Consider the following 272691-nt stretch of genomic DNA (forward strand, 5'->3'; position numbering starts at 1 on the left):
TATGATGAGTTCAAACCACTGATTGCATAATGTACATTTTTTAAGAATTCTCTTTGGTATGGATCCTTTCAACCTTGCATGTTTTTATACTTTTATACTTCTCTGTGATACCAGTGTTTTCAACGTCACTTAGTTTGAACAGCTCATAATCGGTGATAATTGTTGGAATTGTCTTGTGATATTTAATATCGAGGGTTGAGAGCCAGAAAGCCTCAACTCACAATCACCACAAAAATTAGCGTAAGGTTGCCAAGGCACTATAGAAGATACAGTCCATTAATCATGACAAAATACATTTAAAAAAAGTTATTGTAGAGGAAATATTGATTTTTGAAGACCAAAGCATGGAGCCAACTTTATGCTCATTTTGTGAGAGTTTGTCATAGTGAGTTACGGCTTTCTGGTTCTGAACCCTCAATATCTTGCCGGAAGCATCAAATTATATTAATTGGAAGTCCACTATCACATTAGCCTATTTTCTTTAACACACAAAATAAGACCAGACAGGTGGGTCTACTTATCAACATAGTGGTAAAATCCTAACATTTCCTGCCGATTATACATGTACTAGTATACAATGTACATGTAGCTGTTCTTTCAACATGGCCTTATTTGTGTAGCCATTATTTATCCTTATTACGACTGAATAATAGGTTCATTCTATGTTCCTTTGATATTGAATGCTTTTTCATGAAATCTTTCTGTTTAAACCTCCTCTTGCATATTCGACATTTATATGGCCGATCATGTTCCAGCCTAGATTTATGTTTTGTAAGCAAACAATTCCGTGCAAAGCTTTTATTGCATTTTCGACATTTGTAAGGCTTCTCCAATGTGTGAGTCAACATATGATCTTTCAAATAACGTTTAGTTTTGAAGCCTTTCTTACAGATTTGACATAGGAAAGGCCTCTCTTCACTGTGAATTATTTGATGATGTCTATCTAAATCACAAATGCTTTTAAAGCCTTCACCGCATGTACTGCATTGATATGGCAAACATGTTTGATGATGTGTTTTCAGACTCTCTAACTCTGTAAAGACTAGAGTGCATTTATTACATCTGTACAGTTTCTCTTTGGTGTGGATCCTTGAAGGTTGGTGTTTTACTTGATGCCGTTTCAGGTCAGCTTTCCGTTTAAAGCTCTCGTTACATATTTGACATCTAACCGGCTTCTTGTGTGTGTGGCTATATTCATGTTCTTTAAGGATAATTTTCTTTGTGAAGCTTTTATAGCATATTCGACATATATATACATGTAGCTTCTCGGATGTGTGAATCTCCAATTTATGTTCTTTTAAGTGCTTGTTAAGTTTGAAGCCTTTATTGCAGAATGGACAAAGGTGAGGCCTCTTTTCACTGTGAATTTTTTGATGTCTATTAAAATTATAAATGGTTTTAAAGCCTTTTTTGCATGTACTGCATTGATATGGCAAACAATATCGGCTGTGTATTTTCATACTCTCTAACTCTGTAAAGACTTGATTACATAATTCACATTGGTAATGTTGCTCCCTTAAATGCCGCTTCAAATTAACTGCTCGTCTGCAGTCTTTATAACAATATTGGCACATGTAAGGGTTCTCTGTGGTCCTGGTGCTTTCAACATCATGTGGGTAGCCTTTATTCCCACTGGTTTGATAACTGCAAGACTTCTCCTGAATCTCCTGTGCATTCTCCTCCTTAATATGTCTCCATTGATGTGATTCCTTACTATACCAGTATGGTTTAATCCTCATCTGGTGGTGACGAAGATGAATCATGTATCTCAGAGTATCATCAAATTGTCTTCTGCAATATTTACAGATGTGAGGCTTCAGGTAGTAGTGCAAGATTTGTGGCATTCTGCAAGTCATGTTCTGAAAATGGGGAAAATTTGGTATTTAACTGTAAAAGTGGTAAAATTATGCAAATTTTCATGCTGTTCAGCATGTTTTGAACTCAACCTTACATGCTTTGAAATTCACAGTATTTGAGTTTTCTTACATAGACTTACAATGTATAAATAAAAAAAAATCATTTGTGTCTGTACTTTTCATTGTACATGTAGTTGATAAAAGCTCCAAGTTTCATCACTATGGAAGAAATATGCACAAAAATACCAAATGAATAGAAAAACCTAACCAAAATAGACTCAAAATGGAACACAGATATATGGGCAATTCCAAGCGTTGTCGAATGATGCAAAATGCCTTCATGCAAATTTCTTTTTAATGCAGCAGTCAAACATGTATAATTTAATAGCACAAGGTGAATATAGCATACAATGTAATGGTGAACTATTTCTGGTAAGTGAACGATTATGTTATGTAAGAGAAACTTTTCATAAACAATCTAAATTCACAATTTGCATATTATGCAAACTTTAAGATGCAGAATGATGCACATGGGAGCAGAGCAGTATATTTTTCACTATAACATTTTTAGTAACTTTAGTAAACTGGGATATTAAAAGGCTCGGATAGCAACGTTTGCACAATATTTTTTTCTGAGACATGAGAGCACATCAGACATATCGAATTGCATTCTGAATACAATTACAAAGAATGTCTTTCTGATATCAAATAATTTTGATTTTTTTTAAATTTGCGATATAACACAAATTTTTAAAATTTTATATTTTTGACATTTAAGGGGGTACTACAACCCTGGCCAATTTTGTGCCTATTTTTGCATTTTTCTCAAAAATTATAGTGCATTGGTGAGAGGTAAGGTATATTACAGGGGCAAAGACTACAACTACTGCACTGAAAATTCAGCAACTCAAGGCAAGTAGTTATTGATTTATTGATCAAATATTGGTTTTCCCTCATTTTTGACTGTAACTCCACAACTGTTGTCTGTACTAAATAAAATTTCCAGTGTAGTAGTTGTAGTCCTTGCCCCTATAATATACATAATCTTACTTGTTACCAATGCCCTATAATTTTTGAGAAAAAATGCAAAAATAGGCACAAAATTGGGCAGGGGTGTAGTACCCCCTTAACAGTCCTTGAAGTAAAATTTATAAATCTAATGATATTTACTTAAAGTGTAGCTGGGGGACGATCATTTGACAATTTTGACCTTCATATAAAAATATACATTTTTATCCCAAAAACACTTAAACATTTTTAGACAGAATAGAATGTGCAATTAGCTAATACCTTTGGAGGTGACGTGAGGCGACGCTGTCAAAGACCCCATATTTGTTTATGAACACATGCTCTGTCACCCGAAGACCCCCTATTTTTCCATTTGATCTGTCATACAAAGACCCTTTCAATTTGAACAGCAACTTTCATTTATCACTGATTTTGTTACTTATTTTGAAAAAAAAAAAAAAAATTTGAAGCCATTTAGAAAGTAGAAATTCAATGTTCGAGGTTCCTGCTATGGCACTGTTTCGGCTCTCACCTTAAGGTTCTATTTAAAAAAATGGTCATGATCTCACCCAATGACCTCATATCTTTCACATTTTGCTCTCACCAAATTGCAAAAATCATGCCCTCACCCAATGACCCCATATGCCCGTAAGTCAGTGCTGGTTTTGACCAAGTTCAAAATCAGTGTACATGTATTTAAAACATATTGATTGCTAGCATTGCTAGAGCAAATGTAAAGGTCTACATAGGGTTGTAAAGGGGTGGAAAGTTTCCGAGAATTTTGGAAAGTTTCCCGGAGAGTTTCCGGGAATTTTGAAGGTCTTACGATCACAAAAATGTAACATATTTGCGTGTAGGACATATAGTTACCAAGTTATGAAGTTCAACAGGTCCAAGGTCAATTGTTATGTCATATAGGGGTGAAAATTAAAATTCCTCTGATTTTTGTAAAAATGGATGCAAACTATTCCTCAAGTTCAAGTGATTCAGGAAAAGAATTTTTTTTTTACTATTTGCGATGTCAAGATCGGAATATAGATGATAAATAGATACAAATTCCATTTAATCTTATGGAATCCAACATATCTTTTGACTCTTTGCTGTGTTAACATGCTAACTAGACATCGCAGATAGTGCAAACTATTCTTTTCCTCAAACCTCTAAGCTAGGCGAACAAATTGCCTCAACTTTTACAAAACTTGGAGCAATTTTGACTTTTGATCCATACACTGCAAGCAAATCGACCTACCTGTTTCCTTTGGTGCCCAATAATTTCTCTCTTGGTCGTCCACACACAAACATTACATTCATGGGATCCATGGGGCCAGACGCATAATTTGACATGTTTGAAAGTGTTACTGGAATACAATTAATTTTGCCCCTAGGCTATACGATCCTATGGGTCATTTGGGGATCTTTTTGAGGGTCACAATCTCAAAATGTTGCTCGGCAGACAACAGAATCGAGTTCAGCATAAACAAAAAAATAAGCTGGTGCCAGCTTTTATGCTAGGGATTTATCGCTAAGCTGGCATTTTGGCTTGACAAAACCAAGTGAATTTTTACGCCCTACTTCATCTTGTCCTTCAACTTCAAAAGACCTTGTGTGCAACTTCAAAAGTCAAATGTGCATTATAAACTACCCTGTAAATGTGAACAATATAGCTTCTCAACTAAATGAAGATGTGGTTTATTAAATTGTGAGCAGGTGGTGGGGTGGGGAGAGCAGTGCACATAAACTCTAGATGAGAACAAGAGGTTTTACATATTATTATGTGTAACTTTAGTAAGCGAACTACGGTACTACAAGTGCTATAAACTTGGTTTTAGTCTCAATATACAGCTTAACAAGTCTGCTAATTATTTTTAATAATTTTGAACTGTTAATGATATTGGTTTACATGTAGTCTCTAAAATATATGCGTAAAAAAGTACCTGTTTTCATACTAAACACTGTAGTTAGTAAATAATGCAGATGTCCTCAAAATCTAAAAGTTGCTGTAAATTCTTTATTACTTATCCAATCATAGTCAAATTATACATTTTCTGAGAGGAAATTTGATGAGGAATCTGTGTGGGTGACTCTTTCCGTATGGTTAGGGGAAAAATGGTTCAGTTTAAAATATGTTGAATTGGAAAAAATTATAAATATAATTTGGGACACCCTAATTCTGAGATTACCAAATGGCTCTTTTTTTCCTTTCAAATCAGTAAGCTAGGCTCCCCTTTAATATCCTCAAAGCAAATAAATGCTGTTTACATGTATTTTCAGTTTATTCCTGCCAGTTCGAAATAAGCGATGCATTAAGTAACCCATTTTTTATCCGGAATTATTTTATTCCACCCTGTATAATTTCCAAGGTCACCCTATAGAATGAGTTGAAATGTGTATATTTAAATTGCTTCATCTTTCCAAAAATGTATGCTTTATTATTACTAGTTTAAAGTTGATATTTGTAAAGATATTCACAATATAATTTGAAACTTGATTGGTGTAAAAGTTTATAAAATATAGTGCATGGTGCTGTGTGTTTGGTATTTTATTTTCCTACATTTTTCTGCCAATGTTTTTTTGCACCCTTAAACTGGAAATGATAAAAATTTGATTGGTTCTATTTTTCCACAGTGGGGCAAAAAATTAAGAATAGTCCCATCAATTTGTTTCTCTCATCACAGGGAATAAAAAAGTCAATTGTACTATTTTTCTATTACTCCTCTTAACATAAGAAATCTCAAAAGTATAATTAATTCACAATTTTAGTGCATTTTCGTATTGTCATGGCCCCTTCAAAGTTCATGCAGGCAAAGTCCGAAATTTTCGGGAATTTTCATTCAAATCTAAAAATCAAAATTTAAGCAGGGGAATCACTGTGTAGATAAGGGGATTGGAGTAATTTATAAGAGCATACAATCAAAATAAAGAACTTCAAGAATGATCAATACCCATTTTTATCAAAAAAAACAACAAGCATGACCAGATCTTACTGCGTTATGTTTTTGTTCTGTAAAACATCCTAGCTAGTACAATAAATTTTGAAACAATAACCACAAACTCTGAAGGGATAATCATTACCTTAAATCTTATTACATAAAGACATCTATTAATTTAGTAATAGAATACTTTTAGCACTATCAACATTTTTGTTACCAGCTAAGTGATCTTGAATATTAAATTTAAACTCTCACTCAGTGCTACACAAGCCCGTACGCAGAGTGGGTGCGACCACACCAACCCCTCCCCCCCCCCTAATTTGCAAAAGTATAGAAAAAAAGGTCCAAGAAAGTCCACTTTTCACCTAATTGCCCCCCCCCCCCATTGGAAAAAAGGTCCACTTCTTAAAAATCAGCACACCCCACCACTCCCCCAAAAAAAATCCTTCATCACGGGCCTGGTACTACATGTAGCTCATAAGATGTGAACTACAAAGATCTTGCATGAGTTAATGCCCGGGAGTTAACGTCGTCTGTTCAGTACCAAAATACACATATGTACCATGATGTAGGCCTACATACGCAAATATTTTTTTGCGTTTGGTTGGACTTTTGAAAATTAAAATACAAGTAATCACCAATAATTTTTCATAATCACCAGTTATGTTTCGATGCCAAAACATAACTTTTACAGCATTCATATTCATTATTCAAGAAGTACATGTATAGTATTGTGCTGTTAAAGTGTTTAACAAATAATTTCTGAAAATGATAAGAAAATTTTCCATTTTCATAGCAATTTGAAGAGGTTTGATTGAGGAAGTCAATTATATGACATGGCAAGTTACTTCGTCAATCAAAATGACTCCCATCATTCTAAAGGCAAAATAAATAGGAATGTTTGTCTCAGTGACTCAAAGCTATTTAAAAATCCCAACTGCATACATTTTTGGTTGAGAAACAGCAATGAACTATTATAATGGTAATTGGGAATTCCCAAAATATGCAACATTTTAGGATGAAAATATGCAAGATGCGGGACTTGGAAAATCCCACATACAATGTATGAAAAAATCTTTGTCATTTTTTAAATACTGAAAATCTGTGGTAAAAGAACATATAACAAGACCTATTCTTCATTGGTAGCACTTATCTGGTTGTAAACATTATATACATGTATATATGTTGTGAAAAGATTAAATTTGCTTTCAATTTGCTTTCGGAACATTTGATTAAATATTAAAATACAAGTTTAAAACATAATAAAACCAATAATTGAAAATTCCCAAAATTCCCAATATTCCCACTACACAAGTATGGCTTCTCAGACTTATTATGATGAGTTCAAACCATCCATCTTTGTCCATGTTGTCAAGCACAGTGTTCTTTCAACGTGGCCTTATTTGTGTAGCCATTATTTATCCTTATTACGACTGAATAATAGGTTCATTCTATGTTCCTTTGATATTGAATGCTTTTTCATGAAATCTTTCTGTTTAAACCTCCTCTTGCATATTCGACATTTATATGGCTTCTGGTGTGCGAGGCTGGATTCATGACCTTTAAGGTAACTACTCTGTGCAAAGCTTTTATTGCATTTTCGACATTTGTAAGGCTTCTCTAATGTGTGAGTCCTCAAATGTTTTTTCAAATCACCGTTAAATTTGAAGCCTTTCTTACAGATTTGACATAGGAAAGACCTCTCTTCACTGTGAATTATTTGATGATGTCTATCTAAATCACAAATGCTTTTAAAGCCTTTACTGCATGTACTGCATTGATATGGCAAACATGTTTGACGGTGTGTTTTCATACTCTCTAACTCTGTAAAGACTTGAGTGCATAAATCACATCTGTACAGTTTCTCTTTGGTGTGGATCCTTGAAGATTGGTGTTTTATTTGATGCCGTTTCAGGTCAACTTTCCGTTTAAAGCTCTCATTACATATTTGACATCTAACCGGCCACTCGTATGTGTGGCTATATTCATGTTCTTTAAGGATATTTTTTTTTGTAAAGCCTTTCTTGCATATTCGACATCGACTGTATCGCTTCTCCGATGTGTGAATCTTCATATGTCCTTTCAAGGTACTGTTATGTTTGAAGCCTCTATTACAGAATGGGCAAAGGTGAGAACTCTCTTCACTGTGAATTTTTTGATGTCTATTAAAATCATAAACGGTTTTAAAGCCTTTTTTGCATGTACTGCATTGATGTGGTAAACAATATCGGCTGTGTATTTTCATACTCTTAAACTCTGTAAAGAGTTGATCACAAAATTCACATTGGTAATGTGTCTCCCTTAAATGCCGCTTCAAATTAACTGCTCGTCTGCAGTCTTTATAACAATATTGGCACATGTAAGGGTTCTCAGTGGTCCTGGTGCTTTCAACATCATGTGGGTAGCCTTTATTACCACTGGTTTGATAACTGCAAGACTTCTCCTGAATCTCCTCCTTAATATGTCTCCATTGATGTGATTCCTTGCCATACCAGTATGGTTTAATCCTTATCTGGTGGCGACGAAGATGAATCATGTATCTCAGAGTATCATAGAATTGTCGTCTGCAATATTTACAGATGTGTGGCTTCAGGTAGTAGTGCAAGTTAATTTGTGGCATTCTGCAAGTCGTGTTCTGAAAATGGGGAAAATTTGGTATTGAACAGTAAAAGTGGTAATTTATGCAAATTTTCATGCTGTTCTGCATGTTTTGAACTAAAGTAAGCCAAATAATTAAGGTACAAGTTGTGTTCACCACTGTCTATCCTAAATAAAGACAAATATGTCACAATTAAAATAAGCAGCCAATACTTGCACTCTTTAGCTCTAATTTAAGACCTAATTTGTTGAAATTGGTTGAGAATTAAAGAAACGGTGAACTAAAAGCTAATGAAGAAACAACATCCAAAGTTGCACATGTGCTCTAATCAATGAAAGCACAACGCTAGTTTTAATGTACTAATCAATGGAAGCATGGCGCTATTTCTCTTATTCACAAATGCTTTGTGTACAAATCAGCAGGCCATCCAATGTATCAAACTGCAACTTTTAAATTGGCATCTTCCTTGGCTTTTTGGTCGCCGTGTCTATATTTTTTGAACAATTTCAAGAAATTGAAATTTCTCCCAACTTACACCTGCATGCTGATGTTTTAATGCAGCAATATCCATTTATGCTTTATATACTGTGCAATATTTTTCATCTTTTATCTTGCATTATTTGTATTTAAATTTGTTGTTTATATATTTTGTATTTGTAATTTTGTAATATTTTGATGTCTTTTAATTAATGTAAAAATTGCTCAATTTGGCCTTAGGGCCACAATGCTTTTTTTAATAAAATGAAATGAAATGAACGAATGAGGTCTTAACTTCGAGCTAAAAGATGCAGCTATTGGTAGCTGGTTCAAATTATGATATATCTGTCTTTGTTTAGGATATACATGTACAGGGGTGAACACAACTGGTACCTTAATTTTTTGGCCTACTGTATTCTTTCCATGCTTTGAAATTCACAGTATTTGTGTTTTCTTACATAGACTAATAAATAAAATAAATAAAAAAACATTTGTGTGTTTTTCTTTTCATTGTAGTTGTGTTGATAAGAGTTCCAAGTTTCATCATTATGGGAGAAATATGAACAAAAATACTAAATGAAAAGAAAAACCTATCAAAAATGGAACACAGATATATGGGCAATTCCAAGCATTGCAGAATGATGCAAAATGCCTTCATGCGAATTTCTTTTTAATGCAGCAGTCAAACATGTACAGGTCAGGGTGTCCCAGAATGATTTATACCGGGAAAGATGGAATTTTTTTAGGTAAGAACGTTTTGCATTTTAAGTTCTACATACATGTAGCTTTCTCAGATTTTTTAGAATTTAAAAACGGGACGTTTTTAGTAGAAGTTAGAGAAGATAGTGTAAAAATGGTGAATTCCAAGTTTTGACAAAGCAACCTATTTTGAAAATTTGTGAAATTAATAACCGTTCAATACAAAGTTATTTGGACAATATTATGCAGTATATTTGCTGTGTTCTGTTCTTACTGCTGCTAAATAGTCGATATCTATCGTTTATTTATGATGTTACGAAGCAATCCTTGTATAGAATAAAGGATTTGCTACGCTTAAGTGACCTTTAAAATATTCTTTCTTTGGCGACAGTTTTGAAGACAATTATTGCGATGTGTGAGTTTCATCATTTGAAATGCCGGCAGAGATGGATTTTTCATAAAGAGAAGGTATAGAGAAGGTTCGTCCTTAGTGTCACAGCATGCATTTATGTCCACAGTATATTGGCAAACCCACAGCTACGTAACCGAGAAGATAAAAATTTACTGCAGAGTGCGGAGGATCGTTGAGGAAGTTATATCCTCTATAATAATGACATTTTTGGGTAAAAATTGTGGTAAAAATCACATAAAAAGTATGTTTTCAACCTAAATATCTGATGTCATATTTGAAATGTTTGACTTAATCCGATATCAAGAATTATTTAGCATTGTAAGCTCTACATCTGTGCCAAATTTGGTGTATTTCCTATAAAAGAATGTAGGATTTCTCCAATATATTGCACGGTGCGGCTGGATGATAGTGATAAAAGATCCATGTGTTTATGCCTTTGCACTGTAAATTACACACACAGTATGCAGTTTTCGTCCATTTTCAGTAATAGCAATGTCACGCTAAAACGATCGAACCAAGCTATTTCCATGAAAGTCACAGAATACGTAGGAGACATGTGTGTCATTGTATTGCACTTATTAAGATTACATACACTGTTGACTACATATTTTTGATATTTTGTTCAAACACGGTATAAATCATTCTGGGACACCCTGTATTAACAGCACAAGGTGAATATAGCATTGAATGTAATGGTAACCTGTTTCTGGTATAAAGTGAATGATTAGGTAGGAGAAGCTTTTCCAAAGCACCCTAATTTCCTAATTTGCATATTATGCAAACTTTGCATTGTGGAATGATGCACATGGGAGCTAAATCATGTATTTGGCCCCACATAGTATTTAACACTGACAATCAGCTGATCACCCCGTACACTGCAATACAACACCAGTAAAACAAGTGAACAAGTGGCAATTCTAACTAATTTTTAATTTCCATTTTCATGCGATTTATCTAATAATATTTCGTTGAGATTCAATCATGGACACGTGGGAAGATGATGTTCGACAGTGGTCTAATATTTCTGATGAGGGTACGTAAATATATTAACACTGGTTAAGGGATCTAGTATTAAGGTTTATCGACGTTTTCACATATTTTTTGTGTGAGCTGAGAGTACACCAGACATATCGAATTGCATTCTGAATATGAGGAATGTCCTTCTGATATCAAATAATTTTGAATTTTTGAAATTCGCGATCTAATACAAATTTTATGACAAATTATTAAAATTTGATATTGTCTAACTTTTTGATATTTTACAGTCATCGAGTAAACTTTATAAATCTAATGATATGTACTTAAAGTGTATGTAGCTGGGATGAAAAGCTGACGATCAATTGAAAATTTTGACCTTTCATTTTGAAGATATATGTTTTTTGCCCCAAAAGACCTAAATTTTGTTGATGTTTTGGGGGAAAAAATCCATATCTTCAATACGAAATGTCAAAATTTTCAATTGATCGTCGGCTTTTCATCCCAGCTACATACACTTTAAGTACGTATCATTAGATTTATAAATTTTACTTCAAGGACTGTTAAATATCAAAAACATCAATTTTTAATCATTTGCCATAAAATACATATTATATTGTGAATTTCAAAAAATCAAAATTATTTGATATCAGAATGACATTCTTCGTATTCAGAATGCAATTCTATATGTCTGATATGCTCTCATGTCCCACAAAAAATACTGCCCAAACGTTAATACCCCACCCCTTAATGCAAAGAATGCCGAAGTTTTGTTGAAATCCGATGTGTATCTGTTGTTTGTGTAAACACTGTCTCTGTTGTGTTGGTTACCAAATCATGACTTTCTTTTACTTGCAATGAGCAAAACTTTAAATCATGTGATATTTAAATCCAAGAAAACAAATGATAAAGATTCACCAGCTTATCAGGTTTATTGTTCTTGGAACAAAACAGCAAAATATGCAAAACTTCGCCAATCAAACATTTCTTCAGGCCTTGTTGTGGTTGTGATGAGATCTGTCTAGCAAATATGTTTTTTTCTTCTGATGATTGAATAGCCTGACATACACATGTAACCCGACAGCCACATATATCCGGCATAGCTAAGGACTTAAGGCCATATTATAACATTTGCTGAGGAGAACGCCCTCAAAAAAAATTTAAATTCTGGTTTAATTACACGATTGTAATGTACTTTAGTCAATAAAGATACTCTACAAAAATCAAGACTTTAGGTGCTGTAGTTTTGTCAAAATCCGAGATTTGGAACCGGCGTTTTATTATTACGATGGAAATATTAGTCGAACATGTATGCACAGTACGTACACGGCATGCGGGATACACATACATACACACCCGAGGATTGTACCGTATTACAACCACGGGAGTAACATGCATGGGCGCTATATATAGTAGTAAATTCCCATTTTCTATGCTTTACCTCACTTGTTCAGCTCAAAATTAAAAGGGGACATATCTGCCAGTAAAAGCTAACATTTTATGGAAAATAAATCTATTTTACAGAAATGTTATAATATGGCTTTAAATTTGCAACAGATCTACAAAAATACTCCTTGTTTTTATCAGTTGTGCTCATAGGGTATAGACTGTATCGAATAAACTCAAGCGGAACGGTATAACAATTGAAATGGCAGCCACGTTGGTTATAAGTTTTAAGTGACAGAGGGACAGGTGTCTAGTTTCATTCCAAAACCATTCATACAAATGTATCTATCACATGTTTTATTGTATTATCGTGCAAATTGCTGTGGTACCTTATGGTGGACAGAATTTTATTTAAATGAGGACGAGTGACATAGTATCTGATAGGGTCTCTACATTGTATCACCAGTGGTGTTTCAAGGCAAGGGGGAAGTCTCCCCGCCACCCTGATATTTCAGATTTTAGGCCTTTTTAGCCCATTTTGACAATTTTAAGTCGCCAAAGATTCTCCCCTTAATTTTCCATAATTCCCTCTTTGTCGCATTTCCCAGGTTATGGTCTTCCTTACCAATTGATGTCTCCAATGAAATTGTTTTTAGTTTGTTTTTTTTTTTCGCGCAAAAGCAGCGTAGTTGTATGTACCTTTATCAGTAATGTGTTGTGTGTGCGTTTTTTTTTTTAATCGCTTTTTTATATATAATATCTTTCGTCAACGGGGTTATCGGAGACCCACTTCAAAGTGATTTAGTTCGCTATTAGGGAATCCGCCAGGGACCCCGTTGACTATTGTATTTGTGTTTATTGTTTTGAGGCTTTTATTCTGCTATTGTATGTATGTTTGCCTGGATTATCAATAAATCAAATCAATCAAATCAAATCATTAAAAGTTGTCTTGCCCCCCTTTGCCCACCCTCTGAAAAAGATGTGCTGGCTACGCCACTGTGTATCAGACCATTCAGGGGTAGGTATTTACATGTATCTCACAACATGCATGTTGAAGAACCGACCAATGTGCAAAGCACAAGCCAACATGCACCAAATGGTGGGGGGGTCCAGGGGAAGCCCTGGAAGCTTTGGTAAATTTGCAGAATTTGAGGGATACAAATAATGTTAAAATCTAACCTCAACTCTTGTGAAATGTTTCTGGTCATTTTAAACCTTGCGCACAGCTTTTTCAGTAACGCAATGTCCTATCACACATCAATTAGTCATGTCTTAACCCTAGAGACGTTCTTTTGAAAAAAAAAGAAATATTTTACATGTGCAAACGACACATTTGCACACATTTTTTCCAAAATGTCGTGTTGGCCACATTTGACCAACCGTTAATTTTTTTTAAATGGCTCAATAGCTGTTTAGATTTATATGTAGGCAAAAGAAAAAAAACTCCATCAAAATCAGCCAATTTGTCACCGTACCGAGAAATCCTGTGCGCTAGTTACCTTTAAAAAACAAAATGGCCGCCATTATCATGGCAACAGTAGGGGAGATTGGGGTTAGTTGAAACATTTTTCACAAAATCATCTTTTTAACGCAAACCGATTACTTTCAAGAAACACTAACCATATCAGTATAAACATATACATACACGCTACAAATACAGCCTTAAACTTTATTGAACCTGCTTATGATTATTCATATAATCCAATTTGAAAATTTGAAAAAAAGTGTTTCAACTAACCCCACCCCTGGGGTAAGTTGAAACATAGGGTGGGGTTAGTTGAAACACGGCTTGTAAAAATTTCAAAATAATTATTATTGTGTTGTTAGGGTTATACTTCCCTTGAAGGCACCCTTTAACATACAATCAGTGTGAAAAAATGAATAAATATATATGTGGGAGTGCGGGTCAATACTTTGGACACAAGGTGACGAGTGTCACCATTGACCAAAATATGAGAAGCATAAAATATTATAAAATGTACTTTCTGTGTGCACTTTTTGCTTGTATTATTGCTTTTTAACCATATTAAAGCAATATTGAAGAAATGGTAAACATGTTACAAATTTTTAAAAAGTCAAATTTTTAACCATATTTTTCTATGCGATTTTCACGTTTCAACTAACCCCACCTCAAAAGTTTCAACTAACCCCGATGCCTATTTTTACATTTCAAAGTTCATTACACAAAAGAAGAAATACAATAAAACTTTTATGTAACATTATTCTGGGACTTACTACTAGTGCTTATGATACTCAAAAAATAATCCCCTGAATCTTCAAACAACATGGAGATAACGCATCTTTTCTGAGGGGTATAAAAATTAGTCAGTAAGTCAAAAAACAGATATTCCTTTCCCAAGCCAACACTGGTGGGGCATCAGTGCTGTTGCTAATTCGGTGGATGACCCTTACTAATGCCTATTACTAGGTGCCAGTATTTTACCAAATTAATTTTTTGTGTCAGAAAAAAATACAATGTTTCAACTTACCCAGCGTTCCAACTAACCCCAATCTCCCCTATGCGCAACATATTTTTCATCACTAAAAAATGCTAAGTTTGATCAAGTTACACCATCAAATTTGCACCCTTTGGGAACTTTAATTTAACTAAAATCCTATTACAACTTCAGTGTCCCCTTATCACTTTCTAATATTATATATCTAGAAAAATCTACACATTCTAAACAGCAATCCAAATGTTTTTGGCCTTTCATTGTCGCAAAATAACTAGACGTAGCTGTGGTCTAAGACCACAAATACAGACGTGGCGTGACCACTTAAGGGTAGACGAGGTATTGTTGGTCGATTTTTATTGTTTGAATCAATATATTATTGAAAAATAACACTTTGATGTTTTGCAAAAGTTCATTCTACAAATCTTGTACTTTGAAAACTTGCTTAATTTATTGTTGTTAAAGAGTTATGTACATTTTACAAAAGTGTTGTTGTTTCAGCCCTCTTTACAACATAACTCAAGAACCACAGGACCTATAAAAGCATTTCTGTGATATTTGAATTCTTCTACACGTCATAAGGAAATGAGCAATGCAATTTTGCGAAGCTCACTACCATTCGCAAGATGTTGTGAACTACCAAATCGCAACACTTTAAAATAGTGTATTACCTTAATGACCTTTGACCCCCAAATCTCTGAACACACCAGACATTTTGGCTACTATCAATGCATGTGTGTGTGCACATGGCACAACCCATTAAACATTACAGCATTCATATTCATTATTCAAGAAGTATATTATCACTTGTGTTGTTAAAGTATTTAACAAATGATTTCTGAATATGATAAGAAAATTACTTGTGATGTTAAGGGGGTACTACACCCCTGCCCAAATTTATGCCTATTTTTGCATTTTTCTCAAAAATTATAGCGCATTGTTGACAAGTAAGATATGTATATTATAGGGGCAAGGACTACAACTACTGCACTGGTAATTTTATTTCAACACAGACAACAGTTGTGGAGTTACAGTCGAAAATGAGGGAAAACCAATATTTGATCAATAAATCAATAACTACTTGGCTTGAGTTGATGAATTTTCAGTACAGTAGTTGTAATCCTTGCCCTATAATATACATATCTTACTTGTCACCAATGCGCTATAATTTTTGAGAAAAATGCAAAAATAGGCATAAAATTGGCCAGGGTGTAGTACTCTTAAAGTATTTAACAAATGATTTCTGAAAATGATAAGAAAATTTTCCATTTTCATAGCAATTTGAAGAGGTTTGATTGAGGAAGTCAGTTATGTGACATGGCAAATTACATCATCAATCAAAATGACTCCTATATTTAAAAAGGCAAAATAAAGCGGAATGTTTATCTCAGTGACTCAAAGCTATTGAAAAATCCTAACTGCATACATTTTTGGTTAAGAAATAGCAATTAGCTATTTATATAATGGTAATTGGGAATTCCCAAAAATACTAAAGCCCTTGAGTAAAGAAAGCCAAAACTGAAACCTTTTTGTCATAGCACTTTCCGTGGCAAAGTTACATCTTTTTAAAGATCGACTTTCATCAAAAAGATTCTGCTAGCAAAATTCCCCAAAACAGCATTACGGGGGTGTTTCTAGATCTTAGTCTCATGATGATATAGCAGCTTTTTTATAATGGAACTACTATCAAAATCCCTCTAAAATTCCATGTGTGAGTGTTTTATCACCATAAAAAGTCATATAATAGACGAATCCAACGAGCCAAGTCGTGGTCAGGATTTGGTCGGCCATCTTTGGTTTCCCGCTAGCACCAACCTGGTGTTTTGAGCGCCCGATTGTACAAATAAAAGCAGCCTAACACCTAGAGAAGATGCAAAGACGAGGAGGGTTAATAAAAGAATAATATATACAATAGAGGTAATCCTGTCAGATCTATTCATAAATAGTCCTTTTGTTCACCCATTTGTACATCTATGAATAGATGCGACAGGATTACCTGCGGAATTATCTCTATTGTATTATTCTATTAACCCTCCTCGACCTTCTCTAGGTGTAAGGGGGCTTTTATTTGCACAACTGTTGGAACTGTATTGTGTTGTATTTAATCATTCTTTTGTCTACCTGTGTTTTCGCGGAAGGTGTAAAACGGGTGATGGAATGCAGTTTAAAATTTCCGCCAAGGCCGAATCATTTCACATTTTGGATGCATTGTAGCCGACGGGGACCCAACTAAAGGCTGCTGGTCAGGTGTAGGAATGCGTGTATTTGGATTCCTCTATATGGGTCAAGTGAAGTACCGGGTATAGAAAACATATTTATGTAGGTCATGTAGGTTTCCTTGACCGACCTGTTCTTGAAAAAAATTGAAATTTCTATATGTAAATATGTATTGTGTTTGGTCCCCGGTCTAGGTGAATTTTGCTGACTAGCAAATGTGTTAACGAAGGTTTGCCTGGTATACCTAAAAATATTAAAGCCACTCTGTGACTGTGTTCTCATTTTGCAACCAAAATAGGCTTCTCATAATAAAGCTTAAATTAGCTGTAATTGAAAGATGGCGGATATACCAAGCACCCTCACTACATTCGGGTCTGTGTGTGAGGGTGCTTGACCCCCGGCTTGACACATGACATAGACCGTAACTTCCGTAAGGTACTAATTTCGAGGAGCATAACAAACACCAAATTGGTGTCGCAACAAACACCAAATTGGTGTCGTGTGTCGTGTGGTCTTTCAATTTGTGCCGAGTGTCCTTGGCAGACTTGACTATGCTTCAGTGGTCATGAAAGGATTCAATAGATAACCTCTGCCCCACTAATCCCGGCCCAGCTATTGTCTGAAATTGCTCCTCGGAAAATATATTATAACAACTCAGTCCTCAAATGATAGTCATATAACGACCAAAAGATAAATGACTGACTATCAATCATTGAGGACTGAGTTCTGCAGTCTAGGCTTGACCAGGCATAACCATCATGAGGCCGTATAAAATTAATGTTTTGGTTCTCGTCCAGAGGATTTTCATGAATTGATGAGGGAGGGAGACCTGTGTTTTTTGTTTTTTTTGTTTTTTCCAATGTAAAATTAGCATTGTCAGTAGTTTTCGGTCTTCTCCAACAGTGCTCGAGGAAGCGATGAGGCCCTTTTTTTTTTTTTTTTTTCAAATGTGAGATTCTGAGGATAAACCCCTAGAGTACCACAAAAGACTTTGAAGTGATGCTTGTTCTCTAATATACTTATTTATATGTATGAAGATTTCATAAATCATTCCATTCCAAAGTCTAAAAAATTGAAAAATCTAAAAAAAAAAAAAAAAAAAATCTGACAAATCCCAGAAATTGAGGAGGGAGGGACGAGAACCAAAATATTAATTTTACACGGCCTGATGTACGTGCATGCATCATTGCATGCAATGATAGACATGATTGAAAATGGTGACCAGACCAGAAAACCTTTTTTGAACATGTGAATTTACACGCTAAATTTCATTCGGCATGTTCAGGAATGCAAAACCTTACCTCCTGTTTAATTAATGTAGCTGAAACTTCAAGTGATCCACTTTATTGCTGCATATCCCGCGCACATCACGCTGCTGAAAATCCAGAAATGCAATGCTGATGTCAAAAAGAAATAATTGATAAATTTGAAGGAAGCCCGTGACCGGTGATCCTAACGCCCGTCACCCAGGTAGTCCAGCCATATGGTGAAATAATCAGGGAAGGAGCATGCATATTTTGAAGGAAGTATGAAATTTGGTATTGTTTGTTTGTTTACCCAGGTTGGTCCGTGAGGAACACATGCTAATCCATGGAAAACCATGGACCGTTCCAAGCTCATACAAATGCACAAGCCTGGATAGCCAGTGTAGGCTAATATATGCATGCTGGCCTAGATAGCTTTGATAAACAAAGCAAGAAATGGAAGAAAATAGCTAGGAAAAAGAGAAAAGAGAGAAGGCCACTCCCAAACACAATTGTACAATTTTACTCTTAGCCCTTACTTCGTGAGAAAGGAAACTGGAATTCCAATCTCAGGCCCCGATGCAAACGTAGAGTGCCAAATAATAAATAATAGAACTAATAAATCTGGATACGGATACGGGGGGGGGCTTCAGGTAATAATTTTAAATATGAGACGAAATTGAAAATGCCGTTTTTGAGATTTTCGCTTGTCCCCAAAAACTGTCTGTCATCCCAGCAAACACAAAACGTTTTCGACATCATTCGCAAAAGGTTATAAAAGGTTGTCAGAAAACGTTTAAATGTCGGGTTATATAAAGGGTATATTAAGGGTATAAAACGTTTTCATAACCTTAAAAAACATTTTTGATAATCTACTGCTCAGCAAACAAAAATGTTTTACAGAAAACGTTTAAATGTCGGGTTATATAAAGGGTATAAAAACGTTTTAATAACATTCCAAAAACATTCTTGAAAACTTGATACAAAACATTCTAAACAGAATGTTATTTTGGGGTTGAAAAAATATTTTGCGAAAAATGTTTCCCCAAAATATTTTCAATAACGTTTTAAAAACGTTTTCATGACCTTTATATAACCCTACATTTAAATGTTATTACAAGGTTTTGAAAAAAACATTTTAAAAACATTTCTGTGTTTGCTGGATTCAAACATTTTAACATAATGTTATTTAAGTATTGAGACAATATTTGGCAAAAATGTTTGCAAAAATAGTTTACAATAACATTTTGAAAACATTTAAAAATATTGTTGTAGTGTGTTTTTATACAAAACGTTTCAAAACGTTATCATGACCTTTATATAACCCGACATTTTAATGTTATTAAAACGTTTTTACCTAAACCAAAAGCCAAAATATAACTTATTTAAAACGTTTTTAAAACGTTTTTGTGTTTGCTGGGATGTTATGTTAGTTGTTAGGGCCTACAACTGTGGGAGTGGTCAACTGAACTTAGGGACCGCTCATTATTTACAGGGGAGGGGGGGCCGGAAAAAATGTAGGGGGGGATATGTGATTTTCACTTAAACAAACAGGGGGGGTTATGTGATTTTATTTTTCCTGATAGGGGGGGTCAGGTGAAATTTAATATTAAATTATTTACTATGATTATGATTAACTACAATTTTACCTCATATTTAGCCATTTTAACCACAAAAATGTCAATTTTTGCACGCTTCGCGCGAATTTATTCCTGCACCATATTTTGAGTTTAGCTTCAATATGGCAACATTTTTGTGCACTTTGGACGCATTTGTGTCATAAACTTATTCTCTCACCAAAAGGTGCTGGATTCACATAATACTTCAAGAAATTTTTCCAACCACCTCATGTCAAAAAAAAATCTATGCCACTGTTCATCAGCACATTAGCCATATGGCAGGGTGGCAAGTCATTCCCCTCCCCTGCTCAGTCGACAGATGTAATGTGACAAAACTTATGATATGCATCTTTCGTTTGGTCTATTTTAGACCCTAAATTAACCCCATTTTTTAGTATCAAAATACAAAATTTCTGCGCGCTTCGCACACATTTATCTCAGAAAAACCATTCTGTGAGTAGATCTGCGAGACGTGCCCTTGTAAATTCTGGTGTTTTTTTCATCTTGAACTTGAACACGAATTTCACAAATGAGAGTTATAATTCCATCCATTCTATAATGTAAATCATAAATATGGAAAAAGCATAAAACTTGTATACTGGATCAAAATACTGGGACTAAATTAACCAAAAGTTGTGAAAGCCATATGCATCATCCTTTGGAATGATTTTAGGCCACATACCGTATTGTCCTCAATTTTGTTCATTTTAGCTTTTTTTCACACGCTTTGAGCGCATTTGTCCAGGTAATGTTCTTTTAGTAGCAGATCAGTGGGACGATTTGGAAATTTTTCCCCCTGGCTCGGTGACTCCGATACATCTCTCTTTGAATTTTAGCATTGAAATAGCATATTTTCTGGGGACAGCTTGAAAAAAAAAACATGGATTACAATTGTGGGGAGAGGGGTGTCTTCTATACGAAGAGCCAGAGGTGGCAATCATGTTGCCATACCCAGGGGCCATCAAAGGTGAGGTAGGCCTATACCAGCAAAATGTATATTTCTCGATGTGTGTGTGTGTGTGTACGTTATTTTTTTGGGGGGGGGTTATGTAATTTTAGATGCTGCTAGTAGGGGGGGGTTGTGTAACTTTGTGAACTCAATTTTGAAATCCTCCCCCCCCCCCTCCCCTAGAAATAATGAACGGTCCCTTACATCATCAGAAATAGGCCCGGGGGGCCACTCATGTATAAAAGTTGTAAGCATCCGCGTGAATTGACTTTCAAAAATGACCCTAAGCTAGGATGTCGAAAATTTGTCAAACTAACCCTAAACAAGGATTTTACTCAAATAAAAACACCCTAAGCGAGGATTTATTTTTTAAATTTACCCCTAAACAAGGACAGACAATATTAAAACACCATAAGTGAGGAATTGGTTTGAAATTTGCCCCTATTCATTGCGTGTGTCAGTCGGATATCAGTGACAGTGATGATATCAGTAAGCTTAAAATTGGCTTTGTTGAAGTCGGCTCCGATTTTTTAAAAATCTGGTTAGTAAAACTGCTTAGAAACCACTCTTTTATGCCGAATAACTTGATAAATATGTCACCACTAATGTCTGTTAATTGGGTAATTTTAAAAAACTACCCTAAGCGAGGATCGTCCTTTAAAAAAACACCCCTTCTTTTAGTAAAATGAGTGTTTTGAGCCCCTAATCGCGGATCCGCGCGGATCCTCGTTTTGCTTTTCAAAAACACCCTAAATCCGCGTTTTCTTTCACGCGGATGCTTACAAATTTCATATATGAGTGATCCCCCCGGGGAAATAGGCCTACTTTGGTGGGGTCATGAAGTTTTAGACCTCTAAAACGTGGGGGTCAAAATATATTTTTTCGTCTGAAGAGGGGCTCAATAAAGTTTGTGTGGGCCACAAAGCTAGGTCTAGTCGAAATTGAACAGTAGGCCTATATTTCTTGTCCATCGTGCCCTGAAAAGGTATGCTTATATGGTCGCATGTCATAAGTATATATTGACAACCTCTAATAATTAACTCCATTCTCAACCTTATACATGCTTGATTTTTGAGATAATGCTTTTAATTAATTAATACACAGGTGTCTATGTAAATCTCAATTTTCAAATGCGTTTTTCTCAAATCGGACCTCAATACAAAAATGACTGTAAAATTTTTATTTCATGCAATAATGTCATCAGATTTGGAGGATATGGTCTCAATACAAACGAACTATTTAAAATTAGCGAGACGGTTATTCTATTATTAAGGAAATGAATATCAAGAAGAGAAATGTACATTAGCATGTTGCTAAAGTACTGAAATTCAACTAGTATTTCATTAAAAATGGAACATATAACCATTTAAGGTGGTACTACACCCTTTGATCAATTTGTGACTCTATTTTTGCATTTTTCTCAAAAAAATAATAACACACTGATAACAAAAAGTTATGTAAATTAAGCCATATTATAACATTTGCTGAGGAGGACGCCCTCACTGAATTTTTCAAATTCTTTTTTTCACACGATTATATTGTACTTTATTAAACCAATATATATACCTTGCAAAAATCAAGACTCTAGGTGGTGTAGTTTTGTCAAAATCCGAGATTTTGAATAAAACGCCGGAATCAGCGTTTTATTATTACGATGGAATTATTACTCGAACGCATACACGTACGATGTTCATAACACACAGTACGTACACGGCGTGCCGGACGGTGATATACACAACAAAGGGTCGTACCATAACATGAACGAAGGAGTGGTACGTATTGGCGACATGTGCGCTGGTAGTAAATTCCAATTTTCTTTGCTTTGCCGTAGTTGTTCGGCTCAAAAATAAAAGGGGATATAAAGCTAACATTTTATGGCAAAGAAATGCTAATCTATTTTGTTTGAAAATGTTATAATATGGCTTCATGATGCAGTCATGTCTACAGTAGAATTCATCTCGACCTTTGCAGGACTTAACCCCATTAAAAGCTATTAAACCAAGATAACACTCATTGAAACAGCTCAACTGATTAAATCGGATCTTCTCTGGTTGTGCACAAGTGTCTGTTTTCATGTGCGATATCGCAATAAAGCTGGTATTATAGCTTCAGTTGGGTAACCGATTATAAAGGAAACGAAAGGAAACAATGGTATGTGTAGGCCTACCTTTGTTCACGAAATGAGACAATGGCGTGCTTTTTGTAAACCAGCATTCTTGAAAATGAGCAACATAATGATTGTTGACTTAACACGGTTTGGAAATAATTTCTTCATATTTTTGGTGTTATCTGTCGTTTACATATCCTTCCTAAAACACAAACACCTAAATTAGCTAAAAATTTAGGACATGTTACAAAACTATTGTCTAGAATTTTAGAAGAGTACTTTTAATATTGGCCGGTTATTTTTCACACAGCGACGTTAACTAGGCAATGTACTATTACCTATAACATTAACTAAAACACCAAAGTACGAATATTTCCAAACATCTAAATTAGCTAAAATTTAGGACATGTTAAAAACTATATTTTCTAGAACTTTAGAAGAGTACTTTTAATATTGGCCGGTTATTTTTCACACAGCGACGTTAACTAGTCATATCCCCATACTTTTAACGTAGGGCTATTTGTAGAGGTCACGCGTCAATGGGAAAGAGCACTGTGTATTGTGTATAGGAAAACGGACAGTAACTGCAGTATGTTAAGTTACTACACTGGAATTTTAGTGACTCAAGACAAACGGTATACTTTATTTATGGTAAGAGAGGTACCGCTAGAATGTACCTCATTTCTTAACTTAAATATAATGAACCCCTTGAATCACTGAAATTTTGGTGAAGTATATTGGATTCCTTGCCCCAATAATCTACATAACTTTTGCTACCAGTGTGTACACAAAATGTAGTAATTTAATTTTGTAGTTACTTTTTGAGAAAAATGCAAAATTAGTCACAAAATTTATCAGGGGGTGTAGTACCACCTTAAGTAGTCAGTAATTGTTTTAGTTGTACAAATTCAACATTCAAAGCTGTCAATACATCATACCCTCGCTAAATTTGAAAAGGTAACCAGTAGTTTTGACATGCTGACATGTGAATTTTCACATAGGCCCTATTGCACACTCCCGCATCCGCCTGCTCCACATCCGCCTGCTCCTCCACCCCTGGCATTTTTCATTTCAACTGATGTGATTTTGTTTTACTGAATAATGTATAATTATATGCTTCACACGGTTGTTTGATGGAACCATTTATTAGTTTTTCAAACAAATCATCATGTACAACCAAATTTTAAGCTTAAACAGCCAAATGTGATATCATGCTAATGTATACAAATACTTTTGAGTCATTCTCAACTTTGATTTCACCTCTTTTATAAAATTATTCACTTTTATAGCATTTTTATAGCTTTTTCGGATACAAAATGTATCTGCTAATGACAAAATTGGTGGCGCTATTTAATTACTGCAAATTACTCTTTCAAGCTTTTAATACTGATAATTCCTGATGAAATATGTTTATAAAATTTCCTTGTTGCTTGTTTCACCTTTTCCAGCTGTTTTAATGGCAGTATTAATCACCTACCCCTTGCAAATTAAGAAATATGATTTATAATAAATAGCGCCATCTATAGTTTGCATTTTCTTAATAATGAAGCCAATTCTATATACATCAAACAACCGTGTTCAGGAGATTGAAAGAGTATAAAATTAGTCTTAAAATGAGGTATGAACCACTGCTGTAGGATATGGGGTTACGGAAAGCCAGTCAAATTTGTATCACAATTTTCAGAAAAGTAATCCCTCCACCCTTTTTGCATACCCAACTTTATGACATGCGACCATTATACTAAGTGCATGGTAGGCCTAAATTAAAATGACTCAATGAAAATGAAAAATGATTAGTGCTTGACTACTTGACAAGTTGATGATGCATTATGAATGCTATAAATTGTTTCCAAAAGCAAAAGCATTAATTGTTCAATAAGTGAGCCCTCATTATTTAAATTTCCAAACGGCATGCCCAAAATGAGTGCCCTCATCCCCCTCAGCTCCAAAAAACATCTTTGCCTCCTCCCCCTCCCCCAAACGATTGCGATGAGGGGAAAATCCAAACTTAGATTTAAAAAAAATCTTAATCTGGCCAAGTTGCCCCCCCCCCCTCTTATCCAAAATAATTATCATTTGGATTTTTTAAGGGATGGGGTATGAACGTTTGAACAGTATTTTATTGTGGGACATTAGAGCACATCAGACATATCGAATTGCATTCTGAATAAGAATGTCCTTCTGATATCAAATAATTTTGATTTTTTTGAAATTCGCAATGTAATGCACATTTTATGGCAAATGATTAAAAATTGATATTTTTGATATTTAACAGTACTCGAAGTAAATTTTATAAATCGAATGATATGTATAGCTGGGATGAAAAGCCGACGATCAATTGAAAATTGTGACATTTCGTATTGAAGATATGGATTTTTTCCCCAAAACACCAAAAAAGAAAGGTCACAATTTTCAATTGATCGTCGGCTTTTCCTCCCAGCTATACATATCATTCGATTTATTAAATTTACTTCGAGGACGTTGATCAACGTAGTCAACAACTTCCTCAGGTGGACACGCACATGAAAGCCAAATCAATCAAATGCCGGTCGCATGCGATGAAGTTCATCTCAAACAGTATACAAAGACGAGAAGGACAAAAAACACAGTAGGCCTATGTTGCATATACGACCCTAAGTTAACAATTGATGGAGAGATTGCCAGCATTCACAGTCAGCCGATGAGATTTCTTGGAAGTTAATCTTTGAAGACTTAAAAAACCCTGCCATCAGACAATCCGTGAATTGACAAACTGACACATATATGACACATTATGGTCAAAACAACTGTCAAGAGCCACGGTATTATACAGATGTGGATCTACAACAACGCACAGTGTCATCGCCCGATATCTCCATGGTAGAAATCGCCATGGTAGGTGAATCCACAGCCACGCATGGCCATTTTGTTCCGACCTGTTTAATAGTTTTAAGACGCATAATGGGCCGAAGGACATCTGACTAAGGCTACTGACAATAGCAGCTGACTGACTTCGCTGTGTGTGAGTTTAGCATGGTACCCGGGCATGGTACGCCATAGGTCACTGCTTTTAGACTACCTCCACGATTGACCTATACACTGCGCTATATGGGAAGGTGGGGCATAACGGACCCCCGGGGCAAAACGAAACCACCTGGAAAAATAGGCCTTGGCAATACTGCCGTCTATGCAAATTATATCGAGGAACACAAGTAGGCCTATGGCTACGAGGATTTACAACAAAAATTGTATCTGAAACAATCCACTGACATTCGAGCAAGATCGAGTCAAAAAATTACTACCCGTCTGGTGTAAGATATGTAGATGTTTAATGCGCTGAAATTTTACTTCATTAATATCGGATTCCCAAATAATTGTGAATATTGTAAACACGAAGGTACTAGCCATGAGCTGTATTAAGTGCATGCAGTGGCGTAACTAGGGTCGGTAGCGCCCGGGGCAAGAAACAAAATTGGCGCCCCCCCCCCAGAATTTCAGTTAATTCTTGAAAGAATTGCGCGCGGAGCGCGCGTAATTTTGGACAAATAAGGCCTACCACTAATTAATTTTGGTTACTAGAAGTTGAATATCGGTCTTAAAATGTTCTTTCAAATGATTTTGTGTTGAAATGCGCGCGAAGCGCGCGAAAATTTTGACTTTCATCACTTGGAGGGGCGCAGAATCGATGCTGGCCCTGACTGAATTGGTCAATTTGGCGCCCCCCCTAACGGTAGCGCCCGGGGCATGTTGCCCCCCCCCCCTAGTTACGCCACTGAGTGCATGGCCTATATGCTACGATGTATTATGCATGTAACCAATTTCTAAAAAATCGGGTATGGGGCAAAACGGAACCCTAGGTGCGGGGCATAATTCCGTTTTGCCCCGGGCGTTTTGTCCCACAGATGGGTTCCGTTTTGCCCCAATTGGACATAACTTGTCTTCACTCAAGGAAATGTAGGCGTTATCTAGGGGCCTACTCGAACATGGTAAACACTTCGCTGAAACATAGACATATAACTAGACCTACAGATAGAATTAATGATTAAAAGTTAACCACTTACTCCACAGAGATGGTAGGCCTACTGAATATTTCTTTCTAATCAAATATTGGTCATACATATTATAGGCCTACTAGGCCTATAAGAAGTTAACCACTCACTCCACAGAGATGGTAGGCCCACTTAATACGTTTTGCCCCATAGGGGGGGTTCCGTTTTGCCCTGATAGTGGGGCAAAACGGATTTTTTTTTTGTTGAAAATATTTCTTCATTTTATAAAAAATTGTAAGATTCAAGTTATATTGGTTAATGGTATATTAAAGGTAAATACAAACTTCAACTGAATATATAATTTTTACAGTCATATTACTTATGGTGACGTCACAGAGCATCCTCAAAGTTAAGTGTTCCGTTATGCCCCACCATCCCCTACTAGTATACCGTAGTTCGGCACATATAAAATCAGAATTATTGACAGTTTTTGAGTTCAAGACGCACGCTTCTTTCTCAAGACGGTAGCTAACGACAATCATATCTGTTCAACACGTATATTCAAGTGCAAGGAACCACATCTGGCTTCTTTAGACGAAATCATTTACGGGAGATATTCATCATTTTCTACCCCGGTTATCCAATGCATAGCACATTCACGTGTATCGATCCCGGGTACTGATTTTAGTATCTCTGATGCACCAAGTAATTATTAGCCAGGCGATGTCGGTGTGGCACGCTCTTTTTTGTTGCCATTATGCTTAAGGGTATACGAGGTATTGTTGGTCGAAGCAGCCAAGAAATCGATTTTCATTATCTGAATCAATATATTATTGAAAAATAGCACTTTGGTGTTTTGCAAAAGTTCATTCTATAAATCATATACTTTGAAAACTTATAATTAATTTATTGTTGTTAATGAGTTATGTACGTTTTACAAAAGTGTTGTTGTTTCAGCCCTCTTTGCAACATTACCCAAGAAACACAATAGACCCTCCCTCGGGTCCATGGAGAACGACTGGTAATGTAGATTATATAACATTAAATAAACCCGATACATGGACCCTTCCAATCTGTAGGCAAATTGACTTCCAGCTCCCAGCATTTCGTGGGAATTCACTTTTACATCCTGGGTCAGACGAGTTTTCTATATATATCACGTCCGTGGTCTCACTGTCTTGCCGTTTGTGTAAGACTTGTGTAAGTGGTTACTCAGCCTGACCAATCAATGTAGAGCTCAGCAAGCAAGGCGATATTTGAAATGAGTTTTCATTGATAGTCTGTTGCCGGGTCTGTTGATCATATTAAACCAACGCGCGCGCAAAATGAGACTAAAATGACAATAGAACTGGGTCATGCATATTATGTGCCTACCATATTTGAATTAACAATGGGGCGGGGCTATCATAATTGACGCCACAGTCACGTTACATAGCTTGATAAATATTTTGAAGTCAGTTTACTATCAAAGCGGAACAGTCTCGGATTAGGAGAGCTATTATAAAAAAATAAACAAGTTGGTTTGTAGATTAATTGAGCTTTCGTCGACGCACAGTGCTCCAGGAGCACTATAACTTTGTTGCCCTTAGTTAGGGCTTAGTGGTGTGTTGGTTTTAATCTTTGGAGTGAAGGAGAAGGTGGTTTTAGCTCTAATCAATAATAAATAATAATAAATAATTGAAATAATAATTATTTACCCAGAGATGGAACCGAGACTGAGGGACAGTCTAGACCTACAAAAGTATATCTGTGAAGTCACGCTCGCTATGAATTGAGCAATGCAATTTTTGCTAAAGCTCACTACCATTTGCAAGATGCTGTGAACTACTTTTTTTGCTGCTTTGACCAACAATACATCGTATACCCTTAAACGGAGCTTTGAACAATCTCAAATAAACTGAGCCCCAGCTATATATGTTAAATAAGGGCCATCATCAGAGTGACAAGGCTATAGTTCTAAAACTACAGGGGTCACATTCATCATATGTGGGATACAGTGACATATGGGCCATGATTGTAGACTATTGCCCATTTTGATCCCGTATGTTTAAGGCTAGAGACCCTATGGACCAATGTTAAAAATGTGATAAAATTCGCGCGAAGTTTGAATTTCGCGAATTAAAAGCCCTCACGCAATGCGCGTTCTCACTAAATAAAGCAGCTACAACACTCGTGGATACTGGATAGCACGTGTGCATAAAACCTTGACCTTTATACATGAGCCCCCATAGGTTCGATATTATGGGCCAATACGGTCCCAATGTTTACACAAAAGACCGGCCACTGTTTTGCAGTATTAGATCCGCTTTATGGTTCTGAGTTGGTACATGGTACACTGATAGCACTCGTACCAAAACAATGTTGCATGCATTTATGACACAATTTAGGGTAAGAAATATTTCTCTGTATAGTGTTAGATCAAAACAGAGAGGATGCTGCCCTCTGTCGGTGAAGTACCGTCAGGCCCCACGGCACTCTACAAACCGACGTCAATTCGCAAGACTCCCATGACTCCCACGACATGCCCATGGCTGTTGATTGTATTATGTTTCAATATGCTGATGACAGCGCCCAAATGGTTTCTGACACTTGCCCTGATAAGATTGCCGAACTCCTCAGTAAAAACTTGGAAATGTAATCAATGGCTCATTGACAACAAACTGTCACTTCACATGGGTAAGACAGAATTATTAATCCTTTTCGGGACTAAACACAAAATCAAGGGTTATGAAGAATATTCAATAACCAGTTGTGGGCAAACTGTTACCGCCTCCAAGTCAGTGAATTTATATTTAGGCCTTGAAAGTGACAATGTTTTGTCTGGAGATCAGATGGCTTCTGACATCATAAAAAAGTCAACTCCAGACTTAAATTCCTGTATAGACAGGCTAATTTTTTTGATCAAAAAATAAAAAAGTCCACTCTGCTCCGCCTTGATTTTGTGTTTGCTTGACTACTCCATATAAAATTGCATTAGGAAACGAATTTGGAGAATACCTTCTGTTAATAAAATACTATGCTGAGCCACCAGCCTGGGTGACTCACCAGTGGCGTACCGTGGCCGCCCCAACCCCGGGGGGCTGAAGAGGAAACAATTTTGCCGCCCCTTCCTTAACAGCCCGAAAAGGTTGACCCAATTTTTTCACGGTCGTTTGAAAAGTGAAGAGCAAAAAAAAAAAAAAAAAGGATTTTAGGCGCTAGCGCCCTAAAAGCAACCTTTTTCAAAATTTTTTATGCTTTTTCAATTTTTGCGCCCTTTTTCTTTGCTAATTTGTTTTGCCGCCCTCTTCGTTTTTGCCGCCCTTCTTCTTCCGCCGCCCTTCGTTTTTGCCGCCCCCTACTTTGACCCCGGGGCTGGCGCCCCAAAGCCCCCAAATACGCGCATGCTCACGCTCCAGTAATTTCAGATGATTGAGCTCAGTAATACATCAAAGAATGTCTTCCAATTCATGAAAACAAATAGATAATCAGCTTATCGGATTAAAAGCTTAGAGGGAAGGTCTTGCTGCTCAGCGAGTGTTTGTAATTATCAGAAGGTTTTCTTTCAATTCATTCTCTAATGTGTAGCGTGCCCAGAACAAGGTTATTATGTTTATAGTAAAGACTCTTTTTATCACATTGATGTTAGGACTTCCAAGATTTGGGGATTTTGAACATTTGCAATAGGGCAAAACAATTGCGGCTTAATCATATTTTTAATATCAATCATGGGCAAGGGCCACCATATTTAGATTATAAATTCACCAAAATATCCCATCCCAGGTTCATAACCACAATACTAGGTCCAGTCAGCATAATTTTATACACACAAAACAACAGCTCAAACTCAGGTTCCTTTTATCAAGCTAGCATTCATGATTGGGCTGATCTCCCTAAGTCAATCAAGGAGATAACTGATAGGGTCAACTTTTAGAAGTCTGTTAAAGAATATCTTATGCAAAATCTTACTTTGTATATAGCTGTGAAATTCTGGAAAGGCAATTCCCCAATGTATACCTGGGGTGTGCTTTTTGGGCGGGCTCGTTGTGGTGGTTGGGTTGGTGGGGTTGGGGTCTGGCATTGGATCCCAGTTATCATGGTGGTGGACTTGCCTTTTCATACACGTCTGCAAACATTGGCTTTCTGATTAATATTATTTTGTGCAGTAATAATTTTTGATAGTATCATATTTAGTTTTTTTGATATTTTGATGTTAAGGTGTGCAATGTTTAAGATTTTAAAGGAAATAAGCCCTTCTTAGGGCTTAAAGGGTTATACTATGCATATCTGCAATTGTATTGTATATTGTAATTTTAAATATAATTTTAATGTCTTTTTTATATTTTATGTTTTTTAATGTGAACTCTGTAAATTGAATGATATGCATGAATAAACTCAAATCAAATGGCCGGCCGCTCGGTCAAACATGACAGGTCTATCATGGATAAAATCACATCGGCCAGGTCTTCTAGGCGACGTGTAATGGGAAGACACAATGGAGCGAGCCTTATATAGGGCTCTGTTGAAGATACGGTTCGGAATTTTGATGCAGCATGCAAGAGTCACATTTTTGTACCGTTGATATAGAATTAGCCCCGCCCTGTAGCTGTCAATCACCATGCACATCCACGAATCCGTGTCAAAATTAGGGGCTATATTGCACGGTGTCATCGCCCCGATATCTTCATGGCAGAAATCCCCATGGTAGGTTGAATCCACAGCCACGCATGGCCATTTTGTTCCGACCTTTGAGACGTATAATGAGCCGAGGGACATCCGACTAAGGCTACTGACAATAGCCTGGTAATTGACCTCTCTGTGTGTGAGTTAGCATGTATACGCCATTATGAGGTCAATGGTCATATGCTTTTAGACTGCTTGCACGAGTGAGTGCAGCTAGCCTACGTTGCACTATAGTTTGGCACATATCAAATCAGAATATTTCGGTCAGTTTTTGAGTTCAAGACGCAATGGTTCTTTCTCAAGACGCAAGCTAACGACTATCATATCCGTTGAACACATATATTCAAGTGCAAGGAACAAAATCTGGCTTCTTTAGACTAAATCAATTACGGGAGATATTCATCATTTTCTATCCCGGTATCCAAAGATTTATCGTCTTAATATCAAATCGTGCATATAGCACATTCACGTGTATCGATGCCGGTTATTCATTTCAGTGTCTCTGCTGTATAATGTAATTATTAACCGGGCGATGTCGGTGTGTTATGGCAAGTGATACAAATATGAAAAACAAAATGAATAGGTTGCCCTGCCACGCATTTTATTTATAGGCCTCAATTGAGAAAACTATTACGGCGGCGTCTGCTTTATTTACTTCATTTATCATAGGACCACCTTTTGTAAGCACATTACCTATTTATAGTTACCTTTTTGTCTGCGCATGACAAGCTGGTAGTCACGTGACAATGTCAATGACATCATTATCACACGCCTCCTCTGGAACTCTAAGCAACCGTACCTTTTGGTATCCCGGAGTTTCGTCTCAAAACATTTTTATTGATTAGGTAAGTGGAACATAATCATTGAAACTAATATTTTAGTGATTGATATTAAACATAACTAGGAAACTAGGACCTATATGTAGTTATGACGTTTTTAAACTTAAAAGTTGGTGTCTTTGGTGTGTATGTGAGTAGACCTACTCCCTATTCCAGAAAAATATAGAACTTATTTTTTGGAATAAAACAAATATTATCCTGTTTTGCCAAATGAAACATAGCTCAATCTTAATCCTTTAGATAGTCATAACTGGCAATAAAAGTAAAATTTTAATGTTTGGCCAATTTTTGGAAATAAGTGCCAAAAACATGCGTTTTTAGGGTGTTTTCTGACTATCGAGTCACAAAAATCAAAGACTTGGAACAAGTCTAAGCATTCGAAATCTTGAGTAGATGCCGCAATTTTGCTCTAATTCCCACTTTTTTGTGTTACTATAATTAAATGATTGGTTATTAAAATGAAACTAAGTCTTTCCAAAAATTAGAATGCATAAACTGAAATTAGTCTTTAGTGCAAGTCTTTGGGCTTGATTGTCACAGCATACAAAAAACACCCTTAAAACACATGTTTTCGGCCCTTATTTTCAAAAATTTGCCAAATATTAAAATTTTACTTTTGTTGCCAGTTAGGACTAACTAAAGGATTAGGATTTAGCTATGTTTCATTTGGCAAAACAGGGTAATATTTTTTTTATTCCAAAAAATTATTTCTGTATTTTTCTGGAATAGGGAGTAACTGTAATATTGCATTTGACGTATCCATTTTCATGAGAATGCCATTAATTAGGGCCTCATCATGTAAGAGGCTTATAACATTTATTAAATAATGGTTTAATTTAACCATTATTGTGCTTTCGGTTACCTAATAGTTAGGGGGAAAAGTTCACTTTGGTGACCACTCTCTGGCTAGTAAGGTTTGACGATTGATTCGACTTCTATGGACCATTTAGAGAAAAAATAGCCACCACGTCCCTCGCGAAAATCCCGGCATTTTTTGCTAGAGGCCAAAATCCAAAATGGCCGCCGCCACCATTTTGAAAATTTAAGTTTTGAACCAGAGCACCTATAATCATGCACAAAGACACTTTTCGGATATGTCGACTACAAGGATTGCGATTCTGACATTAGTTTGACATTACGGCATCATTTTCACCCAGAAATCCAAGATGGTGGCCGGCACCATCTTGAAAAATTTAGTTTTGAACAAGAGGACCTTAAATCGTGTACAAAGACACTTTTTTGGATAAGTCGACCACAAGGATTTCAAATTTGACAATACTTTGACATTACGAACTCATATTTACCCAGAAATCCAAGATGGTGGCCGCCGGCGCCATCTTGAAAAAATAAGTTTTGAACCAGATTACCTAAAATCGTGTACAAAGACACTTTTTCCGGTAAGTCGACCCCAAGAAATCCGAATCTGACATTAATTTGACGTTACAAAATAATTTTTGCCCAGAAATCCAAGATGGCCCCCATTTGGTAGAGCGTAAATGTGATTTTTGAATGAGAGCAGAAGCATAAGTGTGTCATTTCCGCCTTATCTGGGGTTCATGTCTCTTATATGGGGTTTCAACTGCCTTATCTTGGGTTTACATCCCTTATCTAGGGATAAGGCGCCTTATCTGTGGTTTAGATGGCCTTATCCTGGGTTTACGTTCCTTACCTGTGGCTAAGATGCCTTAACCTTAGCATATCGCAGTCTAAACCCAGATAAGGCATATAAACCCCAGATAATGCGCCGTAACCCCAGATAACATGATGCAGTCATGTCTACAGTAGAATTCATCTCGACCTTTGCAGGACTTAACCCCATTAAAAGCTATTAAACCAAGATAACACTCATTGAAACAGCTCAACTGATTAAATCGGATCTTCTCTGGTTGTGCACAAGTGACTGTTTTCATGTGCGATATCGCAATAAAGATGGTATTCATAGCTTCAGTTGGGTAACCGATTATAAAGGAAACGAAAGGAAACAATGTTATGTGTGGCTTTGTTCACGAAATCAGACAATGTCGTGCTTTTTGTAAACCAGCATTCTTGAAAATGAGCAACATAATGATTTTTGACTTAACACGGTTTAGAAATAATTTCTTCATATTTTTGGTGTTATCTGTCGTTTACATATCCTTCCTAAAACACCAAAGTACGAGTATTTCCAAACATCTAAATTTGCTAAAAATTTAGGACATGTTACAAAACTATATTGTCTAGAATTTTAGAAGAGTACTTTTAATATTGGCCGGTTATTTTTCACACAGCGACGTTAACTAGGCAATGTACTATTACCTATAACATTAACTAAAACACCAAAGTACGAATATTTCCAAACATCTAAATTAGCTAAAATTTAGGACATGTTAAAAACTATATTTTCTAGAACTTTAGAAGAGTACTTTTAATATTGGCCGGTTATTTTTCACACAGCGACGTTAACTAGTCATATCCCCATACTGTTAACGTAGGGCTATTTGTAAAGGTCACGCGTCAATGGGAAAGAGCACTGTGTATTGTGTATAGGAAAACGGACAGTAACTGCAGTATGAGCGACGTAGACCCCCAGATAAAGCAGTCTAAACCCCAAATAAGGCGCCTTAACCCTAAATAAGGAACATAAACCCCAGAAAAGGCATCTAAACCCCACATAAGGTGCCTTAATTCTAGATAAGGGTTGTTAACCCCAGATAAGGGTCGTAAACCTCAGATAAGGCATCTAAACCCATGATAAGGCGCCTTAACCCCAGATAAGAGACGTAAACTCAGATATGGCAGTCTAAACCCCAGATAAGGCGCCGTCTGGTTTTTACTTCTCTTATATTAGGTTTATGTTCCTTATTTATGATTAAGGCGCCTTATTTGGGGTTGGGACTGGTTTATCTGAGGTGTACGTCCCTTATCTGGGGTTACGGCGCCTTATCGGGGGTTTAAACTGTCATATCTAAGTTTACGTCTCTTATCTGGGGTTAAGGCGCCTTATCTTGGGTTTAGATGTCTTATCTGAGGTTTACGACCCTTATCTGGGGTTAACGACCCGTATCTAGAGTTTGGGCACCTTATGTGGGGTTTAGATGCCTTCTCTTAGGTTTATGTTCCTCATTTAGGGTTAAAGCGCCTTATTTGGGGGTTTAGACTGCTTTATCGGCTGTCTACGTCCCTTATCTGGGGTTACGGCGCATTATCTGGGGTTTAGATGCCTTATCTGGGTTTAGACTGCGATATGCTAAGGTTAAGGCATCTTAGCCACAGGTAAGGAACGTAAACCCAGGATAAGGCCGTCTAAACCACAGGTAAGGCGCCTTATTGCTAGGTAAGGGATGTAAACCCACGATAAGACAATTTAAACCCCATATAAGGGACATGAACATCAGATAAGGAGGAAATGACACACTTATGCTTCTGCTCCCATTCAAAAATCACATTTACGCTCTACCAAATGGGGGCCATCTTGGATTTCTGGGCAAAAATTATTTTGTAACGTCAAATTAATGTCAGATTCGGATTTCTTGGGGTCGACTTACCGGAAAAAGTGTCTTTGTACACGATTTTAGGTAATTTGGTTCACAACTTATTTTTTCAAGATGGCGCCGGCGGCCACCATCTTGGATTTCTGGGTAAGTATGAGTTCGTAATGTCAAAGTAATGTCAAATTTGAAATCCTTGTGGTCGACTTATCCAAAAAGTGTCTTTGTACACGATTTAAGGTCCTCTTGTTCAAAACTAAATTTTTCAAGATGGTGCCGGCCACCATCTTGGATTTCTGGGTGAAAGTGATGCCGTAATGTCAAACTAATGTCAGAATCGGAATCCTTGTACTCGAAATATCCGAAAAAGTGTCGTTGTGCATGATTATAGGTGCTCTGGTTCAAAACTTAAATTTTCAAAATGGTGGCGGCGGCCATTTTGGATTTTGGCCTCTAGCGAAAAATGCCGGGATTTTCGCGAGGGAGATGGTGGCTATTTTTTTCTAAATGGTCCATAGAAGTCGAATCAATCGTGAAACCTTACTAGCCAGAGAGTGGTCACCAAAGTGAACTTTTTCCCCTAACTATAATGTAAAAATAGAATACGATGTAAGATCCACAGCCTTCACGTTTTTCTCGAAGTGGACATCGATATTATGTAATAAATTATTAAGTTTTTATTCTCTGGAAATAAAGACCCAAATGTGTATTTGCATGTTGGGTGTGGGTGAATGTGGGTCCTGTGTGATTTCTAGACTATTTTTATTCATTGACACTAGAAATGACACAGGACCCACATACCCCCACGTCCCACATGCAAATACACATTTGGGACATTTTCTAGAGATGGACAATGACTTGTTCATAAGAAATTGAAAAGAATGGATGCTTATTTCCTATCAGAGAATGAAAAAGAAGAGCACAATAACTAATTGAAGAAATTTAAATTAACTTGGGTCTTTCCGAACAGAGAGAAAAAAATATAAGTTACAAAGAAATATTTAAATAGTCGTTATTTACATGACAGCTGTAAGGACTGAAACAGAGAAGAACAATAACTTGGTAAAGAAATTTAAAAAAAAAATTCAAACAGAGAGCCAAGCAGAGAGAAACAATAAGTTACAAAAGGAATAGGAAAAGATGGGTGCTTATTTAATAACAATAATAAATTTTGGATTTATAAAGCGCCTTTCTCCAGATCTTAGAGGACTCAAAGCGCTGTAATTTCGCTGCAATGATGAATAATCACAATCAGATCGCATCAACTAGGTTGCTGCCGAACGGCGCACACCTATCCGCATTTAGATTGTAACATCCACCAATTTTCTGTGCAGCTCCCCAAATTCCATTGGGTGAAGGAAGTTTTTGATAACCAAACAACTAATAACCGATTTTTGCGATACAGGAGGAAACCGGAGATCCCGGAGAAAACCTGCGAGATCGAGCATGGAATCGGGATAAACCAAGTGCACGTGAGTCCTTGGGCCGCGCCGGGGCTTGAACCCGGGACCTCAGTGGTGCAAAGCGAGGGAACTACCGCTGCGCTAACTCGCCCTCCCAACTATTTACTAACAGATACAGAGAAGAACAATAACTTGGTAAAGAAATTCAAAATAATTTGGGTCTTTACGATCGTACCTGTATATAGAGAAGCAATACGTTACAAAAGAAATAGGTTTTTCTTATTTAAAATAGAGCCAAACAGAGAAACAATAAGTTCAAAAGCAATAGAATACAAAATATATGGGTCTTTATTCCAAACAGAGAGAAACAATATGGATCTTTATTTCCAATTCTTTATTTTTGTCCTTTATTTATTTTCAATTTCTTTAAAGTTATTTTCCTATAGAAATAGAGACCAATTTTGCATGTCGGGTGTGGGGGCTTGTGGATCCTGTGTGATTTCTATATAATGTGGTATAGTAATTCTTTTCCAACCAATGAACTATCCTCTCTGTTTGGCACTGTGTTTCAAAACCGAGAGAAAATTTCAAACCCTAAATCGTGCCGTGTTTGGCCAATGTTGGGTCAACGTTTATACCGCGATCCATTTTGCCCAGTGGTTCAACATTTTTCCAATTAAATGCTGCTGTAGCCTACCAATATGTCTACAGGGTATAAGGGCTAATCAATGTTGGGCCAACCAATAGAATGTCCTTACCAAGCTGTACCAACCCAGTGGGCACAGGTTAGGATTTCGACGTTGAATCAACGTTGATACAACATCGAAGTTTCAACCTAACCTGATTTCAACTAAACCTCTAGGTTGAAATCGGGTTGAAATCAGGTTGAACTCCATCAGGTTGAAGTCCATTTGCAAATACAACGTGATTTCAACGTCGAAATTGATTTCGAAGTCGATTTCAACGTAAGGTGTGCCCACTTGGAATCGAACCAACAACGCTCGTAGGACAATTTCAAAATTTTACTAAAATGTTGAAAAAAACACTCTGAGGTATATCTCAATCATTCCTGCAAATGCAAAAAAAAATGCATCCTTTTTGCGGAATTTCAATTTTTCAGGTATGAAAAGTGATATTTGATATTTGGTTATATTTACAATGCCATGAAAGGTAAATGGCGTAGAAGCGTGGTGTATGTTGCATATTACAGCCTACAGGGAATCGACAAAGATATATAAACAACTGTAATACTTTTGTAAAATGTGAACCGTAAATGTCACAAAATTTGCATTATTTACGTTTGAAATAATTTTTGACGAGTTTTTTTCGTAGATTGAAACAAATTGTTGTAAAAAAAAATGTGTTTGTCTTTAAAGCCACAACTAGAAACAACAGATGATGAGAGTATAAACTGATCAGTACTAATTCATGGCACAATGGATAGGCCAGGGGAAGGAAGTTAGCCCATATTTGCAAATCTATACATGCCTTCAAGGTGAAATATACCCTGGGGTATACAATTGAGGTTTCGGATCTTTTCTGAAGCCTTCGACACGGTCCATCATAATGTTCTTGTTGAAAAATCTTCAGAGTGTATAAATGCATGGCCTAGAACTTGACTGGTTCTCATCGTATTTAAATGATCGTTTCCAAATAACCAAAGTGGGCGATCATTACTCTACCAAGGCTCCCGTAAATTTTGGCGTCCCTCAGAGGTCAACCCCTGGCCCCTGCTTTTTACAATTTATATAAATGATGACCTCTCTAGCCACCTTAAGAGTACTCATTCCAAGGTCTATTTATATGCTGAAATCCAAGGCTCATAAAACTATAGGTCTGAGAATGATTGGGCAGCTTATTAATATTTTCTTGTTGCTTTATAAGCTGCCCAATCATTCTCAGACCTAGTTTTATGAGCCTTGGATTTTAAGCTCTGAAGCCTTCGACACGGTCCATCATAAATATGTTCATGTTGAAAAGCTTCAGAGTGTAGAAATGCATGGCCTAGAACTTGACTGGTTCTCATCGTATAACTGAGGAGGATGTTTATAAACTTCTCAGACACCTTGATGGTGGTAAGGCCACTGGCCTTGATAACGTCAGCCCGAAACTCCTCAAGGTTGGTTATGAATATCTGGCTAAACCACTGGCTTATACATGTATCACGAACCTGAAATAAACCTACTCAAGTTACTGTCTGGCCATGATGTGGCCTGCTGTCTGATCTTGCCCTGGGAAATGAGGTTTTCCAATTTGGGCCTTTAACTTATATTAAAAATCTAAATACTAAATCTTAAAACTTCCTGTTGAACTGATGAACCAAAATAGGTTTACACTGCTTTCGCATTTCAGACCAAAATAAGCTCACATCGTATAAGAAACAGAGCGCGCTTATGAACAGCGTTTTAAGTTATGAATTACCGTAATTTCAAAACCTGTATAATTATCGTTAAAACAAAATGTAAATGAATAAGACGTGTAGTATGTCATTACAGAAGAATTTGATATAAAGTTATGAACAATGAAATCAAATCATTCCGTTCAGAAAATCCATCTTAAAGTATGGAAACTAGAAACACTAAAGCTACGGATAGCCAAAAGAGAGAGCTATAAAGTGAATGTAATCATGGTAATTGCTGAGAAAATTCACTTGAAAAACGAATCAAATTTAAATGTTTTAGATTAGAAATTAGACACGCCATTAATGTAAAGGAATTTGAACATGTTGAATATTAATCAACCATCTATATTTAAAATATTTCACAATATATATTTTAAAAAGCAAAGTACATTAAACTTGAATGACCCAAGATAAGAATGTAAGAACCGAATAAAGAAATCACATTATGACAATTCGCTTATCATGTGAACTTAAAATATTTGCATAAACCCAGGATTTCATGTGGACAGGTTTGTTTCCCTTTGTTTCGTTTTTAAATGTAATTTGGACATACAGATTGGGTCCTGTAGACTTGAACAGTATAAGCCCTTATATGGTTATAATAATTATTGTAATCAATAATATAGATTATCAACATCAGCTAACATCTGCAGAGAAGATTATCAGAAAGGCTCTATGGTGTTTTGGAGGAGGCATAAAAGGCCTAAATAAGTGGGTTGTGCCTCGCAAACTTTCGATAATGCAGATAACACCATGACTCAAGGCCAGAATCACCTTTTACCCAAATTTACACGAATGCACAACAACAATACACTATTTGATTAACTTAACAAAATCTAAATCTTTAGTTGAAAGTAAAATTATGATTGGTACATAACAACAGCACATGCAATATAATCACACAATCACAGTTTTAACTAATCAGTACTTAACCATTAGTCTTCTTCTTGGTGATCATAGAGTTCTTGCAATGTTCTGAACGGCTGATGTATATATATCCTTATTCACATGTACATTGTACACTTGCATTTGTATATCCTTGCGTATAAACACAGAAACGGTGCTTCTTTCTCCAAACACTTAACTCCTTTCGCAGTTCTCCAAACACGTAACTCCTTGCGCCGTTCTCCAAACACTTAACTCCATGCACAGTTCTCCAAATACTTAACTCCTTGCACAGAAGACAATCTCCAAAAATGGTGTTTCTATCACCAATCACTCTCTTTCTCCAGGGAACACGCTTCTTTCTGCACTGCTCCACTTTATTGACAGATGTTTTGTTTTATAAACCAGACTCCAGCAGGCGACAGAAGAATATTAATCCTTTGATGTGGAGGTGCACATTCGTTTACACTAAATCCCCTTCGTTGTTGTTGTATTAAAATAGCACATTATTGGCTATGTAAACTGGTACTAACTCTCGTGATATTCTGCAAAGAGCAAACTAAAGCTTCCACTTTTTTATACTCCTAAAAACCCATGATCTATTAATAGACCATTCTGTCACATTACAACACCTCCTGTGGGTATTCCCCATGATATCATATATCCACTTTATATTATCAGGGATTCCCCTAATGGTGAATACACAGTGAACATTCTGGAAAAGGGAATTTCCAAATATCCAAAATTAGAAATGATTCAGTTTGTTTTGATCAACATAATGAATGAGAGGGATTTCCCCAAAATTCTCATGATCTCATGAAATATCTCTTAATTTTGCGATAGATAATCAAATTAAATTACTCAGGGCACATCACCAGATCACAATATGCAACAGCAGGAGAAGAGTTGATGAACCCCAAACTATCAAGGAGGAAGAGAGGACTACTGCCAATATCATGACAGTCGATGAGACAGGGAAGATTCACATATGAATATAATTACGAGAGTCCACAGTTTGAATTCCTTGGCTCCTACATCAATACAACATTACAAGGAAGATTGTAATCAAGAACGTAGTCTCTACGTCGTCTAAAAGTTATCCAAGGAAAGGCAAATTCCTAACATCACTCACAATCCGACTTCAGAGAGCCACATCCTTCGCAGTAGCAGCTATAAGCTATTAGTAGCCACATTGTGATTATATTAGTACTGGACGATCAAGCCGGCAATCACAAAAGATAATAGGGGAATATTGGATGCTTTCGGAGTGTGGTACCGTGAACTGATCACTAGAGAAGACGGGGAATTAATTGAAACTAGCATCGCGTCGCAAGTAAAGGAAACTATTTGCTTTTTAAGCCATATTACAAAACAATCATGTTTAAAACAGACAATTCGGGATGGTTGAAGTGCGAAGAAGATGAAGAACAGCGACAGCGGACTGGTACACTGTTCCAAAAAAGTTCTTAAAAGGAACCAAAGGAGGATCTTTTGGTCGATATGAAGAATTTATTTTGGTTCTCTATTTAAAGAGGCTGCAGAACCTGTTCTCTAAAGGGCTCTTGAATTTTCAGGAACCTTTTTGGGGGTTCCCGTGTGAGCTCGTGTGATGTTTATTCCAGGACACCTTTTTTTCTATGAGTACATGAGTATCACAGCTTGCCTCTAATTATAATTATCTTCTGACCTCTTGTGCTTACTTATTTCGGATAAAGTAATGTGTTACTGGATACTCGTTTAATTGTTGTTTTTGTCTGTCTGTTTGTTCGTTTGTTTGTTTGTCTTTACACTGTTTATTGTATACTTTGTGATGAGGTTAAATTCATGTATTGAATAATTGCAATCAATAAAATTATAAAACTTGAATTATAGAGAATATTAACATAGAGGTATTTTTAATACCTCCATATTGACATTTATTATCTATCATTATTCCATCCTGTCGAAAGGTCAAAAGCAAAACAAGGAAGATATATCACATTATTTCTTTATCTGTTTTAATACATGTGTTTCCGCATAGCTGCAACCTATTGGTTAATTATTAATATAATTTCAGGTGATATTTACTCCACAAGACCTATTCCCACTGTTAACATGGTTAAAGGCCTTTTTAGTGATCCCATCGAAAGTGCAAAATATTAAAATTGTTTATAAATTGCCTGAAAGTGAAGGATTTTTAGTCATTAAAATTGATAGATATTTTTGAAATGAAAAATGTTGGCAAAAAATGAGGAAAACAGCAGTATTGACAAAGTTTAGGCCCCATTCAAATACATGTAGCTAATTTATATACTGTCAGTATATAAATTACAGATTCATGAAAATGCCTTATTTTGTCTTTTAAATACACGGCTTTCGGCTGAACCACTACATGTAGCACTACATGTAGCAGGCTATGTTAGTACATCTATGACAATGACAATGGTACCAAAATCAGAATTTTGATGATTTTTACGATTATCCGGATGAGCAAATCACTGAATGGGCCTTTAATACATGTATGAAGCGTAAAATATACTTGGAATACAGAAATTATTTATTACAGAAATCATTTGTTAAATTGTTCAATTTTTACTATAGTCTGTATACCTTTCTCGAGTCAGTAATTTTGATATTATTTTGTATCGTATCTCCAAATGATGAGAAGTATATAAAAGCTTTCTTGCCTTTTTCTCCTGCGGCTTTGATGGTTTTTGTTGGTCAACAAAAAACATCAGGACGCAAACTTTAATAGTTGAAGTCTTTAAATGGAGTTCCAATATAGAAGAGCCCCGCAGGGCAAGAAAGCAAGGGTGACCGCCTATCTCTAAAAGGACAAAACACAGTTTATCGGCGAAACACCGTGTTTTTCGAATTAATAATATTCATAGATATTAAATATCCATGTGTCATGTATTCTGTACACCAAATATAATATTTCTACCCCAAACCTAATTTTCAATTAACAATGCATTTAAAAAAAACATATTCAGGGTATTCTACAACATATATACCATACAACATTGTAAAATTCTTTATTTCTTTCTTTGTAGAAAAAATATGGATTTCAAGATGAAGTTCCTGCTACATGCAGTACATTTATGGTTACTTCTTCAGGCTATGGGTACTTTCTCCGCTCCGACTTCACGCATGACAGGTAATTTTGAAATCAAGATTGCCAGTAGTGTGTTCACAAAGCCTGAAATTGGTGCTTAAGTCTGTAATAGCACGTAAATTTGAGTTGAAAGTCTCCAGTGCGATGGAAATTAATAAAAGCGCGGAAATCGGACTTTGACAAATTAATTAAGATCATTTTCATCAAAATCAGAGGAAATTGTCTGTTTTGACCCATGTGAAGCCCAAATGTTGACTTTCGACCTTTGTGCTCAAAACTCCGGAACGAAAAGTCGTAGATAGATCAAACTATATATAATATTTTCTTAATCCTAATGACCACATGAATAGTTTGGAATTGGTTTTATCAAAATTTAAGTAACGCAAATGGCTAACGTTGCGGGCTAAGGTATTTTTCCTGATAGGTGACCCACTAGTAGAGTATATAGTCGTGTTCACACGGTCGGACTTAACTCACTTAATACCGGTAATAACCAATAAGTCACTATTACAGGTTATAAGTCGCCTAATACCGGCAATAACTCACTTATGTCCGACCGTGTGAACACGGCTTATGCCATTTGTATATGACCTTGGAGCTCAACTAATTCGCTAATCTGCAGTACTACATGTAATATCAGGAATTCATTGGAGAAAAGAAAACTTAAGCTGTGTTCACACATGCAGTTATTACCGGTGATATTTTGTCAGGCTACGGTCCGGTCCGATGCTAATTAAAAAATGTCCGATAATCCCTCAGCGCGTCCACATTAGTCGCCAATAGCGCTAGATCCGACGTTTTTATGTCCGGCAAGCTAGTATTATCGGTCACAGCTAACCGAAAATCGACCCAAATCGCGCGAAAGGTGATTTTGTAAGAGAGTGACAATGACCCTATTTGCGGGAAGCCCTAACCCTATATAACCCAAACCCGTTCCGGCAAATACGGTCACCTCTCTACTCATCATGCAGTTATTGTTAACTACATGTATGCACACAACACAGGGGCACTCCCCAGCAAACACAAAAACGTTTTAAAAACGTTTTAAATAGGTTATATTTTGGCTTTTGGTTTAGGTAAAAATGTTTTAATAACATTAAAATGTCGGGTTATATAAAAGTCATGAAAACGTTTTAAAACGTTTTGTATGAAAACACACTACAACAATATTTTTAAAATGTTTTCAAAAATGTTATTGTAAACTATTTTGGTAAACATTTTTTGCCAAATATTTTGTCAACACTTAAATACTATTATGTTAAAACATTTGCACCTAGCAAATACAAAAATGTTCTTAAAATGTCTTTTTCTAAACGTTTTGATAACATTTAAATGTCGGGTTATATAAAGGTCATGAAAACGTTTTTAAAACGTTATTGCAAACATTTTGGGCAAACATTTTTGCACAATATTTTTTCAACCCCCAAATAACATTCTGTTTAGAATGTTTTGTATCCAGTTTTCAAAAATGTTTTTGGAAAGTTATTAAAACGTTTTTATACCCTTTATATAACCCGACATTTAAACGTTTTCGGTAAAACATTTGTGTTTGCTGGATAGAAGATTATCAAATACTATTTTTTAATGTTATGAACACGTTTTATACCCTTAATATACCCTTTATATAACCCGACATTTAAACGTTTTCTGACAACCTTTTATAACCTTTTGCGAATGATGTCGAAAACGTTTTGTGTTTGCTGGGTCACAATAGGCAATTGAACCCTACTGGTAGCGCTGTGTTGTAGCTATACGGGATGAACTAGTTAGCATCATATATCAAAAAGTATAAAAGCTATGATTTTAGTACTTGCTCTATGTTTCAATTACTTATTCTTTTCCAAATATCTGAATCTTCAACCCGGTACAAGCTTTAATAACGGGGGAACATACGTTTTTATTAATAAGAAATCCTACCATCTATCCAAACTCGCCGTGTTATTCCAATGCACATTTTGCTTCACCGGGCAGCCATTTTTGGTCGTATTTGGAACATTGGTGTCATAAAACCGTCATAGGTACAAATTTAGTACTTTCTGTCAATCAATTATGGCTTATTCTCTACATGTCAATCTTTAAATAATTGGCATAGTCCTTATAATAACGGTGGTCCGACTTGATGAGTAAATGACAGCAAGCAGCTGCAAACCAGTGAAAAATACACCAAAACTTGGTCAGTGGAGCTCCGCTCGTACATGTCAATAGCGTCATTATCGATTGGATAAGTCGTCCGTAGTGGACAATTCGGTCGCTCATTGGATCAATATTATCAGGTGGTAATAAATTTGCATTGGATAATAGATTACTATTATGGTTTAGTACTGCATATATCGGTTTAATCTTCAATAACCGGGTTTATGGCTGGAAAGGTCACGGTGAATTTGACGTGGACGACACTGCACTATGTTGTAAACAACGAGAAATCACAACCAAAATGACTTTGCCAATTTGGATTTCATGCTTTTACGGCAATATTTCGTAGCGAATGGCGATGTAGATGAAATAACACTTCTGCTGCTCTTGGATTACATGAATAATGCACCTCTTCTCGACTGGAAGAGGCACGGAGAAGCCGGCTTTGGTTATACATTCTTCACTTTAGTATACTCATATGTGAACTCAGCCTGATTGAATGAACGTATTTCGTATAGCGAATAGCGAATACCGTATACTTCTATGTGATCGCAGCCTAATGGTGCAATACACTGAACATAGTTTAAATGTTATGTGGCAAGCAAAAAAGTTATGTTTCAATGATAATTATCCTGTTAAATCGGCTTATCATTTCTACCCAAGTAACAATACATCGCAGATAGTGGACTTGATGTTATATGTTGAAAAATGTCATTTCCCTTAAAAAATGTAACCTAAAATATTTTGTATTTCAGCAAATTAAAATTCCACAAATATTTTTGATTCATAGTGTTGAATATGTAACATTTTCCTTGAATCTCAATTCATTTATTACAGCAGAGCCCGGCACAGAGTCAGTTGTAACAAATTCATCTCAACTTGCTGTTTCTTCAACTTCCTCAACTCCAGTATTGACAAAGAAACATACTATTCGGCCGACAGAAACTTTAAGCCTTCGGCTGAAAGAGAATCCAAGCACTCAGCTTACAGAATCTTCAAGCCCTTGGCTGACAGAAACTTCAATATCTCCGCTGACAAACATGACAACAGAATCTCCAGATGAAGGCCTTCCAACAGCAGCCGTTATTGCTATGTCAGTAACAATCCCCGTATTATTAGCAATAGTACTGATTATAAGCTTTCTTGTCTGCCCAGAACAGACTGGGAAATTCTTTGCATGTATTTTGTTAAAAAACTTATTCTGCTAAAATACGTTAAATACCAATAACAATAGCGACAATAATATTGGATATCCCAAGACAAGCGGACACCGATAATGTAATGTTTATATCTAACAATTGTTTTAAACAGTCCCTCAGTGTTTGCATATGTAAACGTCACATGTTATTGATATAAAATTGGATTGATTGAGCCCATATTTATTGGTCGAGCTACTCATAGAGAGACCAATAAATATTGGGCGCAAAGCATCCAATTTTATCATTAATTTATTATGTTTTGGATCCAATATTTTCATCAAAACATAATAATGCAAACAGTTGGAGTTCATTTGGAAAGATATTATGTAGAATGCAGAAATGGTTGCAGGACCAATTTTGCAAGTTTCGTGCGAGCGCAGGCTACGTGCGTCCACCCCTGTATGAATGTTACTATTTTAAACAAAAATCGGAGTAGTTTTGTAGTAAAAAGTGATACGCATCGTATAAAAAAAAATTCAGAGCCTTTCAAATAGGGCATTCTGGTAGGTCTGTTAGTTCAAAATATTTTCGACATTTTCTTTCACAACTCAAGACTCGTAAAACCGAGTGAATTGATAACATCATTTTTAAAATTCTCAGAAAAATGGAAAATGTCCTTTCATGTCTCACTTTTTACCAAAAAAAATGTTTTAAGTTTTTGAGATAAATGGAGCCGCAGACGGAAACGCGTAAGGCTCCAAAAACAAACTCCATTTTGTGATGCATATATGGCGTGTGTGTAATCACCCCAGTATGGTGAGATTAGAAACCAAAAATTGCAAACTTTATTCTGCAAGCAACCATTTTTGCACCCGAAATCGACAAAATATGGGATAGGACTCAGCCGAAAGCGCTCGGTCCTGGCACGGAATTAGGAAAAATTGTGGGAATTACGCAAATTGCGACCATGGCTCTGAAGTCTGGTAGGAGGGATTAACGACTATGTTCGTTCATTTTTAGGAAGCCCTTCAATAAACCTACGACAGTGTTGCACCCTTCTTTTAGAAAGGGAGTCAAGTTAAGCAGCGCATCGTGATGTGAATTGTAATCTCCCCCCAGGATTGTTCTACGTGCTCTCTTTTGGATAGGCTCAAGTTCTTTAGCTTGCTTAATTGAAATGCTTGAATGCCAAACAACACTGGCGTACTCAAGAATCGGTCTAGTAACATTACCACTGTAGACGACATTCAACTATTCACTATCAAAGCCAAACCTCGTGAGGGACCTCATCATATAAAACAACCTTTTATTGGCTTTTTTAAAGCATGTTATTAACCTGGGTGTCCCACATGAGGTTGTCCTGAAAATAAATTACAAGGACCTTAGCTTCCGTGACGTATGACAGTGGTCATGGTGGTTCGGCACCGATTCTCAAGTCGCCAGCCTGGGGTTTATTTTTACTGAAGCAAACTTGGAGGGCCTGGCATGTGGAGGGATTTAATTTGAGCAAATTACCCTTGGACCACTCAGGAAAGTGATCAAGATCAGACTGTAAAAAGCTTGAGGGTTGCGATCCATTTACATTCTCTGCAAATGTCAGGTCATCCACGTATTTCTAACAACTAGAAGTTGGAATTTCATGGCATTTCTCTATGATCATGATGATCACATAGACACCTTTGTCTTTCAAATAACACATGTAAAAATGATATCCCCGGGATAATATCACACACTTGATCGATTATGTAACAACATTACTTTAAAATCAATGGTCTACAGTCACCGGCTGAAAAATTAGTCGAGGCTAAAATGAGGTATTGTTGTATTAGATTTTCTCGGGAATTAAAGTATGGAGAGTGCTGCATTTTGGAATAGTAGCAAGCTCGAGCAAGGCTAGGCTCCAGCGGGGCTGTGGGCGGGCGTAACCGGGGTTTTCCCATTTTACCACCATACATGACGTACGTGCGTTCGACTTTACACAAATCAATATTTAAACAATGACAATGTAGGCCTACTCTTTTGATAAAAACAATCATTTCAAATGATATATATTAAACAAGTCAGAGAAACGCTGGTGTGTTTCATTCTTCCACTATTGTTATGATAACACATCAACCGCAAAAACAATTACACAGTTAACCCAAAGCAATGAAATTGGTATGAACCTGTGAAACCGTTTTAGCTGCGGTATCAAACTGATGTGTAAAAAGATATCGAAATAATCAAGACATGATTCCGAGACATGATTGAATGGAATATGCTGCGATTCGAAAAGTTGCAGGGTCATTTACTGTGTAAGAGATGATACGCGCCTACCACGCATATTGATCTCCAAATTGAATGGGACCGCGGTCAGAGAAATGCCTCATACCGATCGATGACGCACGCTGACCTCCACTCATTTCACGTGAGTGGAGCGAGTTACGGTATTGTGCAATTTCACACCATGTAATCCGTTTGGATTTACATTTTTTCAAATCGCATCTAATTCCATTAATTCATGCATCGGTTTGTACCCCCGGGGGGGGGGGGGGCACTCGCATTCCCCAGCTATACGGGTATGTGCCGCGGCGACGACCCCCTTTTTCAGAGCCGCTAGCCGTTCCTTAGACCCACTAAATTCATTGATTGCCGCTCTTGAAGCCCAAAAATTTTTCTAGCCGTTCCATAGACTCTCAGATCACCGATCTCCGCTCTCATTGGCATTTTGATTGGCGTGTTTTCTGTCCTACTATTTCGAGCCCAAAAGCTTCAAAGGGAATTTTCCATCAATTTCTTCCCCATAGCATTGAAACACATTGTAAGGAATGAGGTGGATTTTGGGCGGGATTTTGGGCTCCTTGTACTTTGTAGTAGTGGCAACACTGGTTGGTTGATTGTAAACAGTGATTGCAGCACTGCCGGCCGGCGAGTGCCGAGGCCTTCAGCTGATAAACATTTTGCTGGAAATAAATGATTTTGAGATCTCTTTTGGGAATAAAATTGCCAAATATAAGGAAAAGTACCTCAAATAATTATGTACACGTCCTTGCAGCTGGCCATAACAGTGAATTAAAAGGTAATTTACGATCTACTGGTTTAGTGCCAATAGTGGAATGGTTGTCAAATTCTGCACACTTCACTCAATCGTCTCATGTATGCATGACAGTTCAATGTAGTCTAAATGTTTTTCTTTAGTAATTACGGCACTGAAAAAATATTTTTGTGGGTTTGTTTTTATGGTGGGCTTAATATGTAATGCTGCTCGCTGCTGCTATAATTATCAGTAGGCTATAGGTAGGTCTGCAGGGTCTAGTAATTTTGATCCGAATGCTGTTTTGCTTTGCTGAGATTTCCATTGTAGGCCACCCCAGACCAATTTTACATTAATGATTTTCTTGATCAAAGTGAAATCGATTCCTTCAAAAATCTGTGGCAAAAACGTAACGAAATTGAGCCCTGGTTTGGCCTGCATGGTTTAGTTTTTCAGATTTTGGCGGCTGATCAGTTCCCAAGACCCCCCTTTTTAGCTGTTAATTAGTTCCCAAGACCCCCTTTTTGGCCGGCCAATCAGTTCCCCCCCTTTTTGGCCGGCCGATCAGTTCCTTAGACCTCGAGTGCGAAACTGGCGGTGGCACACCCCTACCAAAAAAAATTCGAGTGCCCCCCGGGTTTGTACCTCAGTACATTCCTTCCCACAAGGTAATAGGCATATTGCATAACAATTGACCTTTTCGGTAAATCACATAATTCCTTGTGTCAGACCCCAGATGTCGTCATTTGACGTCACGCTGACTTGCAATGCGCAGTAGCGATGTTCGCTAAACGATGTGCGCATCGGCGTGATATCAAATGACGACATCTGGGGCACAATGTCATCGCCCCGATATCTTCATGGTAGAAATCGCCATGGTAGGTTGAATCCACAGCCACCCATGGCCATTTTATTCGGACCTTATGAGATGCATAATTAGCGAAGTGACCTGACTAAGGCTGCTGACAATAGCCGGGGTAATTGATTTCTCGCTGTGTGAGTAAGCTTGTATACGACATTGCGGTCAATGGTTATACTGCCTCCACTTGAGAAGTGAGTGCAGTTATAGCCTGCTGCGCGCTGTAGTCCATACAGGACCAACGCAATATAAAACTAGAGTTTTGGTCAGATTTTGAGTTCAAACCGCACGGCCAATTTTCAAAGCGCACGCTAACGACTATCATATCTGTTCAACACGTATTTTCAAGTGTATGAGACCACATCTGGTTTCTTGAGACGAAATCATTTGCGGGAGATATTCATCATTTTCTAACACGGTATCCGAAGATTTTCGTCTGATATCAAAATCGTGCATAGCAATTCACGTGTATCGATCCCGTGTATTCATTTTAGTGTCTCTGCTGCACCAAATAATTATTAGCCAGGCGATGTCGGTGTGTGGGGTCTAACGCAAGGAATTATGGGACTTACCGAAAAGGTTAATAGATACAGTTCAGAGGTTAATCTATCTCCTTTGTTATGTAATGATATGGTATTGTTGGAAGGAATTTCAGCACAACTCGACATCCGGCTGATCCTAAATGTTCGTATTGGCGGCGTTTTTGATGCGATAATTGACTCGACAATAGGCGGCGCTATATATGAAAATAACCATTGAAATCGTAACGCTCCCTCGCCTACGCTTAAATATCTATGAAAATGACAAAACTTAAGACAGTCCTATTATTTGTTATCACAAAAAGAATTTAAAATATCTATTTGGGTCCATTCTTTACTTCTGACCCACATTTGAACAAATTCAGAGAGTTGAAAAATCACACGTTATTGCTTTAATACATGATATACTTTTTTATGTCAAATATCTTAACTTTTCAAATTTCACCATGTAAAATTCATTTTATTAGGTCAAAATCACCAAAGTAATGTATTTCCGCACTAATATTGTATGATGTGACATTTTTGTTCATAAAATATTAAATAAATGACCATGTGACATACGTTGGTCATTCAATAAGCTAATACCTCAACTCTTGATTAAGTCTTTGATTTTGTAAATGTACAGGGTGTCCCAAAAAAAGATGCCCCACATTGCGCCCTCTTTTTCTCCTATTTCTGAACAGTTGATCAAATATATTTTGGTATGTAAAGAAACCTTAAATCGTTAGCTTAAATAAACCAAAACAATTATTTCAATCGGCTCATAACTTTTGAAGATATGTCCTTTTAAAGAAATGTATCCGTTTTTCACTCTGTCCACGGAGGAGGTTTGGCTACTTCAAAGATTGAAAAGTGCATATACCATGCATGAATATAAAACATTCCTCGATGATAATTTTATAAAATAACAACTTTATTTTAGGGAATGGGCTTTACAGGTGGGCTTATAGGTTATGGATTTTGAAGATATGTCCTTTTAAAGAAATGTATCCGTTTTTCACTCTGTCCACGGAGGAGGTTTGGCTAATTCAAAGATTGAAAAGTGCATATACAATGCATGAATATAAAACATTCCTCGATGATAATTTTATAAAATAACAACTTTATTTTAGGGAATGGGCTTTACAGGTGGGCTTATAGGTTATGGATTTTGTTAAGTGTCATTATGGCGAAATTGATGTGGGATGGGACTTCTTTTGCTATACTTGCAATTTCTTATGTTTTTCTCGTTTCTTGCTTTCTTTTTATTGTTACAACATAAGTCATTTCTCTTTTTGGAATAAAAGGTAGCCCTGAAAAGGGCTGTTTAGTTTGTTTTTGGTTCTTTTGAAGTGAATTTACTGTGCTGCTCTGCCCTCTACCTGGTTCCCTCCGTGACGAATACAAGTTTCAGCCCTAGTTCTCATTGCATTAATTGCGTTGCGTACCATCCTTGTGCGCCGGATACTTGCGAATGCAGCAGTAATACGGGGTTGCGAAGATGATGGAAGCTAGCTGGTGATCCTTGCTTATAATGAATGCTTTCCCAAGCCTAATGATATTATCTATCCATGTCATTAACCGTGTGTTTCGTTTAAATCTTTGATGTAGCCAAACCTCATCCGTGGACAGAGTGAAAAACGGGTACATTTCTTAAGGGCTGGGGTATGAGCGACCTTGAAGTTCCGGTATCTGGAGAGGGGAAGCAATGAGTTACCCCAAATCACAGCGGCAGGTAGTGACTGGGCCGCCGAGTGCTAATATATATTTATTTTGGAAGGTTCGTGTTTGTTTTAAATTTTGGGGCGTTTTTCCAAAATTTGATATTTTGATCATATTTCAAAAAAGCGACATGCCAAAGACAACTCTTTGGGCACATAGTTTGTTATTGTTATTGCAGTTCTTTTCCACATACCTACGTTAACATTCGATTGGGTGATTTACTAATATTATATATTTTATGACTGCAATTTGGCGTTTTCAATGCGTTTTACACGTATCATGAAATTAACGCAAATATCTAGTCACGCTGCTTTTAGAATTTTTACCTGATCGTCGGCTTTTGCAGGCAACAGAATGCAGATTGGCTCACGATAGATGTCGTATTCCTCTATGTGGTTCACTCATTGATAAAATGAGTTTGCATTCCTTGTAACAACACACACATTCCCGTCTGGAAACCGGGTCTGGTACTGATTTTGGGACAGCCAATAGACTTCAGCGCCGTATCAAATCTCATAAAAACCACACGACTGACGACTATGTGTTTATGTTTCCCGCACGAAAGCTTGTGTCTACATCTATTACTATACTTCTTTGGAAACGTTGACCTTTGACCATTCTTTGTATAACGCCCTGATATGACCTTGATATGTTCGCTTGATTGGGTACGTTATAGCATCCATTTCATTGAGGTGTTAGGACTTGGTCAGTAGATAATACTTGCAGGGATACAATAGTTTAACATGGTGTGTGAGCATGGTGAAAGACTCATTATTGATTAGGCGCGGACATATTAAGGCTAGCTTCAGACTCCGTATTGTACGTACAATATTGTATGTACAATACTTTTCGTGACGTCAAAAAGTATTACACGTGCAATAAATATACGTGCCACGACGAGTTGAATCAGATTAAATAACGCGCTATAACCCTGACGGTTCATTGTTTGCTAAATCCAAGCGAGGTCACCAGAAAATCTATGCAAGAGAAATTTCTACTGCTGCTGATGAAAAATCCTAGAGTGCGTTTGGAGGTTTTTTCTGCACTTTACCAGTAGCCCTAATAAATTCATAAAACAATAAAAATCAAATAAAGATTTAGGGCAAATGTTTTTACTCACTGCTCATCAGATCCACTTTCCCAGGAAACTAAATATCGATACTCCTTAGTTTTTCCCTGACTTTCCAGACATAATTATGAGTAAACATCAAATTTAATGTTTACAAAACAATCAAATATATATACATTCTTTTGCATTTTGTACGTAAATATTGATATCAATAATGTAGGCCTACAAACATTAAAAAGGGGGCCTAAGAGTATGTCTATTTTAATCATATACTAATTCCGCCATGCCCAAACATATCTTATTATGAAATCGTGTAATGGAACCCAAATTCCAATCAAAAATAAAAACAAATTTGTTATCAAATACACTAGGCCTATACATTGTATTATAGGAATTTAATAGATGGTTCATTTTAATAAATAAATAGATTAACACGGGTAATGGACAAGAAATATTTGGCAATACCGGATTTACCAGAGAGCCAGTGGATAAAGAAATTAATTAAAATTAAAACAAATTAAATGAGAAAATGAAAGCAAGGACATTCGAAGGAGTCCTAAATGTTATCCTGGCCCCAGGACACTGATTAATGTAAATTCGACCCATAGTTATTTTATCTACTTTTGCCAGCATTCAACCTGTTCAATGTGATTTATGCCTATTTTTAATAAAATTCCGAAATCTGACGTATCAACGTTGTATCGCGCACAAATTATGATTCGAGACTATTTCATTTGACACGGTTGTATGGATTTCAGAAGATCGGTCCTATAATAGATATCGATTAGAGAATTACAGCAAGAGGCTTTGAGGATGCCGTAATCCTCTTGACCATCAACCAATCAGAGAGACATATTTCAGAAATATATTCGTAGGATTGAAACTCTTTCAATTCTGAAATATATATTTCAAGTAATCTCGTTTCACACTTTGGCTTGCAATAAAGCCACGAAGGGGCGGTAATGTTAATATACGATTTCAGTCAAATATTGGTACAAATATACGATTTCGGTCAACTATTTGGCTATCCTTTGCCCAAAATTATGAAATGTTTATTAGTAACAACAACTCTTAGGAGGGTTTTCGAGTAATTTTAGCGAAATAATGAGGTTAAATAAAAGAAAACCCACTTACAATTTTGGACGCTTAACTGTGGTGTTCTAGGGAATTAAAATATCACAATTAACATGTTTAATTCAAAATCGTTGTCCTACAAGCACATGTTCAGATTTGTGAACATTACAAATACAAACAATAAGGTTGAAAAATAAAGAGCCATTTAAAAATGATTTTAAAAGATCGTCTATTTTGTAGCTTTATGACACTGAATAGGCCAAATATCTGCCTCTGACGAAAAAAATGTTTTCCATGCTGATTTGTTTTTGTAACAAGTACCGTATGTCATTTCAAAAAGAAAGAAAAAAGGCGGATATTACTTTTAAAAACTCAACGCATTACTATTAATACGCCTATAATTAATGAATGAAAAAGTATAGAAGGCGTTGCATCCGGTTCTGATAAGGGGAGGGGCACAAGCCGTTTTCGGCAGTTTTCCTATGGGATTTTCTAATATTTCAGATCAATGGGGGGCTTCCGTGCCCCTAACGCTACGGTTACTGCATTAACACGTTTATGGATGTATTGTGATGATCATAAGTAGGCCTATCATAACATGCCTCAACGATATCAATATGTAAAAAGGTGTTGCAAATTCATAACACAGCGTGTTATAATGTAACGAATGCTATGCCAAAACTTTAAAATTTAACAAAAATATCAGTATCAATAAAATCAGAACCAGAATAAATACAAAGGCCTACAAATAATACTTTTAAACTTTCTAAATCAATATATGACTAAATATCAGTATAAATGAATCTCTAAATCAATTAATCAATCAGTTATCAATCAATCAATCAATCAATCAATCAATCAATAAATAAATAAATAAATAAATAAATAAATAAATAAATAAATAAATAAATAAATAAATAAATAAATAAATAAATAGGCCTAAATAGATAAATCTATAAATAAATAAATAAGATCTGAATGTGCCATTTATATTATTATTACAATTTTAATATTATTAATATTTAAAAGGTGCCCATTGATTATATAATAATTCAAGTACAGATGAATCGTGGTAGGTATTATGATACCTACCATGGTTGAATACAAGAAGACATTAAAAGATGTTTGTTCATCATTCCGTGCACTCACTAAATTTAGAACTCTTAGAAATTTGGTAACTCCGTATCAATTAAGCAACCTATGATTGTAGCAAAATATATATTTTCCCGGTACATACAATTTATTGCACGTGTAATACTTTTTGACGTCACGAAAAGTATTGTACATACAATATTGTACGTACAATACGGAGTCTGAAGCGCGCTTTAAGGCACAGGTCCTTTGCGTGTATAGCAGAAAATTATAATAGAATGTGTGAATAGAATGTTTGGAATTTTGCAACTAAAATACTAACTGCATTCTGCATTATGTATTTATTTATTTATTTATTTAGGCCTATGCCTATTTATTTATTTACTGACTTATTTATTTATTTGATTTATTTGGTATATTAGTTAGTAGGCCTAGTTAGTAATATTCCATGATAGGCCTACGTCGGTTTATTATTGATTGTTGATAACTTGACAACTTGATTGATTGATCGATTGATAGTCATTTCACATTATATTGCTAGTTTATAGGCCAATTTGAATAACATCGTACATTAGATAAATAGACCTATCAGTATTGATTTATTCTATTCAGCAATATCAAGGATTACTATCAAACTTCTCATAGCTGATTGTCAGTTGGCTCAGTGGTAACGCATTAGGTTTTACAACACCGAGGTCCCGGGTTCGATTCCCACCTCTGCCTATTTTTTGCAAGGCTGAGAAAAAAATGAAATTTCTGGACTGCAAACTTATTTGGCGCGCGATCTGAGCTGGTCCTTTTCTGGAGGCTGTGTCTGTTGCAGGCACACTCCCTCTGCATCCAAACCAGGTTCACGCTCATTACACCTCCCTTAAAGAGAGCATATCTTCAAAAATTGTGAGCCGATTGAAAGAATTGTTTTGGGTTATTAAAGCTAACGAAGGGTTCTTTACATACCAAAATATATTTGATCAACTATTCAGAAATAGGAGAAAAAGAGGGCGCATGTGGGGCCTCTTTTTTGGGACACCCTGTACATGGTAGCTTCTCAAAACAATCCATGATTATACATTGAAATGTTACAAACAGATGAAGGCAAATATAAATTGATACCTTTTGCAGATTTTTGTAGGTGACATTACATTCACATAAGAGCCAAAATAAGATTTGATTCACCGGAAACGGTAAGCAATCTCAACGCATTTTTACATAGAAATATCAAGTTTCCCAAGAGACCTGAAATATTATTTAAAGTCTTTTATGAAACTTCATATCTTCAATGCGAAAGGTGAAGAATTTCAAGGAATCCAATTACTTCACTGAAATTTCAGTGATTTAAGCCAAGTGGTTGATTATATATGTTAAGGGTGGTGCAATAATTATGTGTACCCCGGGGTGAATTCTCAAAATGGTCTGCCAAAATCGCTTGCCCCCCCTTTGGCCGTGCCAAAAACCTTTGCCCCCCCTTTCGACGTGCCAAAAACCTTTGCCCCCCCTTTGACGTGCCAAAAATCTTTGCCCCCCCCCTTAACACATGCAAGATTTTGGGGAACCCGAATTTAAAACCTTAAATTGTCTTAACATATAATGCGAGCGCAGCGAGCAGGAAATTTTGCATATTTGAACGTGTTCGTAACGTTTTCCTACGCCTTTTAGGGCGTAATATAGAAACGGTGCCCAAAATATCTGTGCCAAAATTGCTTGCCCCCCCCTTTCGACCTGCCAAAATTGCTTGACCCCCCCTTTTGACCTGCCAAAAAATGCTTGACCCCCCTTTTGGCCTGCCAAAAATCTTTGCCCCCCTATAATTCACCCCGGGGTACACATAATTATTGCACCACCCCTAAGAAATGAGGTACATTCCAGCGGTACCTCTTTTCTTATCATAAATAACGTACCTCTTGTTACTGAAATTCCAGTGTAGTACACTGTAGTGAGTAACTGGATTCCTTGCCCTTATAATATGCATAGCTTTTGTTACCAGTGTGTTATTAGTTTTTAGAGAAAAAAAAAAAATAGTCACAAATTTATCAAGGGTGTAGTACCACCTTAAGTAAAAAAAAAAGGGTTCGTTTTCCTTGGAGATGCAGAAAACTGCTAGCAACGACAATTTTACGTGAAAATGATGTATTTTGTTAATTTAACAACACCTCCCTCCGTCCGTTCTCAGTCCACTTAATGTGGGGATGTCGGAATGTTTAATTTTTATTTGACCTTATAGGGCTAGTGGGCCTACATGGGCGAATAAATATTCGTGAAGTCAAAGGTGGGGACAAGCCAACAAAGGACGTTGCCACTGACACTACCACTAACAGCCCTTTACACTTTGTTATGATTACTTTAGTTGATAACGTTTAAACTTTGAACAGGTTTATAATTATATAAATTATAACTGGTACAAAATAGCCTATACATCAATATATCGAGTTGATTTGACGTTCTGCTGAAGATTTTCTCAATCTGTAGATGTGGTTGAAGAAATACCGGTTGAATGATGGGTGACGAATATGATGTAATCATTATTGGAGCAGGTCTGTCAGGACTTGTGACTGCATACACTGTGCTGAAACAAAAACCCGATGTAAAACTGTTAATTTTGGAATCAACAGGTATATTAAGGGGGTACTACACCCCTGTGGCAAATTTGTGATTATTTTTGCATTTTTCTCAACAAATAATAACACACTGGTAACAAAAGTTATGTATATTATTGGGGCAAGGAATACAGTTACTATACTGGAATTTCAGCGACTTAAGACAAGCGGTTCAGTATATATGATGGGAAATGAGGTACATCCTAGCGGTACCTTATTTCTTATCATAAATAAAGAACCGCTTGTCTTGGGTCACTGAAATTCCAGTGTAGTAATTGGATTCCTTGCCCCTATAATATACGTAACTTTTGTTACCAGTGTGTTATTAGTTTTGAGAAAAATGCAAAAATAGACATTAAATTTATTGAGGGTGTAGTACCCCTTAAAAAATCATTTCATTCTAAGATACTATAGTGTCAACTGTAAAAGTATAAATGCATTGTTGTCCCTGTATAAGTACACTGAAAACAATCGCGTCTTAACTACTGTGTCTTAATGTAAGTTATTGTGTCTTGCCATAAGACATGTCTTCAATAGTAATAGTCTGATTGTGTCCCGGATTTTGCCTTTTATAAAAAGACATCCCACGCCTATTTTTGGGTGGGTGCGGCGTGCCGCACCCACCCTGTATTCTCTGACTATTGACCTACTTTTTCACATGCCGCAGTGTTGAGAAAATATTCGTGCCGGTTATATCCCAAACACCCACAGAGCTAGAGGTGATAGTTTACGGCGAGTTTTGTAATTATTACTTGATTTTGATATGTAAGTAATACGATGAAGTCGTCATAGGCAGTAATGTGTTTGTATTAAAAGAAATAACAAAAATAATTATTTAAGTAATAGAAATACTATTTGGAAATTGCAGCAAGATTTGCAGATGTTTTTATTTGAACAGTACCAGTGCACCAGTTTTGCTAGTTTTCCTAATCTTTGGGCTAAATTAATAGCATCGTGAAGGTCATATAATCATTTTACACTGACAGCTTGTATGTGCATTGTGTTCAGTGTGTACATAGGCTATTTACTTTTCAAATCTTTGATGCTTGTATAAGGTATTATAGACAAATTATTAGAATGAATGTGCACCAGTAGAAATGGCCCAGGTTGAATAAAATAAATAAACATATGAATGAATATTTTATTTCCTGGATTATTTTGGTTGGGACAAAATAATGATATAGTTTGACGCTTTGAAATACAGTTATGTTAATCATATATAAAGTTACAAAGTTAAAAAATAATATCGAAATATTGTAAAATCAAACATTTCCCCTCATCAGTTGCTAAACAACATAATTGAGGAAATTGATATGACAGATTTTTAAACTTTGATATGGAAAGATACCCCAGCCCTGTTGTCTCACCAGAGAAGATGAGCAGAAGTCTTTCTATCTGATGATAAAAAAAAAACCTCTAGGTATGATTACGAAAATGTTTTAAATAACTATTATCTACAAAAGTTTTATAACAATGATTTATATAAAATGTTAACATAAAACGTCTTCTGTTATGCTGTGAAGGGTTATTATAAAAACAGGGAAAATCTGTTCCAACTGACCAGCAGAGAACAAAGGATAAGCAATAGATCAGATTAAAATCAGGGAAAATATGACACAACCTCCAATGGGTGAATAACAAACGTATAAACGTACAAAGTTAAAAACTCTTTTAACTTTGTTTATACGTTTTGTGTTATTCCCTCCCCTATTGGAAATCGATGTTGTGTCATATTTTCCCTGTTTTTAATTGTGAACTTGACTTACTCATTCTTTCATTTCTCTTGACAATTTTTCATTTGCCCACCCTATTCCTTTTAAAGGAATTTTTATTAAAACACTTCGTCCTCCAGTAAGAAACGACGCGTCACGAAATCACTAAACACACGAAATGATGCACTATCCGTGCAAGACACGATCGAGTGTTTACATAATTGGTAATTTCATGTTCAGAATTGCTCGAACGTTGCACAGTGTCATCGCCCCGATATCTTCATGGCAGAATCGCCATGGTAGGTTGAATCCACAGCCACGCATGGCCATTTTGTTCCGACCTTTGAGACGCATAATGAGCCGAGGGACATGACTAAGGCTACTGACAATAGCCTGGTAATTGACCTCTCTGTTTGTCGGAGTAAAAATGTATACGCCATTGAGGTCAATGAGCTTCAATGGTCATCGACTTTTATACTGCCTCCACGGGAGTGAGTGCAGCTAGCCTACGCGCTGCGCTATAGGTTGGCACATATAAAATCAGAATATTTTTGTAAGTTTTTGAGTTCAACACGCACGTTTCTTTCTCAAGACGCAAGCTAACGACTATCATACCCGTTGAACATACATATTCAAGTGCAAGGGCCCAAATCTGGATTCTTTAGACCAAATCAATTACGGGTGATATTCATCATTTTCTACCCCGGTATCCAAAGATTTATCGTCTGAATATCAAATCGTGCATAGCACATTCACGTGTATCGATCCCGGGTATCATAATGAAAATTTTGCGACATCTGCTCTGCACACTACTGCACGGCCACTAAAGCATAGAGTCAAACCCTTTCTGTTTTACTTCCATAGCTCATATCTTTGCATTACTCGTTGATGGTCGATAAACGTCCCAATAAATCGGACTTAGTCACCGGTCAGTTCTACAGCATAGATATCCATGGCTAACGATGGTTAACTATGGAAACATGTTAAAGGACATCAAGATAATTTTCTAAGTTATTTATTTTGAGCTCTTTCGAGACGAGTAATGGATATATTCTGTAGATTTAGGTTTTGTCTGTGACTGCTAATGTGAGGCCGTCGTAGGTCGTACGGGGCTCAAACTCGGTGGGTGGGTGTAGTTCTGTCCTGGCAAGAAGAAGTTTATGTTCGTTAAGTCATCCGACCCCGGGGCCCCCTCCAAGGGGTCATTTGAGGTCAAATGACTAAAAACTGCCATATGGGCATGAAACTAGGTCCTACGGGACTCAAACTCGGTGGGTGGGTGTAGTTCTGTCCTGGCAAGAAGATGTTCATGTTCGTTAAGTCATCCGACCCCGGGGCCCCCTCCCAGGGGTCATTTGAGGTAAAATGACTAAAAACTGTCATGGGCATGAAACTAGGTCGTACGGGGCTCAAACTCGGTGGGTGGGTGTAGTTCTGTCCTGTCAAGAAGATGTTTATGTTCGTTTTAAAGTCATCTGACACCGGGGTCCGCTCCCAGGGGTCATCTGAGGTCAAATTACTAAAAAGTGTCGTATGGGCATGAAACTTGGTAGGTACAGTCAACATTTAAAACAACATTTTTGAAGGTCATTTTGGGGTCATCCAAGGTCACCACGGGTCATCTGAGGTCAAATTAGTAAAAACTCATATATAGGCATGAAACTTGGTGGGTACAGTCAACATTTAGAGTTATAAGTTTAGATCATTTTGGGGTCATCCATGGTCACCCAGGGGTCATCTGAGGTCAAATTACTAAAAACTGTCGTATGGGCATGAAACTTGGTGGGTACAGTCAACATTTAGAGCCAAATTTTTAGAAGGTCATTTTGGGGTCGCCAGGGGTCATCTGAGGTCAAATTAGTAAAAACGGTCATATGGACATGTCACCATCAGCCTGGTAATCGCGCCCAGCCGAGAACCGCCAAATATGGTAACCGCCTAGTCTATTTTAAAACTGATGCATCAATGACTATGTTCATCATGTCATTATTGTATCATTCTCACATACATTAGGAAATGAATTTGGAGAATAGAGGCCTTGCATGTGACATATCATCCCGTAAATATGGCGGACTACTCAAATGCATTCAACAAAAGCATGATTGCAATCAAATAGGTTGATGACAACATTTGATTGAATGGACTGGACTCCGCCATAACTACGGTGAAGGACACCGGCTCAAATCCTTTGTTTGGAGCCAATCGATAATTTCATACAGGGCCTCTATACTTTCTGTTAATAAAATACTATGCTGACCTCACACTCCAGTAATTTCAGATCATTGAGCTCAGTAATACATCAAAGAATGTCTTCCAATTAATGAAAACAAATAGATAATCTGCATATCGGATTAAAAGCTTGAGGCATTTCAATTGCAAGGCCCATTACTTATACACCAACAACAACATAGGCCTACAAGTGTATATAATGTAGCATGTGCACACATTATCATGTTGTGGATGGTGAATCAAGCTGCAGTGCCTACCCATTCCCAAATAAATGCAGTGACCAACCGGTGTTCACTCATGATTGACGTACTGATCATTATGTATGATTTAAACTCATAGGTTTTGGCAATTTGGGAGGGGTGGGTTCAAAATGACCCATAGGATTATACGGGGTAAAAATTTCAAATTGCTCAAATACCCCTTTCAAATATATCAAATTATTTAAATAAATAAATGAATGAATGAATGAATGAATGAATGAATGAATGAATGAATGAATGAATGAATGAATCAATGAATGAATGAATCAATGAATGAATGAATCAATAAATAAATAAATAAATAAATAAATGAAAAAAAATTGAACAAATTGTAGCGTAGCATTAAAATCATAATAACCATTGCTGGCAGGCGGATTCGAACCAACGATATTGACATTACCAGTCTGATGCTCTAACACTGAGCTATGCCATCATCTTGTAATGAGGGTCGAGTTTTTAGCGTATACAGTGTTTGTCTGTGAAAATGCCGCCTTGTGAAATAAATAAATATAAAGTCTCAATTTTTAATTTAAATTTATTTGATAATTTTCTAACCTATATTTTCTTTAGAGCAGGGACACATATTTCCCCTTTTATCCAATTTGGCCGCTAAATAAGAATCTACTTCTTTTATTACTGATTTAATTCCGTGATTTGTTCCATTCAGCAATATCAAAGATTAATGTCAAGCATCTCACGACAGAAATTTAGTTGGCTTAGTGGTTTTGCACAGTGCTTTTTAACCGGGAGGTACCAAGATCGATTCCCACCTCTGCCTGCATTTTTTTTTCAAGACTGGGAAATAATAACCTGACATTCGCCGCTGACATTCGTACTGCAGAAGCGGGGTTGTAACTTGTTAAACTTTGCTCCTTCCGTAAAAGGGTACATTATTTTGGCACTACATTATTTCTTTTTTTCCACATTGCTGGTAGGCCCCTATTAAATATCAAATGGTCATAATTGGCGGTCACTTCAAATCATCGCCAACTGAACGAGGTTCAGGAATGTACTCTCATTGTTAATTGTTGGTTAATCCACCACTTGAACAGGACTTAACCAAAGCAAACAAAGACTTAAGCTTTTTACGAATGCTATACATAAGTATAAGCTTATTATCCTCTTCAACAATAGGATTAAAGATTGGTGCTTGACTGGAATTACGTGCTAGTGTCATTGGTTATTGTTAAAAGGCAATAAGGTGTGTAATTGCAATATTTCCTCTGAATAGGAAAGACTCTCTACATCGAACCATGGATGCTGGTGGTTGAATTAAGCCCGATCCTGACTCCACTTCGCAGCGGTATGCGATGCTGCGATGCTTTTCAAACATCTCAGCATCCCGCGATGAAATTAAAATGTACAGGTGGAGTCAGTATCGGGCTTTAGGAATAAAAACCCAATTCGAAATGATACGCTTGAGAATTCAACAATATAAATAATGGTAGCTCTATTATAATACACATTAATGATAAAATTCCAAAATATAACACGTTTTCTGTCTTTGCTTGTCACGTGGTAGCGATTATATTTTTAAATAAGTTTCAAATGAATAACAACAAGACAAGTGGCCGAGTGGTCTAAGGCGCTAGGCTCATAGAGTACTAAGCGTTGCGCCGTGAGTTCGAACCCCGCCTCTGCCAAACTTTAAAAGAAGTAAATTAAAATTTGACTTTTTTAATTTCATATTTGGGAAATGTGACTGGGAGAATTTATGTATGGTGTGGAGTGGTGTGATAGGGCATGTACTTTAACTGGCCGGCGCGGTCCGGTGACTAAGTCTTTATTGGGCGTTTTATCGACAGTCAACGAGTAATGGGATCTACTCATAGTATTCACCTGGGGTGAACACCATTGAAAAGAATATTTTTTCATCTAGTCAATGAACTTCAAGTCATTTACATAGCTGAACAAAATATATGGGGTTTTTTAAACTAGAAAAATTCATGTCTGACAACTTCTCAATGGAGAATTTCCTCTTTGGCCTCAAAATATCTGGGTCGGGCAGATATCTCCGTTTGGTATATGAAAACGAAAGGTCGTACACATTTGGGGTAAATTGCATTGATATGTCACTGAAATTCTCCAGATTGTGATACCAACCTCATTCCTATTGAATAAGGAGAAGTATGGTTTTTTTTTATCTTGAAAAACTGCGTTCCAGACGAACTTAGCCTCTGTGTTGAGCTCAAATCGGTGACGTCATCAGAACTGCCTGTGTGGTTCCGCACACGCACTAGTATGTTTTACCATACATATGGACCAGGATAGGTCACAGAGTCCAAAATAAGACTAAGAGTCTCCCCACAGACCTCTGGCTCACACTTAGTATTTGTCCATTTTCTTGGTAAAGTTTTCATTATGAAGTATCTCTGCTGTATCAAGTAATTATTAGCCAGGCGATGTCGGTGTGCGTTGTGCTGTAACATTTTCATAGAAATTATTTGGTATGCGTTGAGACAAAAGTTCAGCAGTTTTAAATTTTGACCCCTGTATAAACGTTCACCTTGAATATCCAGGTGTAAACATTTTACATACACCCCAGGCGTCGTGATTTCTAGGCCTTTATTCAAAGAAAACACCATCTTCCCACTACTCTGCTGGTGTATAAATCATATTTCAACAAAACGCATCATAAAGAACATTTTGTGTCCCTTACCAATAATTTCAGATCATATTGGCGGCCCTATTGTGACAATCGACATGAAAACTGCTGATGGCACTGCACCATTTGACATTGGATCTTTACGTGCAGGCTCGTACGTATATTAATTGTATTAGTAGTATTGAAACAGGTCTGTAACTGGGGGGATAGTATCCGGTAGGTATTCTGGCGCTATCCAAAAGTATCTGCTAGCGGATACTAGTTGGATACTAGTATCAGTATAGTGATCTGCTAGCGGGTACTATTCCGATACTAGTATTCTGATACTATAGTATCGGAATAGTACCCGCTTTCAGCTGGTGCCAATCCATGTCACATGACTAATTAGAATAACTGCCATATCTGCTTGGAGCCAAATTGCTATACAGTCAAGGAATGAGTCCCTCTGATTCAAAGGATAATATATATTGCTGTACAAGGAATTGTACAGTGTGTTCTATTTCATCAGTGTCTCCCAGTACCACTATCGGATACTATCCCGATACTATATGTCCATATATGGACAAACAATTTGCATGTGAAACATCCGGATACTATACCGATACTAATATCGCACTAGGTAGCGGGTACTATTCCGGTATTAGTGTCAGAGACTATCCCGATACCTATTATATTTTGATATGGGTACCTGCGTAAGTGACACTTACGATATGTACCTGCGTAAGTGACACTTACGATATGTACCTGCGTAAGTGACACTTACGATAGGTACCTGCGTAAGTGGCAATTACGATTGGTAGGCCTACACGTGGCACTTTTTTTTTTATAAAATGCTAGAGTGAACAATAGCCCATGAGGAGTGACACAAGTCAAGAACTTATATAGGCACCCGGGCTAGGCACTATAAAAGACAACCACGTTGGCCAATCAGTGGTTCACAGCAACTTACGATATGTACCTACGTAAGTGACACTTACGATAGGTACCAACGTAAGTGAAACTTACGATATGTACCTGCGTAAGTGGCACTTATGATAGACACCACTTACGATATTCTTACACTCAACTTAAAATGAGTGTAGAATGCAAGATCATCGTAAGTACAACTTACGATGGTCTTTTATTCTAAACTTAATGAGTGTAGAACGCAAGACATGCCCCAAGTACCACTAATAGTCTTCCATTCTAAACTCATTTCTTTCTGGTAAAAATGAGCATAGAATGCAAGAAACGTGTCACTTACGATAGTCTCACAAGCAACAGCTTAACTCTACTGCAACTATACGATACTTCGTTTTATTACATACATCAGCAATAAATAACTTATTTCACAACTTTTAAACCTTTGTTTTAAAATGTGTTTTCAAAATAAATCACAACAATTTCGCCAAAAATGTCACTTACATTCCCAAGACAGTATAAACGGTTGGATCGCCATTTGTTTGAGAAGTCCTTCTTTTGCTTATTTCATCGTTTGACGATTGGTATACAATACTGTCTCACTCTTGCAGAGCTCAGAATATATTTCTGAAATTTCTTGAAGAGTTAGGATTGGAAACGTACGACATTTACGAGCCGTACCATGGAATCAAAAGCACAAAGTTTTGGCAAATGCCTGATGGCAAAATGGTTTCTTACTCCGGCAGCATACCGCCACTTCCTTATACGGCTCTCCTGGATCTTCTGCGATATACACGAAAGGTAGGACATTTATAAGGATAAGGACAAACATAATGTATAAAGAACGACATTTTTTTGTCAGTGATTTTTTTCGTTGCAACAGAACTTGCAATATACGTGACGTTTTTGGTTCTCCGCAATTCTTCGCTGCGAAATTTGGTTTTCGGATGCGATTTGCCGCTCAACTGAGGGTTGGCTTGCTTGGGTGAGGTACTTAATTTCTTTCTGCAACCATAATGGGTCGCTGCAACAATAATGTGGTGCAAATCACCTAACATTTAGGGTTAGGGTTTAGGGTTATGGTTTGCGTATTGCGGCCTATGATGGTTGCAGGAAATAAATACGCGGGCGGACCTAGGTTCTTCTCCGACACATGTCTTAATAAACAAGGGTGAGATTTTCGCTCATGATTTACGTGACGTCAATTTGATGTCACGTGAACCGTTGTAACCAATCGGTACTCTTATAAATCCCGCCAAATTGATTTCTAATCCTTAAACGTACTTCTACACTTGGGGGAAATATTTGGTAACATGCATAATGCCGGGACATGACGGAGAAGAAACATAAGTTAGGCCTATAGACGAATCCAACGAGCCGAGTCATGGTCAGGATTTGATCGGCCATATTTGGTTCCCCGCATGCACCAAACAGGTGTTGTAAGTGCCCAATTGGGTGGATTAAACCCGCTTAAAATTCGATGTTAGATTCTTTTGTGTTGTAAACTGTCATCAGTCTTTTGTCTACGTGTAACACGGGTGATAGAATGCAGTTTAAAATACCCTTCAAGACCGCATCATTTCACAATTTAGGTGAGATAGCTGGGTCCCCGTCGCGGCTATGGCTGCCATTGAGGAGTAGGAATGCGTGAAATTAGATTCTTCTATAGAATAACAGAAGTCCTCAATGGTACCCAAATTTGTATTATTTTCATGGTGCAGGTTGATGGCGTAAGTAAAGACATGGATCTTGAGAATCCAGGGGCCTCTGCACACGCAGCTGAATGGGATACCACATCATTGGAAGATTTCCGCAAGAGTGTGCTATGGACAGAAGGTAAATTGGTTATTCCATTTAAAATCCACACTACCCCTGTGGAAGATTCAGCTACATCCTTCTGCAGAGGGAGTATGAGTTTCGAATAGAATAGATGGGTAACTTCCATTTGAAATATTCACTCCAGTTGTCATTGGTTGTGAAGATATAGGTAAAACCATAATACAGGGGAGTAAGTGTTTCAAAATGATGAACCCTGACCAACTTTAAAAAACTACTCCCCCCTGTGGAAGATATTCTTCCACATGGGTAGTGTGGATTGCAACTGAAATAGCCCAATATTTTTGATGCATCAAAGTTGCGTAGCAGTAAAGACACTTTTATGTATTTGGCTATACGTTTAGGTTCGAAGAACAATTTTTGCCAAGTCACCCAAGACGTACTATAATATAGTCATTCCGTGACTAGCATGTTTTCTTACCTTCTTGTTCAAAAATCAAAACATTAGGGGTACTTTAGGGAAAAGTTGGATCTTATTGAAAGTCAAATATTGTACCAATATCTGCGGTATTGAGTCATGTGTTGAACGTTTTGTCCAAACTCCTCATGAGCCAAATGACTTTTTATAATTATATGCATTTTGACCATTTTTTTTAACCTTTCATCAGTTGGGCGCCAGACTGTAGATTGCCTAGCCGCTACGTTCTTTTCCATGAATATCTCCGAGCTCAAATTGACGAACTACTTCTATGCTGTTGCTTCTGATGGTGGGTGGGATAATCACTCGGACAAAGACCAAAGCAGGAAATTCAATATCAAGCTTAAGGTAGGGTAATGCTAAGGCTAAACTTATTGGCAATGGGCCGTTTAAAGTTTTTCGTATCGTATAAAAGTTTTTAAGTGCGCACAACCGTCAGAGATAGATTTAATTAAACCACCATCAGAGATTGGGCACTCCGTCCTACTTTCAGGCTAGGAACAGCTAGTATGAGTAGCGTAAACCAGCGTGCTAAGTCAATGCCCCTATATTACCCAGCAGACCCTTGAGCTAGAGTCAGCTGAGCAGAGCTTGCACTGCTGGAACTGGGATGTGCAATGTCATTACGGACAATGACTGGTCACAGGAACCTAGTCTTACTATCATCAGTTGGAGGGGTAGTTCATTGGTAGATCACAAGCGCGGTCATCTTCGGAGTTTAATTTCACCCTTCTTAAGATGAGCACTCCTGGTGTAGTTCTCTCTTGGAAGATGACAAAATTGGAAAAATCACCTTCTTGCAGTCTAACTAACAAACGAACAAAATCAACTTGTTACACTAGCAAGTGCCACACCGTTGCAACGGTCCACCCGGGGTGACCCGGGGTAACTTCCAATGCTTGCATGGCAATGTCCATTAATTTGGAGATGAGAAGAAGGAGCAAAGTCGCACAGAATGTGTACCCTATAGCAAAACGGCTTTTTAATTGCAGCATGATGCAGTCATGTCTACAGTAGAATTCACCACGACCTTTGCAGGACTTGTACCCCATTAAAAGCTATTAAACCAAGATAACACTCATTGAAAACAGTTCAACTATGTTCAATCAGATCTTCTCTGGTTAAATCCACACTGTACATGTTTCTGTTTTACCTGTGCAATGAGCAATGAGCTGGTATTATAGATTCAGTTGGGTGAACGATTATAAAGCAAATGCAAGGTAACAATACTGGTGGGCCTTTGTTTGCATATTGTTAACCAGCATTCTTGAAAATTAGAAACATAATGGTTGCAGACTTAACACGGTTTGGAAATAATTTCTTCATATTTTTTGGTCTTATCTGTCGTTTACATATCCTTCCCAAAACACCAAAGTGGGAATATTTCCAAACACCTAAATTAGCTAAAAATTTAGGACATGTTACAAAACTATATTTTCTAGAATTTCAGAGAGTACTTTAAATATTGGCCGGTTATTTTTCACACAGTGGCGTTAACTAGGCAATGCCCATACCTATAACATGCACTGTTTGTAGAGGTCACGCGTCAATGGTGAGAACACTGTGTATTGTGTATAGGAAAATGGACAGTAACTGCAGTATGGAAGGTTTAGTTTCCTTGCCTCAAACTTGTTTTTTTTTTTTTTATCTTTTGTCATTAACTGAAGGGTGGATGGAAGGCATTATGCAACAAGTTAGTACATGAAATTGACGAATGCAATATCGCCAAGAATAAATGCGTCACGTGCGTCGAGGACAACAGCCACCACGCCATTATCAAAACGGCAGAGGGCAAACAATACACCACAAAGACAGTTGTCTGCACTGTGCCTCCTAATGTATTAGGTAAGCTTATAATAATATTGTTATTCTTTATTTTCTATAATATATAGGAACTTGCTCAATTCATGATTGAACGTGTCCACTTTTCTCTTTTTACATCTACTTCATGAAAACCCCATTTTAGAGATAAGCCTGGGCTATTCCTACATTCTGAAAACTAAAGATGTAGTTCATAGGTTCTTGGGCAGTTAAAGTCAATCCTTTTCACCCATGCGTGTGAAATTGATTCTGGAGCAAATAGTGGTGGGTCATTTCATAATTTTACTTGCCTAGACTACTTGTTTATTACTAACAAACTGATCATCTGTGAGCTGGACACTTAATAACGCCAATACATTGGGAGCTATAAGCTAGACGGTTAACTTGAGTTGAGGAACAACTGACAATGACATGATGATGAATACATTCTGCAACTGCGTGTTGTATGTAAAAATGGAGATAACCACCATTGTATTTTCATTTCTACAACGTCTCGTAAATGGTTATTCCTTTTCAGGTGCTATAGAATTTGATCCAGTACTTCCAACCAATCCTGCAACAGCCTGGCCACAACCTTACACAAGAATCAATTTCATACTTACTTACAGTACTGTGAGTAAATTAAAACATATCAAGCGACTAAACTGCGAAAAACAAAGTAGGCCTATCTGTACACCATGTACACTAAAACAATCTTGTATTAAAGTTTCAAGCTAAAAATATACTAATTCAGTAACTTTATTTTAATAGATACAATATCTTATTCTTTACATTTTGACATCTCTTTGAATCCGGTACGACCACCACATGCAAAATTTCCAGCATTTGAATGGGCGAAGATCGAATTGTAAAATGACAAACTGGACAAAGAGAAAAGATTCTACAAACGGGATAAAGTGTCGAAACCTTTTTTATGTGAGACAGAAAGGCAGTAGCGTAGCTAGCAGGAGGCAGGGGGCAGAGTGCCCCCTGACAAAAAAAAAAATGAAAGAAAAAAGTGCCCTCTGACAAAAAAAATGAAAGAGAAAATCAGGAGGGCAAAGGAAAAGAAAAGGGCAAGGAGCCCTTTTCTAGCAAAATTCAGGGCCAAAATAGTGTAAAATACCTAATTTTTCCGCGCTACGCGCGCACATTGTAACAATAAAGCCCTTTTTTAGCCGGATAATGGGCGAAAATAGCGTAAAATACCATTTTTTTTCGCGCTACGCGCGCACATCATCCCAATAAGGCCATTTTCAGGAAGCTCGAAGACATACAGCCTCTATGTATTGTATGATGCAACTGCAATTTTTTTCGTCTGTGCCCCAAAAATTTTATTTTGCCCCCCCTGACCAAGAAAGCTGGCTACGCCCCTGCAGAAAGGCCCATAACAAGAATGTTTCACCCTTTTTCCAACAGCCTTTTTGGCGGGATGATGTCAAATGTGGGGATATATTTAGTATGAGTAGTAGTCTGAATCTTCTCCGTCAAACCGACGATTACCCTGTTATGGTAACATTTGACCACACTGATGACAACGGTAATGCAGCGCTGGCTGGAGTCGTAGTAGGTCCCAATACTCTCCGCAAAACAGTAAGTGCTGAATTCAAGGCTATCACGACTACACATCTCATTTTTTTTAAAGCAATAATTTGTCATACATTATGCGTTGATGAGAAATACATACGATCTAAACAATGGGCCTATTCAACAGTTCAATAAACAATGGGGCTGTTCAATAAACAATGGGCCAATTCAATAGGCATATTACTCAATTTTGAGCTTCTTTCAGTTTCATTAGTACGAGGTAGTATACATTTCTTGAAGATGTTTCTCCATTTTTCACCCTGATGTGGCAGTGACGTCAACGCGTTGAAGAAGCTGTTTTGAGGCTGATCCCAGTAAAAGTCGCACTGACGTCACTGCTAGATTTAGGGTGAAAAATGGGATGATTCAAATCAAACTGTGTAGACTCTCATTCATCTGGGTATGTTGAAATTAAGATTTAATTTAAATCTGGTCAACCAGACATCCGGGCCAGACATACCTATTTTGACGGACGAACCGACGTTGCGACTGAAAACTTCAGTCTTCAGCTGGGTTGTGATGCAAATGACCTTGAGTACCGCACACTTCCGGTATTGATGACAATCGACGAGGAATGTCCTCAGATTTAAATTAAATCTTAATATGATTCAAATATTTCATAGAAGTGTATCACTTGTAAACACTTTAAACGAATATTCAGTTCAGCGATGTTTTTACAATGCTTTATTTGTCCTATAACTTGACAGCCTGGTGAACGTAAAGAAATAATAATGCAATATCTGAAAGATCCATTTGGTGACAAAGTCATGGAGCCTCTGGATTACCAGGAATTGGTAAGCAATACTTATTGGAGCCAAACAGTATTTATCATTACTATACAGTCAGCCTTACGAGTGGTAACAATAAATCCATGTATTGCATTCTGTACAATATTGAAATAAAATTCAGAAGTTTCCGAGTGGTACAAATAAATCTATGTATTGCATATAGTGTTTTTTTTCGGACTTCATTCATTGTCCAGCTTTACACTCGCACGAAGTTACGTCAAATTTGATTAATTTTTACCAAGTCAGTCTGATAAAATAATAATAACGAAAGGATTATTTTTGTGTGAACGAAGAATATATTGCACTCCAGCATTATGCGCTATGGGTTTGGGGTTTTCTTTTGCTACATTAGTGGAACCAATGTTTTATGGCATCCTTAAACCTGAAAGGATACAAATTTGAATAGACCCATTTTTGCAATGCCCCATGTGGTTGCCACGAGGGTCACAGGTCAGAGTGGGGCCAAAACTTAACTTGAAACAGTCCCACCGTGTTGTAACGTATCTCAAATATTTGAGGTATATTACAACATGGCCCGGCAACATGGCACCACAAATTTTACATTTTGGCCCCCATTATGATCTTCGACACCTCGTGGAAAGCATAGGGGCATCATTTGAGATGTAAGGATGCAAAAATCATTGGTTCCACTAACGTAGCAAGAAATATGCTACCCAAGATATTTATTCTTTTCGCATACAATATAGAAATGGGATCCATATATAGAATTCAAAGGCACACCACCACATCCCCGCAACAATATTAAGCCATCGGAGATTCTATCGACATTAAGGACACCTCACGGACGGTAAGAAAATCAATACACACTGAAAATTTGCTCCAAATCAAAATTTAATTTGATATTGCAAGTAACAAAATAGCGCCCCTAATGAAATTCAGAACATAAATGAAATCTTTACATAATATAATGCACCAGATGATGACGTGCCCTTCAAATGTGATATACCGATACCGATAGAGGGCATGCCACAGCCTCTTCACAAAACAACGTGGTCTCTCTGATAAGGCCACAAGTCCGGCAGGGCTGAGGCCGGAAACTCCAACTTCCAATATATATAGAATGGCCCCGCAGGGCAATAAAGTAAGAATTACCCTAATGTAGTATTGACCAACATTAAACTTAATGTAACGTTGACCAAGAGGGTATCGTAAATGTAAAATAAATAAATAAATGTAGATATTTATATAGCGCTTTATGCCGTAAACAGCCTCAAAGCGCTTTACATTTATTCCGCCGTCATTAGAATAATCGGAACCATGTTTGCAGCCTACAAATGGCGCAGGGTTCATCAGTACAACGACTGTGACTACTCCAAACAGCTTCCCATTGCACCTGGGTGGGGTGACGCCCGGATGTAACGTTGACCAAGAGCAACCTTAATGTAACATTGACCAACAGAGGTGGCAATTTCGACTTATATTCATTCTCATATATACCGATTACGATTGTGGGTTCAGGGCGATTATTAGAGAGACCAGGTTGTCACAAACAACCCAGTATCAATACATCAATACACGTCCAATGTCTTATTTTTTCAATCGAAAGTAAAACAGCTTTCTAGGATCTGTGTTTAAAAGCAAAGGTGGATCTTGTACATATTCTGTTTTAAGAAAAGATATTGTTCGCTATGTTGTTGCTAGTCAAATAAAACCTTGAAACAGCATCATTTTGGACACCCTGTTGTATATATAAACGTTAGCGCGTGACCCAAAACAAACTTTGATTTTGTAAATTAAATTTAATACTGGAACTAAAATTTGCAATACACTTTGCTACGTTGCGTCCAAAATCATCGGACTTCATCAGGCATCTGATTGATGATGGTGTGACGTCCGATGGTGTGACGTCCGATAGATGATGACGTCCCCGTGGTTTCGGACGCAATAACGTAGCAAAGTGAGTTGCAAATTTTAGTTCCAGTGTTAGATTTAATTTACAAAATAAAGTTTGGAACTACTAGATGAATCATCTACCAAGATACCAGTTGAAACAAAATTATTAGTGAAAACCCAATTCTTGCTAATGAGGTCCAATATGTGTGAACAACTCATAACAGTTTTTTGTACTTCTATTCTACAGAGTTTACTGGGCGGGCTCTTACACGGCTACAAACTGGGTTGGCACTCTCTCGGGTGCCGTACAGGCTGGGAGACGAGCTGCCGATGAAGTGCTAAATCGTCTTAATAAGAGCGTTTAGGATCGTCTTACCGTGGGCTATTCCAATTGAAAAACACTCCCTTATGGAAGATTTTAGAATTTCAATCAAATTAACAGTTCAAATTATTCCAGACCTAACCATTTGCTTCCATAAAGAGTGAGAAGAAGATTTTGAAATTTCAACCAAAATAGTCTTATTTTAGACCCGGCATTTTAGGCCAATTTGTGCAGTATTCAACTGGATTTTTATAAATTTCAACACGTTTCAACTTGAATTTAATACAAAACCAGCAAAATTATTCATCTGGATTGAACAAAAGGTGCAACTGGAAATACTGGAATTGATAGTGAAATCTTACACAGGGGTGGATGGATTTCAAACGGATTAGCCCAGTATCTCTTGGATTCAAACTTGACAACCAACTGAATCAGCTCCTTCTTTCAAGTCCCCTCATTACAGAATTTCACTGCTGGACACCGGCACTGCTCAAAAACCATTACACTCACAGTACAGACATAACGTCTTTTACCCATCTTAAGGGATGGGGTATGAACGTTTGGACAGTATTGATTGTTTTTACAGTAAATTTGTATTATATCGTGAATTTCAAAAATGAAAATTATTTGATATCAAAAGACATTCTTCGTATTCAGAATGCAATTCGATATGTCTGATGTGCTCTCATGTCCCACAAAAAATACTGTCGAAACGCTCATTCCAGATCCCTTAAGGTTATTAATTATTTTAAACTGTTGTGATTTGGTAGTTCACAACATCTTACGAATGGTAGTGAGCTTTGGCAAAAACTGCATTGCTCAATTCATAGCGAGTGTGTAGAAGAATTAAAATATCACAGATATACTTTTATAGGTGCTGCGGTTCTTGAGTTACGTTGTAAAAAGGGCGGAAACAACAACACTTTTGTAAAACGTACATAACTCATTAACAACAATAAATTAAGCAAGTTTGCAAAGTATACGATTTGTAGAATGAACGTTTGCAAAACATCAAGGTGTTATTTTTCAATAATATATTGATCTAGATAATGAAAATCAATTTCAAGGTTGCTTTGACCAACAATACCTCGTCTACCCTTAAATACACACTTATGTAATTATTGCAATCTGTATCACAAGGATTTGTACCAATCAGTCCTTCTTGCAATGCAACATTGGATCCTATTGGCCAATATTTATAGTTTATGACCTTTTACAACAACATGAATCTACAAATGATGTGAATCTTATGTTGTATTTTGTTGATGTGGCAGTCCTGTCCATATCACTGAAACTAATTTAGATGGGTACCAATCATCATGATACAACCTGTAGACAGATTGGCGTTGTGATATTCCACACACATCGCCTACTCGAGAAAGAAAACACTACCTGTTCACTGAGATATCCACCAATGATTACCTGCTTCAGAAGTTTACCAGAGAAAACAATAAATAATATAACCCTATGGATCCAGTGGCATGTTATTTACAATGTTTGCCATTAAAAAACAAACGAAAGAAAAACTAAAAAACCAAAACAAAGGAAGATCATTATATTTTTCCAATTTCAAGTTCAACAAAAAGCACCAAAATAAGTATCTCAATCAGACAGCCGATTCTGTATCGGCTTTACTAAGGGCTGAATATTTTGCATTTTTATAAATGTCTTCGTTATCATGATTTAAACTGGATAAATCAAGCACTCCACCCATAGTTGTACCGTGCTGTTTATGCACATTAGCCGCTTCTCGTCTATGTTGTGGTAAGGCTGGTCCCCATTTCGGTGATGGAACAAATAGCAAATTTATCCTCTGTAAAAATGTATGTAAAAGGTAATAAGTAATATCATGAGAAACAGATTGCGTCGTTTATCTATAACTTTTATAATTACTATTATATAGCTGCCCAGCAAACGCGAAAATTGTTTTGAAATGTTATAATACGTGTTATAATTTATACGAGTTTTCCTTATGGTCAAAACGCTGGTCAAATGTCGGGTTATATAAAGGTAGTGAAAGCGTTTTATATGAAAATCACTGCACTGTAAAAACAGTGTTTAGAAATTAAACACTTTTGTAGACACAATTTTGCTTTCACTTTGTAATGGTGTTCAATTTCTAAGCATCAGACCGTTTCTAAACACATTCTTGCCTAATTCACTTTCTACACTGTTTTTTCTGTGTATACATAATGTCAAAATGTTATTTGGCACACAATTTTGCTAAATAGGCTATGTCAACCCTTATATAATATTACCGGTATGTTACAATGTTGTGCAGCCCGTTTTCATTAATATTTTTAATGTTACTAAAACGTTTTATACCCTTTATATGCCCTTTGTATAAACCGACATTGAAACGTATTCAATTACACAACGTGCTTTTATTTAAGCTTACCTCTACGATAGAACCTGGTGATTTGATGATTTTGTAAACCCAATCAATTGGCAAGGCGAGTAAGCCACTAGCAATAATAAGCCAACCTATTGTACGGCCCCATAATGGATACTGCTCGTTATCGTGTGTTGGCTCGCTCCAATTGATAAAGTTGAAGATCATTATACCCTGCGGAAAAGAAATCATCAATGTAATGTCAGTCATTCCTTGTTTCATTATGAACTTAAAAACTAACTTAAGGATTCTTTTGTTTGGTGATATGAAATTAAATCTAAAACTGATCGTTTACACTTCATTAGCAATCAATCGTTTGTAAATTTTGTTTATAAAATTCTAAAATAATTAAGGGTTGTGTTATCAGTTATCAGGCACAGACTAGAATAAGAATGTCCAGTTTCTTATTTTTTGAACCAAGGAATACGAGCAAAAATTGTTCACTTGATTTGTCGGGAATGGCTTTTCTTTGCCTTGTTTTTCTTCTTCAATTCTCTTTCTATATTTTCTCTCTATATACAGGCCAGCATGTTATGTCTATAATATGAGCTTTTAGCTTGGCTTTTGCCTTTGTTTGGGCCTGGTCCCATCTGGACTCAAGCGTGTGTCCAACCGTACAGACTGGTTAAACAAACTTTTATCAACTTGAAAGGGTATCCCCCAGATAGGACCCAGTTGCAGTGGCTTCTTTCACAACCCACATTTACTGACTATAGTGTCAAATTTGAGCAATAATTTTATTAATCTTGTTAATAAATGTTGATTGACAAGGTACAAAGCAACATTCTTCTGAAAACTGAAATCGTTATATTTAATAAAAAATAATTTCTAACTGCTTGATAGAAAAAGATACAAAACGAGTATTGGACTTTCTTTGCAGATAATATAATGGGTGGGATTCCATTTCAGAGGGCTGAGCTTTCAGAATTCTAGTGAGTGTCATCTTGTTTCTGAAGATGACACTCGCTAGAGTTCTAAAAGCTCGGTCCTCTGAAAAGGACTTCTCTGGGGGAAGATTAAATCTTGCTCATGTTTACCGACCTAGAGTACCAAGTAATGTAAAATCGTATGATAAACTATGTAGCAACTTACCGCCATTAGTAAGGGCGTAATTACAGCCCAATTAACTATCCAATAATAAAATAATTTAGAATCAACTAAAGTATCTCCCAGCATAGTTCTAATATCGTTCGTGAATCTCTTTGCTCCATATATCCACATCAGACCAGCAGCTTCAGCCAATCCATAGAATAACATTTGGAAATTTGCACCGTAGTTATCAAGCAGAGACATCCAATAAGCACCAGCCTATGAAAACAATAAAATTATAGATAATGATATATGATTTATGATAGACCTGCATAAGATCGAGGCCGAATTGCATTTAACAAGATATATTTATATACTAGTATATAAAGTTACAAAAGAAACAATTAATCAACTATTAATATTATATATATATAGTTCTTACCCGTGTAACGCATGTGAATCCGCATATGCAGGAAACTGAGCACACAACTAACATGACAAGAGTCCTGCGCTTCCTTAAATATCTAGGAAACATATCACATACCGCTGTTGACATCTTTTCCATACCTGTAAACTGTGAAAGAGATTAAAACAGTTGGAGGTAAGGTAAATACTCTAGTAGTCACTAAAGATGAGCGAATAATTATTGATTGATTGCCCGGTGAAATTATGAATAAAAATATAATACCAGGGTTCGACACATTATCCCTATATAGTTTGTTTTGTGTATTAGAAACCCGTTTTATACTAGAAATTTGTTGTCCTGGCAAAACAAATCCATGGTAAGATTTGGAAGATCAACTATCTGAATCTTAACTAAAGAAAGGCTCCAACGATTGCATAATGGCTACCTACACTACCGTGTGATTTCATGATTTCTGTCATTCTCTAACAAAGGCAAGCGACGACAAAAGTAGTAATACAGGTTATAGCGATTGTCTTCGGCAAAGGAAAGCAAAGAAGAAGGCACTGCAGGCTTACCAAACCCGGCGGGTCCATGAATGAAGAATTTCATATTAATGTTGCTATCGTATCACCTACCTGGCTGTCCAATCCAAGAGTTATAAGCATCAAGAAGAACATGACCGACCAGAAGGGTCCGGCCGGCATGCGGGCTACAGCCTCTGGGTATGCTACAAATGCCAGACCAAAACCTGAAATACACAAATATAAGATTGCTGCTGTTCTCACTGATATCGAACAAAATAATTATGTACTTTTGATGTTAAATTATATTGTAAATATTAGACAATTTACAATAATGTATGTTTATAAGACGGAATGGAATGGCCTGGGACCTTAATTTAGCAAACTTTTAAACAATTGGAAATATTAATTATAAATACTATATTTACATAGACATATTATAGCTACTTCTTTTATCCGTGGATTAGGTTATAAGCTTTTTGTGGCGGCTCCTAAAAAGCATTAATTTTAGAATATAATTTGAGGCTATTCTAACATTTTTGAGCGGCAAGAGATCTGTACTATACCTTGAGTAACCACCTCATCCACTTCTTTCCCCGCTTCGTGTGCCATGAAGCCAACAATAGCAAAGATGACAAAGCCTGCGAAGAGACTAGTCAAGCAGTTCAACGAGGCCACCAAAAGTGAATCTCTGACAAAATAGAAGCAAAGATAGACTAATTAATATTGAAATTATTCCAAGTATTTTCAGATTTAATTTCTACATCATTCCAATTTCTTCATCCAAAACCAAATTTCAGATTTAATTTTTTACATCATTCCAATTTCTTTTTTTTTTACAGACGAGCGGTGACATTATACTCCAGTTGACATATATAGCTAACACAATTCCCCAAATGTCCATATAACTTACTGCTTTTATTTACTTGACTGCTACAAATGTTGCCCACTCAAATAAACGGGGACTTACTTTTTTTGAGGCGAGTATACAATAGTATACAAATATTAACTGTCTATGAGTGTGATGGTCGAAATATAATCACTCGGTGAAAGATGGAACAATACTTCTTTCACCGAGTGATTATATTTCGACCATTACACGAATTTAAGACAGTTAATATTTGTTTTATATCACTCATAAATTCTGTTGCTCAAAAATACTATTTAAGATAGGGAATACATTTTTTCATCAACATAACACCCTGTTTTGCCGTGACATACTTAACATTTTGGTGTCCACCCCATAACTAAATCGGCGAGTCTAAGAGTCAGCGCACGGCTTGGCGCAGGCGCACTGCGGCACAGCACTATGATGGTAAAAACTATCACAGAGGCTGATGGTAAAAATGATAAATGGCTATCAACCAATGAACTGTCTACAATTTATGTATGAGTGATATAATGTAAACTCTACCCATTCAATACTTACCTGTAGCAGTTATTGTGAAACTTATTGTAAGATGCTAGTGTTGTCAATCCACCTGCCGATACACTCAAGGAATAAAAGATCTGTACTGCCGCATCTAACCACACCTGAAACATATCATCAATTTTGTTTTTTATTAAATTAAGTAAAAGCATTCTGGTAAACCTTATTGTCAGATATATCTACTGGAATAACTCGTTTATTTCTATTTCTTCTTCGTCTACTTCACCTCCTACTTCTTCTACTTCTTCTTTTGCTTCTGCTTCTTCATTCTCCTGTTTTCCTTCTTCTTCATCCTACTTTCTTTTTCTATCGTTGTTTTGTTCTTCGTCGTCTTCATCTTAAACCCCATGCACCAACTCCTCATATTCCTACTTTCTTTTAGTTACCATGCTTTAAATAATAAAGTCTCAAAAGTTGTTTTTATCAGTAAAGAGTACGAGTCTCTTAATCGGTGGGTGGGTGGGGTGTGTGGGGTGCACTCATAGAAATTGTTCGTTGGCATTACTCAGTAAGTTGATGTACGGTAAGTCGTTCCGTCAACTTTCCGAGTAATGCCAACGCGTACAATTTTGAGTAACGCTGACTCGATATCATTATGTTGGTCGCACTCATTTGCACTTTATTGAGTTGTTACAACTCAGAAAATGAAACTAGCCTAGGTTAGCATAATTTTCTAGAGGTGTGCTATAGTATACAAAATTTTGCACTGATTACAAAAATAAATATTTGAATACTGCTAATTGTGCAGAAAATGATCCAATTACGTGAATTAAGTAACAAAGTACCAAATTGGAATAACTCAAAACAATAAGTACCAGAAACTTAATATGAACGAGTTACATCAACTTACATGTTGAGTTACAATAACTCAACTAATTGGTTCTTTGAACCTTGTTTATTTTTCTAAGTTCCCTGAACTTCAATTCAGAAGTTGGCATTACTTAAAAAGTTGACGCAACGACTTACATCAACTTTTTAAGTAATGCCAACAAAGTTGATTAGTTGACGGAACTTTTTGAGCTTTTTCAGCATTTTTTAAGTTCGGATAACTAAAATGAATTTTGTTTTGGCAACTTTTACACTATTTTTGAGTTGTCCAAACTTACTCCTTTTGAATTGCGCCAACAAGGCGAACAAGTCATTTCTATGAGTGTGGGGGATATAAACTTTGAGAACACAGTATTTGCTATTTGACAAGCATAAAAACAAACAAAACAACAACAATAAACAAGTGATATATTAATGCAGTTTTTTCAGGTCTAGGATGTCTTTGTAAAGTAAACATGATTAAAGTTATTTTTTGCTGGTTTACATTGTTACCTTATATGCTTGGAACGTCACCTTGTTAGCTCTCTACGATTTTACTGATGCAAATAAAGCCTATATTCATGATATTCGTCGTATTCTCCTTCTCCTTCATTTCCTTTATTTCATTTATTACTTTTCATAAAAATTAATAGTTATTATCCTGCTTTGAAATTTTTGTGGCAACATCCTGTAACTGGAAAGCGTATACATATTGTTTAGTTTACCCAGAGCGTGAACTCCCTAACTTTCTAAAACTTCTTCTTTTTTCTCATCTTCATCTTTTTATTTCCTTTTCGTCCTCTTCATCTTCTTTTTGTCCTTTATTTCCTGTTTCCATTTATCACTTTACAAGGACATCCTGGACTTAGTTTTGGTTTGCTCAATTAAAGTTATCATGCCAACACTCTGTCCGGGGCACCCTGTAACAAGAAAGTGTATATTGCTGTTTGCTTCATTAGTTTTAAGGATGCACACAATTTGTGTGTGTTTGTTTGTTTGTTTGTTTGTTTGTTTTACCTGTTCAGTGGATAATTCGATTATCATATGTTCTTCCATGAGGCTCAGGACAAACCCATCCTCACATCTAGTGCAACGAATGACATTTCAAAGTTTATTAATTCTATTATTGATTTGTTTTTCCTACCTTTGGAGTTGCGAGATGTTCCCATCTTGGTGTAATAAAGTATTTGATACCTTCTCCCGATCCTGGAAGAGTAAGACCTCTTATAAGCAAGATGAATAACACGAAGTACGGAAACGTTGCGGTAAAATACACCACCTGCATGCGTAAGAGAACGTTTGCATTAGATACAATTCTATCGGATTTTGTTTAACAGCAGTAGTATTAAAGTAAATGTCACTTGTGCCTGGGCACTTGTGTTGGGGTGGCAGTGGCGTATCCGGGACTGTTTTAGGGCGCGTGCCCGAGGTGTTTATGCAAAAACATCCAAAATCAGCCTATTTTGGGCTATTAACAGTCACTCCTCCCCGGGGTCCCTCTGTCTTGGGTACGCCCTTGGGTGAAGTGTGTTGGTTGTGTATTCTTTTTCCAATTTGTGTAATTATATAAATAGATTGGTAGGCCCTTTTATACTGATGTAGCTTGATGTCCCGGGACTGAGGTGGGGTTTTGCAGAAATACGTCATGGAAGTGACAATTTATGCTTATGTTTTTGTGTTTTGTTTGTTCATGTCATCTTTTCACTTCTAGATATATTTAATAGTTTCAAGGTAGACGTTACTCACTTTGCCCGTAGTCTTGATACCCTTTATCATACACAAGAACGTTATAATCCAAGCGAAAATGAAGCAGAGAGCCAGCTGCCAAACCACACCACCAGTATCACTCATAGTATCCGATTGTTGTAATACTTGGTATCTGAAAAGTGACATGTTAACATAATGTTAATTATTAATGAGTCAATTATTATACAGTGTCCAATGCAGCGGAGTATGAATGTAGTATTATACCGCACAGCATCATTATCCTTATATCTTCGTGTCAAAAATTGCCGTGATACGGCGAATCCACTCGTTCTTCAAAAGCTACGCATGGCGATTTTGTTCGAGATAGGCCGAGCGACTCAGGCTAAGCATACCATTTACACGATATGATATACCACAGAGTTTCCATTCATACACATTTTTATGATCTGCGCATGCTCAGTACCCCATATGATGTTGCCATTACAAGAAAATTCGACTCAGGTAAAACTCCGGTTTTGTTTTCAATACACTAACTGGAAATTCAATACACTCAGCTGCGATTGCTGTTTTCTTTCAACACATATATATTTAACTGCATTTTCACCGAAATGTTTTTGAATCGTACGATAAGAATGTGATATATTTAACTGTTTTGAGAATTTTATCATTATGAAAAGAACAAGCATAGCCCATTCATCTCAGACCACGGTACTGAGTACAGCACAGTGAAACACAACTTTCATTATCTGCGCCAATAATAGAATATTGATTTAAATGGAATTGAATATATCTCTACATCTGAGTTTGTACTTCATCACTGAGCGATCTGGCTAGCCAATCAGATATGACTCCTTTTCTAGTGTTCGGTGAAATACCAATCGCCCGTCGCTCACCAACGAAGTGTTAGGACGTGATTCATTGCAGGGAAAAATAATAATAATTCTTACAGGTTGGGGCGACACTGTTATGTGTACCGATTGAGCAAACTTGATATTGAACAAGAAATGTCTTTAAAAAGACATCGCGATAGACGGAAGGTTCGATGGAATGGAAATTTGCGTTGAATCTGGTGAATAGGCCTGAGTTAGCATAAACTTATATGAAATATCACTTTATTCAATCTGATCTTCTATTTATTGGCTCTAATATCTTACTTAAAATACTCTTGACTGGCTGGCTGTCGCTGGTCCTTAAACGGGTCGACATATTGAGAAAGATCATATTCATCTGAAGTATAGTTGTATGTGACGTTATACATATCTAACTGGTCCTGGTTAAAACTTGTGAGATTAGCGCAAGTATTGTTCGCAGTCATTATCCCTCCAACTTGGAAACAATCGTCAACTAGACTACTGCAAAAAGCAGTGTTCCAATTATGATTGCATCCGACCCAGGGAAGCACACTTGTAAAGGATGCAAAGAAGTAGTAGATTGTATACATGATTATTACACTGTAGCTGATGTTGAGGTAGAAAGACACTAGAAATTGACCAATACTCATTCCTATAAATATGAGTGAGAAAAAACAAATTATTTTCATTAATCAACTGTCACTATGTACAAATGAAGAGCTTTGTTGCAAAACCCCTTACATCCACTTGAGCTGATATATATAAATTATAGGGATTTGCAACATAAGTAGTTTTTGGCGTGATGCTGGGGCAGTATGAATGTAAACATGTTGAAATGTTTAGAATCTAAATACTCTCATGTGTTTACTCTTTGTGTTTATGTGTTTACTTTGTGTTTACTTTGGTGTTTATACTTTGGTGTCTATACCTTTACTGTGTAAATGAAAAATTAAACACCTTGCAATGTTTATTGCAGTGTTTATAAGTGTTACAGAAACCCTAAACACTTGGATTTACAGTGTACTGACTTACTTCACACGTTCTCTTACCTCTTAATAAGGGTAGCGCTTTCCAACATGTCACCATGCCTTCACTACAATACTGACCAAAGCTTACTTCCAAGAAAAACAACGGTAAGCCAGCAAAAACCAACATAATGGTGTACGGGATCAGAAAAGCTCCTGAAATAAAATAAAAAATAATAATAATGAGACAACACTTGGAAGATTACAAACATTCAAATGAAATACCACTTTGAATTTCAAAATTTGGAATCTCAAAAATTACAAATGTAAAACTACATGAAATAAAAAGCTTATAGTTCAAGAGTGAGAAAAAGTTTCATGCCAAGTGACTATTGGGAAAGTTTCCTCAGCTATACCAACTAACTTTAAGCATTGTAAGCTAGTAAAGTATTAAGTAGGCTATAATATTCTCCACCCTAAAACATTGATTTAAAAAAAACCCTAATTCGGATAAATGATCACAAATCCAACACAATCCCACAGCATAAAGCGACTACAAGCGCAAGCATTTTCACGTGATGCGATTATAAAATCATCCGAGCACATTAACGCACACACGAAAAAACTGGCCGGGCCGCTTAATGTTTTTCTGCAACCATAACGGGACGCAAAAATGTTATAACCCATAGTAACGCATATGAAAGGGTTAGGGTTAAAATTAGGGTTAGGGTTAGTGTAGGGTTTAGGGTTAGTGTTAGGGTAAGTGTTAGGGTTAGGGTAAGTGTTAGGGTTAGGGTTAGGGTTAGGGTAAGTGTTAGGGTTAGGGTAAGTGTTAGGGTTAGGGTAAGTGTTAGGGTTAGGGTAAGTGTTAGGGTTAGGGTAAGTGTTAGGGCTAGGGTAAGTGTAAGGGTAAGTGTTAGGGTAAGTGTTAGGGTTAGGGTTAGTGTTAGGGTTAGGGCAAGTGTTAGGGTTAGGGTAAGTGTTAGGGTTAGGGTAAGTGTTAGGGTTAGGGTAAGTGTTAGGGTTAGGGTTATAATAAAATTTTGCGTCCCGTTATGGTTGCAGAACAAAATTACGCGGCCCGGCCATGCAAATTCAAGTTCTATTATTTCATCAAAATTAATGTTCCTCCCGGCCCATACATCAGTTTACACTATAGCACCCATTTTTAATTCCGGACTATTAAAACTTAATTCACTTGTATATGAATTAACTTTTAATAGTCCTATAAGTCTTACCTCCTCCATTACGATAACATAGGTATGGGAATCTCCACACATTTCCCAATCCCACGGCATATCCCAAACAGGCGAGTATGAACTCAACTGGACTGCTCCAATTCCCTCGCTCTTTGTTTTCGTCGCCATTTTTATCATCATGAATAATGACAGAACCATTTTTAGAGGGTCTCTCTCCCTGTAAGAATAAAGAATATGAAAAGAATGGTGTCCGGTAATCACAACATTATGCTTTATATGTTAGAAAATAATTTATCAAGCTCGAATCACATGGTTTTATTTAAAATTTAAAACAAACTCATATTGAATATAACGAATAAAAACAGTCAGCTCTCAACACGCGATATTCAAAATTCCCGCCGCCGAATTTGTCTAGAGCAATGACGTCATTGTTATTTGTGCTCAATTGTTGTCAGCCTTCAGTGTATTATACTGGGACGTCATTGCACTGGACAATTTCGGCGGCGGGAATTTTGAAGTGCATTGTGACATTATCATGGGTCCTTCAAAATCAAAAATAATTTGATCGAACAGTACAAAGTGCTTATTTTGACACCCCTCCCCCGAAATCCCAACGAAATTCAGAAATCTGTCTTTTTTTGGCATTAGGTATTACAGACATAGACACAGCCAGTGAGTGACAACATTTAACTGATTCAATTAAGAAGAAAATGCCCCTCAAAGAGAGCACTTTGTCATTTGGGCCCCTAAAATTCCCAATTTTGGTCAAGGTCGCCAAAATTTGACGTCCCGTCATTCGCAAACGAAATGGAATTTGATTTTTGTTCACGGAGTGAACATTTCCCCCACTTGAACCCATATCTCATATACACTGTGTGTTAAATAGCTATTGAAGCCCATCAACCCTGTGGTTAAGAGGCTAGGAAATAATTCCTAATGTCTTATACCCAGGTTTGTATCCCTTTACATAATCCTGCCCCACATGACAAGCACTTTTTAGCACAGCTTATCTTGTATTGAGACAATGGCAGTCAGGACCTTTTTTTGCCTTTTTTCTAAGCATGTTTACTATTGGATTGAGCCATCACATGATTATAATAGGCTTTACTGATTGGCGGGTAAGGTCAATGCTATTGTTTATTTTGTGATAAGGCTGGGCATATTACTGCATATATGAAAAATACACTGCTATTTTGATACAGGCAACTGACAAAATTTAGATCCTGTTATCTACCCAGTAATGTTTGCTTATCTTAATTGGATTCCTAATAATTATGGTCCAAGGCTATTATCTGCATGGTATATTAAGGGGTACTACACCCCTCGATAAATTTGTGTCTATTTTTGCATATTTCTCAAAAACTAATAACACAGTGGTAACAAAATTTATGTATATTATTGGGGCAAGGAATCCAATTACTACGACACTGGAATTTCAGTGACCCAAGACACGCGGTTCGTTATTTATGATAAGAAATAAGGTACCGATAGGATGTACCTCATTTCTTATCATAAATAACGAACCGTTATCATATACATAACTTTTGTTACCAGTGTGTTATTATTTTTTGAGAAAAATACAAAAATAGTCACAAATTTACCACAGGGGTGTAGTACCCCCTTAATTGAATTTCAATAGGCCTATGATATACATGTATAGTGTAATTGATTTGAAAGTTTGTATTTCAATGAGTTTCTTGCTGGATGGAGAGTTATATAAGCCAGAGGCAGGATGTAGGTATCATTATGCCTCAAATCACTAATTTATTGTAAGATCAGTGCAGAGTAGGTTAGATATGAAAATAGAAAGTTAACAAATTACTATACACCTGATCCGTAAACTGTGTCTTTTCGCCAGCCCATCGGGCTGGTACCTATTTCTGGGATGGGGTCAGTTTGCTCAAGAGATTATTTTTTATTGGTATTGGAATGACTTTTTGTTAAAACTTTTGTGGTTGAATTTTTTTAAATATTTTAATTCGATGTGTAAGGAAAAGTAAGTATGTTTTGCCGTTTCAACGAATGAAAACGAGTGAGTATTACCAAAGTTATGTTTGAATTAATATGACTTTAAAAGTTTTAGGTATAGGCCTAAAATGTAACAATAATAGTTAATATACAGCATCATATGGTCAGCAGAAGAAAAGTATGTCATTTCAGTGTCTTTGACCCGGGGTCCTTGACCACTGAACAGCGTGATATCATGTTGATAACAGATCTAAGAATCAAAATCTTCATCATATGGACCATATTGATGTCAAAGTAATTATCTATCCTATCCTGTGTCGTTTTATGGATAAAAATGACTCAAAATGCTATTGATGAAATAGTTGCTATCATAAACATCAGTTTTGCCTTTTCAACGGGAAAAATCCGATGCAAAATAAAGTTTTTAGGGCCTAGCTATAATATGGGCATAATTTATGCATGTAGGCTATAGTATTGAACAATGTACCCATTTGACATGCACTTATAGATAAATAAATTGTCTTACTTTATTAATTTAATAACTTCTATGTTATAAATAAAATGACACATAACGTAAGTGAAGCTACTTTCTATCTTTTTTATTTGATTCATAAACTTACAGTCAAAACACACAAGAGTGAAGATTGCAGTGAGTAATCAGTCCTTTATAAATGTTCTTGCCACCATCTATCATATAGTAAACTATACATTGCGAATTAATATCAAATTATTTTAAAATAAAAAATGTACATGTAAGGTGAGTTTATATTAGGCCGTATAAAATTAATGTTTTGGTTCTCGTCCAGAGGATTTTCATGAATTGATGAGGGAGGGAGGTGTTTTTCTTGTTTTGTTTCTTTTTTCAATGTAAAATTAGCATTGTTAGTAGTTTTCGGCCTTCTCCAACAGTGCTCGAGGAAACGATGAGGCCCTTTTTTTTTTTTTTTTTCAAATGTGAGATTGTGTGGGATAAACCCCCTAGAGTTCCTCATAATGACTTGGAAGTGATGCTTGTTCTCTAATAAACTTATTTATATGTATGAAGATTTCATAAATCATTCCAAAGTCTATAAAATTGACAAATCTAAAAAAAAAAAAAAAAATCTGACAAATCCCAGAAATTGAGGAGGGAGGGACGAGAACCAAAATATTAATTTTACACGGCCTTATGTTATATGGCGAATTAAAGGAGTATTTCGTGATCCTAGCATCCTCTTTTTATGACATTTTTCAGTAGATATCCACAAAAAAAGCTTATTCTAAAAGATTTCAGTTGATTCCGATTTTGCCTTTACGAGTTATGCATGGTTATGTGTAGACAATGTGTTGCAATTTTGTTCTGGTATACCAGAACGGAATTCAAATTTCACGATTACTTTGCTAAACGAATTAATCTGCAAGAAATATTTTGTACATAAACATTATGTAGCCAGAGGTTTCCAGTGATATAAAAATCTCAACTTTTTTGAGAAAAGTTAGGGATGATGCTGTGGATCACGAAATGCCCTTTTAACTAAAACCTGCAGTCAGTGCAGTGTAGTATTTGTGACGTGGTATATCGAAAGCAGACACTTTTGGGCAGGATCGTAAATGGAGAAATAGCCAAAAATCTACCTGGGGTGATTTTTTCACGATTTGGGTTTATGATGTTATTAATGTTTAAAACTATTGTCTGATCGTTTCAGACCGGAATATAACTGGCATGTTGTATTTTTGAGACATTTTTCAAGGTAATTCCTACTCTCAACATTGTCAATAATATTTTTAAAGGCAGCTTATCTATTATTAATATTAAAGGCCCATTCAGTGATTTGCTCATCCGGACGATCGTAAAAATCATCAAAATTTTGGTACCGTACCTTTGTTATTACATAGATGTGCTAAGTCTGCGAATGGTTCAGCCAAAAGCCGTGTAGGCCTATTTAAGACAAAATAAGACATTTTACACGAATCTGTATTTTTAGATACTGACAGTATCTATAATTAGCTACAAGTATTTGAATGGCGGGGCTTGAACTTCGTCAGTACTGCTGTTTTCTTCATTTTTTGCCAAATTTGGCATTTCAAAAATACCAAATGACAATTTGAATGACTTAGGCCTATCCTTCTCTTTGAAGCAATTTATAAACAATTTTAATTTTTTTACTCTTGCGCTGGGATCACTGAATGGGTCTTTAAGAAATGTGGCGTATCATGTCAAAAACAGACATCTTTTGGACAGCTTATAAATTTGGAGGCTTTCACATAAAGAGCTATTTTGCTCCACAACGCCGTTTTCCCCAATAAAATCGGACATTCCTAAGCGAAGAAATTGAGTTATGGTATTAAAAATTGGAAATTGAAATATCGTGGGTAAAAAGCTGAAAAGACAAATAAAACCAGAACAGAACAATTTAGAGAACAATAATGAATTAATAATAATGAACAATAATGAATTAAAGAGTTGACAGGAGATTAGGAGTTAATGTTTTCTGCAGTTTCAGTGTACATCTTCTCACCGTTGATGGTTTGGTGGACTGTCATGTAACATGGATGTAGTAAGCCGTGATCCTAAAAATGCCTTTCACATTGACCAAAACTAATTTAATACAAGACCTCTTCTACATTGAGGCTGGCTTTCCCTTTTAAAGGGAATTTTTATTGAAAGACTATTCTTGTTTTGCTTGTGCCCTCATCTAGGGATCCACGAAAGGTACCTTTGAGTCAAGGGAGAGCAAAATCCAAGAGGGTGGGTGTGGCATGGACTGACCCCAATGCGAGACACAAATTAATATCATGAGGATCGGAAACGATGCAAGCTTGATCAACAATAAATTATTATTTAAATGACGTGTTTGGGGCTCGAGCAAACTGTCATATGAAAATATTGATGAGAGAAAATATCAGGACTCCGCTGAGACCTGATTTTTTCTCTCTCAATATTTTGTCACAGTTTGCTCGAACCCAAACACGTCATTTATTAGATGTTTCAATTATATTAGGCATGTGGTCAATTAATTCCTGTGGTCAAATAATGTTTTGGTGACCTTTTGCCAACACAGATAGATATGTGTTGTCAATGCAATAATAATGCAATGTCCAAGCTAGCGCTGAAAAGGGCAGTAGGGGAATAGGTACAGGCGATGTATTTAACAATTGCCACAATGTCGCTGAATAGCAAATGAAATGCTATAATAGCTGCTAATTTGCTAGTGTATCATTTTCCAGTGCAATTTTCATGCAACTTGGCGCTATATTTACTTAAAATGTGACAAATGCGTGGTAGTGCTAATGTCACAGTTGTATAAATATCACAGAATAGCAGTTTCATATGCTACAATGCGCTAAAAAGTGCAATTTTATTTCAGATAGCACAATGCTGCAACTATCGTGCTATTTAGTGTTATAATTCATGCTACACCTATAACTTTTGTAGCAGAATAGCACATCCTTGTGCTACATAAAGCTATGTGTGCAATTTTATTTTAGATAGTATAATACTGCAGCTATCGTGCTAGTGTGTGCAGTAGTCTTGTGCTGTTTAGGAATTATAGCGTGCTTAGCGCTATATATTGTGTTATTTTTAAATGCTTTATGTGTTATTAGTGCAATTGTGCTATATTGAATTCTCGAAGTACATCTAGAGGGGTGCGTAAAAGGCAACAATGCACTAGCATTGATGGTGTCCACTCAGGTGATAGTTGGTGTGCCTCAGGGAAGTATTTTAGGCCCACTCTTTTTTATTGCATTTTCCAAAAGCAAGGTTGTTATATTATTGCTATTGTACTATTTTTAAATTGGTTTAGGCCTTATAGCGCGTTATTAGCACAATTATGCTATTTTTGAATTCTCCTAATATACACCTGGAGGGTGCTATTAACGCTACTGTGCTATTCTTAAAATGGTATATGGGCTGCATGTATATCACCCCTACCTGCAATTAGCGCAATTTTGCTATTTTTACCAGAATTTCACCCCATTGTGCTACAGTGCGATTCTATTGTCAGTTTGGCATAAATAGGCCCAACACCACCTGCAATTAGCGCAATTTTGCTATTTTCTAGTTAGTAGGCCTACCATGTTTAATGCGAGTGTGAGATGCCTCGGTCGGGGTTAAAATACCCATTTAACGCTTTTTTTTTAAACACTTTTGCGTCATTCAGTTTAAATTACCGTTTATTTACTGATTGGCCCAATGTTGTTTCGAGAACCGAGTTGTTTAAAAGCAAGAAAATCATGGGAAAAATGAGCCCGGAGCAGGAGGATGTTTATTGCGAGAGAAAAAAGGTCCGAAAACCGCGCTAATTCAAGTGACCCTTCGGGAGTGAAAAAATAAGAAAATGTATGGGAAAATTAACGCGAGTGCATGTGAATTTATTGTGAAATGCATCGTTCTAATTTCTCGGTATAAGGCCTAACCCATTTTAAAAAATAGCACAATAGCACTAATAGCGCCCCTCGAAGTGTAGGCCTACTAGGAGAATTCAAAAATAGCATAATATATAATTGCGCCAATAACATTTAAAGCCATTTTTGAATGTCCCTAATGAATGGTTTTTTTCTAAGTCCTCAAAAAATAACACTGTAAATGGCACAAATAGCACACCCATGAAAATAGCGGTGCTATTTGTGCTAACATGTGTATAAAGTAATTTGTGCTAATAGCACGTGTAAGGAGATTGTCAGTTATAGCGCCTTTCTCTCATTTTGTCATGTTTGCAGTGGCGGCACCACGGGGGGGGCATGGGGGAAAATTCCCCCAGTCAGAACTGTTGCCCCCCCCCTAAAAACACAAAATTACAAAAATGTTCACTTTTGCGGTAATTTTGCGCAAAATTAGTTGATTTTGCCCCCCCTGAAATTCACTTCCCCCCCTAATGCCTCCCCCCACCGAAAAAAATCCTGGCGCCGCCACTGCATGTTTGTAGAAGCATTTAGAGACATTATCGCTTGATCTCAACATAGACTCTAGAAAGAATTACAAAATTGGGACTTCAGGTGTAATTTTCATGACGTTATTATAATTATTTCCTTGAACATATCTAAACTTGCTCATGCTTAAAGACTTTTTGGGGCGCCCTCTACGGAGGCGTCCCACAATATAGGCATGTGTTTGTGAGAAGCTTCTAATTTCACTCTTACTAGATTTACTCCGCAATTGTTTTGCTAAAATTATGCCCTTGCTCAGAAATAAAACCACAATATGTTTGGATTTTATTTTATTATTGTTTTCTGTTATGCACAGGATAAAATGGTGTGCGTATATTCTTTGTTTAAAAGACAAAATTAATGGATTTGTAAAAACACCAAATAATCCGCGACCTTTGTATGCCTTCAACCTGTTCACCGTTTGTCTTAAAACCCGATAGACGATGACATTTGACCATAAGATCAATGGCCTTTGTTTGCCAATTACCATAAACAAATCTATATAGTGGTTATTGCCAGAGTTGTAATATGGTGGCACAATTGGGCGGCAAACTGTATGGAAACAACACGGCATATACTTTGACCATACACTAGGATCCCAACATGCTTATCTATCATGGGAACAGTTCTTAAACCTTGCTTAATTAGATGTTATCTTAATTAGAGCTCTAGTAGGCCAAATGTTATTATTTGCATGGTATAATTGACTTGGAAAGTTTGTTTGCTGGGGAGTTATAGGCCTATATGTCAGAGTCAGGATGTGGGTATCATTATGCCTCAAATCACGAATTATTGTAAGATTTAGTGCAGAGTAGGCCTAGGTTAGATATGAAAATGGAAAGTTACAACAAATGACTATAGGGCCTACACCTGATTCGTGAACTGTGTCATTTTGAAAGACTCTTCCTCTTTATCCTTCATCTCTATTTGATTTTCAGTGTATTAGCAAGTAGATGATGTATATGTATCACAGACGTTATAACGTTTTCTATTGGTCAACATAGGCGTAGATCCCGAGTGGGGGATAACCCCCCCCCCCCCATATTTTGCCAGGGGAGCTTACTTATTTGTGTCCTCTATACTATTCATCATATACCCCTGCATAACGAAATTCAACAATATTCAATATCCAAAGCAATATCCTCACTATTAATAGGTCCCAAAAACAGAATTTTTCCCCACCCCACATAATCGCAAATTGACACGAAAGCTTCATTCCCATTTGTTTCATCCAAAACGGTCCTGTCATACACCTTCCATAATCAAACACATTTCTCTTGCATTTGATCATTTCCTATACTCTTCCCTAGAAAAATCATTATAATACCAAATCTACACACCATGGAATTCACCATATCACGTCCAAGCACTATTCATCATATACCCCTGCATAACGAAATTCAACAATATTCAATATCCAAAGCAATATCCTCACTACAATAGGTCCCACAAACAGAAATCCCCCACCCCACATAATCGCAAATTGACACGAAAGCTTCAATCCCATTTGTTTCATCCAAAACGGTCCTGTCATACACCTTCCCCAATCAAACACATTTCTCTTGCATTTGATCATCTTCTACTCTTCCCTAGAAAAATCATTATAATACCAAATCTACACACCATGGAATTCACCGTCACGTCCAAGCTCACATTGGGCGCCCCATTCCTTTTTTAAAGGAATTTTTATTTATCATTTTCTTAAAAATGCTTAGCATGTTAATCCGGTCTCTAGAGACGTGTAGCCTTCTCTTCAATGATATGAAACAAAACAGCCAAGGTAACAATGCGTCGCGCAATTATAGGAAATGGTGTCCACTTTATTATTTGACAAATAAGAGCAATCTTTTCACTGAATGGGCTTTTCTTAAGGGTAGACAAGGTATTGTTGGTCGAAGCAACAAAAAACGTTTTGTGTTTGTGTTTGCTTTTTTTTTTCTTGCTTTTTTGTGTGTGTTTGGTTCAATGTCAATTGATTGATTGGCATTGAGTCCCGCATTGAGTATCATGGTATTATACACACGTACTCATTCACAACGTACAACATTTTAGGCTAAATGAATCGTACGTTTCCAATTAATACCCAAATCTTCCATTTAGTTTTTGTTTTGCCAAAATTTTCGTTAATTTTGAATAGCATGCCCTTTTGCTTGGAAAAGATTTGTAGTACTAGTAGGCCATATATGTTACCAAAGTCAACATGAAAACCCCTCTCACCCTTTTCATGATTTGACAAGGCAGGGTAGTATAGGCCTACTATATAAAGTAGTTTAATAATGAAATATGTAGTAGCTTGTAGTACTCCCTCGTCATATTTTGGACATGATTTTTTAACTGCGTTCAGATACTTAGTATAGCCTACATGTATATGAAAGCATTATTAAAAAGCAACACCTTCGACCAGTGTAATATGAAGTTTCACATAATTATAAATGAATAATGGAAGGCGACTTCGTCCTTTTTTAGGAGTCCAATTGGAAACTATCGATCCATTAAATTTCCATTAGCCTCAGCTAATGATTTTTAGCTATCACAGATATATAGCATATTTTCAAGGTCAACCGAGCATCTATTTGCAATCATGACTTGCACTTTCTAATGACACACACAAATCACACCAAAATTTGACGACTCATGATGAACTTGAAAGTTTTCAAATGACGTTTTTTGTGTACAAAGCACAGTACAGTGTCAGTTAAAACACGAAGGCTATATGCCATAAAGATCCGATATGATCAGTGGCGTAGCCGGGGGGCTTTCAGAGGGGGGATATAAGGGGTAAGGCAACTTTGAAGGGGGAAATTTGACCAGAATGGGCTAAAAGTAGGCCTAAACAATAGGCTTACAAATAGGGAGGAAGGGGACAAGACTTCTCACAGGGGGCAGCTGCCCTCCCTCCCCACCAAATGCCCACTGTGATTTGCACCCGGCAGTTTCATGTTTAAAGCCATATTATGTGCGATCTTTTGCCATGAGTTTAGTTAATTTTTTTCAAACCTAATCAGTGGCTCCGGAACCGGGGGGCCGGGGGGCTCGCCCCCCCCCCCAATAATTTGGATGCCTATGGAAAATTACCATTGGGCCCCCAATCATTTTGGCCAGACACCATTGCCTCCCCCCCCAATATTTAACATCTTCCGAAGCCCCTGCTAATTGGATTCGGCCAAATTCTTTTGTGTTTTTAGGACAACGAAGCAAGTTTGAATTTCGGATAGCAACGTTTGAGCAGTATTTTTTGTGGGACATGAGAGCACATTAGACATATCGAATTGCATTCCGAATACGAGAAAATGTCCTTCTGATATCAAATAATTTTGATTTTTTTTTTTAATTCGCGATATAGGCCTAATGCAAATTTTATGGCAAATTATTCAAAATTGATATTTCACAAGCAAGCTTTAATTGAATGTAGGTTGCACTCTCGTATAACTTAAAATAAAGAAATTGTAAAATAAGTCGCCCAATTGGGTACGAAATGTGTAAATAGTGAAAGTCCACGTTACAAGCTTTAATTTGATGTAGGTTGCACTCTCGTATAACTTAAAATAAAGAAATTGTAAAATAAGTCGCCCAATTGGGCACGAAATGTGTAAATAGTGAAAGTCCAAGTTACAAGCTTTAATTTGATGTAGGTTGCACTCTATTTTTATATAATAAACTTAAAATAACGAAATTGTTAAAAGTCGCGCGCCCAATTGGGCGGAAAATGTATAAAGACTGAAAGTCCAATTCACAAGCTTTAATATTAATAATAAGTGTATGTAGCTTGAACGTATTGAAGGGAAAGCCGTCGATCATTATTTTGATAATTTTGACATTTCGTAATGAAGATATAGGCCTACATTTTTTTCCTAAAAAGACCTCAAATTTTTAGGTCCTTTTGGAAAAAAATATATCTTCAATACGAAAGGTCAAAATTTACAAATGATGGTCGGTATTTCCTCCCAGCTACATCCATTTTAAGTACATATCATTAGATTTATAAAGTTTACTTCGAGTGGACTGTTAGATATCAAAAATATTAAAACACTTTATAATAATTTGCTATAAAAATTGGTATTATATCGCGAATTTCAAAAATTATGCAATTCAATGTGTGTCCCATCAAAACCAATCAAATCACGTTTTCATTTTTATATAAGCCTACTATAAAGAAAAGTGGATGTGTGTGTTCAGTATAGGCTATACACCAAACTTTATATCTTTATCGCGGTCCAGATTTTACAATCCTTCCATACGGGTCAGTTCCACAAGTATTTCAAGACTATAATTAGGCCTACATTATACTTCTTGCTTTTGCATTACACTTTCTGATCAAAACCCTACAGCAATATAAATTCCAGAAAAGTTCAGAGTTATTGTGTATATACACCATGTGCCAATTTAAGCTAATTTAACTTACCTCCGAATTTTGCAGCCTTTCCATGATTCAGTTCCACAACAATTAAGCATAAATCCTCGTCAACGGTATTAAAACCTATGTCAGAAGTGTCGTATATTCCAAAAATCAAATGATCACTGAACTTTATAATAATTGATCAGTGGGTTTGCTCAAATGAATCGTTTCACAGCTGAGTGCATCATGATGAAGCAGTATTCGGTAGTAGCTGGTAGTTGTTTATTTTATTTCACTGTGGCCAATTCAAAATATATTTCAGTTTCTGTTGTTTCCGTCCTGAATACTATTTATTCAAGAGGTTGACCATAGGCTAGTGTAGTTTCTTCTCATACTTGACTGCTGTTCTAAAAGCTTGTTTAAACATCTGGCACCAGTCCATGTATTTCATTCATGATATTAAATCAATGCACATTTTGCGCATGTATATATTGACTACCCGGTACTTTCTCTTCCCTAGTTACATGCAGAACAAGAACTTGAGACGATGATGATGAAATCATAAACATAGTACGTTCGTTCAATCTGTGATCACGCAAAGAGTTCATGAACTTTTGACGAATTGCCTGCATCTGTATATTACTTTAGTGGTACTAGACTATAGCCTAAATTAATGAACGAAAATAACCTTAAGGGGGTACTACACCCCTGGCCAATTTTGTGCCTTTTTTTGCATTTTCCTAAAAAATTATAGTATATTGGTAAGATATGTATATTATAGGGGCAAGGACTATACAACTTCTGTACTGAAAATTCCAGCAACTCAAAGTAAGTAGTTATTGATTTATTGATTAAATATTGGTTTTCCCTCATTTTTGACTGTAACTCCACAACTGTTGTCTGTGCTGAAATAAAATTTCCAGTGCAGTAGTTGTAGTCCTTGCCCCTATAATATACATATCTTACTTGTCCCCAATACGCTATGATTTTTGAGAAAAATGCAAAAATAGGTACAAAATTGGACTGGGGTGTAGTACCCCCTTATTAAAGCATGTGTTTTAAAGATTAGAGTTAAGAGGGGCTGATTATGTGCGTCTAACCGGCCCCGGTGGGGAATTTATAGTATATAAGGGGTGGGGAGCAAAGATTTTTGATAAGGCCGATCGGTTCTGATTACTTCAAAAATAGATTGCCCATACCCGATTGGCATAGGCCTATACGCCGTAGAAGTGACGTAGTTAATCGGATTAGCTACCATAGCAATAGATGAATACAATTTTGACTATACCGCCCTGCACTACAACGTTAACGCGGTACCGATGCATTGAACCATATATATCAAAGAAAGACTTGCACCTTGCACCTGTAAGATAAGCTTCTTTAAAAAGAGTGGTATTGTATTCAATCTGTGTGTGCTGACCTACACAGGTGATTAGGTGTAATCTGCGTGTAGTGCGGAGCGATCTATTCAAAAATTGTATTCATCTATTGCTATGGTAGTTAATCCGATTATGACGTCACTTCTACGGCGTATAGGCCCATAGAAAAAGAATGTCAGAAGCACTAAAAATAGCTACCCTCTTTAAACAAAAAAATATGACGCCTAACTTTACTTGGCAATGTATTTTTGGAGAGGGAAACAAAACAAAAATTTAGTGTTGCCAAACTTTCAGCATTTTTGATTAATTAAAATAATTGCTTACTCGAGCATTTCATTCATAATATTGAATCAAGGTAAATGCATGTACCAGTAGCTGAAAGATGACGAAATCATACTGGTTATTATTAGTCTCGGTCCAGCAGTCGGCTTGTTCACCTTCGTCACAAAACAACGAAGGAACAGGAGCGCAAGCCGACTGGGACCGAGACTAACCTATTGGTTACACACGGTCGCGCCCGTTGCGTTAGCTCTGTCTGTTTTTTTCCTCCAGAAAAAAAAATCCGGAAAACATCACGTTCATCAGATGATGATGTATATCATAATACATGTTTATTTCGTGCTTTTGCTGCGTCATAGACTTTAGAGAACTCTTTCAAAGCACACTGATCATGCTGATAGCGAATATCAATATTTGTTTTCTACCATGAAAGGCGCATAAACAAATACGCAAAGAGACCCTTCCCTAAATTACTTTGTTCCTATAGGCATACTTCAGTCAAAGGTCCGTCGATAAACTTTAGATATGTCAATACCACTTAAAGCATTCCAGACGCAGATGTAGCCCTTATCTCAGACTACGTGAACTTTTAACATGAATTATTTTTAGGCAATAAAAATAATATTGATGATGCTAAGGCCACCTCCTCTTCAAGTTATGTAACTCAGTACATACCCAGCAAACACAAAACGTTTTCGACATCATTCGCAAAAGGTTATAAAGGTTGTCAGAAAACGTTTAAATGTCGGGTTATATAAAGGGTATATTAAGAGTATAAAACGTTTTCATAACCTTAAAAAACATTTTTTGATAATCTACTGCTCAGCAAACAAAAATGTCGGGTTATATAAAGGGTGTAAAAACGTTTTAATAACATTCCAAAAACATTCTTGAAAACTTGATACCAAACATTCCAAACAGAATGTTATTTTGAGGTTGAAAAAATATTTTGCGAAAAATGTTTGCCCAAAATATTTTCAATAACGTTTTAAAAACGTTTTCATAACCTTTATATAACCCGACATTTAAATGTTATTAAGATGTTTTGAAAAACACATTTTAAGAACATTTCTGTGTTTGCTGGGTTCAAATATTTTAACATAATGTTACTTAAGTATTGACACAATATTTGGCAAAAATGTTTGCAAAAATAGTTTACAATAACATTTTTTGAAAACATTTAAAAATATTGTTGTAGTGTGTTTTCATACAAAACGTTTTAAAACGTTATAATGACCTTTATATAACCCGACATTTTAATGTTATTGTTTTTACCTAAACCAAAAGCCAAAATGTAACTTATTTAAAATGTTTTTAAAACGTTTTTGTGTTTGCTGGGTAGGCCCTACTACATACTATGTATTTGATTTGTTTGGGGTTTTGACAACCCAACATCCCTCCGAAGGACGGAGTAGGCCTACTTTCATGATTCATTTACCCAATTTTAAATAAAACATTACTTATTCTTGATTTTACTCTACTAATTTACGTGCGTGTAAAGCCAAGCAGTGGAAAGCGTACACTTGTATCAATGTTATTACTTATTCTTGATTTTACTCTACTAATCTACGTACATGTAAAGCCAAGAAGTGGAAGCGTACACTTGTATCAATGTTATTACTTATTCTTGATTTTACTCTACTAATCTACGTGCGTGTAAAGCCAAGAAGTGAATAGCGTACACTTGTATCAATGTTATTACTTATTCTTGATTTTACTCTACTAATCTACGTGCATGTAAAGCCAAGAAGTGAATAGCGTACACTTGTATCAATGTTATTACTTATTCTTGATTTTACTCTACTAATCTACGTGCGTGTAAAGCCAAGAAATGGAAAGCGTACACTTGTATCAATGTTATTACTTATTCTTGATTTTAGAAGTGGAAAGCGTACACTTGTATCAATATTATTACTTATTCTTGATTTTACTCTACTAATATACGTGTGTGTAAAGCCAAGAAGTGAAAAGCGTACACTTGTATCAATGTTATTACTTATTCTTGATTTCACTATACTAATCTACGTGCGTGTAAAGCAAGAAGTAGAAAGCGTACACTTGTATCAATGTTATTACTTATTCTTGATTTTACTCTACTAATATACGTGCATGTAAAGCCAGAAGTGAAAAGCGTACACTTGTATCAATGTTATTACTTATTCTTGATTTTACTCTACTAATCTACGTGCGTGTAAAGCCAAGAAGTGAAAAGCGTACACTTGTATCAATGTAATTACTTATTCTTGATTTTACTCTACTAATCTACGTACATGTAAAGCCAAGAAGTGAAAAGCGTACACTTGTATCAATGTTATTACTTATTCTTGATTTTACTCTACTAATCTACATGCATGTAAAGCCAAGAAGTGGAAAGCGTGCACTTGTATCAATGTTATTACTTATTCGTGATTTTACTCTACTAATCTACGTGCGTGTAAAGCCAAGAAGTGAAAAGCGTTTACAATAACATTTTTTGAAAACATTTAAAAATATTGTTGTAGTGTGTTTTCATACAAAACGTTTTAAAACGTTATAATGACCTTTATATAACCCGACATTTTAATGTTATTGTTTTTACCTAAACCAAAAGCCAAAATGTAACTTATTTAAAATGTTTTTAAAACGTTTTTGTGTTTGCTGGGTAGGCCCTACTACATACTATGTATTTGATTTGTTTGGGGTTTTGACAACCCAACATCCCTCCGAAGGACGGAGTAGGCCTACTTTCATGATTCATTTACCCAATTTTAAATAAAACATTACTTATTCTTGATTTTACTCTACTAATTTACGTGCGTGTAAAGCCAAGCAGTGGAAAGCGTACACTTGTATCATTGTTATTACTTATTCTTGATTTTACTCTACTAATCTACGTACATGTAAAGCCAAGAAGTCGAAAGCGTACACTTGTATCAATGTTATTACTTATTCTTGATTTTACTCTACTAATCTACGTGCGTGTAAAGCCAAGAAGTGAAAAGCGTACACTTGTATCAATGTTATTACTTATTCTTGATTTTACTCTACTAATCTACGTGCGTGTAAAGCCAAGAAGTGAATAGCGTACACTTGTATCAATGTTATTACTTATTCTTGATTTTACTCTACTAATCTACGTGCGTGTAAAGCCAAGAAGTGAATAGCGTACACTTGTATCAATGTTATTACTTATTCTTGATTTTACTCTACTAATCTACGTGCGTGTAAAGCCAAGAAATGGAAAGCGTACACTTGTATCAATGTTATTACTTATTCTTGATTTTACTCTACTAATATACGTGCGTGTAAAGCCAAGAAGTGGAAAGCGTACACTTGTATCAATATTATTACTTATTCTTGATTTTACTCTACTAATATACGTGTGTAAAGCCAAGAAGTGAAAAGCGTACACTTGTATCAATGTTATTACTTATTCTTGATTTCACTATACTAATCTACGTGCGTGTAAAGCAAGAAGTAGAAAGTGTACACTTGTATCAATGTTATTACTTATTCTTGATTTTACTCTACTAATATACGTGCATGTAAAGCCAAGAAGTGAAAAGCGTACACTTGTATCAATGTTATTACTTATTCTTGATTTTACTCTACTAATCTACGTGCGTGTAAAGCCAAGAAGTGAAAAGCGTACACTTGTATCAATGTAATTACTTATTCTTGATTTTACTCTACTAATCTACGTACATGTAAAGCCAAGAAGTGAAAAGCGTACACTTGTATCAATGTTATTACTTATTCTTGATTTTACTCTACTAATCTACATGCATGTAAAGCCAAGAAGTGGAAAGCGTACACTTGTATCAATGTTATTACTTATTCTTGATTTTACTCTACTAATCTACGTACATGTAAAGCCACGGAGTGAAAAGCGTACACTTGTATCAATGTTATTACTTATTCTTGATTTTACTCTACTAATCTACGTGCGTGTAAAGCCAAGAAGTGAAAAGCGTACACTTGTATCAATGTTATTACTTATTCGTGATTTTACTCTACTAATCTACATGCATGTAAAGCCAAGAAGTGGAAAGCGTACACTTGTATCAATGTTATTACTTATTCTTGATTTTACTCTACTAATCTACGTACATGTAAAGCCAAGAAGTGGAAAGCGTACATTTGTATCAATGTTATTACTTATTCTTGATTTTACTCTACTAATCTACGTACATGTAAAGCCAAGAAGTGGAAAGCGTGCACTTGTATCAATGTTATTACTTATTCGTGATTTTACTCTACTAATCTACGTGCGTGTAAAGCCAAGAAGTGAAAAGCGTACACTTGTATCAATGTTATTACTTATATTCTTGATTTTACTCTACTAATCTACATGCATGTAAAGCCAAGAAGTGGAAAGCGTACACTTGTATCAATGTTATTACTTATTCGTGATTTTACTCTACTAATCTATATACGTACATGTAAAGCCAAGAAGTGGCAAGCGTACACTTGTATCAATGTTATTACTTATTCTTGATTTTACTCTACTAATCTACGTACATGTAAAGCCAAGAAGTGAAAAGCGTACACTTGTATCAATGTTATTACTTATTCTTGATTTTACTCCACTAATCTACATGCATGTAAAGCCAAGAAGTGGAAAGCGTACACTTGTATCAATGTTATTACTTATTCTTGATTTTACTCTACTAATCTACATGCATGTAAAGCCAAGAAGTGAAAAGCGTACACTTGTATCAATGTTATTACTTATTCTTGATTTTACTCTACTAATCTACGTGCGTGTAAATCCAAGAAGTGAAAAGCGTACACTTGTATCAATGTTATTACTTATTCTTGATTTTACTCTACTAATCTACGTGCGTGTAAAGCCAAGAAATGGAAAGCGTACACTTGTATCAATGTTATTACTTATTCTTGATTTTACTCTACTAATATACGTGCGTGTAAAGCCAAGAAGTGGAAAGCGTACACTTGTATCAATATTATTACTTATTCTTGATTTTACTCTACTAATCTACGTACATGTAAAGCCAAGAAGTGAAAAGCGTACACTTGTATCAATGTAATTACTTATTCTTGATTTTACTCTACTAATCTACGTACATGTAAAGCCAAGAAGTGAAAAGCGTACACTTGTATCAATGTTATTACTTATTCGTGGTTTTACTCTACTAATCTACGTGCGTGTAAAGCCAAGAAGTGGAAAGCGTACACTTGTATCAATGTTATAACTTATTCGTGATTTTACTCTACTAATCTACGTGCGTGTAAAGCCAAGAAGTGGAAAGCGTACACTTGTATCAATGTTATAACTTATTCGTTATTTTACTCTACTAATCTACGTACATGTAAAGCCAAGAAGTGAAAAGCGTACACTTGTATCAATGTTATTACTTATTCTTGATTTTACTCTATTAATCTACATGCATGTAAAGCCAAGAAGTGGAAAGCGTACACTTGTATCAATGTTATTACTTATTCTTGATTTTACTCTACTAATTTACGTACATGTAAAGCCAAGGAGTGAAAAGCGTACACTTGTATCAATGTTATTACTTATTCTTGATTTTACTCTACTAATCTACGTGCATGTAAAGCCAAGAAGTGGAAAGCGTACACTTGTATCAATGTTATTACTTATTCTTGATTTTACTCTACTAATCTACGTGCGTGTAAATCCAAGAAGTGAAAAGCGTACACTTGTATCAATGTTATTACTTATTCTTGATTTTACTCTACTAATCTACGTGCGTGTAAATCCAAGAAGTGAAAAGCGTACACTTGTATCAATGTTATTACTTATTCTTGATTTTACTCTACTAATCTACGTGCGTGTAAAGCCAAGAAGTGAAAAGCGTACACTTGTATCAATGTAATTACTTATTCTTGATTTTACTCTACTAATCTACGTACATGTAAAGCCAAGAAGTGAAAAGCGTACACTTGTATCAATGTTATTACTTATTCGTGGTTTTACTCTACTAATCTACGTGCGTGTAAAGCCAAGAAGTGGAAAGCGTACACTTGTATCAATGTTATAACTTATTCGTGATTTTACTCTACTAATCTACGTGCGTGTAAAGCCAAGAAGTGGAAAGCGTACACTTGTATCAATGTTATAACTTATTCGTGATTTTACTCTACTAATCTACGTGCGTGTAAATCCAAGAAGTGAAAAGCGTACACTTGTATCAATGTTATTACTTATTCTTGATTTTACTCTACTAATCTACGTGCGTGTAAAGCCAAGAAGTGAAAAGCGTACACTTGTATCAATGTAATTACTTATTCTTGATTTTACTCTACTAATCTACGTACATGTAAAGCCAAGAAGTGAAAAGCGTACACTTGTATCAATGTTATTACTTATTCTTGATTTTACTCTACTAATCTACATGCATGTAAAGCCAAGAAGTGGAAAGCGTACACTTGTATCAATGTTATTACTTATTCTTGATTTTACTCTACTAATCTACGTACATGTAAAGCCACGGAGTGAAAAGCGTACACTTGTATCAATGTTATTACTTATTCTTGATTTTACTCTACTAATCTACGTGCGTGTAAAGCCAAGAAGTGAAAAGCGTACACTTGTATCAATGTTATTACTTATTCGTGATTTTACTCTACTAATCTACATGCATGTAAAGCCAAGAAGTGGAAAGCGTACACTTGTATCAATGTTATTACTTATTCTTGATTTTACTCTACTAATCTACGTACATGTAAAGCCAAGAAGTGGAAAGCGTACATTTGTATCAATGTTATTACTTATTCTTGATTTTACTCTACTAATCTACGTACATGTAAAGCCAAGAAGTGGAAAGCGTGCACTTGTATCAATGTTATTACTTATTCGTGATTTTACTCTACTAATCTACGTGCGTGTAAAGCCAAGAAGTGAAAAGCGTACACTTGTATCAATGTTATTACTTATATTCTTGATTTTACTCTACTAATCTACATGCATGTAAAGCCAAGAAGTGGAAAGCGTACACTTGTATCAATGTTATTACTTATTCGTGATTTTACTCTACTAATCTATATACGTACATGTAAAGCCAAGAAGTGGCAAGCGTACACTTGTATCAATGTTATTACTTATTCTTGATTTTACTCTACTAATCTACGTACATGTAAAGCCAAGAAGTGAAAAGCGTACACTTGTATCAATGTTATTACTTATTCTTGATTTTACTCTACTAATCTACATGCATGTAAAGCCAAGAAGTGAAAAGCGTACACTTGTATCAATGTTATTACTTATTCTTGATTTTACTCTACTAATCTACGTGCGTGTAAATCCAAGAAGTGAAAAGCGTACACTTGTATCAATGTTATTACTTATTCTTGATTTTACTCTACTAATCTACGTGCGTGTAAAGCCAAGAAATGGAAAGCGTACACTTGTATCAATGTTATTACTTATTCTTGATTTTACTCTACTAATATACGTGCGTGTAAAGCCAAGAAGTGGAAAGCGTACACTTGTATCAATATTATTACTTATTCTTGATTTTACTCTACTAATCTACGTACATGTAAAGCCAAGAAGTGAAAAGCGTACACTTGTATCAATGTAATTACTTATTCTTGATTTTACTCTACTAATCTACGTACATGTAAAGCCAAGAAGTGAAAAGCGTACACTTGTATCAATGTTATAACTTATTCGTGATTTTACTCTACTAATCTACGTGCGTGTAAAGCCAAGAAGTGGAAAGCGTACACTTGTATCAATGTTATAACTTATTCGTTATTTTACTCTACTAATCTACGTACATGTAAAGCCAAGAAGTGAAAAGCGTACACTTGTATCAATGTTATTACTTATTCTTGATTTTACTCTATTAATCTACATGCATGTAAAGCCAAGAAGTGGAAAGCGTACACTTGTATCAATGTTATTACTTATTCTTGATTTTACTCTACTAATTTACGTACATGTAAAGCCAAGGAGTGAAAAGCGTACACTTGTATCAATGTTATTACTTATTCTTGATTTTACTCTACTAATCTACGTGCATGTAAAGCCAAGAAGTGGAAAGCGTACACTTGTATCAATGTTATTACTTATTCTTGATTTTACTCTACTAATCTACGTGCGTGTAAATCCAAGAAGTGAAAAGCGTACACTTGTATCAATGTTATTACTTATTCTTGATTTTACTCTACTAATCTACGTGCGTGTAAATCCAAGAAGTGAAAAGCGTACACTTGTATCAATGTTATTACTTATTCTTGATTTTACTCTACTAATCTACGTGCGTGTAAAGCCAAGAAGTGAAAAGCGTACACTTGTATCAATGTAATTACTTATTCTTGATTTTACTCTACTAATCTACGTACATGTAAAGCCAAGAAGTGAAAAGCGTACACTTGTATCAATGTTATTACTTATTCGTGGTTTTACTCTACTAATCTACGTGCGTGTAAAGCCAAGAAGTGGAAAGCGTACACTTGTATCAATGTTATAACTTATTCGTGATTTTACTCTACTAATCTACGTGCGTGTAAAGCCAAGAAGTGGAAAGCGTACACTTGTATCAATGTTATAACTTATTCGTGATTTTACTCTACTAATCTACGTACTTGTAAAGCCAAGAAGTGAAAAGCGTACACTTGTATCAATGTTATTACTTATTCTTGAATTTACTCTACTAATCTACGTACATGTAAAGCCAAGAAGTGAAAAGCGTACACTTGTATCAATGTTATTACTTATTCTTGATTTTACTCTACTAATCTACATGCATGTAAAGCCAAGAAGTGGAAAGCGTACACTTGTATCAATGTTATTACTTATTCTTGATTTTACTCTACTAATCTACGTACATGTAAAGCCACGGAGTGAAAAGCGTACACTTGTATCAATGTTATTACTTATTCTTGATTTTACTCTACTAATCTACGTGCGTGTAAAGCCAAGAAGGAAAAGCGTACACTTGTATCAATGTTATTACTTATTCGTGATTTTACTCTACTAATCTACATGCATGTAAAGCCAAGAAGTGGAAAGCGTACACTTGTATCAATGTTATTACTTATTCTTGATTTTACTCTACTAATCTACGTACATGTAAAGCCAAGAAGTGGAAAGCGTACATTTGTATCAATGTTATTACTTATTCTTGATTTTACTCTACTAATCTACGTACATGTAAAGCCAAGAAGTGAAAAGCGTACACTTGTATCAATGTTATTACTTATTCTTGATTTTACTCTACTAATCTACATGCATGTAAAGCCAAGAAGTGGAAAGCGTGCACTTGTATCAATGTTATTACTTATTCTTGATTTTACTCTACTAATCTACGTGCGTGTAAAGCCAAGAAATGGAAAGCGTACACTTGTAACAATGTTATTACTTATTCTTGATTTTACTCTACTAATCTACATGCATGTAAAGCCAAGAAGTGAAAAGCGTATACTTGTATCAATGTTATTACTTATTCTTGATTTTACTCTACTAATCTACGTGTGTGTAAAGCCAAGAAGTGAAAAGCGTACACTTGTATCAATGTTATTACTTATTCTTGATTTTACTCTACTAATCTACGTGCATGTAAAGCCAAGAAGTGAAAAGCGTACACTTGTATCAATGTTATTACTTATATTCTTGATTTTACTCTACTAATCTACATGCATGTAAAGCCAAGAAGTGAAAAGCGTACACTTGTATCAATGTTATTACTTATATTCTTGATTTTACTCTACTAATCTACATGCATGTAAAGCCAAGAAGTGAAAAGCGTATACTTGTATCAATGTTATTACTTATTCTTGATTTTACTCTACTAATCTACGTACATGTAAAGCCACGGAGTGAAAAGCGTACACTTGTAACAATGTTATTACTTATTCTTGATTTTACTCTACTAATCTACGTGCGTGTAAAGCCAAGAAGTGGAAAGCGTACACTTGTATCAATGTTATTACTTATTCTTGATGTTACACTAATCTACGTACATGTAAAGCCAAGAAGTGGAAAGCGTACACTTGTATCAATGTTATTACTTATTCTTGATTTTACTCTATACTAATCTACGTACATGTAAAGCCAAGAAGTGAAAAGCGTACACTTGTATCAATGTTATTACTTATTCTTGATTTTACTCTACTAATCTACGTGCGTGTAAAGCCAAGAAGTGGAAAGCGTACACTTGTATCAATGTTATTACTTATTCTTGATTTTACTCTACTAATCTACGTACATGTAAAGCCACGGAGTGAAAAGCGTACACTTGTAACAATGTTATTACTTATTCTTGATTTTACTCTACTAATCTACGTGCGTGTAAAGCCAAGAAGTGGAAAGCGTACACTTGTATCAATGTTATTACTTATTCTTGATGTTACACTAATCTACGTGCATGCAAAGCCAAGAAGTGGAAAGCGTACACTTGTATCAATGTTATTACTTATTCTTGATTTTACTCTACTAATCTACGTGCGTGTAAAGCCAAGAAGTGGAAAGCGTACACTTGTATCAATGTTATTACTTATTCTTGATTTTACTCTACTAATCTACGTGCGTGTAAAGCCAAGAAGTGAAAAGCGTACACTTGTATCAATGTTATGACTTATTCTTGATATTACTCTACTAATCTACGTACATGTAAAGCCAAGAAGTGAATAGCGTACACTTGTATCAATGTTATTACTTATTCTTGATTTTACTCTATTAATCTACATGCATGTAAAGCCAAGAAGTGGAAAGCGTACACTTGTATCAATGTTATTACTTATATTCTTGATTTTACTCTACTAATCTACGTGCGTGTAAAGCCAAGAAGTGGAAAGCGTACACTTGTATCAATGTTATTACTTATTCTTGATTTTACTCTACTAATCTACGTACATGTAAAGCCAAGAAGTGGAAAGCGTACACTTGTATCAATGTTATTACTTATTCTTGATTTTACTCTACTAATCTACGTACATGTAAAGCCAAGAAGTGGAAAGCGTACACTTGTATCAATGTTATTACTTATTCTTGATTTTACTCTACTAATCTACGTACATGTAAAGCCAAGAAGTGGAAAGCGTACACTTGTATCAATGTTATTACTTATTCTTGATTTTACTCTACTAATCTACGTACATGTAAAGCCAAGAAGTGGAAAGCGTACACTTGTATCAATGTTATTACTTATTCTTGATTTTAGTCTACTAATCTACGTGCGTGTAAAGCCAAGAAGTGAAAAGCGTACACTTGTATCAATGTAATTACTTATTCTTGATTTTACTCTACTAATCTACGTGCGTGTTAAGCCAAGAAGTGAAAAGCGTACACTTGTATCAATGTTATTACTTATTCTTGATTTTACTCTACTAATCTACGTGCGTGTAAAGCCAAGAAGTGAAAAGCGTACACTTGTATCAATGTTATTACTTATTCTTGATTTTACTCTACTAATCTATGTGCGTGTGAAACCAAGAAGTGAAAAGCGTACACTTGTATCAATGTTATTACTTATTCTTGATTTTACTCTACTAATCTACGTACATGTAAAGCCAAGAAGTGGAAAGCGTACACTTGTATCAATGTTATTACTTATTCTTGATTTTACTCTACTAATCTACGTACATGTAAAGCCAAGAAGTGGAAAGCGTACACTTGTATCAATGTTATTACTTATTCTTGATTTTACTCTACTAATCTACGTACATGTAAAGCCAAGAAGTGGAAAGCGTACACTTGTATCAATGTTATTACTTATTCTTGATTTTACTCTACTAATCTACGTGCGTACAAGAAGTGAAAACGGTACACCTTTGTCAATGGTAAGAGTGGAAAGCGTACACTTGTATCAATGTTATTACTTATTCTTGATTTTAGTCTACTAATCTACGTGCGTGTAAAGCCAAGAAGTGAAAAGCGTACACTTGTATCAATGTTATTACTTATTCTTGATTTTACTCTACTAATCTACGTGCGTGTAAAGCCAAGAAGTGAAAAAGCGTACACTTGTATCAATGTTATTACTTATTCTTGATTTTACTCTACTAATCTACGTGCGTGTGAAACCAAGAAGTGAAAAGCGTACACTTGTATCAATGTTATTACTTATTCTTGATTTTACTCTACTAATCTACGTACATGTAAAGCCAAGAAGTGGAAAGCGTACACTTGTATCAATGTTATTACTTATTCTTGATTTTACTCTACTAATCTACGTGCGTGTAAAGCCAAGAAGTGAAAAGCGTACACTTGTATCAATGTTATTACTTATTCTTGATTTTACTCTACTAATCTACGTGCATGTAAAGCCAAGAAGTGGAAAGCGTACACTTGTATCAATGTTATTACTTATTCTTGATTTTACTCTACTAATCTACGTGCGTGTAAAACCAAGAAGTGAAAAGCGTACACTTGTATCAATGTTATTACTTATTCTTGATTTTACTCTACTAATCTACGTGCATGTAAAGCCAAGAACTGGAAAGCGTACACTTGTATCAATGTTATTACTTATTCTTGATTTTACTCTACTAATCTACGTGCGTGTAAAGCCAAGAAGTGGAAAGCGTACACTTGTATCAATGTTATTACTTATTCTTGATTTTACTCTACTAATCTACGTGCGTGTAAAGCCAAGAAGTGGAAAGCGTACACTTGTATCAATGGTATTACTTATTCTTGATTTTACTCTACTAATCTACGTGCGTGTAAAGCCAAGAAGTGAAAAGCGTACACTTGTATGTACAGCTTGTATATAAACTGAGCTCAAAAAGAAACTTATAATTTTGTACAACTTATGAATCAAAAGGTCATATCTTAAAATACTGTCAATCAAAATGAACCAAAATTACACAAAGGATTACTTTAATACTCTACTCAAAACACATGTCAGTAACCAAGCAGTTGTCCAACTGACACAACAGCAAAATGCACTGTCATGGGACAGCTTCCTGGACTTCCTCCACTTTCACAGCTCAACATTTGGCACCCAGCACAAAAAATCTGTGAGAATGCACACAAGATCCTTGCTCTGATGATAAAACGGTGCTGCTTTCTGCTTTTCATACACTTTTTTCATGAAACAGGGCTGGGCTGTGAATGTGGTCCAGGAAGCTGTTCCATGTCAGTGCATTTTGCTGTTGTGTCAGTTGATAACTGTTTGGTTACTGACATGTGTTAAGAGTAGAACATTGAAGTAAACCTGTGTGTAATTTTGGTAGAATTTGATAGACAGGATTTCAAGATATGACCTTGTGAAAAATTATAAGTTTCTTTTTGAGCCCAGTTTACATGCATGTAAAGCCAAGTGGAAAGTGGAAACTGATACTGTTTTTTACGTATTCACTACACTTTCGAAGTATAGAAGTTGGGCACTGATGATCATGATCATGATCTTCATCATAATAATCTTCCGATTTCATTTTTCTTCTTTCGACATCCTTCTCTTTCTTGTTCGTATCCTTACGTCTTTTTCAGCTTTCTACTCCTCCACCACCACATTCTTCTTCTTGTTCTCTTCCTTCTCCTTCTCCTCTTCCACCTCCTCCCCCTCCTTCATCTTCTTCTTTTTCTTATTTATGATATATTTCTGAATGTGTACAATGGCTCCATTGTTTTCAGCTTTTGTTTATTAAGGTTGCACATGAAGAAAAATACTGACCTGGGCCTATATATTGATTTTGAATCAATAAAAATTAAGTGAATTGGGGTGAACACTTAATAATAATGATTACTGCAGATATCGGTCATGTCATTACAGGAAACAATGTTTCCACACTGGCGTCACGTGACATTAGCCATGTTAACCGTACAATTTAAGGAGTATATTAAAATCAATTACTTTACAATCAATTACACAATTACTACAATTAATAAAATATAAAAATTGATATTTCGACCCCAATTTGACGTCATCTGCGTGTAGATGACGTCTTGTGTGTTTTTCGTTTTCACGGCAATGGTCTGTTGAAGTCTATTACTATTACACATCAGTGATTTTACTGGTGTTAAGTTTAAAACTAATGATGATTGTTTTCTGCGTTAATTACTGATACTTAAAATGCGTTTGATTACTATTGTACTATTTGCTTATCACCTGTATTTTGGAAGCGCAAGTAAGTATAACTTTTTAAATTGACAATAAGGTATGGTTTGGTCGGATTATAATATTGATATATTCATCATTGTTGATTTGGAATCTTTCAGAGAACAATGTAAAATGTTATTTTTTTCTGACAAAATCATCATCGCCGCAGTAGAAAACGTACATTGGTACCATTATTTCTGTATTGTTTTTAAACACTCTCAAGCGAGGTGAGCCGAGAAGTGGAAAGCGTACACTTGTATCAATATTATTGTTTTATACCCGTGATTTTACTCTATTAATCTACGTGTATGTAAAGCCGAGAAGGGGAAAGCGTACTTATCAATGCTTTTAATTTTCTCATTTGTTACGTTATTTACCGTTTATAAGAAAAGAGGTACCGCTAGAATGTAGGCCTACCTCATTTCTTTTAATATAATGAACCACTTGTCTTGAATCACTGAAATTTCAGTGAAGTGATTGGATTCCTTGCCCCTATAATATACAGAACTTTTGTTACCAGTGTGTAGTTATTTGCAGAAAAATGCAAAATTAGTCACAAAATTGATCAGGGCCAGGGGTGTAGTACCACCTTAAGCTAATTCAAAAGTGAAAATGTACATTGATACCAATAATGCAGTCACCTAATTACTTCTCCCCTCCTTCTCCTCCTTCTTTTTCTCCTCCTTTTTGTGTCTTGCAGATGAAGCAACAAATTGTACAGCTGGTTCGGATGTAATCGACAGACCATTTGCTGACCTCGCTGGTTGGATCATGGCGTCTCCTGATGCGAAATTCCACTGTGATGGTATCCTTACCGAATGGCGTTTTCAATCACAACTGATAGCGTATCCATTCAAGGCAATAGTATGGCGGCATGTTTCTGGCACCCAGTACTCGGTTGTTGGTATAAACGCCATCTCCGCCGGTTACCCAACAGACGAAGAAGTCGTTTACACGGTACCCGAAAACGAATACATTAGTGTTCGAGCAGGTGATGTGATCGGCTGGGCATACCCAACCAGTGGCATCGCTCTACAATATACAATTACTGTGGATGGTAGTCAGGTGCTTTGGAAACCGGATACGGTTCCTCCGCTCATACAAGATACCTTAACAGATAACCAAGTAGTTGATATAAACTATGGAGGTAACTTCAGAGACTACTCTATCCAAGCCACGGTCTCAGGTAAGTATTAAAAGAAAAAAAAAAAAGAAAGAAAAAACGCAGTGATTAATAGTGCGCTACGCACGCCTAATGAATCACAGAGTTAAAAAAAAAAGACTAATTCGCGTTTGACATCAGGGCAAAGACGCGCCGTGATTGGTTGCCGACCTGCGCAGTACGGCATTTTTGTCTAGTTGTCAGAATTTCAGACGCGAATTAGTCTTTTATTAGGGACTAGCGGGATACCCGCGCTTCGCGCGGGTCCCCGCTAGATGGGAGCGTTCACCATAACAGGAATAATTACTGAACAGGTAGAATCATTGAAAAGGTACATTTTATTGTTCTAAACCTGTCTCTTCTTACACTTTCTTTTTTAGTTTCTTTTGCTTAGCTTGTGATTTTCCGTTTCCATGTTATTTATTTATTTATTTATTTATTTAACCTCGTTCCCATTATTTTCTAAATTGTCCTTTCTTACATTTCCCTTTAGCTTCTTTGTTTATTTGCTGCTTGTGATTTCGCGTTTCCATGTTTTTTATTTAATTCTGTTCTCATTATTTTAGCTTCTTTTTTCTTACATTTCCTGATTGGTTTCTTTCCTTCTTTGTTTCGTTTCATTTAGTTCCCGTTTCTTTTTGTCCTTTATTTTTCCTTCTTTCCGTATTATCATGTCCACTGGTCTCTGGCTCGCAGTCGCGTGGCTCTGCGCCGTTTACGCGCCCATTGGCGTAGTGCGCATTACGCACGAAGCGCCGACGCGCTGCCGGCCACCTGCAGTGACGCGTAGGCTGACAACCGATTTTCATAACAAAAAACCCGTTTTTACCCATATTTTCACTGTTTTGCAGCCAATTCTTGACCGTTTTCAACCAAATAAAGTTTAAACACGTTCCCGTATATTCATCGATCTCCCGTATGAATTTGGCGACATTTGGATCGAAACTGACGGAGCCTTTCCATGATACATAGATACATAGATACAACATTTCCCTATTTATAGTAAGACTAGCGGGATACCCGCGCTTCGCGCGGGTCCCCGCTAGATGAGTAAATGGGAGCGTTCACTATAACAGGAAGAATTACTGAACAGGTAGAATCATTGAAAAGGTACATTTTATTTATCTAAATCTGTCTCTTCTAACATTTTCTTTTTTAGTTTCCTCTGCTTAGCTTGTGATTTTCCGTTTCCATGTTATTTATTTATTTAACCCAGTTCCCATTATTTTCTAAATCTGTTCTTTCTTAGCATATTTTTTTATTTGCTGCTTGTGATTTCCCGTTTCCATGTTTTTTTATTTAATTATGTTCTCATTATTTTAGCTTCTTTTTTTTTCTTACATTTCCTGAATAGTTTCTTTACTTCTTTGTTTCGTTCCCGTTTCATTTAGTTACTTTAACCCGTTGGTCTAATTACTCGTACCTTTTTGTCCTCATTTTAATTTAATTTTTCTTTATAGTACCGCTTCATCCCGTGACCCGTCCATGTACCTTTTTGTCCTTTATTATTTTTCCTTCTTTCCCTATTATCATGACCACTGGTCTCTGGCTCGCAAATCGTGTGGCTTTGCGCCGTTTACGCGCGCATTGGCGTAATGCGCATTACGCGCGCGACGCCGACGCGCTACCGGCCAGTTGCAGTGACGCGTAGGCCGGTAACCGATTTTCATAACAAAAACCCCGTTTTTACCCATATTTTCATTGTTTTTGCAGCCAATTCTTGACCGTTTTCAACCAACTAAAGTTTAAACACGTCCCCGTATATTCCTCGATCTCCCGTATGAATTTGGCGACGTTTGGATCGAAACTGACGGAGCCTTTATAGGCATACATAGATACATAGATAGATAGATAGATAGATACAACATTTCCCTATTTATAGTAAGACTAGCGGGATACCCGCGCTTCGCGCGGGTCCCCGCTAGATGAGTAAATGGAGCGTTCACTATAACAGGAAAAATTACTGAACAGGTAGAATCATTGAAAAGGTACATTTTTATTTATCTAAATCTGTCTCTTCTAACATTTTCTTTTTTAGTTTCCTCTGCTTAGCTTGTGATTTTCCGTTTCCATGTTATTTATTTATTTAACCCAGTTCCCATTATTTTCTAAATCTGTTCTTTCTTACATTTCCCTTTTAGCTTCTTTTTTATTTGCTGCTTGTGATTTCCCGTTTCCATGTTTTTTTTTTTTTTTTCTGTTCTCATTATTTTAGCTTCTTTTTTTCTTACATTTCCTGAATAGTTTATTTCCTTGTTTGTTTCATTCCCGTTTCATTTAGTTACTTTAACCCGTTGGTCTAATTACTTTTTTCCCTATTATCATGTCCACTGGTCTCTGGCTCGCAAATCGTGTGGCTCTGCGCCGTTTACGCGCGCATTGGCGTAATGCGCATTACGCACGCGACGCCGACGCGCTGCCGGCCAGCTGCAGTGACGCGTAGGCTGGTAACCGATTTTCATAACAAAACCCGTTTTTACCCATATTTTCACTGTTTTTGCAGCCAATTCTTGACCGTTTTCAACCAAATAAAGTTTAAACACGTTCCCGTATATTCATCGATCTCCCGTATGAATTTGGCGACATTTGGATCGAAACTGACGGAGCCTTTATAGGCATACATAGATACATAGATAGATAGATAGATAGATACAACATTTCCCTATTTATAGTAAGACTAGCGGGATACCCGCGCTTCGCGCGGGTCCCCGCTAGATGAGTAAATGGGAGCGTTCACTATAACAGGAAGAAATACTGAACAGGTAGAATCATTATTTTCTAAATCTGTTCTTTCTTACATTTCCCTTTTAACATCTTTTTTTTATTTGCTGCTTGTGATTTCCCGTTTCCATGTTTTTTACTTAATTCTGTTCTCATTATTTTAGCTTCTCTTTTTCTTACAATTCCTGATTAGTTTCTTTCCTTCTTTGTTTCGTTCCCGTTTCATTTAGTTACTTTAACCCGTTGGCCTAAATGAATTTGGCGACATTTGGATCGAAACTGACGGAGCCTTTATACACTATACATAGATACATAGATACATAGATAGATACATACATACAACATTCCCCTATTTATAGTAAGATGACCAATGAACCATCAACTTGATTAGAACACTCCCATAGACATGCAGGGAGCTCAACTGTGCACTGCTTGCACAGACATTTCTAAATTGAGCTCATTCTTTTATTTTTCATAATTTTTCTGTAAAAATTGGAGATGCCAATTATGTTTTGTAACTATCCTGCAAATTACAGCATCATAACTTATTTGGTTTTTCTGTAAGTGTGAGTCAAAATTGGTCAATCGCCACAGTGCGCTTAATTGCCAGTGGCCCAGTGCAGCACTGCTCAGAATGGCACAAAATATTCAGATGAAAAAGATCAGGTGAATTACACCTTGACCTACTGAGCTGTAATTTGGCAGAGTTGTTGTTATTACCTCTATCATACCCTCTGTAAAAAGGAAAAAAAAAAACGGACAAGTAGATCTCGAGTAAAAAATCAAATCACCAGCTTCCCTTTGGAATTTCCAAACACCTTTCGAATCATGTTAAATAGACACCTTTCTGAACATAAATGTGAAGTTTCATGCTCATTTGTTGTATTATTCACCTGATCTCAACCCTAAACATTTTCTTATATTTATACCATCTGCACTGACTTGCTGCTATACACGCACAGGAGCTGTACTTTTAAAATACGCGCCTAATCAATAATGAGTCTTTCACTCCATTGTTAAAGTACTGTGCTCTCTGTAGCATATGGAGTGACCAAGCCCTGGATGTGATGGTTTTGTAGCACATGACAGTATTCATTCAAGCCTATCAAGGTCTGTTATATTAGCCACTTGCTGAATGGCTGGGTATTATCAGCTATCAAAGAGATACCTTATGCTGCTGCCAATCACAATAGAGGTTAAACATTTTGTTAAAACCCCAGAAGTGATATCAGGATAAAGCTGTGCATGTTGGTACTTGATTGTTTGGATTCCTATGTTGAAAATCCCTTGTAGTACATTAGTATTTTTCTTATGTGTAGTGTATATTGTTGTGGAAAAAAAGTTCACCTGGACTTTTGATTTTGTGCCACTTTGGCCATTATGGATGATTTTTGGCAAATGTTTTCTAAAAGCATGATTTCAGTGCCTCGGTTTGAAGAAATACTTAATGCTATTGACTAGTAAAGTGCCATTTCATAAGAAACCCTTTGATACTTTCACAATATGCTTGTTTCATGTTTGCATATATATTAAAATAAAGAAATATAAAAGGTAAATATATGCTTATACCAATTTTGCTCACATTGCTATATTTAGACTTTGTCAATTTATTTCGTTCCAATGACCGGTCAGAATGGGAAACTTTGAAAATTCATAATTCGAAAAGTTTTTGACCGATTTTGACCATTTAACCACCAAAATACTTCTGTTGATGAGTTCTTTCCAGAAAACAATATTTTGTAGCAAAAGGGGCAACATGAAATTATGATGGTCATTCCTACTTTTATCTCTGTCTTTCATTATAGACGTTGATCCACAAGCCTCAGCATCATTCCATAAACCATTAAACAACAACACAATGACTTGTAGCTAAGAAGCGCACACCATAGACATTCCACAATTGACCTCCGCAGCCAAGATCAGCTCCCCGAGACAATCAACAGTAGGCCTAAGATCCTTGTCCAGGGGAATTTCAAGCTATCTCAATTTCTACACGAGAGCGTACTAACCACCGTCAGGGTTCGAACCCGAAACCTCCCGCACCATAGCCAATATTAGTATTCTGGCTTTTGAGAAAACAGTCACATTATGAACATGTTGAAGTCTGTAGGATGGACTATGATCCGAGCGTTTTGATAATATTCTATATAATCTAAAGCTATTCAAAAAAGTTTTTAGAAAATTGAATCGCACGCAAGCTCAATTTGTCACACTAAGAATGGGCGTATAAATTCAGCATCATATAGATTACATATAGGTTTACTCTGCGCGGGGGTAGATATAATAGTCCTGAAGTAAGTCCTTTGAATCTGTTTAGCTCACAATAATGATCAGAATTAAAGCAGGTCTCGCCCTTCCACTTTGCCCAATCTACATTGAGATTTTGGCGTCTAAAGGAAGCATATACAAACCCAGTTAAAGTTAAGGGTTATAGGCTTGAGATGCCTTTGTGGTCATCCTTATTCCTGTTGAGATCTTCCACTCGTATAGGCCAACGGTGGAGTCTGTATTAAACGGATGTGAAGCCTGGATGATAATACGATTTCTTTGCTTCTAATTTTAATTCTAGTTTGAACTCAATGTAATGTATGAAACACCATATGAAAATAACTGAGCACCTTTTTTATAAATAATCATGTCTTGAAAACCGGAATTACGTGATTTTTTTTTTCAGGAACAAACTGTTCATCAGGTTGGGTCGTTGAAGACCGCTTACATGTCGATATCGGCGATCACCTAATTGTTTCACCAGATTCACCATTTTCTTGTAATGGTGTCCTCACACAGTGGCTTTATCAATCTAAGAATACGGAAGCATTTAAAGCCCTTGTCTTCAGACCTATGCCATCTGTAGGTCCTACCAATCACCTCCTCCTTGGCATCAATGATATTCCTTCAGGACTTGCTGATGTAGAAGTTGTCTATACAGTTCCTGAGAGTGATCAAATTTACATTGAGGCTGGTGATGTCATTGGTTGGTCGTACTCATCAGGGATGCAAGCACCACCGTTGCAGTATACTTTAACTGCCGCGCCGTCGGCTCTCGTTGATACGCAGATTCAGTATCTGTATTACGGCACACCCGAGAATCATCTACATGACAAGTTGAAGTTAAACCAGATATATGATATTAATACTGGTCAAGATTATAGAGAGTATTCCATTGTGGCAACAATAGGTGTTGCCAGTGGTAAGTAAAAAACATTCTGTGTTCCAATATCTGTGGTCGTTCCCTAAATGTTGGTTTCTGCTTGGATAGGCGAATATCTTGAGGTATCTTGAGGCGTCGTGCTTAAGTATACCACTATGATGTCCATGTGCCCCATTAGACCTAGTTGTTATCCCCAAATATTATAATTAGATCATCATTTGTATATCTATATATACCCATGATATAATTTTTTTATTATAGGCCTACTAGGCTATTACCTTGTTCAAGGCCTTCTAAATTTCCTCCCTCATACCACCACTTGAATCCTATCACTACTTTTGGGCTCGCCAAGTCCATGATATAAGGGCCACAGACTGCGGCTGCTTATCCGGGCTGCTTATAATCATGCGTAATATAAGTCGAACGATCGAACTCGGATTGAGCCTGCGAGCCCGTTTTGGCGGTTCGTAAACTCAGTCCGAGCTCGATTTTTCAATGTACGCACGGTCATTAGTAACCGTAATCTGTGGCCCTCACTGACTTGGTGAGCCCGAAAATGGTCATGAGGGATGGGAGGAAATCTTAGAAGGCCTTGAACAAGGCTACTCCCAACAATAAGAGTTAAAAGCGCTTATCACCATGATCACGAACAACAAATTTTACATGTGGTACCTTCACCTTCCATAAGCTATACAAGTAGTAGGGTCGAGGTCTGAACAGGAAACTAATTAATAATAAATCTAATTTATTACACAGTGGTGGACTGGTGGTTATAAATTGGTTTGTGCATAATTTTTTAATTTACTTAGGCCCCCCAAAAAAAGGTTCGTCTCAAAGCTTGCGCGCGCGTTTGTAAAATCCCACGATTTGACCAAAAAAAATGTGGAATTTTTTTTTATTTCAAAAAAAAAAAAATTTAGTTTTTCCAGAAAAAATCGGCGAAAATCAGACTTTTTCTCAAAATACCATGAAAAAAGTCGGGAATAAAAAAATAAAAAATCGCATTTCGCATTTGTTTTAAATTTCTCGTGAGCTTTGAGACAAACCTTTTTTTTTGGGCCTTATAAATTGTTAAACTTAAAAGGCTATAAACAATGCTCATTTACTGCATGTCATACATACGATCAATAAATGGCGAATGCTGTAACGAGAGTGTTTAATAATATATTCCTGTTGCAACAGTTTTGCCGTCGAAAAAATACAATTGAAAAAATATACTATCAGTTCAAACTCCTTGCAAACGAAATGAAGCAGGAAATTTTTTGTCCATTCAGTATTTTTAAAAATTTTTACTATTATATGTGACGTGTCATGTCAAAACAGACACTTTTGGGCAGGTTATCAATTTTGAGGATTATTGGTATTATAAAATTAGAAATTGAGATATCGGCCTTTAAAAATATTATTGACGATGTTGAGAGTAGGAATTACCTTGAAAAATGTCTCAAAAATACAAGATGCTAGTTATATTCCGGTCTGAAACTATCAGACAATATTTTAAACATTAATAACATCAGAAATCCATTGTGAAAAAAGATTTTTGGTTATTTCTCCTGCCCAAAAGTGTCTGCTTTCGATATACCACGTCACATTAGTTTTATTACTCTATATACTCTTTTATCCTTGTCTTACTTGTTTCCCTCATCAAGTTGGTATACGTGGCTCAAACACTAACAAGGTCGTGTGTCTTGAGCTCGCCACCAAAAAAAGGTGGCGACGTTACATTTTGCCAAAGTCGACTCAAAACAAATGATGATATCTCTGTCAAGCAAGAAGGTATTGTCATGCTTGTGGTCTCACTTTATTTCCAAATAAAATGCACTTTCAACCCTGTAAAAAGAAATACTTGAACTTTGTTAATACTGACACTGTGCTTCATAGAATTCAGAATGGGCAGGGTGGCGGTGGTGGTGGGGATGTGGTGGTGGGGATGTGGTACACACAAACTCTATGGGATTGGTATTTTTAGTGCGTAATCTGCTTCTGTAAAGGCTGTAAATTGGATTTGGACTCTATTTAGCATCTAAAACACTCATGGCCTTACAGCTAAACAATTCTACTAATTGTTTTTAATAATTTATGATGGGTTTAGTCTAGAAAATACAAACTTTTCCATACAAAACTACCCGTTGTCATATTAAACACTGTAGTAAGTAATGCAGATGTCTTCAAAATCTAAAAGTTACTGTAAAATTTTAATTACTTATCCTATCATAGTCAAAGTATAGATTTCCTAAAGGGAAATTTGACGAGGAATCTAAATATGGACATATTTTTTCTGTATGGGTTAGGGGGAAAATGGTTAGGTTCAAAATATGTTGAATTGTAAAAAAATCTAACATACTTTGGGACACCCTATATTCCTAGATTACCAAACAGCTGTGATTTTGGTTTCCTCCAAAGTCAGTTGGCTCTCCATATCCTCTAACCAAATGAATGTTGTTTACTTCCAGTTTATTACTGTAAGTTAGTAATAAGCAATGCATTGAGTGACCCATTTTTATCAAAATCTTTTTATTCCACCCTGTATAACTTGCAGGTCACCCTGTATAATGAGTTGAAATGTATATATTTGAATTGCTTATGCCTTCAGCTTTCCAAAAATGTATACTTTTGCTAGTTTAGGTTTGATGTTTGTCGAGATAATCTAATTAGAAACCCGGTTGGTGTAAACATTCATAATATTTGTCATGTAACGCTAAGGGTGGCGAGTTCAGGACACACGGCCACAAGTGAAATAGGTTGTCCTTGGGAAGTAAATAAATGGTAAACAGAAATGGAGGAAAAAGAGACTGAGATGATATGATGAAGAAAAAGAGGAAGCAGAAAGAAAAAGGAAGAATCTTTATGTTTGAACACCAGTAAAATTTTAGAGAGTTAGTGAATTCCCAGCAAACACAAAAACGTTTTTAAAACGTTTTAAATAAGTTATATTTTGGGTTTTGGTTTTGGTAAAAACGTTTTAATAACATTAAAATGTCGGGTTATATATAGGTCATGAAATCGTTTTAAAACGTTTTGTATAAAAACACACTACAACAATATTTTAAAAATGTTTTCGAAATGTTGCAAACATTTTTGGCCAAATATTTTGTCAAAACTTAACACTTAACATTATGTTAAAATATTTGCACCCAGCAAAAACAGAAATGTTCTTAAAATGTTTCTTTTTCAAAACGTTTTAATAACATTTAAATGTTGGGGTATATAAAGGTCGTGAAAACATTTTAAAAACGTTATTGTAAATATTTTGGGAAAACATTTTTTGCAAAATATTTTTTCAACCCCAAAATAACATTCTGTTTAGAATGATTTTTATCAAGTTTTCAAAAACGTTTTTGGAATGTTATTAAAACGTTTTTATACCCTGTATATAACCCAACATTTAAATGTTTTCTGTAAAACATTTGTGTTTGCTGTGCAGTAAATTACCAAAAATGTTATTTAATGTTATGAAAACGTTTTATACCATTAATGTACCCTTTATATAACCCGACATTTAAACGTTTTCTGACAACCTTTTATAACCTTTTGCGAATGATGTCGAAAACGTTTTGTGTTTGCTGGGTTCACGCTCCGAGCAACAAAAGTACAACACAATAATGTACGCTTTCCTGTCACAGATTGTTGCCACAAAAATAACTGCCATTTAAAGGCCCTTTCAGTGATTTCACAGGAACATTAAAAAAAATGGAAATTTGTCAGAGTTGCTTAGAAATAAAGAATAAGTCTACAGAATTTCATTAAACCACTTTTCCCCTGAATGCATCGACAAATTAGTCAAAAAACAGACGTTTTAGAAAGGTTTTCTACTTCAACTCTGAGAAAATCGAGATTTTCGTACAGTGCGCCACCAATCGACTGGAAAAACTTCCTAGTCCAGTGTTTCTAACACGGGGAAGTAGAGTCTAAATTGATTTAAAACAGACGCTTTTAAGCTACAATTTTGTAGTAGAAAACAAAATAAGCAATTAAAGGTCACCGAGGCAAACTAACGGTCAATTCAAATATGAAAAACAGTTAAAATTGTGTATTTTGTTTAAAATAGTAGCTACTGATGTAATAAGTAGTAGAAACAATACGCAACGCGTGTTGGTACGTGGAGAGTGAGCTTCTTTCGATCTCGAGTCGGACTTTTGTACTGTCAGTATCAAAAGTCCAGAATCATGCAAATGCTTTATTTTGTCTAAAATACACGGCTTTCGACCGAACCACTAGCAGGCTATGTTAGCACATCTATGCCAATTACAAAGGTACCAAAATCTGAATTTTGATGATTTTTACGATCGTCCGGATGAGCAAATCACTGAATGGGCCTTTAAGGGAAGGAGTATGAACGTTTGGACAGTATTTATTGTGAGACATTAGAGCACATCAGATATATCGAATTGCATTATGAATACGAAGAATGTCCTTCTGATATCAAATAATTTTGATTTTTTGAAATTCGCAATGTAATACACATGTTATGGCAAATCATTAAAAATTGATATTTTGATATTTAACAGTACTCGAAGTAAACTTTATAAATCTGATGATTTATACTTAAAGTGTATGTAGGTGGGATGAAAAGCCGACGATCAATTGAAAATTTTGACCTTTCGTATTGAAGATATGGATTTTTCCCCAAAACACCCAAAAAATAGGTTTTTTGGGAAAAAATCCATATCTTCAATATGAAAGGTCAAAATTTTCAATTGATCGTCGGCTTTTTCCTCCCAGCTACATACACTTTAAGACTATACAGGGTGTATCAAAATGATTGGTACCGGGCTATGTGACAGTTTCAAAAATATATCAAAAATACAAAATTGCTAATTAATATAGTTTTTGTACTATAAATAAAAAGGGGCATATGTTAACTTATTGATCTAATAATCTGAAGTTGATAGGTTGATGCATCTGGGAGCTATTGTCATTTAATAAACGGAGATCGACGTAATCATGGTTTTACTTAAGCAACACAAGATGAATAGGTTCACTGCTTGAACACTTTATTGCATACCTGCTCTTCAATATCTCATCTCAGTCTACATACCATAAAATTGCTTTACACATGCTTTTAGAAAGATAGTTCCTGAAGTCCCTGCAATACGACTCTGGCAGTGTTAGGTGAAGACCTATCTTGAATGAACTTAACACCTGGGATGGATCCATTCTGTAAATTGTCCATGTCAAATTTTGAAACATTGAAAGTTATCATGGTTATAGCATGATTGCATGGGATACTCCTTGCTCTTGGAAACTGTCTTCCAAATCTTCTCTGCACTTCTCTATAGCTTCGTGTCAACCAGTGATTCTTTACTATGAATGCACGCTGAAGTGTGGAATACTGTGGAGCCATTCCATTAACTTTTACCAGGTGTAAACTAAGCTACACTGTCTACAGTCTATAGCCATTCTGCCACACCATCTACTTAGTAATCTCAATACTACAATTTAAATTACCGCCCCAAAAGGTGTTGATACACAAACTTCTTTCACCCCACCTAAATTATTCAAGTCAATAATATTACTCTCAACCAATAAATATTGATGTCGAGAGAACATAATATGTTATGACTGAATGGTTTTCAACATATCATTCTCACACGGTATTTGTAGTAAAATAGAGCTTAAAAATGCTGTGCTACTGATCCAGCGTTACGATAAAAAATGTAAAAACACCTACTTTCCTTTAGAATCATATAACATCTGAACAGAATGTGCTATCTTTATAATCTAAAATTCTTAGAGATTATAAAACTACTATAATTACAAATATTTAAACAGTTAACCCCAAACTGGTACAAAAAATAGTAAAACAATTCAGCAAAAAATGAGAAGTCGTCGGTACCAATCATTTTGATACACCCTGTATCATTAAATTTACTTTGAGGACTGTTATATATCAAAAATGTGAAAAATATCACATTTTTATAACTTGTCATAAAATTTGTATTATATCGTGAATTTCAAAAAATTTAAATTATTTGATATCAGAAAGACATTCTTCGTATTCAAAATGCAATTCGATATGTCTGATGTGCTCTCATGTCCCATAAAAAATACTGTCGTAACGCTCATTCTAGATCCCTTAACAAATCAGGAAAAGCACACTAACAAGTGATACATATTTTGTACCCGGTTTCCAGATCTAGGGTGGCTTTGCAAAGTAAAGAAAAGAAGTATAGGAATATGAAGAGATGGAGATTAAAGATGACGAAAGAGGAGTGCAAGAGGTGGTAGTAGTAGTGGAAGTAGCCGAAGATAAAAAGCAGCATCAGAAGAAGAAGAATTAGCATCAGAAGAAGAAGAGTTAGAAGAAAAAGACAAGAAAGAGGAAGAAGTTGATGACGATGAAGAACAAATGGAAGAAATGATGGTATAGTGAAGATAGTGAAGAACAAAATGATGAAGACCAGAGGAAGATTATGACAATGATGAAGACATGCACAGATAGAAGATGATAATGATGGAGCAAGAGGAAGAACAAGGATCGAGTAGATGAAATGTAGCAGCTAAAAAGACTAGATAGCCCAATACCGTAGCATTTCTTTGCCAACCACTTGTATTTATATACTAAAAACGACTAGAGCAGATCCCTGATCGCTTTAATCTAAAACTTTACACAGGCGTAACTAATCATGTTCATGGCATTTGAAAGTTACATAGGCACAGTTGGTAATACTAACATGACTAACAGAATAGTCGACTGCAGATCCGTCGGATAACGCTTTTTCAATGGGGAATCAACTTTGCTGCTTGGATGATGTCACGATAAGGTTAGCATTTATTCCGTTTTGAAAAGCGTGTTCCGACGGATCTGCACTCGACCGGCCTCCTAAGGCATGTCTTTCAATCCTGATCTTGGTTTGCTCACTTTGTCAAGGTTTATGTCCTGCTGACTGGACTCAATGGGGAACCAAATGTTGTCCTACCAATTGGGATAACAGGGGTGATAAATGTTATCATCTAACTTCTGGACCTCCCAGTCATGATTACCAGAGCGCTAAAGCACACTGTAATTCGATGGGAGGGAGGCTGATTACCGTACTGTCTCAAGAAGAGATGGCGTTTGTGAGTCAAACCTATTCAGGAACATTTTATTGGAGTTGTACGGACGTGAGCAGTGAGGGTTTCTGGATATGTGAGGGATACAATGAAACTACCGTGTTTTATGATGTGGCTCGATCGGCATACATTGGTTACTGGAGTAAGTGAAGACCTGAGCGCAAGAAGACCGTAAGTCCACTTGGCCCCTTAACATGATTGTATACACTCAAGTTGCGTATAGTTTCGTATAGTTTGGTAATGTTTTATACATGTTCAGGGGCCAAAACAAATCTTTCACAACCTTTCATGATGTTTTCACCATGGAACATGTATTAAACATTATAAAAAACCCTAAGAAACTCTACGTAACTTTAGTGTATACATGTTAAGGGGCCAAGTGGACTTCTTGCGCTCAGGTTTTCAAGTAGGACTTGAGCATATCTTTTCAAATCAATTAGAAAGTGAAAATTGATACCGCATTCTCTTGTACTAAAACTTACTTTACACATAATTTCAACCCGAGAGTAAATGTTCAAAGCGTTAATATACGGTATACACATTAAAGAGAATAATTAGTGCCGGAGCCCAATAAACATTGTATTCCGTAACTTTTTCACAAATGGCTCTTTTCTGAGCCACCAATTTAAGATAGATGATAATCGCTTTACAATAAAATAGAACGCCACTGGCTGTACTATACTATTATGCAGTAAACCTTTGACGAGCGCGTATTGTAAGGATACATCGCGTATTTACTGCGTTGCACGCACTTGTCTCTGATTGGCTGCTAAGGCGATATGTTGTTGCTGAGTGGAAATTTATGAATGAACTGTGCGCCGTACGCGTTGTTAGCGCCGAATTTGCAACATCACGGTAGTCGCGCTCGTCAAAGGTTTGCTGCATTTGACTATAATGAACGCTTTAACCAACGATTCTTAACGATTATCGCTATGTATCTTACCGATCATCGCTATGTGTGTCAATATCAATATAGGCATCACTTCCAATTTTAGTTTTATAACTCCCGACTTGTACTTCTAACAACACCTTCAGTTTATCCATTTGTCAACATCGAATTTGTGCCACTTCAACCTATACACCTACATAATACAAAATAGAATGATCACTTTCGAGCGGTTAATACAGGAAATCCCTATCTGCAATAGCTGCTATCATAATAATATAGCATGCAAAATTTGCTATTGCATGGCATTCTTACACTAATCCCTCGATTTCAAAACTACAGATTGGGCAGGGAGCGAACCCAACAATGGAAACGGTAACGAAGACTGTGCAGACAACGCTTGGATTGATTGGGACTGCGCAACTACCAAACCAGATGTACTATGCGAACAAGAGGCAACGACAGTGGCAGACACTTCCACGGCCAATGACAATTGTTAGTAATGTATAATTCTTGGATCATTTATTCTAATACTGGAAACGTTTGTGAAGGTTGTCATTAGGTATAATTTAAACTCTTAAAACCATTCAACTGAATACGATATATCGTTACGGTATCGCACCTTTAGATTCGTTCACTGGTACGACACTGACGCACTGGTATCGTTACGTCGACGATACCTGTGTGACTCGCACCACCCCTTAATACACAAGCTTGGAATTATCAGAACACTGTTCCATAGAGCCGATACCATCTCTGCTAATGAAATCGTGAAAGAGGAGTACACACACACACACACACCCCCCCATCCCCCCCCACCCCACACACCCCCACACACCTTAAATCAACCTTGGACGTGTGCGGATATCGCAAATGGACATTCCACAAATCTCTTCTTGCATGTATGCAAATAAACAGACACCCTCACTTCAAGTCTTTCCAACCTTTCCTAGCTCCTCCCTCTGAGACAATCTCCGCAAAAAAAAGTTTACCTTTCAGCCTAAAAATTACATACTGCAGTTACTGTCCGTTTTCCTATACACAATACACAGTGCTCTTTCCCATTGACGCGTGACCTTTACAAATAGCCCTACGTTAACAGTATGGGGATATGACTAGTTAACGTCGCTGTGTGAAAATAACCGGCCAATATTAAAAGTACTCTTCTAAAGTTCTAGAAAATATAGTTTTTAACATGTCCTAAATTTTTAGCTAATTTAGATGTTTGGAAATATTCGTACTTTGGTGTTTTAGTTAATGTTATAGGTAATAGTACATTGCCTAGTTAACGTCGCTGTGTGAAAAATAACCGGCCAATATTAAAAGTACTCTTCTAAAATTCTAGACAATATAGTTTTGTAACATGTCCTAAATTTTTAGCTAATTTAGGTGTTTGGAGAGGGTCGTACTTTTGTGTTTTAGGAAGGACATGTAAACGACAGATAACACCAAAAATATGAAGAAATTATTTCCAAACCGTGTTAAGTCAAAAATCATTATGTTGCTCATTTTCAAGAATGCTGGTTTACAAAAGCACGACATTGTCTGATTTCGTGAACAAAGCCACACATAACATTGTTTCCTTTCGTTTCCTTTATAATCGGTTACTCAACTGAAGCTATGAATACCAGCTTTATTGCGATATCGCACATGAAAACAGTCACTTGTGCACAACCAGAGAAGATCCGATTTAATCAGTTGAGCTGTTTCAATGAGTGTTATCTTGGTTTAATAGCTTTTAATGGGGTTAAGTCCTGCAAAGGTCGAGATGAATTCTACTGCAGACATGACTGCATCATGATTAGTGAAGTCAATTATGAACTTTGTTTTGTTATTTCCACAGTGTGTCCACACAATTATTCTCCATGGGAAAACAAGTGCTACCATTACCGATCAGACGTGAGCGTAAGCTATCCAGACCTCGTAGATTACTGCCATGCTACAGGTGGAAGACCACTCGTCATTCTATCACAAGCTGAATCTGACCATTTATACAATACATATCCCGTAGATACTTCGATATGGGTTGGATGTCGAGATAACAACCCGACGGAGGGATACTGGACATGCGAGGGTTATGATAGCGTAAACTTACATTACACTGTTGGTGGAAGTGTTGTTGGATTTTGGCGTAAGTTGAGAGGTTACCGTTGTACGCAATGCATTATAGCCTTATAATAGGGCCTTTTAACCGTGGCAATTCCCCAAAACCCGCGTTGTATCCAGAGAACTGCTAAAACCATTGACAACTGCTAAACCAAGTGGATCGGTCGCTGGGTTTTAGCAGTTCTCGGAGTATATAGCGTGTTAGGCCCTATAGCTAAGTCGGGTATCTACAAGGTTTTAATGTGCATCCCCCCCCCCCAGGACTCTACCAAACCAACTTTTTAGCTTCCTTTTATGATCCTTTAACACATTCAAGATGTTAACAAAAAATATTTCCCGGCACTCCGGCCATATTCAAGGTTAAAGGTCAACACAGGGGTCAAATTTCAAAGTTGCTCAAATCTGGTTAACAAGCACACCAAATTATTCCTCTCATTGCAAGGATTCAGAAAAAGTATAGTTTGACCTACCTGCGACATACCGTTCTTGAGTTATAAGCAAAAAGGTCAAATTAAAAATGCTCCAATTTGAACGAAATTGGTCTCAAATTGCTTGTTATGTAAAAATAAGTCAAATAAGGAATTGTTGTAACCATGTAGGATGTTTCGTTACCTTGGAAACGTCACAACATAGGTTGTGGTCAATAGGCTGTAATGGGGGATTGACCTTTATGGCCAATTTTGTCAATAACGAAGCATTTTAGACAGTGCAAACGATTCCTTTTTTGACTTGCTTTTGCATGACGAGCAATTTGAGACCATTTGCGTTGAAATCGGAGCATTTTTAATTTTTGGCCCCTGTGTGGCCAAAAAAACTGACCACCGCTCAAAACTTGACCTTTTTGCTTATAACTCAAGAACGGTAAATCGCAGGTAGGTCAAACTATACCTTTTCTGAATCCTTGCAATGAGAGGAATAATTTGGTGTGCTTGTTAACCAGATTTGAGCAACTTTGAAATTTGACCCCTGTGTTGACCTTTAACCTTGAATATGGCCGGAGTGCCGGGACCATAAAAGGAAGCTAAAAAAGTTGGTTTAGTAGAGTCCTGGGGGGGGATGCACATTAAAAGCTTTCATCCGCCAAAATGCGTTTCGTGTTAAAATGTGATGTTCGTTAAGGGCTCTGGTATGAGCGTTTGGACAGTATTTTTTGTGAGACATGAGAACGCATCAGATGTGATGTGCCCTAAGTAATTTAATTTAATTATTAAACTTTGTTTACAAGCTGAAAGTATTTCATGAGATGGGAAACTCCCTTGTACTTGCAAGAGTTGGTGTGGAAAGTCATTTTAGAATCCCCCCAAATGATTGTAAACAAAGTCAGATCTATGTTTGGAACTAGGAAATCCCAAGTTCAGTGTATTGCACCATAGGAAAAAAAACCAGGAAGTGATGTAATGTGAAACGGTAATCTTGGGAAAATCCCTTGGATTGTGAAATGGAGATCATTTTGGAAATTCCCCTCAGGAAGTAAATGTGACAAAATGGTCTATTAAGGGCTGGGGTATGAACGTTTGGACAGTATTTATTTTGGGACATTAGAGCACATCAGACATATCGAATTGCATTCTGAATACGAAGAATGTCATTCTGATATCAAATAATTTTGATTTTTGAAATTCGCAATTTAATACACATTTTATGGCAAATCATTAAAATTGATATTTTTGATATTTAACAGTACTTGAAGTAAACTTTATAAATCTGATGATTTATACTTAAAGTGTGTGTAGGTGGGATGAAAATCCGACGATCAATTGAAAATGTTGACCTTTCGTATTGAAGATATGGATTTTTCCCCAAAACACACAAAAAAAAAATTAGGTCTTTAGGGAAAAAATCCATATCTTCAATATGAAAGGTCAAAATTTTCAATTGACCGTCGGCTTTTCCTTCCTGCTACATACACTTTAAGAATATATCATTAGATTTATATAATTTACTTCGAGGACTGTTATATATCAAAAAATTTGAAAAATATCAAATTTTTATAATTTGTCATAAAATTTGTATTATATTGTAATTTTCAAAAATGAAAATTATTTGATATCAGAAAGACATGCTTCGTATTCAGAATGCAATTCGATAGGTCTGAGGTGCTCTCATGTCCCACAAAAAATACTGTCGAAACACAATAAACGCTCATTTTAGATCCCTTAATAGATTGGGAGTATAAAAATGTGAGAGCTTGAGTTTTCTGATTACAGAATGTCATGGGAGATGGTCTTCGTGCTTCAAAAAAGAAGTACATTTTAACCAGTTTACATAGCCAATAATTGAGCTATTTTTAATACAGCAACGAAGGAGATTTCGATAGGCCTACACAAACTTGCTCTTCCTCATCAAAGGATTAAAGTTCTTCCGTGTCGAATTGCTGGAGTTTGCTGGGGTTTATGAAAACCACACATCTGTCAAATACAGCGGAGCAGTGTTAAAGAAGCCTGTTCCCTGGAGAAAGAGTGATTGGTGAAAGAAACACCATTTTTGGAGAAAGCAGCGCAAGGAGATAATTATTTGGAGAAAGCAGCGCAAGGAGATAATTATTTGATGAAAGCAGCGCAAGGAGATATATTTTTGGAGAAAGCAGCGCAAGAATATAAGTGATTGGAGAAAGCAGCATCATTTTCGTGTGAGGATTTCATACGCAAGGATATTTATCAACGCAAGTGTACAATGGACTTCGCTGATTTTCGCAGGACAAGGATAAGGATATAGGCTATACATCAGTCGTCATGAACATTGCAAGAACTCTAGGATCACCAACAAGAAGACCGCTGGTTAAGTAGTTATAGAATAAAACTGTGATTGTGTGACTTTATTGTATATGTAATTGTTGTTATATGTGCCAATCATACTTTGTTTTCAATTAAAGACTTAGATTTTGTTAGCTTAGTGTATTTGTGTTGTGCATTTGTGTGAGTTCGGGTAAAAGGTGATTTTGGCCTTGAGTCAGTACGACTCGTAACACAGACATATCGAATTGCATTCTGAAAACGAAGAATGGTCCTCCTGATATCAAATAATTTTGATTTTTTGAAATTCGCGATATAATACACATTTTATGACAAATTATTAAAATTTGATATTTTTTTTAATTTATGATATATAACAGTCCTCGAAGCGCTAAGTAAACTTATAAATCCAATATTAAAGTGTATGTAGCTGGGAGAAAAAGCAGACGATCAATTGAAAATTTTGACCTTTCATATTGAAGATATACATTTTTCCCAAAAGACCTAATTTTGGGGGAAAATCCATATCTTCAATACGAAAAGTCAAAATTTTCAATTGATCGTCGGATTTTCATCCCAGTTACATACACTTTTAAGTATATATCATCAGATTTATAAAGCAAGCTCCCATGCCCCCCCCCCCTCCCCTGAAAACCCTAATCTTATAAAACCCTTTTTTTACAGCCTGGAGAACGGGAACAGGTGAACCTAGTGGAGGCAACGAAGACTGCGTGAATGTGAATATCGATACATTATTATGGAATGATGTTTTTTGTACAGGCAATCAGGCAAACCTGATATGTGAGGCAGACCTGATAATGCCAACTCCATCTCCACCACCCATTCAGTCATCTCCACCAACCACAGAGTCACCCCCACCAACCACAAAACCGAGTCATACTCGTAAGTATGCCCTGGAAACAAAGGGGGTAATAGGAGGGTGGCAGACCCTCCTCTGAAATTGCACTTTCCGAGGGAATCGAGACAAATTAAATTGATGATGGTATTAAATAAGCCCTTTTTGGACCATGCGCTCCACACCGACATCGCCCGGTTAATAATTCACATTATACAACCAGAGACACTGAAATGAATACACGGGATCGATACACGTAAATGTGCTATGCACGATTGATATTCAGACGATAAATCTTTGGATACCGGGGTGGAAAATGATGAATATCTCCCGTAAATGATTTCGTATAAAGAAACCAGATTTGGTTCCTTGCACTTGAACATATATGTTTAACGGATATCACGAACATACAGGATCGACGAGTGTCAGACCGACTGACACAAACTGGCTGTGTAGGAGACTATCGTAGAGGCAGTCTAAAAGCAGATGACAATGGCGTATATGCTCGCTGACCGTACAGAGGTCAGTCACAGGCTAATGTCATTAGCCTTAGTCGGATGTCCTTCAGCCTATTATGCGTTTAAAAACTATTAAACAGGTCGGAACACAATGGCCATGTGTGGCTGTGGATTCAATGGCATTTTCTGAAGATATCAGGGCGATGACACTGTGCGCTCCCTCCTAACAGGATGTCCAGGGGGGTATCTCCTCAGAACAATCAGACTGGTCCCCTACCAGTGGCGTAGCCATGGGAAAAGGAGGAAGCCCCCCCCCCCCCCATGCTGAAAAAGTTCTGGCTTCGCCACTGTCATGAACGTGCCAGAAGTACAGTATTCCGTTCGGCGCATGTTAATGAAAGGCAAAACAAAAATTGTTGTGTTGCGCCTACCAGATCAAGATTTTGCCAAATTTCACTCGCTTGCTTGATTTATTGTTGTTAATGAGTTTACAAAAGTGTTGTTGTTTCAGCCCTCTATACAACAAAACTCCAGAACCACAGGACCTACAAAAGTATATCTGTGATATTTGAATTTTTCTACACACTCGCTATGAAACGATCAATGCAATTTTACATCCCCTATATGGGATTTAAGGTCATATCATCCATATGGGGTGTACGGATTTCAACTGAAATAATCCAATATTCAATGACGGCACCCCTAAAGCCAGTATAAGAGGCCGTTTACATTTTATCTGGGGTTCATCACTACAAATATAATAAAATGAAAACGAGTTATTGTGTAAATTATAGTTTAACATAATAATCTTCTCCAAAATGATCTTCTTATACCAGATTTACTTGAAGGAACCAGCAAGTGGTACCAGGTAGCAACAGATAATAGCAGCACTCCTACACCGAATTACTGCCTCCAGACTCCTCATTTGGATACCATTGGAGTGGATAGCATTGCAACGTGTGGAGGCTTCTGCCAAAGGAATCCTCTTTGTGTGTCTTTTAATTTTGGTACTTATCCTACTGGTGATAAGTATTGTGAGCTGAATGAATACAGTAAAGATGATGCGTGGGATGATTTTGCGGCTGTTAATGATTGCATGTATTTTGAACAGTTGTAAGGATAGCTACTTTTTAGTGAATTTAGCATGTCTTCGTTATTTAATCTATTCCTATTCTATTTCCATTAATGTTTAACTTCTAAATACAAATGTTTGATGACGTAAAATGGATAATACATTTAACCAGATTAGAAGAGCTGTATATGGCCCTTAAGACCCCCCCCCTCCATAGTATGTCTCAAAACTGCCACACACATTGTCTTAATTGGAGCAATTATTGGTCTATTTAATTTTTCCTCTATTTTTGTACATAATATACTTTGAAATATCGGTAAAAATGTGTTTTAAACGCATTTGTGGGTAGAATTGAATTTGTGAAAATATTTCATTATCTATGGATTACAAATCAACAAAAAAGTCATTAACAGAATATAAAAGTGTATGAAACGGATACAATTTTATATTTACGGTTTTATTTGCAAAACAAAATGCAACAAGTATGTCATGCTTTAAACATGGAGAAACCTTTGAAAATGTTTAATGTTTTTAAATATACAAAACACAATGTCATACAAAATAAACACAATTTAAACAGAACTTAAATAAATAAATCCAGCATCATATTAAAAGGGCATTTCGTGATAACAGCCTCATCCCCCCACTTTTCTCAAAAAAAGTTGAGATTTTTATATCACTGGAAACCTCTGGCTACATAATGTTTATGTACAAAATATTTCTTGCAGATTAATACGTTCAGCAAAGATACCGTGAAATTTGAATTTCGTTCTGGTGCACCAGAACGAAATTACAACGCATTGTCTATGGAGCAGTGTAATACACATAATCATGCATAACTCGCGAACGCAAAATCGGAATCAACTGAAATTTTGGGAATAGGTTTTTTTCGTGGATATCTAATGAAAAATGACATAAATAGAGGATGCTAGGATCACGAAATACTCCTTTAATTATGAATATGTAATCTACATGAAAATAAATATTTGTCTTATTATATCAATTTTCTTGATTTTTCTCTTATTGTACAACCTTAGAAAAAAGCCATGTCATTATATAGTCCGATGTCTTTACGGATTTTCCGTTGCGACAGACGTTCTCAGTTCTCCATAGAATTTTAGGTTCTCTGCCTTTATTGAGCTAATCCATTTGAAGTCCACATTCCCTGGCCTTGGAAGATTTTGGAAATATCTTCCACAGGGGGATTATAATCAAATTAGCACATTGACCTACTCTATGGGAATATTTATGTTATATAGGAATTGATAAACTACCCGATATCAGCAGTAGATGTGGGCATGCATTGATAAACTACCCGATATCAGCAGTAGATGTGGGCATGCATTCATAAACTACCTGATATCAGCAGTAGATGTGGGCATTGATAAACTACCTGATATCAGCAGTAGATGTGGGCATTGATAAACTACCCGATATCAGCAGTAGATGTGGGCATGCATTGATAAACTACCTGATATCAGCAGTAGATGTAGATATGTGGGCATTGATAAACTACCTGATATCAGCAGTAGATGTGGGCATGCATTGATAAACTACCTGATACCAGCAGTAGATGTGGGCATCGATAAACTACCTGATATCAGCAGTAGATGTGGGCATTGATAAACTACCTGATATCAGCAGTGGATGTGGGCATGCATTGATAAACTACCTGATATCAGCAGTAGATATAGGCATGTATTGATAAACTACCTGATATCAGCAGTAGATGTGGGCATTGATAAACTACCTGATATTAGCAGTAGATGTGGGCATTGATAAACTACCTGATATCAGCAGTGGATGTGGGCATGCATTGATAAACTACCTGATATCAGCAGATGTGGGCATTGATAAACTACCTGATATCAGCAGTAGATGTGGGCATTGATAAACTACCTGATATCAGCAGTGGATGTGGGCATGCATTGCTAAACTACCTGATATCAGCAGTAGATATAGGCATGTATTGATAAACTACCTGATATCAGCAGTAGATGTGGGCATTGATAAACTACCTGATATCAGCAATAGACGTATATGCAGGCATTGATAAACTACCTGATATCAGCAGTAGATGTGGGCATTGATAAACTACCTGATATCAGCAGTGGATGTGGGCATGCATTGATAAACTACCTGATATCAGCAGATGTGGGCATTGATAAACTACCCGATATCAGCAGTAGATGTGGGCATGCATTGATAAACTACCCGATATCAGCAGTAGATGTGGGCATGCATTCATAAACTATAGGCATGTATTGATAAACTACCTGATATCAGCAGTAGATGTGGGCATTGATAAACTACCTGATATCAGCAGTAGATGTGGCATTGATAAACTACCTGATATCAGCAGTGGGTGTGGGCATGCATTGATAAACTACCTGATATCAGCAGATGTGGGCATTGATAAACTACCTGATATCAGCAGTAGATGTGGGCATTGATAAACTACCTGATATCAGCAGTGGATGTGGGCATGCATTGCTAAACTACCTGATATCAGCAGTAGATATAGGCATGTATTGATAAACTACCTGATATCAGCAGCAGATGTGGGCATTGATAAACTACCTGATATCAGCAATAGACGTATATGCATGCATTGATAAACTACCTGATATCAGCAGCAGATATAGGCATGTATTGATAAACTACCTGATATCAGCAGTAGATGTGGGCATGCATTGATAAACTACCTGATACCAGCAGTAGACGTGGGCATGCATTGATAAACTACCTGATATCAGCAGTAGATGTAGATGTGGGAATTGATAAACTACCTGATATCAGCAGTAGATGTGGGAATTGATCAACTACCTGATATCTGCAGTAGATGTGGGAATTGATAAACTACCTGATATCAGCAGTAGATATATTATGTGGGCATTGATAAACTACCTGATATTAGTAGTAGACGTATATGCGGGCATTAATAAACTACCTGATATCAGCAGTAGATGTGGGCATGCATTGATAAAGTACCTGATATCAGCAGTAGATGTAGATGTGGGCATTGATAAACTACCTCATATCAGCAGTAGATGTGGGCATGCATTGATAAACTACCTGATACCAGCAGTAGACGTGGGCATGCATTGATAAACTACCTGATATCAGCAGTAGATGTAGATGTGGGAATTGATAAACTACCTGATATCAGCAGTAGATGTAGATGTGGGAATTGATAAACTACCTGATATCAGCAGTAGATGTGGGAATTGATAAACTACCTGATATCAGCAGTAGATATATTATGTGGGCATTGATAAACTACCTGATATTAGTAGTAGATAATGTGCATTGGTCAACTACCTATAATCAGCAGTAGATATAGATGTGGATATTGATAAACTACCTCATATGCATATCACCATACAGGCACTGATAAACTACCTGATATCACCAGTAGATACAGGTATTGATTGATAAACTACCTCATATCAGCAGTAGATATGGACATTGATAAACTACCTCATATCAGCAGTAGATGTATATGAGGGCATTGATAAACTACCTGATATCAGCAGTAGATATGGACATTGATAAACTACCTCATATCAGCAGAAGATGTATATGCGGGCATTGATAAACTACCTGATATCAGCAGTAGATATGGACATTGATAAACTACCTGATATCAGCAGTAGATACAGGTATTGATTGATAAACTACCTCATATCAGCAGTAGATATGGACATTGATAAACTACCTCATATCAGCAGTAGATGTATATGAGGGCATTGATAAACTACCTGATATCAGCAGTAGATATGGACATTGATAAACTACCTCATATCAGCAGAAGATGTATATGCGGGCATTGATAAACTACCTGATATCAGCAGTAGATGTGGGCATGCATTGATAAACTACCTCATATCAGCAGTAGATGTATATGCGTGCATTGATAAACTACCTGATATCATTAGCAGATATAGGCATTAATAAACTACATGATTTCATCAGTACGTATGAGCATTGATAAACTACCTGATATTGATCAACTACCTGGTATCAAAGGCCCTATAGTTATGAAATGCTTTTAACGGTTCAAACCTGCTTCAGAGAACACAGGGTTTTGGCAATGAAATATGGATTGTATTTTGTGGAAAAAAACATCAACTCAAATCTCAATAAATGTTCTGAAACACTACTTAAATACTTCTTAACACATAAATCACACCGAAACAAAAACATAAATACGAACACACAAAAAACTACCAAATTGGTTTCATAGAACTCAATCTGTGCTCATTACATGATACATATCTTCTAGCAAATATATTACCTTGAAGGTGGTATGGTTGATCCGATTGTAACATATGAGCAGGGACAGGCGATTTGCGCGGAAAAAAATAGCAAATTGCGCGGAATTGCACGGAATTTTTTTTTTCAGTGCAAATCATGTATCTCCTGCGCAGAAAGAAAGTTCCGCGCAAATCGCCTGTCCCTGCATATGAGGTGTTACCTCACTTTGAAGCCCCTTCTTATTCCAAGTTTTTAGATAGCTACACCTGTGGTTTGGATTCTAAAAGCAAAAATGCGTATCACAGTGACCCATAGGACAGCACATGACTTCCAGCGTGTAACCACTAAACTATAATATTTTGCAGTCAACCTTTGATAAGAGTGTACTTTTAAGCGTACACCACGTATTTATGATCATATCACCCCCATACTTTATTGGCTACCCATAAAATTCCGGATTCAGTTTAAATTATGTGTGTTTGCTTACCGGCACTTTGAGGGTACCCTTCCGTCTTACCTCTCATCGGTTCTCTGTACTTATGTTCCTCAGCGCTCCCTCCGTTCATCATCTGAAAAACTTCTCAGGACCCCGCGTGTTAATTTATCATCTGCCGGTATGCGTTCCTTTTCGTTATGCTGCCCTGTAGCTTGGAATTCCCTTCCCAACAACATCCGCAATATCACTTCTCTTGCTCAATTCAAATGTAGTCTTAAAACTCATTTTTTCCAACATGCTTTCCCTGAATCTCAAGGTTTTTTGTGTTTCACTATGTGTCCTTTGCTCTTTTATTTTTCGCGCCCTGAGTTTTTTTATGATTTTTGCGCGGTATAAATACGCTTCCTTATTATTATTATTTACTGCGTTGAAACGCACTTGTCTCTGATTTACTGCCGAGGTGAGCTGCTGTTGCCGAGTAGAAATTTATTAATGAACTTTGCGCTGTATGCGTTGTAAGCTCTGACTTTGAAACATCACGGTAGTGCGCTCGTCAAAGGTTTACTGCACAATATTATAGTTTTTTTCTTCATACCACTTGAACCAAACATATTTCAGGGCTACAATTTTGCTGCAGTTATGAAAAAAATATTACCTGATACTAAAACCTGCATTTTGATGGGGTACAGTGGGGAGATGAGGTTGTCAGTCGCATCACACACTTTCAATAAATGTCCTGTTCATCTGTTGTAGTACTGTGTACCAACCAATCAATGAAATGGAGACCTTTTGTCCAATAAGGCCACTGACCAGTGGGTATCACAAGTGAACAAAAGTTCATGTAAAAAGGGTCATTTCAAGATCAAAGCACTGTAGTATGTAACTGTAATAGAGTATCTAACACAAGCAAATTTGAGAAAAAGGGTATTCTTGCTCAATAAATCAAATGTATTAAGGATGAGACAAAATTGTATGAAATCATGGAAACTTTCTGAACTTTTAAGTTTTAAGTGTGTTTTTTTTTTCAGTTGTATAATCAAGGATTTGTGTCCAGAAAATAGATACTTTACTTGCTTAGAGAATAAAATAAAGCCAATACTTGTTTAGGGTACCGGGTATAGAAATGACACTTGCCATACTTGTTTAGAGGTGCATTTTCAAATCAATACTTACGCATGTTCAGTGGTTTTTGAATAAGTCATGTTCACAGATGATACCCCTTGTCAATGTCAAGCAGCCCCTTTTGTACTTTGGATCAGGGAAGTGAGAGCAAACTCGTTTCCCTGCTTAGATAGTATTATGTGACACGATCTGGTCCATGGAGGTTAAATTGAGATCAAGACAAAAATATGGAGTAAAAAACACAAAAATACATAAGCAAATAGACATAACTTTAGAACCAAGTATGCTAGACCTTTGGTATTTTCAGTTTATGATAGCCTATTGTTTGTATAAGGTAATAATTATAGTAACTCAGTTGTCAAAAATACATCCTTTGGCCTCCATGGACCAGATCGTGTCACATATAAACTATTTGACTTGTAAATATCCAAATGTGAGACCCAGGTGTGAGTCCTACATGCAAGTTGCATTGCAACCACATTTAACATGTGCTTAATATTGTAATGGTTTGATAATCAAAACACCCTTGCATAGAAAGAAATAAGTGACTTTTTTCACTCGAACAAAATCTCTTCTAACTAAATAGCCATAGGAACCATTCAATAAATCCAACCAACGTTGACCACAATCCTTTCCGTGCCTTGATGACTTTTTGGATATCTGAGTCTCCATTCAGATAGATATCTATAATGTTGAGCTTGAGGTCATGTGACCAATGTTGTGGTTTCCCTTCATCCAGCTGTAACAGACATATCTCTGTAATCTGCAGAACACAACAGAAAAGAGTGTAACATCAATGTTTTGTTTGGTATTTTCTGGTTTTGTCAGCCGGGGGGGGGGGGGTGTACTCAAGTTTGGTTTTGGTAGGGACGTGCCGCTGAGATTTTGGAAGTAGACCCATAAATATACCAATTTTTCAAGAAATTTGGACCCATTGATATACCAAAAGTCAAAATTTTCGGCCGAATTTACCCAAAATTTTGAAAATTTTGGCTTGATTAAGGAGAAATTGGGCTGTTTTCGAAAAAATTGAGAAAATTTTGAAAAAGGACCCATTCATATACCAAAATAGGCTTTGAAAAAGGGGTCATTGATATACCAGAAGGCTGAAAATGCTACCCATGTTTATGCACGCCCCCGTATGGTCATTTGTACTGAGTACCCCCCAGGTTTGTCAGTAACAGACTATTCCAGTTGAAATCCATACATCGCTATGAATGACATGACCTGAAAGCCATAATGTACAATCATTTTAAATTAATTTGGTTAGTTTTTTCAAACATGATATTTATAATGTTTTCACATGTTTCAACTTACACTTAAATGAAAATCAACCAAATGTGTTGTGTTTGTATAACAACAGAGCAAATTTGAATAAATGTCTTAATAAGACCTTAACCACAGTTAAGCAGCCAAGACAGTGAGTGGGTCCTCTTCCATTTTACCTCATTATTTCAGCTTAAAAATGACTGGAAAACCTTCCTGACAGTTGTTAATTTGTATATTATGGCTTTTTAAAGCAGGATTAAAATCATCCACAAAGGGAGTGTGAATTTCAAATGGGGTTACCTGAACAGAGGAGTTACCTAAATGGGTGACTCCATTTGAAATATAAACCCCTGTGTGAGAAATTTAGGTGATGTATAGATTTCAACTGGAATAGCCCAATTATAGCTGTTTACTTGAAATCAAGTACAAATGAATAACTTCAAAATAAGGACCCCATTATCAGGTCTTGCCGTTTAGACTTTAAAGGCGAGTGGTTAATCACTCGCTAGCATGATTCTAGGCGAGTGGTCGAATTTTCACAAATATCACTTATTTAGGAAATAATCAAGTAGAGTTTCTGTCTTGACACGGTATTTATGTACATTTACGTTGAAATGCGAGCGAAGCGCTAAAATTTTTCACTTTCTACGCTTGGAGGGGGTACAGAATCGGTTAAATACTGAAATGGCTGATTCAATGGCTGATTTTGGGAGATTCGCAGCGAGTGATATTTAGTGTCTATGACGAGTGGAAAATCGCTCACTAAAAATCGAGTTTGGGCAAGCGGTAGCGAGCGCTCTCGCTCACCCGATTCAAACGGCAAGGCCTGCATTATCACGAGGGCACTGACCTGATGTGGCATGTACGGTAGTTAAAAGTGTGCCGAGGCTTGTGGATCAACGTCTAGGCGTTGTGCCTGTGCGTAGCGCACTTTAATCACTGCGCTTTTTTTTTCAACCCCCCGTTTTGTTCTGACAGTACACAAGACAAAATGTCCATTTCCAAGCCAAAAACTTTGACATAACCTTAAGGGGGTACTACACCCCTTGATAAATTTATGTCTATTTTTGCATTTTCTCAAAAACTAATAACACAGTGGTAACAAAAGTTATGTATATTATAGGGGCAAGGAATCCAATTACTATTAGGAATTTCAGTGACCCAAGACAAGCGGTTTGTTAGTTATGATACGAAAAGAGGTACCGCTAGAATGTACCTTATTTCCTATCATATATACTGAACCACTTGTCTTGAGTCACTGAAATTTCAGTATAGTAATAAGATTCCTTGCCCCAATAATATACATAACTTTCGTTACCAGTATATTATTATTTTTTGAGAAAAATGCAAAAATAGTCACAAATTTACCACAGGGGTGTAGTACCCCCTTAAATGTGTCCAGAATTCAGATTCCAAGACCAATTTAACAACATAAATCAGTTCTCAAGACCAAATTAAAAACACCTCAAACCACCAATTTGGCTTTTGTCGCACACCCATAAAAGTCCCATATCAAACTGAAAGTTGAGTGCCCCTGTACTCCCCACACATTGAAAGCCTCAATCTGTGTGATCAAGTACTTACATGTTTTGTAACACTGAACACTGTTGTATAATGTTCAACTGACAACATAGCAATTTGTTTGGCTTTCTGTAAAGGTGCTTCTACCTGCAAAGACACAGTAACATCAACAAGGTTTATAAACATTGTATCACCGTGTAGTACCTTCAATCCAGAATTTTATCTCCACAATACCTACAATCCATGGTGGGGGCTCTCTCTCTGGTTGAATGAGTACAGGGATGTGTCAGTTTTGGGGTACCGGTTCAGCGATTTGGGTATATCGATATGGGTGGATTTTTAGTGATGACCGATGCATTCAATCAGGTGCGTTTGTGATATTTGGGTGCTTTTGTGAGATGTGATGGGTTGCAAAAACAGCAAAAAGTAGGTATTCGGAAGTGTGGGTGGCACATCCATGTAAAAGAGAATTTTGAAGACCCTCCCACCCAGGCTACAATCCAGGACAAAATGTGGTTTTGAAGCTTGAAATAGCCTCACAGTCACAGTGACACTTGGCTACACAAATGTAGCAATGGTTAAATAAGGATGATAAATTCTGTTATAACCCAGGAAGGGGTTCTCACTGGTTGAAGGTGCACAGGGAAGTGCACAGTTTTGGGTTACCTTTTCAGCAATTTCAGTATATCGATGGTACACCCTTTTACAATATTAGTATCGTGCATTAATGAGGTTGCCAATCTAACAATCCTTCAAAAGTGTTTTACCTCTTGTCTGTAAGCTTCCATGTTATCTCTCCTCCGTCTTTGTCCGCTAACAGCATGAAGAGAACGCTGCAAGGCTCTTGATCCTTCATGATATGATTCCATTGATGAGAATGTGTCCAGTATATCACTGTACTCTCTCAAAGCTCCATGAAATTCAAAGCTTAGTCTGCAGAGAAATCAAATAAGATTGGAGTTTATGAGAACTACCTGCCTATTGGTCAAAAAGGAGTTTTCATTATCAATTGGACCAATCAGCAACATTGTTAGAATAATTTCACCATGCAAAACAATTGGGGTGAATTATTTGCAAAACTCCATTCTGATTGGTGATTAAAGTGGATATATCACGTAATTGACCAATTAGAGGCAATGTTAGATCAGCAGGTAGTGCTGAGGGGGTTAAGGCAGGTTGGAGTGGAACATGACCTATACTCTGATCAGCTTGTAATATGCAGGACTCATAACATCATACAAAGAATGGTGTACACACAATCAGGCCAGGCCCCATGCAAACTGTGCTTTGCGTATTGTGTGACTTACTTGCACTTTCGTGAATTTACATGAGCATCAATTGGGACTTTATTGACTCGAAATAAGGTTGAATTTAGTGTGAAACATGCCTAACAGAAATAGCAAATAGAACCAGGGGAGGCATTGCCCTCCCTCCACACCCCATAGTCCATACACCAGTGACTCTACACTTATCATGTCATACCTTTGGTCTAGATCTGTGTCATTCATTGGTAGTATCAGGACTGTGCTATCAGTCCTTTCCTTCATTTTGTTAACTAGTCTGCTGATCTGCAATCATAAGAAATAATTCATTTAGTATTACATTAATATAAATCCACAGGGCATTTTATTTTTGTGGGACATTGATCATTTATAGCTGTCTATAGAAGATACTATTTGAGGCTAGCTTAAGGAATTCGATAGCAATGTTTGTGGACCTGCAGCACATGAGACATCAAAATTGTATTCTGAATACCAGGAATATCTTTCCAATATCAAATAATATTTTTTTACGGCAAATCATTAAAAATTGATATTTTTACAGTCCACAAATTAAACGCTACAAATCTAATGATATGTAATGAGAATGTAGCTGCGATGAAAAGCTGACCATCATTTGAAAATTTGGATCTTTCGCATTAAGATATACATTTTGTCCCCAAAGGACCCAAAATTCTAATAATTTTCCATAAAATTTGTATTATATCTCGAATTTCAAAAAGTCAAAATTAGTTGTTAATTAGCATCAGCTATGCTATAGAAATAGTATGCAGAAATCATGACAAAAGTTTGGTTCCAAATGTCACCACATGTTTTTAACATAAATGAAAAACATAAAACAAATATCATGAATGATCGATCAATATCCATAAAAGACAAATGTGTCTCATTAATTGGCATAAGCTACGCGATAGAAATCCAATATGCAGAAATCATAACATATGTTTTGTTAATGTTTTGCTATAAAACATTATGTTAATTTTTAATAATTTGCCATAAAAGCTCATAAAATTTGTAGTATATCGCAAATTTCAAAAAAATATTATTTGATATCGGAAAGATATTTGTGGTGCAAGTCCTGCCCTGCAGATCCATGACAAAAGATTTGCTTGGTATACTAAGGGGTGATGGCTTGGCACGTTGGTTTCAACACCTTACCAACAGTTCCTGGTCTGCAAGAAGGGAGTAGCCACTACTGTAATGTGATTCCCTGATGTCAACAGTTGCTGCACTGGAGAGAGAGGGTTCCCGGGAACAAAGCGCTAAACCCACCACCACCCATCCCAAGTCGGGGGCAGTGCAGCAGAATGTTAGATTGATGGAACAGGATTTATAATATGTCTACCTGGGCTTGATACAGCAAACAACAACTTGCTTCATCTGTACACGTCCTTAAAAAACGCTGACAGAATTTCACTTAATGTACTTTGAATGTTATTCACCTTTAGGGCTGTTGTCAAGTAGAATTGTCCGACATCAGCAAAGCAATACATCAATACAATAAAGTCCAAATATTTAGTTCAACTTCAGGGACCATGTTATGCATCATTTAGTTACATCAAAATATTACCATCAACTACACATAGTCAAATTGGTAACTCGGTGATATTGATTTATCCCAGCAAGAGCAAAACAACTTCAAACTGCAAGTGCACTAACTACATAGATTCAGTAACACTTAAGAGTAGCTATTAGCTCCCATAGATAGCGAGTTCACTCTTTCCTAAGGGTCGGTTCATAGTGCATATTCGAAGGCGAATATTCGCTTCGAATACTTTTTATGACGTCAAAATATATACGACAACGAATAAAATATGAGTTGAACCGGATTAAATATCGCTAACTGATAGCGAGATACTATTGATTTATATGAAAGGCTCGAGGTCACCTGAATATCGTTCGATGACGATGATTTCAAAAATCCCCAATGAAAATTAAAGGATCTGGAATGAGCGTTTTGAGCGTTTCGACAGTATTTTTGTGGGACATGAGAGCACATCAGACATATCGAATTACATTATGAATCTGAAGAATGTCTTTCTGATATCAAATAATTTTCATTTTTGAAATTCACGATATAATACAAATTTTATGACAAATTATTAGAATGTGATATTTTTCACATATTGATATATAACAGTCCTCGAAGTAAATATTATAAATCTAATGATATTTTCTTAAAGTGTATGTAGCTGGGAGGAAAAGTCGACGATCAATTGAAAATTTTGCCCTTTCATATTGAAGATATGGATTTTTCCCCAAAAGACCTAATTTTTTTGGTGTTTTGGGGAAAAATCCATATCTTCAATCTGAAAAGGTCAAAATTGTCAATTGATTTTCGGCTTTTCATCCCACCTACATACACTATAAGTATAAATCATCAGATTTATTAAGTTACTGTTAATTATCAAAAATATCAATTTTTAATCATTTGCCATAAAATGTGTATTTCATTGCGAATTTCAAAAAATCAAAATTATTTGATATCAGAAGGACATTCTTCGTATTCTGAATCCTATTCGATATGTCTGATGTGCTCCAATGTCCCACAATAAATAGACCTACTGTCCAAACGTTCATACCCCATCCCTTAACCTGCCCAGTTGTCAAATATGCCTGGATAGTTCCAACATGGCTGATAACGAACTGAAAGAAAATGCTTTGGGCGCACACCACTAAATAATCTTCCCATTGAAATACGTGTAAAAACACGGTTTTCTTTGCTCATTTTGAGGCCTTTTGGGCTCGTTTAAATTTTTTTATGATGACCAGTCGATTGTAAATCGATGAAAGTTTAACATATGTTTCAATGTATAGGGTCCTTCCACCTCGTTTTCCGCCACTGAGGCCTTGAACAGCGCCCTCACTGTTTTTGACATGCTCTCAGTCTCAAGACTGCAAACCCGATTCTGCCATTTTTTAATTCGCGGACCTATTTTCTCAATAATTATAAAAATGCTACTTTTTTGGTGACTCAAATTTATGTATAGGCTTTCCACTTTTATTTAAGCTATCATTCGCCACTCTTTTTGATTAATAAGTCTAAAGACCAGCCCAAAATACCTCAAATAGTTTCTGTATTTTACCGGAACTCATTAGGGTTACACAAATGGCCCATTGATTTAGTGGTGTGCCCCCTTATTAGTGCGGTACAAGAGTACCCATTTTTATATGATTAGTAATGTTTTATCCAAATAATATGATATTTAGGCTTACAAACATAACCTAAATGTACATGTGAATGTTTCCATATAGCTCTATTTAAATCGACTGATGCAGAAAAAAAGTCTAACTCCAAATTCAGATTTATGCCTCCACCCCTGTTTTACATAAATAATGTTTGGCCCCAGTTCTAGGTCCCCATATGCATCTGCCCCTGGCAGAGGACGTGTGAGGTCCGGGGTGGTAAATCATTGGTTATTGATATAAAAATGCGTTTGCCATGGAAGTTCACCCATTTTTGTTATTTTGGGCCGAATAAAGATGTAATGCGTTGTTATCAGTCAAATTCATAATTATAATTAATAATTAAGAGGGCAAAATAAGTAATAGGCCTATGTAGGAATGGATATATAGCGCTTTGCAATGAATCTCTTCATAAACTATGCAGAACAACCAAAACCACGAGGGTTGGTAGTGGTAGTGGCATCATTGCGTGTTCTTTTAAAATAAATTCTTGTTTATTTCTATAATTTGTGAATCAGGCATTAAAACACACTTATAGGCCCTAGCAATGTAGGCCTACACAAGTTCGAACGAGACTTTTTATCTTTTGACGCGTATTTCGGTCGAATGCCAAAATTGATTGCTCAATGAATCATGAAATGAGAGCAATACTACTTTGATGATACCGATCTCAAGTGGATATCAGCCAATGAAAAAAGTATTCACCGGAAATATATTTGTGGGAGTTGAATTTTGTTGAACTCGACAGATATATATTTTGGTGGGTCACCGTGGGTGGTCTCATATATAACACTTGTGAGGGCTGTCATATTTGTCGTCGCTTCAATCATATCTTATGATATTTATATATTTATTTATATATTTATTTATTTATTTATTTATTTATTTATTTATTTATTTATTTATTTATTTATTTATTTATTTATTTATTTATTTATTTATATTTATTTATTTATTAATTAATTAATTAATTAATTAATTAATTAATTAATTAATTAATTAATTAATTAATTAATTAATTTATATATATTTATATATTTATTTATTTATTTATTATTATTAAATTTTTTAATTATTTATTTATTTATTGACTTATTTATTGACTTATTTATTTATTTTTTATTTATTTATTTATTTATTTTATTTATGTATTTATCTATTACTCGTTCATTTCTTGATTTGCTTTGCAGTTGAAACCTACAAGAAGGTATGGGTCAACCTCCGCGCCTGTTACAGGCAGGTCGTAAATGCCTTGAAAAGCAAATCTTTTTGACTCCTATTCAGGTCAGGGGCGTAACCAGACCTGACCTTCCGGGGGGGGGGGGAAAGATTGAAAAATTTCCCCAATTTCTGATCAAAAGTTTTAGTATTTATATTCGAGAAAACTCGCTTGCCACGAAGCGTTAAGCGGGTGGAGTCGGTGGGGTCCAGGGGTCCAGGGGCAAAGCCCAGGCGGGGGTCAAGGGGGCTGAGCGCCATGAAGCTCCTGTTTTTTTGCATATTAGAAAATATCAGTGTTTCAGAGTACACATTTCACAATGAAAGTAGTAGGCCTATAGATCTTCTTCTCTCTTTCGTTCCCTTTTCTCTTCTCCCTTGAGTCCCTTCCCTTTTCTCTTCTCTCTTCCCCTTTTCTTCCCTCTTTTTCTTTTCTTCTTTCTTCTTTCTCTTCTCCCTTCCCATTTTTTCTCTTCTTCCCCTTTCTCTTCCCTCTTTTTTCTTCACTCTTTTTCTCTCTTTCCCTCTTCCCAATTTTTGACTCTTCTTCCAGGTTTTTTGTGTGTCCGGGGCAGCTTGCACCCCGGCCCCCACTGGTTACGCCACTGCTCCTATTTAAACCCATTTATCATGTTTATACAGACATTAAATCATGACAATAGTTCAATGGAGTTTACCTATTATGATTTTATTAACTTCGTTAAAGAAATTCTCTAAATTTTGCTTACCTTGGTCAACGGGCAATACTTGTTAACAGTCGGGCAACGCTAAGAACTGTAGAAATATATCTTTCTCCGGTTCATAGTTTTATATTGAAGCCGCATATATTTTGACGCCCAAAACGTATTCGAAGCCGAATATTCGCCTTCGAATATTCACTTTGAACCAGCCTTAACTGCTGCAGGAGCTTAAAAATGGCTGTATGTGGTAATTTGGCAGCCATCTTGGATTTCAATATGAAGGAAGGTATCGATTTTTTTAAATAAAGGCAGAAATGAATTCTTTGACCCCTCAAACCTGTTTATAGACACCACATTTACTACTTTTACTGCTCTGGGAGCTAGGATACGGCCACTTATTTGTTAAAAGAGGCAGCCATTTTGAAAAAGGGGGATAGCACCCAAGAAGCTACCACTGCTGAAATGCTATCACATATTTTCCAACTCTAGGGTCAAATACCTTACCATAAATCACTATAAACATTATTCCCCTCATTTGATATCAACCAACCCCCCCCCCCAAACTGATGGACTATAATACCGTAAAACCCCGTCTACAAGCATATATAGTGTTTTTTATAAAAGCTTAATTAATTCGAAGCAAGCGTTAATATACCAATACAATAGATCGGTCTTAAAATAATACTTGTTTGTATATGCTTGGATCCGTAATTTATTTGCTCAAACTCCATAATGGCGACTGGATTAATGTAGCTTTCATCAGAAGCACACTATATGCTTGTAGACGGGGTTTTACGGTATGAAGAAGTACACTACAGTTTATACTTAAATATCTAAAACTTAAAAACTATGACTCTGCCACCCCACTCACCTAACATTGCCACATACTATCATTTCTCTTACCTCTCTTGTGCATTTGTCTCTGACCAAGTTATCATTTTGTTTCAGAGTAGCTGCTCTTGCATCAATGAGACCAGACTGAAAATAAAGCAAAATACAAATGTGTTTGTGGCAATTACTAGTAAATTATGATGTTATTGAATAATGATACTTCTTCCCCCTCCCCTTCTTCCCCCCCCCCCTCTTCCACTTCCTTTTCATCTTCTTCTTGCCCCCCCCCCCCCCAACCCATTCACATGACATTATTATACTAGCATTTAAATAAGAGAATTCAAAATACTGCCAGGCGAAGACATTAAATGAGTTTCCTTGATTTTGGCTGTTCATCATAAATTCCCTGGGTTTTCCCTGTCTGAAAAATAGATTTTCATTTTCCCTAATTTCCATAAGTGGCTGGGAACCCTAGCATATAAAACCACATGTTTTAAAAACAACACTGGCATTTTGTTTAGCCCACATGTTATACCCTTTCCAACATGTGGTTGGTGGAATTTGAGGATAGCCAAAATCAAGAATTTGAGTGGCCCAAGAGGGGTATTAATTTTATTTGTCATTTTTGACATAAACATGTGTTATATACAACGTGTGACTTCAACTGTACTATTTCATATTTCATACTTTTTGGAACAATCTTTTTCTTCTCTGTCTATAGGCAGGGTTGCCTAACCAGCGATTTGGTAGCCCAATTGGGCGACTTTTGAAGATTTTTCCATGACTTCTGACAATTTCCTGTCCCATAGAAACCAATGGTTAAGAAAAAATTTGGGCGACTTTTCAACATTGGCTCCCGCGACTTCCGGTAGTTTTCTGCCCCATTGAAACCAATGATAAAGAGAAAAATTGGGTGACTTTTCGATTATTTGACCCGCGATTCGGGCTGAAATCTTTTGGCAACCCTGTCTATAGGTAGTCATTTGAAACAGTCAACACCCCGATACAACCACATGTGGTTAAGTGGAAATGTGGATGTGTGGATTTTACACATGCTCAAAATCAAGGTCCAAATGCCTCATACTAATATATATTGTGATTTTGCACATGCAGATCATTCAAATAGCTTAATGTATTCTTTTAAAGACACACCTGATCTGGTAAAATTTCCAATAAAGCCAAAGAAAGTATTTGTATCAAGTTATTTGCACCTGTGCTATGATACCCCTAAACTGCTTTGCATTCCCTTTTTGATAAACAATTATAAATACCATCCCATGCATAAAACACAACACATCCCCAGTTACTGCTCTGCCCAGAGAAAATGTTTTTCATGGATAGCTAGCTGTTGGATCAGAACAGGATTGGAGGCCTTTCCATGGTCAGAGGGATTAGAGGGATAATAAATTAAAATGGTCTGCTAAAGTAGACTATGATACATTGTACCCCTGACTTGGAACAACTAACTTCAACCTTACCTTAACCAAAGCCAGGTGAGCATCATAGATGTGGTTTTCATGTGCAACCTCAGTTTGTTGATGGAACAGGTCAACAGCTTTCTCAAACTCGGCCAATGTAAGACGTTTTATTTCAGCAGGTGATCTTGGTTCTGACGTAGGGTTGTTTACATCCCTCTTGAAGTGATCTATAGATAAAATAGTACCATTTCAATTGGTATCATCCTAAACCTTGTGTATTATTGGTGTTAAAGTTTTGATAAGGATGTATCACAAATCCTAACCCACCCTTCTTCCCAGGCCCTCACAACTGGCGATCATCACACACAAGCGGAGAGTTTGGACATGACTGAAAGACAAATGGCATCCTTTTCTATAGCTTGTTGGCTTATAATTGGCAAAAAATGAGACTCATAACATTGTGTATTGATATAAAATGGTGTGCATGCAGTTGGCGCACTGAGCACTATGTGAGCATTGTGTGATGTGTGACTGGTGCATGCTTCTGTAAATTTACATTCGAAGTGAAAACCAAGAAAGCATTACTGGTGATCAAAGCAGAAAAATATAGGTAACTTAGTTACGAAAGGATCATTATCCAACATTGTTAACATGAGAGAAGCAACAATTATTTTAAAATGTACACACATTTTTAAAATGGTGGTTTAATGCATGCAAACCATGATAACCTGTGGCCCAAGATATGCTTAAAGGACACAGATTAACCTTAATACCCACCTATTGAATTTGTGGCTGCTGTCACCAATACTTCTTCAATTGCCTTTTTATTCTTCAAAATGTAAGAATCTCTGATGTTGTTTAAAGAAATCTGTAAATGAAATAGAAAAGATGATATATCATGAAACACTGGATTCAGCAGTAGATAGCTACTTTATCAACATTGATATCAGCAGTAGATAGCTGCTTCATCAAAACTGATATTAGCAGAAAATAGCTACTTCATTATCACTGATATCAGCAGTAGATAACTACTTCATCAAAACTGATATCAGTAGTAGATAGGTACTTCATAAACACTGATATCAGCAGTAGATAGCTACTCATCAACACTGATATCAGCAGTAGATAGCTACTTCATCAACACTGATATCAGCAGTAGATAGCTACTTCATCAACACTGATATCAGCAGTAGGTAGCTACTTCATCAAAACTGATATCAGCTGTAGATAGCTACTGCATCAACACTGATATCAGTAGTAGATAGCTACTTCATCAACACTGATATCAGCAGTAGATAGCTAATTCATCAACACTGATATCAGCAGTAGACAGTTACTTCATCAACACCAATATCAGCAGTAGATATCTACTTCATCAACACTGATATCAGCAGTAGGTAGCTATTTCATCAATACTGATATCAGCAGCGGATAGCTACTTCATCAATCCTGCTATCATCAGTAGATAGCTACTTCATCAACACTGATATCAGCAGCAGATAGCTACTTCATAAACACTGGTATCAGCAGTAGATAGCTACTTCATCAATGATGTTATCAGCAACTGGTAACTAATTCTCAGCAGGAGACAGCTAGTTCATCAATACTAGTAGTTGCTGGTATTAGCAGTAGGTATGTACTTCATTAAACCAATTATTAACAATTTATAACTTCAATTCCAACTACTGCAAAAACATACATAATCCACATAGCCAATGTAGAGGCACATGCTCGTATTTACCTCACTATTTCACCAGTAAATTTCTTCTTTTTTCTTACCATAAGAGCCATAATTGACTTGTTAAAAGCAGCATTTTCTTGTAGCTGCTCCAAGCTGTCTTCAAACTGCTGGATACAATCCCCTTTGACCCTATTGTATGATGCGGCAAGGTCTGATGTCTTCACTGGGAATGTGGTGTCTTGGAGCTGTTCTATTGCAACAAGCTGTAAGTGTAGATTATCAAATAACAAGAACTTGTGACATTAACCCTCTTCGCGCGGGTGTCGACTGCAGACGACATGTTTCAAATAGATTCTAAAAATTCAAAAATTTCCGAAATGTAAATTTTCATTACCATATTTGGAATCAGCATAAAAAATGCATTGAAATGAGTACAAACAAGCCTAGTATTGGTTCAGTGGTTCTTTAGATAGCTCTTGATATTTTGAGAAAAATCTCAAAATTTGGACATTTTGTGTTGAAGACTATGGCTAGCACGCAGAGCATTAAGTTATGACAGTAACTATTGGTGTAGCATTTAAAAAAGCGCAGTACTTTATAGTGCGCTACGCACAGGTACAACGCCTAGACGTTGATCCCCAAGCCTCAGCACACTTTACAGGTTGTCGCTGACCAATACGGCCCACAGCATTCCATAACCAATAAGCAATAATTCAGGGACTTTGCTGCTTCAAGAGCGCACACCCTAGACATTCCACAAATAACCTTCGCAACTAGGATCAGCTCCTTGAGTTTCGTACGGGTTGCAACGAGACAAATTAGCAGCAAGTTCCTTGTCCAGGGAAATTTCAAGCTGACTCAATTTTCCACGAGAGTGTACTAGGCACCGTTAGAGTTCGAACCCGCAACCTCTCGCACCATAGTTGAACTGATTTATGGTCAAAGTCTGTACTTATTTGTGTTTAAAAGTTAAAAGCCTTACATTACATTGAATTATGTTAACTATGACAAGAATATAATCATACCATTTTTTCTTACCACACACTTGAGTGGCGAATATTCTAAAAGGACAAATCCCATTTCCTTCAACAGTTTCTAAAAAACTATAAAATTCAACAGTTGTCGGGAATTCATTTTGTCAACTTTCTAAAAATGCTGTGTCAAGAGGTAAACAAACAAAATGATGCCTCTGTCGATATTTCTACGTATCGGAGAGCCAAACATATTAATTCATCGGATTTAAGAGTATTATGGACCTAAAGGAAAGTAAATAAAGGAATTAAATAATATATATCAGTAAAAGATAGGTTTTGCCTTTTGCTGAATGTACATTCAAAATAGCCAATATTTTAGGTGGAATAGTTTACATTTTCCATGTTTTTTATTTTCTACACCAATTCTGTGATTTTCCCCTGTTACTGTAAAACTCGCCACACACTCTGTTTCTATGTGGGTATGTAAGTAGCATGTGTAGGCCTACATTTCATAGTAACAAGTGCTTCACTAATCACATTCGTGCTGAACAGATTGCTTTACAATACATGTACATATGGAATACTCACTTCAAACTTGTTAATCTCTTTACACTTTTAAAATCTGTGTTCCAAATACGGTCATAAAAATTTACAATTCTGACATTTTTTAACAAAATTTGGAATTTGTCATCTACAGTTGACAACCATGTCAAGAGGTTTAAGAAATCAGATAGTAATGTGTCTTACATGGAATTCTTATACAATAAACTTGCCTCTATTTTTTGATGCACCTCACTACATCTTAGTCTTATCTTCCTTTCATTTATCTCCCATGATTTCTCAAACCTCTCATTCATCTGTTCTAGTAGCTCTGGTTTGGATACATTCAAGACATCGTCAAATCTGTAATAGAGAGACAATATCCACTGTAAAGTAAACATATCAAGATAGAGCAGCAAAAGTAACAGAGACATTATTAGGATTGAGTGGCAAAAACAATGTGTAGGTGCACTGATGGTTCTTGCCTTGTGAAACAAATTGAGATCAAATAGGTAATGGACTATTACAGCTGATCCATACAGATATCCACATACCACTATGAGTGCACACCAGTAAATGCAAGTCTCCTACACCCTTGGAGGAAAAAATCAGTGTTTCAAACAAGGAAACATGCAATACGACTAAATTAAATACATTAGAAAAGGCTTAAAACCCAACTAGTAGGCCCTGATTCATATTAAATCCTCATTTAGGCCTGGGAAATAGATTGTCTGTGAAAAATGAGCAGAATCTGACTTTTTATGACAATTTGGCTAAACTTTCAAAATGTGTTACATTTCAGAAACACCACATGCCAAGCTATTCGTGGGGTGGCGTCAGCTGTATGGGCTATAAGGTGATCTAGTCGGCATTTTTCTGGAAAAAAATGCTGGACTCCGTATATAATTTCTACAATAGATGACTTTATCTGACCTTCGACTTGCAGAAAGGGTAAGTTTTGAAGAACTGAGTCGCTCTGGAGTCAAGAAAATGACGTTTTCCTGGACCCTGTTTGTACAGAAAGTCAATGGGAGCTATTTACTGGTGTGCACCCCTATGGAAGACATGATTTTAATCTCTCACACAGAGGGGTTTAGATTTCAAATGGAGGTAAATTAGGTAACCCCATTTGAAATTCACACTCTTGTGTGAGAGATTAAGGTCATGTCTTCCATATGGGGTGTATGGATTTCAACTGGAATAGCCCTATATGCAGAGGGTTATTAGGTCAGGAACGAGATGAGTTTGTAATATTGCTTTAAAATTTCTGATCGGGACTAACGTATTAGAAAGAAAAAATTATCAAATGAAAATATAGAAAAAATATTGTAAAACATGATTTCTACAGTTAAAAAAAAACGTGGTGATTTATAGTGTGCTATTCACAGGCACAACGCCTAGACTACGGCCCCATGTCATTCCATGAACTATTTAACAATAGTAGAAAAGAGATGATGAATCAGGATGAGATGCCAAAAAGGTAAAAACAGAGAAACATGTAGGTCCGGTACGTGATGAGTTTGTAATATCGGTCGGCATTTTAAATTTTTATCTCTAAAATGCGTTTGGAATGCAATAATTTTGCAACCTACTGCAGACCTCCACAAACTGAGGAAGGTGCTCATTTGCAGGTATCCACGGTTTAAATGAAAAGTCTTGTCAGGGCTTGAAAAAATGTTAATTTCCCGGGAAGCAAGCTAAATTTCCCATATTTTATAGCATGTTTTTATATACAAAAAAGACACAATTTCCCTGCAAATACCAGAATTTCCCTCCAAACACCAACATTTCCTGGAAATGAGCTTCCCAAATTCCCCACTTTTTCGAGCCATGAGTCTTGTGTGCCCTCGTTTACTGATGTACCCCTCCCACACACCCCCATACACATACACATATTGACATACCCAAATAACACTTGCTCCAATAAATTTGTTGACTTGTTCACAGCTTGCATATGCCATTCCTAAAATGAATGAAATACATATGTGTTACAATTATGTTAATTAATGACAATTCATCAAGTAAAAAAAATTGAAATCTATAAATATCAAGATTTCATGTGAATGATTCCTTATAAATGTGCCATAAAAACATGATTGTGTTCATATTGGTGGTAAATGTTATAAAGTCTGGAGTATAGCCCTGTATGGTGCAGAAAGTTGGACCCTAAAACAAAGCAATATCAAGAAGATAGAGTCGTTTGAGCTGTGGGTATGGCGCAGAATGCTTCAGGTCAGCTGGAAAGATAGGAAAACCAATGCATGGATCCGTCAGAAAGTGGGCATCAGAGAGAAACAAGGTCTGCTCAGTCAGCTGAAGAAAAGAAAGATATCCCTGTATGGTCATTGGAAGCGGCGTCCAGATAGCATTGTTCAGATAACAATAGAAGGAGAAGTAGAAGGAAAAGCCAGGCCAGGTCGAAGGAAAACAGGATGGATTGATAACATCAGAATGTGGACTAATGGTGGAATGGCCGTGGCAAGAGAGAAAGCACACAAGAGAATGCCGACGGTTCTATGAGGACTATGGCAACGCAGCAGCAGCAGCAGTTATAAAGTACATTCAAACAGTGCATTGTTGAGTAATTCAGAAGCTAATTTTACCTTGAATTTTCTTTCATTAATCGGTCCATTTTCATGTTGTTGATGGAGTACGGATATCTCTACATCATAGAATTTGAGACAGTCTTGTTGAGCTGATTTCTCCATACTGGATACAAATGATGCCCAGCGACTTGGTATCTAAGACAAGATGTACAAAACAAGATATCCATTAACTCTGAACCTGTTGAACTGAATATTTATTACCATATAAGACCTAAGGCCAAAAAAAAAGGTTCGTCTCAAAGCTTGCGCGCGCGTTTGTAAAATCCCACGATTTGACAAAAAACAAATGTGGAAATTTTTTTATTTCAAACAATTTTTTTTTTATAGTTTTTTCCAGAAAAAATCGGCGAAAATCAGACTTTTTCTCAAAATACCATGAAAAAATCGGGAATAAAAAAAAAAAAAAAAAAAAATCGCTTTTCGCATTTGTTTTTAAATTTCTTGTGAGCTTTGAGACAAACCTTTTTTTTTTTTTTGCCTAACCAAATTGTATTGCCCTTAGAGCTCCAAAGTCAGGGTCGGTCAGTCGGTCGGTTAATTTTTTTTTTTTGGCCACATACAATATCAAGAAATGCAAGTTCACCACAAAATACCATGGTAAACAATGATTTATAGGGTTTCTTATGCTTGTTGTTTAATATATCAGAGTTGTGCCTTAAAACGTTTTTACAAAATATTTGTGTATTTTAAGACATATCTGTCAATTACTAACTTAAATTTTTTTCATTATTTTATTTATTTTTCTCTCTGATGACAGTACATACTTTTGAAAGTGAGCCCTCATTGGCTGCAGTCACAAGAACCTCAATCAATGACGCCAGTTCAGGACCTGTGATGGGTCGACCGTTTTTCTCCTTAGGAATCAACCCTTTCCTCAGGAGTTCTTTTATTTGATCCCTCTCTTCCTTGTACTCAGTTGTCAGGTCTGCTTCAGTGGCCTGCAAACCCAAAAACAACATTAAAACAGTGATAGCAATTATAATGGTGGCGCTGGAATTTTATTTTGGGCAGTAAAGTTTTTTAAAGGAGGCAAAGTTTTTTTTTTGGGGGGGGGGCAAAATCCAAAAATTTGATATTTTTAACTGTGTCCATTAAAGTGGCAATTTAAATGATTTTTGTCCCAACTACTGGGGCAACTGGGGGGAAAGTCCATGGGGGATTGTCATCCATTCCCCATGTGGTGCTGCCAACAGTCTTTTTTTAATGCAGATGAGTGCATCATGGTGGAGCAAACCTTGATTATCCTTGTCTATCATAAAACCTTGGACATAAAACTTACTTGCGATAAATCTTGCAGCAGTCTCTTTGATGTAGCTGGTATAAACAGAGTCCGACATTCCACTGATTTGAAGATGTCCAGCAGACTGATACTATGGTCTTCATTCTCCCATGCAGATGAATGCATCATATGGTGAAGCCAAGCTTGAGGATTAGAGGCATCATCTAGGGCATCATTGGGACCATCGGATGGCATCAAGGCTTGCACAAAATCTTTGATAATCTGTAACAATGCCAAGGGTGGAAATGTTGAATTTTTTTTTTTTTTTTTTTTTTACATTTCCAGAAGATTTACATCCCTGATTTTGAGCAAGGGGAAAACTTGCAACCCCACTTAGTACACCAACAGACCCTCCCTACGCTTATGGTGATTTAAAATAAGATCTGTGTGTCAGAAATACTTACCCAAAGCAATGGTGGAAAGTTGAGAAGGTTGTGGTTGAAATCCTGGGCCCATTTGGCTCTCGACAGCTGGGATCTGAGTGCAAATAACTACATGAAAATAAAGGTAAGGACAGGATTAATTAAATGGGAACAGCCTGTTTATCTGTTAGGAGGGTACTCAAATTGGTTTGGGTAGGGATATGCTGCCAGTGGCATCTACAGGTTTTCAAAAGTGGAAGGGGGCCAGTCCAGGCCACAGATCTTGATTCTGTTCAAAAAATGTTGGCTCTCTTCGCTCGCTCACAGTAAATCTCATTCCCCAATTTCCCTCCAATTAGACACTTCCTCCGACTGATTGATAAAGTGGGAACATCCCCCCTTTGCACATGCCACTGTATGCTGCTGAAGAAAAATTTTGGCTATAAGGAAGCAAAATTACGCAATTTCTGAAAAATATGAAAAAACGACTTATACATATACCAAAATTGGCTTAGAAAAGGGCCATTGATATACCACATGGCGAAAAATGAGACCTATATTTGCGCTCATGTACATCCCTGTATGACCATCTGTTCTGAGTATTCCTCTGGTACCATTTCCTACACTGCTCTCACCTGTGTCCTTCTTGCTAATAATTCCAGGTAGTCTAAATCAGCTTGGTCAATGATCTTAACAGAGTTATATATCAGGTAGGAGCTAAGTAAAGCTGAGACAGCAAATATCTTGGCATCGTAGCTCTCAGATACATTGGAACCAGCAAAACCTGAAATAAGAATATGGAATTGGATGATTGTTCATTTGCACTACCAATTTATTCCAAATACTTTTAAGTATTAAAATAGCCTCTAAACTACATTTATCTATCAATCTATAATTATTATTAGTATATTAATTTTCACCATGTTCACATGCATAGAACCAAGTGTCACAAATAATCAAAATGACATTGGTTGTTGGATTTGCAGAATTATCAAATACAGAAGCTCATGTGCTTGATTGTAGCTTAGTATTTTAAGCAGTAATATTGTCAAGTTGTTATTTACTTTCTGTCAATTAAATTAATTTACATTACATTGCACCAACACCTTTAGAATTAAGTAATAGTTTTTCAGTAGCGTATAGCCAGGATTTTAGTGTGAGGGGCAAAGCCAAATTTCCGTCCCCCATTTGTCAATTGTTTGTCCCTATTTCAAGCATTTTAGGGACATTTTACTCTTTGCCATCCCCATTTTATCCCTGACAAATTTCTGGGGCAACTTCTCCCCCCCCCTAATTCCCCCCTGGTTATGCCCCTGTAAGTAAAGAAAAAAGTAAAGGAGACGATCCTGTATAAACAGCGATCGGAGTGCCCATCTCTCTTTCATTGGCAATTGGGCCAGACGCCTCCATGTAATGTTGCTATAGGGGGCTCGCTACACCTCTTCTAAAGCGAGTCTGTTACCTTCCCAGCATTTAAGAATGCCGGTACCCATTTAAACACCTGGGTGGAGAGGAGTAATCGAGATAACGTGCCTTACTCAAGGGCACAACACGATGGCGTCGCCGGGGCTCGAACCCGCAACCTTCCGATTATGAGTCAGTGCCCGTTCCGCTAGGCCACCGTGCTCCCTGTAGTTTTTGTTTATACATGCCATGGTGCAAATGCTGTCCACAATAAGGATTGAAAATGGAATGTAAAAATCAGAATGGAATTATGCTCAGTCACTTTAACCAGCCAGATGCATAATGTTTCGCAAGGGCGCTGAATTTCCAAAATGTGGACACTTCCCCAAAAAAAAAAAAAGCTTACAGGCATAAAAGTGGCAGTAACCCCTTATTTTGGGGGTGGATTATATTGAACAGTTTAACATGCAAAAGTAGTTACCGTACTTTGTTACTTTTTCATTTTTATTTGGACCTTCTTGGATATTGTTTTTTAACATACCCCCTGCACTGGTCTGACCAAGTACATGGAAAATACTTCAAGCTACTGATAGTCAATTTAATTTCACTCACCCTCTGTGTCAAGAAACACAACCTGGACCTGCTGGCCATTTGGTAGCTCCATTTGAGATGGCTGCAAAAATGTAATAGTTTCTATTGAATAGTTTTACGATATTTATTTATTTTTAAAGGAGATGGCAGGAGAGCCCATTTTTCCACTTTTAGCCATTTAACTAAAGACCTGTAGAAATTAGTCAAGGAAACATATTATCACATTTATATTTCTATGTCATTCAGTTATTGAGTTAATCAGTTTAGGTCAATATGTGACATGATCAAGGGGAATGAGTCACATGTCGGCCCTGGTCGAAAATGAGTTTTACACATGCTTCTAAAGAGGACATTTAGCGCTTTTAGAAACTGAAAACCCCATGTTGATACAGCTTTTCTTTGTGAAGTTACGTCAATTTATCAATCGCTGAAAATAATATAAAACAAAAGAATTTTAACACTTTCTTTGCCAATATCTCAAAATCAATATTAGCGACATCCGACTCATTTCCCTTGATCGTGTCACATATATCAAAATAAAATGTTTTCCCTCTCCTGCGAAAAATCATGCATATGGGGTGGTAATGCTATCAAATCTCCTTTATATAAACCAATTCAAGTGGCTTCAAGATGGAAACATTTCCCATTCATGTACATGTATATTGGGGAAGCACAATTTCCCTTCCAATCCACAAATTTTCCTGGAATGAGTATACTGGATTCCACATTTTTCTAGACCCTGATCTCTCTATTTGTTTGTTTATTTGTTGAAGAGGTTTGGTAGCATTCGACTCCATCCAACAAATGTCCACATTCTTACATGTGTTGTATTCAGGCCTCAAATTACTAAAATTTTCTTATTTCCAAATTGCCCTCTACTTTCGAAAATTGGATGATAAAGTGCAATAGAATGGTTATAAATATTTTAGATTGAATCACAATTTTGCACCACACTTTATTTTTGTATATTTGTTTTTTCTTTGTTTGTTCATTCATTCAGTCATTCATTCCGTCATTAAGTAAGTAAGTAAAAAGCACCAAACTTTTCAATAGCAACATACCTTTCCCCACATCCATATTCCCATAGTTTCTGGTCTCAGCGTTGGTCCTACTCTGAATCCAAACCCACTGTTTTTACTCATCAGTTGATTGAGTAGGAACGATTTCCCTGAGTGATACTTGCCAACTACAGCTACCACTGCAACAGCGCCCTCAAGATGCAATAATGCCTGTATGCGTGAACATCCAATAAAGAAAATGATAAAAAAATAAAGCTATAATTAAAGACAGAGATAAAAAGATTTTATCGCGTCTGATGTCACTGTCAATTATGATCCTTGATTGGTTTACACAGGTTAATAGCGCGTAAAAGGAAGACCGATCTATCTGGTGCTGATCGAAGAAAAGAAATAGCAGCATATAGCGGAAAATTATCTACTTTTACAACGTAAAATGCAGCTTTTCTAGGCATTGTTGACATGGTGCCTTCGCGAAAGAAAGTTTCCTACTTATCTACAAAGACCTAACTTTTGAGATGGTTTGCATGTTTGAAAGTGCAAAATTAACAATAAGGCGCCCGGTTATACCGCCGCGTTCAGCAAGTCATCATCACGACACTTGTAAACAAATCGTGCTCGAATTTGATTGACAGATGATGTCAGACGCGATAAATTCTTTTTATCTCTGTCTTTAATTATAGCCCACTTCAACAATATTTGTTCCACTGCCACTGAGAAACAATTTTGCTTCAACACTGACACACATCAGTACTTAGTAGATTGTAGTTATCCTCTACTGCTCCCCATTTTTACTTGGGTGGAGTGAGGTAATCAATGTGAGGAGCCTTGCCCAAGTGTACAATATGTTGGTGCATCAGGGATTTGAACCCATAATCACAAGCTGTCTCATGATTATGAGCTGAAGCCTTTACCTGTTTAGCCACTGTGCTCTCCAAACAAAATGAACATTGGTCAAGCAATCAAATTATTATATACATGAATTATATGAACGATATAACAACTACCATTAGTAATAGTATACACAACAAATTCATATAAATCAAGTCAAAATTTTTGCATGAAAATTACAGCAGTGAATGAGAATGTTTCATGTTTGCAAATTTTCTAGATCTTGGCTAAAAGACAAATGTTGTTTCATAAAGACCGCACACATTTCGCTTTTGGGGGCAATTTCTGGCATTTCTGGGTTGTTTTTTTCATGCAGAAAATGCTGACATTAATAAAATATTTGTCTCAGTTCTGTTTACAAGCATTATGAAATCACTAAATAGCCAATCTACCTAAAATTTCCCATTGTTTTCCTACTTAGTCTACTCTACATGCCTGTAGCCAGGATATTTTGTGAGTGTGTAGATTTTCCAAATGCAGACCATCTTCATTTTGGCACTCTACAATCCGAGCCTATTTCAAATTTCATATAAAGTTCATGATTTGGGGTACATTTATCTAAAATTTTGACATTTTTTACCCAATTTTGTAATTTTTTACAGACAACACTAGCCCTTTTGCAGATTTATTACCACACCTCCTTGCTACAGGGCTGATTTTAGGCATCACAATATGTTACTTACCTCCTGATTCTAAAAAATAAAACAACATACATATAAAATCTGCATTTCATAAAAGGTTTTCAGCTCAGGCCATCTACAGATTCTTGTGCCTTACCTTAACATTTTCTTCTACCATAACAAGTTTCTTATGTGTGAAATCTGGCTTGATAAGCTGCATTGGTCTATCATCAGGTTTAACAAAATCCTCAACTTGGATGATATCTGAATCAGTCAAATCCTCCAGATTGGTCTCTGTGACTAGAAAATGTAAAACAGACAAACAATGCAAACAATTTATGCACAGAACAATAAGAAAACAAAAATTGGAGAGTATGCGGTACGGTACTGCATTAAATGACATATGCAATTATTTATATCATGAATGAGGTTTTTTGGTTTTTTTAATTGCCTTTCCACCTTGCAATGGAGAAAATGTATTTTTATGAGTTTTAGACTTGAGTATAAGAATTTGAGAGAGTTGGGTTAAAGCCGTAATTTACAATAATGGTTCTGGTTATTTTTTTTTTTATTTATTTTTTTTTTGGCATATTTGTCCAAAATGAATCAGCCAAATTTGTTGTGTTTGTCAGATCAACAGACCAATTTTGATATAAAATTGGATCGGTTGAGCCCATATTTATTGGTCGAGCTATGAGTTTTAAAATATTGGACGAGACGTAGTCGAGTCCAATATTTTACAACTCATAGCGAGACCAATAAATATTGGGCGTAAAGCATCCAATTTTATCATTATTATGTTTTGGATCCAATATTATCACACCTTGGATCCATCAAAACATAATAATGACATAAACTGTTCAATTCGGAAAAGGTATATCAATCTACTGTGTTTGCACAGAAGGTCATTAGTTCAAATCATCCTCCAGACATGCTCTAGAAGCAGGGTTGTAGCTAGGATACTTTTAGAGGTGGGCTGCATTTAATGAAAATCTTGCATATTTGGCAATTTTTGCCAAAATGGACCAAATTTTTGACTAATGCAATAAAACTGTACAATTTTGGCCTCGTGAGTGGTGGGCTCCAGTGCTAAAATTGCAGCTGAGTGGTGGGCTCCAAAACTGAGTGGTGGGCTCCAAAACTGAGTGGTGGGCTCTGCCACCCACCACCGCCCACTGTAGCTACAACCCTGTCTAGAAGACATGCAAATGTACGGAATACACCAGGGGTTCAATTGTATGAATCAAAATAATTGATTCTTGCAATCAAATGAGAATTATCTGATCATCGCAACTTACAACGTAGTACGTTCTGTACAGAATGGATATGACTTGGGGAGAATCACCAGGGATATGAGACAAATCACTAAGTTTAGGAAAATCGTTGCGAGAATTGATTCTCTGAAGTTGAGGCCCTCTGCAGCCTGGAGGCACCACATGACCAATCCTCTGTTAAACTTGTATTGATTAAAGTAATTCTTTTGTTGACTCCATGCCTTTGCATGTATTCTGGAGCATGTCTGCTGGAGGATGATTTAAACTGCCATTCCAGGCAAACACTCTATAATTCCGGCTAGCCTACAACACTTGTGACTCAAACCTTTGCCAAAATATTAAATAGGCCTACCTCTCCAGTGGTGTACTGTGGCCGCTCCTACCCCGGGGGCTGAAGAAAATTCAATTTTGCCGCCCCTTCCTAAACAGCCCGAAAAGGTTGACCCAATTTTTTTTTTGGTGGTGAAAAAGTCAAGAGCAAATTTTATACCATATTTTCACAATTTTTTTATACTCTTTCAAATTTTTTCAGCCCTTTTTTCTTTACTAATTCTTTTTGCCGCCCCTTCTTCTTCCGCCGCCCTTCATTTTGTCTGCCCCCTGCTTTTACCCGGGGGCGCAACCCCCCCCCCCCCCCGAAATATGTGCATGCTCTCGACAGTCTCAGTCAGACACATGGACAGTCAGTACCTGATGTAGAAAAATAACCAAGTGATCAATTAAAAAATCACTAAGCTTTATCAAAGTTCCTTGTTGCCATGCTCTGTTGTTAATAGTAATACTCGAGTCCAATTATTTTAAGTCAATGTCAAAAACAAACAAAAATTTTCATAAGCTTACCGGTGCCATCTGTCTGATCCAACATACTTTGAGTGCTTTGTTCTTCCACAATATCATTTTTTGAAGCCAGGGAAATTGCCACAAGAAAGAAGAATTCAAGTGCTACTCTCAATACACTGCCCATTTCCAATAATTACAACGTAAACTGTTTCTTTAGGTTCAATTTGAAGTCAACTTCAGTTTGATCATGATGTGCAAATTTCACTTTGTTGAAATTTGCCGGGATCGCTCGATCTAAATGAGTAAGCACAGCCCGTGGTCCAGAATGTAGTGTGACGGATTAGTGACAATACAATGATATTTGTGACAAATCTTCCATTTTTGCTACAAGTAAACTATTTGTAGATCAATTCATCATCAAGAGCCAATCTGTTCAAAATATTCATACATCTTTATTGTGCATTCCATTTTAGCCTAAATTTATTGCAAATATAAAAATAATGGAAAAGAAAAGTTCAGCAAACTGACACAGGTCCTATAATATCCCAAACACGCATGGGTGATCTCCCCCAGAAATTTCTATTATTTGACTAACTTTTCAAGTGTTGGCTTAGTGTATTGAGATCTTTTTTTTTTTTTAATGGTGTAAAACATTTTGTATCAATAAATAATGCATATTTTTGTTAACAAGATATTATTTTGTCAACATTTGAATAGTATCCTTTTTTTAAAAAATGGAAGCAACTTTTGTAAACCTTTTGAACCTGAGTAAAATATTTTAGTTATGATTATCTAGGGTAAGGATCCATTCTTTTTAAGTGCAATTTTAAGTGCATTTGTTTGGGTTTTTTTTATAAAAAGTCCGGAAAAAATTACATTTTCAACAATTTTTTATTGTCAAACACTTTATTTACAAGCAATATGAAATCATTAGTAGCCAATCAAAATCAATCTGTAATTGTCTTAAAACTCTCAATTTTCCTATCTAACCTACTCTGCACCAATTTGACAATAAATGAAATAAATTTTTCGCATTTCGCATTTAGGTTTTCAGGACATGTAGGCCTACAGGAAACAAACAAGTTTTTTTTTGTAAAATCTGAAATCATTAGTAGCCAATGAAAATCAATCTGCAATTGTCTTAAACTATCAATTTTCATATCTAACCTAAAGCCACAATATCTCTGTGTTACAAAATTTAAAATCTGTGTAACAAATTGGATGATTTCTGTGATTTTCCATTTTCCAATAATTATAAAGCACTGAAAGGTGAAAATAAACATGTTTTAAAAGTGTATTTTGTCTTGCCTTTTACTGTAGTAGGCCCATAATTAATGATAAAATGGATTGTTTAATGGTTGGTTACTGCTAAATAGTTGTTTTTTTTGTTTTATTTTGCAAATCAGCACAAAAGTTTTACACTGTTTTTCACTATTTTGTGGCATTTTCAAATTTCTGTGAGAAAACCCCAAATTCCGTGAATTTTTCTGTTTTTCAGTATCACGGAGAAATCGTGGCTTTAATATAACCTACTCTGCACCAATTTGACAATAAATAAAATTAATTTTTGGCATTTCGCATTTAGGTTTTCAGGACACGTACAGGAAACAAACAAGTGTTTTTTTACAATTTGTGGGTTTTAGCGGGTTTTGCCGTCAGACAAGTTTAGAACTGTCAAGCTTTCGTCAGGAGTAGCTCCGACTTTTTCAGGACAAAGTACCTAAGAATAAAATAGTTAGACCGCCCTTGCCCCCTTGTCTACTGTTGGCTCTGAAAAGAGCTGTTCACTGAAGACTGCCCCTTCAGCTTGACAGTTCTAAACTTGTCTGAAGGCGAACCCGCTAACTCACTAATTGTTATGAATTCCTGTCGTAAAAGCCTATCCCACAATTTTTTTTTACTTTGTCAGAATAATTCTACTGACTTTGCCTGTTTTTCCAGCCTGGAAATTTTACCTGATACCCCCAATGGGCATATCTGTTATTATAATTGAAAAAATAATAGAAGGCATATATCACAACCACTGCAACTCAATGATGAGACATTATGTAATATAATAACATTTTTATATAAGGGGTTATAAGGGGTGCTAAGTTAAAGGTCTTTAACCGTATTGACAGCCCCAGCAAATACAAAAAAATGTTCTTATAACATTTATTCAAAACATTTTTATAACATTTAAATGTTGGGTTATATCATGACTGTTTTTAAAATGTTTTGGGTAAACATTTTTGCAAAATATTTTGTCAACAGTTAAATAACAGTCTGTTAAAATGTTTTGCAAAAATGTTTTATGAATGCTATTAAAACATTTTATACCCTTTATATAACCCGACATTTAAACCTTTCCTGTAGAAGGTTTTTTAGAATTGTAGGCCTCAATCTAAGATAGGAAACAGAATATGAAAAATCCGACCACGCCTCTTTATGGTCCTGATAAATTTTGTGACTAATTTTGCATTTTTCTCAAAAAATAACTATACACTGGTTACAAAAGTTATGTATATCATAGGGGAAAGGAATCCAATTCACTGAAATTTCAGTGATTCAAGACAAGTGGTTCATTATAATGTTAAGAAATAAGGTACATTCTAGCGGTATCTCTTTTCTTATCATAAAAAACCGTTCCGCTTGTCTTGAATCACTGATATTCCAGTGTAGTAACTGGATTCCTTGCCCCTATAATATACATAACTTTTCTCACCAGTGTGTTATTATTTTTGAGAAAAATGCAAAATATTTATAAATTTATCAAGGGGTGCAGTACCACCTTAAATAGTAGTATGTTAGAAAAATCCCATGTATTAATTAAGTGAAGGGGCAATTTTATCAGCTTAGTTATTCTTGCCGGCAAATTAATGTGTGGACTGTTGGCATAATACAATTCATGATAGAAATGCAAGTTAAATGTGCGTTCCTGATCGCAGGAGACATTACACTACTATAAGAATGGGCTAAAAATGTAAATTTAGAAGGAAAAAAATCTGTCTCTACCCTAACCCACATTCTGACTGGTCTAGCAAAGGCCTGAGGGCATTACTTAGCAAAAACAAATTTGTTTGATTGGCGTAACCCGACGGATCCCAAAAATGGGCTTGATCCTAGACTTTTTTTCAAACATTTTTGCAAAATTTTTTTTAAAACTTTAAAAACAACCTAAAATTAAAAAAAGCAAAGAAAAAAAAGCAATTTACAGCTTAAAATGTGTGTGAATTTTTTTTTTAATGCCGACCGACCAGCCTAATTTTTTTTTATGTTACGCCAATCAAACAATTTTTTTTAGGCCTTAGGTTAATACAGTAAATGGATGGGTGGTCACTCTTCACTCAATTCAAAAACACACTTTTGCAAATTCACATGTGCATGATCATTTAATTTATTATAATGCTCATCAAGTATAAATTTCACATAATACTTGAGCATAGCATTAAATCAAACATAAAAGATTATTTCATATTCGACATAACAAGCCTTATTCATTTTCAACATAGTGAACCTTGATATAGTGGTTGGACACTGTGAAAATACGAGTCGATATGCAGCTTTTTTCTTAATACGAGGAAACTCATATAGCAACCCACACAGCAGCTGAAGGGACTATCCCATCCTGCTTGTACCTGCTTGCTCCATAGAAAATGTATACAAAAAGTAAGAGCTGCTTTGATAATGAGACCTATGGATAGTTTCAAATAATTTAGGGGTCATATTTTTTTTTCAAAAAAAGATAAAAGCACATCTGATTTAAGTGAGTAATTGAAAGTTGAAATGAGGGATTTTGCATACATTTTCAACGGCACATGCAGTTCTATTATGGTACCTTTTAGCTGCTGTGATTGCAACCAATCTTCTAAACAAGTACAAGGGGGCCTAAACACTTAACCGAACACCTTGGACAACTCATCATGCCCTCTAAAGGTCTGTTCATACTACCACCGCATTTGCGATGCGTTGCTTTGCGATGCGGTGCATTGCCGCACTGCATCGTACTGCAAAATACTGCATTGCGACAAGTTGCGTTGAGCTACGGCAAAAAGTAATCGATGTATCGGTATCGCAAAGCAATGGTAGTATGAACGGACCTTAAGTACAGCAGTTCCTGTAGCCTATAAGGAAACAATCAGGTGTGATGGGCTGTCAGCCTGATGAAACAACTCATGCAAGTCTTCAATTAACATTCAACAACTCTTCCAGAAGCCAAACGTTGTTAATCGGTGATGAATCCACACTTTTCCAGTCACACGTGACGCGATCGCAAGTTAACAAAAGCGCGCACGCGTTACGCGTAAAATTTGTCATGCCTGGAACTTGGTTTACATGTCAGTGAAGAGATAGCGGCTACACATTGCCGTTTTATTTTGTAGTTTCATTGCTCAGTGATATCAACAGAGAAATCACAGATCTTCTTGTAGGCCTATGAGTGCCAAATTATGACTAACTGACATTTCTCATGAAATAATCATGTGAATTAGACGATCTTTAGCTTGTTTTTGTTGTTGAAAGGGATTCAATCATGTTTCACCGTTGTTCATCACCGTTGTTATGAATTCCCGTCGTAAAAGCATGTGCAAGTAGTGAATTGCTGGGATAGTGTTCTAAATCAGCATGCTTTACTGAAAATTAGAATCTGTATAAATTCCAAGTAATCTGAGCAAGTTTTTTTAATGACATGAGGTATAATGAAATTCAAGAATAAACAAGCTAGAATCTGATGATCCTATATCAAACTCCCCAAGCATCAAAGAGTACGTTTTAATGACACCAGGTATAATAAAAGTCAGGAATAAACAAGCTTTTAGTAGTATTATTAGAATCTGATGATCCTGTCAATCTCTCCATGCATCAAATAATTAGGGTGATGCTTTCCTTATTAACATGATGATGCTATAATCAATGACCAAGTTAAGATGACTATATGGCGTTAGACATCAGGGCAAAGGCGCAGCGTGATTGGTTGCTGACCTGCGCAGTACGGCGTTTTCCATCTAGTTGACAGGACGTCATACGCAGATTACTAATTTTAATTCGGTCTTGAATTATAACCTATGATGGGCTGTGTAAGAGTCTGATTGATAGGATCATCATACATGAACTAGTTTTTTGTCTAATTTCAGACTTTTATTATAATATTGTGTGTTTGCCTACTACTTTCTATCCATCAGTGAGATAGTAGCTTTAACCCACAGCATTATTACGAAGCAGGTGTTGAGCAAGAACAGATCCAGGGAGGTGCGGAGAGCCCCATTAAATCTGCTGTACCAACATAGTCTAGGTACTAATTCAACCAATTTTAGCCCCTGGTCTTTTGATTTTCCTCATGGTTTGGATTATTTCATGTTGTAATCATAACTTTGTGTGATGCAATATCTGTTTTGGGTCATCCATAGATCCTGCAAAAGATTCAGCAGCTGAAAGAAAACAGGTAAAAGACAAAATAAATTTTAGTCATTTGTGTAAATGAAATACCAAACTCTTCTTGCTGCATTGCACAGGAGCGTGCCATTGTTAAATGGTAATGAACCCACACAAGTTTACAAATAAGCATATGTGTGGACGCAATAAGACAGAAGCACGGTCATCCATTACTTCCTTGTTAAATGGTGATGAACAATGGTGAAACATTATTGTATCTGTAAACAAATTTTACAAACATACCATTGTCGAAAGTTCCAGAAATCTGAAAGTGGTGAGTGTGATCTAATTTTATTAGACTCTGTTATACTTGACATGGCCATGAGAGGATTTCACCTCAGATATACACATGAAAAGTTACAACAAATATTTTTTCATACTTATACCCATACAACTTTCTATAAAACACAGCAAAATACAAATTCTTGATTTGACTGTTGTAGGTTACAAGGTAATTTCATTTCAAAGAGACAATTTTAGGAAGAAATGTGTCAAATTCTGTACCAACTGACCAACAGGGGAATTTTGGATGGATCTAAACAGATTCAAGAAGTGTACACAACCAAGGAAATATATGTTAAAAACTGACAATTTAAAACCTAATTTATTACGATATAATCAAGTTGAATTTTGGTGTGAAGCCGGGTACAAATAAGATGCATAGGGTAATTCTGGTTGATTTCTGCCTGCTAGATTGAGATGGCCTTCCCTGTACAAACTGTCTGTCCCTTCACCTTGCCTAATACGCTACTGATTCCAAATCCCTTTTTCTTCTCAAACACATTTTGAATGCTATTTTTTTTCTTTTTTTTAAAATTATACCTTAACCCTAACACGCCCGGGTACCAGTCTGTAGCACAACGGCAAGCCGTTTACAGTAAAATACAACGGCTGGCAGTTGTCAACAACGGCTGCCCGTTGCCGATTCGAGAAATCGGATTTGGGCTCTTTTTCCTAATTTGTGCTCACTATTAGGGAATTGTATGCTTATTTTAATGCTGGCAACATTACTTTTTTTTTTTTATTATCACATAACGTCATCGACTTCAACTCCGACCCTGCCACAGTCGAGATAATCATGAAAATGGCGACGATATTGTCATGTTTATGGTCAGAAACGGGCAACTTCATGGGCCATTTACGGTGCTTTACCGGAATAATTTGGTGAGTTGGAATATTTTTTGTACTAAAATGATGTTCGATGTGGATGACTCCGCAAAGATATTGATGGGTAAATCGTTTTTTCATGGAGGTAAATCGTTTGGCAAATTGGCTTTTTCCAACAAAATTGCATTCACCAACGAGTACACGTTGACTACATATCAACGCCGTATCGTTGTTGCCAGAATTATCAACGTGATTGCGTTGTAAACAACGACTGTCCGTTGACAAATCAACGGAACGGCGTTGGTCTGTGATAAACGTAGATTGCTGATACAATCTGATCATGCTGACCTGTTTGTCGTTTTTAGTTTGAACATTGTTGCACGACAATCATGACAATATGCAGAATTCGACAACCTTTCACTATGTTTTCATTGTACATGACATTCACATACGTGTATCATGTGTACATGGTGTATGTACACAATATGACAAATTAAAGCTTACTGATCTATTTTAACTAATTCATAATGATAATATGATAAGTGCCCATTAATCACGTTCACCATCATATCTTTCATGTTTTGTATGCTCTCTTAGTTCCTGTTTAACATGGTTTTTTTTAGTAAATACTAGTAGTGTTTAGTCATTGTGAATGTGATCATGCATGGTCAGTACGCGTACACGCGTATGGTATACACTCGGGGTATACAATGGAATGGGAATATATGTCAACTGTATACGTAGACAGTGGCAGCGCCACGAATGGGGAAAATTTACCCCAGTCACGTCAGCTCTTTTGCCTCCAGTTGCCCCTTCAGTGACATGGGGGGGGGGTCCCCCCATTGATTGAAAATTTTTAAAAATCCCATTGGAAAACTGCCAAAAACCGGCTTGTGCCCCCACTCATACCAATCGTGGTCAGTGCCCCAACTGATGACCCACACTTTGCCACTGTGCCCCTTGCTCGAGAAGTGTAGCCACAAATTTGCTCACCGGCGATGCCGATGGCTTCGCATGTAAAACTAGAGTCAGATTCGCTGAAGCATGCCTCCGTGTTTGGAAGTTCAATTGTTTACATCATTGTTTACCATGGTATTTTGAGGTGAACTTGCATTTCTTGATATTAAAATTGTATGTGGCAAAAAAAAACGAAAGTAAGGAAAAAAAATAAACCGACCGACCGACCCTGACTTTGGAGCTCTAAGGGCAATCCATTTTTTAGGCCTGATAGTTGCCCCACCCATCATAATTTTGTTAACAGCAATAGAAGTCTCGTAGGGGGAACTTTTGTTGGGAATGTGCACTCTAGAATATGGAACAGAATTTGAAGAACCACCGACGGCAAATTAAACTAATTCACTGGAATTTCAATCCTCCATGTACATGTATGATCAAACATATTGTATATAGGATTAGACGACGAATAAAAGCACTGTTTTACACGGGGAGACTTTTCAAGTAGGGTCAGTTGGTCAGGATTTTTTTTTTTTTTTTCTGGAGGCTAAAATGACCCTAAATATAACCACAAAAATCTGGCAAAATTTGATGCTTTTTTGCAATCATATTTTGAAAATATTCTGAATTTTTTTAAAATTTCAGTTAAAATCAGTACATTTTGGCCAAAGACAAAAATGGCTGATTTTACATGATTTAGCAAAACGTAAGGGCTCGGATAGCGACTTTTCCCATTTTTGTTGTGGGACCTGAGAGCACATCAGACATATCGAATTGCATATTTTTAAAACGAGGAATGTGCTCCTGATGATAATATTGATATCAAATAATTTTGTTTTTTGAAAAGATCTTTTGGGGAAAAATCTGTCAAAATTTTCAATTGATTGATATTTGATATCAGAAGGACATTCCTCGTTTTCAAAATGTAATTCGATATATATATGTCTGATGTGCTCTCATGTCCCACAAACAATAACGTAAAACGTCGCTCTTAAAAACAAAAAATTCTCCCAAAACACAAAATCTGGGTCGGTCGGGCCCGTAAAACATTCGCCACTCGCCATAAATATTTTTTGTGTATCGTTATTTAACTATGACCCTATGTCAAGTTTGACTGTCTGATACTTAGTGATAGTGTAACATTAATTTCAAAATAGATCAAGGGTTGTCAAACTGCGGAGCTATCTTGCATTTTACATGTAAATTCAATAAATAACCCTAACTGAACACAAGGGTTTTTTGCTATTGGAAGGGAAAGAAGAAACAAAAAAGGAGGGAAGATGAAGAAAGAAGTCACTTGGCACCCCCGGGATTCGAACCTGGCACCCCTCGCATGCCACGCAGAAGATCCCCAGCATGTAGCCACACAGGTGACGTTGGCCCGGCCAACGATTCCCTGGGTATATCGTATATGACTTAGGTTGATTGCGTCATCAAGTCACATGCAATGCGTGCACGAGCAGTTTTTTCATAGTGAGATTTAGTGAGATCTTGTTCAGTACTAAGGGTTAAATCATTGTTTTGATTAATTGATCAGCATGTCTAGCTTTGTTAAATAATTATCTTTTTATTTTATTTTCCATTTGATTTAATCACAGAACTCAGTAAAACACAAAAACTGTACGATGAAGAGGCAAGCGGCGGAGATGAAGACTGAACTTCAGCGGTTAATGAGGAACTACAAATTAAATTAAAAAGAACTCTGAATTGCAATTGGGATCAACATCATGATCATTGGACTGTCACTTCGAACGTAGGCGAAAGTAATTATAGGGAAGTACAATGTACACCTCGGACGCTATTTGACAAAGACACACAAAACTGTACGATGAAGAGGCAAACGACGGAGATCGAGATGAAGACTGAACTTCAGCGGTTAATGAGGAACTACAAATTATTAATTTGTAATTGGGATCATCATCATGATCATTGGACTGTCACTGGTAACTGTAGGCGAAAGTAATTCTAGGGAAGTACAATGTAAATCTTGGATGATATTTGACAAAAGATGCATCGTCTTCTTGTTGGATTGTGGATATCATTCCTTGAACCGAAGCCTGCAGAGTGAATGGAGCGAAATTTGCATATTTACGATCTTGATTTGATAAGGAATACAATGGATTGTAATTATTTCACCGTGGCTTGATTTAAAATGCCAGGTACCGAGCTTGAAATCACAAAGCATTTTCTTAAAATCTACTTCTGTTACTTTCTGAGGAGAAGGCAAAAAAAAACCTGTACAGGGCTGACTCGACTGACCCAGATTTTGCATTTTGGGAGATTTTTTAAAAATAAATCAGGTAAAATTCAGCCGTTTTTTAACAAAAATTTTGATGTGAAAATTTTTTACAATTTTTCTAAAATATGTTTGCAAACAATCATCAAAATGCTGCCAAGAAAAAAAAAGACAAAATCCCGACCAAAAGATCCTACTTGAAAAGTCTGACACAAGTTTTGAAAATGCCATGACAATCTTTATTTGTGAAAATTATATACTTAGTTCTCTGAGTTGATTGGATGAACAAATTTAATCATTACCCAGAGCAGCCAATGCACCTAAACGTTGAAAAAACAAACCAACAGTGCATCTGGCTGGATTCGAACCGGCGACCTTCATATTACTATCATGACGCTCTAGGCTCTAGCTAATTGAGCCACAGAGGCACACTGGAGAAGAGCAGAAGATTTAAATCTAAGGTATTATGTTGAATGATGTTCGTCGCATTCCTAGCGGAAGGCATCGAAACTGCATATTTTATATTAATGCATCAGAACTGCGTATTTTATATTAAATTTTGCAGTTCTGATTCCTTCCACTACGAATGCGACGAACATCATTCGAACATAATACATGTACTTATATAGATTTAAATCTTCCGCCCTTCTCCAGTTTGCCTCTATGGCTCAATTGGCTAGAGCGTCGTGCTAGTAATACGAAGGTCACCAGTTCTAATCAGGCCAGATGCATTTTTTTCAACGTTTTTATTTTTACATTGATGTGCGCTGGCTGCTCTGGGTAAAAATTTCTTCAATTTTTTTTTTGTAATTATTGTATTGTTATTTTTAAAAACAAATGCTTGCATAATGATTGAGCAATTTTTACTTCTGCTCCACTTTTTGAGTCAATTTACGTTTGGAGCTAGACAAAATTGGAAATCAGTGTTTTTTGTTACAGTAATGATCTCTAAAGACATCCCAACAATATATCCAAAAATGGGAATAGGGGGATAATGCCAATTTGCATAAAACAAAAATGGCTGCTATACATGTAAATGCAGGGCTCAAATCAATGTATATGTATTCCTGTCATTAATTTTGGGATTCAGAAAAGTATAGTTTGACATATCTATAATGTACACGTTTTAAGGTTTACTTCAGGTACGGTATATTGTTTTAAATGTCAACCATTGTCCACAGGGGTAAAGATATCAAAAATGTTTTATTTTGATCACTGTGGTGTCAAATTATCTCCTTGGAACATTTTAAACAAAGAATAGTTTGCCACATCTCAAGTGTTTTGCTTCCTATACCTGTAACTTGTAACATTACAAAATAGGTCAATGGGTTTTGATTTATTTGCCCAGTTACCGATAACAAAACACCTGAGATATGGCAAACTATTCTTTAATTAAAATATTTTTCCCAGCGGAATAATTTGAGACCACGTGATCAAAATAGGAGCATTTTGGACAATGATGGGGACCAAAATTTAACATTTCACCAATATGCCTACAACTCAAGAACTGCATCGGAGATAGATCAAACTGCATGTATTATGATTCATATACTTTTTCTGATTTCTGAATCCTAATAATGAGAAGAATACAAATAGATGGGGTTTTTTTTTATCCATATTTCAATTTTGAAATTTGAGCCCTGCATTTGTCGCCATTTTAAAACCATTTTTGTTTTATGCAAATTAGCATCCCCCCTCTTCTCTTTTTGACCTTTTTGCATTATATGTTTGTTGTTCAGGAAAGTGGTTTAGAGTCACGAGCAAGCAAAAACATTGGTGTCCAATTTTGTCTAGGTGCACCCATTATTAAATTACAATTAAAATTGGTTTTAGATTCCTACTCCTAGTAATCATGGTGATATGAAAAATTATAAATGACATTTTGCCATAATTGTTACCATTGTAGTGGTGGATCCAGGATCAGCATTATAAAAGCATTATTTTATCCAAGCTCTCAGCCCAGTAATCTTCTGATAAATTGGCATTTTTTTCTTGAATTCCTGGATCTGCCAGTGCATGCATTGAAGTTTTAGTAAATGGTTTGAAGCCCGGGGTTTCAAGAAACTACTGTATAAATTGTCTAGATAGTATTTGATTATTCAAATGTATTGCTGGAACATAAAAGAAATAAAACTTTCAGAACTGTTTTTGCAACAACAAAAAATTAATTGTGATGTGCTTGTTTAATAAAAGATGATTTCTAAACGAAAATTGTTTCCGTAGCCTTATACGGCTATTTATTAAGTAATATTAAGTAACCGTGTATGGCTATTCAGCCCGGGAGTTTTATGAGCCCAGACCAAGTTGAGAATTTAAGGATAACGATAATATCACGCTTTGGCGACGAAAAAAGAAAAACCTGTTCTACGGGACCGACCGACCAAGATTTTGAACAAATTGGGGAAAAAAATTTTCTTGTACAAATGAATACCGACCCAAATTTCGACAATTTCAGGAACAATTTTTTTGTTTGTATTTTCCCAAATTGCAAATATTTACAGATTTTGGTGATTTTATGGGTCATTTCAAAAAAGCAAGCAAAAAAAGCCCAACCGACTGACCCTACTTGAAAGGTCCGTCCGCCCGTAGAACAGGTTTTTTTCGTCACCTTAATTCCGTAACTCTTTGTTTGATAGATAGAATGGCAGTCCACTTCAATGCGGCATCCACGGTCTTGCCAGCGATCGGCACTTGTGATACCGATGTCACGGGTTCGATTACCCACTGCGTCCTCTTTTGATAACTAATATTACTTCCATTTTTATTTCAAGTAGTGACAAACTCTACGTTATCCATGGACACAAGCAAGTCTTGCATTGTACAGTTACCGACACGCTTTAATATGTCTGGCTACTGAATCACTCCCAAGAAATGGTATGACTGTTTCATGATAATAATTACCAAAGTAGTTGCATCATTAATACGTTAATTTGATTTGGAATCGGCCAAAAATGGAATTATTGGGGTCCATAATCCAGGCGTTTGTCGGAACTGTAAAATTCCCAATACATGAAAGGTTCGAAAACGGAATTAGGTGAGCTAGTCCGACAATGGAAAACTGTGAAATTGACCGACACTTCACCAATCCGAAAACATTGAAACAAGTCTTATACATCGCTAGTCCAAAAATAAAATCTGAACATCACTTCGCAAGTCCAAATGTGCAAAACGCATTAACAGTTCTCTAGTCCGAAACTCGAAAGCACTTAGCTAGTCCCAATCTGAAAAATGGCGGTTAGTCCAACTCCAAATAGATTCATATTCGGACTATGTCAACGTTTCGGACTAGTGACAAGTTTTTCGTTATATTCGGACTAGCGTTATGTCAGACTAGGGCCGAGTTGAAGGTATCAAAACAATGAAGTTTACTGCATTACATATTTGGACTAGGATGTGTCGGACCAAAGATGTTTATTTCATGTTCGGAATAGTGACGAGTTGGACTAGCATCATGTCGAACCAGCAACGTGTCGGTCCAAAGACATGCCCCTGCAAATGTAGTATTCAGTCTGAATACAGGACATCTATCTTTTTTATTTGTTTCTGTGCAACTATGATTTAAACCAGGGGCCACAGTTTAGTTTAAATAATTACTTCCGTATAAAACACAAGGCATTAATAATGACGAAAGCTATGTTGGGAATTCTGAACAATTGAGGAAATAAATAAATGATTATTTCGGATGTCTTTTAGAAAATATTGTGATAGTTTGGTCGGCAGTTCGATAGTACAGCTGGCAACCAATTCACATGGTAAGCTTAAATAATTGATCCGAGATAAATTGAGCCAGCCGGGCACGCTAGCAAGTAGCCGTGTGCACCATAACTGCTAGCTTTACGGCGCAGAAAGTTCCCCAAATGCATATTATCTAATAAATCCATTCATACCAGTAGGCTACATTAATTTTTATTTCGCTCAGAATTCGTATGTAGGGAAATAAGTTGTTTACTTTTTACATCGTTGTTTGTTTATTTACCTTGACGTAAATGTGAATATTCATGAGCTAGGTACATCAACAGACCAATCGAAATCGGTTATTGACATGACGTATTGGCAAAAGTTGACCTCTGCTGACCTGATAAACATGTCTCCTCTTGTATTCTCAAACATGGACGCATATTTTTACTTCGACAGTTGAGATGTTTTACTTGTTATTTTCCGGGCGGAAATATTTTTAGCAAATTGAATATTTGTTTTAAGTAGAAAACATATCAAACTTCTGAAAATATTGTGTTTTTTCTGGACCACGACCCAATTATGTGGAAAATAACGAAATTTCTTGACCGAAATTTGCGGCGAATCAAGTTTTTTTTCGAGCCTTTGGTTCGATCTTCCAAAATATGTGTTAGGCCATACTTTAAGAATCAATCATTTATTTGGAGTATATATAAGTAATATTTCGCATCAAAACAAATTATTTTTTGATATTTGAGAGGGAAAATTTACGCTCCATTTTTGTTGTCTCGACCACGCAATAGCGACCCTCGGTAGCGACTCGCTGTGCACACAACACAGGCAGTCGTTTTCAGCGGCAACGGAAAAACGTTGTCAGTGGACAACGGACGAGCGTTGACAAAAATAAGCCCTCTATACTTGAAAAGCTAGCAACGGTCTGTCGTTGCTAGAAATGATGCCATCTATTGACTGCAACGGTCTGGCGTTGCTAAAAATATTGCCCTCAGTTGATCAACGGCGTGCCGTTGTGCTACAGACTGGGTACTACAAAATACTACTTGATATATGCGCTGTTCGTGCATGCATCCCACGTGGTGTGATGGCGCAATCACCCTAAGTGATATATAGGCATAATTTCGCTGGCCTGCGAAGCCCAAGACCTGTGGCAAAGTGTCACCGATCTAATGCCTGGCATGCGAGGGGTCTCGTGTTCGAATTCCACCCAGAGCAAAAAACTTCTTTCTTTCTTTTCTCTCTTTATTCCTTCCTTCTTTCCCTTCCCGTTGCCAAAAAGCCCCTGGGGTGTTAGGTTTAAAGTGTATACACTACTCTTATATTCCTTGGATGCTGTACTTACCCAACTTAGCAATTTCCTCTTTCAGATACCCATCTGCATGCTTCTGGAGACTGTTTAGCTGTTCACTTGTCTGGTGAATTTTATCCACCTGAAATTAATGTGATAAGTGAATTTGGTGAAAATTTCCATTTTGGATATTTATCAAATTGATGCTATTACAAGGGGAACTTGTCAAGTTTACTTGGCTAACATGGGAACCAAACCTGCATTTATTTTGGTGATGGGAATGAATGATCATAGATAGGCATCTTCAGGGGTGAGCTTCACATTTCACAAGGTTTGCACATGTAGGCCTTAGCACATACAGATTGCATCAAAATGATTGGTACCCATCAGTTTTGGTCCTGGTTTTGGTATTTATTGAAAAGCCTGCATGCATCTTCCAAATGCATCATGGACAATGTATATTGATAAATACCTTTTACATCAGTCTATAAATTAGGATATTATGATATTGCCTTTGTGTGTCAGTCTCATATAAAATCACAATGGAAACGGTTGGGTACCAATCATTTTGACACAGCTTGCATTAATATCAATTGATGTGCAGTGTGATGTGGGATATTATTATGTTAACTGTTTAAAGGCCTTTCTGTTTGAGGAAAGTGATCGCTCTCGCTCACCACCACTTGCACAAACCTGACTTTTTAATGAACAATTTTCACTTGCAATAAATATTGCAAATTGCCTAAAACTGAATCCAAGTTCCAGTACTTTAATATATGATTTATCATAGTAAAATAAACTTAATCGACTGTGCGGTGCCTAAGTGCTAAAATGTTCTTCAGACCTAGGCAGTCAGTGTCATCACACAATGCCTTTGGGCTAGCCTATTGCTAGTATTGGTAAGAGGATAAACTACTCCCTTTAACAGCTCACCTAGCATCATACTAGAGACCTCGCATAGCATCATGAAAGCGGGTGATTACTCGCCTTTCAAATCTATATGCAAACACATGTGTTATACAAAAAGTGCACTGTGTCCCCACCCTGCGCACAAAGCAGGGACACACTTTTGAAAATCTCCCATACAACTGTCAAAGATTTAAGAAAATTCTTCCACAGAGGGAGTATGTTTTTCATATGGAATTAGCTAGGGTCAATTATTTTGAGGTTAATTATTTTGAAACCCATACTCCCCCTGTATTATGGATTTACCTATCTTCCACAACTGGGGTGAATATTTCAAATGGAAGTTACCCAATTGTCCATTCCATGTGAAACCCATACTCCCTCTTTTGAAGATATTAACTAAATCTACCACAGGGGAGTATGGATTTCGTATGGAATATCCCAATGCCTGACTTACCTGCAGCTGTAATTTGACAACAGACTCCTTTGCCCAGCTCTGTATCTTACTTAAATCAGGCAGATCTGTCAGTAGTTTTCTCTGTTGTTGACTTAGACCTGGTGGTATTCTTGTAATAGGCTGTTGTTCTGAGGGTTTCTGTTGATTACTAATGATATATAACAAAAAACAAACAAACAGTAAACTTTATCATGATCAGTTACGTGTAGGCTAATGGCGACCATTTGCAGTCCTAGTTATTGGGGGGGGGGGTGACTGAAATGAACTTCAGCAATTGCTAATATCCCTCATAGCACATGATAAGATACAGGGCATGTAGGTGCTTTCATTAAGATGCCAATGTCATGTTCTTCTTCGGTGCTTTTGTGCTATTGACTGGTTAAAACAAGTGAAAGATTAGGATGACCAGTGATTTTGTTTTTTTCGCTGATCTTTTATGATCCCAAGATTGCAATATGACATGGCAGGCAAACCTCTGACCAGACTCCAGGTGGTTTGTTAGGGTGTTTGGGTGCCAGGTTGAGCTGCTATAGGAGAGAGCAGACTTTGGTTATTTTTAGCAGATTTCCCTGTCAACTTTCAGCTCAAAAACAAAACATTCCAAGCACGCACTCGGTGCAAAGTGTAACGCTTACGATGCGCAGTGGCCAGTGGGCGCACGGTCCAGTTACCCAATTTGATTGATCTGCGCAATTTGTTTTCACCGGCACTTGGTTGTTTTCACCAGCATGACGTAGCTCCATCCCAGCCTATATTCAAGAGCTGGGCAGACCAGAGAAGTGTACAGGGTGCGACGAAAGTGACTGACCCATCAATTAAATTCAACTTACCTTTGCTCTTGTTGTACTTGTTCTGTATAATCCTGCAATAATTCATCCCATCTATCACTCTCCTCCTTCAGTCGTACCATCTGTTCCTGAATCTGTTCAGCAGCCTTCTCTATTTCAATGTTGATAGGATTTGGTATGGAACTATTAAAACAATAAAAGTGAGTAATGGTGAATGCAACGGACGAGGACACAAAACACATCAAGGATCAATAAATGATACCAAGAGGATACATTGAATATGAACAACAGGACTGTTTTCCTGACACTTCTGTAGGCTCTGGAATTGGCAATTTTCGGCCATCAAACTTTGCTTGATAGATTAGATTTTATTATTTTTTTTGTGCCTACATTGGTTGTTCGTTTTATCGTGTCTGTTTTATATGCACAGTGAATTTCATCACTTGTTCTAGTGCACTTTTGTATTCCCATTGATCCTTGTTGTTTTTGCAGGTTTAGCACTTCTGTGGGCCTTAGAACTGGTAATTTTTGGCTATTGAACTTTGCCTACTTCTACTGCCTACATTTGCTGTTTTTGTCCCCCCTGCATACTGTCTAGTCTCTATTTACTTGTTTCCCCACATCAAGTTGGTGTACCTTGCTCTTTTTCTTTCCTATTAAAACAATGATAAAAGGAAAGGATATGAATGCAAATGCACAAGTATAATTGGCCTACAATTAAATGAAAAAATCGTTGGCACACTTGGGTAATGTTTTTTACAAATGGTTACCGTACATTTATTACAACTCTGCTTTCCAGTCACACAAGTCAGTAGTCTGCAATGTATTTAAAACAAGCAAAGGCAGGCACTTTTGAAATTTGTGTTATTAGGCCAAAAGAAGTAGTGTCTCAAAGCTGTCGAGTGGATTTGTTTTGGCATGTGCAACTGTGCATAAATGTCTCTGAGAAATTGGTCAATTTAACTTTGTCCCTCCATTTTTGTTTAATACCCAAAAATATTGGTGAAAATGTTTTATTTGGTAGATATTGTGTGATTATTGAAAATATTTCATTGCGTGTATAAGAATGTAAGTTTTGTGTTTCCTGTGTACACCAGAGAAACTCAAACAGTAATTCATTTCATTCAATTCTTTCAACCGCTGTCAAGTGTAGCTAAGTGCATAAAAGATATTGGCCTCTCAAACAGAGTATAAGATATTGCAATATACATAAGAAAGTAAAAACAGGGAAAATGTGACGTAACATCCAATGGGGAATAACACACAAAATTAGAAACCTGAAGTTTCGAGAAGACAGAACTTTTCTGTTTCAAGGGATAAAAAACAAAGTTAGGTAAGCCAATTATATGTGCAGGGCCTTTCAGTTCCAGCCAATTCTCCACATAGAAAATAACAATTTGCTTTTTAGCTGCGGGTAGCAGCTCTATAAGTCACCATGTCTCTCCGTCTGTTAGTCCGTCCGTCCGTCCGTTAGTGCGTAGTAACAAACGCTAAAAAATGCTGTTACGTCTACATTGTTTGTCGCATGGCTATGATACTTGGTGAGGGAGGGCCTATACCGCCCCATACTGGAAAAGAGTTTCATTCCGAAATTTGGGAAAATGAGGGGAAATTGAGGGAAGTTAAGGGAAATTGAAGAGAATTAAGGGAAATTGGGATTTTTTTTGAAGAGAAATAATGGAAATTGAAATTTTTTTTCCTTTTTTTCCGAAATTTTTTTTGTTGAAATTTTTTTTTCTGAATTTTTTTTTTTTTTCGAATTTTTTTTTTTTCCAAAATTTTTTTGTTGAAATTTTTTTTTCCGATTTTTTTTTTTTTAAATGGTTTCCAAACACAATTCTTCAAATTTTGATTTTTCTTTTTGGTGTGGATGGAAATACCCTTTTCAAACTAGAACCTGCTTCAAAGACACCAACACTGCAAAATTGAATTCCTTGTCCTGCAGCGACCGCTACGGATCCGACGGTATTTGTTCTTTTGTAATTAATCAGAGTTTATTCCCCTGATAAGAAATCATTGTTTTTGTAATGTTTTGTGATTGAGTGTCCCAGTCATTTCAGAGGGTGAGAAATGGAACAGCTGAATCCTGGCAAAAACAACCAATGCGATGAAGCGATCCATCCCAAGTGACATCATGTCAACCGACCTAATAGTCAGTTGGCAACATATCCTACCTGTTTTTTCTACTGCATGTCCTCTTAAGTACACCCTCAGCATTCAACTTGTCTAGTGTGGTTTGGAATGCTTCTTGGGCTAATAATAAAGATAAAACAATTAAAAGTGTAATGTGTAAGTTTTAAGGAATCGTATAGCAACATTTGCACAGTATTTTTTTGTGGGACAGGAGAGCACATCAGACCAAATTGCATTCTGAATACGAGGGATGTCCTTCTGATATCATACACATTTTATGGCAAATTATTAAAATTGATATTTTTGATAACAGTCCTCAAAGTGAACTTTATAAATCTAATAATATGTACTTAAAGAACTAACAATACATCTGGATATATTGATCAAGTGTTTCACAAATTCAACATTTTACGGCAAAACATAATCCATGATAATAAAAGTGTTCAACTCGCTAAGGTCCTGACCAGTCTAAAAGGACATTGCTGGTATTTAATTACTGCACAAACCTGGTTAGTTGACCCGGCCAACAATGTTAGACCTTTAAAGTGTATGTTGCTGTAAGGAAAAGCTGTCCATCATTTGAAAATTTTGACCTTTCGTATTGAAGATACTCACTTTTTTCTGTGGTGTTTTCAGCGGTGGTCATTATTATTGATTGAAATATGGGTAAATAACAAATATCACATACCGTAATAGACATTGCAATTATTTTTTACCATTAAAAAAAATATATTTTTACCCACTTTTCAACATATCTCGGTCTTCCATTTTCCATTTAGAAATTGCCAATACCGTGCAAGTTTTCCACACAAAAGTACACTTTGGTCTTTACTCTAACCAAACAATCATTTTTGCATGGCCTTACCTGTTTGTTCAAACTCATCAAACTTTTCCAAGCCTGGGGCCTCTTCTTTTAGCCTCTGCATTGCATACTATAAACCAGAAAATAAGTCAATTTAAAAAGGAGATTGAATTTTTTAAATCTCAAAAACATTTTGAATATATAATATAGAGCTAATGACTACCGACTCTGCTTCATACAAACTCAAGGAAGAAGGTTGAAAAAGGAGACTAAATTTTTTTAAATCTCAAGACCATTTTGAATATAGAGCTAATGACTGCACCGTACACTGACTCTGCTTCATGCACACTCAGTGACTGTCAGGGAGGGTTAGTCCCACAATGCATTTCTTCACTGTAGACCAGGATGAGCTCTGTTAATTGAGGTATTTTTTGTCACTATCGACCCCCTGCACAGACTAGGAATCAGTGCAGGGGAGAAATGCTTTTTACTGCTTAGCTCAAGGCAAAATATTGCAATAGCAACTTGTCAACCTGTAGGCCTATCTGTGATAAAAACAGACGGCAACTTGCCACCCTTCTGAATTCTAAAACCAAAAATTATTGTTCAAGATTCCAAACTTTCCAAATATTCCCAATATTTCCACTAAATTCCCTGAATTCCCATTGGAAATTTACCGCATTCAAATTGCCCATGAATTTTGCAACCCTTACGCCAATAAAAGGATTAGGGATTAATCTAATGTGATAATCACAACCAGGCACATGTAGCTTCCACGAGTGCAGAGACAGAGAGGGAGAGCCCATCCAGGCTCAGTGCACCTTAAGGGCACACAACTATGAATCAACTGGCGTAACTACCTCTTTCTCTCTTATGTCTTTTAAAGAAAGAAAAAAAAAAAAATCACTTTCCTCACAAGGAAGTGAGGATAACACTACTAAACAACTACTACTAACAACTGACTTGCAGAAACCAATCTAACAGCTTATGTGAATGAAGACACTGTTGGTTTAGAACACTCAAAATAGGCAATGTGCCAACAGTCAATAACATCAACAGTTCAAGAGTCTTTTTGTCTGCAATGACAAACTGACATTCAACATGAATGTAAAATGGTTCAAAGTTCAAAGAAGTAAACGTCAGTTCCAGAGTATTCTTTTAGAATTCCAAATGACATACGTAAATCAGTTCAAAGTTCAATGAAGTGACCATATAGGAGGACACCGATGATGGATTAATGTCATAGTACACAGTGACCTGTCCATTTAGTTTAACACATAGTCTTTCAGGTGCTCAGGAAGTTTGTGAGGGGCGGAACGCCTTTTGTGTGAGCAATGGTGGCATGATCTCAGGGCCAACCATACTAGCTTGGGGGATACTTTCACTAACCTCACTGCTGTTACCGGTACATGGATTAGACTGTGCAACCAAACCGGAGGTATTGCTGGAGCTATGACCGCTATCGCGCAAGGGATCGCGAGGATCTGACTCAGAACTGGGGTGCGAGTGATTAGCATTCCTGGGCAGGGGGTCACAAGTAGCAGGTGTGGACAACTCGCCAGGTATGAAAGGAGGCTCTGGAGGAGTACATTCAGGGACCACTTCAACAAACTCGGAATCCTCGGTGGGTGGAGACGACTTGGGAAAGGGACGAGAATCCAGGTCAGGATAATACTGGACCTTAAAGCACTCAGATTTCTTGATACGATAAGAAGTATTCGAAGCTGAGAACCCACAAATTTGCGGATGTTGCACCATGGGCCTTCGATAGTAGTGACTAAGTAGCGATCTCTAGCATGAGATTTCTTGCGATCTGAGTAGAGGTAGACAAGATCACCAACCTCCAACTCTGCTGCTGGGGAGGCAGAGGCTAATGGGGCCTTTGAATGAGCACTGTGTGGGTGGTTGGCTTTTCGCAAGGCATGCTGGGCCTGAATCATTTGACAATCAGTGAAAGGAACCTGCTCATTGGTAAACTGGTCTCGCTGAAACCACATCTCACGGGCTGAAAGACCTCGGGATCTGATGCGAGTATTAAGGGCTGCAGTAGCAATGGCAAGTGATAATGCTGTAGCCGGACCACCTGTAGAATCTTGTCTGAGCAACTCATTTTCAAGCTCACGAATGGCTTTCTCAGCAACAGGATTCTTGTTATTATTTTTAATACGACCGATCAACTGTGAGAAGTTTGTCATTGGCGAGTCGAACAAACCCTGGTGCTGGGTCAGTACGAATGACTGCAGGGGGGCCATCAAGTGGACGAAGTTCAATGCACAATTGAATCAGGGCATCACGCAACGTGCCATGTTGTTCATTCTCGACAATGCAAGAAGCTGTGTAGGACGTTGAGGTTTCGCGCAGCACAAGGACTAGCTGGCGGCTACGCTTCAGGATATCAGCTGCAAAAGAAATGCCAACTGCATCGGGAGGGTCACTTGAGGACTGCTCGATCAATGTCTTAGGGGCATTGGACAGAGAAGCACACTGGTGACAAGTTGATGTCACTTGATCAATAGCCTTGTCCATATCAAGAGCATAAAAGTAACGCTGGGTCACCAAACTGAGCTGATGTTTGGAGGGATGGTCAAGTTGAATGTGCAGGGCAGTGAGAAGACCATTTAAGACCTGTCTGGGAACAACAATACAATCGCGAGTTGGGGACAATGGTTGATCACTGACGAACAACAAGTAGGCCATCTCTAGCGATAGATGCAACCTGCAAATAGCGCTTCACATCTTTGACAGAAGTAGCTTTCTTTGAAGGGCGAGTGCCCTGAACTAGATGAGCATGTGTTAAATCGCAGATCCGGGCATTCCTGCTGAATAGCATGCCAGGCTGCTTTGCTGGCAAAGGGAGCTTAGCTTTCCCGGACAGAATGTCATGTGCGGAAACACAAAGGACAGTTGCTTCCTCTTCACGTTTGATAAAGGAGCATATTTGACAAGTGGGCTCAGTGCAGTCAGGGGCATTACGACTAGCAAAGTCTGAGGGGGTGTTAGCTGATCCTGCAAGATGACGAACAGATGCTTGGAAACGACTGACAGTGGAGAGGAATGTGGACACGCGAGGACTGGCTGAAAACTCACCCCGGCAGAGCTTTTCATATGCCTGAACACAAGGTTTGCTGTCAGTGAGGATACATGTCTTGTGTTTGGACTGAATAACATAGGGACTGAAGTGCTTGGTGGAGGCAGAAATAGACAGCGCCTCAATTTCGCAGGGTAACCATGTTGGCTGTCGATCACGCAATTTAGCACTGAAGAACCGGCGAGGAAGAGTTTGTCATTGCGGGAAATATACAATGTCGACCCAATGCTATGTTTCTTCACGGATCCATCAGTAATGATCCAAAGCTGATCATTGGGATGGGGAAGTGTGACTGCCCTAGCGGAAGACAGTGCTGCTTGAGCCTTGTGAAAAGCAGTATGCAGACTATCAGACCATGTAAGCTCTTCAGTTGATTGGTGCCCTGCAATAGCATCATCTAATGGGGCTACCAGACTGGCACAATTCTGAATGACACGGGCCAGAACCTTGTATGCACCGATGAAGGACCGCATGCCACCAACTTTGCTTGGAGGCGAGCAGCTGGAAAGTGTGGCGATGCTATGGGGGCTAGCACAAAGGGTTCCATTTGACCAAATCCAACCCAGAATTACTGTCTTTTTGGGGCAAATGACTGTTTTGGAAGCAGAAAGACGTAACCCAGACTTAGACAAAGCTTGCAAAACTTGACGCCAATTCTCAACAAGTTCATCCACAGTATTACCACCACAGTACAAGTCATCAGCGAGTTTTGCTACTGACACCTTTCTCTAAGAGGTCACCAAGGACACGACACATCAGTTCCTCAAGGGCTGTTTCAGAACCTGGCATACCCATGGCACACCGTGTATACACACGCACCCACGAAAGGGAGTTGCAACACCACAGTATTTCATGGACTCATGGGATAAAGGGATTTGGTAGAAAGCACTAGTCAAGTCAGTGGCAATCAAATACTTCCATTTGGCAATTGAACGCAATGTTGAGTCCACATTGGGCATTAGAGAGGGTTGTGGCTTGCTATATCTACCGACATCAGCAAATGCAGTAACCAGACGAAAGCCTCCATTAGGCTTCTTGACAAGAAAGGACGGGTTAAGGTATTCAACACACACACCGACATCTTCAGGTCTAGCAAAGACGCCTGCTTTTTCAAGCTGATCAAACTTTGATTGCAACTCTTGGAGTTTATCCTGTGCATACAATGGGAGACGACCTTATGCGTTGGGGGGTTGGACCGGTCCCATATTAACCACAGATTTGAAAGGGCCGACAGCACCATTGTAACCTGGGAAACTAGGGTCAAAAACCTCATCGTACTCATCGAGAAGACTGCGGAAGTTGGATTGCTCACAAGTGCCAAGTATACCATCTGGGTCAAGGGCAACAGCAGCTGAGTAGTTAACCGGTGAACTGGGCTTTGGGACATTGACTGATGCTGCTGCAGCAGTGTGTGAAGGCTTAGAAGTTAGTGATGGTGAAAAAACAGTGTGTATCTGGCCAAGATGTTCATGCTTTCTGATGACAAGTGGCACACCAGTATTGTTGGGAATGCGAACCCTGCCGGCAATACTTGTGATTACATCAGGCTTGGGCCAGGCTTGTTTGGGCGGTAGGAACCTACCGAGCGGGGTATCAACACGAGGCTCAATGGCAAAAGTAGCATCTGATTCAACGATGTCTGCAGGGAGATTTACCTCAACGTATGAGCCTGGCCATATGGTAGTATTTTGAGAAGGTCCACGAAGTATATGGGCACGACGAACAGTGTGCTGGGATTTGGGGCTCTTGTTGGCGCCATAAGTGATAATTGTACCATCTGTCAAGATGATTTGGTTCTTAGCAGGGCGAATTGCGACATCATTGCATTTCATGAAGGGAATACCTGCAAGAATTTCTTCGTCAAGGTCTCTAACAACTAGACCTTTAAAGATAAAGGAGTGTCTGTCACGAGTAAAGGTGAGGGTTGTTTCCCCAACTACCTTAAGAGGGGATGACCCATCAGCTTGACGGGCAGACTGCGAACTCTGATGAATGGGGCATCCTAATCGTTGGACAGTGTTTTCGCGAATGAGATTACCAGTGGATCCACTGTCAATGGTGATGCGGACCGCATGGTGCTTGTGGAATGCATCTACATAAGGAGACTGATCAACATGACTTCGCAGCGCTGTCTGAACATTGGGCTGCGCACTAAGGTCAGATTGGTCAACAAAGGCGCATGCTAAATCTGAGTCGCTGTCACAATCATCAAGGATGTTAAGCTGACGAGCCTTGGGCCAGGTATTTTCTGTCCTTTTCAGGGAGGTACGAGCACTCGCTTAAGAAATGCGCATGGTCATGCCGACCAGCTTGCTCACACAGAGGGCAGGATTTACCAAATGATTTCTTAGCTTTCAATTTAGGCATCGGTCACGCTGACTACTAGTGCGCATGCTGCGAGCAGCATCGTTTGAGCTCAGCTCATCCAGGAGCGAATCCAGAGCTTGAGAAATTTCGCTTTGATAGAAGCCAAGGTGCGGATCTTAGCTCTGTACGTGCATCGCTGCTTTACTAATCGGGCAGCTCAGGGTTTATAAGACGCAACCACGTTAACACTACAAAGTTTTCGAGTGTAGGCGTAATCTCCTCATCTTCCATCGATGACTTGGTCATGGTGACTGATGCCGCCTCCTTCACGCATGAGGTTGTCTTCGGTGAATGCTACTAGACGCTGGTACAAGTCCTCTGGCCGTTCATCAGGGCCAAGGGTAATATTGTTGAACTCTAGGAAGTGGCCACCTGTTGTTTGGAAGCCAAAATGGAGACGGATGGCCTGCCATATCTTTTTCAGGCTGGTGCAGTTTTTGAGTATTGTATTTCGTGAGATAATTGGACAATAGTTGGCTATTTGTCCAAGCATAAGCTCCAATGCAGCATTTTTCTGGACTGCTGTTTTCCTTTGGGCTTCCTGTATGTCCTCACCGTCGTTAGTGAGACCTCGAAGAGGGGAAGTTTTTGACTTTTTGCCCCATACCGCTCCTTCAACCAAGTAGGGAGAAAAGCTTGGGTCTAATGACAGTGTATACTGGAGGTTATGTTTCCAGCTTTCAAATGAGTTTATTGTTTCGATTTCTTTGTTAGAGGCCATTGCTTGGGCGCACGATGTGTTGTGGCCATTGCTGATTGTTTTTACACTCGTGTATGTGAACCAGAATAAAAGCTAATATGCAGCCTTGCAGGCTTAAGCTTACTGTTTTAAGCTTACTGGTCGCTCACAGTCTTGTGAAAGATCACACAATTAGGGTTCAAGATGACCACCAATTTCGTCAGGAAGGTCAGCTGAGAGACTTCAGAGATGACTGGTTTTGAATCCAAGCTGTCACCACGCCAATAAAAGGATTAGGGATTAATCTAATGTGATAATCACAACCAGGCACATGTAGCTTCCACGAGTGCAGAGACAGAGAGGGAGAGCCCATCCAGGCTCAGTGCACCTTAAGGGCACACAACTATGAATCAACTGGCGTTATGTACACCATTGGGGGACTTAACATCAAATGTATTTTTACACTGTTTCTACTGTACTGTTCCTTTATATTGAATTCCGAGACAAAACATACATACATTTAAAAACAACGAGTTTGATGTTGTAAACTTGGCAGGTTCAGAGTATGTCCACGACTCCACGTTTGGTGGCATACACATATCACACATACACACAGTTAGGCTGGCTCATTGGCTGCATTGCAGCAATCTGAAGAACTGAGAAAGTTCTATACCAGTCCAGCGTTGCTACATTATAAATATTTCATTTCGTGTGACATCAAATAAACAAAATCTGCAAAAACGTTTCAGAATGTGGTCCTCGTTTGCAGGTACTTACAAACAAGGTTGTGTGTGCATAATATGTGACCCCTCAGCACAACTGAGCCCGGATGTCGCCAGTGCCACTATTGAGATATGCTCCATCGAACTTAACAATAAACAATAGGAAACAAAGGATATATTGACTGTTTTATTGATTTTTCACTACTTAAATGTCAAGTACTATAGACATGATATACATCATTTTAAAGCTAATTTCAAGCAGAATATTTTGGTTGAATATCTCAACAAGGCGGTTCTCGAACCACGAGTCTCGCCTGCTTTCGCGATTACTTTTGGTAGAGGTAAATGAATTTGGTGGTTATCGGCTGGGCACGATTATCTGGCTGATGGTGACCGTACCCATCAAGTTTCATGCCCTTGCAACAGGTTTTACTAATTTGACCTCAGATGACCCTGGTGACCCTGAAATGACCTTCCAAAATTTGGCTTTAAATGTTGACTGTACCCACCAAGTTTCATGCCCATACTGAAAGTTTTTACTAATTTGACCTCAGATGACCCCTGGTGGCCTCGAAATGACCTTCCAAAAATTTGGCTTGAAATGTTGACTGTACCCACCAAGTTTCATGCCCATCCGACAGTTTTTACTAATTTGACCTCAGATGACCCCTGGTGACCTCGAAATGACCTTCCAAAAATGTGGCTTTAAATGTTGACTGTACCCACCAAGATTCATGCCCGACCAACAGTTTTTACTAATTTGACCTCAGATGACCCCTGGTGACCAAAATGACAAGATAACCCCGAAATGACCTTCCAAAAATTTGGCTTGAAATGTTGACCGTACCCACCAAGTTTCATGCCCGTACAACAGTTTGTACTAAATTTGACCTCAGATGACCCCTGGTGACCTTGAAATGACCTTCCAAAAATTGGGCTTTAAATGTTGACTGTACCCACCAAGTTTCATGCCCAGACAACAGTTTTTACTTATTTGACCTCAGATGACCCCTAGTGACCTCGAAATGACCTTCCAAAAATTTGGCTTTAAATGTTGACTGTACCCACCAAGTTTCATGCCCGTACAACAGTTTTTACTTAATTTGACCTCAGATGACCCCTGGTGACCTTGAAATGACCTTCCAAAAATTTGGCTTTAAATGTTGACTGGACCCACCAAGTTTCATGCCCATACAACAGTTTTACTAATTTGACCTCAGATGACCCCTGGTGACCTTGAAATGACATAGCACGAACAGAGATGTGGCTTTAAATGTTGACTGTACCCACCAAGTTTCATGCTCGTACAACAGTTTTTACTAATTTGACCTCAGATGACCTTGAAATGACCTTCCAAAAATTTGGCTTTAAATGTTGACTGTACCCACCAAGTTTCATGCCCAGACAACAGTTTTTACTTATTTGACCTCAGATGACCCCTAGTGACCTCGAAATGACCTTCCAAAAATTTGGCTTTAAATGTTGACTGTACCCACCAAGTTTCATGCCCGTACAACAGTTTTTACTTAATTTGACCTCAGATGACCCCTGGTGACCTTGAAATGACCTTCCAAAAATTTGGCTTTAAATGTTGACTGGACCCACCAAGTTTCATGCCCATACAACAGTTTTTACTAATTTGACCTCAGATGACCCCTGGTGACCTTGAAATGACCTTCCAAAAATGTGGCTCTAAATGTTGACTGTACCCACCAAGTTTCATGCTCGTACAACAGTTTTTACTAATTTGACCTCAGATGACCTTGAAATGACCTTCCAAAAATTTGGCTTTAAATGTTGACTGTACCCACCAAGTTTCATGCCCATACGACAGTTTTTACTAATTTGACCTCAGATGACCCTGGTGACCTTGAAATGACCTTCCAAAATTTGGCTTGAAATGTTGACTGTACCCACCAAGTTTCATGCTCGTACAACAGTTTTTACTAATTTGACCTCAGATGACCCCTGGTGACCTTGAAATGACCTTCCAAAAATTTGGCCTTAAATGTTGACTGTACCAACCAAGTTTCATGCCCATACGACAGTTTTACTAATTTGACCTCAGATGACCCTGGTGACCTTGAAATGACCTTCCAAAATTTGGCTTTAAATGTTGACTGTACCAACCAAGTTTCATGCCCATACGACAGTTTTACTAATTTGACCTCAGATGACCCCTGGTGACCTTGAAATGACCTTCCAAAAATTTGGCTTTAAATGTTGACTGTACCAACCAAGTTTCATGCCCATACGACAGTTTTTACTAATTTGACCTCAGATGACCCCTACATGACCTCAGTGACCTTGACGCACTAACCAATACAAACCGGTTCTGTCTCGGGTCAAGATGCACCCACCCACCAAGTTTGAGGAACGTGCGACTCATAGTCTCCGAGAAAATAGGCGGAAGGCAAACTTTAACCAAAACTTTAACCAAATTTGTCACATACACACACACACACATACACACATACACCCCTACCCACATAACCCTGAAAATGGGGACATGGGTAGAGATGTAGGAAATTGGGGACAACCTATTGCATGACATTATGCTTGAAATTTTATTGCTTATGTGTAGGTATACCCTACTTATCAACAATCTGTAGTGGGAATTACAAATTTCAAATTCCTTGTCCTAGTGATTTTTTACAGTGGAACTGTGGACACACACCAATACACACTCAATGAGATTTTTAACATGAAATATGGGGATATAGAATATCCCCATTTTAAATGTAAAGTTCTGGAAGTGTGTATGGGTATTTAACATATTAACTGGGGACATTGGAACTGTGGACACACACCAATACACACCCAAATGAGTTTATAACATGAAAGAGGGGAAAACGGAGTGCGTTCATATAAAATGTGAACAACCCCTCTCAGGTTCTGGAGGGGTGTGTATATAAATGTTTAAAGCCAATTTTAGCAACTTTAGGAAAAGTATTGAAAACTAAAATGAAATGAAATAATAAGGAACCCTGAAAGTACATTGTATGTTTTAATTCTCCCAGTCCTGGGGTTCTTTCAGATCTGGAAAAATTATTCTTGTGCAATATTTGCCACATTTCCCTTCAACATGGCAGGATTCCCACAGGAATCAATTGGGGAAGTAGGGATATCTCCAATTCTCTTTTGATTACATGGGGGTGTGGCAGAATGTTGCAATTGGTCGTATGCCATGAACTGGGTACGCTAAAATGGGGAGCCATTTTTTGTCAAGTTTCATTCAAGTTTATTCTTAAAGTACTTGACTGTGTTCAAAGTATTTGGTATCAATTTATTGCTAGAGGTCTGCTCTAAAAATAAAACCATTTCCAGCACATTTGGACTAGTATTGCATTAGTGTTGCATTTGAACTACAGGGTGTCCCCCAAAAAAAGAGGCCCCACATTGCGCCCTCTTTTTCTCCTATTTCTGAAACGTTGATCAAATATATTTTGGTATGTAAAGAAACCCTAAATCGTTAGCTTTAATTAAACCAAAACAATTCTTTCAATCGGCTCACAATTTTTGAAGATATGCCCTCTTTAAGAAATGTACCTGTTTTTCACTCTGTCCACGGATGAGGTTTGGCTACATCAAAGATTTAAACGAAACACACGGTTAATGACATGGATAGATAATAGCATTAGTCTTGGGAAAGCATTCACTATAAGCGAGGATCACCAGCTAGCTTCAAACATCTTCGCAACCTCAGACACTGCTGCATTGCAAGTATCCGGCGCACAAGGCCTTAAGGATGGTGCGCATACGCAATTAATGCAATGAGAACTAGGGCTGAAACCTGTATTCACGGAGGCAACCAGGTAGAGGGCAGAGCAGCACAGTAAACTCACTTCAAAAGAACCAAAGACAAACTAAACAGCCCTTTTCAGGGGTACCTTTTATTCCAAAAAGAGAAATGACTTATGTTGTCAATAAAAAGAAAGCAAGAAACGAGAAAACATAAGTAATTGCAAGTATAGCAAAAGAAGTCCCATCCCACATCAATTTCGCCCAAATTAATGACACTTAACAAAATCCATAACCCATAAGCCCACCGGTAAAGCCCGTTCCTTAAATAAAGTTGTTATTTTATAAAGTTATCATCGAGGAATGTTTTATATTCATGCATGGTATATGCACTTTTCAATCTTTGAAGTAGCCAAACCTCCTCCGTGGACAGAGTGAAAACGGATACATTTCTTTAAAAGGACATATCTTCAAAAGTTATGAGCCAATTGAAATAATTGTTTTGGTTTATTAAAGCTAACGATTGTAGGTTTCTTTACATACCAAAATATATTTGATCAACTTTTCAGAAATAGGAGAAAAAGAGGCGCAATGTGGGGCCTCTTTTTTTTGGGACACCACCCTGTACAAGTGTAGGGAATTGAAGGAAAGGATGTATACAAACAAGCTAAGCATGATTCAAATGTGGTTATTCCAACAGGTTGTGTTCTTTATGTTGGAATAGATATGATACATGAAAACAATAAATTTGTACTTCGGGTTCAAGACCATGAAGACAATATGTGCTCAATATCCGCCTAATAATATACCATATTTAAAGTCACCCTGTATAGTACCATTTTGCATAGAGATGACAAATAATATATGTACTTAACAGAATGTACAAAGGGACATTTAATTACATAGAAGAAAATGAAGTTTGTATTCCATGACTACACTTACTACATTAAACCTGTTTAATTTTGATGAATTTCGTACTAATGAGTCAAACATAATCACCCTGTATAATATGTTGATCACCCTGTATACTTAATATTTGAGTATAACTATGGGCAGAAACTCACGACTCATGTATTTCTCTTTCTAATTTACATTTTCAGTGATGAAATATAGGACTGCTACTTAAATAAAGAAGTTAATTGATCTTCAAATTAATTTTTTGCATCAAAAATACAGTCGAATTTGACCATTCTGTATGATCAACACAGAACACCACCAGTCGTCCCGCTTATGATTTGTTTGTGGGCCATTGTCATATTTTTTTAAATCCACATCTGTTTTGACTTGTACATTTTGGGAGAAAAAGATGACTCAGGTATATCAAAATTTCAAAATATGTATTTTTTTTTTTATGTTACACCCTATAGGAATTTTACCCGCCCTGAATATTGGATCTCTTTTGCCGTATCTAACATCCTTGTAATAAGCTTTCCAAAAATATATACGTGTGCACTTTAAATGTAAGGAATAAAAGTTATGCTTACTGCAGTACATATTGGTGACGTTTATGTCATTTTTCAGTGTGTAATATTCATGACATACGACCAATTACAGACACTTATTTCATGCTGAAATTGGGGATACATACAAGGATTCTTACTAGTCAATTGGGGAAGAACATGAAATAAGGATATCTTCATATTTCTCTTTTGTTTACATGGGGATGTGGCAGAATATAACAATCAGACACTTATTTCATGCTGAAATTGGGGATACACACAAGGATTCTTACCAGTCAATTGGGGAATCGAATTGGACACAAAGGTGTGGCAGAGTGTCGCTCTCACAGACACTTATTTCATGCTGCAATTGGGGATACACACAAGGGTTCTTACCAGTCAATTGGGGAAGTACCACGAAATGTGAATATATTCATTGGGCATTTAGGTGTGGCAGTGTCACAGTGGCAGGGTTCTTACCAGTCAATTGGGGAAGTACCGCGAAAGGTGAATATATCCATGGGGCATTAAGGTGTGGCAGTGTCGCTATCACAGACACTTATTTCATGCTGCAATTGGGGATACACACAAGGGTTCTTACCAGTCAATTGGGGAAGTACCACGAAATGTGAATAGATTCATTGGGCATTTAGGTGTGGCAGTGTCACAGTGGCAGGGTTCTTACCAGTCAATTGGGGAAGTACTTGAAATGTGAATATATCCATTGGGCATTAAGGTGTGGCAGTGTCGCTATCACAGACACTTATTTCATGCTGCAATTGGGGATACACACAAGGATTCTTACCAGTCAATTGGGGAAGTACCGCGAAATGGGAATAAATTCATTGAGCATTAAGGTGTGGCAGAGTGTCGCTCTCACAGACACTTATTTCATGCTGCCATTGGGGATACACACAAGGATTCTTACCAGTCAATTGGGGAATCGAATTGGACACAAAGGTGTGGCAGAGTGTCGCTCTCACAGACACTTATTTCATGCTGCAATTGGGGATACACACAAGGGTTCTTACCAGTCAATTGGGGAAGTACCGCGAAATGGGAATATATTCATTGGGCCCCATTAAGGAATCGGATAACAATGTTTGCACAGTATTTTTGTGGGACCTGAGAGCACATCAGACATACCGAATAAGTATTCTTTGAAATTTGCGATATGATACAAATTTTATGGCAAATTATAAAATATTACTATTTTTTTCATTTTTGATATTAACAGTCCACAGAGTAAACTTTATAAATCTAATGATATGTAAAGTGTATGTAGCTGGGATGAAAAGCCAATGATCATTTAAAAATTCTGCCCTTTCATATTGAAGATATACATTTTTTTTGAAAAGAAATCTATATCTTTAATACGAAATGTAAAAATTTTCATATGATGAACGACTTTTCATCCCAGCTACTTACACTTTAAGTACAAAATTATCATTAGATTTATTCAATTTACTTTGATGACTGTTAAATTTCAAAAATATCCATTTTCAATCATTATATCGCAAATTTCAAAAAATCTAAATTACTAGTACAGGCATTGAGTTTTGCAAAGTGACAGGTGTGCTGTAAATCGCACGCCTGGATAACCCGAGGTGTGCTCTTAGGTGTGCTGCAAATCGCACACCTAAATAAATCAAGGTGTGCTTTTTCAAAACTGGTGTATGACTATGATTTCATTTTCAGTTAAAACTTAGCAATATTGTGACTACATGTACTTTTTTTAATTGGCCACGGTTAAGCTCTGGGGTAATGAACGGTGCATTCTGCAAAGATGTCTTTTAGCTGTAAATTTGCTTTGGTGATAACTTTGCTTGTATCATTCGTGGTTAATTGAAAAAATACAATAACAAGAAAAAATTATTTTACAAGTTGGTATGCACAAAGGGCAAAGTTGTATTGTGTTCATATCACAATCTACCATAATTTTTTAATTTTGTTTTTTTACATTTTATATTCCCCTGGATTTAGAATGTCCCTGGACCTTGGACTAATTGCTAGTGTCATTTGTAATTAATTTAATAAAAAATACAAAAAAATTACAAAAAGATTTAAAAAAATTATAAATTCTTGTTTAAAATAGGCAAATTCGTAACTTATGTTCACATAATAATCTATGAATGATTTTCAAATGCATTTGTTTTGTATGCTTCTTTACATCATAAATAGGTTGCAATGTGAACATCAATTATAAATTTGCCTATTTTGAACATGAATTACCGTATTCGTCCGAGTATAGTCCCATGCTCGAGTATAATCCCACCCCCATTTTTGAAAAATTTCAGAAATTGTAAAAAAAAAAAAAAAAAAATTTTTCGGTTTTGGAGTGTCCCTGGACCTAGACCTAGATGCTAGGATCATTCATGGTTGACCTAAAAAAAAAAAAAAAAAAAAAAAATTCAAGATATTTTGTATTTTTAATATGAAAATTGATAATTTGTATTCATGTCATACTCTATTAATGATTTCAAAATGCATTGAATTTGAATGCATTTTGAAATCATTAATAGAGTATGACATGAAAACAAAGTATCAATTTTCATATTAAAAATACAAAATATCTTGAAATTTTTTTTTTTTTTTTTTTTTTTTTTTTTTTTTAGGTCAACCATGAATGATCCTAGCATCTTTTTGAAATTGAGTATAATCCCACCCCCAATTGTGAAAAATGTTCACATAAAAACGGGTGGGACTATACTCGGACCAATACGGTAATAATTTTTTTAAATCTTTGTGCAATTTTTTTTTTATTTCTAAAAATTTTTTCAGGGACATTCTTAAGTTCCAGGGACATTCTAAATCCAAAAAGAAAACTTAAAAAAAATTTAAAAAAATAAAATTTTTTTTTTTTTTTTTTTTTTTTTTTTTAGGCGTGCGAAAAATCGCACCCCTCGGCGCATTTTCAGGCGTGCGGCGCGTGCGAATCGCACTCGCACGCCTTAAAACTCAATGCCTGCTAGTATTTGATATCAGAAGAACATTCCTTGTATTCAAAATGCAATTCAATATGTATGATGTGCTCTCAGGTCCCACAAAAATATGTGAAAATGTCGCTATCCGAGCCCTTAATGTGTGCCAAAATCACTTGCCCCTCTTGGCTTGCCAAAATGGTTTGCACCCTTCCCTCTCAGCTGGTCAAAATGTCTTCCTTCCAATTCCCAACCCCCGCTCTTAATTATTGGTGAAGGGGATGATTACGCAATCTAATGTTCAGATATCAGTAGACCTATATTTTTAGAGAAAAGATTGGTATAGCTATATATTTTACCTTCATGCAAATTAATTGCTAAGTTTTAGGTAAAAAGAAGCTATGTTTTTGCATGCAAGACATGCATATAGAGATTGTAATTTGGGTGGTTGTGAAGAAATTCCAACCAAAAGGCCATTTATTCCATAGGGAAAAAGACACTAAAGTTTCTCTATTTTTGAGGAACTATATAAAGTTATCGTGAGAACGTGTTTCGATTAATGGTGATCAAGACTTAATTGATCTTAATTGATCTCATCAGCTACATTTTGCTCAGCTTAATTTAGGTATATTTGTTCACAGTAGAAACATAAATCTGCATAGCTATATAACTTGGGTCTAAAATGCCTAACTTTTTGTCATTTTTAATTTGGTCCATTTTAAGTGACGGAGGTTTTCTCTAAAAATGGAAAATGCAATGTCTATTATGGCATTGTGTAGGCCTATGCTAACATATAGTGATGTTCTACTATGAAAATTAAGCATGAGTGGTTTTGATTTCATTCAAATGGATATCTTTTCTTTATTAGAAAAGAGTAGACCTATTAGTAGGCCTACATATCATAATAATGAAAATCTAGTTGGGTACAATAGGTATATAGTTCAGTATTTGTTTGGTATAAACTGAGGAGTAGGCCCTATTATACAAGTGCCTTCATAGTGGGTGACAACACCGGGGTGGGTTTATCCTCTGTGGTGGTTCTGAAAAGAATGTGTGATTGGAAGCATGTAGGTGATTTATTTTTTCATGCATACATTTTGAGAAACATAAATGCTTTTAAGGGCATATTTTTAACCCTTTTTTCAAATAGGGAGCTTGTTACGTAATTGTTTAAATGTTTTGACCACGAATATGTATTTCTAAATAAAATGATGCAAATACACTTTCAGCTCTTCATTAAAGCATCAAATTATACATTATCTGAATAATAATAATAATAAAATATATTTTTGAGCGCCTCACAACAAAAGCAAGTTCACCAAGCGCTTTACAAAGCAAAATACATGAAAGCTAAATACACAAATTATTTGCAAGGTACAAGCCAGCTGTACAATGCCATAAATTAAAAACAAGGTTACTATACCATAAATTAAGTACAATAATTAATCTACATCTTGAACGACAATTTGAATAAGATGAGTCTTTAGGAATGTTTTAAAGTTCTGCAGAGAAGTGATGAATCTAAATGATATCTGTAGTATTTGGGCATTTATTGGTTCATGATTTTATGATTATAAAAAAAAAAAAAAAAAAGGTTACATGTAGATTTGTGAAAATAATCTAAGTTGCTGTTAACAAATATTAATGTCCTTTTCACATGACATAATCTTTGTACCCTCTACTGCACTTCTGTGAATGTCAAGTTCTAACGTATGATTTAGCCCGCATTCCAAATTCCTGAGCAAGCTGTTTACTATGTTTACGGGACATAATGCAACACGAGGTTCGCTGCCCGCACACAGCGCACAGTACATTTGGCGGGTCATTTGAGTAGGTCCAGCCATAGCATGGCAGATGCAGTATTATTCTGTTGAACAGAAAGTTAATTTTGTTCAGTTTTATTTCAAGAGACCAATCAGAAAATGGACAATATTCTTACAGTAATTTCAACTCAACAAAACCCAAACAAAGCCTAAATGCAAATTATTATTAATTTCATTATGTTGATGGCAGAAGATACAGCGTGCAGAAATGCTTTCACCAAAAATTGGTGACTCCATATGTTACATTATAATATTTTATGTATAATACTTTTCGTGACGTCAAAAAGTATTACAAGTCAAATAAAAATGGGTTCCACGCCGAGTTGAATCACATTAAATAGCGCTATAATCCCGACTCTTAATTGTTTGCTAGATTCAAGCGAGGTCATCCGAAAATCTATCAAAGATAAATTTCTACTGATGCTGCTAAAAAATCCAAGAGGTGCTTTTGGATGTTTATTCTGCACTTTACCAGTAGGCCTACTATAGTAATAAATTCACCAGATCTATAAATCCACCGTGCCAGGAAACTGAATTCCTGTACCATTGTGTACTCTGTAGTGTTTTTCATTGGCTTTCCCTACACCATGACATCTAATTTCATAAACTTATAAAACAGTTATAAGATACACACATTTGCTTGCATTTTCTTCATTAATGTTTATAATGCACCCATATTTATAAACAAAATTTCAGATTTTCAAGAATATGCCTATTTTTAAGCACATATTCTTACTAATTCCAACATGTCCATTATGAAACCGTGTGAAACTGACCCTCGAATCCAAAAAAATTGGACCCCTCAAATTCCAATAATTAAATTCCTTTTGCTGGAAAATACACTAGGCCTATTATTATGTCAAGGACTCACAACATGCCCTTAGGCTTCTCAACGATGTTCACTTCATTTAAGGTTAGCCGAGAGTTTTTCATGCGCTTGATTTCAGAGGGGCGTAAGTTTATAACAGAAACAGCCATGCAGAAAATGAACAAGCGTGCATCGGGACGTAGGCCTACTTACAATAGAATATCGATCCACGGTCAAGACATGAAAAGGCTATGAAACTTGGCTTAGTTCGTGCCCGGAGCTCGGATGCCGGGTGGGGGGGGGGGTGGCACAAGCCATTTTCGGCAATTTTCACAAGGATTTTATCAATTTTAAAATTGATTTGGGGCACTTCGTCAAGCTACGCCCTGGAAAATGTGTTGATTTTGAATTTATAGCCTTGATATCTTTGATGAAATCAATGCTGCTATTCCCCTGATTACAATGTAAGGGTAGGCAACAACAACAATATCAAAAAGCAATTATTTGTAAATCGAATTTGGGATGAAAATCAACAAGACAGACTTAGCAGGCCTACAAAGTGAAAAACAATCAATCACGATTCACTGCACTCAGCGAATCAATCAAATAAAACTAAAAAGAAAGGAGAAAGAAAGAATAAAGAAATAGTGAAAAAAGAGAAAGAAAGAGAGAGAAAGAAAATGAACGAAAAAGAAAGAAAGAAAGAATGAAAAAAAAAAGAAAGAAAAAAAAAGGGAGAAAGAAAAGAGGAAAGAAAGGAAGTAAAAATGAGAAAAGAGAAAAAAAAAGAAAATTCAGCCACACGGAGACTCGAACCCACAAAAATAGTTCATATTAGATTCCCAGTCCAACGCCCTATCCACTCGGCCACAGATCAACTTACACAAATTGACTGTTCTCAAAGCGGATGATATAACTATAATTGGATGCAATTACATATGATTACAATCGCGTCCGCATTATGGCTCTTAGAATAAACACGCATGTCGGCGCTGAATTTTGAACGAACTGATGGAGGAAAACCTCGTTTTTTGCAAAACTAGCTTCAATTTGGAGTGAAAATCAAATGGAATAGCAATTGGCAGAATGTTGAGAAATAATGTAGGTATTCAGATGTCTAAATTAACGTCTCAGTAATCAAGATATCGATAATTTCACAAACCAGCTTTTTCTCAAGCAAATTCTCCAAAATTTTCCCCAAAACGGGCTTTTAAAATTTAATCGGTACTGTATTTGGTTCTTCCCCATGGCAACATTATTTCTTTGATCGATTTGTAATACAATACGAAAAAGAAGAAAACAATCGCTCGGTGTGGATTTATACGGAGCGCACATTTGAAAAAAACATCATGGAACGTGTTTTTGATCTTGTGAACATGGTGGGTAAAAATGCTTTAAACGAAGGATTTTAAAATTTATTCTAATAATTTGTATATAACACACACAAAAATGTTAAGCTACATCCAATGCACCAACATTTCACTCGCTGCGATATTTGATTACTGAGAAAACTCTGTTTTAGAGAACAACTTTATACGCCTTTTATAACGCTTTTTTATACGCCTCTTTGTGTAACCTTAATGCAAATCAATCACTACTATTCACTATGGATGTGAAGTCCTGAGTGTACACCAGTATCCCACATGACGAGTGACTACGAGCTTTACGTCATTTCCTTGACAGACGAAGATCAAAGAACCATCAACTGACACTATTTGTCGACTTGCTGAACTTGTTCGAATCTCAATTGCTTTGAATTCAATGGACAGTTTTACCTTCAGACCCAGGGGCGTAAAGATGGGTACCAGATTCGGACCAGTATATGCTTGTATCTTCATGGGTTTCATTGAACAACAGTTTCTACAACAGTATAAGGGTCCAAAACCTCATCACTTCCTCAGATACATTGATGACATAATCGCGACGCTAACTGCAGAGAAGAAGATTTGTTACACTTCATGGAATTTGTCAATCAATTCCACCCGGCGCTTAGATATACCTGGGAAATCTCCAACGAACAGATCAGTTTCCTAGACATCATGATCACCATCGATGGCAATCATCTCTGCACTTCAGTACACTACAAGAGCACTGACTCCCATTCGTACTTGACCTACACATCATCACATCCAAAGTCATGTAAGAATTCCATACCGTTCTCACAACTTCTCCGCCTGAGACGACTATGCAGCAGTAAAGCCGACTTCAGCAAGCAATCCTTGGACATGATCCAGTTCTTCAAGTCTTGTGGTTACCTCGACAATGTAAACTCTGCGGCATTACAGCGGGTTCATACCATCACCAGAGAAGAGAGCCTTGGCACTGAAGAGCGTGCAGACAATCACCAATGTCCCCCGCTTGTACTCACATATCATCCAGCCACTGTTGCAGTAAGTAATGTGATCATGCGCAACTGGAAGATAATTAGTGATCATCCTACAACCACTGATATCTTCAAAGAACAACCCATTGTGTCCTACCGTCGCGACAAGAACGTTAAAGATCACCTTGTTCGCTCTTCACTACCACAAACAGATGAAGAGACGGTAGCCAACCACGGCACGGTAACCTGCAAGCGACGCAGATGCAACACCTGCCGCCATCAGAGGAGCAACAACAGCGTAGCGGGACCCAGAGGAGTGTATCACATCAAGAAAACATTCAGTTGCATTTCAACCCATGTGATTCATTGCATTAGTTGCAAACGCCATCCCACCTGTCTATATATCGAGGAGATAGAGCGAGGTTGGCCGACAGATTTACAGAGCACAGACATGATATCCTTCAGTTCCAAGCGTGACATCTTCCGACCAGTTCGGAGCACTTCACTACCAGTGACCACACCTTGGATGATGTCGAAGTGACAGCACTTACTCAAGTTTCAGATAGAAAGAACCGCAAGCTGATGGAACCCGGGGATGGAACAACAAATCATATTCCAACTTGGGACACTCAAACCCAAGTAACCCAACGGCATGAATCTACAATTTAATGTATTCAATATAAATAAATGTGACTCTTAATTTCATCCATCATGCGCTCAGTAGTCCAGGAGTTGCGATCTGCGTATCTGTTTTTGTTTTTGTGTATTTCCTGCATGTGTCCTTAGCCCAATTTTCTTCAATATTTTTCTTAGCGATCTTCCAAAAATATTTGATGCTAATTGCGCTCCAGTGAGTCTTAACAACTCACCTCTCAGTTGTCTCATGTATGCTGATGATCTAATCATTTTATCTGAAAGTGCAAATGGCCTTCAACATGCCCTTGATAAATTGCACAATTATTGCAGAAAGTGGAAACTGTTAGTTAACATTGACAAATCAAATGTCATGATATTCAATAAAGGTGGTCATGTTTTGAAAGGTTGTAAATTTAATTATGGTAATTGTAACATCAACATAACTAATGAATATTGCTATTTGGGTATCATTTTTGTACCATCTGGTTCATTTACTAAAGCAATGATTAGACTTAAAGACAAAGCAATGAAAGCATATTATAAAATTAGGGATAATTTTATAAGTGACTCCTACAAATGTAGCATGAAATTATTTCAGACCCTCATCCAACCAATCCTTAGCTATGGATGTGAGGTTTGGGCACCATATTTGTTAAACAAACTGAACGACTCAAACTTTCTTACAACATGTGATAAACTTCCAAGTGAATCTATTCACATTAAGGTTTGCAAAATTATACTCGGAGTTCATAAAAAATCCACTAACAATGCAGTAAGAGGCGAATTAGGTAGTTTTCCACTGCTCACAACTATGCTTTCTTTATCTGTAAAATACTGGTGGAAGCTAAACGAAAAATGTATGAATGGTAATGATTCTCTTGTAATTCAAGCACTTGTAGATAACAGAAAGTTAGTGTGTACTAATAATTTCACATGGTCGACAGGTATAAAAATATATTTAGCCTTATCAATAGGATTGACATTTGGGATAAACCAAATACGATCACCGCTTCCAATTTTAATGAAATTATTGTATCTAAACTTCAAATCGTCTATAACAATCTTTGGGTTAATCATATTAATAATTTTAGTCCTAAACTCAGAACATATTGTACATTCAAAAATTCTTTCAGTACAGAAAATTATGTTATTATCGCTAAAAGATCTTCCAGGGCTGCATTCTGTAAATTAAGAATAAGCGCACATAATCTCATGATCGAAAAGGGCGTCACTTCTCTCCAAAAATTAATCCAGAGAATAGAATTTGTACACTTTGTAATTTAAATAAGGTGGAGGATGAATTTCATTTTGTAATGATATGTCCTTTCTATACCAACCCTCGCCAAGATTTATTATCTACAATACATGAAATGTATGATATAGATGGTATGGTAGACACTGACATTTTCAAACTTATAATGAGTGCAAGTGATTTTGACAGTATTACTCCAATAACCAAATTCGTCAAATCAGCTTTTGATTCACGAACGAACATGGACTTATAGATAATAACAAAGTTCCCATTTGGGCTTAGAGCAGCGTAACCCCTGTCATATTTTCATTCTATAGGCTCAATGTAACGTGGACTTGAGCGCCACTATTAATATTGTCTATTATTATTAAGACTAATTTATATTTCTTCTATAATTGTAAATATTTGTACTTGTAACTTTAATATTGCAATTTCAATTGTAAATATTTGTATTTGTAAATATTAACTATACCAGTTTGTTTGGTGAATGTTAATAAAATATATTGATATTGATATTGATTGGTATGTGCGCTTTACGCGCACGCACAACACGCGGTCGCTTTTCACACGCACACGCTTCACGCAACAATCTTTTCTTTGGTTGTTTTCAAGCACGTGAATCGCAGCCCACACTTGATAAAGGCCAAGGGTCGAAATATTGTGAATAAATCTGTGGATTAAATTCCCAGAAAATTAAAACGGTTTGTTCCAAAATTCTTATTTAATGGATCTACTAAACTCCTCAAAAAGTTTGGAAACTTTAAAAAAGCGGTTGTATATCAGACAATTTTGAAATCTATCTCCATATTGTTTCATACCAGCGAAAACATTGTTCTTTCCTGTCAACAATGACACCTCATTTGTGACGATAATTTATTCCACGGCTGAGTAACTTTCTTTGAAAGACAGAGAGGTCTCAAAGAAAATGTGCGAAATAGACCATTATCTGCGCTCATCTTATTGCTCTGAATGAATGAACGAGTGGTTTAATGCATGAATAAAAGAATGTATGAAATGTTGTTTGCAGTACATCATGTTGAATGAAAAGTGCTAGGATGGGATTAGCAGTTCTAGTACATGTGGATTCAAACAGATCAACGCAAGTCAACCTATCTTGCTGGTCACTTCTTCATAGTGGTCATTTGCAAGAAAGTTCTAATCAAACATGGTTCAATTACCAGACCTGGATAAAGCTCGCGCTATTGGTCAGCTTGAGGCTGGCATACCTCAAAATCACGTTACGGCGACTTTTGGATTTTCTTGCAGTATGATCTCCAAGCTAAAAGTCAAGTTTCGTCAGACCGGAGATGTTAAAGACAGACCCAGAAGTAACCATACAAGAAAAAGAACGGCTGCAGAAGACCGGTATGTGAGACTGGCAGTACTTTGAAACTGTTTTTAATGAAACAATGTGGCATTCCTTATTCATGTTTACTGATGCAAATGGCGCAGACAATGACAGATTTGGCACATTTTGTTTGAGACCTCCTTGTCTTTCAAAGACAGTTACTCAACAATGAAACAAGTTATGGTCACAAATTTGGTGTCATGTTTGACAGGAAAGAACAATGCTTGCATTGATATGAAATAATATGCAAATAGATTTCAAATTGTTCTGATATAAAGCCGTTCTGGTAAGTTTCCAAACTTTTTTGACATATGGACGAGAAATAAGATGCTGTATCGTGCACAAAGAATGGTCCGAGCCTATTTCATATGACACGGTGTATGGATTTCAAAAGACGGTGTTAATATCGGCAAGGGAATTATTACAGCATGACGCTTTGCGTGTGCCGCAATCCTCTTGACAATCAGCCAATCAGAAAAGCACATTACAAAAATATTTTCGTAGAGTTGAATTAATTTCAACTCAGAAATATATTTCAATTTTAATCTCGTTTCACGCTTAGCAGCACTTTGACTTCATGAAAAAAGAAACAAAGGGGCAGTGATGATAAGTATACTCTGTGGAAAGCCATAGAGGCCTAATAATTAAATATATAGGCGTTAGTCTTTGCCAAATATTTATATTTTCTATGCGGAATTTCTTTTTGTATACATTACAATAAAAAAAGACGGGTCATACTTTTTAAACGTTCAACACGTTTATTAGTAGGCCTATACTAATTGTAGTTCTATTACTTTTATTATGGTTGTTAATTATATGTATTAAAATTATTATTTTATTATAGTTTTATTAAAGTTGTATTAATTGTGGGATCATTAGTACCCATATAAGAGGCGTTGCATATGATTAACATTATTCATGTTTTAATGTAGGCCTATTTTGGGATGATAAATAGAACATACTCCAACATTAAATGTAATATCACCGATATCAACATGCACAAAGTGTTGCAAATTCATAACCCAACGTGTTTATGTTGTAACCAGTTCTCTGCAACTCTTATTAATTTATTGTTTTACCCGTAAGTAGAGTGGCGTTGTGAAGTGTTGTGTCATCCGGCTTTTTTTTTATTCCAGCGTAGGCCTCTAAATACCGTACCAAACTATTCATGATTATTGATAACATGAATAAAATCAAAGCAATTTTTAATACCGTATTATTATGTGGGATGTCTATAAAATTAATGTAGTAAATTATCCGTTTTTTTTGGTTTGTTTTAAAATTAGTGATTGAAGTATAAGCCTACTGTACAGTTAAAATATTATGCAAGAAGACATCAAAAGGTGTTCATCATTGCGTGTAAGAACACTCACTAAATTTACCACTCTTAGAAATTGAGCAACTCCTTATGAATTAATTAAGCAACACCCAATATAACAAAATATATATTTTCCCGGTACATACTTCTCATTCGACGTGTAATACTTTTTGACGTCACGAAAAGTATTATACATAAAATATTATATGTAACATGTGGAGTCTGCAGACTGCCTTAAGCGGTACCCTTGGACAATAGTATTACCCATATACGGATTCATTCAATAATTACCATTTTATTCATTCATTAACATAATAGCAAAATTTGAACCTCTAAACTCAATATAGATATTGTTAAATCTATCATGTTACCTATGAATACCTGGGTTTCTTCACGTATCATTTAATAAAGTGTTAAGTGTATGCTTATAGTTCCTAAATGCTGCAATTGGGGATACACACAAGGATTCTTACCAGTCAATTGGGGAAATGCCGCAAAATAAGGATATACCCACCATTCCTCTTTTTTATAACATGAAGGTGTGGCAGAATGTCAAAATCACAGACACTTATTTCATTCAGGATAGATACAAGGATTCAATTGGGGAAGTACCGTGAAATAGGGATATCTTCATTTCTTTTTTTGTTACATGGGGATGTGGCAATCAGACACTTATTTCATGCTGAAATTGGGGATACACAAAGGTTTCTTACCAGTCAACTGGGGAAGTATCGCAAATTGGGCACAAAGGTGTGGCACAGTGTCGCTCTCACAGACACTTATTTCATGCTGCAATTGGGGATACACACAAGGATTTTTACCAGTCAATTGGGGAAAAATAATACCGCAAAAATAAGGATATCCCCATTCGATCTTCTTTTGATAACAGAATGTCACAATTGAAACCTAAGTATGGGCCCAATTTTCAGCAGCTGTTCTCATAAAAGATTCTTCTCTACAGACTCCAGTACAAGGTATCAATTTGGAATTGGAGTGGCATAATTATAGTTTCTGTATTTTCTCATCTTCTCTGGTTTAATCAACAGTTCACACACCATGCAAAATGGAACAGGACATTGGTAAATGCCAGTTTAGGGATTGTGCAAGGTCTTGATCGATGTGAATAAAGTGTTAAGTTTGTCACCCATTTTCCTTGTGTGCTGTATGAGCATAAGAATTTATAAAGATGTTGTTTTAACAATAATAATTTTCCCTATCCAGTAACGATGTCCCGTGTTATATGAGATGATAGATATTGGCCTATACTGGTACACAAAGAAATGTTAGTACCAAACTGGGGATGACGTACTACAATTACAAATCAGCAGGCCTAGGACCAGGCTAAGGTAGCCTAGGTCAACATAGTAGGCCTTATCCTGACAAAACCAAATCAACATCAAAGTTAAGGTCAACGGGAATATCCCCATTTCGCGGTATTTCCCCAATTGACTGGTAAGGATCCTTGTGTGTATCCCCATTTACAGCATGAAACAAGTGTACATAAATTACGGGTATGATCAGAAATAATGGCACCAAAGTGTGACAAAGTGGTCAAAATTACAAAGAGTGTTCTTGCGACAAGTGAGTTTTGGAACATTTATTTTGCGCACCATGTAGTCTTTATATTTTCATAAGTAGACTATTAAGTGACTAATTTGAAAGAATGTGGTACTTAATAATAGCAAACATTTCAGAAAATGCCATGAAAACCCATGCTAAACTTTTTAACTTGTACATTTTTTACAGTGCATGTTTCAAATACAAGTACCTCTTTTCACGCTAGCATGTAACACTCCTGACCATATGGGGAAGAAAATTGGGCATATTATTTTTTACATGACAGCTATGACACCATAATACAAAACACAGTTTTTGAAGGATGAATTTCCGTGCTGGTCTTTTTCATACAACAACCTCACGGTGCCATTATTTTTTACTTTCTACCCATTATACATACCATTCTAGTTTTACTGTTTATAATACAGTGGCCATAAACCAGTAGAAGGGGCCTATTAGATACCATTGTCAAATGAATAGACCTCACACCCTAGCATGTGATTTACTATGCGTATGAACATCACAAATTGACAATCTAGGCCCCCTATAAATAATATAAACCCCGGAATATAAACTTGTTAATGAAGAAAACAGCATGAAATCAAAACAGTACTCTGATATCCACATTGCTGATATGAAATTCTGAATAGATATCAACAAGTAAACATGGTGGTATTGTTGTGTATATAAGAGAAGGTATTGATTACAATGAAGATGTTAATATAAGTATTGATAATGATGTTGAAGTGCTTTTCATTGAAGTTAATTTGCCTTGTACTAAACCAATTCTGCTTGGTACTGTTTATAGACAGCCTAGTTCAAATGCTGAGTATTTAACTAAAATTGATCTTGTATTACAGAATGCTGTGGCTAATTATAATGAGGTTATAGTTGTTGGTGATTTTAACCTTGATTTATTTAAAAGTAACTTTTCAAAAAAGATTAAAAACTTGGCTAAGAATTCAAACTTTACTCAATTGATCACTGAAGCTACTAGAATTACTCCTGAAACAAGATCTTGTTTAGATCTTGCTTTTGTAACACACCCTGACATGATCACTGCTCATGGAGTACATCATCTTGGCTTGAGTGATCACTCATTGATTTTTGTTGTACGTAAAAGTAAGAAAATTAAAAACTCTCCTAAATTAATTAAATCTCGCTCATATAAAAATTTCAATGATGTCGATTTTATTAACTCACTTAAAAATAAAGACTGGGATATAGTTACTAGTTACTCAGATGTTGATGCTGCCTGGACAGTCTGGGTTGATATGTTCAACGAGGTATGTAATAATCATGCCCCAATTAGGAAAAGAAGATTAGAGGATATCTCCTGAATGGGTAACTACTGACTTCCTGAAACTTACTAAAGATAAAGAATTCTATTATGATAAAGCTCATAAAACTAATGATCCACTTGATTGGGATAAAGCCAAAACTCTTCGCAATAAAGTCAATAACTTACATAAAACTCTTAAGAAAAATTACTACAACACAGAAATTGAAAATAACTTACACAATTCTAAGAATTTATGGAAAACCATTAGGAAGGTTATTCCCAGTAAAAATAAGAGTTCAGTAGCTAACATTAAAGTTAATGATAAAGTAACTACTAATGATAATGATACTGCAGATGTTTTTAATGATTACTTTACTACTATTGGTTCTAACCTAGCTAGTAAATTCAATTCTCATGATGAAGATAATATTCAAGCCAATAATTTGTGTGTCGATCATGATTATAATGGTTATAAATTTAATTTCTATTGTATCTCTGCTGATTATGTTTTTGATCAAATATGGAATTTCTCAAATAACAAGTCTCCTGGACTTGATGATATTGATGTCAAATTATTAAAAACTGCAGCTCCTATTATTTGTAAATCACTAGCGATATATGTAATCTTTCTTTAGCTACTGGTATTTTTCCTTCTGATTGGAAAAATGCAAAAGTTGTTCCTATTTACAAAGCTGGTTGTAAATCTAATGTTGAAAATTATCGTCCAATTTCTGTACTAAGTATTGTTTCTAAAATAATTGAGCGTGCAGTTCACGATCAAATGTACTCTTATTTGTCTGTAAATAATTTTCTTAACCCATCTCAATCTGGTTTTCGTTCTCAATATTCAACTGCAACAACAGTTATTGATGTTGAAGATTTTATTCTTATGAACATGGATGAGGAAAGGTAACTGGTGCCATATTTCTTGACCTTAAGAAAGCTTTTGACACTGTCAATCACAGTCTTCTTCTTAATAAGCTCAAGAAATTTGGCATCAGGGACATTGAACTCAACTGGTTCAAATCTTATCTCAAAAATAGAATGCAGTCTGTTAAAGTAGGTAGTTCATTATCAGATTTAAAACCAATTAACATTGGAATTCCACAAGGATCTATATTAGGTCCTTTATTATTTATTATTTTTGTAAATGATCTGCCTGATAGTGTTATATGTAAAACAGTAATGTATGCTGATGATACTTCATTGCTTGTTAGCTCATCAGATCCTCTATGTCTTCAAAACAGCCTCAATCTTAACATGTGTAAAATTGCCAGCTGGTTTAAAAAGAACCACCTCACTCTGAATATCAGCAAAACTAAATTGATGCTTTTTGGTACTCCTCAAAATCTCAGTAAGTACCAAAATATTTCTTTAATTTATGATGGTGAGATTATTGAGAGGGTTGACAACTTCAAATATCTTGGAATTATTTTTGATAGTCACATGACATGGTCACATCATATAGATTTAATTGCTTCCAATGTCTCTAAACGTTGTGGTGTTATTCGTCGTGTTAAATATTATCTTCCAAATTATATTCTCAAAAAGCTTGCTGATTCTCTTGTCATGCCACATTTTGATTATTGCAGTCATGTCTGGTCCAACTGTTCACTCACTCTTTCAAGCAAGTTACAAATTCTCTTGAACAACCTTGCTAGAATTATTCTTTCTGCTGATATCAGAACTAATATTGATTCGATGATGTCTTCTCTCAAGTGGCTCAAACTAGATAATAGGTGGGATAACCATATTCTTATTATGTTATATAAATGCCTTACTGGTAGAGCTCCTGATTATCTTTGTTCCAAATTTTCATTTACCAAATCCACTCATGATCATGTCACAAGAGGTACTTCCTCCAATTCACTTGTTGTTCCTCAATTTAACAATAACTCTGGTAAGAGATTGTTTCAGACGAGAGCAGCAAATCTGTGGAATAGTTCTGTTGATGTTGACACTCGCACTAATTATATTTCCTTGAGCCTAAGTGAATTTAAATCAAGAGCTCTCACAAACCCCACTGTTCATTGATTTTTACTTTTGTATTAATTTTCTTGATTCTTGTAATTTCATTAGTATATTGTACATGTATATTTTTCTTGTAATATTTATGTAATATCAATGTAAATTACACCCTGTATGTCACAGGGCCTCTAAGAATAGCAGTGCCTTTACACTGAAGGAGCTACCCTGTATAAAGAAAGTTGAAATAAATAAATAAATAAATGGTAATGACAAATTGGCTTCTGACAGAGTTACAACAATCCCCCAGAAATCAAGATTGGCAGCCAGAATGTTGACAAATTTCTGTAGGCTACATACTTGTCAATTTCAGCTTATAACCATGCAAAATTTAGTTGCAACCCAGCAAACACAAAAACGTTTTAAATAAGTTATATTTTGGCTTTTGGTTTAGGTAAAAACGTTTTAATAACATTAAAATGTCGGGTTATAAAAGGTCATGATAACGTTTTAAAACGTTTTGTATGAAAACACACTACAACAATATTTTTTAAATGTTTTCAAAAAATGTTATTTTAAACTATTTTTGCAAACATTTTTGCCAAATATTTTGTCAATACTTAAGGGCTGGGGTATGAACGTTTGGACAGTATTTATTTTGGGACATTAGAGCACATCAGACATATCGAATTGCATTCTGAATACTGAAGAATGTCTTTCTGATATCAAATAATTTTGATTTTTGAAATTCGCAATTTAATACACATTTTATGGCAAATCATTAAAATTGATATTTTGATATTTAACAGTACTTGAAGTGAACTTTATAAATCTGATGATTTATACTTAAAGTGTATGTAGGTGGGATGAAAAGCCCGACGATCAATTGAAAATTTTGACCTTTCAGTATTGAAGATATGGATTTTTTTCCCAAAACACCAAAAAATTAGGTCTTTTGGGAAAAAATCCATATCTTCAATATGAAAGGTCAAAATTTTCAATTGACCGTCGGCTTTTCCTCCCTGCTACATACACTTTAAGAATATATCATTAGATTTATATAATTTACCGAGGACTGTTATATATCAAAATTTGAAAAATATCAAATTTTTATAATTTGTCATAAAATTTGTATTATATTGTGATTTTCAAAAATGAAAATTATTTGATATCACAAAGACATGCTTCGTATTCAGAATGCAATTCGATAGGTCTGAGGTGCTCTTATGTCCCACAAAAAAATACTGTCGAAACACAATAAACGCTCATTTTAGATCCCTTAAATAACATTATGTTAAAATATTTGAACCCAGCAAACACAGAAATGTTCTTAAAATGATTTTTTTAACCTTTAATAACATTTAAATGTCGGGTTATATAAAGGTCATGAAAACGTTTTTAAAAGCGTTATTGCAAATATTTTGGGCAAACATTTTTCATAAAATGTTTTTTCAACCCCAAAATAACATTCTGTTTAGAATGTTTTGTGTCAAGTTTTCAAAAATGTTTTTGGAATGTTATTAAAACATTTTTATACCCTTTATATGTTTGCTGAGCAGTAGATTATCAAAAATGTTTTTTAAGGTTATGAAAACGTTTTATACTCTTAATATACCCTTTATATAACCCGACATTTAATCGTTTTCTGACAACCTTTTATATCCTTTTGCGACTGATGTCGAAAACGTTTTGTGTTTGCTGGGAAGTTACTTACGTTGAAGTTGAAAAATATGCACAAGTCAAATGAGCTGCTGGCCACATTAGGTTCACTTTTGTCCATGGAAACGGGGACATCAAATTGGGTTGGCTTATTATATTTTGTCAGTGGAAATGGGGAGATCACATCAGTTTTTTTTTTTTCTGTGGAAATGGGGACACACTCAGCTTGATTTTTGACTGTGCAAATGGGGACGTCATAACAGTGTGGTTTTTGTCTGTTGATATGGGGATGTCACCTAAACTGTGTGTAAACTGCATTGTTAAAGCATCGTACACACATGTGTGTGGCAGATTGGGATAAAACCATGCAAACTGGGTATGTACCTCAAATCACCCCAGATTTTCAAAAATGCATTTTTACATCAAATTTTAACATATTATGACCATTAGAGAATTGGGGATATCCCCATTTCACCGTATGTCCCCAATTGATTGGTACGAATCCTTGTGTGTATCCCCAATTTCAGCATGAAACAAGTGCACACATACACACATACATACGGAAAAGTGATTATATAGTCTCCTGCCTTATCAGGCGAGACAAAAATGATGATTGGCGACTTCAGGGCTCAGTTGTGCTGAGGGGTCACATATATACTTACCTTGAAACACTCTTGTTTCAACAAATATAGCCTCCTGTCTGCTGCCTCATCTTTGGATACCTTGGTGTGTAACTCTGATCAAACAAAATAAGAATGAAAGCAACACTTTATATCAACCTGAATAATATTCAAAACTATATACCGTATTTCGTCAAATAAATGCCCCCGGGGCGTTACATTTTCTCAAGGGGGGGGGGGGCAATTTTAGAACGTTAATTCCTGTTAAAATCATTCAGTAACCTTAAAACTCACGCTAAAATGACGAACTATGAAATAGAAACACTGACTTCTGGTTCACTTCCGGGTTTCTGATCCAGATTTTCGCCAATAATTGACGCTATTTGGCAACTTGGTAAGCTTACTACACAAGATAGCATGGAAATATCGGCATTTTTGATACATCTTGGTTGAAAAAAGTGGTGGTTTATTTGAGGGGGGCGACTATTTGACAAAATACGGTAAATTGCCAATAAGATTCAGCATCAGTAGACGAGTCAATGTACATTTGAGCAAGACAAATTGGAACATCAATGTTTTCTCTATTTCTCTAAGTATCTCCATCCTCTAAAAAAAAGACATAATCAAAAAAGGGAAAAAAGGAAATCTGAGGAAACATGCTAATTTCCATGAAACAAAAATGGCTGCTTATGCAGGGCTCACATTTCAAAATTGGTACTCAGTGCAAGATAAAGTGAGGTTGGGTCCAGTCCCGGGGGTCCAGTCCCCCCTCCCTCACCTCCACCAAAATTTTGAATACCTAAAATAAAATTTTACAATCACTCACCAGCACATGTGACATTGGCAGGAGGGAGAGATCGCCGTAAGGTGCGCCCTCTCGCAAAACTTGAGCGCCGTTTCTTGGTCTCACTCTTTGACCTCTTTGCTGACAAATTCTGTGATTATATTATTAAATAGAGAGAGGGAAAACAATGACATTGGCACATAGTAAGGCAAGAGAGGGAAGATAGTGAGGAGAAAGCAAGAGAAACAGAACAAAAATATGACAAAATGTTATATGAGAACAGTTTAATTCATAGAAATTTGACAAGTACAAGTAGTATTAAACCCATCAAATATCAAATAATACAACTTGCAAGTTGGAAAGAAACACTTTTATTTTGTTAAGTGCTACACACCAAGGATTCCCAAAATTTTTCTTTGCCCATGAGTATGACCCAAGTGGTATGATTATAAGAAAAATAAGGCACAACCCTCTGTGACTTCACTTGTTCCTAATAACGTTCAGTTTTGAAATCTGATGGCCACAGAAAAAATGCAGATGGCCACAGAAGACATAGAATACCCATCTTTGCTAATTTTTAATCAACAGACATGGTTGACCCCTCATTTTTTAAGTTTTAAATAATCACCTTTTTATTAATTTTAAACAAATAATTTGCATGTGGAACATCCTACAGTCTGTCCACTTAGAAGTACAAAGTAAATAGACCTCGGAAACTGGAGGTATGAGAATAATTATTTCAGTGCAATGCTTCTTTGGCGCGCCAACTGCTGCGCGATTTGTGCACCGCGTGTGACGCAAAGCATCGACCCCTGATGCCACAGATTTGGTTTGTACTTCTAAGTGGACAGTACGTAACAATTGTGTGCTCATCCCTATTAATTAGTCATGTAAACAGTGCCAAATAAAATTGGCAGACTGCCGAAGAACCTTGAAACTAGTCAACACTGTACCTCCACATTTTGAAATCGTGTCAGAAATGAAATTGACTTACCATTGATTCATTGTTGCCGGTACTAGTTTCCTCAGTCATGCCAGCTTCAAAGCCTTTTCTTTTTCTTGCAGCTGATCTGAACACATACATTAAAAACAGCATTGGAACAAAGTTATTAATAAATTAATATGACTTCTGTCAAGTTTGTGGAGTGTGTAATTTTATTTTTATTTATTTATTTTTTAGCAGAAATAGCATGATAATTGATAAGCAGCTTTTCTATAGGGAGGTTTCATGTACCGGTACGCCACGGCCCACAGGTCACTAGCCCTGGAGGCACAACAACGATATTGGAGTACATGAAAATGAAATATCACCAACAGAGAGATAATATTCCTTACAAAGCATGGGTTTGAATAACACACCAAAGATTCACAGAGGATACTAATAGTAGGTATGCTAGGTGAATTCAAATTTGCCATCAAACTGCATCATTTTATATATCAAATTAAAGCCCTTGAAAACCTTTTTGTCATAGCACTTTCCATAGCAAAGTTACATCTATTCTTGTCAAATATTGTTTTGCATCAAAAAGATTCAGCTAACATTTAACAATTTTCGCCAGATTGAATGTTATTTTTACCCAGAAATGAATGGTAAAAAAATAACATAATAACAAATAACTTGCCTCCCACACCGATCTGGTCATCTGGATGTGTACTGGTACTACTGGAGTCTGGACCAGTCTAAAAAACTGTACAAAATATAGTTCACCACGTATTTAAACTTGTATGGCTCAAAATTCGGACCGCTCGCCATTAAGTTTACTGATTTCTATGTTTTGAAATTTGTTGACGCTTTAATGATCCCCGATTTCCAGTTGATTATTTTATCTGTGTCACGTCATGCCACGGGAATGACGCTGGTGGGTTCCAGCCAAACTTCAGAAAAAAAACATGATCGCCGATATATTACGATGTGATGACTACATAGCATAGGATACACAGAGATATTTCTTGCCAAAATTTGACCATTTCTAGACAAGTTGGCCCTACTTTGTCTGCGTTATGTGAAAAAGGACAGTCTTAAGTAAGTATACGTGCAACGCTTATAGATGTTTTGGGAGACTGTATGACCATGATGACTCACCTCAGGGATCCGAACAAAAAAATGATGGAGCCTATTCTTGACTGTGTAATATTCCTTCAACACGCTGCCGTACGGTAACAGTCTTATACTAGGTATCCTAGGTGAATTCAAATTTGCCATCAAATTGCATCGTTTTATATATCAAATTAAAGCCCTTAGCCTAAAGGCTTGAGTAAACTAAGCCAAAACTGAAAACCTTTTTTTCATAGCACTTTCCGTAGCAAAGTTACATCTTGTCAAAGATTGACTTTCATCAAAAAGATTCAGCTAGCAAAATTCCCCAAAACGGCATTTCGGGGTGTTTCTAGATCTTAGTCTCATAAGCGATGGCAGCTTTTTTTAATGGAACTGCTATCAAAATCCCTCTAAAATTCCATGTGCGACTTGATTATCACCATAAAAAATCATATATTTGGGTCAAGTGAAGTATAGAAAACATATTTATGTAGGTTTCCTTCACCCACCTATTCTCGAAAAAATTCAAATTTCTATGTAAATATGCATTGTGTTGGGGCCCCGGTCTCGGCGAATTCGCTGACTAGTAAATGTGTTAACTAAGGTTTGCCTAGGTTACCTACTTATACGATGGACAGATAGTATCAGTTTGTGAATGAGGACATCGACGATGATCGTATAAGTTCCTTGTACTATCATGACTATACAAAATACATGAATAACTAAAAGTACCCGCCCGGCAATGCCCGGTAAGCTTACTTATTTTTTTAAGCTTACTTACTCAGTTACTGAGTTGACGACTGTCAAGGCATTAACAACCGTTGCCGATGATAGATTGTTCATCAACAGCTTCTTTTAAATTCTTTTCTTAAATTAATTTTGAAGTACCACTCGTTCTACAAAATATAAAGTGCAAACTGCAAAATGAAAAAGTAAAATAAACTCACCGAGTTCTTGGAGTTTCGTTATCCGCCATTTTTTTAAGTCTGCTACGGGCGATTCTATTTTTGAATAGGTATGTAAATTTGGAATTAATATCAATGATGGGGTGCAACAAGTTTTGCTCGTTTTTATTTACCCTTGAGTTAAAAACCAAGAAAATTAAATTTTGCTAATAATTAAAAAAAAGTGAAGTGTGAAATTGCATCAAAATGCGCCAAAAGCGGGTTTAATTGACAGGCACATGACGCGTACCAATAATGAGAGTCCCCCGGAATATGGAGCTTTCACATTTGACAAAAAACCCTGAAAAAAACCTGACAAAAAGTTTTAGTTCTATTTCACAGATAAGTTCCCATATTTCAATCAGTGTTTTTTGTCCTTGGTCAAATTGAACAAAAGGTAGAATATAAAATTGCCGAAAATAAAATGGGCCCAAAGACTCACATGAGGCTGGCAGTTGCCCAAAGTTGGCAAAAATGACCAAGTTGCCAAAGTCAGTGCGCAAAATGTTGGCCAAAATTTCAAGTTCCTCAAAGCTACTCAAAAAAGTTGCACTAAGGTTGTGCAAAGTTACTCAGTGTTATTGTTAATACAAAGTTAAATAAAGTTATTCAATGTTAATGCAAACTTGCATAAAATTGTTCAAAATTGAGCAAGTCAAATGACACTTGAACTTTGAGCAGCACAGTTTTGCGTCACTTTAGGCTAATGGAACTCGATTGTTAGTTTCCGATTGACCGCCCGCATCACATTTTCAATTTGACCAAAACTTTCATTATTTTGATAAAAAAGTCAATTATCTGAAAATTGAGATGGAAATAACCAAAATTGAAACTCTCAAAATGTCTGACAACCCCTGCTGATCATAATCAGCAGTTTTTCTTAGTTGTAGGGGTAGAGGATGTGGTAAATAATGGAAATTTACGGATTACCTCATCATGTTTCTAGTGATTACAAAACTTGCAAATTTCTTTTCATAAAAATAAAAACAAATTCAAATCTTTTCTCAATCTGTTGCAAAATGTCTGTAATGATGATCTAAGCATTAATACCTGTTTTGAAATGGTCTTTCATCAACAATATATACTTGGTACTGGTGGGGTACCTAAATTTGGAGAAAACTGTTCATAAAATCATTGATTTTGTTGACATAATGGATAATGAAAAGAGACCGAATAATGAATAATGAAATAGCGACCTCGTCCTTTTTTTCAAACATCCAATCGGAAACTAATAATCGAGTTCCATTGGCCTTAGCCATTTTTGACACTTTTGTATTTGGACAACTTTGGGCAACTGTCCCTCAACATGGGGGAGGGGAGCAGGCATCCCGACAGGCCTACGGCCATCGAGTAGGGGTGTGGTAGGGGTCTATGGGGATTTTCTAGGGTCATCAGGCCCAAAATCAGGATTTATTGGTGTATGGGGGCTGATTTTGAAAAAAGTGGACACGGAGGGCGGATATTGAAAAAGTGGACCTTTTTGTAAAATAATAAGTGGACTTTTTCAAAATTTTATACCTTTTTTGAATGAAAAGACATTGGAAAAAATCCCTCTATTTTTTTCTCTGCACTCGCAAATTAGGTTTTCTGGGTCAAAAAAGGGGAATATCTACACTGCCCCACCACGACAAAACAAGTTAACTGACATTTTTGCGAAATTGATTACTAACAGCTGATAAGGGTATGGTGAGGTACCGGTACGGTAGCTATCTAGTATAGGCCTACCATTTTTCACCCTGATGTAGAAAATGTAGTGTTAAATTCTGCCGTTTTTTTAAATCTGTTGGCACGCTAACTTTCGCAGCTGTAGATAACATGAGGGTTGTGAAATTTATAATTTATTATACGAATTAGTGTCAGGAGTGGAACCATTAAGTTGATGCTTCATTAAAAACATTTATCAATTTATAATATCTCCATACGTTAATATTTTCAAGGTGATTATTGAGATTATTAAGGGATCTAAAATGAGCGTTTATTGCGTTTCGACAGTATTTTTGTGGGACATGAGAGCACCTCAGACCTATCGAATTGCATTCTGAATACGAAGCATGTCTTTCTGATATCAAATAATTTTCATTTTTTTAAATCACAATATAATACAAATTTTATGACAAATTATAAAAATTTGATATTTTTCAAATTTTTGATATATAACAGTCCTCGAAGTAAATTATATAAATCTAATGACATATTCTTAAAGTGTATGTAGCAGGGAGGAAAAGCCGACGGTCAATTGAAAATTTTGAACTTTCATATTGAAGATATGGATTTTTTTCCCAAAAAGACCTAAATTTTTTGGGTGTTTTGGGAAAAAAATCCATATCTTCAATACGAAAGGTCAAAATTTTCAATTGATCGTCGGCTTTTCATCCCACCTACATAAACTTTAAGTATAAATCATCAGATTTATAAAGTTTACTTCAAGTACTGTTATATCAAAAATATCAATTTTTAATGATTTGCCATAAAATGTGTATCAAATTGCGAATTTCAAAAAATCAAAATTATTTGATATCAGAATGACATTCTTCGTATTCAGAATGCAATTCGATATGTCTGATGTGCTTTAATGCCCCACAATAAATACTGTCCAAACGTTCATACCCCAGCCCTTAATCTTTTTGCGGTAATTGTAATTGTCGTTGATAAATGATAACGGATGCAAAAATAAGTGTCAGAAGTGGGATTCGAACCCACGCCTCCATTCGGAGACCAGAAGCCCCAAATACAGCACAGAACCATGCCGTAAGGATTTGTCCTTGAGTCTGGCGCCTTAGACCACTCGGCCATCCTGACACGATGTCAGCATCAACAACAACTTCTAATGTAAATTCCTGACTCGAAAATAGTGCAGTTATGTCCACGGCAAAATGACCGTGACCTTTCCAACTTCGAATGTAAATTTGCGAAAAGTAACTCGAACAAAAAATTAATTTCCTGATTTTTCATCATAAACTAAAAGAAATAGTATCTTATGCTCGGAACAAATCAGTGCATTTCATCAGGCTTGTTGATGTAGTAGTTGTCTACTACTGTCTACTTATAAGTGAGTGCATGTCAGCCAGATCCATGGAAAGTAGCTATCTACTGCTGTTAAGGCTATTGATGAAGTAGCTAGGCCCTATGCTCTGAACATAAGGATATGATGTATCTTTCTACTGCTGATAAGGGTGTTGAAAAAAGGGGAAAGGGCCAAAATAAAGGCTAAAATAGTGTCAGAAGTGGAATCATTTTGATTAAAAGTACATGCTTTATTAAAAATATAACATCTCCCTAGGTTCAATATTTTTAAGATAATTATTTGTTTGTTTGTTTGACCCATGAGGGGAAATCCATTCCAGACCATTATTAATCTTTGATTCTTTTTGCGGTACTTGTCGTTAATGATAATGAAAGCAAAATAATGTGTCAGAAGTGGGATTCGAACCCACGCCTCCATTAGTGTCAGAAGTGGAATCATTTGATTAAAAGTATTAAATTAAAAACATTTAATCAATTTAATATTTTTAAGATAATTATTTGTTTGTCTGAAAATTCCGAGGTAGGAATTATATCCTTGTGTTTGGATGAAAAGTTTAAATCAAAATCATATTTGTTTGTTTGTTTGTCTCGTGAGAGACACGTGCTTTGACAAGAAATCCGGCATGGGCCGTATTGAATTTATTAATCTTTTACGAGGTAATTGTCGTTAATGATAATGAAAGCAAAATAATGTGTCAGAAGTGGGATTCGAACCCACGCCTCCATTCGGAGACCAGAATCCCCAATACAGCACATCATACCGTAAGGATTTGTCCTTGAGTCTGGCGCCTTAGACCACTCGGCCATCCTGACACGATGACAACATCAACAGCAACTTCGAATGTAAACTTCCGAATAGTAACTCGAACAAAAAATTAACTTCCAGATATTTCATCATTAAAACTAAAAGAGGGTGTATCATACTCGGAACAAATCAGTGCATTTTCATTTAAAAGTGTTTTGTATTTATACGCATTTTTTTCTTCCAGAAATCCTTCAACATGTTCAAAATCAATCATGACATTTTACAATAGCATTTTGCTATTGCAGTCTCTGCGACAGAAAAAATGCTTTTAAAAATGAAGTTATCAATAAAAATTACTCAAATTTTACAATTGAATTGTACACTATATTGATTTCCCTCCTACATCAACCAATTCAATAATATAACCGTTATTTTTCTACCGTTCTTTCTGCTGTTTTTCAAAAAATTGTGGGTACAGCGCGCGAGGAAGTAAGACAAAGACGCCAATTTCTTTGAATTTCATTGATCATAAGTTATGGTTCCGTTAACCGTAAACAACAAAGCCAGCCAAAAGATGTAAAATATAAATCATACTGCAGTTACTGTCCGTTTTCCTATACATAATACACAGTGCTCTTTCCCATTGACGCGTGACCTCTACAAATAGCCTACGTTAAAAGTATGGGGATATATGCCTATAGTTAACGTCGGTGTGTGAAAAATAACCGGCCAATATTAAAAGTACTCTTCTAAAGTTTTAGAAAATATAGTTTTGTAACATGTCCTAAATTTTTAGTTAATTTAGATGTTTGGAAATATTTGCACTTTGGTGTTTTAGTTAATGTTATAGGTAATAGTACATTGCCTAGTTAACGTCGCTGTGTGAAAAATAACCGGCCAATATTAAAAGTACTCTTCTAAAATTATAGACAATATAGCTTTGTAACATTAGGGTTGGGCATACATCAACTTTTTTATCAATATTAATATAAAACATATTGTTTCTATGGCGAAATTTTGCGTAGAACACAAATCTGGTAAAATTTTTGACCTCCAATGATGTTTGATACCACTAAAGTTCAAAAATTCAAAATGGCCGCCAAAATTACGCAATTTTGCTAATAAATTGTAAATTTTACACTTATATGGCATCCAATATGTCTTATTATAGGTTTTTGGTGTCAAGAAACCCAAATATTAAGCTTAAAAATTGAATAGATGTACCTGTAACAAGTTATGTGGAGTTTGTATTAAATTTAATCCAATTTTCAGCACAAATTTTTCTTTTTTCTTCTTTTGAGCAGAGCAAGGTGATGTAACAGTGTTCTTTCTAGTGTCACTATGGTAGTTTACTTTGGACACCTTATTTGGCTGTTAATCCATGTCAAACTCAGGGTTTTAGCACATTCCTTAATAAAACATCAATATTAATATCCAAGTTAGATTCTGGTTTCACAGCATTTTGTATAGACTGCCTCAGTTCATTGCATGAAAACTTCACCATTCTGAATTTTCCATCGTGTTTTTCTTTTCGCCTCTGACGAATATCAGGGGCAACTGTTACCCTAAGATAACCTACTTCACTGAGTAGTTCCTTTTCTGTTCGGTCCTCAAGTATTCCTACTTTGGTTGGTGTCACTGGGCCCTACTGGGCCTTGCATTCATCATGGAGTTTCATTGTTCTGGTCAGTTCCTTCTTCTTTAGTTCTGCTTTTTTTTCATGAGAGCCAGTCTTTTTGTAATTTTGACTGTATGAAGGTAGTTTGACTCTATCTCCTTTACATCAGATACATTGTCAGAGGTCCTTGCCCATTTCCATTTGTTGCGTTTTTCAACATTGCTAAGTGTCGTAAAAGACGGATCAGAAAGTAACCAATTTGTTGTTACGATGTTTTTACGTGAATGGGTTTGGACTGATGTAGATCCGCCACTTGCAACAATGCGTACACCCAGTTTGGCGAATTCTGATTCACACCCTAGATTTGTAAGAGGTGAAAATTCCATCTTGTCTTCATCAATCTCTACATCCATACCCTCACCACTGCGGAAGAATGCCATTTCAGATAACTGTCTCTCTAACGTATCAATCACTTCATCAAGCACCGCACCATGCAGTCTACTCTTGCCATCATGACTATCCATAGACTCATCTCTGACTTGCTTAAGCTCAGGTAGCTTTCGTTCAAAGAACTTGCGCACTCCTAACCAGGTACACTCACTTCTATCAACATTGCTGCCTCTGTCATCTATTCCTAAGAGATCCATGAGAGGGAAAATGAAAGCATCTCCCAATTTGGAGTAGATTTTAGCACAACACAATAACCAGTTATTCTGAATATACGTCGACTAGCCAAAACTAGCTTTTTAGCTAGCTTTTTTTTTTGTTTCTTTACGACATGGCATTAACATTAACCGGGCATTAACAGCAGAGACAAAAAAAAAATCATCAAGAAGCTACTGACGAGGAAGCACCAAGAAAGCGATTAACCTCCCGGCTGAAGCTGGCCCTCAATCTAATGGCTGGAATTTTGGGCAGTTAGAGAATTCCATAAGTGGGCTGTAGATGGTAGAAATGATCTTTCATGGCTGACAAGGTTTTATCTGCCACTGCTAGGTCATGGGATCTCACAGACAGTCGCAACCTGGGGTCATGGACGTGGATGTCTGGCATCAGCTTGGCTGCTCCAACTGCCCTGCGGTGGCTCAATGGTTGAATACGATGATCTTCATATGCATTCGTTGGCACACCAATATGACACGCTTAGCTCTATTTTGCAGGAAATATTGCTTTGTGATCTCTGCAATTCTACCAAATCTATTACCAGTGAAGCCCTTGAAACAGGCATGTTCGATGTCTTCCATCTCCATCCATGATGTATATTCGTTACACAGTGATATGGAGTGTGCAGCATGGCTAGGAGAAAATAGCTTTGATATTGCAATGAGGGCCAGCGTGTAGACACTTGATCCTGGTGATGTGAAGACCTTCTCACTTGAACGAATATTTTCTGTTTGATGTTCTTAAAGACTTTGTCAGCTACGTGAGTCGCGCCTAGTATAGTGTGTGCACTGCATTTGAGGATTTTCTCTTTAGTCACTCGAGACATTGCAAGAGCTTGGAACAATCGCCTGCACGATCTGGCATCCAAAAGTCTATCGTTGCAAGGCATTTCAGTTGTAGATCATTATGCAACAGCACCATCAGCTCCTGAGTGACTGATATTTTCTGTAGACTGTTGTCATGGTCTTTCAAGACATGTTAGGACCTGATAATGTGATCAGCTTTCACATCATACATTATTTTGATGCCCTGCTGCTTTGGTTGTGTCGTCAAGACCTACAGTAATTACATCATCATCACTCTTAAAGTGTTCAGCAGGAAGCATCCTCTAGATATCGAATTACAGTTCTGCGACTTGGAAAGACATAAGTTTAAGTCCTTAGCAGATTTCTGACGCTTTGCTGTATCGTCTTCTGATGTTTTATCATCTTCACTATCCCACTCCTCCTTTTCACTTATTTCTTCCCAATCTTGACCAAAAATAATATTGGCTGTTTGGACAATAATACCAGATAAATATCTGGGGCTGACTTGTAATGTAATCAGCTAAATATTAGACAATACAAAATCATACAAGGTATATTAATGGTGTAAAAATGTTGGAAAAACAACATTTTTGGTGTTTGGGGGTGTTTAAAAAAAAAAATTTACCACATAACACCCTTCATGTACAGAAATTGATGTTAAAAGTGATAAAAAATGTGTTTCTTGACCCTGATAACCTATGAAAAGACATGTCACAGGTTGGTAAAGTATAAAAATAAGCGATTTAGTGCTTAAAAATGTGATTTTGGCGGCCATTTTGAATTTTTGAACTTTAGTGGTATCAAACGTCATCATACGTAAAAACGGTTAGCAGATTTGGACTCTACACTAAATTTGGCCATAGAAAACACTCGTTTCAAAAAAAAGTATGGTGATTTGCCCAACCCTAGTAACATGTCCTAAATTTTAGCTAATTTAGATGTTTGGAAATATTCGCACTTTGGTGTTTTAGGAAGGATATGTAAACGACAGATAACACCAAAATATGAAGAAATTATTTCCAAACCGTGTTAAGTCTGCAAACCACCATGTTTCTCATTTTCAAGAACGCTGGTTAACAATAAGCACGTATTGTCTCATTTCGTAAACAAAGACCACACACAATTGTTCTCTAGCGCTCGCTTTATAATCGTTCACCCAACTGAAACTATAATCCCAGCGCATTGCTCCATTGTACGTGTAAAAGCAGAAACATATGATGTGTGTATTTAACCAGAGAAAATATGATTTAATCAGTTGAGCTGTTTTCATTGAGTGTTATCTTGGTTTAATAGCTTTTAATGGGGTTTAAGTCCTGCAAAGGTCGAATTGAATTCTACTGTAGACATGACTGCATCATGTTGAAAGATACTTAGGCCTATCTATCTATAGTCTACTGTAGTAGACCAGTTTAATTTATCATTCCCTAAATTAATCTCTCTGACCTGACCATGGAAAAGTCATCATTCCTGTTCTGATTCAACAGCTCAGATATCCATGAGAAAACTTTTTTTTTCTCTGGGCAGGGCAGTCACTGGAGATGTGATGTGTTTCGTCATAGATTTTAAATGGTTTTATGCATGGAAACGTATGAATTGTTTATCAAAAAAAAAAAAAAAGGAATGCAGCGCAGTCTAATCTATCTACTGCTGACATCAGTATTGTTGATGTAGTAGTTACTACTGATAAGCGAGTGCATGCAAACCAGATCCATTTAAAGTAGCTATCTACTGCTGATAAGGCTATTGATGAAGTAGCTAGGCTCTATGCTATGCAGATAAGAGTATGATGTATCTTTCTACTGCTGATAAGGGTGTTGAAAAAAGGGAAAGGGAAAAAATAAAAGCTAAAATAGTGTCAGAAGTGGAATCATTTTGATTAAAAGTACATGTTTTATTAAAAACATTTATAACATCTCCGTAGGTTCCATGCATATCTTTAAGATAAGTATTTGTTTGTTTGTGTGTTTGTTTGTTTGTCCCATGAGAGATATGATGAAAATGCATGGACCGTGTTAATCTTTTTGCGGTACTTGTCGTTAATGATAATGAAAGCACAAAAAAGTGTGTCAGAAGTGGGATTCGAACCCACGCCTCCATTCGGAGACCAGAAGCCCCATTTACAGCACATAACCATGCCGTAAGGATTTGTCCTTGAGTCTGGCGCCTTAGACCACTCGGCCATCCTGACACGATGTCAGCATCAACATCAACTTCGAATGTAAACTTGTGAATAGTAACTCGAACAAAAAATTAATTTCCAGATATTTCATCATTAAACTAAAAAGAAATTATTATATATGCTTGGAACAAATCAGCGCATTTTAAATGCGACACTGAGAAAAATGCTTTATTCAATTGTTTACGCAAACTTTTCTAATACTTTTGCACTAATTGTATAATCTATTGATTTTCCTTCTACATCAACCGTTTCAATAATAATACCGATATTTTTCTACCGTTCTTTCTGCTGTTTTTTCAAAGGCGGCGAACCATAATTATGAAAAGGTTTGGCTATAAAACGATTCTCTAAAGATGCATCAACGCACAGTTTCCACCTCGATACACCCGAGTAGGCTACACAGATTTTTCCAACCACATCGAGTCTAGCCTCTACACAGTCTGTGTTTATACTACACGGTCAGTGCATAACATCATAAGAGCTGTGTGATATCTAGCTGGTGCATGGTGACTATATAGTAGAAAATACGATAATTATCGCTTTAAGGGATGGGTCCATTTTTAAGCGATCTACAAAAAGTTTTTTGATACGTTCTTTGATTTCTAAAAAAGTAAAAATCGCAGTTTAACAAATAACGGTTAAAATGAAAGCCATTATTGGGGGGCTAATTATTGTATCAATTTGAAAGGCCTGACACCAATATAAACATTTGTTTCGGTGACCCAAGTTCATAGTCACAAACGTTCACGCACTTTTTTACAGATGGCCTAGATACAGACTTTAAGGTACATATTTCGAGGTGCATAACAGACACAAAATTTGTGTCATAACAAACACCAAATTGGTGTCGATGACCTGACATGCATGCATTCTTTTGTGATGGTCTTTCAATTTGTGCCGAGTGTCCTTGCAGACTTGACTATGCTTCAGTGGTCATGAAAGGATTCAATAGATAACCTCTGCCCCACTAATCCCCAGCTATTGTCTGAAATTGCACCTCGGAAGATATATTATGACAACTCAGTCCCTCAAATGATAGTCATATAATGACCAAAAGATAAATGACTGACTATCATTGAGGACTGAGTTCCGCAGTCTACAGATGGCCTAGAATTGCATATTTCGGTTTCAGCGATTGCCCGAAAAAAGGTTGTATGTTTTTGAAAAGCGTTTCCGCTTGGAATGTAGATAGTTATTGTTGATATTACTGTTCGCGATTTTTATTTATGCACTCTTTAGCCGACAATTTTCAATGCATTTTACACGATAGAAATGTCGCTTGCATAAATATCGATATTTTTAACAGTATCGGGTTTTTTAACCAAAATACCTTCCACATTAGTTCCCAAGAATTGGATGAAACCATAGATACCATATCAGACTGCAGGTGACGGATAGATTTTAAACTAGAATTAAAAGAATCAGCGTAGGCCCTCTCAGAATTTAGTTTCGAGATATATCGCCTTGTGCAATTTTTGACAGCTTTTTGGCTGTTTTTTATAACAAGGAAATGTTTTACTTACCCCAAACTTCTCACGTAGTCCTTACTCAATGTCCGTTGCTGTTTGGTGTTATTCCAGTAATCCGATTTTAGTTATTTAATTGCATTTTAGCACAAGTTTGCACACCGAATGGTGTGCTATATTCAAAACTGTTAATGGCGTCAGCTGGCGTCAGGCTCGCCTTATTTCAAACCAAGTCGTAGATGTGTGACACTAAATTCACGGTTTTTATATTGGCAATTCAAACCTACGACAGATTTGGTGGTTTGCGATATAGGCGATACCATTTTCCACGATTTTATGATATCCAGCTATACGCCGTACCATAGCAATAGATGAATACAATTTTGACTATACCATTACTCGTTGACTGCCGATAAAACGCCCAATAAAGACTTAGTCACCGGACCGCGCCGGCCAGTTAAAGTACATGCCCTATCACACCACTCCACACCATACATAAATTCTCCCAGTCACATTTCCCAAATATGAAATTAAAAAATTCAAATTTTAATTTACTTCTTTTAAAGTTTGGCAGAGGCGGGGTTCGAACTCACGGCGCAACGCTTAGTACTCTATGAGCCTAGCGCCTTAGACCACTAGGCCACTTGTCTTCTTGTTATTCATCTGAAACTTATTTAAAAATATAATCGCAACTTCAACATAGGCCTACCACGTGACAAGCAAAGGCAGAAAACGTATTATATTTTGGAATTTTATCTGCTTAAAACATTAATGTGTATTATAATAGAGCTACCATTATTTATATTGTTGAATTCTCAAGCGCATAGAGACAATTAATACGAGCGTCCTATGATACATACACAATACATAAAATCGATTTTGATCTTCGGCATTACTCGGTGACCTCCGATAAAACGCCCAATAACGCCGGTCAGTTAAAAAAAATGCTTAAGTACATGCCCTATTGAGATAAGCAATCCTTTTGTGATATGTCCATTCATCCATATAATAATAGCAATCAGATTTTTGGATGGATGTTTTACACAGTGATTGGAGAAGAAGCTATGTAAATAATCAAAAGTACATGTCTACAAATTGACAAGGACAACTCCTTTTGTCAAAATTGTTTTCACCTATTGCTCAGTATGTTAATTAATCCGATTAATTACGTAATTTCGCCAGCGTATGATATATCAGTACTAATATCTAATATGTAGGCCCAAGGAGGTTAGATATTCAGCATCGAAGTGGTTACGTAATTCTCTTGGTTACCGGATCACGCTATTTTGATATGCCTTCAAGTGCCATATACTTTGTGTGGTGATTGTTTCGATCGTGGTTCATAACTCAAGCGCGTGATCCCGTTGACATAGTAACATTACGTAACTTCGATACTGAATAGAAAGAAGAGGAAATAGATTACGTATCGCATATTGGTCCTTTGTGCCTATTAGAGTTTCCGCCAAGGGAGGAAGAAAAAAAAGGAAGGGGGGGAGGAGAGAGGAGAGGGAGACCGATGGAGTCACAGGGCTCTAAATTACATAGGCGTAGATCGGGGGATAAATGCCACAATATTTTGCCAGGGGATGGTCAATATAATCACCCCCCCAATATTGACGCCTGTGTATTGGTTTGTGTCGAAATTAACCTCATATTTGGCCATTTTATAGCCACAAAATGCCATTTTTAGCGCTTTGCGCGAATTTATTCCACTTTTGTCCCATATTTCACCAGTTTAGTTTCAATAGGCCTATGCTAAAATTTTCGCGCGCATTTGTACCATAAGGTTCACTGTACTGGGTACTTTAAAAAATCCTAACCTAACCTAAACATAACTTTAACCCTTAGATTGGAGCTCTACTAGAAGTAAAAATATAGATAGTGAACGAATTTAGTATTTCTATATCTATGAGCCTGTTTATAGTGAGCCAGATTATCCGGTATTTAGCGTATAAGTACATCTTATACGGTATTGGTCGCCACTATAAACAGACCAATAGCGCTATTTGCCGCACATATTATACGGAACTGATATCCTTCGAAATCGATGGATATTGCAGTATATTCATTCCGTATACGGCCACTATAAACAGACAAGGATTAACGATACCGTTATTCAAGGAAGTGGAGTAGGGTCATATAACTCTCCGAGCTCAAATTTGTCACTGTAATAACACATCAGCTACAAATATGGTACGGTACTGTAGCAATAATGTTAAAAAGTAGGCCGGTATCGTTTCGACGGCACACTATTTGAAACTGGCACCATATTTGTGTCTCCCACATTGCATTGCGGTGACCTCGAACACGCTGAGTTCAACCACCTCGGATTCAGAATAGCGCTATTGGTCGCCACTATAAACAGCCGAGATAACGGATATGTCACATTCCAGCCTAATCCCATATGCGTATAAAGATACCGTATAAATACCGTACACCACTATAAACACGCTCTATGTGAGAATGATACAATAGAGGCCCTGCATGAAATTATTGATTGGCTCCAAACAAAGGTTTTCAACCGGTGTCCTTCACCGTAGTTATGGCGGAGTGCAGTCCATTCAATCAAATGTTGTCATCAACCTATTTGATCGTAGTGCAGGATTATGTGTGTGAGACGAACTGTCACGGTAGATTGCAATCATGCTTTTGTTGAATGCATTTGAGTAGTCCGCCATATTTACGGGATGATACGTCGCATGCAAGGCCTCTATATGACATGATGAACATAGTCATTGATGCATCAGTTTTAAAATAGACTAGGCGGTTACCCATATTTGGCGGTTCTCGGCTGGGCGCGATTACCAGGCTGATGGTGACATGCCCATATGACAATTTTTACTAATTTGACCTCAGATGACCCCAGGGTGACATTGGATGACCCCAAAATGACCTAAACTTATAACTCTAAATGTTGACTGTACCTACCAAGTTTCATGCCCATATATGAGCTTTTACTAATTTGACCTCAGATGACCCGTGGTGACCTTGGATGACCCCAAAATGACCTTCAAAAAATGCTGCTTTAAATGTTGACTGTACCTACCAAGTTTCATGCCCATACGACACTTTTTAGTAATTTGACCTTAGATGACCCCGTGGTCAGATGACTTAACGAACATAAACATCTTCTTGCCAGCACAGAACTATACCCACCCACCGAGTTTGAGCCCCGTACGACCTAGTTTCATGCCCATATGACAGTTTTTAGTCATTTGACCTCAAATGACCCCTGGGAGGGGGCCCCGTGGTCGGATGACTTAACGAACATAGACATCTTCTTGCCAGGACAGAACTACACCCACCCACCGAGTTTGAGCCCCTGTAGGACCTAGTTTCATGCCCATATGACAGTTTTTAGTCATTTGACCTCAAATGACCCCTGGGAGGGAGCCCCGGGGTCGGACGACTTAACGAACATAAACATCTTCTTGCCAGGACAGAACTACACCCACCCACCGAGTTTGAGTCCCGTACGACCTAGTTTCATGCCCATATGACAGTTTTAGTCATTTGACCTCAAATGACCCCTGGGGGGGGGCCCGGGGTCGGATGACTTAACGAACATAAACATCTTCTTGCCAGGACAGAACGTCACCCACCCACCGAGTTTGAGTCCCGTACGACCTAGTTTCATGCCCATATGACAGTTTTTAGTCATTTGACCTCAAATGACCCCTGGGAGGGGGCCCCAGGGGTCGGATGACTTAACGAACATAAACTTCTTCTTGCCAGGACAGAACTACACCCACCCACCGAGTTTGAGCCTCGTACGACCTAGTTTCATGTCCATATGACAGTCTTTAGTCATTTGACCTCAAATGACCCCTGGGAGGGGGGGGCCGGGGTCGGATGACTTAACGAACATAAACTTCTTCTTGCCAGGACAGAGCTACACCCACCCACCGAGTTTGAGCCCCGTACGACCTACGACGGCCTCACATTAGCAGTCACAGACAAAACCTAAATCTACAGAATAAATCCATTACTCGTCGATACTCGAAAGAGCTCAAAATAAATAACTCAAGCCTTGTTCACACAGTCGGACTTAAACCACTTAATACCGGACTTAAATTACGTCGGTAATAGTATCGGGTATAAGTGGCAGTGTGAATGAGCGTCAGATATAACTATATCCGACGTAATGTGGTTTAAATCCGACAATTTAAATCCGAAGATGACCAGGGTTAAGAGCTGTTAAGACCGATCGAAACGTTACGATCGGTAATAGTAATTACGTGTGAACACTGAACAGCGCTTTTGGGCTGTCGGATATAACTGTGACCTTTCACCTTTCTGCGTGATTCAGCGTGAAGAACACTTCCGGGTTAAATTAAATCACTCGCGCAACTGATTTGAAGCAGAGTATAAATAGTGTGACCAGTGAGAGATAAAACAAAATCATCATGGATGCAGGTGCGAATATCAAACGCAATAGAGGAATGAACTGGCAAGAGAAGGAGACATTAGCTCTGCTGACCATTTCCGGTTAGTTATGACCGGTAATAGCTCGGATATAAACACGTCGGACATAGAGCTATTGCCGACTCGTCATGTTCACACAGTCGGACTATTACCGGACTTAAATTACGTCGGTAATAGTATCGGATATAAGTGGCAGTGTGAATGAGCGTCGGATATAAAAAAAATTACTATATCCGACGTAATGTGCTTTAAATCCGACAATTTAAGGCTGAAGATGACCAGAGTTAAGAGCTGTTAAGACCGATCGAAACGTTACGTCCGGTAATAGTAATTACGTGTGGACACGCAGCACTATTGGGCTGTCGGATATAATTGTGAGTAGGCCTATATCAGACTTTTAAGCAGAGTAATTTATGGCTGCAGCTGCAAATATTAATATAAACTAGCGGGATGCAGGCCTTGCCGTTTAGATTTTAAAGGCGAGTGGTTAATCACTCGCTAGCATGATTGTAGGCGAGTGGTCGAATTTTCACAAATATCACTTATTTAGGAAATAATCAAGTAGAGTTTCTGTCTTGACACGGTATTTATGTGCATTTATGTTGAAATGCGCGCGAAGCGCGCTAACATTTTCACTTTCTACGCTTGGAGGAGTACAGCATCGATTAAATACTGAAATGGCTGATTTAGTGGCTGATTTTGGGAGATTCGCAGCGAGTGATATTTAGTGTCTATGGCGAGTGGAAAATCGCTCACTAAAAATCGAGTTTGGGCGAGCGGCGGCGAGTGAGAGCGATCGCTCGCCTCAAACGGCAAGGCCTGGGGATGCGATTATTTTTTTCGGACATCACCGTTAGATGAGTAAATGGGAGCGTTCACTATAACAGGAAGAATTACTGAACAGGTAGAATCATTGAAAATGAACATTAAAATCTGTTCTTTCTTACATTTCCCTTTTAGCTTCTTTTTTTATTAGCTGCTTGTGATTTCCCGTTTCCATGGAGGGGTCAATTGGAATGACAAGGAAACATTGGCTATACTCAAAATTTGGAGAGACACGGAAAGTATTTCTGGGATAAAAAAAAAGCTTTGGGAGGCGATAGCCACGCTATTACATGACAAGGGGGGGGGGTCCCGATACGGTCGGGGGAGCAGATACCTGTAGTGATAAAGGCACTGAAAACTCTCCATCGCACCCTCCATGATCGGGTGAAAAATTCAGGCGCAGGAGCAATTGACCATCCTTATTGGGATAACCTACACGAGTTTCGGGGGTGTGTGGGGGGGTAGCAAATGTTAATCCCCAGAGGGTTCAGTGGGGGGGACAGTATGGCCCTGGATGTAGATGTAGATGAAATTTATTAAGCCATAAGCATGATAACAGAAAGGCATGCAATTGCATTCTATAAGATGATTAGGGGGGTCCCAAATATATACGGAAAGAAAATTAGGGGGTGTCATAAAATATTTTTAATGACCAAAATGTAGGGAGTCACAACACAGCATGACTACAGATAGTGTGTTTATTTTATTCAAAAAGACTGATGCCTGGTTTTTTTGGGGGGGTGTAAACGGTGGGGGGGGGGGTCATAAAATATTTGCTGCCGAAATAGGGGAGATCGCAATTTTATTGAAGCCGAAGTTTTGTAAATTTTGGACCCCCCCCAAGAAAAAAATACCATGATGATGGGAGTCAGTGTAATTTTTTTTATTTTTGTCATTTTTTCAAAGATGTCCACCATAGTAGGGCCTACATGTATAAAATGCGATATAGAGCTAAGTCTACTGTAAAATGGGACTACTTTGTCAAACTAAAATAATAATAATATAATAACAACAACAACAACAACAACAACAACAACAACACCTACATAAATACAAAATTGGTCTTAATTTTGGAACTTTTGAATTTGCATTTTTCTTACATGACATACCTACCGCATTGTCTGTAATTTGTTCTAAAGAGGGGCGTTTATTGAAAGTGAATTTTCAGTGAAAACATTTAAAATCGGGTTAAATTTTCTGATGATGCTCATGTAGAAACGGAAGGGATTTATGACCGGTAATAGGCTTTAACGGACATAACACGCTGGCGAAGTTACGTCATTTATCGGATTAATTACCATAGCAATAGGTGAAAACAATTTTGAACATTTCGCGCTGTACTACAAGCAGGTTGCACTCATCACCTGTATGTCTGCAATCATAGATTGAATACAATACAGGTCTTTTCAAAGATACTAATCTTACAGGTGCAACTAATCAGCATGATTCACCTATTGCTATGGTAGTTAATCCGATTATTACGTAACTTCGCCAGCGTATAGCGCTATTGCCGACAAATGTGGACGCACTAAGGGATTAGCGGAAATATTTAATTCGATCGGACATAAGCCTAGATAAAATATTACCGGTAATAAGTGCATGTGTGAACACAGCTTTAGAAAATTTTCTTGATGTCCTTTAACATGTTTTCATAGTTAACCATCGTTAGCCATGGAAATCTATCATGAGAACTGACCGGTGACTAAGTCCGATTTATTGGGACGTTTATCGGCAGTCAACGAGTAATGCCACCCTGGACTACAACGTTCACGCGGTAGGCCTACCGATGCATTGAACCATAGATGTCAAAGAAAGGCTGATTACTCGCACCTGTAAGATAAGTATCTTTGAAAAGAGCGGTATTGTATTCAATCTATGTTTGCTGACATACATAGGTGATTAGTGCAATCTACTTGTAGTGCAGGGCGGTCTATTCAAAAATTGTATTCATCTATTGCTATGGTAGTTAATCCGATTATGACGTCACTTCTACGGCGTATATAGGCCTAGTATTTCATTTGATTATACTGAACATGGACATGATCATGATGATGAAGCTAAATCTCTACAGCCATCATGCACTGATCATTATTTTGCAGACCCGGCCTTTCGCATCGGTTCCACATGTAGTAGTCCTAAGCACCACATTAGATAATGTTAACAAAAAATATTTATAAAATATGCAGGGCCGGATTTACCATTGGGTCAGATGGACCAGAGCCCAGGGCCCCCGAAATCTGGGGGCCCCAATTTGGCATGTGCATGTTTCTTTTTAGCCCGAATACACCATATTTTGCACCAAAATATGCTAACATTGCAAATTTTACGCGCTTCGCGCCCACTGGCCTTTTATAATTATAACAAAATTCACCTTCATTTTGGGCTAAAATTGTCTGAAATCGAAATGTTTCTCGCGCTTCTTGCGCAAATGTCTTAGTAAAATCCATCTTATTGTAGGCCCCTTATTTGTAAACCAAAACTTGGTCACTTGAGTGCATATGCCTTCCCCACGGTGAGTTTGAGGGCCTCCGAATTTTCCCAAAAGGTAAATCCGGCCCTGAAAATATATATACAAAATTAAATTCATGTTAGATTTATATAGCGCTATGAATCAACTAGGCCGGTTGCAGCCGAACACGGCGCACACCTATCCGCTGCTAAGATTGTAATCACCAATATTAGGCCTATTACCAGGGGGATGACACTCACCTCATTTGCATGGCAAAATTACCCGTCTCCTCTGCAGCCAATTTGTTTTCGCTCCATCGAAATCAAGCTGGTCACGGAGGAGACTACCTTCCTTTGTGTTTGTTCATTTGTGTATGGAGAGCCTTTCTTGGAGTCCATGACTTAGGCTACTACGCTCTCAGCTAGAGTCCGACGCTGCATTGTACTAGAAATACCTTTTCTGTGAAATCGCTATAGAGCCAATCGGGAACACGTATTCAATTTATAAATATAGCATTAAATTAGTATCACATAGTGGCCTCCGTGCAGTGGAAAACCTGAATTCTTTCATCAAAAAGAAATGAAAATGACCAAAAAAACCGGATCCACCTGTACGCCTATAAAATGGGCACAGAAATTTGTCTCAAATATGAATGAATTTTAAGAAACATACGGGATATGATGAACCAATGACCTGACGCCATGATAGCAGGATCTATTAGTTGTTTTATATACAATGCATATACCGTGTTGTCATAATACCAATATTTGGCATAATATATAACGACTAATATTTAGTATTGTAAATATGCAGTTCATATGCACAAACGAACACTGATCTTTATGATATTCAGGTTGTTGTACATCTCATATAACATGTCATATAGGAGGTCATTATGTGTTGACCTTCTCCTATTGTATTTGTTCATCTGTGTATGGAGAGGATTAGCGCCATTAAACGCCATTAAAACTCCATCAGTATTAGGGCGTAGTTCAGTGAACTCACCAGATTGCTATTCCAAGTACTTTGATAAATACAGATAATATGTATTGATGGGTCGAGGCGATTGCATTGAAAACCTAATACATTATTCATAACAGTTACGTAATCAATCGATAGTGCGGACACTTTTCATTTGCAAACCACCAAAATTCGTGATCTTTTAGCGTTGGAAAAGAAACCACGTGAATAGAGTGCCCTCTCAAGAATATCAACTCTCTGCTATTACAATATGGAATTTTGAGCGCTATGAATGAGCAAGAGCCGCCTCCTGTGTGAAATCTGCTATGGGAGATTTGATGATCATATCTAGAGCAACACCTGTGTTGATTCAATTCAATGCCTCTCTTTTATCTATTGACCTCAAATAAAAGGATTCGAACCATTATAAATAGCGTCCCTGACCTAATGTGACACATATTTAATGAGGCGAAAAGGCATTGGTCTGGAATATATGCTTGACTGAACTCAATGCGATCAGTACACTGTCCTATGCCTTATTGTGATGAGGCGGGAGTTTTAAAAACACGGCCCCTGAACATAACATAAAGCCCGAACATATTTCCAGACAAGGAACAATAGCCATAATACAGACAAACTGTCTGGCAATGACGTCACAATAGTCTATAGTATGATCAGTACAAAATAGTCTGTGATCGTCTACAGTATAATCAGTACTAAAAGTCCAAAGCGATTTTCATTTATTTTCTAAAATTAAAAGAACCACTTTTCAGCGGGAATTTTTGTAAGTTGCACAGCTGAAGTTGTGAAAGGGTTGAAAGACTACAATATTACGGCATAAACAAGAATATGTTTGTTTGGTCTTTATTCCTATAGGCATATCCCTTAAACTTTCTGATCAGGACTTTTCTCTGAGCGCGCACCCCCGTTAAATGCAGTTTTGCCATTTCGCGCCGTACTGGATCATCATCTACAACGCGTGTAGGCAATGTTTTTTTTGTTTTTTGTTTTTGTTTTTTAATAATATTTTTTATTATTATTTTTTTTGCTTGCTATCTTCTGAAGATAGCAATTTTGGTCAACTTCGTCATTTTAACATTTCTTTTTTATACTAACAGAAAATGTGACGAGACATGCCGTAATTTACTCGATTCTGGTGCCGGTGTCTATAGAGCTCCTGCATTGATTTACATGGGTAATGTTAAAATTGAAATATCTTAAGAACCGAATACCGTATGACGCTGAAACAAACTTTGAAATAAAGTTTTTACATTTCTCTATCTGTTTTATGTCATTTTGGTGTTTGTCGGATTCGTGTGATTTTGCTATCAACTGCAAATAGCTCAAATTTAAATGCAACGTTGGTTGTCGTTTTTGTCTGCTCGGGCATACCACAAAAAAACTTTCCAGAGACTTTACGTGCTAAATAGGGGTCACGTTTTCTAAATGCTAGGCCTGTCTTCAGTAGATATAGCGAAAATAATCCTAAAATGCGCACGGTCACTGCGTGAATAAAATAAATCGGCATTCAGCCTATATGCCGCGCTATTTAAAAAAATAAAAGTGGGGAAAAAGAGGTAAAAATAGAGAAACATGCAGATGCGAAAAGTGATGAGTCTGTAATCGCTTTAAACTTTCTGATTGGGACTGATGTATTAGAAAGAAAAAACTCACCGCTACATGATGAAGTAAAATTTAGAGAAAATAATGTAAAACATTACTTCTAGAGTAGAAATATGCAATGACTCGGGATGAGATTCTAAATGCTATCTTCAGTAGATATAGCGAAAACATCCTAAAACGCGCACGGTTACTCTGCCCGAATAAAAAAAAAATCGGCATTCGGCCTATATGCCGCGCTATTTTTTTTTTTTAAGGGGGGAGGTAAAAATAGAGAAACAGGCAGATGATAATCTCTGCTTTATAAGCCGTTTTAAATTTTGGTCAGCTTTGTCATTTTTACATTTCTTTATAGCTCTGCAGTCGGCCTAATGCCGATTTTCTCTGAGCCCGCACCCCCGTTAAATGCAGTTTTGCCATTTCGCGCCGTACTGAATCATCATCTACAACGCATGCTAGGCAATGTTTTTTGTTTTGTTTTTTTAATATTATTTTTTTAATATTATTTTTTTGCTTGCTATCTTCTGAAGATAGCAATTTTGGTCAGCTTCGTCATTTTAACATTTCTTTTTTAGCTTTGCATTCGGCCTAGTGCCGATTTTTATACTAACAGAAAATGTGACGAGACATGCCGTAATTTGCTCGATTCTTGTGCCGGTGTCTATAGAGCTCCTGCATTGATTTACATGGGTAATGTTAAAATTGAAATATCTCAAGAACCGAATACCGTATGACGCTGAAACAAACTTTGAAATAAAGCTTTTACATTTCTTTATCGTGTGATTCGTGTGGTTTTGCTATCAACTGCAAATAGCTCAAATTTAAATGCCCGTTGGTTGTCGTTTTTGTCTGCTCGGGCATACCACAAAAAAGCTTTCCAGGGAATTTATGTGCTAAATAGGGGTCACGTTTTCTAAATGCTAGGCCTGTCTTCAGTAGATATAGCGAAAATAATCCTAAAATGCGCACGGTTACTCTGCGCGAATAAAATTAATCGGCATTCAGCCTATATGCCGCGCTATTTAAAAAAAGTGGGGAAAAGAGGTAAAAATAGAGAAACATGCAGATGCGGAAAGTGATGAGTCTGTAATATCGCTTTAAACTTTCTGATCGGGACTGATGTATTAGAAAGAAAAAACTCACCGCTACATGATGAAGTAAAAATTTAGAGAAAATAATGTAAACATTACTTCTAGAGTAGAAATATGCAATGACTTGGGATGAGATTCTAAATGCTATCTTCAGTAGATATAGCGAAAACATCCTAAAACGCGCACGGTTACTCTGCCCGAATAAAAAAAATCGGCATTCGGCCTATATGCCGCGCTATTTTATTTTTTTTTTAAGGGGGGAGGTAAAAATAGAGAAACAGGCAGATGATAATCTCTGCTTTATAAGCCGTTTTAAATTTTGGTCAGCTTTGTCATTTTTACATTTTATAGCTCTGCAGTCGGCCTAATGCCGATTTTCTCTGAGCCCGCACCCCAGTTAAATGCAGTTTTGCCATTTCGCGCCGTACTGAATCATCATCTACAACGCGTGCTAGACAATGTTTATTTTTTTTTTTTTTTTTTTTTATTATTATTATTATTATTATTATTATTTTTGCTTGCTATCTTCTGAAGATATCAATTTTGGTCAGCTTCGTCATTTTAACATTTCTTTTTTAGCTTTGCATTCGGCCTAGTGCCGATTTTTATACTAACAGAAAATGTGACGAGACATGCCGTAATTTGCTCGATTCTGGTGCCGGTGTCTGTAGAGCTCCTACATTGATTTACATGGTTAATGTTAAAATTGAAATATCTTAAGTACCGAATACCGTATGGCGCTGAAACAAACTTTGAAATAAAGCTTTTACATTTCTCTATCTGTTTTATGTCATTTTGGTGTTTGTCGGATTCGTGTGATTTTGCTATCAACTGCAGATAGCTCAAATTTAAATGCCCGTTGGTTGTCGTTTTTATCTGCTCGGGCATACCACAAAAAAGCTTTCCAAAGACTTTTCGTGCTAAATAGGGGTCACGTTTTGGCCATAAGTCGAATTACGTCCAACTTTGAAATATATATTTGATATCATATTAGGCAAAATTCTGCATAACATTTCTGAAAATGACTACACATTTTAGGTCCGACTAATTTTTGAGAAAATTAGTGCTATATAAAAAGGCCACATTTCCCGTGTTTACATCCGACTGCTATCCGCGTTCTGACCTCGTTTGTTTATGCGCACATGACTCGTAAATATCACTCAAATTTTCGCATTTTCTTTTCAAATTTGAAGAGATCACATTCACAAGTTCTAGTAAAACACGATTTTCAACACTAAAATTGTTAATATTGTACCGATTTTCCCGAATTTTAATGCAAAGTTTGGGACTATAAGGTGTGATAAACTTTTACCGGAAACCGCTTTACAGGCGGATTTAGTGGAATATAAACCCTAAAGCGATATTTTATAGAATCCTGTTACTGGTGTGCTATCTTCTGAAGATCAAATTAAAATTTTAAATGTTGCTATATTTTGTTTGGGTTTATACTTTTAATTACATGTGATTTTTTTGTTGTTCTACCTACTGAATACTAGTAGTATAATAGCTGAAATAAAATTCAGGCCTATGTTTTCATTGTCCCCTGCGCGAGATATATATTTTCGAATCGAATTAGGCCTACTGGTGCTATATCTACTGAGAATCAAATTAAAATTTCAAATATTGCGATATTTTGTTTTGGTTTAATTTGGGACTATATCAGATTCTAAATGCTAGGCCTGTCTTCAGTAGATATAGCGAAAATAATCCTAAAACGCGCACGGTTACTCTGCGCGAATAAAATAAATCGGCATTCAGCCTATATGCCGCGCTATTTAAAAAAAAAAAGTGGGGAAAAGAGGTAAAAATAGAGAAACATGCAGGTGCGGAAAGTGATGAGTCTGTAATATCGCTTTAAACTTTCTGGTCGGGACTGATGTATTAGAAAGAAAAAACTCACCGCTACATGATGAAGTAAAAATTTAGAGAAAATAATGTAAAACATTACTTCTAGAGTAGAAATATGCAATGACTCGGGATGAGATTCTAAATACTATCTTCAGTAGATGTAGCGAAAACATCCTAAAACGCGCACGGTTACTCTGCCTGAATTAAACAATCGGCATTCAGCCTATAAACACAAACACAGTACGTACATGGCGTGCCGGACGGTCTTACCACATACTTTTTTCCAACAGGCAAAGTCCCCGTGCATTGCTGTGAATTCTCGCATATTCATCATATGAGGGCCAATCGGTCGATCTTTCGTGTCTAACAATCACGCCAGCATTGGGTGCCTTCGCGTATACGCGATAGCGTGTTGCCTGTCTTTGAACGACCGTAATACGCGGCATGTGCGTATCAGTTTCGCCTGTCGCATATCATGGAACGATCAGCCATCATTATCAGGGCCGCGACACTCCGGCACTTGTTGGAAGACATGACGTACAGCAGACAGTTACATGTACAATGTGATTTTCTCATTTATAATTAGGATTACGTCATTGCCAGAATGCCAGAGCTTGTTTCATTTGTTCATTAGAATGATTGACAGCGGTGGGCGGACTTATAGTCTAAAAATGTGATTCTCTAATAAATTATAGGTCACTAGGTCAATTCGGACCGTCTCTTCCTCAGATCTCTATGTAGGACTCTATGGTATCTTCTCATTACACGTTCGTAGTAAGACTTGGCCGGGGACGACGCTTGCGAATTGCATGTCTTCAACTGCTGTATAGCATGGTATAGGCAGTTTGTACAGAGTGTCGCTTCTCTATCTCTTTTTCTCGGTCATTATCGGGTGATGCTGAGATTTTGACTGTTTGGAGTTTGTCTGTATCTCTTTAGTCCATGGGTCATATCATCAATGGACCGTGCCGTATCACTACCGACGGAGTGACACGCATTGACGATATTGGCGCTGGTAGTAAATTCTAATCTTCTTTGCTTTACCTGAGTTGTTTGGCTCAAAAATAAAAATGACAGTTTATTTTTATGGCATTGTAACAATATGGTTTTAATGAAGCTAGCATTTTATTTCAGTGAATGTGACCTCCGGGTATGAACTGTGATAAAGGTTTGAAAGACCCTCATTTCTTAGCATCTCCCTCCAGACCTTTATTTCGCACCCCCCCCCCTCCCCAAGAAGGACGACAAGGATGAAACAAACAATGATGACCTGCTTCAATAGAGTCAATGTGTTATTTGAATAGTTATAGATATGGCGAATGGAAATAGCCCCACTATAGCTCACTATCAATACAGAGTTTATAACACACAAAAAGTGATACAATTTTAAATGTTGTTTTTCTCGATTGGAATATAACTGATATCAAAACTATTTTCATTGTACATGCAAGTTCCGGTAAAGTGTGTTGGTCACCCGGGTCATCCGTGGGAAGCCGGGCTACGATCCAGATAACCGGAAGTGATCCCTTAATTACCTTTGACCCCGCAAAATATTACATAGTGCTTAGGATGTCATAAGGAATATTCCTGGTGAATTTCCACAATGGATTTTGATTTTTTTTTAAATTTATGATTGACCTTTTGACCCCCTTAATGACCTTTGACCTCAATGAAAAAACCTTATGTACACCGACAAAATGCATTGTTCCAATTTTAATTACAAATTCTACTATGTTTAGTTGTTGAGATAAAAATTCTTTAGCTAAAAGTTATTTAGCTAAAAACAGGAAGTGACCCCTTAATGACCTTTGACCACCAAAATAAAAAATACCATGCATACATCAAGTAACACTGATTCATGTATGATGGTTATATTACTCGGGTCTGTTTACATTTTGAGATAAAATTTTTTTAAACATTTTTGATAATTTTGGTTTTTGACCGGAAGTAACCCCTAAATGACCTTTGACCCCAAAACTGTAGGCATCCTAAAAATCCTGGCTAGTACCCAGCAAACACAAAAACGTTTTAAAAACGTTTTAAATAAGTTGCTTTTGCTTTTGGCTTAGGTAAACGTTTTAATAACATTAAAATGTCGGGTTATATAAAGGTCATGATAACGATTTAAAACGTTTTGTATGAAAACACACTACAACAATATTTTTAAATGTTTTCAAAAAATGTTATTGTAAACTATTTTTGCAAAAATTTTTGCCAAAAATTGTGTCAATACTTAAATAACATTATGTTAAATATCTGAACCCAGCAAACAAAGAAATGTTCTTAAAATGTTTTTTCAAAACCTTTTAATAACATTTAAATGTTTTTAAAACATTTTTCGCAAAATATTTTTTCAACCCCAAAATAACATTCTGTTTAGAATGTTTTGTATCAAGTTTTCAAGAATGTTTTTGGAATGTTATTAAAACGTTTTTATACCCTTTATATAACCCGACATTTAAACGTTTTCTGTCAAACATTTTTGTTTGCTGAGCAATAGATTATCAAAAAATGTTTTTTAAGGTTATGAAAACGTTTTATACTCTTAATATACCCTTTAACCCGACATTTAAACGTTTTCTGACAACCTTTTATAACCTTTTGCGAATGATGTCGAAAACGTTTTGTGTTTGCTGGGTAGCGATGCATGTGTGCTAATGGCGACTCTCTGCTATGTAATTTGTAAAGACAGTGATTTTTTGAATATTTTTTACAAATGTTTCAGACTTTTACCGGAAATGACACCTTAAAAATCCAAGTTTTGGCCATTGACCGGAAGTGGATGACATTTGACCAGAAGTTGATCATGTGACATCTGTGGCACCACCAAACGGTTCTACTGACCAAGTATGGTCGACATGCCTGAAAGCATGTGGCTACGATGGCTGATTATGATAATGTTGACAGAAGAAGAAAGAAGAAGAAGAAAGAAGAAGAACGCGGTAAAAAGAATGTACAGCGCCGATGGCGGATGTGCAACTAGTAGGCCTACATTGAGATATAAAACTGACTCAGTTGTGCTATTCAATTTTTTTGTACTATTTATTGTCATTTCACAAACGATTCAAGACTGGTTTACACGTAGTTAATTGTCATTTAAATAGTAGATTATTTTGGTTTTAAAATGTGTTTTAAATATAGACAAACGGTGCTTGTTGCATATCTATCTGTTATAATTCAATTGAATGTTTGAAAACTGAGAATTCTCTCATGCAGCCGGGGTGCTATGCAGAATAGCTTTCACTCCAGCCAGGGAAGTGCCACTAAGCATGCTAAGGTTCTTCATGTTGATCATACTTGCCGAAGATTCTGCCAGTTTGTTTTCATTTTGTTTTCATTACTGGAGTAGAGAGAGCAGGGAAGCAAGACACGAATGCCTTCTATTTCATCATAACAAAAAACAAATGGCCATGTTTTAGTGTGGCGAATTGATCCACAACATTGGAATAATACATCGGATATTGCTTTTGAAAACTGCATCAAAATCGGCATTTCCCTGCTCTAGTTATGCACTTTATATGCTAAAATGTCACGTAAACTTAAAAGATTACACGCAGCAACGTCTGATATAATTTGAAACCACATAAATTACTAGAGTCGGTTCTTCTCTTGGATTTGGACCAAGCTTTAGAATATCGAATGTTGCGTTTTGAAATAAAACAAACCAGAAATTTATCACCCATTGTAAAAGATATGGCACATGTACCGAATACATGTACATACATTGGCTGACCTTGTGGATTTCCTGGCCCAGCCATGCTAACCACATAAGGAGATTATACCATTAACCTAGTGCAGCTATTGTCATAGCAGGGTATTATTATGTAATACTCCTGATCCATATTTGGCGTTCTCTTGGACTGATATTATGGGAAGGCGATCATCAACAGCTATTTAACTGCGCATTTCACCCAACATAGCATATTATTTGAAAATACGAGTTGACACCATAAAACCATCATTGATCATACTTTCGAGTCAAGCTCTGTCTGCCTACACATTGGCGCCCTCTAGCAAGATCACGGGTTCAATTTGATAACAATACGCTATTTAAATAACAATTGGGCACATGCTCATTTCCCAGTACCACGTCCGTTTTAGCGTCCTTGCTTCAAACGTTGATTAAATTTCAAAGAATATGCAAAAAGACGTGGATCATAATTATATGGAAATTTAACATTATGCTAAGTCAATGTACGTTTCATTCTCACCTGTCCGATTAGTGTCTTCGAAAAGAGCACTATTGTACTCTTGTATTCAATCTCACGGTTGTTTGATGTGACAATTTATTAGTTTTTCAAACAAAACATCATGTACAACCCAATTTTAGGAGCTTTTAGGCTTAAACAGCTTAAAGCGGAATCATGCTAATGTATACAGATGCTTTTGAGTCATTTTCAACTTCAATTTCCCCTTATTTACAACATTACTCACTTTCACGGCATTTTGAAAGCTTTTTCGGATATAAAATGTATCTATTTATGACAAAATTGGTGGCGCTATTTAGATACTTGAAATTACTCTTTCGGGCTTTTAATACAAATAATTCCTTTTATTTGTTGATGAAATATGTTTATAACATTTCGTTGTTGCTTGTTTCACCTATTCCACCTGTTTTGATGGCAGTATTGATTATAAATAGCGGCACCTATAGTTTGCATTTATTTAATAATGAAGCCAATTCTATATACATCAAACAACCGTGATCTACGATTGTACACATACACACACATGACAGGTGATGAGGGTAGCCTACTAATAGTGCAAGGCAATACATTCCAAAATTGTTTTCACCTATCACTATTTTGGTTAAACTTGTTACATCACTACTTCTACCGCGAATTGATCAATTCTGTATTGATTTGATAAATTTGGCTTCTGAGGTGCTAGTGTTTTTAACTCAAGAAATTAAAGTTTGGCATTACATTTTTTGAACTATTATATTTACATATGTTGGTTCAAACCAGACCATTACCAGAAATAATGGGCGTGTTGTTCAGGACTGGTTCAATGTTAGTTAGATTGAGGTCGAAACCTCAAACCAACTAATTCACCAGTCCTCAACGCCCATTATTACTGATAACCGTCTGATAATCTCTTTATCTAATAAAGAAAAGTGATCCTGAATGACAATGGCAGTGACCGTTACTCAAGATACTTAAAAATCGACATCGTCTATCTTTCAGAGAATAAATTTCCTGGCTATGTATACTACCAAAGTTAAATACCAAACAAGAGGACACCAGATCGCTTAGTGACTCTCAGTTCGTACGTTTCTGGATGTAGGACAAGCCCGTCGATTGGTTTCAAGGTAGGCATCGGTGCGTCCTCAGATGTCTTCTCGAATTTGAACTGATGTAGAAGATGGGTTAAGAAGATGAAGAGTTGTTGTCTCGCGAGAGCTTCACCAAGACAAACACGGCGCCCTACAACAGAAATGATAAAAAGATCATGCCGCAATAAGCACGTTTCAAAGAAATCGAGAAAGCGCTTTGAAGGATCAAATAATCTAATTTGTCACCTTTATTTTGAATTGAATAATTGAATATTATGACGAGGTATTTAAATGCACATACTATAAGAGGCATATCCAAGTGTGGCATATGAATACAGGAAATAAAATGGCGACAATATATTTTAAACGGTCAAACTGCAATGAGCCAATTTCACAGAAGGCGAAAAAGCTCATCTTCCTCAAATCAAGTCATATTTATTATGATAAGACAATGCGAATACACTTTTTCATACGTGTCATTGTCTTTGATATCTTAATTTTAATTTCTTTGAGATATTGCGTCTTAGAGGTGTCGATTCACATTTTTCCACATTGTCATACCCGTTCCCCGCAATCATGCTTGTCGGCGAAGTTTCAAAACACCCCGTTTTGCATCTTAATTCGCAAACTTTTTAGATGAAAACAACCCCTTTTTTAGCGATATCACGAACTTGTTGCCCTTCAATAATGCCCAGTTTTTGGTTAAAATGCGAACGATATTTGAAAGATGCCCTTTTTTGGCAGAAACGCATGCGACAAATCCCGAAATTGAGTTTGCGTATTTTTGTTTCCCAAAATAAAATTCGAGCAGTATTATACGAATAATGAATTATTGAATATATTAGTTCTTTCTTCGTCTAGTCCCAAGAAAGTACACTGAAAAAACATCGGTGTTAAAAGTAACACCCAAGGTGTTGATTTTAACACCGAGTTGGTGTTCTGAGAGGTCCACACTTTTCGGTGTTAACGAAACAAGTGTTATTTTGACACTACAAAGTGTTATTTTGACACTGTATCCTGTTTCCGGTGTTAATTTCTTATTCAACACCGCTGGGTGTTGATTTGATCGTTTTGCCTGAATTTCCTATATTCAACACCACTGTGGTGTAATTTTAACAACACTGCGGCGATGTTCTGAGAGGTCCACACTCTTTGGTGTAGAAGTGACATTGTTAACATCTTAATCGATGAGCGTGAATTGTTTCTATTGCTTCTGTTGGTTTCCACCCAAATAATAGATCACTTTATAGATGTACAAAAAAGTCCATGCCGTGTGCCGTGCACATATAAGATTTTGCATTGACACCACGTGGTGTTAATCTAACAATCTAACACCGTAAATTAACACCAGAAGCTTCAACACCAGCTTGATGTTGCATATTCAACACCGGAGTTTTTGCAGTGTAAATGTTTAGAATATTTTATCGCTAGAATTCTTAATTAATACGATTAGTGAGGTATTATGTCAAAGTAGGTCAAATGGTAAAAACAAAATTGTACAGGGGCAAAATGAATGTTCAAAATGTTCTAATTGCAATGAAAATATATAGTCTCAAATTATCCACCTTAATAAAAGAAAACAAAAGATGTATATCTACTGGTTTAGATATAATAGTATGACCTTTGAACTATCAAGGTTTTTATCTTATATATGGCCTACTCTATCAGGTTTAACTTGAGCCCATGATGACTTCGCAGATATAGCAAATTATACCTTTTTTATTAATTCGTAAAGACATTCTATTTTTATTATGTTTGAAGCATTTTGACAATATTGTATGTATATTATCATTAATACCCTTTGCCCTATTAACTCCCTTGTGTGACCTAAACCGTAATAACTTAATTTACCCAAAGGGGCCTTCGTAGCATCCGGTGAAATCTGAAACTACATACCCACACTAACGCTTATACTGAGTTTTCAATGGTCAGTATCTCTCACTTTTTAAGTGTATTACGTACAAGATATAAATGCATGACTTTTCTTGGCATTGATCTGGTTAGTTACCTACCTATTCCAAATGGAATCAGTTCGTTCGGCTCATGAAAGTTACCGTCATCGTCCAAAAAGCGTTCCGGTCTAAACTCTTCTGGATCACCCCACAACTCAGTGTTGTGCATCACTGCGTACAAGTTAGCTATCACCACGCTATTCGTCGGAAATGTGTAGCCACGGAAAGTTGTCTTGGCCGCGGCTATATGAAACACAGACAGCGGTACTAGTGAAATTATTCGATGAAGCTCCGCAATAACGGCTTGTGTGTAAGGCAGATTCAGTTTATCGGCCAACTTTGGTAACCGGTTACGACCGACTACTGTATCTATTTCGTGATGTATGCGATCCTGCACCTTAGGATATCGGACAAGGTATTGACTGGCCCATTTAAGTGTATTTGAAGTTGTGTCTGTCCCCGCTAAGAACAGAAGTAATAATTGTCCGACCATGTTATCTGGATTTCGGAAAGAATTAGGATCATCGGATTTGTGAAGTCGTATCTCATTCAACCACAAATCGATTACGTCATTCAAGTTATTGGGGTCAAAGTTTTTACGATGACTTTCAATCATGCCGTTTATGAATTCATGCAGCTCATCAACATTTTTGTTAATTTCTTGCTTCGCCTTACTTGGGATGTTGATTGGGATAAACATTTCCAAGCCACCTGCCCCCGACAATTCATTTTGACGATTCAAAAGATTCGTAAGCCGATGAATGCGCTCATCAGAAAGTTCAAATCGAGTTCCAAAAACGACTTTGCAGATGATGTTTGATACCGCATTATTGAAATGCCAACTAAGATTGACAGATTGGCCTTGAAGGTTAGACAACTCCTCGATCAGATATGTGCTTTCTTTACTGATAGGCTCCTCAAAACGAGATGTACCAACACCAAATTGACGGAAGCAGGCTAGGGCAAAAATGCGGTATGGTGCCATGTCATTCCATTTGTTAACTACAAGAAAATTATAAAAGATAGAACGAATTAAATGAATTATTATGATTCACATTCTCTATTTTTTCAGTTTGTGTGAATAATAAAACATTAATTAGAGCCACTAAATCATGGCGAATAATAATGATGACAAAAATAAAGAGGATACAATGTTGACCACGACATCGCGTTGATGTTGAATAATGTTGAAGAGATGGTGAGGTAGATGTTTATAATGATGATGACGATGATGATAACAACAATGATTCCCCGGGGGTGGGCACTTCAAATGAAATGGATATAGGTGTAGGGCTGGCACTTTCGCACTAAGGGGCATTCGGTGAGAGCAAAATGTAAAAAATATGGGGTCATTGGGTGAGAGCATGATTTTTGGCATTCGGTGAGACCAAAATGTAAAAAATATGGGGTCATTGGGTGAGAACATGACCTTTTTTATAAATGGAATCTTTAGGTGAGAGCCGAAACAGCGCCACAAAAACCTCGAAAATCGAATTTCTAGTTCTAAATGGCTTCAAATTTCATTGTTTTTTCAAAATAAGTAACAAAATCAGTGAAAAATTAAAGTTGCTGTTCAAATTGAACTTGTAAGGGTCTTTGGGTGACAGATCAAATGGAAAAATAGGGGGTCTTCGGGTGACAGAGCATGTGTTCGTAAAAAAATAGGGGGTCTTTGGGTGACAGCGATGCTGAAAAAGGGGTCTTAACAGCCCTACATACGCGTCACCTCCAAAGTTGGAGTGCCCCCCCGGGCAATGATCACAATGTCCATGATGATGATAACAAAATAGGATGTGGTGGTTGTGGTGGTGATAGTGGTGTGGTTGTAGTTGTTGTTGTTGTGGTGGTGGTGGTGGGCGTGGTGGTGGTGGTGGTGGTTGTAGTTGTAGTTGTGGTGCTGATGATGCAGATGGTGGGTGGTGTTAGTGATGGGTGGCGCCGTCGTTGTACTGCTGCAACTGCTACATTTGCTATCTGTTATACAATGGGTAATACATTTCACAACTTACATTAATCATGCTCACTACTTACAAGATCTGCTGAATACCTTGGCTTGCATTTCATTTTCTCCTCTATCACTCAGTTTAGAATCTTGAAAAGCCTCGCGTATTGCTTTGTATTCATTAAGAACAACGACAGGTATCCCAAGTGCTGTGAACGAAAATACTTGTCCATGTTTGTTACCAAGCTCCCTAAGAAACTTGTAAAGTGGTTCGCCTTTATAGAGAGCGTAAACGATGTTGGGAGCAAATCCAATGTAAGGAATTAGAGTCCATGGTCCTGGCGGTAAGTTGCTCTTTTTAGAAAGAAAGAAAAACACAGTCACAAGGATGACGACCAGAGGATGATTTAAGCACTTCCCAGCAAGTCTTGCGGTTAGCACAGCTGTGTGAGTGAACACGACACCACTGCCCGCCCACTGCATACACACGTGCATGGTTAAATTTGAATTTGGACAGATATATTTACAGTAAAAACACCTTCTAGAGGTTGGTCGATTTCACATTTTATGTTATATACAGAAGGTGTGAATTATCCTTCATGCATACATCACTTTAGATCTGAAATCGACCAAGAAATAATGACACACGGGCAATTCTAAAACAACATCTTTTGCACAGAGTTCAATGGGATTTGAAAAGTAAAGTGGCAGTTAAAACTCTAGTGATAACACTTTTAGAGTGCATGATGGGGCTTCCTTAAATCATCCTCTGGATGACGACCAGAAGTAAAATGTTGGTAAAAGATGATCCTGAAATCATCGATAGAACAATTGAACTTTCTGCCATATTGGATTCGAGTGATCTGACGCCGTAAATATGAAACTAACAATTATGACCTGCATGGCTAATGTGTTATTTGAATAGTTAATAGATATGATGAATGTAAATACTGAAATCACCCCACTTTCATGACTATACAGGGTGTATCATACACCAAAAATGTTACGGTTTTAAATATTGTTTTCTCTCAATTGGAAGAGAACTGATATCGACAATATTTTCTGTGTACAAGTCCCTACCTGTAAAATGTGCTGTGGTTTGTGTGCCTGTACGTAGCCAACTACACCAGGCACAAAAAGAAACTCGTCAGTTACATTCATCCTTGCTGTTCAATAACTTGATAATTTTGGATTATTCTGAAATATACATTTTGTTAATTGGACTTTGCATTCTCATTTGACACCCTGTTCGTGAAAAACGAACATGAATTGACCAAGATATGCGCCTCCAAAGTCTCAAACCCCAAAATCAAAAGTTGCATTTTCAACGATTTTTAATGGGAACGCATCGTTGTATTGCACACAAGCACCACGGGCCAATCAATAAACCACACAGTGCAACAGGCACACTTGAATCGTTAAAATTGCAACTTTTCATTTTAGGGTTTGAAAGTTTGGAGGCGCATAGCTTGGTCAATTCTTGCTCAATGTTCACGAACAGGTTGTCAAATGAGAAAGCAAAGTCCAATTAACAAAATGTATATTTCAGAATAATCCAAAATTATCAAGTTATTGAACAGCAAGAATGAATATAACTGACGAGTTTCTTTTTGTGCCTGGTGTATAATTCACTGCGCTTGTTTTTAATTGCTGTTGAGTTTAACATGTTAATTTAAACATGTTACTGTCGTTTTTACAATTTTACATAATATAATGTAATTTTTGAAAGAAATGTAAACTTTTCTATAGTGTATATATAGATGGTTGCTTGGGTATACAGCTGATCATCGATGTTTTAACAACCCAAACATTATAAGTATAACCCTGGCCTCACTCAAGTTCTACACCCCCACTCTGGTCGCATTGTGGCCAATAGATGTTATGAGGCAGTGTTGAGTAAATTGTGTATTATTTGTTGTGTATACATCCACCATTTGTTTTGTAAACATCTACCAGATTTGGAAATGATACAATACATAGAGGAGGTGTAGCATTGATTTTGAATAAATCTGCCCAAAATGCTCTTGCTGATAAAGAAGAACTTGTAGACGAATTCTACAACCAGTTACAGACAGCTATGGACAACACCCCTAAAAAAAGACATTCTGATAGTTATGGGGGATCTAAATGCAAAAGTAGGCACAGACTACACACAATGGAAACAGGTAATTGGACAGCATGGATTTGGAGAAGCAAATGCCAGAGGAGAGAAACTACTCAACTTCTGTGCAGCAAACGATCTTGTTATCACCAATACCATGTTCAAACAGACCAAGAGTAGTCGTCAATGGACGTGGGAATCACCGGATCAGAAAACACACAATAAAATTGACTACATAATGATCAACAGCAAATGGAAAACCTCCATCGACAACTCAAGAAGTTTTCCCAGTGCAGATGTTGGGTCTGACCACCAACTGGTTATAGCAAACCTACGGCTCAGTTTCAAGACAAAAGCAAGACCAAATTATCCCAAACGATACGATGTTCAAAAGCTCAAAGACACTATTACTCAAAACTCCTATGCAGTTGAAATTGGAGGAAAATTCTCCCCATTGCTGGATGATGCTGACACAGATGTAGAAACTCTATGGGAAGGCATAAAAACAGCCTTCAACGAGACATCTAAGAAGGTTCTTGGCAACAGAAAGGCCCAGCATCAAGACCCATGGATTAGTGAGGAGGTTCTCCAATTAAGCGACGAGCGAAAGCAGGTTAAGATAGAAAAATGTCAGATTCCACCAAGAGAGCTCGGTATAATTTCCTCAACAGAGAAATTAAAAGGAAGACTAAAGGATGCAAAGATAAGTGGATCAAAGATCTATGTAAAAAGGTGGATAACGCACACCAAGCGGCAAAATCCAAGGAGGTTTATGCAACTATTAAGAAGATCACAAGGAAATCGAGTATCAAAATGCAAACAGTGAGGAGCAAAGATGGACAAGTCCTGACTGATTTATCTGACGTGAAAGATAGATGGAAATAAAATTACGAGGAGCTGTATAATAAAAAACTATGTCAATGTGGATGCAATTCAAATACCCCAGATGCCTAAGCTGGAAAATGAACCAGACATCCTAAGAGATGAAGTGACTAGTGCTGTTAAGAAGTTAACAGATGGAAAGGCACCGGGTTATGATAGTATAACAGCGGAAGAACTGAAAGCATCTGGAGAAACTGGCATAGATATTCTCTATAGACTCTGTAATCAAATTTGGAAGGAGGAAGTCTTCCCAGCTGACTGGGGTAGAGCAATTATTAATCCCATCTTTAAGAAGAAAGACAAACTTGACTGTGGCAACTACAGGGGCATAAGTCTACTGAGCCATGCAGGAAAGGTATTTGCTCTAATTCTCCAACGTAGAATCATAAAGAGGACAGAAGAAATTCTGTCAGAGTCCCAGGCAGGCTTCAGACCGGGAAGATCAACAACAGATCAACTGTTCACCCTCAGACAGATAGCAGAGAAACACCTTGAGAAGAAGAAAAGCCTATTCTGTTGTTACATCGACTTTGAAAAGGCATTCGATACACTGTGGCAGGAAGGTCTTTGGAAAGCGATGCAGTTCTTTGGATACTCAAACAAGCACATACAACTTCTTCAAGCACTGTATAATCAGTCTACAAGTGCAGTCAGAGTGAACGGCGAACTGACAGAGTGGTTTAGAACAACGGTGGGAGTACGTCAGGCCTGTGTACTGTCCCCACAACTCTTCAACATCCTCCTGAAATCGTAATGCTATACGCAACTAATGACACTACAATTGGCGTCAACATACAAGGTCACCTGATAAATAATCTTCGCTTTGCAGATGATATTGTGCTGATAGCCGAAAATGAAAGAGATCTGCAAACACTGACCAACAAAGTGAACCTAAACAGCTCAAATTTCGGCTTGAAGATTAACATCGCCAAGACAGAGGTACAAGTTATCAGCAAGCAACCACAGGAGCTAAACATCAACATCAATGGGGTGAAACTTCTTCAGGTAGACAAGTTCATATACCTTGGAGGTGCCATTACTCAGAGGGGAACATGCTCAGAAGATATCAGGCACAGAATTGGAAAGGCGCTTGGGGCGATTCAAAGTCTCAACAAAATCTGGCATGCTAAAGACATCACTTGCTCAACAAAAATCGAACTCTACAAAGTACTTGTCCTGTCCATCCTTATGTATGGCTCAGAAACATGGACACTGAAAAGATAGACGAAAATAGGCTGCTGACTTTTGAGATGATCTGCCTCAGGAAAATCATGGGTGTCACCAGACTAGACAAAATCAGGAACACCGTCATCAGAGAAAGCCTAGGTCTGAAGGAGACGATAATTGACAGAGTGACCACAAAAAGACTGAAATACTTTGGCCATGTCAATCGGATGCAACCATCAAGATACCCAAACATTCTCCTGACCTCCAATATCCATGGTGACAGACCACGTGGAAGACCAGCCAAGAAATGGACAGATTCTGTAAAGGCAGACTGTGCTACTAGAAACCTGAGCTCCCTGGCTGAAGCTACCAGTCTATCACGTGATCGGAGAATCTGGCAAGCCATCCTGAAACAGAAGCCATCACACATTCCCAAAATGGTGTGGACGGCTTAGGTCAAGGTAGGTAGGTCATACATCCACCATTTGTTTTGTAAACATCTACCAGATTTCCCCCCACCCGGGAACAGATAATTATTGTTGAACAGTGGTTCCCAACAGTAGCGTAACGTAGCTGGGATTTTTGTAGGGGAAAACCTGTGCGGGGCGGGAGGGGTGTGGACAAATCCACCCAAGGTGGGGTAGGTGGGGTGCATGGGATAGGTGCGGATGGTGCGACTCATCCCCAGGCCCCCGTCGCGTCGACAAGAAAGTCCACAGAGCAAGATGACCAATTGTGAATTTTGGTCATAAATGGCACTTATTTTGGTCGATTTTTGCAATCACACTGTACGTGCGTGCAAGGATGTACGTTAAAATACACGGGTCAGCCGTTCCGGGACCGTGGAACTGAAGAACAGTATATATCATATTTATTTCATTCAATTTAAGCATGGAAATAGTAGATGAGAAGGAATCACAACGAAATCGATCGCATATGTGACTAATCCCGCTTATCTATTCTTCATTACAAAGGAAGAGGACTCAACAAATTCCCTTTGAGGACACTCATATTGCCGCCATCAGCGTGATTTGGTAGCATAACTGGAAATTCATAGCGATAAATCTTTGCGCACAAACAAATTTTGAACCGGTTGTTGTGACCTTAGTTGATGAAGCGCACTTTTAACGTTCATTTAGACTGGATTTTATAAGCATTTGCAACAGATTTCTGCATTTTCAGATGCAGAGAAGTCAAAACAATACAAATATTGGGAAATTTAATCAAAATACGTTGTATTTTCGACTAAAGACACTTTTAAAAAAGTTTTACATTTTGTAAGGATAATCGTATTGTCGCTGACCCCAAATTTAATTAAAATGTAAAGGTATAAAACAAGTTGTTCCGATTGTTTCCGAAAAATGGGAACAGATTCTATCATAAGACAAACGGAAAATCAATTCTATCAAATTGCCTTCACATGTGCCCCAGACCGCCCACATAGGTAAATTTGCCCCTAAATGTTTCAAATATATGACTTTCTACTTCCGATTTTGGTAATACATCCTTCCCACAAGGCATTATTTTTGGCTATGAGCGTGTTTATAGTGAGCCAGATTATCCGATATTTAGCGTATAAGTACATCTTATACGGTATTGGTCGCCACTATAAACAGACCAATAGCGCTATTTGCCATGCATATTATACGGAACTGATATCCTTCGATATCGATGGATATTGCAGTATATGCATTCCGTATACGGTCACTATAAACAGACAGGGATTAACGATACCGTTATTCAAGGAAGTGGAGCAGGGTTATATAACTCTCCGAGATCAAATTTGTCACTATAATAACATATCACCTACAAATATGGTACGGTACTGTAGCAATAATGTTATAAAATAGGCCGGTATCGTTTCGACGGCAAACTATTTGAAATTTGCACCATATTTGTGGTTCCCACATTGCATTGCGGTGACCTCGAAGACGCTGAGTTCAACCACCTCGGATTCAGAATAGCGATATTGGTTGCCACTATAAACAGCCGAGATAACGGATAAGTCACATTCCATCCTAATCCGATATGCGTATCAGGATACCGTATAAATACCGTACACCACTATAAACACGCTCTATGTTATCCCATCTGTCCCATAATGCATTCATATTTCCCGTCCTTTCCTGCTCACCGGGAAAGCGGCCGGGCCGCATTTAGTCCATACGCATTGGTCGCTTGACTGCAGCTTTAGAATTGAAAATGTTATGTCAAAGAAATGTTACGTCACCGATGACCATCGTGTTGGGATATAATCCCGAGGATTATGATATAACTATAGCGGTTGACGTGTATAGAAACGTCAATGTACATGTCGGCAATGTGTTTGGAACTTTGATGATGGTTAGTTGTGATTCCTTCTCATCTACTATTTCCATGATTTAAGGGATCCAAAATGAGCGTTTATTGCGTTTCGACAGTATTTTTGTGGGACATGAGAGCACATCAGACCTATCGAATTGCATTCTGAATACGAAGCATGTCTTTCTGATATCAAATAATTTTCATTTTTTAAAATCACAATATAATACAAATTTTATGACAAATTATAAAATTTGATATTTTTCAAATTTTGATATATAACAGTCCTCGAAGTAAATTATATAAATCTAATGATATATTCTTAAAGTGTATGTAGCAGAGAGGAAAAGCCGACGGTCAATTGAAAATTTTGACCTTTCATATTGAAGATATGGATTTTTTCCCAAAAGACCTAATTTTTTGGTGTTTTGGGAAAAAAATCCATATCTTCAATACGAAAGGTCAAAATTTTGATCGTCGGCTTTTCATCCCACCTACATACACTTTAAGTATAAATCATCAGATTTATAAAGTTTACTTCAAGTACTGTTAAATATCAAAAATATCAATTTTAATGATTTGCCATAAAATGTGTATTAAATTGCGAATTTCAAAAATCAAAATTATTTGATATCAGAATGACATTCTTCGTATTCAGAATGCAATTCGATATGTCTGATGTGCTCTAATGTCCCAAAATAAATACTGTCCAAACGTTCATACCCCAGCCCTTAATACTAAAAAAAAAAGATATAACCTGTACATTGGGTGTAATAAAAAATAATAGCAAATCTTGTTCTATGTAGGTTTGTCAAACTTCTGCATGTAATAATAATACATGAATAATGGGTAACATGCAAGGGTAAGTCGCAGGTCACGATATAAACATCTCAAAAAAAGTAACTACCCCCCCCTTATATAATGACCATTATTCAAAAACGAGTGATTGTATTACAAATTTGCAGCAATTGACTAAATATTGACGTCACAGCGTACATTTAAATCAATGTAACCTAAGATTTGAAAGTTGCAGTAAATTGTATTGATTTGTATTCAGTGTATCTGAGTGTTTTTGTATTGTTAAAATTTGTATGTAGGCGCAACTTTCAAATCTGGACCCTACTACTTTAAATTGACCGGTGTTTTATTGTTTTCTGGGCTATCGTATCAAATGAGGTGTCAAAATGCGCAGATATAAATTCTGCTTCCAACGCATTTACAGATTTGTAATACAATAGCACCTTTTTGAATAATTATAATGAGCCATTATTTAAGGGGGGGGTAGTTACTTTCTTTGAGATATTTATAACAGACTCAGTTGTGCTATTCATTATCATTTATTGCCATTTCACATTATTGCTTCAATAACAGCAAAATGTCATGTATAATTATAATTAAAATTTATTTACAAAATAATATACCGCGATTCTCTATCAAATCAAGGGATCTTGATGAGTCTAAAGGCTACTTTCCAGCATTCTATGTCATGATATCAAAACTAACAGATATGACAGATTTTGGGATCAAGGGTTGTAACAATACACGCCCTCGTCTGCAAACAGATAATTGTCAATATTTTATACTCATTAATCAGTATCCGTAGCGTTGATTTCACGTCTGTTAATTTTCGGTGACATATAATCTGATAAGCTACATACACTTACGATGATAACATGATGATACGGATATTTGGAAATTGGATGCACATCCCTTTACAATAGAGGTTATCCACTTTACTCATGTGTGACTTCTAACAAAAGGCGCTGATTCCCGTAGTATTCCTCATTCAGACCAATTCAACGCACGATCTCGGAGTTACCTGCATGACTTTGGCGGGCTATTTTGAAACAGTCACGGTTGCACATGCAGGTACTTCTTTTGACATGATGCAGTCATGTCTACAGTAGAATTCATCTCGACCTTTGCAGGACTTAAACCCCATTAAAAGCTATTAAACCAAGATAACACTCATTGAAGCAGCTCAACTGATTAAATCAGATCTTCTCTGGTTGTGCACAAGTGTCTGTTTTCAATGTGCGACATCGCAATAAAGCTGGTATTATATAGCTTCAGTTGGGTAACCGATTATAAAGGAAACGAAAGGAAACAATGGTATGTGTACCTTTGTTCACGAAATGAGACAAAGACCTGCTTTTGTTAACCAGCATTCTTCAAAATGAGCAACATAATGATTGTTGACTTAACACGGTTTGGAAATAATTTCTTCATATTTTTGGTGTTAACTGTCGTTTACATATCCTTCCTAAAACACAAAAGTGCGACCCTCTCCAAACATCTAAATATTAGCTAAAAATTTAGGACATGTTACAAAACTATATTTTCTAGAACCTATTTAGAATAGTTTAAATGTAGCTTTTACCGTTTTTTTTGTGGCATCCTTCAGAAGTGAGCGGTCCGATACCAATATTTTCGGTCAAATCTCCATTCAATTAACACGGGGAGTTGGCTAGCTATGCCTTGCCCTCACTCATATTTTACAAAAGTGCGACCATTTCTGAACATCTAACCTAGCTGTAATTTTAGGTCATGTTAGAGAAATATATTTGCTAGAAGTTTTGGAGAATAAATAAAATATTGGCTGGTTATTTTTCACACAGTGATGTTAACTAGGCAAGTGTCCATTCTTCCAACATACATCATTTGTAGAGGTCACGCGTCAATGGTGAGAGCACTGTGTATTGTGTATAGGAAAACGGACAGTAACTGCAGTATGAAAGTCCTAAACAAGGTATAGCAGTCGCTGAAAGGATAATTATGCAGCTTATAGAACACGGATAACCAGGAAAGTTGAAAAGAAGGAGGAAGAACGGAATTATATCCTTGAGATTATCCCGTAGGTTATCCTGTCGCACCTATTCATAGTCCTTTATTCTCAAGTAGTTACACATCTACTTGAAAGTAGCCTTTGATGTGATGTACCTTGCCGACTACGGTTGATTAATTTTCATTCCAGAATTGAAACCATATCCAATGTTTCTATAGATAATTCCTTGAACGTATGACACGTGTGTGTTAAGTACCTGATGTTGCTCTGCAGGGATACCGCACGTGGATACTATAAGAAAGAAATGTAGTTTTGTAAAGATTCCAAAAAAATCCGCCCATTTTGGAATACATATTAATTATTTAGGAGAGTGTTTTAGGATTTTGTTAGAAACGGGATGATTTTTGATCATCTATATTTTATTGTTTTAATGTATTTTCCTGTCATTTCCTGCAAACCTAATAAAGATATTTTGATAATTGAAAATAGTCTGTATCATAAATCGTAGAGGTTGAAAGCGTAACCAAGCGTGCAAAATTATTATTTGCCATGGAACTTCGGTCATATTTTATTTGAAATAAACTTGATGTTAGGATCTGCATGCATGGTATGCATGGTATTGATGGTATACAGACACTGACCTTTCCTAAAACCAGTAAGCAGCAACTTGTGTATCACACCCGTCATGGGTTCGAACCCTTTTGTTGTATTTTATTGTTAAACCTAAATAGCGTGATTGCTTTTGAATGAGCGGCAACACACATATTTTGTTTGAGGATAGCTGGATCTATCTCCTTCTTTTACATCTTCTCTGGGATAACCTCTATATTTATACGACACAAGTTCCCATATTAATCTTTACGGAAAAGATTCAATATGATTCATGGCCGTATCATTATATTATTATGCATTGTGGAGCAACATCAAGGATAACGAGACACAAACCCAATCATATTGAGCGTGTTTATAGTGAATATACCGCATATTGAGTATACCGTATACGATAATCCTTGTATATATACCGATACCCTTGCTGTTAATAGTGAGACACAGTTACCGCACAAATTATATACCAACTAACATTATCGTACATTTGCAATGACCCCGAGGTCACACGGGGAATGTGTAAATATTGTGGCGCGAGTTATAAACAGCCCATTCAACAATATGATCATGGCGGTGAACATGTAGCTTCTATTTTGATAACTCTTGGGGGTGAGAATCGTTCCGAATGTCCTGCGCGCATCCTACGCATCATGAAGAAGCTCCCACTTCCGGTAATACCGCACACAATTTATACTGGTGTGTTTATAGTGGGAATATCTCGCCACAATATATCCTTCGGTTTAGAAGGATATTGATGTACCGTACATACATATACTGCTAGTGTTTATAGTGGGCAAGTATCCGGATAATCTCTAACCGGGTAGAAATTGTACCGCAATGAGCGTGTTTATAGTGAGACAATCTTTCCGTTATTTAGCTAAACTACCGCGTAGTCTAGATTTGCAATGATTAGTAAAACATAAACAAATATAGACTGCGTGGCAGTCCAGCTAAATACCGCATAATCTGGCTCACTATAAACACGCTCTATGTACCGCACATCTGCTCCCACTATAAACACGCTCATTGTCACTTTTACGAATAGCCTGGTGGTGGCAAAATAACATATGGTATAAAGGGACAATGCGTTACGTAATGGATTGCCTATCCAGCCGTGTTCTGACGGGTTGAAAATTTCAGGTATCGGACTCCATGTGCGTCCACATGACGGTTTCGATCACAACTTAGGAGTGTATGCCGGATACGATATACCTGATATAGACGAATCCAACGAGCCAAGTCATGGTCAGGATTATTTGGTCGGCCATCTTTGGTTTCCCGCTAGCACCAACCTGGTGTTTTGAGCGCCCGATTGTGCAAATAAAAGCCGCCTAACACCTAGAGAAGATGCAAAGACGAGGAGGGTTAATAGAATAATATATACAATAGAGGTAATCCTGTCGCATCTATTCATACATAGTCCTTTTGTTCATCCATTTATACATCTATGAATAGATGCGACGGGATTACCTGCGGAATTATCTCTATTGTATTATTCTATTAACCCTCCTCGACCTTCTCTAGGTGTAAGGCGGCTTTTATTTGCACAACTGTTGGAACTGTATTGTGTTGTAAACTTAAAATCATTCTTTTGTCTACCTGTGTTTTCGCGGAAGGTGTAAAACGGGTGATGGAATGCAGTTTAAAATTTCCGCCAAGGCCGAATCATTTCACATTTTGGATGCATTGTAGCCGGCGGGGACCCAACTAAAGGCTGCTAGTCAGGTGTAGGAATGCGTGTATTTGGATTCGTCTATAGACGAATCCAACGAGCCAAGTCATGGTCAGGATTTGGTCGGCCATTTTCGGGTCCCCGCTAGCACCAACCTGGTGTTTTGAGCGCCCCATTGTGCAAATAAAAGCCGCCGAACACCTAGAGAAGATGCAAGGACGAGGAGGGTTAATAGAATAATATATACAATAGAGATAATTCGGCAGGTAATCCCGCCGCATCTATTCATACATAGTCCTTTTGTAGCGTTTGATATGGTGTATGAGACCGCCATGGTTGATCAATTTGCACCCTGGAATTGGAAATATTTCCAATGTTTCTATAGATAATTAGTTGGAAAGTATTAAAGACCCCCCCCCAAAAAAAAAAATTGTAAATATAGACATATAAGTTTATGATTGTTAGCATTTTTTCAGAGAAGTGATGATTATTGATCATTTTTATTTAGTTTTTTTCTGTATTTTCGGTGGTTTTCTGAAGCCTGATAATCAAGATATTCTGGTACAAGCACTACAAGCAGGTTGCACTCATCACCTGTGTATGTCTGCAATCATAGATCAGTCCCAGAACAACGCCAAATATGGATTAAAAGACCTTTGACCTTGGATGTACACAGCATGTTATGATCTAATGGGAAACTGTGCACATCAACAAACACCATTTCTATCAAAAAGGCAACGGCCGATGTAATTTGAAACCACATAAATTACTAGAGTTGGTTCTTCTCTTGGATTTGGACCAAGCTTTAGAATATCGACTGTTGCGTTTTGAAATAAAACAAACCAGAAATTTATCACCCATTGTAAAAGATATGGCACATGTACCGAATACATGTACATACATTGGCTGACCTTGTGGATTTCCTGGCCCAGCAATGCTAACCACATAAGGAGATTATACGATTAACCTAGTGCAGCTATTGTCATAGCAGGGTATTATTATGTCAGGGGTGCAAATTGTGTTTTCTTCCTCAGGAGCAAGGTTTTTAGGCTCAAGAATTCCTCAATCATACCATGCATAAAATAGCTTAATTCTTGCCTTCAAAAGATGAGAATGTTAGGTCTTCTAGCATCCAAAAAAGGCTTTATGATGACAATGTGCGCCCGTAGCGCGCAAAAATTTGGTATTTTAAACTAGTTTGGGTCAATTTTGGTCGGACAGAGGCTCATTTCCCCTTTTATTTTCATTTACCCCCATTCCTCTTTCATTTTTTGTCAGAGGAGCACAACTTGTTTTCTTTTCTTCTCTCTCCTCCTTTTTCCTCTCTTTCTTTTTTCTTCCAATGGCATTATTTCCTCAATTTTGACTCTCATTTCCTAGGAGCGGTGCTCCCCGCTCCCGCACAATTTGCATCCCTGTATTATGTAATACTCCTGATCCATATTTGGCGTTCTCTTGGACTGTGAATACAATACCTCTTTTTTCAAAGATACTTATCGTACATGTGCGAGTGATCAGAATGATATGGTTCAATGCATAGATACCGCGTGTAGTTAATCCAATTATTATGTCACTTCAACAGCGAATAGACCATGTAGAAGCTGTGTGTTTTGCCGAAGGGTACTGTATTGTGTTGTATTCTTTTGTCTACCTGTGTTTTCACGGAAGGTTTAAAACGGGTGATGGAATGCAGTTTAAAATTTCCGCCAAGGCCGAAACATTTCACATTTTGGATGCATTGTAGCCGACGGGGACCCAACTAAAGGCTGCTAGTCAGGTGTAGGAATGCATGAATTTGGATTCCTCTATACCGTGTCCATATACCGTGTCCCAATAAAAAATATCCATCCGGGAAGTAGTTCCACAATATTCAAAACCAACATAAATGCATAAATCGCTAACAAAATATGATGAGTTTGAAAACAATTCCAAGTTTGACATTTAATACTTGATGAACGTTGAATAATGTGTATGGTGTCAAATTAATAAAACATTTTTGATATTTTAATTTCAAGATCAACTTGCATTTATAAATCAAATAGGCCCTAATATTAATTTGGTTACAAATAGAGTATTCAAAATTCATGTCAATGTCTGACTTAATTATGTGTAGTTCTCAGTCATTTCAGTAGTTATTATAATTATGAATGCAATTATTAGTCTTTTGTACGCAGCTATTGTATTGCGGGTGGCTCCTTAGCAACGACATGTTTTTATGGGGAGTGTTATATTTAGTGGGACGACATCTCAAGTGAAATGAAACTCGTCTCCACGCGGCACGAACCTCCAAGCGTAGAAAAGACTCTGGGCCCAGTATCAACAAAAAACATCAAGGCCGCATGGCCGGCGGCACCCGTACGACGACCCAAAACTTTGACCCAAGATTTTTTGTTACGTTGACCGAAAACATTTCAAGGCCATTTCCTTCTTTGCCCCCCTCCCCCACAACAAGTCCAGACACGCCACTGCAAATGAACTGCAAACTACTCAAATTCGGACTTCATATTGAACATTAATGATTTCAAGTTTTTCCAACTAACATTTTATATAATAATAGTGTAAAAACTGTTGACCAAATGCCTTCATTTGGAGCTCATTTTGTAAATTCTTCAAACGACTGAGGGGGCACATCCCCATTCAGACACCCCACACGACGAAAGGCCCACTACCCGGGCATTTTCCACACACCTTTTGCTCCCCCCTGATCACCCCCCCCCCTCCATCATTGTTACGTCATAACAAATGAAGATATTTTAATGGAATAAATAGAATAAGTAGGCGATATTTGTATAATTACAGTACATACTAAAATATATCCCTCCCCCTCCCTTTTACCCCCAGGCCTCATAATCATTGCACAGTCCCTTACTGATCAATTTTTAAGTTTTAATATAGCATTACAGTTAGCCACAATCGTTTGAGAATGTATTATTATATAAGATCTGAATGATTGACCTTCATGGTATTAATCACTTTCATTACCTACCTATTCCAAATGGAATCAATTCATCCGGTTCACGAATGTTGCCCACATCATCCAAAAAACGTTCTGGTCTAAACTCTTCTGGATCGCCCCACAACTCAGGACTGTGCATCACTGCGTATAAGTTGGAAATTACCACGCTATTCTTCGGGATGGCGTAGTCATAGAGCGTGTTTATAGTGAATATACCGCATATTGAGTATACCGTATACGATAATCCCTGTATATATACCGATACCCTTGATGTTTATAGTGAGACACAGTTACCGCACAAATTATATACCAACTAACATTATCGTACATTTGCAATGACCCCGAGGTCACACGGGGAGTGTCAGGGCGATGTGACTTCATAAGGGCAATGTCGGGGATTATAGGACACAATCGATGGGGAGAGATGAGGTCCGACCAGGTCCGACCGAGTCTCCTACACAGGTTACGCTCCCAGTGGAGGGGCGGAACCAAACTGGCTGATGTGGAGACTAAGCCAGTTTGCGTCGGTCTGATACTCGTCTTTGACCATGCGCAGATCTGGCTGGTCAGGAAGATATTTAATATCCCGAATTTATAATATGCCTACCAGTTCCATCTATAACCGAATTGCTAGAGAATATTTGTTACCATGTTTAATAAATTCGTATTAATCGTATAATAAAATGTGGCCAAATGTATATTTGTGTACATAGTGTTTGGATCCACTCTTCTACGGACTTGGCTACTAAGCATGTCGGGAAGGATATGGCGGTATGCTGACCTGGGTCAATATGTTCTGAGCAGATGAGGTCCGACCAATTGCCTTCGACCTTGTGTGCGATCAAGTGTGACAGGCAATTCCCAATATCATAGTAAATTCCCTGGGAGTGTGTAAATATTGTGGCGCGAGTTATAAACAGCCCATTCAACAATATGATCATGGCGGTGAACATGTAGCTTCTGTTTTGATAACTCTTAGGGGTGAAAATCGTTCCGAATGTCCTGCGCGCATCCTACGCATCATGAAGAAGCTCCTACTTCCGGTAATACCGCACACAATTTATACTGGTGTGTTTATAGTGGGAATATCTCGCCACAATATCCTTCGGTTTAGAAGGATATCGATGTACCGTACATACATATACTGCTAGTGTTTATAGTGGGCAAGTATCCGGATAATCTCTAACCGGGTAGAAATTGTACCGCAATGTACCGCACATCTGCTCCCACTATAAACACGCTCATGGAAAGTTGTCGTGTCTCCCGCTACATGAAATCCAGACAGGGGTATGAGTGAAATCATTGACCCAATACACACATATTGTACATGGAATACACCGTGACAATACGTAGTGTATTGTCACGGTGAAGACCGTGCTTGGAAGAGTATGCTGTATGCTAGCATACGTATGGTCACGGTGTATAACGTTGTCAAAATACCACGTACTTTAGTACAGTAATAGTACAGTAATAGCGCCCTCTGTTGGTTATAATTCACTTTAAAACGTATTTTCAACGTAGTGAAGAAATATTTTAGGTAATATAACACTATAGAATATAAAAAGTAGTATTTTTAGAAGTTACATTTCAAGGTCGTTACATTAAGGTTACTCAATGTTTCAACATTAAGGTTAATTTTTTTTAAACAAATTAGAGACAGCCCGTCACCCTTAAGGTTACTCATTGTTGTTTGTTGATGCTGGGGCCCAGTATCAACCAAAAACATCAAGGCCGCAGGGCCGGCAGGCCTGAGGCCGGTGACTCCATACGACGACTAAACACTCCAAGTGGGACCCCAATATAAGGGCCCCGCAGGCAAGAAAGCAAGAGTAACCTTAAGGATGACGAACTGATAACGAAAATTATGTTAAATTTACGGACAGCTCGTCACCCATTTCATAGGCCTACTTTTACATTTTTTTTACTCTTTACCCCATAATTTCCCTCATTCCTCAGGCCCTGCCCTCTATCGGGGCTAATTTATAGTTTAAGCTTGTTTGCTATTGTTTTTGGAGCAACATTGTTTCTTTATAAGCCTGCGGCGCATCCTTGAACAATATTGTCTTAGCAATATTGTCTTTTGAGATATCGCCCCGTAGCCACCCCAGCCAGCCCCATACCTCATTTTGATTTTTAACATACCAATATTCTGCTTTTTATATTCTATGGCGTCCCATATTATCTCAAATATTTCTTCACTACGCAGGGGGGGCCGGCCAAGATTGGCTGAATTTTGACGTTGTCATTGGTTTTACACGTAAACACAAAAATGTCTCAAATTATTCCAAAACTGTACGTATGTTATTAAGCACTATTTTATCAGTCTAAATCCGTTGAGGTTCGCCAGTGAACCTCATTGTAAGTACTGTTTTTTGAATGTTTTGTATGAATAACGCACGGTATGTTTATGATATGTACCTAAAATTTCCCCCATTGTGTATCGCGGTTCGCTTGGTCTAATGGTAACGGGTCTCGCCTGCGGTGCATAGGGTCCTGAGATCGAGTCCCGCTCACTCCCGGCTATAATTTTTTTCTTCACATTTATTTTGAATCCAAAAATATTTATTTTTATGTGAAAATTTATACATTCACTGAGAAATATATTTTGTGCATTTTTTTTTTTTCTGTAACGGGGCCAATAGAGCTAAAAACACAACTCAGCACGGGGCGTCCAATGTCCATGCAGTGTTGCCGTCATATTGTCTGTTTTGTTTACGATATTGGCTGTTGCCACAGTGAATAATGTAGTCCACCATCGTCTGTCACTACGTTGACAATACGTAATTATGACCAACAGAGGGCGTTATTACTGTACTAAAGTACGTGGTATTTTGACACCGGTATACACTGTGACAATACGTATGCTAGCATACAGCATACTCTTCCAAGCACGGTCTTCACCGTGACAATACACTACGTATTGTCACAGTGTTTTCCGTGTCCATACGTGAGGATCATTCGATGAAGCTCCGCAATAACGGCTTGTGTGTAAGGGAGATTCGGTTTATCATCCAACTTTGGTAACCGGTTACGACCGACTACCGTATCGATTTCGCGATGTATACGATCCTGCACCTTAGGGTATCGGATAAGGTATTGACTGCCCCATCGAAGTGTATTTGAAGTTGTGTCTGTACCAGCTGAGAAAAGAAGTAACATTTGTCCGGGCATATTATCGGGATGCCGGAAAGAATTTGGATCATCGGATTTGTGAAGTCGTATCTCATTCAAATATAAATCGATTACGTCATTCAAGTTATTGGGGTCAAACTTTTTATGATGGCTTTCAATTACACTGTTTATAAATTCATGCAGCTCATCAACAACTTATTGCATTTCCTGTTTCGCTTTACTTGGGATGTTGATCGGGAGAAACATTTCCAAGCCACCTGCCCCAAACAGTTCTTTAGACGATTCACAAGATTCGTAAGCCGATGAATGCGTTTGTCGG

General features: G+C 36.9%; 9 protein-coding genes and 3 non-coding genes across 13 annotated transcripts in view; 4 read left to right on the forward strand and 8 right to left on the reverse strand.

Annotated features, from left to right (window-relative positions):
• Nucleotides 1-18465, reverse strand: part of LOC140137618 (zinc finger Y-chromosomal protein 2-like) — a 19375-nt gene extending 910 nt beyond the window's left edge. Inside the window, exons 1-2 of one of the 2 annotated variants that reach the window (XM_072159353.1) lie at nt 18314-18465; nt 1-1859 (exon numbers count right to left, since the gene is read on the reverse strand). The exon at nt 1-1859 is cut by the window's left edge and continues 910 nt beyond it. In XM_072159353.1, the coding sequence (XP_072015454.1) occupies nt 624-1856 (1233 nt within the window). In that variant the 5' untranslated portion in view covers nt 1857-1859; nt 18314-18465 and the 3' untranslated portion in view covers nt 1-623. Of the gene's footprint in view, nt 1860-6977; nt 8430-18313 lie in introns of those variants that run through there. The other variant, XM_072159354.1, reaches the window with a different exon arrangement.
• A 48830-nt stretch (nt 18466-67295) lies between these two features.
• Nucleotides 67296-75217, forward strand: LOC140137135 (amine oxidase [flavin-containing] A-like). The gene is made up of 9 exons (XM_072158790.1): nt 67296-67370; nt 68291-68405; nt 69014-69171; nt 70491-70668; nt 71162-71256; nt 72043-72234; nt 72918-73004; nt 73706-73806; nt 75100-75217. Exons 1-9 carry the CDS (start codon nt 67296-67298, stop codon nt 75215-75217), a joined length of 1119 nt encoding a protein of 372 aa, XP_072014891.1.
• Nucleotides 75218-75826: 609 nt separating this feature from the next.
• Nucleotides 75827-98178, reverse strand: LOC140137606 (sodium- and chloride-dependent glycine transporter 2-like). Its single transcript, XM_072159341.1, has 13 exons — nt 97759-98178; nt 86520-86697; nt 85366-85497; nt 84620-84968; nt 83505-83637; nt 82903-83037; nt 80952-81055; nt 80089-80213; nt 79637-79749; nt 79038-79169; nt 78659-78874; nt 77573-77740; nt 75827-76987 (listed from the first exon to the last, which is right to left on the reverse strand). The coding sequence occupies exons 1-13, from the start codon at nt 97780-97782 to the stop codon at nt 76781-76783; spliced, it is 2016 nt and encodes a 671-aa protein (XP_072015442.1). The 5' UTR covers nt 97783-98178; the 3' UTR covers nt 75827-76780.
• A 15097-nt stretch (nt 98179-113275) lies between these two features.
• LOC140137136 (uncharacterized) lies at nt 113276-135701 on the forward strand. The gene is made up of 8 exons (XM_072158791.1): nt 113276-113393; nt 114066-114551; nt 119923-120438; nt 127271-127594; nt 128681-128833; nt 130182-130469; nt 133861-134079; nt 135327-135701. Exons 1-8 carry the CDS (start codon nt 113339-113341, stop codon nt 135605-135607), a joined length of 2322 nt encoding a protein of 773 aa, XP_072014892.1. The 5' UTR covers nt 113276-113338; the 3' UTR covers nt 135608-135701.
• A 4763-nt stretch (nt 135702-140464) lies between these two features.
• Nucleotides 140465-167221, reverse strand: LOC140137607 (guanylate-binding protein 3-like). Its single transcript, XM_072159342.1, has 19 exons — nt 166859-167221; nt 164902-165044; nt 163279-163446; nt 162239-162299; nt 160858-161006; nt 160265-160351; nt 159861-160082; nt 159346-159519; nt 158579-158716; nt 157880-157938; nt 156209-156338; nt 154560-154724; nt 153558-153648; nt 152841-153007; nt 151435-151509; nt 145650-145735; nt 144935-145100; nt 144231-144314; nt 140465-142140 (listed from the first exon to the last, which is right to left on the reverse strand). The coding sequence occupies exons 1-19, from the start codon at nt 166980-166982 to the stop codon at nt 141952-141954; spliced, it is 2478 nt and encodes an 825-aa protein (XP_072015443.1). The 5' UTR covers nt 166983-167221; the 3' UTR covers nt 140465-141951.
• Nucleotides 167222-170092: 2871 nt separating this feature from the next.
• LOC140137608 (uncharacterized) lies at nt 170093-221994 on the reverse strand. Its single transcript, XM_072159344.1, has 10 exons — nt 221886-221994; nt 219895-219970; nt 218943-219051; nt 218159-218232; nt 186632-186698; nt 185808-185886; nt 183676-183816; nt 182846-182993; nt 181537-181624; nt 170093-172203 (listed from the first exon to the last, which is right to left on the reverse strand). The coding sequence occupies exons 1-10, from the start codon at nt 221912-221914 to the stop codon at nt 172139-172141; spliced, it is 876 nt and encodes a 291-aa protein (XP_072015445.1). The 5' UTR covers nt 221915-221994; the 3' UTR covers nt 170093-172138.
• A 2563-nt stretch (nt 221995-224557) lies between these two features.
• Nucleotides 224558-224681, reverse strand: Trnal-caa (transfer RNA leucine (anticodon CAA)). The gene is made up of 2 exons: nt 224644-224681; nt 224558-224603 (listed from the first exon to the last, which is right to left on the reverse strand). It is a non-coding gene; the product is annotated as a tRNA-Leu (tRNA).
• Nucleotides 224682-225599: 918 nt separating this feature from the next.
• Trnal-caa (transfer RNA leucine (anticodon CAA)) lies at nt 225600-225719 on the reverse strand. The gene is made up of 2 exons: nt 225682-225719; nt 225600-225645 (listed from the first exon to the last, which is right to left on the reverse strand). It is a non-coding gene; the product is annotated as a tRNA-Leu (tRNA).
• A 5083-nt stretch (nt 225720-230802) lies between these two features.
• Nucleotides 230803-230926, reverse strand: Trnal-caa (transfer RNA leucine (anticodon CAA)). Its single transcript has 2 exons — nt 230889-230926; nt 230803-230848 (listed from the first exon to the last, which is right to left on the reverse strand). It is a non-coding gene; the product is annotated as a tRNA-Leu (tRNA).
• Nucleotides 230927-249467: 18541 nt separating this feature from the next.
• Nucleotides 249468-253846, reverse strand: LOC140137609 (cytochrome P450 2J4-like). Its single transcript, XM_072159345.1, has 2 exons — nt 252889-253846; nt 249468-251027 (listed from the first exon to the last, which is right to left on the reverse strand). The coding sequence occupies exons 1-2, from the start codon at nt 253811-253813 to the stop codon at nt 250822-250824; spliced, it is 1131 nt and encodes a 376-aa protein (XP_072015446.1). The 5' UTR covers nt 253814-253846; the 3' UTR covers nt 249468-250821.
• Nucleotides 253847-256884: 3038 nt separating this feature from the next.
• LOC140137137 (craniofacial development protein 2-like) lies at nt 256885-257697 on the forward strand. The gene has a single exon (XM_072158792.1). The coding sequence runs from the start codon at nt 256885-256887 to the stop codon at nt 257695-257697; it is 813 nt and encodes a 270-aa protein (XP_072014893.1).
• A 1327-nt stretch (nt 257698-259024) lies between these two features.
• Nucleotides 259025-259375, forward strand: LOC140137139 (uncharacterized). Its single transcript, XM_072158793.1, has one exon. It carries the CDS (start codon nt 259025-259027, stop codon nt 259373-259375), a length of 351 nt encoding a protein of 116 aa, XP_072014894.1.
• The last annotated feature ends 13316 nt before the right edge of the window (nt 259376-272691 follow it).

The sequence above is a fragment of the Amphiura filiformis genome, chromosome 17 (genome assembly GCF_039555335.1).
Source record: "Amphiura filiformis chromosome 17, Afil_fr2py, whole genome shotgun sequence".
NCBI classification, from domain to species: domain Eukaryota; kingdom Metazoa; phylum Echinodermata; class Ophiuroidea; order Amphilepidida; family Amphiuridae; genus Amphiura; species Amphiura filiformis.

Excerpts from the sequence above, each read along its gene's own strand:
- LOC140137608 (XM_072159344.1), bottom strand. The coding sequence starts at position 221,914 with ATGGCGGATAACGAAACTCCAAGAACTCG. Across the intron at positions 185,887-186,631 it reads TGATGAGTTTGAACAAACAG|CCCAAGAAGCATTCCAAACC; the intron begins GTAAGGCCATGC and ends CTTTATTATTAG. Across the intron at positions 183,817-185,807 it reads ACATGCAGTAGAAAAAACAG|TTCCATACCAAATCCTATCA; the intron begins GTAGGATATGTT and ends TTGTTTTAATAG.
- LOC140137135 (XM_072158790.1), top strand. The coding sequence starts at position 67,296 with ATGGTTTCTTACTCCGGCAGCATACCGCCACTTCCTTATACGGCTCTC. Across the intron at positions 68,406-69,013 it reads GAGTGTGCTATGGACAGAAG|TTGGGCGCCAGACTGTAGAT; the intron begins GTAAATTGGTTA and ends ACCTTTCATCAG. Across the intron at positions 69,172-70,490 it reads AATTCAATATCAAGCTTAAG|GGTGGATGGAAGGCATTATG; the intron begins GTAGGGTAATGC and ends CATTAACTGAAG.
- LOC140137137 (XM_072158792.1), top strand. The coding sequence starts at position 256,885 with ATGGGGGATCTAAATGCAAAAGTAGGCACAGACTACACACAATGGAAA.
- LOC140137609 (XM_072159345.1), bottom strand. The coding sequence starts at position 253,813 with ATGGCACCATACCGCATTTTTGCCCTAGCCTGCTTCCGTCAATTTGGT. Across the intron at positions 251,028-252,888 it reads ACTGATTCCATTTGGAATAG|GGCGCCGTGTTTGTCTTGGT; the intron begins GTAGGTAACTAA and ends TTTCTGTTGTAG.
- LOC140137136 (XM_072158791.1), top strand. The coding sequence starts at position 113,339 with ATGCGTTTGATTACTATTGTACTATTTGCTTATCACCTGTATTTTGGA. Across the intron at positions 113,394-114,065 it reads CCTGTATTTTGGAAGCGCAA|ATGAAGCAACAAATTGTACA; the intron begins GTAAGTATAACT and ends TGTGTCTTGCAG. Across the intron at positions 114,552-119,922 it reads TATCCAAGCCACGGTCTCAG|GAACAAACTGTTCATCAGGT; the intron begins GTAAGTATTAAA and ends TTTTTTTTTCAG.
- LOC140137606 (XM_072159341.1), bottom strand. The coding sequence starts at position 97,782 with ATGGAAAGGCTGCAAAATTCGGAG. Across the intron at positions 80,214-80,951 it reads TTTCACAATAACTGCTACAG|AGATTCACTTTTGGTGGCCT; the intron begins GTAAGTATTGAA and ends CTATTTTGTCAG. Across the intron at positions 76,988-77,572 it reads CACCAGGTTCTATCGTAGAG|AGGATAAATTTGCTATTTGT; the intron begins GTAAGCTTAAAT and ends ACATTTTTACAG.
- LOC140137607 (XM_072159342.1), bottom strand. The coding sequence starts at position 166,982 with ATGGGCAGTGTATTGAGAGTAGCACTTGAATTCTTCTTTCTTGTGGCA. Across the intron at positions 162,300-163,278 it reads GAATATGGATGTGGGGAAAG|CCATCTCAAATGGAGCTACC; the intron begins GTATGTTGCTAT and ends ACATTTTTGCAG. Across the intron at positions 156,339-157,879 it reads TTGGAGCAAGTGTTATTTGG|ATTTGACGATGTCTTGAATG; the intron begins GTATGTCAATAT and ends TCTCTATTACAG.
- LOC140137139 (XM_072158793.1), top strand. The coding sequence starts at position 259,025 with ATGGGTGTCACCAGACTAGACAAAATCAGGAACACCGTCATCAGAGAA.